The sequence below is a fragment of the Corvus hawaiiensis genome, chromosome 24 (genome assembly GCF_020740725.1).
Source record: "Corvus hawaiiensis isolate bCorHaw1 chromosome 24, bCorHaw1.pri.cur, whole genome shotgun sequence".
Classification (NCBI taxonomy): domain Eukaryota; kingdom Metazoa; phylum Chordata; class Aves; order Passeriformes; family Corvidae; genus Corvus; species Corvus hawaiiensis.
In genome coordinates this window covers 10,120,438-10,402,679 of record NC_063236.1, presented here as the reverse complement: position 1 = coordinate 10,402,679, position 282,242 = coordinate 10,120,438, and the positions used below count along the sequence as shown (strand labels likewise).

Sequence of the window (282,242 nt, the reverse complement as noted above, 5' to 3'; positions counted from 1 at the left end):
AAACCACTTCTGACTTCAATTCCAATAAGTAAACGACCCAATGGGCAAATAAAAGCAAAGGGAAACATGCAATGCCACAGCTTACACAAGCTAATACAGTAAAACAAAATATTCTGAACATGAAACTATTCTGCAAGATATTGGAAAAACCCCTACCTTTATGCTGCTTCTTGGTTAAGCACTCAGAAAATAGTAGCTGCAAAATAATTTAATTATATGTGCTATCAGTTGCCTCCCAGACTAACAGAAAGATAATTAATCCTTGTTTATCTAAACTGCACTGGAGTTCAGTTCAAACTGCCCTGCAGCGGCGAGCATCACTTCTGCTTCAGCTGAACTTGCGCTGGCCTTTCTTTCACCGTTTTTTTTCTTCTCTGGGTAGTTTAAGGGTGAAAAAAATAATGTTAGCTGCTGGCTGTCATCTGAGAAGGAGCCCTGTGACTGTGGGAGGGGTGACAAACCCGTGTGTGAGCTGGCACTGGGGATGGGGAGGGAGGATTCCATGCCCAGGTCTGTCATGGACTCTGGTTTTTACATTTAAGTTGTTAAAGTCTCTCTCTCCATAAAATGACCCAGTGGAAGTGTCCCCGCCCGGGACAGAGGCTTGGAACTAAAAGATCTTTAAGGTCCCGTCCGACCCAACGCATTCCATGATTCTATGGAAACAAAAGGTGAAGTTCTTCCGATTTCACCCATTACTGGAGGTGAGAAAATGCAAATCCATTGCCTGACCCAAAAGCTGCTGAGGGAACAGTCCCTGGCTCGTCTCCCTTGTTGAGAAAGAACATTTGATACCAGCAGCAACCCCAAACACAGGCAAAGCATCTTTAGGCTTCCAGCATCCTTTTCAAATGCTTGCTTGAAATATTTCCAGGTAGATCAGGGTTGTGAAACGATCGGGAAGAGGAACAAAGGCTTTGTAAAGGTTGTAATAAATGTAAAAATGTTTGGAGCATTAGCAGTGCTCAAACCCGTTATTTAAATTCATCAGATGTCACTTGGAGGGAGCTCTCAGGAACAGCCTTTCCATGGGTTCTTTTCTAGGGAAACTGGTGAGTAATTGTCAAATAAAGAGCACCCCAGGCCGCAGCCCCTGCGGAATGTCAGCCCCTGCCAGGCTGATAACGCCCCGCGGTGCTGCCGAGACGGGAATGCAATAATAATAATAATAGCAATAATAATAATAATAATAGTAATAATAATAAATGGGACTCCCCCAGTGCGGAAAGCACAGCCCCACTCCCGAAAACAGCCAAGGACATCAGAGCTTCCAGAGAAAAAGCTCCCAAGCCTTTCTCCTGGCAGAGAAGGCATTGAAGTTAATTTAAAAGAGGCACTCGGTTTTGGAGCAGGGCTCTGCTGGGACCTTTTGGGTATTGGGAAAAATGATTAACAGATGTGCCTTCCCATTTCCCAATATATCTCCTTTGCATTGCAAAGTGGCCTCCTGCTTATTTTGAAGTACAATATGTCCAACCTTCCAGGCACAGCTTATTGCTAATTTCCTCTGCCACGATGAATCTATGATTTATTTAACAAATTTCCACCCAGCAAATAAACCAACATTTGTTCTACCTGGAGGGCACTTCCCAAATATCACAGCACAGCCAGGCATGGCTGCAACAGTTGGCAGGGGAATGGTGGCCAAAATGATGAACAGGAAAATGGGAAATCATGGGAGTGTCCCCACAAAACACAGCATCTCACCTTCACTGGGGCTCTTCTGGCAGGCACAAGCACCATGAAACAATTGCATTTTCAGCTGTATTTGTCTCATCTACATGCACTGATTTGAGTGTGGCACCAGATGTCTTCTGTGCCCAAATGCCCACCAAGAGTTTAATGACTCTGTGCTGAGGGAAGGCTTGGATGCACCAAAATGGCCTTGAACTTCTAAACTTCAGATTAGAAAAAATCCCCTAATTCCACTATTTTATACAAGTATTTGTTCCCACCCAAGTTTGAAAAGCTCTGTTTCCTTGGCAGGGTTATTTGTTTACTCACTCTTCAATATGGAATACAAGTGTCCAAATTTTTGGGTTTTATGGATTTTGAGGTTTTCCTCGTAAAATAGGGAATGCAAAGTTGTGTGGAGCTGCAGCCCAGTGTCACACAGCAGCTGCCACCCAGGTGGGGCCGATCTCCAGGAGCTCAGAGCCTTTTCTGTGTGTTTGGAGCACAGGGGGTGTGTGCACGGCTCCAGAGCCTCCTCCCTTGGATAGAGACAGGAGTCTCCAGGGGTGAAAGCCGTGCACAAGGGCAGGACGTGACTTTCTGTCCCAGGGCAGTTCAATTGCTGCATTTGGAGATGTCTCAGTGGGTAATAAAATATATTCCCCATACTCAGAGCTGAAGAAAGAAGCTTCCCCCAAACAAACACAACAGAAAGGAATTTTCTTTGGGTTTTATTTGCTTTGGGTTATTAAAGTGACAAGTCTGTGCTCTCCAGGCAGCATGGGGGATTAGAAAGGCTCCAAGGACAGAGCTCAGGCCCCAGTGGGTGCTTCACTTCCACAACAAACAAATGCATTCCTCTCCCTCCTCATCCCTCGTGTTTCCCTGTGCCAGGCAGACTTTCCAGCCAGGCTGAAGGGTCCTGGTGGTGGCTGCTGAATGAGAGTGAAGAACCAAAATATCCCTCTCTGCTCAGGGCATAAAAAAGCAGCTGAGCAAGAAAAAAATTAGACATTGCTGTTTACAGAATTTTTTTTTTCTTTGCATCGTATTTGAAATGTATAAAATATTTAGCTTAGGCAAATGCAGTCACACTGTAATAGACTTCTCCGGCTTGCAGGGAAGAGGGGCTGATTGTTTGCTCTCTGCTGTGTCAATAACTGGCACAGACAGGCAGAAAACACAGAGCCCTCTCTGCTCTGTCCTCCGTCCTCTTCCCAGCCAGCATTACAGGCTTTGGGACAGAACAGGTTGGTGGAAGCTGTGATGGGAGGGCACAGTGAGACCACACTGGGTGGAAGGATCGTGCTCAGTGTTTGTGGGAGAGCAAGGGGGATCAGTCACTCTCAGGGGAATTAAATGCACATTTCATGTGTCAGTCCTACATAAACCTTTCCTTCCTGAAGAGGAAGGAACCCTCCCTGGAGAGGCTGTGGGCTCCTCATCCCTGGCAGTGTCCAAGGGCAGGCTGGACATTGGGGCTTGGAGCAGCCTGGGACAGTGGGAGGTGTCCCTGCCCAGGGCAGGGGTGGCACTGGATGGGTTTTAAGGTCCCTTCCAACCCAAACCATTTTATGACTCCATGAGGTGGGTCCTGGAGCAGAGGAGAGGTGCAGGGCAGCAGGAGGAGCTGGAGTGGCAGGTGTGGGGTGTGGGATCTGTCAGTGGCTCTTTGCTTTCCCCATGGACATGTTCTGCAGGAGGAGGGTTCATTGCCTGCAGTGCTTCGGGACCTGGACCCGTCTTTCCAAAACCAGGAGTGAAATTCCTCACCCTAAGCAGCTCCTAAAAGGCTCTTTGACGTTGACATCTCTCTCTTGCAATTGCTGGGTGCCCTAAGGCTCATCTCCCAGAGCCTGGCAGTCCCTCGGGTTTCCTTGGGAAGGACCTGGAATTCACACCAAGTGATCCTGAACCATCAGTGGCTGTTTGCAGGAATCTCGTCAGCTCCGTCCCAGACACTCACACTGACACACCACAGCACCAGCAAAGCCTGCTGTTTATAAAACAGTCAATAGCATTTGTGAGGAATTATTTTTTCCCAAGGACACCTTTCGTTTCAGTCTCCAAGGGAGCTGGGAATAAATTGTTCCTCACCATCAGCAGCTGACCCCTCTGCTTGTTTAAAATGTGGGCGTCTTCAGAACAAAAACCACCATTTGCTAAATGAAGCAAAACATCATAATAGGTTTAATGATGTAGATTTATCTCCTAACAGTTGTTTTGAGATCACAACAAATCATTAAAATCATTAACTCTCCAAGCTAAATTAGATTACAGATCTTGGAGAAGGTCTGGCCACTGCATTTGCAAACAGTGCCTCTTCCTGCCTGCGCCAGTCATTAATTCTGCTCAGATTCCCCCACAAACAATGAACCAATTCAGCAGAGTCCAAGTCAGATTAAACAAAAAAAGCCAACGTCTTTGTGCGTGTATGCATGTTTTGTTTCTTCTTCCAGACTATTTCCACCACCGGAAAACATTTCCCTGGTGTGTCTCTCCACGGGGAACGCCGTCTCCAGAGCCGTGTCCTGAGCCACTGCGCTGCACGTGTCTGTTTGGGAGCCACGGAATGGGGCCCAGAGCTCCCAGTGGGATTGAGACACACGTGGAGCATCCCAGGCCTTGGCTGGGAGCACGATTTGATTGGGGCTGCCACCAAGCTGGCTCTGAGCCACGAGAAGGGGACAGAGCAGAGGGGCTGGGGAGCCGTGGGTGACGTGACTGAGAGCTGGTGGCTCAGAGCCCTCCCTCCCTGCAGGTGCTGATGGAGCCAGAGAATTCCGTGTCAGATCTGTCCTGTCCCACAGCAGTGGGAACCCTCCTGGTGCCCAGACAGGTCGGGGACTCCCCATCCCTGGGAGTGTCCAGGGCCAGGTTGGATGAGGCTTGGAGCAACCTGGAACAGGGGGAATGGGATGGAATGAGATGGGATGGAATGAGATGGGATGGAATGAGATGGGATGGAATGAGATGGGCTTTGAGGTCCCTGCCAACCCAACCCATCCTCTGATCCTGTTTCAGTTCCCTTCCCCAGGACCTGGGCCTGTCCCCTGCTGTTTACAGAGCCTGAGCTCTGCCCCTGCTGTGCCCAGGCAGGACCTGGAATGCTGCTTTGGAGCTGTAACTGCACAGCAGAAGCATTACTGGGATTTTTCTTCTGGTTCCTCCTTCTTTTCAATTCAGTTTTGTCTCTCCTCCCACTTCCATACAGGATTCAGCTGTTAAAGGCAGTGTTGGCATCCCAAAAGAAGGAATAACTGGAATTGTTATTTCTGCTCAGGGTTCACTGTCCTGAGGAGGCTCCTGTGAACACCAGGGACCCGTCAGGCTGTGCTGTGGAGAGGACAATGAAAACAAGTTCTGGTCCCGAATAGCTCAGAATCTACCTCAGGAATTCAGTTTGCAGCTGCAGTTGGACAGATCTGGCTGTGTCCCTGCACAGCTGGAAGGAAGGTGGAGCTTTGGCCAAAGGCTCCAGGGGGAATGTGCAGTTCAGGGATGGGAAACCAGCACAGAGCAGCCTGTTCTGTGTTTTACAGGAGCTTTCTGTATCCAGAGACAATCTTGTCTCGTTTGTGAACTTCCGTCAGCATCCTAAAGATGGTGTGGGAAGCTGAGCATTCGTTTCTGTCTTTCCGGAGCCATTTTTAGTATCTTTATTGTTCCCTTGCATTTTAGAACCTATTCTTTATCCCTCAGACACCTTATTTTCTCCTTTCCCCCCTCCTCTGTGGTTCTCCTTCCCCAGGCTGCCTCTGGAGCCAGTTTAATCTGTGAGTCTGTGTAACCCCTGGAAGATTTCACTCTTATTGCCCCCGTGTTTCACTGAAAAGAGTTTCACACTTATCCAAAAGGGTATAATTTGGGAAATGGAAAAAAAAAAAAAAAGACTAAGAAAGCAAACCAAATAGAAATGTGTGTTTATTGTAGTGGAGGGGAAGGGGAATTTATTTAAAGGGAAATGAACTTTCTCAAATGCTGAGCAAGCTCGGGTATCCCCCAAGGAAGGGGAGATCAGAAGCTGATCTGGTGGAGTGGAAGGTGAATGAGGGAGAAGAGGAACTGGAGGATTTGGAAGAGCTTTTGCTATGCCCAGGGTGGGGCAGGATGAAGGATTGGGAATGATGGTGGGAACAGCGAGACCTGCCTGGTGCAGGAGAACCTCCCCGTGCAGCCAAGCCCGTGTTCACAGCAAACCTTGGGGGCTCCAAAAAGCCCTAAAAAAAGCCTTTGGAACAGCTGAGAGGTTTGGAAAGGGATTTAGTGGGAATAGAATTGCCCTCCATCCATCTGCCCCACAGGGCACTCAGTGGCCGCCGTTCCTGCAGGAATGGAGCACTTCCCAGCTCCTCTTGGCAGCAGTTTGGTGCCAGCACTGTGACCACAGGTCACGCATCTGTCACAGCCCTGCAGCTGCTGCTCCCGTCCGTGCCCTGCCCGGCTGTGCAGCCCCACCACAGCATGGCTCTCTGCCTCTTTGTCTTGCACTGGAGCCAAACACCCAAACACCGGCAGAAAGTTGCCTCCAGCGTTTTTTCGGAGTTGGAGGGGGAGCAGTCTAGCTCTTGACATCTTGGCAGGGGTTCTCAAAGCCCATATGTCAGATTTAGAGAAACAGTTCACATTAATTTTAAATGGAAATCTTAGACCTTTGCTAGGCAACTGCAGCTCTCATTGCAATTCTCCCCACAATTTACTCCAAATAGGCTTGACAATAGCACGCTAAAATCTGAGTGCTTCAGCAAAACAGAATCACACCCTTTGGAGTGAGCAGCCATCCTCCTTCTATTTTTCTGGTGGCAATTAAAATAAGTGTGAAATGTGCTTGGGCATGCCTTGGTCTCATGCACATTTTAAATATTAACTCCAAGCCTTCATTCCTATTATTTAGTAATAATGTTTATTATTGATAGGGCTGTAGTACCTGGGGGCCAATCTTTCATTATTCACTCTAAGCATACATCAGAAGCAGTTCTTCCCTGAAGGCATTACTGATCTAATTGAAGGCTCACATAGGTTAATGGATACCTTAATGGTGTTTATTTCATATAGAGAATAGCCTGTACTTCAATCCCTCCTGTTTCCCAGCTCTGGGAGGAAGCAGCAGCTCACAAGCTCTTTTATTTCCCCTCTTGCCGTGGTTTCCATTTTGCTTGGTGGGAAATGCGTTGGAAAAGCCAAAGGTGGGAGGGTTTGGAAAGCTGTGCCCACTGAGGTACAGCTGGCTCCTGGCTGCTCTGCCAGCTCCCATCCTTCCTCTAAAATGCAACAACTTCTTCAAAATCCAGGGTGGCTGCTCCGGCAGCCTCTTCCTCCCCCAATCCACAGGATGGTGTAGCTCACAGGCAGCAGCTGACTCATTGATATGTGTGAGGCTTCAAATTCCCACAGCACATGAAATTGTGTCCTGTAAGATCCAGCAAAACCTACAATGACCGTCCTTCCTTCTGTCACAGGTGCTGGCCTTGTCGCAGCAGGGTGGCTGGGCAGCTCAGGGGGCTGTGAGTAACTTACAAACATTTTACTACCACTTGGCAATAGGTACAGAGCAGACACGGCCTCTCCCAAGGGAAGGTTTGCTCCTGGGTCAAACCCTTGTAGAGAGAGCAGGAACTGTTCCCCTCAGGAGAGCAGGGACTCGGCCTTTCCTGGCGTGCAGTCATCCTGTGGTGTTGGGCACCTGGGCTCCTGCAGGGCTGCTGCACTGCGAGTGTGCAGATGATGACATTTCATGTGGAAAACAATGGCTGGGTGTAAACCCAGGGCAGCAGGAGCAGTGCAGATGTGGAAATTGGGGCTCCATATGTTCCGTTCTCCCACTTGTGCCTCCACAGACGCAAAGGCAGAGCTGGATGTCACAGCACAGGGTGCAGAGTGTCTGTGCTGCTCGTGGGACCAGCGGCTCACACCAGGGACAAGCACAGCTTTGCTGCCTCTCCTCCTGCCTTCCTCCGAGGCTGCACTTTTGCATCTTTCATCTGCTGTAGGGAGAGCAAACTCCTCCCTCCCTTTTCGGGGTTTTAGCCTGTTTGGGTGGGTCCCAGGCTGGTTTGAGTTGGAAGGGACTTTAAAGATCATTTCACATGTTCAGGGACACCTCCCACTATCCCAGGCTGCTCCAAGCCCTGTCCAGCCTGGCCTGGGACATTGCCAGGGATCCAGGGGCAGCCACAGCTGCTCTGGGCACCCTGTGCCAGGGCCTGCCCACCCTCCCAGGGAAGGATTCTTTCCCAACGTCCCATCTAAATCTACCCTCCTTGAGCTTAAAGCCACTGTCCCCTGTGAGGTGAAATGAAATGCATGTGAAAACGGGGCCAAAGGGGACACATGGAGGGAAATATGCAGAAGTCCAGCAGGAAGGAGGATGGGCGGGAGCGATGCTGAGAGCTCCTCAGAGGGCTGGGAGTGAAGGCAATCACCAAAAATCCTTTCTTTTTCAACCCAAGGCATTAACACTTTCCAAAGTGGGAAGGAGTCATTATTTTAATCCATGTGCACTTGCTGTGGGCTCAGATAGCCCTGCTAAATTTGGACAGACGGCATTGCTATTCAGAGCAATTTAACTTTTACAGACTCCATTTGAAATTCCAGGCCTTTTAAAGCATGTGGTAAAATTCCCTTTTGCTTCACTGAGGCCAGATATCACTGTCTGCTTTTATCTCTTTTACAGAATTTTGCCATAAAGGGTTTGAGATAATTGCAAAGTCGTTCATCGTGGTCCTTTCTTGCACTTTTCCTCCAGCCCAGCATTGTGGTGTTGTGCTGGGGAAGATTTAGAGTGGATATCAGGAAGGAATTCTTGGCTGTGAGGGTGGGCAGGCCCTGGCACAGGGTGCCCAGAGCAGCTGTGGCTGCCCCAGGATCCCTGGCAGTGCCCAAGGCCAGCCTGGGACAGTGGGAGGAGTCCCTGCCATGGCAGAGTTGGGATGAGATGATTTTAAGGTTCGTCCCAACCCAAACCATTCCATGATTGTGTCACTTCACTCCTGTTTCCGTTTTCTGTTTTTCACCAGCACAAGTTGTCCCTGCAGTTCGTGCAGGATTTTCAGGGCGGGATCAGTGCTCTCTACACCTCTGGGATCTGATGCAGGGAAAGTTTTCCCTTTGGCCCCAGAGGTGCCTGGATTGGGCAGCAGGAGCCCCAAACTCCAGGCTGGGGCTGGATCTGCCCCTGCTCCAGGCTGTGACTGTGGCAGGAGCCTCAGGTTGTCTCTCCCAGCTCCCCTGAATCAGGAACTGCCATAAAGCAAAAGCTTACTGGAAAAAATGCAGATTTTCTGCCATTTTTGAAAATTAACTCCCCTAATTAACTTACAGATATAAACGCACTTAGAATGAAGACATTAAGTTGATTATCTAGAAAATTGCTACCTTGGTACACTCCCTAATGCCACCGCTAAATATGCCAAGAATGAAATTGCTCTTGTGGCATTGTTATGTCACTGCAATCGAATGCTCACTGATGGAAGACACCATTTCCCTTTTTTGGCTAAATTTAACCTTTAATTTCTGCAAGTGGCAGCAACTGAGCCTGCTCCAACCTTTCAGAGAGAGAGAGCCCATCTCTGAAAATCCTTCCCCACGCTGCCCTTCTTTAAAATTAACCCCCCAACCCCTCGGTGCTGCCCAGGATTGCAGAGATCAGATTTAGGTTCCTGTCGAACACGGGGGTGTTCGGGGTTAGCACCGGGAGCAGCTCAAGGAGACATTTCAGATGCAGATGAAGAGATGCTGAAGGCATTTCAGGAGCTGGAGCTGCAGCCTGAGGAGCTGCTGCCTTCCCCCAGTGAGCATCTTCGTGGTGGCCTTGTAGTAAAATGGGAATACTTGCAAGGAATAAATGGAATATCTGAGCCAGCAAGGCCCAAGCAGGAGCAGTCAGGAATTCTGCATTCCCGAGCCAGGGATGTGCCATTTCCTGGCCCTGAGGGTGCTCAGAGGCAGCAGAGCAGGGCTGAGCTGACACAGGGGACACTTCAGCACCAGCTCAGAGCCAGGGCCAAACTTCCACCCCCAGCCCTTAACAAATTCCAGCCACGCTTTGGCTTCGTTGTGAAACTGCTCATTCTGAGAGCAGGGACAGAGGATGAGAGCAGTGACAGCTCAGGCTCATCCGTGGTTTCCCTGGGATTTTTGGCAGCTGGTTCTGCAGGGACGGAAGGCTCAGGAGTGAGTGAGAGCTGCAGACAGGGAGCAGGACCCCGGCTCTGGTGGCCCCCGGAGCTGTGTCAGGGCTCTGCTGCTGCTGCGGGATTTGCTCTGTCAAGAGAGGGAGTTTTACACTCGCTCTTTAGAGAACCTTGCTCGGGTGTTTTTAGTGCTGTGCCCTGTGAGATCCCTTCAGCTGTGGTACCCCGAGGACCCTGAGACAGAAATTTCAGGGATCTGGAACTTGTACCAGCCTGCTGTGGTGGGTTTGGCTTCACAGTGAAGAAACTCCGTGGCACTGCCTGGAACAATGGCCTTGAAAACCCAGCCCTGAGATATTCATGATTTGCTGTTTGGAATAAAATCATTGCAGAGTGTGGAACGTGCTCATCAGCTTCAGATGGTGCAAGAAAATATTCTATGCAAATAGAACTTTGTGAGGAGAAAGGACTCATACCCTGCATCATGGAGCAAAGGAAAAGTAGAAAATTCACCCCCAGATCTCCTGGTCACACTTTGCAAATGATTCTGTGGCTGAAAGGCCAGAGCTGAGCAGAACTCAATTAAACACAAAGCCAAATTCAGGCTTTGATTTGCACGAGGTTGATCTGTGATTATTGGAGAAGTAGGGAGAGAGGGAGGGCGATAGGCCAGGTCCAGTTCTGATCCTTTTAAAATGAAGACTTGATTAACAGCACAATTGCTTTTGACTTTAATGAATACAGGGATTGCAAACTGTTTACAGAAGGGCTCTAACTTCATTTGACTTTCACTAGAGAATGTCTGTCTGTCCCCATAAAAATAAAAGAATTCCAGACATCTCTGATTTCTGAGCAGAGCTGTCATCATATAAAATGTCATCATGTGGTTCCAGAACAGAATGGATGAGGTCTCTTAATTTATTGGATATTCCAGCCTGTATTAATTGCTGTCTGTTAAGAGTTACAGTATTTCAACCCCTCCATTAGCAAACTTCAAGATGTTTTATTATTATTATTTGGCAATTAGCTGCTGCAATTATCTCACTAAACACTGTTTGAATGGGTTCCCTGTACTCCTTGTGCTTTTTGCACATCCAGGGAGGCAGAGTGAAGGATCCTCCACAAAACCTCCCCTGTTCCTCTCTGCTGGCAGCTCTCCTGCGGCCAGAGGGGGAAATTTCCATGAGGTTCTTCTGTGGCTGCTGCTCTTCGTGTTGTGACTGCTCAGACTCCTGGCTCTGGCTGTTTCCTTGGGTTTCCCCGTTCCACAGGAACCCAAACAGAGCCTGTGGGGCTCAGCATTGCTGCTGGGGGAAGGCGCTTCTGTGTTAAACTCGTTAGGGGAGATCAGCTCTGCAAGAGTTCATCATCTGTGTGGACAAGGAAAACATTTCCCTCTTGCTGCCCTCTCCTCTCCAGGACACAGAGAAATGAGGTGACAGGGACAGTTCTGCTGGAAAAAGTCACTGTGAGTGGGAGATCTCTGCTGGGAACGCCGGACAGGGAGCCCTGGAGGGCCCAGCCTTGGCTGGCTCTGTTTGCAGGTGACCCCAAAGGCAGCCACAGACACAAATTCCACTCCCAGCACCCAACACCAGAGAGCCACAGCCCCAGGCTCCCTCTGATGCCGATTCTCCACATTCCATATCCATATTCTCCACAGACTTCAGCAGTCTGTGCTTCCTTCCCATCACTTTTCCCTTCCCATGCCAGCAGAGAGCCTCTTCCTCCGCATCCCTTCTCCCCAAAGCAGCAGGCACAGAGTTCTGGCCTGCAAATGAGCAGAGCTCAGGGTTTTAACCCTGCTCTTATAATGCCAATGCACAAAAATGGGCTCTTACTGTTATGACAATGCTTCGGTTCTTTAATTTTAAGCCCTTAACTATTTTTTTTTCTTTTTTGTCCTTCTGTCGACTCAGAGACAGAGTGAGTTGTTACTTGTCTGGCTCTCAGAGCCTGGTTAAATACTCCATTGCCTTAGGGCTGTGGAGTGTTTCATCACAGACAGATCAGACCCAATGTCACAGTTCTCCAAATGTCAGAAAATTAATTATGGCCTCTTGCCAGCCCCTTCCCTCTCCTCCCCGTTCTGCTTAATGTCCTATTTCGAGACTCAGGGAACTCTCGAACTCTCCCATTCCTCTCTCACTCCCAGGAAGGAAATCTCTGGCCCAGGGAGTTTTTTTGCTGAGAGGGAAATCTCTCACTGCTTCACACCTGAACTTGGGCACAGTGTCCTTCTGCTCTTTCATGACCCAGACCCACAGTCCTTTTAAAATATATCACAAAATACCCAGTTTGTAATTTGCCAACCTCTTCAGCTGGGGCAGAGTCCCTCAGCAATGCTGGCTTTGAGGGCTGAGCCTGAGAAACCAGCCCTGAGCTTCACCCTCACCCTGACAATGGAGGGGCTCCTGCTGCCTTCCAAAACCTGAGAAAAGTCAGATTAAATGAACCCCTGTTACATTAACAGTAGCTTTCCAAGAGATTTTGTCTGTTGGTTCATCTGTACCCAGACAAAGCAGGAATTCCTTGTGAGGGGAGATGGGAAATATTTTCATCCCTTTGTTTCCCCAGCCTGGTAAAGATCCACCCTCACCTAAACACATCCACCCCCAGCTATTTCTCTTTTTCTTCAGTTCTCCTCTGGGTGAATTTCCAACTCCGTGTTGTCAATACAGTCCCAAGTGCTGCAGCACATCTGCCTGCTCTCCATATTTTCAATCCTCCCCGATATTCATTCTTTATCACTAAATATTCTGCTATCAAGACTCCAGCACTTGATCTCACTCCAGGATTTGAGAGTGCTGGTACACAGAGTTCCTTTGTGTGAGATGAGACACTTAACCTTTCCAAAGAGAAGAGCTGCTTTTAATCATTACTTCTGATTTGCACATACAGAGCATGAAGCCTAAAACCCATAAACATTCCAGGCTTTTTGTGGAGTGGGTTTTTTTCCCCCTCCTCAAGCACTGCATTTACAGGCCATTTGTTTCCATTCAAAGTTTGAAACTGTGATTTTTGCTGCATCCCTCCGACAGCTGAACTGCACCAGCAGAAGTGCTCAATCCATCAGCAGAGCTCTGGAATGTGCTCCAAATTAAATAAATAATGGCAAACCTGCTCAGTTTGGATGGGATGCATGGAGAGAGGGGGGGAGAGCAATTTGTTTAATGGATTTTATTGATTTAAAGATTAAAATGCTCCAGGGGTTAGATACAGCAAGCCCCTCTTTTTCCACTGGAAAATCACAATCACTTACGGGGGCTTTGTGTAAATTCAGAAATTAAATGGAGCTCAATCCCAGGCACTGTCAGCTGAAAACAGGGAGGTCCTTGAGGGACCTTTCCAATGCTTTACAGCCCTTCCTGGGAAGTTTTTTCCCCCGATATCCATTCTAAGCCTCCCCTGGCCCAACCTGAGTCCTTTTCCTTTTATCCTGTCACTTGTTGTCCATGAGAAGGGACCTCCCTCCTCTTCCTCTGCCCCTCTTTGATCCCAGGACTGCAGGAATTGGGGTTTGGATGCTGCTCCCTGATCCCTCCTTGTTCCAGAGGAGAGGGTGGGAGGGCTGAAAATTGCCCTGTGCACGAGCATCCAAATTTAGCTGTCACAGCCAATGTTTGTGGATCAGACCCTTCTGTGCTCCCTTTTTTCCTTCTGGAAAATGGGGATAATTGCAGCAGCACTGTGACATTTATGGCTGAAAAGCTGTGCACATGTGTAAAATGCAGAGAAGGGTTATTATGTGTCTTATTTACACAGGGGAGGATTCCCAAAAGAGAAGAAAAAACCACATGAATGCCTTGCTTGGATTTCTGATGAGCTGATTCCACTCAGTGCATTCCAAGTGAATATCAGTAGCAGGATGAGATCCAGCAGGAAATACGCCCTGCCTGGAAAAGTTCAGAATAAAGGGACCAAAGCCATTGATTTATTTCCTTTTTTTCAGAGCTCTTTGCAGCTCCTGCCTCCTTCCTTCATGCGAGATCACACAGCCCCTTCCCCTGCCCTGCAGACAATGGGATCCTGGAAGAGACAACTTGGATAAAAAATTAGAGCATGGGTTGCATCTGTCTTGTTAATGATGTTGTGTTCTCTGTGTGGTCATCAAAGGCTGCCACCACCTGTTCCCACCTGCTTTGTTCTCTCCTTTTTGAACCCAGCACATCCAACCTCCCTCCACAAGGGCTGATAAATCGCAGTTACTTTTCTTCAAAAGCAAAGGCTTCTCAGTATTTCAGTGGGCAGGGGGATCCCACCTCTGTTATTTAATAATACCCAAATAATACAATTTTAAAGGAATTTAAAGCGCTTGAGAAGCCCATCAGTGGCACAGGTACAGAATAACCTCAAACAGCAGTGCAGGAAAAGGAGCTGCAAATTCCAGAGAGGGGTCACTACTCCCAACCAAAGCATGGCACAAATGGAGATTATTTACAGGAGTGTGCAGTGCCAGGACAAGGGGAGCGGCTTCAAAGTGCCAGAGGGCGGGGATAGATGGGAAATGGGGAAGGAATTCCTCCCTGTGAGGGTGGGAGGCTCTGGCACAGGTTATTCCATGGGTTCCCCATGCCTGGACGTGTCCAAGGCCAGGTTGGAGCAGCCTGGGACAGTGGAAGGTGTCCCTGCCCATGGCAGGGGGCACCGGGTGAGATTTAAGCTGCTTCCATCCCAAACCATTCTGGGATTTGATGATTCTCTGCTTCTTTTTGTCCTATTGCAGTTTTGTTGCAAGGTGAGACCATTTGGCTGCAGGGATGACAACTTTATTTTTAAGTCAGGGGCAACTTTATCACCTCCTCCTATGTTAAGCATCAAACATTAAAGAAAAATCAAGATTTTTTCTTTTCAAGTTGTTCTGCAGAGCTTGGGGCCATCAGGTCCAGGTGGGTTGGACTGATGGCTGCTGAACATCCCAGGGATTTTGTTTGAGGGAGCAGGAGCAGGGGATGCAGACATTCAGAGCCGTTTTATTGCTTTGCAGGCGCAGCCAGCACTTTACCTGCACAGTTTGCATTCCAATAAATTTTTCATCTCGGGTTTATCTTCTGTAGGAGCGAGGTCTGAGAGAGGTAAAGCTGCGTCTCCAAAGGGCTGCATGTTTTTTTAAACAGAGGCACTTTGAGCTGTTAGTCAGGAAAGATGAATTTTAGATCTGTCTTTGCCGTTGACCTACAGAAGCTCCTTCCTTTCATCTGTGAAATTCAACTCTCTGGACTCCCAAAATCTCCAGTGTGTAGTTGAGCACTCCTTTGCCAGGTGAGAATCTGTCTCAAATCCTTTAGGGGGAGGGAGAGAAAGGGTGAATCCATCATTCCAGTTGGGGTCACACCTTACCCAGGCACTTCTGAGACTGCACCCACAGCTTGTTTGTCTGAATAAACCTGAAGGAACACGGCCTGGATCCCACAGCTCAACTGCCAGAATAATCTGAGCTTACTCTCTGCTCCTGGAGCAGGTTTGTGGGGTTTTGGGTCAGACAAAACCCTCTTTGCCTCGCTCTGCATCTCGCTGTGAGCCCAGAACTGATCTCAGCTGCTGCCACCCCAAAGGGACACGCAGACATTTCTCTGTGCAGGGGGAAGGATTTCTCCACGTCCAGGGCAGCAGAGAGCGGGGCCTCGTGCCCATGCCCTGTGCAGAGATTAAGCCTTGATTAGCCCTGGGGTTCCCTCCCTCCAGGCAGGTTCATTGCTGGCAATGAGCTCCCACGAATGGGCTGCAGCCCCACATGGGGGGAAATGAAAGCTCTCAATGCTGAGGAACGGAATGGCAGTCCTGTAACCTGATTAACGAACCAGGGGGGCTTCATCCAGCTGCACAGGCTCTAAACAGGCCCAGGACTGCTCCCCTGCCAGCCACTGAGGCATGGGGAGATTTCAGATCCAAACCTCGGGGTCTGCTGAGAGCCATGTGCTGAAACAGTGATTACTGAATCCTCCAGATGTCTTTCTCACACTTCGAATGCGCCTCCTCTCCTTCTCTTGCACTGAACCAGATATGTACTTAAACATCTCATTTCCATAGTGCATTAAATATTGAAGATTTGCTCTAATGGTCTTTTATTTTCTCAGCCAAAAAATCCAAGAAATGATTGTTTTCCCTCCACAACACCGAAAACAGAGGATCATTTTAAGTGATCTGTTGTGCACAACCTTGCAATTACGTGAGAGCTGAACAATGCTTGTGAGAAAAGGGACTGGACCGGGCAGGTTGAGCCTGTCTGCTTTAAATTTGGCTGGAACAGCCCAAATCAGCAGAGGCTCCTTTTATGTTCAACAGATGCAAGGTAGAGGAACCTTCCTTGTTTCCATTCTTGCACAGTTTGTTGTATCATGATTTTCATTTTTGCATTTATTAGTGATTCACAACCTGCTGGAGGTGGCACAGAAAACTGGCAGCTCTGGGACTGAGTTCCAGTGGGAATGGAGCAGCTCCAATGGGAGTCTGCAGATCCAGCTTGTGGAAATCATAAAGAATTCCCCTGTTCATCCCTGGAAGTGTCCAAAGCCAGGCTGGATGGGGCTGGAGCACCCTGGGATGGTGGAAGGTGGCCCTGCCATGGTAGAGGGTGGCACTGGATGGGCTTTAAGGTCCCTCCCAACACTATCCAAGGAGTGATGGGGTACAAATGTCCTTGATTCCAATGGAAAAGCCACCGGGGAAGTGGGGCAGGAGGTGTGAGGAGGGAGGGGTCCACCAGGACTGTCCTGGGGCAGAGCAGCGAGGGCTGGGCAGGGGCTGGTGGCAGGGCCAGTGCTGGGCTGGGGTGAGGCTAATGCCAAGTAACGAGAGGGGAAGGGGGCTCCAGAGCTGCCAGTGCCACTGGAGACCCCTTACAAACCATTTTGCTCTTTCAGTCATTAATTTTTTATGAAGTTTAATAGGCCTGCAGCCTAGAGACCTGCCTGGGTGTTGATTAGCTTCATATTTTCTCTCATTAATGTAGAATCTGATTAGCCCCTGTTACAAGCATTTCATCTGATTTGGCAAGGAGCATTGTTCTGATAGCGGGAGTTACAAGTTTACTTCCTTGCAGGAAACAAAGCCTTTGCCTGCTGAGAGCCCCACGCCTCCCAGGCCTCTCTCCAGCGGGCCCTGTGGCCAGGGGCTGTGGATGCTCAGATTTGGGGCTGGCTCAGGACCACTCCTGCCTGTCCCACAGGGCTTTGCTTTTGGGCAGCCTCTCAGCTTGGAGCAGAGGTGGCAGAGGTGACACAAAGGTGTCCATGACCTGGGCTGCCCAAAGCCAGCATCCTGCACCCAAAGGCCTGCTCAGGCCAGGAGCACTGTGGCAATACATAAATATATAAATATATGTAAATATGTGGAAGAAATTAATCCTCATGCCCAGCTTTCTGCTGCAGGTCTGCCTCTGTGCTCCCTTTGTGCAAAGGAAAAGAAGTTTTATGAATTACCTGAGCAATTCCGGCTAATGGCTGGAGCTGAAAAGCAGCCCTTGCTGATCCCAGGGGAATAATGCCTCAGCAGCCTGAAGGAGCCTGTTCCCTGTCTGCCACCGTTATGGATGGCATCAGTTACAGGGACAGTCAGGGGTTCAGAGCAGGCATTAAGGGAGATTGCTTGGGTCATTATTAATTATGCAGATTCTCCATCTTCTTCTGTCAGAACACAGGAGTTAAATAAACACAAATGGATCAAACTGCTGTGCAATAGAAACTTTATGTTAATATGGCAGAGGGCCGGCGGGAGGTGGCTCTGCCATCAATCTCTGGGGTGGGAGCACTCGGGGAGTCAAAACATTTGGTTCTGCTCCCCAGGTGCTGAGATGGGGTTTGTTATGGCACCCCAGAGGGCACTGGTCCCAGTGTGGGTGACACCCACTCCTGGGTGCTTGGCCGGAAGGGTCTCAGCTCGGATTTGACAAATAATTCCAAGAGAAGTGACCTCAGAGCGACCTGGAGACACCCAGCAGGGCATCACAGGCAGTTCTGCTTCCATGGCTTCTGCTCCGAGGCTGGAGCTCGGACAGCTGACCTCATTTCACACGGGAGCAGGGATTTCCAGGAAATGGACAGGCGAGAGGGACCCCAAATCCCCAGAGTTTGGTGTGGGCGGTGTCCAGTGTCCCTGGGGATGTCCAGTGCCTGGTTTGGAGGCAGGGAATGAACTTTGGGTATCCTGCCCATCAAAGAGCCTCAAACACTAAATTCCTGGGTTTGGGGATAAAAGGCTGGTTGTGCCTGATTTGGAGCTCTACCCCAGCTACAGGAAAGCAGAAAGTGAGCGCTGCTCCGGAGGTAATTGTTCAGCAGCACAGGAGGAGGAGCTACACAATGAAGTGCAGGGGCAGCAGCAGAGCTCTCCAAGGAGCTGTTATCGAACAGCAAAGTGAGGGAACAGGAGAGTGGACACTATTTCCTTAAACCTGCTTTCTCTGCAGCCTTATGTAAGGCAGAGAGCTCTGTTCTACCCTATTTATCTCTTTCAGCTTGTGGCAACGCACACTCAGCCTGTGCTGCCAAGCAAGCTGGGTGTCAAATCACTACAGATGTGCATAATTCAAGCTGGCACAGAAACTGATGGCTTTTGCATTGGACATGTTTATTTTCTTCTTGCAAGGCTTAAGCATGTCATTTGCTGTCACACATGCCCTTGTGAAATCTTGGCAAGAAATCAATTTGATTTTCAATGTCAAGCAGCTTTCTTTAATGTGTCCAGATAAGGTTTGTGTGCACTCTGTGCTGCAGGAGTTATGGATGTACCACCTGGGGTCAACAGCACAAAGCTCTCTGTGAAATCCTCGTGCACAATATTTCAAGCAAATCTCTGCAGAGCTGTTGCTTCTTTCCCAGCTGCTCCAGAAATGGATGCTCTCACTTCCCAAAAACACACAAGGATGGGACATTGCACCCCACCAGTGCAGAGTTCCTTGTGTGGTCCTTTTGCACCAGTCAAGGCTCTGGTTTTGGCAAAATCCCTCAGGCTCTGAGCTGTCTTGGGCAAGGAATTCTGTTTTCCTTCTTGGACTGGGTATACTGGGCCCCACTGGCACTTGGAGCAGCTCCACAGCCTCAAGGGTCAGGTTTCTGGGGACTGAAGGAAGGATGAGCGGTCAGGCAGGGTCCTTTGAGAGACATTTGAAGTAAGAAATAGTTAATTGGGATATGTTTATGTCTCTGGCTGCCCTTTAGTTGGATCTGTGGAACTTGCCTGTAGTAAAAAGTGGATGCAGAGCTGGGACAGACCCTGACAGGGCCCCAAATGTTGGGTACAGAGTGACCAGAGCTAAAGTGCCCCAACAATCAGCCACAGACAAAGCGTGGGGTGTGATGTCACCATCTGTCAGCTCTACCTGCAGGGAAACAGGCAAAAGCTCTGCCAGCCCAGAGGGCTCCAACATTCCAGTGTCATCCCAGTACAGGGGGCTTACAGGTGCCATCCCTGTGTCTCTCCAAAGAGCTTTAACCCCTGCCGAGCTGAGATCCTGTCACACCCCTGGGGCTGCCGGGGCAGGGGGGATTTGCTCTGGAGATGCCTGGAGTGCTCCCTTGCAATTCCTCCCATTCAGAAAACGACTCCCCTGAGCTGGGGCTTTTTCCTGCTCAAAGAGCAGCTCTGCCTTTTGGTGCAGACGAGTGGCTGGGCCGAGCGTGCAGGGCTTTGTACCAGCAGTGCCTCACAGCCGCTGCTGCTGGCCTGGGGGGTCTCTGATAAGAGCAGTTCTGCTCTCCTTCCTTCCCTCCAAAATGTGCAGTAACTTGCCTTATGTGCCTCCTCCTTCCTGCCTTATGTTGGTGGGAGGATTTTGCTGGTTCTGTTGCCTTGGTGGGTGAAGCAATTCCTCTATTAATTCGTTATGTTTTAGGATTAGAAGAGAGAAAATGAATACAGCACAGAACAAGTGCAAAATAATCTTTGTGAGAGTGGGAATCTGTTCTGCCACATGACGCACCATTTTTTTTTTTCTGATATTATTCCCATTCCCCCTTTCCTTCACCAAAGCAGTTAAAAGCTGCTGCTATTTCTAAATTGGCTGCACATATATTCAGTGTCAGACTGGGAGGGTTGAGCCAGGCTGCCCTGGGAGGCCAAGCATGGAGGTTGCTCCTCTCCCTTGTCCGTGGTCTCTCACCAGCACAGCAAAACCGCCTTGGAAACTGTCTTGAACAGAAGCAGATGGCACCAAAATCTGATAACGCTTTGTGAGTGTGAAATTCATTAACCCCCCTCCCTATTCCCCAAATTAATATTTTAAAGCCAAATATTACAGAATTTCTCATGGAAGTTCTGTGTTTGAAGAGTTTTGCCCTGGAAAGCTGCTCCTCAGCCTGGAGAGGCTGATGGCTGCGAAGGCACTGCCTCCCTAAATAGTTTTGAGCACCACTCACTGTCACCAGCCCGTGCAGAGAAATCCCAGCTCCACGGGCTCGCCAGGCCCTGGCAGGCACTGGGAACAGGGAGAGAAAAGGCTCTGGAGTGGAAACGTGCTGCAGGCTTTTCCTGGCTCTGTCATTTCCCTCTGTGAGCCCCTCTGTTTGTGTGAGTCCATCAGAGCGGGTCAGCCCCGATCCTGCTATTTTTTATCCCGTGCGCTCAGCCCCGAGTGAAAGCACCCAGGAGAAATGGGGTTCTCCCCACTGGCTCTGGTGGCTTGGGATCTTTCCTTTCAGGGTGAAGTTTTGTGTTTCTGGCAGGTGCAGGAGTGGTACCAGAGTTTCTTTATTCTTGGTACAACTGAACTTTGTGAGCACCCACGCTTTCCAATCATTAAAGCTGTGATCGCCCAACCATCTTACGCTCAGTTTCTTGGAGGTTTTACCCTGAATTCCAGAGCTGTCCTTTGCTGTGTGAGAAGAAAGGATGTTCAGGTGCTGACATCCCTCTCCAAGCCCATTTGATTTTGCAATTAATTCCCAGTCAGGGTGGTAATTTCTATTGCGCTCTCAGTGATCAGAAATATTTAGCAGATTAACATCATTTAGCTTTCATCTTCCCCAGGGAGATAAGAGAAAGGATTAAAGAGAAGGAGAGTCCTCGCTAAATGCTGTTGAGAGAGTGCTACAGAGTCTGGAGATGTGAAATCAAATGAGGGAAAACAAAGGAAAAGTTCAGGAGCCCCTTGCCACTGCCAGTGGGATTTACCCTTTATTTACTGCTCCAGTCCATCTGGCAGCTCCCCAGCAGGGCTGAACAGGAGACCACACCTGTCAACGCGGCTGTGATGGAGCAGATGTTGGAATTTGCACCACTGAAGCTAAAATCTCTCATCTCTGGCCTAAAACTGCTAATGGGGGTGAAAATGGGCACTCATTAGCTCAGTGCTTGAGCCTATCTTCTTTCCCCCTTTCCTTTCTCCTTTCCTGGGTGCAGATTCCCTGCTCAGCTCCATCAGAGAGGAGTAAGGCACTGCAGAAATTTAATTTCCCCAGTATTCAATCAAGGCAGAATAATGTGTTTAATATCTGAGGCATCAGGGAGGTGGAAGATTCATGCCCTGGGAGGAGGAGAGGGAAGGAGAGGCATTCTCAGCACTGCCCTGCCTCAGTGCAGCATAAATTCAGCCTCACACCCATGAAATACTTGGAGGGAGCTGCACCACAAATCAGCCAAGAGCGAGGAAGTCCCGAGTCAAAGGAAGAACAATTTCATGTGCTCTTATCTTATTGCCACTATATTTCCTCCTTTGTGTTATTAATGACAAATAAAATGCAAGTGCTGAACAGGAGCGAGGAAATATGGGCTGAAATTAAGTCAGGAATGTTGAGGTTTGATACCAGAGCTGGCTCCTGAGCAGGGAGGTCCCTTTGGCTGTGTCCCCCTGTCCCATGAGGAGAGGTCAGGCTCCATCAGAGCCCACGGGAGCTCAGGAAGTGCTCAGGGAGGGGCTGTGGGCAATTTAAGGTCTTTTCCAACCCAGACCAGTCTGGGATTCATCCCAAACACAGTGGGAGAGTGCCATCCTCCCACCCTGCTGCTGGGGAGACTGAGCCAGGCTGGTGTGGGAGCACCCAGCCCTACCTGGACCATCCGTGCAGGTCCCTCTGCCCCTCTGGCTCCACTCCTGGAGCCTGCGTTGGTGTTTTTGCAGAGGAACAACAACAACAGAGGCTGTGAGGAGCCAGCTCCGGATGTGCAGCTCCGTGCTCACTTCACTCCCAACCACGAGTGCTCCCAGGGAGGCTGGAGCGGCGCTCCAGTGACAGCTATAACCTGGATCTGCATGAACTCTTTGGGAATCCATAACGTTTAAGAGCAGCTGTCAATGGAATTGAGTGCTGCCATTGGATAACAGCCCCTCACTGCCAAAAATCCGGCAAGCAGAGCCCGGGAATTTGGGGTTTGGTATAAAGCAGCAGCTATTGATCCCCTCCACAGGCAGCATTCCTATTGCAGCAAATGACTGATGGAGCTTTAATCACTTTGTCTGAGAGTGCCTCGTGCAAGAAAAATGATATTCCTGGCTTTTCTCTTCCATATGGATTGCAGGGTCCTGACAGGCTTTTCAGGGGTCCCAGGCTGCACCAGGGCTGAGAGGGACCCAGCTGGGTGTGACCTCTGTGAGCTCTGAGGGACAGGAGCACCCCCAGCCCTCCTCAAAGCCACCCTGAGGAGCAGGTATGAGGATGTACATTGATATTTAAAGTAGAATACTTCTCCTGTCAGACAAAAATGTGTATTTATGTGTGAGTGCTCCTTTAATGGGGACATTTCCAAGAATTATTATGAATTTCAGCTGGTGGGCAAGTTTGGTGCATTTAAAAGCGATCCATCACCGAGAGCAGATTCAATACTCATCGTTCCAACTGGCTCTCACAATCCCATTTTTACAACATCAAATGATGTGCTCAATAGTAAAATTATTTATATCAGCTTTAATCTGTCATTGCCAGACAGTTCCTGATTTGCCATATCAATAAGATCAGCACCACTGAAGTTAACTGAGGTTTACATTCCCAACTTCATTATGAGCTTGCTCAGTTGTATTCGAGGCCCCAGTTAACAGGTAAATAACTTTGGGTAGCACATCCCCGAGTGATGCAGCTGCAGTCCTGTCAGAATCCATGGCACAGGGAGGGACTGGATGATCTTTGGGGTCCCTTCCAACCCAGGCCATGCTGGGATGCTCTGCAGAGGTACCAGGCTGGATTCCACCCTGGGCAGGTGTAGCTGCAGCCCCTCCAAGGAAGAGCTGCTGGGCCCAGAAAAGAACAAATCACAGATTTGCTTTGTCAGTTCCTTAAATGCTTTTAGGCATTTTACCCCAGATCTTTCCTCTCTGGGTCAAAGAGGGATCGCTCCCACTGCTGGCACGTTCAGGATTTTAGCAGAGACAGGCTGAGCCAGGTCCTGGCTGTGTGTGAATCCTCAACATCTGCTCTGGGACCCACCTGCTGCAGCCTCCTCCTCCTCTGCCATATGGAAAACTGCACCGACAGGCCCTGTTCATTCCAATAAATCTTCTTGTTTTCTTCAGCAGCAGGAGGATAGCAATATGGCTGCTGTCCCTTTGCCCCAGAGACAAGGGAGAGCAGCAGAAAATCTCTCTAATCTGTGTGATAATCAGCAGCTATTCATTCATCCTCCTCAGCAAAGCCTTGATGAGCCCTTGTCCTTCCCCTGAACAGCCTCTGGTTCTGCTGCTTGGCCTAGTGTCGGGTACAAGAGATGAACCACTTTTGTCTGGGAGTTCATTTGCACCACGAGCTGCATCGAGGAGATAATTCCCTCCACCTCTGGGACATCAGGGTGAGGCCCTCAGCTCCATGTGAGGAAAGGCTGAGGGTACTTTTATTTTGTCTGTACAGTGAAAACATAACGAAATATAACAGAGTTCAAGGTGAGGGGGTTGGATGTGCTCAATGCAGGGCGTGAAATAACAGCCAAATTAAGTCAAAGGCACAGCTTCTGATCCTTTTAATAGGACAGGCTTTTACTCTGCCATAAATTTCCCCCCTCAGCACATATGGATCTTTATGATCTCTACTTCTAAGCCCACAAGGAGGAGCCACCCTGCAAAGCCCCATCTGCCCGGTGCTTGCGGGGCCGTTGTGTCGTGCCAGGACTGGAATTCCTCCATCCACAGAGCTCCCACTGCCCCTTGCAGGGAGCTGGAGCCGGGCCCTGCTGCCCATTTCCTTGGCCACAGAACAAAAATGTGAGGAAAGCAGAGCTCCAAATGTAGCTGTTAGGCAGTGAGCACTCACACTGGAATGTGTGTGAGGAAAGGATCTCGTTTATCCATTAAGGACTGGGGTGGTTCTTGGACTGGGCTGGGAAAAGGAGGCTGAGAATGATGATTGAAAAAGACAACCGCAACAAGTGAACTGTGACTGGAGCTTGCTTCTTGATTGGAAGTGTTTAGAAGGTGATGCTGGAACATGAGAATCAATTAACTCAAGAAGAAATCATGTTCTTCACCTCCTTCCATGTTTCCTGGCATCCCGGTAGCTTTAACATCTGGGTGTCCTTAAGACATTTGATGCATTTCATTCATCATACATGACATTTGCATAATGCCAACATCATACTTTATGCAGATGCACCCTTGAACATTTCACAGATTCTGATTGCTGTTTAGACTCCCCATAAATAAAACCCACAGGGCCTTGCCCACTTCTGACTGTGGGAAAATGCAAGGTCCAAAGTGACTCGTTCCTTGCACTGGCACACTCTGCATTCCCTTCATATCCCAAGTAAATACAGTGTCTTTCATTTTATTTTCTTTCTACAGCCATTAAAATTCTATTAGCTGTTTGTGAATATTATTTCATGCCATCTGCATTTACTCCTAAGTCGTGCTAGCGACAGCTGCAATCATTTGTATGCATTTTCTGTGTGCTCGTGGTTATTGAGGAGCAGAACCTTCCTCCCTCGCTGCTCGAGGAGACACAGCCAACTGCAGGCATGGTTTGTTTGTAAATCCAAATCCCCACAGTGTTATTTTATTTATTAGGACAACAGAAGGGAAAAGGGAGGATGAGACAAAGGGAAATGTTTGATGTTATGTGACAAACAGCAGCATTGCTCCTTTTCACTTATTTATTTGGCCCCCAGCCACAGTTCGGGGTGGAAATGGAAGTGGACAGAGGAACAGACACTTTTTATTCTGTCATGTTTTCACTTGTGAAAGGCTGAGAGCTTCTATTGTGCAAAAGATGTATTTTTAATTAACCACCATTTACATATTGTAGAGTTGCTGAACAGGAACTTGAACAACAAGATGTGATCCCGTGTCAGCATCTGCTGCGGAGTCACCTCGGTTCCCATTAGCTGAGGATGCAGCCCGTAATTCCCAGCCAAATTAAATGTCTCAGCATTACAGAGCCATAAACTTGGATAACAACAGGTCAGCAGGCAGGGCTGGGGCTGTGTGGGGGTGACTGAGCGTCCAAATATTCTTTTTATTGATATTTATTTCCAGGAGTGTCCTGGGGGATGTTCAGCCCTGTGCAGATGGAATCCATGCAGAATTCCAGCCCTGCTATCTCTGCTTTGGGACCTTCCTTGGGAAAACAGTCCCAGGGGAATTATATTTTGCAGTTTGATGCCTGTGCTTGAGAAAGTCTCACCCTCTCTCCTGTGCTCATACAAAGTTTGGCTTGAAAACACACAGGTGATAAATGCTTCAATATTTAACCATGATTTACCTGTGGTGAGTGAAGGAAAATTTATGCAAATAGGGCCTGAATCAGAGCAATGAGCCCCTTTATATTCTCCAGAAAATGTCAAAATATAATGTTTTATGAATCGCTCGCTTTCCTTTGAAAATAAAACACTTCTTTCCAATGTTCAAGATTATGCCTGAACATAAATTACAGAGGAATGGTGGCTGGATTAATGCAGTCCCCAAATGGCAGGAATTCATAAAGGAATGAGATTTGTACTTAGAAGAATTCCCTGTCATTTGGCTTGCTCCAGATCCCAGTCCTCGATTCACCCCACGCTCCAGGGACAGGAGCTGCTCCCTCAGTGCCAAGGGCAGCGCTAATGGAAGCTGAGAGGAGAAAACTGCGCAGCTCCAGCTCTGAATGGCATTACAAACAAACCACGAGAAACTCTGAAAGCACAGCAAGGTCCCAGGAATGAAAGTCCTGTTCATTTGTGTGTAGATAAAAACAATCTTCCCAGAGGTGAAGTGGCAAAGTCACGCAGAATTTCCACTTCTCTCATCTCCAGTGTTTGTTCTGGGCCTCCACAGCCCTCAGAGAGGCTTCAACATCTGAGGAAAACAAATTTGAGTGCATCACTTTGAATAATCCTGACTGAGTCATCAATTTAAAACCCCAATTCCTATTAGCACTTCTCCAAAGAGCTTTGATGGGGTTGTGGCTGCTGGCACCAGGAGCTTGTGGTGCACGTGATGATTCAGAGCTTCTCCCTCCCATAGACTGATTCCTTCTCACACAGAGCAGCAGGAACTGCTGTTTAAGGACCAGGAAAGGGAAAGAAACGCCAGGAAAATCAGGGCCTCATCTGTCATGAGCTGCTCAGTATCAAGAGGGATTTTTACTGTAATCCCATGAGAAGTCCCTTTAGGGAAAGCAAGCCCCTTCTGCAGGGTGGATGTGTCCCTTAGTCCCCTGCAGTCTGGCAAAAGGAAATTATTCCTAGAGCTGACAGCCCCCAAAGCAGCCAAGAAATGTCTATAAATCCTGGGGAGTGCTGTCCTTTAGCTCACGGGCTCATTAATGGAGTGATGGGCCCTGGCGGAGGAATTGCCTTTCCTGGATTGCCATGGGCAGGGTGGTGACAGGGACCTGGTGACCTCAGCAGGCAGTGGGGCAGCTCCCTGCACCCTCCAGCACAGAGTAATTACTGCTGGGATAGCTTCTGGGAGAGAAGAATAAAAAAATAACTCCGTTTAGCAGCCTTGAAGGTCACCAGGTTTTGCTGTCGGTGGGTAATGTCTTGGATTTTGTCACTGAAAAGGCACTTGAAATGTGGCTCTGCTGTGTCTGTGAGAGGAAGGAGCCTGGCAGGGGTGGGGTTTGCTCCTGGGATTGCTCATCTGGAGGTGGGGGAGCTTGGAGTCGAAGATCAGAGGCTGGAGAAGGGACTTTGGTGAGTGTGAGGAGGGAAAGGAGCTCTGGAGGAGCCCAAAGCTGAGCAGGGATTTCTGATGGGATCTGGACTTCTCCTTCCCAGCACTGCCACTGGAACTGTTCCCCAGGTCAGAGGGGAGGAGGAGTGAGGGGAGCTGTGCCCCTGGCTGGAGGTGGCAGATGGAGCTCAGCAAAGCCATCCTGAGAGGAGAGGGCTCCATGACCTGCTGCAGCCTCCCCCTCTGAGATTGGCTTCATTTCCTGGTTCAGCAAATGAGAATTACTGGAAGATGCTGCAGAGAAATGAAGGCCTAATGATCTCCAATTTATTCTCAGTCCCACTGGCAGCCCAGCCTTTATGACAGAGTATTTTTAATTAGTTTTTGAGTTTCCTCTTTGGAAGACCACAGGCTCCAGATGGCAGGTGAGCTCATCCCCTCACCGTTTTAGGGACTTTGGCCTGTTTTCCTTATCTTCATCTCTCCCTGTTCCAATGCAAGCAGGGCGAAACAGCAAATCAGGAGGAAGGGATTAACAAGGAGTGAAAAACATCTAGCAGCAGAAATGGGAACAGGCTCTCAGCTCTCCCAAGGGGCCTGGTTTGGGAAGAAGGTGCTTTTATTGAGTGAAGAAAAAACCCTGGAAAAAAACCAACCCCCACCTATAATGCATGAAAAGCTCATTTCTCATAAACGAGGCCTGGAAGCAGAGGAGTCCTCATTGCTGGAACGCGAGGATGAGGTTCAGTGAGTTTAAAACATGGAGCAGCCTCTGAACCCCTGGGTGCTCCTGACCTGCAGGAGAGGAGCAGGACTGAGCCTGAACTAACGTGGATCTCACAAACCCATCAGAGCCCTCCTGGCACAGATCCATGGTCCTGAGAGGAATCCCACTCATTCTGGATGGAATCTAACCCCTTCCCTTGCCACTGAACATCTGCAGGCCAGGTTTGCTGTCCTGCCCCGGTGCTGCAGGTGGGAGAACGACGCTGCTGAAGTGTTGATCGTTCTGGGGAGTTCCCTCTGGGTCTGCATCAGCAGTGGGACTGATCTCCAGTGCATCGATACCTCCGTGTGTTTTTCGGGAAGGCCCGGCCGGAGCCACCAGGCTGGGCTGTCCTGTGGGTCCGGCAGGTGCCAGTGTCACCGTTCCCACCCCACAGCTGCCCGGGCCCGCCTGTGCCAGCATCGCTCGGGAGCTGAACAGCGATCAGAGGGCATCACAGGGCATCAGAGGGGAACCTGCCCGTTCCTGACAAACCTGCCAGGATCAACACCAGAGCTGCTCTCGGGGTAGAGCAGCAGCATTTTCACGGGGCTGTTGTCACCTGGAGAGGGTTCAGTCAAAGGTGAAACTCTCACAGAAGAGCCCTGGTGCTCCCAAATGATGGCTGGGGCCACTGTGAGGCTGAGGGCCAGACCCTGCAGCACTCCCAGCCCTCACCTGGAACCAGGACGATGTTGGGGCTCTTCCCCAAGCTCCCAGCTCCAGGATAACACACTCACAGCCAGCCAAGCACCTTTTCATCCACTCCACTGGAGAGGTGCAGGTCCTGCTGCCTCCCTCACTGATAGAGAACTGCACCAGCAGGGAATCAGAGATGAAATCCCACAACAAACTCCTCTGAACAGGTGAAGTTCTCCTTGCCCTTTCCCGCTATTGGTGAGTCTATAAAAAGCCCCGAGCCCAGGGCACGTTCCAGGCCTGCACTTTCTTGAGGGAAGCCTGAGCTCATTTAAAGTGTAAATGGCAGCGGATCAGGAACTTCCCGCTGTTCCCAACGCTGACACTTCCTGTAATTTGCATGATAAAATTCTGCTGATTTCAGACAGCATTTCTCAGGACGGATTATTTGACACCCAGACTGTATGTTAGGGAATAAATTATTTTGTTCTGTTCCTAACTGATCACAGCCATGAATTCCGATTTGCTGACACTGAGTCCCAAACAAAAGCACAGAACCTTGTCTAATGGTGCTATGAAAAAGGATATTCAGGAGATATTAACAAGTTTCATATGGTAATTTATGTAAATAGAAACCATAACTCAGTTGAAAAGATTCAGTTGAACCTATAGAAAGTCTGAAAGCCAAGGTTCTCATGATAAAACATAAATTGAGACTTAGTCTTTACAACCCAAATGTTGTGCTTTCTGGTACAGAACAAAGAAGGGAAAACCAGAAGCTTCGCTTTAATTAAAAAGTGAAACATTTCCCAGTTTGGAGTTTAGGATCTGTGGTGGGGCACTTTTCCAGGATTGTGAACAGAGCCCTCCAAACGGCATCTCTGTGGAAAAGACGATGCAGCATTAACGTCCCTGGGCAGGGACACCTTCCTGGTGACACAGGGACTCCTTCCACTGTCCCAGGCTGCTCCCAGCCCCAGTGTCCAGCCTGGCCTTGGACACTGCCAGGGATCCAGGGGCAGCCACAGCTTCTCTGGGCACCCTGTGCCAGGGCCTCACCTCCCTCCCAGGGAAGAATTTCTTCTTGATACCCAGTAAACCTGCTCTCTTTCAGTTTAAGCCATTCCCCTTTTCCTGTCAGTCCATGCCCTTTTGGGAAGTCCCTCTCCAGAATTCTTGTAGCCCCTTTAGGCACTGGGGTCTTCTTTAGGCTCTGGGATCAGCCACTCCCGTCCCAAGATCCTGATGATCTGATGCAGATCAAACTGAAGACTCTGAGTTTTCTTTGGTCTTGGGTACCTCCACTAAGGTGATTTCCAACCTTCCTAGAGCAAGCCCCTCCATGTCTAGTCTGAGCTTTGCAAAGACCATGTATTTTAATTAAAGACTTTAATTAGTCTGCCCATAATGTGTCAGAGCTCTCATGCTGAGACATAATTAATGTCTTACCTCTACCTTGCAACTTCCGCTATGTGTGTGCTTTCCAAATAAATCTGCTCTTGTGTTTGAAGGGACAGAACAATAACAGCACTTGGCACTTCCTCCTGCTGGAGTAACTGAGTTGTGCATTTATCAAGTGGCTTTCTGTGAGGCTGTCCAAAGGGCAGCAGAGAGCTGTGTGTGCACTCAGCACCTCGTGAGATTGGGCCTCCAGCACACAATCAATATTTACAAATTGTGCTCCAACCTTAAGGCAGCCTGGGACATTCTGGGGGTGCTGGGCTTTGTTTGATTTCCAAAAGCAAAATACCGAAGGCCAGAGTCTGAGGGATGTTGGAAACCAAATTGTTGACATTCAAAATTCAAAGAAAAGCTCTCCTAAACGGCTCAGTTTCCATTTTGGCACTGAGATGAGAGTTGACATTGTCGGGATTGCAGCACGTTGGGTCTGAGGCTTAACTGCAAAGGAGCTTTTAGTTCTGGGTGATCTCTGGCTGTTGGGACTTGCAGCTCCTTCTACAAATGAATCATACAGAGACACCCCAGCACTGCAGAGCTGGGGCAATAATCTAAAGAAAAGGGGCTCAATGCACAATGAGCATCTCTGCTGTCCTGCTGAGATCCTGGCTCCTCCCTGGCTGTGGAGAACCCATTCCTCATCCCAGTCCTGCCTGCCCCAGTGCTCACCCCACGTCCCTCTGCAGTGCCAGTTATGATGTGTAACTAAAGCTGGAGGCCCAGAGGCCGGGCTGTTGTTGAGTCACTGCTTCAGCCGGGCCCTTTATTGTTATTAACGATGAGATCCTGTGGCTGGGCCGCTAATGAGCCTCAGCTCCCTCCCGTGTGTTTATTTTTCTTCTCCCTTCCAACTGTCATTCCAGACTAAATTACTTCTGCCTGCATCTTTGTCAGGGAACAGGGTACCAGCACCCCCACCCCAGCTCGCCCTGTGCTCCCGTTCCAGGCTGCTTCCACCCCTGTCCCTGCGTTCTCTGAGCAGAGTACGGCGCATCCTCCCATCTGTCTTACTTAAGTGGCACGAGGCGCCTCGGCACTGGATGGAGACATCGTTTTTATTGCGCCGAGTTCTGGTGCTTGTTTTTGCTCTGAATTATTTACTAACCCACTCCTGAGCGGGGAGAGGCGTGGGGCTGGAGGAGAGAGGCAGCGTTTTTAGATTGGGCGGTGGGAGGAAGAGCAAACAATTTTTCAAGCATCACTCAGAAACTCTGCTGTGATTTTCTCGCCTTTGTTCCATCTCGTGTTAAACATGTTTGTGTCAGGCAAACAACCCACATTAGGTGGAATTTCACACCATTCAAAGCATCAGTGTCTCCAGCCTTAATGTGTATTATGTTCAAACATGCAACGTAATCCATCACAAACCCCTGCAGACCTCGCGCTTCCCTCCCGATTTATCTGCTCGAAGCTCCCTCCCCTCACGCACGTAGCCAACCTTCTGTCGGTGGGTTTTTTTATTTATTTGGAAACAGCAGAGCAGATTCTCAGTCAGTGTTCGCTATCACAGCTCCTCTGGCTCCCTGCCCGTGGATTTATCCCAGCAGAGGGGCCGTGCCCGTTGCTGGCTGGAATTTGCGGCTGCAGGATTAACCAGGGGGGGTTTATCCCGGGGTCTGTTCCCAGCACACCCAAACTGACCAAACCTCTCTCATCACACCCTGCACGGCTGTCAGGGCCTGCCTCCCCCTGGACTCACCTGGAAAAAATCCATTGTTTGGCCAGGAGGAAAATGTTTGGAAATGAAGCACGAGGTTTGCACAAGGAGGGAAGGCAGCTCTGGAGGAGCCTGACCCGGAGCAGCAGCACTGCTGCTCTGAGGGGTTTGCAGCTGTGAAAAGGAGCAAAATGGACTTGAAAGGGGAAAAAAGCTTTGGGTTTGTTTGCAGGACTTAATGCAAACAGAGCCACAACCAACAAACCCAAACCCACTCCAGTAGGGAGGAAAAATCTGTACTTGGTGTGAAGCAGAAGAGCAGTGATTCCCCTGAAAAGGATCCTGAAGTAAGTACCAGGGATACTTTAGATTATAACAGATACTGAATTAGATTCTATTGAAACAGTGGAGTTTTAATTTAAAGAGCAGCACTGTGCTGAAAAACACACCGGTCTTCATTGAGAAGGCTTTCCTTGCAAAGAGATCTCCAGTGAATTTTCAGCCATTTGTGAGTCTATCTGGCTTTTCTGATAGAAATAGCAGGAAATATTGTGGCATGTCTAATTCTGTTTTTCACTGGAGACTTAATTTTTTTCCTTCAAACTCATTTTTTTTTAGCGCAGCCTCCCCATCTCAGTTCATTTTTTCGCAGAGCACATCTTCATCTCTCATCACTCAGCGCTCACCATTTAGCGTATCAACATGGCAATTTCTGCAAAGCAGAAAGCAAAGCCATTAACATTTGAAGTGGAAATTTTGAGTTTCTGATCATTAAATAGCTTGGAAATGTAGGAAAAAATAACCTCCCTCTCCTTTAGTCCAAAGCTCCCAAATAAAACCCTCAGATGAAGGGGTCTGGATGAGTTTGGGTGCTTCCCCCAGATGGGGTGACAGTGACCATTGTTCACTTTTGACTTTCCACATCGATCCCACGAACCAGGGGAAGATACAACAGCTCTGTCTGAGCCCTTTGTGTAGGGAAAAGGGGTGGGGGGCCCTGACCAGGCTCCCCAGGGAATGGTCACGGCCCCAAGGCTGTTTGGACAATGCTCTCAGGGATGCGCAGGGTGGGACTTTGGGCTGTCTGTGCAGGGCCAGGAGTGGGATGGATGATCCTGTGGGTCCTTCGCCACTCAGGACATTCCGTGATTCTCTGAAGGGACTCCCAGCTCACGGTGAGTCGCTGATGTTTGGTGACCCTGCTGCAGCAGTGGGGCTTTTTGCCCAGCTCATCCCTGGGGATGTCCCAGAACTGCCCCTTCCGAGGAAAGGGCCTGGTCCCGCAGCTCCTGCTCTGCAGGGTGGGTGCACACCTGCTCCAATGTTTGCAGAACCCCTCGTTCGTGTTTCAAGCTGCTGAGACTCCCAGGGCTGGGGAGGGAGCAGAAGGGGGAGGCTGGGCTGGGCTGGCCTGGCTGCGTGGGGGGAGATGGAGCTCTGTGCTCGGGGCCAGCTGTCTGCTCCCCCTTCCTCAGCGCTCCCTTCACGCCTTCCCCAGGCACTGCCAGACTCCGTGCGAGGAGCCGTGTTTGTCCTGGTGCTCCATCTGCTCCCGCTGCCATCCCGGGGCTGCTGCTGGCTCCGGGGCTGCAGGGACCCCGGCTTTGTGCCCAGCACAGGGACCCCAATTTGCACCCAGCACTTGCAGGACCTGGGCAGCACCCAGGGGAGCGGCGGGTGGGACACGGGGCCGTGGTGGGGTAGGGAGCATCGATGGCTCTGCTCCAACACCGTCAGCAAACATCCCTCCCCAGCAGCCCTGAGCCTGCATGTCACAGAACCCATGGCACAGAATCCCAGCAATGTTAAGGGTGGGAAAGACCTCCAAGATCAACCAGTCCAACCTTTGGCCAAATGCCACCATGCCCAAAGTGGCACCTGTACCCATCTCCTGGGCACTCCCAGGGATGGTGACTCCACCACTGCCCTGGGCACCCTGCTCCAAAGCCTGACCACTCCTCCAGGGGAGAAATTTTCCCTGCTCTGGACTGTGGCTGCTGATTGTTAATAATCACAGGAGATACTCCAGATGTGCCATGAGTGGCACAGATTTCCCAGAGCAGCTGTGGCTGCCCCACCCCAGACAGTGCCCAGGGCCAGGTTGGACGGGGCTTGGAGCGGCCTGGGACAGTGGAAGGAGTCCCTGCCCATGGCAGGGGTGGAATTAAGTGATCTTGAAGTCACTTCCCACCTAAACCCTTCTAGGATTTTGTGTTTCTCTGATCCTGCTGCACCTGCCCCTGATTTGGGACATTGGGGTAGTGAACACGGGACTTGAGACTGTGGCTGCAGCACATTTTAGGTTCCAAGATCAAAAACATCAGTTACATATTTTAATGTGTGTGATTTAGGGAAATATGGTCCATTCCATCTGCTTTGCATTAATTTGAATGACTGATTAAAAATACAGGTTGAGATATTACAGCTACTAATAATTTCTCCACATGGCTGGCTCTTAACGGATCGAGGGAAAATTGGGAATAAGGCTTTTTATCAATTTCCACAGGCAAGCTTTGCCATAATCCTTTTATTTCGTCGAGAAATGTTTGTTTGTAGACATTTTATTTGTTTAACAATTTCCCTCTTCTTCTTAATCTTTTCAGTAATTATTTCATATTCTATAAATATTTAAACTAATTTCATTCTTCATAAGAATTATTCTATTTCACTTCATCCTTTTCCCAGTGAGCTTCAGCTCCTTCCCAAGCCCCTCAGCCTGGGATCCTACTGATCATCCCTGGTATTGCCCAGAAGACTCAGCTGCCATTCAAGCCCCAAAATTAGGAATAATTTTCTGTGGCTTCCCCCAGGGCATTGCTTGTCCTTCACCTGCTTTTATGGACTCGTTTGGCCCTTGACTTCCTGACCTCATGGTCTGAATTGAACACTGCTTTGTCTTTTGTAATCCCTCACCAGCCCATCCTGCGGCACGATTTTTAACTTCCTCCAGGTTCTGCATCCAAGAAAATAAGCAGAATACTGAGCAGGGAAAGAGATGTTTCATTAACACCAGCACTGACATCACAAATATATCTTCTAATTGCTCCTCTAAAAGTGAAATCAATAGCTGGGCTTGCACAAGGGCTGAGACATTTCTAAAAAATTCCACGTGCCATTTTTATTGGAGATGAATGTTGCTGAGAATTGGAGAGCTACTGTTTGCATGAGTGATCTGCCCAATTTGCTGCATATTACTCATAAATCTGGGAAGGAAAAAAAGTTATGTTGAAGTCGTCTCTTACAAAAACACGGGCATTAGATCAGTGAGAGAAGGCAAACATAACAGATGAAAGCCATTAGAGCTGGCTGGGCTTCTGCTGATTTCGTTCCTTGAATATTTCCACTTTACCAGCTTAGAGAATACATCTGCTCCTGACCTCGACCTCCCCACCGTGTTTATTGTGTTTGGGTGAGGAAAAAGAGAATACATTAAAACCCAAATTAAGGGGAGGAACAAGATCTATCCTCGCACACGTTTGGTGAGCAGCGAGCTCGCTCTCCTTTCAGATGACACATTCCAAATTTGTTAAGACAACAAGGCTTTAAGAAGGTCAGCACAAGCCTGTGACAAACAGCTCTGAGATGATTTGGAATCCACCAGGGTTTGTTTGTTGTGGTACCCACACGGTGCCTGCAACCTGACAGGGACCTGCTTTGGAGGGGCTGGCACAGGAGGAGTTCAAACTCGTGGTTCTCCAGAGCCTGGTGGATGAAAAGGGTGGATTCTGTAGAGCAGAACTGCTCAGCTCAGTGTCTGGAATGGGAATGGGCTTGTGGGGGGGTTAAAACTGCAGAGCTGGAGCAGGCTTGGTCAAAGCTGGTCCTTAAACATCTCCTACCCAAAAGCTGCACAGTCATTTCCAGTGTCCCGTAAGCGGTGCCAGCTTCTAGTGGGGAGTGGGAACGCCACACACAGGCCAGGCCATGGAGGCGTGGGGTGTGAGTGGTTTCCAGGTGGATTTAAACTTGGGAAGCTGTTTAATCTCCTCGGCAGCGAGGCAGTGATGGGGTCTGTGGAGCAGAGGGCTGGATGAAATCAGGTGGCGTTTGATTACAGACTCCAGGCTGCCGAGGCAGTGTGGGGGCAGGCTCAGAGCTGCTGACCCAACTCCATCACAGGTGACCTCTTTTTGTCGAGCCCCCGCTGCCGATTGTTCAATTTGGTTGTTTTTGTTGCCTGAAACCACTCATTTCAGCACTTGCATAAATACTGTTCCCGCTGCCCGAGACCTTGGGGCTTTCATTCCCGGATTTGTGATTGCTGGTAAATGTCATCATTTCTTGCATTGTGCAAATGCTTCAGAACGTGGTGTTCCAGCTCTCAAAGGCAAGGTCAGGGTGGGATGACAAAGGGAATGTGTTCAGTCACGCTGTTAAATGAAAGCTGGGCTTACAATGAAGGGGGAATGACAACTGCTGATCCAGGAGATGGAGAGGCACGGAGTTGTCAGGATTTCCATGGGTTTGAGGCAGAAATTTCCCATCTTGAGTTTTTGTGATGGAGCCCTTTTGGAGGGTCTGTGTTTCCCCATCTCCTGCTGTGACTCAGGACATCCCCTGAGGAAAAAACAAGGGGAGCTGCAGCTCCTTTTCCAGAGCATCTGGTTCAGGTGTCGCTGCTTTGATCCTTTGACACCAGCTCTGGCTCAGGTGTCTGGTGAGGGAGACTTCCAGCAGGACACGTTTGTGCTGTGAAATGACTGATGCCAGTCCGAGGATTAAACCTGTGGTGCTGGTTTTCTATTTCTCAGTGTCCTGTAAACCCAGGGTAGACTCTCCCTGGTGTTGATGTGAAATATTGTCCATGAGGATGTTTCCTCCAGCTCTCTCCCAAGCCCAGGAGCCAAAGCCAGTTGAGACCTTTGCGCTTCCTTTAGCCACAGCTGCCAAATTAAATCCCCTGCACTGGCACCGGCGCTTTCCACAGCTCCGAATCAATTCCTCCATCACTCCCCATTCTTAGCTGTGATTAAAAACATGTGTCCCCTAATTAAGCTAACGAGGGATGGTTAATTGGCACACAGCCCCCCTCTGAGTGTGCTTGTTAGTGTCACTGTTCTGACAGGAGAAGGAGCACAAAGGAAGGGCAGAGGGTCCTGCCAAAACTCGGGGTTGGCCCCGGGGTGCAGCTTTGTTTGGGTGGCAGCTGTGGGTGGAGGGCAGGGGGAGCTGGGACAGGGCTGGCACTGTGGTAAAATGGGGATTTTGAGGTGCTGGTGACCCTTCCTAGTACTGCCTTGCCAAAACTGTGATTTGAATCCCCAAGGGAGGTGAAAGAGTTAAGGATTGCGTCCCCGTTGTCCCAGCTTCACTTAATTAAAAAGAAAAAGAGAACGGTAGAGCCAAGAGCTGCCAGGAGCAGCCCCTGCTCTGAGAAGCACCCACTTGGCTTTTGCTGTGGGAAAGGTTAAGTTTTATTTTATTATCACTTGTGTTCAAGGCAGACTCAAAGATTTCTCTGGAGATCAAACCCCTGTCATGGTAACAGCTCTGCTCTCACCTGGGACTGACATTCCCTTGAGGAAGAGCCTGCAGTCACTGAGCTCTCGGGAACTTGAGGAGAGGCTTTTCTTCATCAGTGTTTTCCTGGCAAAGACTGGGCCTTGTCACCAGAGCTTGTCACCAAACCCTGCACTAAATTAGATTTTTTTTTTTGACATAAAGCTTTTGAACATGACAAGTTTGAAATATTCACTGTCTCTGTGGCTGGGATTTCCAGAGTCCTGCTAGAAATGTTGTTCTTGAGGATAACAGGAAGGGTGCAGGGGACTGGAGCAGAGCTGCAGAGGGCTGTGGACACACCAAAGTGGCAAAAACAGAGTCAAAAAGGGCCAGCAGAGCCGCGGATGAGGCAGCCAGGCTGTGGAGCTGTGGGGTCAGGCACAACATCCCTTTGGGCTAGTGCAGGGTCTGCAGGATGTGGGATTGGTGGAGCTGGCAGTGTGTGGGGCAGGATGAATCCCCCTGCGGGAGGGCAGGGAGGGGCTGGCTCAGGGCACAGCTGCACCTGGCCAGGTACACTCAGCAGGTTTTCCATGATGTCCTTCCTCAGGCCAGGCCTGCAGCACCTCTTTCCCGATCCCGCCGACCCCAGAGGGACAGACAAAGGGTCAGTGGAGCTGTTTGGCTGCAGAGCTCGAGGATGGAAGAATCCCAGCCCTGGCACAGCCCTCGCTCCATCTGCAGCCTCGTCAGGGATATTGTCCCTCATCATTTTTCTTCTCCCCCTGTTCACTCGAGGCTTTCCTGTTCCAAGGCCGAGCTCTGCCCGCTGCAGGCCTGGGCTGGGCAGCAGGGCTGCCTCTGCAAACGAGGCTTTGCCCGTCAGACCTCTCGGTGTGGGTGCTCAGCACGGCCGGTTTGCCGCTCCTTCCATCCCAGTGCCATCCCAACACAAACACCAGACAGACTGGAGCCCACGCTGCCCTGCAAGCTGGCAGCTGCTATTTTGGCCACACTGCTTTTTATTGAGAGCTAATTAAATATGCTCTTTTAAGAGCCTGCCCTGCGATGGGTAAAGCCCAAGTGACGCGTGGAGCGTGTGGCAGTGGCAGGGAAATTTCAAGCACCTCACATCTCTGTCCTGGGTCTGCTCTATCAGGCTGCAGAGGGGACAGGGAGAGATGAAACCACATGAAAGCACCTTGCTTTTAGCAATTGCTTGTATCTGGTGCTTCAGGTTGAAGCCTTCCTGAGGAAATCTCTCGCTTTCATGCCAGATGCAATCACCTATTTCCTTCCATGGCTGGATGCACGAACTTCAAAAGTCGAAACTCGCTGTGCTCTCAGATCTGGTGGTGGCTGCAAGGGACCACTGGGATTAATTCTGCTTGGCTTTGAGTAAACACAGCCCTGGTGCTTGGGAGCTAATCCTGGGTTTAGCACTTAGGCTCCATCTCACTCTAAATATATGAAATATTGCAAATACCATGATATGGGAAGTGCTCTAATCCCTGTGTTTTTCTGTGCACCTGATCTCCAGGGTCGCAGAGTCTGTGCCTGGGAGATTCCAGCTCTGGAGAAAGGCAGAGCTGGGCCATCCAAGGTTATTTATTGGGGTTTCATTGCTTCATTCTTGTCACCAATACCTGCAGAGCACTTGGCTTCCAAACTTTCAGGGCCAGAACCACAGCCTTGCCCCCAGTTTGTGCCATGGATCACCTGCAATCCAGGGAATCATTGGCATGGGAGGTGGAGGAGCATTTACACCCTCATGGCAGTGAGGTGAGGAGGGAGCTGGGCTGTGCCAGTGTTGGGTCTGAGAGTTCCCTGGGATACTGAGCTCTGCAGGGATGGGAAGTGGGGTTCCAGATGGGTTTAATGCATTATGTGAGCTCCAGCCCTGAGGAGTGCTGATCTGAGCCCACAGCCCCGTTCCACCTGCTGGCTGCTCCCAGCTGGAAACGCATCTCAAACTCTGCTCAAGTGACAGATTTGTCATCAAATCTACTCTGTTCTGTCTGGGCTGATAAGGATGCCACTCCATGGATCACTCGAGGAGAGGTGTCTCAGAGACAGAGAAAAGCTCATATTTCTGCTCACTGAGGTGTTGCTGACACAATTTAGCATGTGGTACCCAGCTCATTTGGAATTCAGTGCCGACTTCATCCGCATCATAAAGTGAATCCTGTTTTACAATTCCCTTGAACATTCTCTAAATGATGGCATCTGAAAACAAGCAGCACAGTTTATGTGGTGGAATTGTGCTGCTGAAATTAATTCTTAGCTGTATAATCCAGGCTATCAGTCAGACACACGCCAGGAGAGGGGCTGCAGGGACTGGGAACTGAGAGACCCAGGTGCCTGCACAGCTCAGCTCTGAGAGGCCTCATTGCTGGACTGCCAGGGCTAGAGGAGCAGGCATGGTAAATAAAATGGAAGTTGGCCCTGGAAAAAAATCATGTGAATTGAGTCAGAATTTGGGGGGGGTCTTTGTTTTCCCATATTTGCTTGTAAAAATCAAGGCCTTTCTTAGAAACAGTTCAGTTATAGTGAAACAGATCCATGCTGGAATTCCTGGCTCTGGTTTTCCAGCTTGGGTGCCTGACTTGCTCTGGTAGCACCAACCTCTGCCTCATTATCTTATCTCTAATGCTGCCACTTCCTTGGCAAGTGATCCTGGCCTAAAAAGCAGATGCAGACACACAGGTGGAGGCTTGCAGCGTGTCAGGTTTGTCAGTTGATTTAGAACTTCTTGTATTTCAATAATTCAGAGGCAAAGATGCTTCAGTCACCAGAGGAGCAGCAGTTGGGCAGTGATTGCTGATCTGAGTCAATAAATGATGGATAAGTGCACGTTAACGTTGGACCTGTGGTCCAGGTGTGTAAAGCCCCCTCTAAAGCATCCTTGGAGTTATGGCTGGGACGTTCAGCTCTGAGGGATGCGAGGAGCAGCCTTCCCACAGAGCTGAAGTGAAACACTTCCATGCTAATAGTTGGTTTTAAAATTAGTTTTACATCTCAGCTCTTGTGGAACGTGGAGGTGCGCCCGGAGCTGCCGGGGAGATCCAGGCAGCAGTGCCCCAACAAAGCCCTGCTTTCCGTAATTTTCAATCAGAGGGGGAGAGCTGCTCCTTTTCTGCTTCCAAGCCTTGCAGGATGTCAGGCCCCTGACAGAGCAGCCGTGGCTGCACGGCACTTCAGGGATCCAGAGCTGTCCAGGGAGACTCTCCCCTCTGCTTCCTGTGCTGAACTGGCATCAAAGACTCACTGGGAGGAATCCCAGCCAGGCAAGGGAAAAGCAGGATCACTGGGTCTCTGCAGCAAGAGTCCTTCTTGAAACATAAAGCTGGGCTCGAGGTGGGGACACAATTGAAATATTAGGAGTTAACTGAGATTTTACTGTAGGATAATGCTTTATTTTTATAAAACTGCCTTCTCCTGGTGTAGGGAGAACCAAACCTTGCAGGGTGCTTTGCCTGGAGCTGGTTCTTGTGTCTGACACAGATTCGTGGCTGGTGTGGGGTCCATGGAGTTGGCAAAAGCACCTGCTCTGAGCAGAACTAAACCTTCCCATTAGCCCAACCCCTCCAGGCTCTGTCCCACGGCTCTGGGGCGTTCTCAGATGCTCTCCAGTTCCCTCTGTGCCAGATCCTGCTCTGTCCAGCCAGAGAGGAGCTGTGGGAGCTCATCCCCTCATGAATCCTGTGCTGCTCCGTCAGCTCCTGGCCCTGCCAGCTGGGAACCCACTTAGGAAGTTTCAAAGAGAAAGTGCTGTGATTCATTCTTCTGTGACCAATGGATTACAGGCAATTATTCCAAAATTATATCCACATTTCCATCTACTTTCTTTGAAAACAAATAGAACCCAAAAAAAAAAAAAAAGAAAACCGAGGAGAGGCAGCTCATTGAACAGTTCTGAAGTGAGAAAAGTGGCTCTCATTACTGCAACTCATCCCCCGTGTTTGGCCTCAGAATCCACAGCTCCTGATTATTATTTGTTTTTTTCCAAGAGGATGCAGATTCCAGTCCTTTCCCATTGCCATTTTCCATGCCTTGGATGTGAACTCCGAGTCCTTCATCTGCTCTTGCTGTTCCCCTTTGTTTGCTGCTCGGGTGCATTGTCAGCAAACCCAGCTGGTTTTCCTCGAACACTCAATACCTCTGGCTGATTTGTTTGCAGTCCTCCTAAACTTTCCTGTTTGCCAGATATCCCAGCCCCTTAATCCAGGCATGAGCTGAGCATCCAAACGTGGGGTTTATGCAAAGTCTCTGTAAAGCTGCACGGCCCAGCCTGGCCTGGGGGGCTGAGCCGGTTCCGTGATTCCTGGCTCTGTGCAGGGACTGCAAACGAAGGGGAGCAGCTGATTTCCATGCAAACTCTGCATCTTCTGTGATTAAAGGAAAAAACCAGAAATAAATGAGGCATCACTCTGCTCTTCCCCTCCCTGCTCTGTGCAGAGCAACTCCAGGCAGCTTTGTCTGTACAGTTCAAAGGCTTTGAATATCTCTGTCCTGGAATCAGGGAATGGTTTGGGTTGGAAGGGACCTTAAAGCTCTTCCAGTGCCATGGGCAGGGACACCTTCCACTGTCCCAGGCTGCTCCAACCTGGCCTTGGACACTCCCAGGGATCCAGGGGCAGCCACAGCTTCTCTGGGCAAGAACCTTTCCTACCCTCAAGTTCTGTGCCACCTCCTCTCCAGGCTGTCACCGTCCCTGTAGCCACCTGAAATGGAAGGGATTTGCTTGTTGAGTCAAATTCTGCTCCTCTGAACATCTCCTCCCATCTGGAGTGGGGAATAACCACATTAAAAATGATTTTATAGTTCATTTCTGCTGCTTAGCACCTGTTGCAACTGATTAATGAAGTAGCTGCAGGTCCTGATGATATAAATTAGGATGATGAACACAGAGCAGCACTGAACATCACAGGCCAGGCTTAATTCCTAAGCTGCCCTAATTTTTTCCTGTGAAGGATTCAGTTTGACTTTTAAGAGTATTGCACACAGAAGAAATGAAAGAATTAATCCCTTTAGCAGGGAAAAAAGGTAAATTTGCACATATCTGAAACGTCTCGGGTCTCATTTCTTAAACTCTGGATAATGTGGTCAGAGCATCTTCACACAGATCCTGTGGGTAAACACCAGGATTTGATTTAATGATCAGAGTGCTTTAATTAATTGCTTTTCATATTCAATTTGCCTGTGGACACACAGCTGAGTGTCCCCCCCTGCACTCCCAGCTCAGGGGGAAGCAAACCCAGGAAATGCAGTTTTGGGGATTTCTCAGCACCAACAGCCACTCCTGGAACTTTTATCAAGGTAATTGAACAAGCCTTGCCACTATTCCTGTGTCACATCCTGACATTCTCTAATGACTTCAACCCTTTTGTGAGCAGGAATGCATCTGCCTTTATGTATTTACATAGATATACACCCAGCCTGGAAAATCAAATCTAATTTCCTGGCTGCTGAAACCATCTATAAAGGTAAATGCGGGTGCTGGGGCTTTTTCTCTCATTCCCTTTCATAGTCATGATGCATTTCATGATTTCTTTGCTTTACAGCATCCTTTCAAATGACACATTTTATCAGTTCTCTGGGGAGTATTGATGTTTTGCCCTTTTAAACATGTCATTTGATTTTTTTGATGTTCCTCTCTTACTCTCCATCTGTTTTCTTGTAATGCTTTCATTTGGTGGCAATTTTTCATTGAGTCCCCAAAGGTTTTTTCCAGGAGTTGCCTTGAGCTTATTTTTTTTCCCCCTTGTGTTTGGAAATGTTTGACATGTGACCCAATTCCTCCCCTGGGAGTGGGGCTGCTCCTGTGCTCCCCACAGTCTCATTTAGGGATTTCAGCATGCAGAGCACATTTCCCTGCCTTCAGGATCCCTGGGGATTCAATCAGAGAACAATTTTTAAAAGCAAATGAGGAGAAAAACCCACGGTGATGTTTTAGATTGTGGACAGGGTTTGTGTGGCTTTGGGGAGGTTTCCAAAAACCAAAAATAAAGGGAATCCTGGATGTCAGAGAGCTGTGCTTCCCTGCTCCCCTCTGGTTTTCCTGTTCCTTTCCCAAAAACAATGTTCATGGTCGGATTTCAAATGGGAATTGTCCTTTGGAAATCTTTCCAGAGGTTTCTCTAAGTCAGGGAGTGTTTTGTGAGGGAAACACTGATGGGAAGCCAAGGTCTGAAGGGGGATCCCATGGTGGAAGCTCCTTCCATAGGAGTTCCCCAGTGTTTGGAGGGTTCTGGACCAGTTCTGAACTGGAGAGGTGCCAGGAATTCCTGAGCTTGGACATGAACTGGCTGAGGTCAGGAAGCCTCAAACATGAAAAATTCATCTCTTTTAATTCTCATTTTTAGTGAATTTAATCAAATCTGATTATTTTTAATTTCCTTATCCCTGCTGTTGCTGGCCCAGTTTTCAGCTGAACACCACAAACCCACTCTGGAAATGTCAGAAATCCATGGGAAATGGCTCCATGTGTGTGAATCCCTCATTTGGGCCCATCATGCCCCTTATGGCCCAGCGAGTTTAACAGGTTGGAGCAGAATTTTATTCCTGGACTTGTGAACGCCACTTCCAGCTGTTTGCTACTAAATAACTCCTCTGGAAATAAATCCCAAATTATGTTCAGTGTCTGAAAATGGAGGTTGTGTGGGGATGAGATATTTTCCAGCTTGGCTTCGGCAGCCTGAGCTGATATTTTTCAGCAGTTTTTCATGTGCTGTAAAAGATATTTAGATATGGCCAATATATAACCCCGGGATTATCTGGAACAGCGTTTCCAGGTCTGTTCCTATCCAGGATGACTTAAGGGACAAGTGATGTTCAGCTGCATTAGCACAGCAGATGGAGCATTATTCCAGCCTGGATGGCAGGAGAACACAGAACTCACCTCCAGACTCAGCAGATGTCAATTTATATTAACGAGCAGAGGCAACACACAATATATTTGATTTTCCTTGTAACCTGTCTCCATTACAAAACATCTGCATACATTATACCCCATTCCAGATGTTTAAAATTAATGCTGTAGCAAACAGCTCCCATTTTTGCCTTTCACTGATAATTTTTTTTGTCAGCATAGAAATTAGGTCTGATAAAAATGAGAGAGCTGGTGATGGGCTCGGTGTGTTTGGGAGTCTATTACACCATCAATTGCAGCTCCCCCGGCTGCTAAAAGCAGCAATAAGACAAGACTGCTTGTCACATATTTATGAGCTTATGAACCTTCCTGTCCCTTTTGTTATCCCTTCCCCTGGCAGTGCAGAGACTGAACCCTGAATTAATGCAGGAAGGATGAGGCTCCACTTTCTGCTCCATCCGTCCTGGTGCCTGGCAGTTTGTAAATGTCACCCTGGAATCAGGGACAAGGAGCCGTGTGGTTGGAGCCATCGAGGCTGGCTGTTGTCACAGCTTCCCAGGAAATGGATGGAGCAGTAATGAGCAGCAGATAAGCTCCTTTAATCTTAATGCCCTTTGTATTTTTCTTTATCTTTGCCACAATCTACAGATGAATGTCCTAAGGGTGCAACCCTAAATCTTCTGTCCACAATCAGCTGTAAATCCTAAAGCTGGAGAGCCTCTGGTTGGCCTGAAAAGAGCCTTTCATGGAAACAGGCAGGGCCTGAAGAGTGGCTGGGAAATTATTCAAGGAATAATTGCAGCAGCTGATCTGGAGAGGTTTTGTGGCGTCTTCCATTTCTCGTTCTCCAAAGCTTTTCCTGTGGCAGGGTTTGATGGAACCTGTGGGAAGCAGAGAGCTCCTGGCCACTGCTCATGAGGAAGAGTTCATGAAGAGCTAAAGGGCACCCAGGGCAGTGGGGTGAAGAAGTGTGGATGTTCACAGGGAATCCCACAAGGTTTTGGGTTGGAAGGACCTGAAATCCCATCCCATTCCACCCCTGCCACGGGCACCTTCCACTGTCCCACGTTGCTCCAACTTGGCCTGGGACACTCCCAGATGTGTTTATACCAACCCATCACACACATAGATGTGTATATTTGATTTTTGGGGTTGGAACTCTGTGAGCTTTAAGGTCCCTCCCAACCCCAGCCTTTCTCTGGTTCCATGATTTGTGTGTGTGTGCATTCCTGGATGTATTCAGGTGCAGAAGATCCCATCCAAACACCCTGGAACAGCACAGAACTCTCACTGTAAATGGTCTCCAGCTGCTCAGGTGTTCTCTCTGTACCAATTTCATTCTGGCCCAAATGAATTTGGCTTTTCCTGACCTAAGGGAGGGATGTGCCTTCCCCAGGGGCAGCCTGGCAGAGCATCCTCGTGCAGGCCAGGAGAAGAAATACATCTGTGTTTAATTTAGTGTGACTCGATTGTTGACTCAACTGCAGGGCAGCAGCGCACCCAGGAAAGCGGATAAATCTTTCCTGTGCCATGTGGGGGTTGAGAACAGGGATGGACACTGGAGGCCAGTAATGCTCATTCTCCTTGGGAATCAATAGAATCTGTATTTTATAAATGGCTCCGCTAAACACAAGAGAAAATTCATGAAGTGGCGACAGAAAGAGGGAGAGAATGAAAAGCCGGCTAATTCCTTTCAAACAGCTGATGATTATCAGCAGCCTTGGGAAGCACACCCAGCGGAGGGCACGGAGCAGGAGGCTCCTGTGTTTATTCCCAGCGGGATGATTGCCCTGGCTGTGCAGAGATCCAGGCCTGGCCCCGTATTTCTGGAGCACCCTCAGCCCTGGATGGCCCCGTCACCCCCAGGTACAAACCTGTTCCTGTTCAGCACCTGATAATGGCACTGGGGATCCTCAGAGGCTTCAGGTAGAGCTGGGTAAGGCCTGGATGTTAATCAGCAATTAAATGTGGCATCAGTGGATACGCGGGAAGAGGATTATGAGGTAAAAAAACCCCAAACAACCCAAATGTTTGGGAGAAGAGGACAGGGAGGATGGTTCACAGGTGATTTTGGGGGGAAAAAGATGTAGTGGGATCAGGAAAATGCAGGTGAATTTTAGGGTTGAAGTGAAGCTGACAGGGAAGAGAGGTGGGAAAACACAGATTTATGGAAGAGAGAGATGATGAAAAAGGAGCAGGAGAAGAAAAGGTGAAGAGGAGGGAAATGGCAAGTTGAAACAAAAATCAAATCAGGCAAAAGATCAAGCTCAGAGTAAAGTGGAAACCCATCAGCAATAACATTTACTGATGGGGCTGCTGCCCTGGTGGAGTCAGGGATGTGTTTCACTTGCTGAGACTCCAGCCACATTCCCCACAGTCCTGAAGGGATTTTCCTCCTCTCTGCTGTTGCAATCTTCCCTCAGCAAAGTCAGGTGCGAGGTTTGGAGACACAAACCTGGATCTGGCTGAGTTCTGCCAGCCTGGTTTAAAAGCAGGACAGGCAGGAGCAGCAGCTCCTCAAACCTTCCAGGGGTTTCCTCAGCTGGCAAGAGCCGCTCAGGAACGTGGCAAATCCACACCTGAGGCAGCACTGGGGGGCTCGGTCTGACCTTCCCGGCTGCTCCTGGGCTCTGGCTGTGCCTCACCAGCAAAATAAAGATGATTTTGTTTGCAGCACGATGGGAACCTCTGTTGGGCTGGGTTCTGCCGTGTTTGCTGGGGCTCCCTGCACCGCTCCACGAGCGCGTGGGTGAGGATGGATGGCTTTAATCAGGGACACAAAGTATTTATTTTAGATTTTCTCCCAGCGTAGCCCATTTGCAATCCTGCTTCATTGCAAAGGCCAGGGGGGTCACGGACACGTGGAAAATCCAAGGCACTCTCCTGCCTCTGCCACCAAGTCAGAAAGTTTGCAAAGACAAATGGTCCTGTTCCCTCCATGCCCGAGTTTATTCAGCTGGATAATGGCAGCATTAAACCCATGGCAGAGGACAGAGATGAATAGAGCAGAATTCCTCCTGCACCACACAGGTGACAGAAGGAAAAAAGTTGTTAATCCTTTGGAAAAATTGGCCAGCAGTGTGGAATCTGCATTTGTGGAGCTGCAGGAGCAGCGCAGGGCCCTGCAGCTGGGAATGCAGCTGGTCCAGGAGCTGCTGGATGAGGAGGAGCAAGGGGAGCCCGGGCCTGAGCTGCTGGGGCACAGCAAAGTTTGGGAGCCCCGGTGCTCCCTGGAGGGTCCCAGGGATGGGAACAGATTATCCGTGAGATACCAGGAAATCTCCTCCTAAAGTGATCCAAGTCTTTAATCATTATCCCAAAAGCACAAAGCAGCTCCAGACACACACCAGGCTCGCTGAAAGACTTGTCAAGACTGAAAGGGTAATTCACAAATTCACTAAAATTCCCTGCTCCACTGAGCAATGTGACAGCTCTGCCGACCGCAGTAACATTTCTATTCAAACTGGCTTTGGTGCTGGAGCTATAAATATCCCTGCAATATTTCCTGCTTCAGAACATAAAGACAGCTTTACAGTGCTGATAAAATAGAAATTACTTTCTCTCGGAGGTCTAGCTGGAATTTTAATGTCTGTTTTGCAATAAAGCAGCTCCTCCACAATTCGATTTGAGGGAAAGAAAACAAACGGTCTAATTTAGTTACAGTAATGACTCCTCTTGGATTGTTGGCCACAGCTGAGTCTGGGCTGGGGAAGTTTGTAGTGGTGAGCACGGAGATGATTTTTATTGTAATATGAATCCTTTTTATCCCTTGAATGTATAGATACACACACACCCCTGCTTAATTACAGCCAGGGAAAAACAAGGCCCCAGAAAGTAAAAGGTCATTAAAGTTTACAGCCTCTGACAGTGTTCCTGGAGAAACTGTGACAGCTCTAAAGCTGCTGACCAAAGATGACCTGCATTAAAAAGGGTTCTTTAATTGAAAAGAGAAGTTGCAACTACTGGGCTCATCAGTGTTGCCTTTAATTATCCATAAATGCCACTCTGGTTCTCGTTAGCGCCTTCAAAGGACAAGGAAAGGATTTTGTCCAGAGTTTTGTTTTGCATTTGTTGGCTGCAGACAGCAGGGAAGAGACCAGGAGCAGTTAAATGGGGAAGGGAGTGAAAAATAATGAAAGATAAAGATTCTCCATTTGCATTTTAGCAGAGGTGGAGCATCCTGAGCACCAAGGACAGGGCCCAGGCCAGGCTGGACCGGGCTGGAGCAGCCTGGGGCAGTGGGACCTGTCCCTGCCCGGGGCAGGGGTCGCACTGGGTGGGCTTTAAGTCCCTCCCAACCCACACCAGTCTGATTTTCTGATTATTGACCTCCTCTGAACTTGCCTTTGCTCTTCCTGCAGAAATCCCTTTCCTCCCCCCGTGCTGAGGTGGCCCTGCTTTGGTCTAAATGGTGCTGGAAGAGATAAAGCAGCTGCAAATAGGACAAAACTTCGGGACAAGCGGCAGAGGTGGGGCAGTGTGTCACTGGCTGACAGCGCTGAGAGGAGAAATTTTGTTTCTCCTTCTCTTCTCTGCTGGATTTATTTGTTTGTGGTTTAGTCTGAGCTCTCCTTGCGTGCCTGTGAAATGCCTAGCAAGCTTCCAGGGCTGCATAAATAAATAATAACTATTTAGAATCTTCTAAAAGATACATAAGTGTATTTCTTTTCGTAGACCTAAAGCTAATGGAAAACTCTGAGTTTTTATTTCAATGACAAAGCAGCCCTGGAGCAGCTGTGGGGGACTCGAATGGAGTCAGCTGCAAATGTTAGATACTATTTCCTTTAAAGAATTAGAATTTATAGTGCTGCAATGAATGCTGATTTATAGATATTTAAAGGAAAATAAATCCCTGTAGATATAATTTTTTTATTTCAAAAGGGAATGTGTGATGATGGCTTCCACTGCTTTGGGATAATGTTACAGCAGGCTCCTGAAAGCTGTGGTATCACATAGCAGGGAAAATTAGGGACATTTTACAACAACCTGTAGCCTTCTGTTCCCAAAGAGTCCTTCCTGAAAGCCAGCGCTAAGTGGCTGGGGGAAGAACAACATCAGTCCTGCACAATTCCATGGAAAAGCCTTTTCTGTGCCGTGGATCTGCTGATGTCTTGCAGACAAAACATTGGTGGATGGGGTTTGCTCTGGAATGCTTTAAACCATCCAGACAAATAATAAACTCTGAAAGAGGCATTTTTTCTGTTGAAGAAGTATCAAGACCAGTCTGGCAGAGTTGTTATTTCTGAAGGGAAAAGCTTTTATTCCAGAGGACAAATGATTCCTTTGGAGCAGCATTCCTGCTTTGCCTCTCAGGGCCCATGGGCTGCTCCCAGGGTGCCATCAGTGAGACCCAAACCCAACCAGAGCTCTCAAAATGCAGGGAAATTTTGCTGAATGGGCACCTGAACCTGCACAGGAAAAGGTTTCAACATCTGTAGGTCAAGAGGATTGGCAGGAAGGAGGATGAGACACAAATGTCTGACGGGGAGGAGAAAAAGGCACCAAGAGTTTGTTTTTTCAGGGTCATCCCAAAAGGATGCCAGAACTTGCCCTGTTCAATCCAAACGTGCCCAAGTGTTACAGCCTTCAAAAGGGAGGATAAATTCACGATATTTGATCTTAACATCTGTCCTGCTCACGCCTTGGCAAACAGAGGCATCATTTCCAAGCTGGACTTGCAAGTTCAGGGTCCTATAAAGCAGCCATGGAAGAGGAGTGAATCCTGGTTTTCCTGCCAGTTCTCCTTAATGGGGATGTTCCAGGCAATCCGACCACAATTGCATTTAGATTACATTCATCCCACAGTAAGTGGCAAATCATCGCTGCTGCCTCTGACACTCAGTGTAATAACATTAACCATGATGAATTTCCCTTTACTGTTCATGTGGCCTCCATACATTATTCCAGCTGAATTCCATTGTAACGGAGCACTAATTAATGGCTGCTGCTTATCAAGTGGTGCCCACTTCTCCCTTCCATCCCACTCTGGTTCTTGAGGAATTGCACATGGGAATGCTGCATGAACTGCCACTGGTGCCAGGGAATCTCCACAGGGTGGAAGAAGTCAAGGTTTTGTTCTGATGCCAGGCTTATATCAAAATAACACGATTTTCTTCCAAACTCAGCATTAAATGAGGTTTGCCAAGGAGCTGAGACTATTTTCAAGAGTGATTCTGTGATGAATTTCCTTATTAATTCTCCAGAACCTTAAAAGTTCAGTTTCAGCTTCTTCCCCCCTTGGAGATGCTGCATAATAAGAGTGGGGCTGAAAACCCACAAACCCACAGTTCTGGCTGAAATGAAACCCAAAGGGCAGCTCCGGCCATTTCCCAGGCTCAGTTTCCAGGTTATAGCCCCCAGAAACGCAGCAGAGCTCACCTGAGCCTCTGCCTCGAAGACATCTCCGCGCCAGGTGAGGCAATTCCCAAAGCACAAAGGAGAAATCCCTTCCCGGCACCTTAAAGTCACCAAGTCCGAAGCGGAGCTGATTGAAGTTTTCCTCTGCAGCTGTGAGGGCTGCAAGAAGCCCCGTTCTCCTTACAGGATGTTGGCTGCAGCTTAATTTGCAGATTTAATTAGTCCCTGCTCCTCGGAGCCGTCCTACCACAAGATGTCATCCTTCCGACAGGTCTGTCTTCCCCGGCGGTCCTGGGCCGGACTTCTCTGTCGCGGCCACTCTGGAAGGACCTCAGTGGTCATTCCAGGCTGATTCCTGGTGGCAGCTGCTCCCCAGAAGAGCAAAGCCATTTTCTCCCAGTGACTGATTCCCTGCCAAACTTGGGAACTCGGGACAGGGAGAGAAGAGTTTTCTCTGTGAGAAGCAAACAACAGATTCCTGGCAGCAGAGTGCAAGAGTTAAACCATGCAAACGACTCTAATAAGCATAATTTAAACCTGTGGTTTTCTTTTTATGGTGGTTTCATATTTGGTGTTTTATATTCCAATTTTCCACCTTTTAGTCTTGCTTCTTCCTCTTTTTGCTGCGGAGCCCTATCACAAATGGGAGGGCAATTACCAGGCGAGCATGTAGTTCTTTAATTGAAACACTTATAGGTGTACACTTAAAAACTGTAAAGACTTTTATGGAATGGCAATGCCTTAATAGGCTCCTGTGTATGTACATTGTAATCTAATTCTGTGCCCTGTGAGCATTGCTGGGGGAAGCTGTTAATTTATGGTTCCCGGGAGCAATAAAGCAATAACAGTAATCGCGAGGTGCAATATCCCCTGCTTAGGGGGCATTTATGGGTGTGTATTAAAACTATAAATACATCAGCACGCTGCAGAACTGATCTATAGAAAATGAAAGATAAGCTCTCCTCCCTTTAAAACGGGGGCTTTTCCAGCAGAAGAGCAGCCTGATTAACTTACGATTGATCTCAGATCCCAGTGCTCAGCAGGGACTGAGGAGGAGCCAAGTGACCAAGTGACCACCTCCCCTCTCCCCAGGTGTCCCCAGAGCTGCCCTGTTTCAGCCCAGCAGCTGCAGCTCAGGAGCATTTCCTAGGACACTGCTTGACAGACTTGGTACAAACACTTCATTTTAACCAAGCTGGAGCGAGCAGGGGTGACAGGGAGGGATAATTACCTTGTCTGCACCAGGGCTCTGGGCAGGCACGGTGACATTTCAGAAATCCAAACGGCTTTGTTGTGTTATGATTGGGAAAAGAATGGAGGGCAGAGCTCCTGACATTGCAGACTGGCAGCAGCTCCTCAGGGAGGGCTGGCAGAGCCCTCTGTCCCTCCAGAAACGAGCTGCTGCAGTAAATATTCTGCTTTGGGAGCGTGGGTTAATAACTGCAACTGGGCAAGAACTGGGAGCCAGAACCAATTGGTTTTAATTTGGAGCTTGCACAGGTTCCTCTGAATTTTCCTCTTCTTCACTGTGGTAATGTAAAGTTCCATTGCTGAATTCTCATCAGTGTTTGCAGTGCTCTGCCCTGGGGTTGTTCCAAGCTGTGCCTGTGGTGGCTGAGCACTGATCAGGCGTGTGCTGGTCCAGAGCCTGACTTACAGGTGCAGATCCTTGTGCTGATGGAACTGTGACAGTTGTGAGCTCGCAGTCAGGGGCTGATGTGTGTGCAAGAAAAGTTCAGGTATTCACATCTATCTCCCAGAATTCTGGAATGGTTTGGCTTGGAAGGAACCTTAAATCCCATCTCATTCCCCCTCTGCCATGGGCAGGGACACCTTCCACTATCCCAGCTCACTCCATGCCTCATCCAACTTATTTTCTGTTTCATCCTTTCGAAATGAGGTTGAAAATAAGTGTTTATCTTAAGTAAAAGTTGTGTGAGTACAGATTGATTTTAATATTCAAACAGAGCTTTGAGACCTTCTAGAACAAGATTGTTTAGGAGCAGAGCTGTGCTGTCAGCAGTTTTTTCCTTTTCCCTGTTTCCTGGTGAAGGCTGCGAGTTCTCCTTCCCCTCTGTGCTGAGGCTGTCCCAGGAATCCAGAGCTCAGGTGGAATTTATGAGCTGCAGCACAGAAAGGTCCAAAGGAAAGACGCCACTTCAATAAATAAACAGCAAATCTGCATCATTTTCTGGTAACTCCTTGCACTGCTCCATCATTTTCCCACTCCCTGTGCTTTAAGGAGTATATCCATGAGCTGTTCCACTCCTTCCTGGGAAGGCTGGTGACAGAAAGGCCCTCTCAGGCCGTGCCTACCCAGACCCATCATTTTATCAGGAACCAGCTGCTTGGCACAAGCCTTGCCAACTCAGCAACTCTGTCTGCTCTTCCCTTGAGGAATCCGTTCACCTCATCTCCAAAGAGAGACAGGGGGAAAAAATTCCATCTGTTACAGCTCAGAGCTAGAAAGCTCCATAATTGCGTGGGTACACAGGCTGCATACCAAATTTTTTTGTTGTAGGAAGCACTTAGGGAGCGTTCATTCTCCTTTTATTGTTGTTCCCTTCTCACAAGTGACTGTATTTCACCTCCTCTGGGACACGGAGGGAGGATTTCTGAGCAAATTTCTGGCTTAACAATGCCAGGGAGGTGTTTGGAGCCACAAATCCATCCTGCAAACTCTGTGTGCTGTCCTGAGGTCTGAGGAGAGACCTTCTGCTTCTCCAAAGTCCCTGACAGGAGGGGGCAGCCGGGGGGAGTCGGGTTCTGCAGCGGCTTTGAGCGAATCTTGGGGGCATCACAGCGAGAGAAAAATCCTCCTAAATGCAGTTTACAAGGAGCAAACACTGCAGAACTCCTTGCAAAAAGGGTTTGGGCCAAACGTCTTTCATCCCTCTGCTGCTGGCTTTGATTCTTCGGGTATAGTCAGACCTCAGACTGAATAGCAAGTGGTTCTGCTTTATTTGTTTTTATTGCTGCCAAAAGGAAAAAAAAAGTCAGAGTAAACAGTGGGATGTTTGCAACCTTCTCACATTAGGCAGATTGAATAAACTGGCTCGCAGTTGATTGTTTTCCTTCAGATCAGTCATTGCATTTGTATTTATTTGATTTTATGGATGTAGTTCTGGGACTTTTGTTTTGTCTTGGATTTTTTTTTTTTTTGCAGTCGTGACTTGTGGTGAAGGAGATGGGAACGCAGACGGCTCTCACCTTTCCTCCCCATCCGTGTGGGGTTTGCAGAACGCCCGTTCCTGGGACGGCAGAAATCAGGGGATGATGAGCGTGGGGCTGAGGGGATGCAGAGCCATTCGTGGCAAACAGCACCGAGCCCGATCCTCTCTCCCAATGCCCGGGGCTTTCCCGGCACGGGGAGCAGGACGGGACTGTGGGGCTGTGGAGAGGGGCACCCCAGGGATGGGAAACTTTCCAAGACTCCATCTTGTGCCCACTGATGGCAAAAGCAATTCCCCGAGAACCTTTGCTCTGCAGCAGCCTCGGTTCCCCAGCCAGGCATCCACACCCCGATGGTTTTTCCCTCTCCCGGTCTGGAATTCACTAAACAATGCAAGAAGGGCAGGAGGAGCTGCCGGCAGCGCCTGCCTCTCTCGGTAAGGGTGGCACAGCCACGGTGTCACCTGCACTTACATCTTTATGTCCCTTTTTTCCCTTCCCTTTCCCAGCTTTATTGCAGCTCTCAGAGCACAGGGCAGGGAAAATAGGGCAGGCAGTGCACACGAATTCCCGAATATCCACGATCAGCCCGGCGCCATCTCAGCTCCAAAAATCCACATTTCTCTCCCTGTTTTTCTTAGAAGGCAAAATGAGTTGGAGTCGTGTGGCACTGCTGAGCAGGGAGAGGAGTGAAAAAAAGTGAATGTGGGGGTTTTTTCATGCCTCACAAATGCAAACAGGTTGTGGTTATTCCCTTTATGCAAGGGCATAGAAAGTGCAAGAACACTCATTAATTATGTATAATGCTCACAGTTCAGTTGCCAAAAAATCGTATTTTTGGATATTGTTCACCAGAATATGACTTTAACCTACTGTCACCATTATTTTGCACATTGTGGTGTTTTAATGAACATATGGCACCACATTAGCTCATGCAAGCCCCTGATTTTCTAACTAAGTTGGTTTCCCAGTAGCTGCAGTGGGCATTGTGTGCATCACAAACCCTGCTGAATATTGAAATACTGGGGGACCGGAGCAGCGGAGCTGCTCCTCCTTTGCATTCTGGTGCCGGTGAGTGAATATCAAACGCTGCCCCAGACCTGGCTGAAGGGACCATTCCTGACGCTGCTGCCAGAGCCTGGCCTTCAATTAAATCAATCTGCAACTCCTGACGTGGCCCCAGCCCACTCCAGCTCTCAGCAAGGAGAAAGTCTGTTGATCTCTGAAATGTCTTCAGACATCACAGTTCCATGTGAGCATCTTCAAAGGACCTGCCTTTTCCCCCTGCCATAGCACATTGTTTTAAAGCTGATCTCGTAATTGTATCGATTCATTTTTTTGGTTCTCTGCGTCAAAGCACTTCTTTAATCAAAAGTAAATTATGTAAAGGCCACTAGGGTCAGCCCAGCCAGCAAAATAAAAACTGCAATACATCATTTATTTGTAAATGTCAGTGAAATCTGCAGATCAATATTCTGCCCAATGTGATTGATATTTATTCTTTTCTATAACTCCTGAGGCAGCTGCTGGCTCGGGGTGGCCCAGCAGAGCAGGCTGGGGCAGGGGCAGGTTTGGGGGCACCTCTGGGCCTGTCCCTGCTCCTGCACCAGCCCCAGGGCAGTGGCAGATCCTCTCTCCCGTGTCCGTGTCCCTGTGCCTGAGCCGAGGATGCCACGTCTGGCCCTTGGAGCAGGGCCCAGCGCCCAGCTGGGGGTGGCATTTATTGTGTGGCTTTTCAGCTGTGCCCAAGCAGACACCAAACCCTGAGTTTCCCGGCGGCTGCCACCCGTCCCTCCCCGTGTCCCACAGTCCAGACCCCAAACCCTGACACCCCATGCTGTGGGAGCTGGGAAAGGGGGACTCGGCTCCAGGCTGTCCAAACTCCATCTAGTGGCAAAAACCTCGGCATTTTGTGGCGGTGGCAACCCTGGTGGGTGTGGACCAGGGCTGATCTCCCCCAGGGATGGGCTTAGATCCTTCCGTGGCAGCTGGAAACTTGACCTGGATCACTCCTGGGTGCACCCAAGCCAGGAGTTGTCGCTCTCCCGAGGGTTAAACCCCACGTGCTGCTGTTCTGCCCCGACAATGAAGGCATTTCGTGGTGTAGAAAAGCAATCCTGGTGTAATAAAGGGGAAAAAAATGCAGGGAATTCTGGCTGGATGGCAAAGCAGGAGCTCCTGGCAGTGTCAGAAGTATCTGTCCATCTTTTTATAGACTTCTATTGGCACATGTGGGTCACTGTTATCTGAGCCTTGTAAGAGGAAATGAAGGAGGATATAACAGCAGATAAGATCTGAGCGCTGCTCTCGCTCTTAAATATTCAAAAGAATTTTATGAGGGATGGGATTAAAATGGAGAGATTTTGCTGATGCTCTGTGGAAAGGATGGTTATAAAGAATAACAATGGGCTGTGCTGGTGGTCAGAGCTGGGGCTGCAGGGGAAGGGGGGTCCTGCCCAGGCTTGGGGCTCTGCCCCCCATGGCTCCCTGCAGGAAAAGCCCCTCTGCCCCAAGATCCGTGCCCAGGAGGGAGGACAAGGGGGGAAACTGCCGAGTTCCTCGTGTGCCAGGTCTTGGGAGGGTTTTCTTCCAGCTGCCCTGGGGTTTTTATGGACTTAGAGCTGGGCTGGGGGAGGTGCCATATCCCAAATCCCAACCAAGGCCTCGTGTGGATTGGGCTGAACCTCGTTTTTAGCGAGATAAATTCAGCTGCTGAGGCCGGGGATTGTTCCCTGCCTGCGCACAGAGCGAGGGTTTCCTACAGCCCGGAGGGAGGGGACGCTTCCAAACTGTTCCACACATCCCTAGCTGTCTCCTGACACTGCCAAGGACCTTAGGGTGCAAAAACCGTGACCCCAAAGCACAAACCCCAGCAAGGAGAGCAGCAGGGCCGTTCCTGCGGCAGGACCTCGGGTGAACGAACATTCCCGGCGCATCCTGGCGCATCCCGGGGCAGGAGCTGCTGTTATCCCGGGGGAGCAGGGACGGTCCCCGGCTGGACAGCGAGAGGCGGTGGCACAGCCTGGCAGCCGGGGACAGCCCAGGGGCATCGGGCCGGGCCCGGGCCCGGCGGAGGATCCCCGTGAATGCGAACCCGGGAGCACAAAGGGCCCGGCACCGCCTGGCCGGGCCGGGGAGCGGCTGCCGCAGCCACGCGCCCGCTAATTGCGGCGCGCTTAATGAAGGCAGACGCAGAGCGGCCGCTCTCATTAAAATATGAAAATGGTGCCAGGCGCTGCCCCTCCCCAGGGATAGCCCTGATGGAGCACGGAAGGGATGAAGGCGCCATTTCAGGGTCCAGCATCTCGCTTTTATCGGGGCCCTTTCCCGTGCGGGGCCCGGAGCTCAGCCCGGAGCTGTCCGAGCCCCACGCGAGGATCTGGGACGGAAAGGCACGGACAGGGCTGGGATGACGCTGCTCAGAGGGAGGGAGATGGGTCAGGAGAACAAATTCCCCCTCCAGACCTTCCCTTGCAAGCAGGAAACACTTCCACAGGGCTGCTCCTGCGGGTAGGGAGTGCTGCCTTCAATTCTTCACCAGTCAGAGCCTCCAAAAATCCAGCAGCTCCCGTCATACTCCCCCAGTGCTGCCAAAATCACCTGTCGGGATGGGTGGGAAATCCACGCGTGGATATTTTGAGGAAATGGAACAACCTGGCCTTGCATTGAGGGAATTGTGGTGCGTTTTTCTCTTAATCAACCCTGCAATCTCTGCATTTAACTCCATGTGAGAGCCATGAACCACAGCTGTAAATCCTGTGGCTCTGGGATGAGAAAGTCTTGTGGGTTCCTCGGAAAATTCTGCAAGGCAACTTCCAATCTCTCCGAAAACAGAGAAAAAGGAAAGGGGGTTAAACACCTAAAACTGTGATTCCACTTGGGATAAAGCATTAAGAGTTTCTATGAAGTTATCATTTAAAAAAAAAAAAAAAATAGAGATTTGAGAACAGCTTGGCCTGGAACAATATTTCAGGCATGGCTAGCTGTTAAAAATAAGCTAATTCAGAAGAGCCACATTTAAATAAATATAATGCAAAGGCATAATGGCACAGATAATAGTTTTGAATGGGGAATTCTAATGACTTTGAGGGCATTTTACAGGGCAATTAATACACATGAAAATGCTGCTCTATTCAACCGATGGAAATAAAATAAAATAAAATAAAATAAAATAAAGCCGGCAGAAAGAGAAAGGGAGATGGCTGTGACTGGTAAAAATAGGGTTTGATTTTCTTTTCAATAGGATCACTGCTTACAAACATAATAAAAGGAAAAATAAGCATGTCAGGTTCTATAATGTGGCTTGTGAAATCCCCAATGATTGGTTTCTAAAGAGGGGCAATTAGGAGCCTTTTGCATATGCATGTGACTTCTGCGGAGCGGGGCTTTCTCCGCTCCCTTCTTCTCCTCTCTTCATCAACAGGCTAAAAATACACCTCCCGTTGCAGCGGGCGGCATCCTCCCTGCGGAGGGCAGCGGGGCCGGGGGCTCGCAGAGCGAGGCCGGCGCTCATTGCCCCTCTGGGGGGGACCAGCGGCGCTTTTGGGGTCAGCGCAGCCCCAGACCCGGCCAGGGCCGCTCCCAGGGGGGGTTCGCTGGCAGACGGGAGCCGGAGCTGCCAGGGAGAGGCTGCTGCTAAAAACTGCTCGTGAGGAGCTGCTCCAGGGGGAATCCCAGCGCTTTTCCCTCTGCAGCGGGAATTCAGACACCGCTGAGCGCTCGGGGCTGGCTCCTCCTGCCCGGGGACAGGGTAGGGAGGAGGAAAGCAGCACCTTTGTGGTTTAGCGTGTTTAGTGGAGGTGGTGTTTGGCCAAAGGTCAGTGACCTTGGAGGCCTTTTCCACCCTTAATGATTCTAAATGCTGGTCCCACATCCATCTTTTCCCGGATTTCCTAGCGCGGCCTTTCCCGATGGAAAGGGGCAGGGTGCCCTGTGCTGCTGGGGAGCCTCCTCCACCCCCAGGCTGCCCATCACGAGCTGCTGAGCTCACGGCAGGGCTGGCTGGGGACAAGGTCACAGCTCTGCTGGCAGTGCAGGGCTGAGCCAGGGGGTCCCTGGGGACCCTGCAGCCCAAAACCCTCCCCCTGTGCCCCCCTGCCCATCTGCACCGGGACTGAGCTGCCCCTGCCCCTGCAACAGAGCCTGTCCAGATCTTGAGCTGCATTTCTGCAATGTATAAATAAATATTACATATGCTAACAGATGGTTCATTAGCCAGTTGTTATGGCAATCAGCATTTCAGCCAATTAAAATCCTTTCTCATAGCTTTAAAAATGTCAGTGATAGGGACGTTTAAATGGCCAGAGAACAAACAGCCCCTCTGTAGCCTGGCACTAAGACAAAAGGCATTTTCTGTGAGTTTATGGAGAAAGGAAGAGGAGAAATAGAGTGAGAGTTGGAAGTCCTTTGTGCTGAAGGAGTGAAAGGTGCTGCCCCTGAGTAAGAATTAATGGGAGAGGTCGCTGGACATTTGTCACCCAAATTACCCAGTTTGGGGTGACCACTTGGGAACCCCAGAGGTGCATCCAGGACATCCCAGTCTCCCCTGGGGTTTTCCTGAAGGAATTCCTGAAGGATAGCTCAGAGTTCAGCACCCACAGGCAGGGTCAGACTTGGTCCCCAGGTGTGCAGGAATTCCTGAGCTCCTGTTCCTCGGGAATGACAGAGCCTTGCATCCCTTGGCAGCGCCTGTGCCCGGGGGGATGCTCAGCAGAGTTCAGGTCAGGCTGGGTTTGAGCCAGGAGCTCCGTGTCCAGGCCAGAGGGGATGATAATCCAAAGGAATTTAAATTATTCTTGTAGGAACACCAGGATACCCAGAGATGGTGGGGATGGGACAGTCCCAGGGGAGGAATGGAGGAAGGAAGTGACTGTTCCTCATAATTCCTGGTGGTTTTGAGGTTGCATGTGGCTTGAATAGAAAAGAACTGCTTAGGTCCTAAAAATTCCTTCCAAACACCTTTTCCCTGGGTTGGTTGGGCTGCCAGCACTCGCCTCTCCAGCCTGGGGCTCTGAGTGTAGGAATAAAATCGTGGCATGGGAAGGCAGGGCCTTTTCATCCCAAGCTGGTGGTGTGGCAGGACAGGCCCTGGAGTGGGGAGAAAACCTCTGGATTCCAGAGAGCATCCTCTTGCAGGCAGGGATCAGGGTTGTCCATGTCCCTTGTGTATGGATTAATGAAGGTAAAATTCCTCACACCTCTTGCTCAGACAGGGCAGGACCGGGTTTTTCCCCCTGTCCCTGCCACATTCCAGGGGCTGCTGCTGCCCTGGCAGCCAGCACAGAGCAGGAGCCTGGATTTGATGAGTCACAGCCTCACCAGGGTTGATTCTCTTTTTCTAATCTCTGCTGTCTTTTGCAACCGTTTAGAGGAGCAAAAAATAGCTCCCACAGACAATCAGGACAGATTATTTTAATGAGAGCTCAAAAACGAGAAACAAACGGCTCAAATTGAGCCTTCAAACATTTCTCTCCACGTCTGCAAGGAGCTGCACGATGCCTGAATCAGCAGGTCTGCAGCACGAGACGGCTGCTGCCAGGAGGGCAGGTTCCAACCCTCTTTTTTAAAATTTTTTTATCCCAGTAGCTGAACTGAACATCCCAAGTGGAAGCTGCCTGCAATCAGCAGCTCCATGTTCTGCTTGTAATTGTCTTTTATCTGCTGGAGTCGGCAGTGCCCAGCTCCCATCTGCTCCTGATTCACTCCCTGCAAGCGTCAGGGAGGGCAGCAATCCCTCCCTTTGCCCATATGTGCTCCAACGGGCACAGGTAGGATGGAGCTAAAACCTTTCAAACCTTCCTTCCTCCCTGGATTGTGGCCGCTTTTTTAATGGTCATTGTTTGCTCATTGGTTAATTCAGCCCGGCCTTGGACACTCCCAGGGATGGGGCAGCCCCAGCTCCTCTGGGCAGCCTGTGCCAGGGTTCCCTCCCAGGGAGCAATTCCTTCCTGACGATGAAGATCTAGCGCAGTATTGGGTCAGAACTGCAGGAAATTGTTGCGTTTCCACAGAGGGATGATTTGCTTCAGTAGGGAAAAGAGAATCCCCAGCAGACCCAGCACCTCCCAGCATTACGTGTCCCACAGGGGGATTCTGCAGCAGAGGAGGAAGCTTTGAGAGCCATGCTGGCATTTCATCCTGTCTGTGTTATCCAGAGAACTCCCCATGACCCATAAATAGATTTTCCCCTTCCCTTTATTTCTCGCCTCCCTTTTGGTCTGCGATGGCAGCTCCAAAAGCTTTAGAGCTGCTTCTTGATGGGCATAAAAATATCATGAGTACTTGTTTAAACATCAGAAAGGTATTAGCTCAATTTTGCACTTCAATGCTACCAAGAATGTTTAGGCCCATTGGGCATGAATTTAATTTTCTTACAGGCTGCAGAGAGAAGAAAAATCAGCCTCCCTATCTGAGCATTAACTGCTGCTCCCTGTGACAGCTCAAAGCATCACCTTTCCAGGGCTCCAGGCTCCAAATGGTGCCGAAATGAAGTCCTGAGCAGGCAGAGGCCTCCAGATCTCTCCCCAGGGCTGTTCTGCACCTTTGCTCCGTGCTTGCACAGGAAAAGCTTCAGCAGGGTCACAATAATTAAATAATTCTGCCCCCTCCAAACCCCCACCACGCTCCCTGTGGCAGGAGGAAATCCTTCCTCCCCTCGTTGGTGATAAAACATTGGCTGTAAATGCATCAAATCAGAATGGGGATTTTTAACAGGGCGTTAATGACATGGTTGATAATTACAAAAGCAGATTTGTTTTGCTGTATCCTGTTCGGTATCTCGTGTCCAGCTCAGAGCCCTGGGTGTCTCCCCACGTGTGTGCCCAGGGGCTGTGAGGTTCTGAGGGTGACAGGACATCCCCTGCTCCTTTCCCAAGGATCCGGGAATGTCAAGAGTCCCTGTGGCACGGGGGGAAATCACCTTTTATTGGACAATAGCAACAGCCAGTCTGTTTAAATTTTGATGGCAAAGACGTGGACAGTCCATGGCTGTGAATTACGCACGGCCCTGCAGTGGCTGCGAGGTAGGGACGCTCCTGTCCTGCTGTCCCTGCCACCTTCCCTCAGCCCCTTCAGTGGTGGCTCTGCTGCCTCTCCCTGGCCCTGCCCTGGGCTCTTCACAGAGCCTCCAGCCCACCTCAGCTTCAATGCAGGGGGGGCCAAATCAGCACTGGAGACTCCTGGCATCCTCCCGAGCTTGATCTGTGCTGGTGAGGAGGGGTTTGATCTGTGTCACCAGGAGCCTGTGGAAGACAGGACCCTTCAGGGCAGTGATGGCCGTGGTAACAACAATGTCCCTGCTGCAGGAGGTGACAGCAGTGTCCCTGCTGCAGGAATGGCAGCAGTGTCCCTGCTGCAGGAGTGACAGCAGTGTCCCTGCTGCAGGAATGACAGCAATGTCCCTGCTGCAGGAATGGCAGCAGTGTCCCTGCTGCAGGAGGTGACAGCAATGTCCCTGCTGCAGGAGGTGACAGCAGTGTCCCTGCTGCAGGAGGTGACAGCAGTGTCCCTGCTGCAGGAATGGCAGCAGTGTCCCTGCTGCAGGAATGACAGCAATGTCCCTGCTGCAGGAGGTGACAGCAATGTCCCTGCTGCAGGAGGTGACAGCAATGTCCCTGCTGCAGGAGGTGACAGCAGTGTCCCTGCTGCAGGAATGGCAGCAATGTCCCTGCTGCAGGAATGGCAGCAGTGTCCCTGCTGCAGGAGGTGACAGCAGTGTCCCTGCTGCAGGAGGTGACAGCAGTGTCCCTGCTGCAGGAATGGCAGCAGTGTCCCTGCTGCAGGAGGTGACAGCAATGTCCCTGCTGCAGGAATGGCAGCAGTGTCCCTGCTGCAGGAGGTGACAGCAGTGTCCCTGCTGCAGGAATGGCAGCAGTGTCCCTGCTGCAGGAGGTGACAGCAGTGTCCCTGCTGCAGGAATGGCAGCAGTGTCCCTGCTGCAGGAGGTGACAGCAATGTCCCTGCTGCAGGAATGGCAGCAGTGTCCCTGCTGCAGGAGGTGACAGCAGTGTCCCTGCTGCAGGAGGTGACAGCAATGTCCCTGCTGCAGGAGGTGACAGCAGTGTCCCTGCTGCAGGAATGGCAGCAGTGTCCCTGCTGCAGGAGGTGACAGCAGTGTCCCTGCTGCAGGAGGTGACAGCAGTGTCCCTGCTGCAGGAATGGCAGCAGTGTCCCTGCTGCAGGAGGTGACAGCAATGTCCCTGCTGCAGGAGGTGACAGCAGTGTCCCTGCTGCAGGAATGACAGCAGTGTCCCTGCTGCAGGAGGTGACAGCAGTGTCCCTGCTGCAGGAATGGCAGCAATGTCCCTGCTGCAGGAATGACAGCAGTGTCCCTGCTGCAGGAGGTGACAGCAGTGTCCCTGCTGCAGGAGGTGACAGCAGTGTCCCTGCTGCAGGAATGGCAGCAGTGTCCCTGCTGCAGGAGGTGACAGCAGTGTCCCTGCTGCAGGAATGGCAGCAGTGTCCCTGCTGCAGGAATGACAGCAGTGTCCCTGCTGCAGGAATGGCAGCAGTGTCCCTGCTGCAGGAGGTGACAGCAATGTCCCTGCTGCAGGAGGTGACAGCAGTGTCCCTGCTGCAGGAATGGCAGCAGTGTCCCTGCTGCAGGAGTGACAGCAATGTCCCTGCTGCAGGAATGGCAGCAGTGTCCCTGCTGCAGGAGGTGACAGCAGTGTCCCTGCTGCAGGAATGACAGCAATGTCCCTGCTGCAGGAATGACAGCAATGTCCCTGCTGCAGGAGGTGACAGCAGTGTCCCTGCTGCAGGAGGTGACAGCAGTGTCCCTGCTGCAGGAGGTGGCAGCAGTGTCCCTGCTGCAGGAATGGCAGCAGTGTCCCTGCTGCAGGCAGGGCTGGGATGAATGCATGCAGTGCTTTGCTCATTTCCCACATTTTTATGCCCTGACAAAGCCCTTCTCTTCGCTTCTCTCTTGCCCACAGAAGAGGTGCAAGGCCACAGAGGGATTTATCATTTTAAAGGAATTTCCAGCTCTGAGCGTGGACATCCAGCCAGCTCCAGTGAAAATGTGCTCCTGGGGGACTTGGGGCCCAGATTTGGAGCCTGGGCCGAGGTTCAGAGAAGCCTTAGCAGAGCATCCAAAAGTGACAGATTCCTTTCTGTGCTCTGCCCAAACCTTGGATCCTTTGAAGCTCGTCCAGGGCTGCTGGCCTGGAGATCAGAGCCACAGGGAGGGAGTTTGGACCCAGGGACCAGGGAAAAGGGTGGCAATAAAAACAAAGGGAACAAATGCAAACTCGAGTGCTACCAGTGCCCTCCACCATCTGCACATCTGCACCCTGGCTGTGCTGCAGAATTCCATGGGGAGTGGGATGCAGCAAGTGCCTCTTGGTGCAGAAGGAGATTTTGGATGCTGATCAAGGTACAAGTGGAAAAGGTTCCAATGAATAAATAAATAATTGTTGGAAAGCTGAAAGGAAGGTGTGAGGATGAGATCAGAGAAAGCCCAAGGAGTGAAGTCTGTAGTAAAGGAACAAATAATCCTGGGGCTGTGGGGAGCTGGCAGAGAGGCTGGACCAGCCTGAATGAAGAGTGCGAGATCCTCGGAAAAACCCTTGGAGGATGGCAGAGCTCTGCTGGCCAGGGTTGGTGGAGGCAGGACCCCGGTTTGGGGGGGTCAGCAGGAGATGCTCTGGGATGAGGCAGGATGGGCCCGATGGAAATGCCATCCCTGTGTCCCTGTGGGGTCCCAGAGCTGCTCCTCCCTGGCTGCACGAGGTGGGAACCTTCCCCTGTCCCTGTGGAAGGAGCCTGCAGGAATCTGGGCAGGGACAGAGCCCTGACAGGGCCATAACCCCTGAGTTTGGAAAGCAGGGCACTGAGCACAGGTAATGTTATTCATCCAACCCTCAAACTCTCATTTTAGCTCCACGTCAAATCCTAATCCTCTCCCAGCTCCCCGGGGTTCTGCTGGAGGTGTTTGATTCTGCCTCTGTCTCTTCCTTTAAAAACCCGTTTCATTATCAAATGGCGTTGGGGGATCTGATCTGTAATGAGGAACTTGGCAGAGGTCCCAGAGCCATCTGAGGGGCTGAGACCCAGCCAGGTTAAGCTACCGCTCCCCCCAAAAATTGTAAGCAATTAAAATTAATTAAAAATCATGAAACAAACCTTCATGGCTGCAGTGCCACGTGCTGCTGGGTCGGTGCACGCTGTGCCACCATGCCAGGCTGTGGGGCCGTGGAAGGGGTGAGGAGCTGGTGGCTCTTACAGCTCTGAGGGTTTGGTGACAGAGTCAATGCAAATGTTGGAGGGTTCACTGTGTCCCCGTGACCCTGTTCCGTGGGATGAGGCTTTTCTCCCTGCTGCTGGCAGAGTTTCCCTCGCTGTCCAGGGGACGGTGATGGAGTTTTTGTGAATCTGAATCTGTAGCAGCAGAAAGGGAATTTGCCATTTTTTCTCACTGCCATGGGCACGAGCCCTGCTCTGCCCAGGGGTCTCTGGCATTCCTGGTGCTGATACTGACATTACAAAGGTTGATTCTAACCCACGGGGCTGTTCAGTTAGGGGTGGGATTTTGTGCTTGCCTGAAGAATTCGATTTCCACCAGCCAGTCCTACATTTGCCCCTGGGCAGGAGTTCCCCAGAGAAGGAGTTGGGAGCTCGGGGCCCTTCAGGGCTGTTTCCCCCAGCGCTGTTTGCCAGGAGCAGCATCACAGCAGCTCTGTGTGTTCCATTTTCCAGGTCTCTCTCTCCATCTCCTCTGAGCCTGAGGAACATCGATAAACGCCGTGAAAAAGTCTGGTGTAAATAACAGGAGTTTCTGCCTATTCTGATCAATAAAATATTGTTTATAGGAGCCCTCGTGGCCCTCTCAGCTGCAGTGGAAGGTCTGGCAGTGGGTTTATAAACTCGCTTTCCAGGTGGCTGTAACGGCGAGCGCTGCTCTGCCAGGGATGTAAATCAGGTTAAGGTTTGTAGCTCCTGGGTTTGCTGTTTCTTTAAAACACAAGTGGCCGTATATGGCTTTTTAAAATTATTTTTCCTTGCTAGGCCGTAGCTTAATAAAGGGGGTGCAGAGGGTGGATGGATGTGCAGGAGGTGCAGAGGGCAGATGGATGTGCAGGAGGTGCAGAGGGCGGATGGATGTGTTTTTGCAGTTAAACTCTATCGATGTGTTCTCACATGCAGGGAGAGGGAAACAAGCAAACGAATAACGTTGTGATGGATTCCCAGTATCTGCATTTAAAAGCCAAGCACCACACAGAAAGCACAATAACTGCAGCCCATAACTCTCACTCTACAGAGCCAAACTGGGCACTGCTCTGCTAAATTATTTCCTTCTGCTGCCTACATTTCAGACTCCTCTCTCTAGATTTCATCTTGCCCTTTTGATATCCCACCAGCCAAAGACTCAGTGCGTGTAGCAAACCACACCAAACCCCATCTTCACTTCTCAAAATATTAGTTCAGTCCTTACAGCAACACTTGATTTATGGCATGCTAAAAGAATATAAATAATTTCTTCTTGTTTTCACAAGATTAGTTGCCGGATGCAGAGCTAGAAATAAGGGATGAAAGGTCTGTGCTTGCTGTTGGGCATCAAAATCCTTTAATGATTTATTAATGTCAACATTTTTATTTTCCACACCGACTGTTGTTCTGTGTGCGCCTATTTATTTCTGTGCACAGCCAAAGGTCAGTGCTTGGAAAACAGTTGGAAAGATGTTCAAAAGTGCCTGAGAAAGCACCAGCGAGCTTTGTAAGTGGTCAGAAGAGCTTTTGGGATCTCTGTCCATAAATCCACACTTCTCTCCCTGCCAGAGGTGCCAGGTGCCCGCAGGCTTTGCTGCTCTGCAGGGCAGTGACCCCGCAGGTCTGAGCAGGGAGAGCTGTGGGAGGCACCGCTCTGGGGCTGGGGCAGCAGCTTCGTCCTCTCCAGTGGTTTTATCCTTTGGGCTGGGCCAGCAGCACTGGGCCCCGCTGGAGCCATCAGAGGTCATTTGCTGGCCCTGCCTCTGTCCCCAAGTGCAGGGCTGCTGCTGCAGCTCAGAGGGACGGACGGACACTCCTCTGTCCATCCCTTCGTGCCACAGGGAGCGCCAGGGATCCCTCCACACTGCAGCGTGAGCAGCTCTTCCTGCTGACCCAGCTCCGGAAGGTCCTTTCCAGCCCTGAGGCTTCTCTATTCAGTGATTTATCCCCCGAGTGTCTCTGCCCAGCGGGACTCCTTCGCAGGAGTTCTTGAGCGGTTCCCTCTCACCGCTTGCCCTGTCTGTCCCTCTGGGACACCGTGCCTTTGTCTGTCACACCTGGGCTCTCTCCCTGTCACCTCCTCAGTGACAAATGCTCCCCATCAGTGTGGGAGTGCCCAGGGCCAGGTTGGAAGGGGCTTGGAGCACCCTGGGGTGGTGGAAGGTGTCCCTCCTGAATAAACTTTAATGTCCCTTCCCACCCAAACCCTCTGTGATTCCATGGCTGTGCCCTTACCTGCCCTGCAGCTCTGGATTCATGGTGAAATTCCTCTCCACAAATTCCCCAAAGCTTTCTGTCGAGTTGGAGCTGCTGCCTCCAGCACTGGAGGTGTTTTTGAAGGACACAGGCACGCGTTCACTCACACGAACCCACACAGAAACTCTTCAGCATCGCTGAGTGCAGCTGATGTAACTGAGCAAAAAGAGCCCCAGGAGCAAGCGGGGCCATTGTCCTCCTGTCCATGGCCAGGCTTGAACAGCCCTAAATGTCCAACAACAGGGGCAGAGAGCGACATTTTACAAATAAATTCTATTTACAAAACATTCAGTATCCGTGAAAAGCAGCATGGGGGAGAATTATAATGCAAACCAGCTTCGTCTGACAACACAGCTGAAAACTTATTGACTTGGAAATGTGTGTTTGAGCTATCAAAATGAGAATATTCAAATGGAAAAGTCTCCCTTCCTTTTCAATCGTGGCAAAACTCTGTCCCGTGCATTCAGTAGATTTAGGACAATTTTCTAGCGGTGTTGTCTGGGAAAAAATGTCTTTGCCTGTAAGAGCACAGGTTCTTTTAATGGGAGTTGTCATCTAAATAATTCCATATCATCAAGCAAAAAGATAATTTATAAGGGGGAGAAAAACCAGAGCAGCTTAAAGTCTCAGAGTCAGCCACAGAATTGCTTATGAATGTGCTATTAGTTGGAGGTAAAAGTTAATGGAGAACTGGCTGGCCTCGGGGGGCCAATAAATGGGATACTGAGTCTGCTGCTCTAGGGCAGGATTTCGAAATTGGTCCAAGGCCGCCGTGATTTGAAAGACGTTCCTGTCTGATGCTTATTTGTTGGTCGAAGTGAGATAATGCATTGATGAGCCTCAGCCTAATTCCAAATGAAAACCAGTTCCAGGATGATAATTTTTATTATAGAAACGCTCAGAGGCCACAAACTGTGCCTGGATTTATAATTCCTGCCCATGGTACAAATCTTTCCCCCTGAGCGAGCGCAGGAGGAATATCCATAAATAAATGTGGGGCTGCTCACAGGGCCGGGGAGAGGCAGAAATAAGGCTGGGCTTGGGGGCTGGCATTTTACTGCTGCTGGATCTGGTCCCATCCCTGGGAGTGTCCAAGGCCAGGCTGGAGCAACCTGGGATAGTGGAAGGTGTCCCTGCCCATGGATGAGCTTTGAGGTCCCTCCCAACCCAAACCATTCCATGATTATCTGTAGGGTTATTTTATGTTTATATTTTTGTTTTATATCTTTCATTTTTTGCTTTATATTTTTAATTTGCACAAATGGAGCTTAATTGACTTGTGATAAAGTGAGACCATTCCTCAAGCTCTCTGAAAGGCCCAGTGGAGGAGAAACCACCTCGCTCCAGCCCTGGGCCAGGATGTGAAAGGAACCAGAGAGGGAAAACCAGCTGCAATTGTCCTCCACCCCCACCCAACAGAGAAATTCCAACTCTTGCAGAGGAGGCAGAGCTTGGTGGGTTCGGTGTGTGTGCTGTGCTCCTCCTCTCTGCAGTAATTTATCAATAATTCCATTGCTCAGAGGGCTTTGGAGCCTGGGCTGGGAAGCTTTAGCATGAGCAGGAAAAAAAAAAGGATTAGATTAGAGGATTAGACATTAGACATTTATATGAATATGAATGGTCTTTGCAGCTACATCAGCCAGGAGAAAATTACATGGGGCTGATAATCTTCATGCTCGAGGGCCTAAGCCGCTCGTGAGAGCCGGTCAAATTATTTGTTGGGAGCCGTTTATTTGAAGAATTCAGCCCTTTGCTGTTTGTGTGCGGATCATGGTTTTTATTCATACCCTTCTTTCTCAGGACAGTTGGACAGCACTTTGCATGGCTGGGCCTGAGTTGTGAATGGTTTATCGTGGATATTCAATCAGTCATTTCCTCTCTGGGGTTTATTCTCTGCAAGGGAGGAGAAAGAGCATCCCGGGGTGGCACTGAGCTGAGACACAGCCCAGTCCTCTCCCGCTGCTCTGCTGCACAAGGCAGCCTGGGCTCAGTGCAGATAAACTCAGTCCCAAGGTATTTTCCCAGGGCCACCCCTGCTCCTTCTGCCCTTCAGCATCTTCATCCCTTGCCCAAGACAGAAAATTCCACCATGGCAGTGACATTCTTATCCCTGGGATTGTGGGGAGCAGGATGGGCTGGGAGTGATGGCAGCTGCTTGGAGCCCAGACCTCTGGACAAAGCCCCAGCTGACCCGGGCCATGTGAACCCCTGAGTGGAGCTTTAACTCCGCAGAGCACCTCCCTCGGGTGCTCCTTTGGTTCATTTTTGGAGTTCATGGGTATTTGTTTTTGTTCCCTTTTTGCCAAGCTGGTTCCACTCTAGCCTTCGATTAATAGCTCTGAAAAAAAATCACACTCCCGGTTGCAGGGAAGTTTGTGCAAGTGACAGCTTTCCTAACACGTCTGTGGAGCTTCCCAAAATATTGTAGGGGAGAAACGTGTGTGTGTGACTCTGCAAACAGACGTGTTCTGCACGGCCCCTTGTGCAGCCAGGGAAGCACACACACGGTCCCGGGGAAACTGGGCCTCCCCTCCTGGCAGCAGCCCTAACAGACATCCCAATCCCTGCAAACTCCTTTGGGGATACGGGAACATCACAGGACATTCCCTGGCCGTGGTCAGGCAGCCAGGACAGTCTGCAGACAGGGCTGGAGCTGTTCCCAGCCCCACAGTCCCCAGGCAGTCTGGGACCTGCAGGGGAAGGCTGGGCTGGGCCAGCTCGCACCCCCAGGGAGAACAGACCGGGGGTCACTGAGGTTGGAAAAGATGTCCAGGAACATCCAGTCCGTCCTGTGCCTGACCCCCACCTTGTCACCAGCCCAGAGCTCTGAGTGTCCTTTGATACCTCCTGGACACCTCCAGGGATGGGGACTCCACCTGGGCAGCTCCTTCCAAGGCCTGACCGCCCTGTCCATGAGGAGAGATCCCGGTGGTGCTGCTGATGGACAAGAAAGGAGAGGAAAGGAAAGCAGGGAAGACACCTGAGCCTCGTGAGCTGGGGGGGCCGTGGCTGCCACAGCAGCGCGAGCTCGACGGTTAACGAGAAGAAAAATGGGGCTTCCGCTGCTCCGCAGCCGCGGCCGTCACATAAATTGGAAGTGACAGAATTACCATTGATACAAATTAAAAACAAATAAAAAGGGTACACAGCAGTGATTCCCGGAGTTCAAACTCCATTACCAGCTGATTTACTGTGCACTGACCTGTGGTTGTTTGCACGGGGAAGGTGCCGCGCGCGGATCCCGTCGGCCGCGTGGCTCCAGCTCTCTCCAGTCAATAAGCTATTTAATTTAATGAGAAACGGTATTGATGGGCTGGGAATGCAGCTCCCAAAAAAAAAAAGGAAGAAAAAAAAGGAGGGAAGAAAGATGCAGCTGCAAAGAGCAGATAAAGTCTTCAACTTGGGGGTTTACTCTTTGGGTGTTTTCCCTTTTGTTATCTCATTAATTAAAGTCCCGAGAAGTCGCAGCTGGATTTGGGAGTGCCAGAGCCTTGCAGGAAAGGTGCTGAAGGTGGGATTGCTGCACGGACAGGGGACCTGGGAGGGGATCATGCAGAGGGCAGTGTGGTACCCTGACCTTCCCCAGTGAACAAATCCTTGTAGGGACAAAGGTGATCTAAAGAAAAATCTGTCAGATCAGTCAAGGAGAACAGGAGGTGCTGCTGGAGAGCCAAATTCTGTGGCAATACTCTAGAGTTTCTGAGATGAAAGTTACATTAAGGCTGTCATAGCTCAAAAAAAAAGTAAAAAAAAGGGAAAATATAAACCCACATGGCGAGGCAGCCCTTGGTGCTCAGTGCAGGGCTCCTGTGAGGTGGCACAGCAGGGTCAGCCTGGTGACTCTTCGGGAAAAGAGAATGTGGCCAAAAATGGTCACAGCAAAATCATGGAATGGTGGAATGGTTGAGGTTGGAAATGACCTGTAAGATCCTCCAGTTCAATCATGAAGCCACCACCATCCCCATGTTCACCACCAAACCATGTCAAATGCAACATGGGAGAGGAGAGGCAGGGGCTGGGAGAATCAAAACTTGATCAAGCTGCATTTACATCCCTGAATTATTCCAGGAGCCTTTCCCGTGGACAGCCCTCCCTCAGTCTCCTGCGTGTCCCTGAACACAACAGGATGATCCAATTTCCAAGTTCATTAAAGTTCACCATCCCCTGGAAATGAATTCCCAGCTAACAGAGTGCGATGTCGATGCATAAACTGCAGCTCATTGCTGCAAGTTGCCTGTAGTTAGTAGCCTGTAAAGAAAACACACATTTAAGGAAATTAGAGTAGCAGGACAAATGAGGTGGAACCATCAAGAGGAGCAGAAGCTGGAGATAATCCATGTTTTAAAATACTGCAGTGCCTTGCAGGGTTTGGAGGAAGAAATATTCCATGTTTTTTGTGCTCTGCGCCCCACAGCTCTGCCCTGCAATGAGACGTGAGCAGCCCGAGGAGGGGGAGCCAATATCTCACTCAGCTGAGTGTCCAAATCTCCATCAGGTCATTCCATGGGGTGCAGGTGCTCTGATCCAGACTGATCCTGGCACCCTGGAATGGCTTTTCAGTTGATACCAAGAATCCCAGGCACCTCAGTGGGACACTGCCCTTAGCCCGGTGGGAAAACCAGCACCAAAAACCACCAAGCTGGGCAATCCTCCCCCTCACTCCTCCCCACTGGATGCTTTCCTTATTTCACATTTAACATTTAACATTTAACATTTAACATTTAACATTTAACACTGCCATGGTGTTGGCTGGCACAGCTGCAAACCCACCCCGCTGCCACCTCAGGTGGGAGGAGGGGGCACAAAGGCACAGGGAAGGTGCTTTATAAAACAATTCCATCAACAGCCTGGCCCATGCTGGACGATCCCTCAAGGCAAAGCAATGATCTGCAGCTTTGCCATGGCAGGAATGCCAATCCCGGTGGATGGGAACTGGAGAGGGCCCTTCCCAGGTGGTTCCTCTGCTGCCCTCGTCGTTTGCTGTTCCTGCATCTTTTGTGTCACAAAAAGAAGAGGAAGAGGACTGAAGGTGACATTTTTCCAACTCAAGGAGTGAGGAAATTGTGCACTTTGCTGGAAATTAACATTTTTCTTGCTCGTGGAGAAGCTGGGGGTGCAGACAGGCAGAGGGGTGGTGTGGGGGCAGTGCCTGGGTGCCCACCCTGAGCAGCCCCTGTGTGCCAGGGGACTCCTGATGCTCCTTTTCCAGCAGCCTGGATCATGGAGAAGAACCCCCAGACAGCACAAACGACATTTTCAGGGGCCCAGGTTTCCTTATTATGTATGGCAGCTATGACTCCCTGTATCGAAGCATTATTTTAAGCAAAAGAGGCAGATTGGGAGTGCAGACACAGGAAAGCATGGCAAATGAGAGAAACTTTGATCAAAATTCAAATCCAACTCAGCCTCCAGCTAGCTGCTGAGCAGCCTGCATTCTCCTGGAGAGTTTTTTCCCGTTTTTTTAAGAACAGGAACATGAAGAAAGCACTCGGTATGAGGGAGGTCAATAGACACACTGCATTTCAGAAGTTCAATTTAATCTCATTTTCTTTGGCCTCAGTGATTTGCTTTTCCAGGTCTGGTGGCCCCTTGAGAAACTTTTCATTCTCTCCTTTCAGGTGCTCAGTAATGCAGTGTTAAGAGGACTTTCCACTTTGTGGCCTAATTATGGAAAAATTCATTTCTGAGTGGGCTGTCTGGGCTGCTTTTACGCTGACTCCCTCAGCTCTCGAGTCAGGCTCCTGGCAAGGCACCACTTACAGAGAGCTAAAATCACCCTCTTACAGGTGTTTCATCCCAGGGATGCTGTGCTGGGAATTCAGCAGCTCCTGGAGGGAAGGGCTGTGCCCTGCTGGGACCCCAGAGCTCCTCCCCTGCTGCCTTGAGCCCAGCTCCCCCAGCAAAGTCCCCGTTCCCAATCTGCTCCTGCAAAACCCCCACGTTTTAAACAACTCCCCAGACTGCCTCGCAGGTGTTGGAAAAAACCACAACGCAGGCCATGGGTTTGAAATGCGATCCCCTTGAGAGGGGAGATGGGCTGGGGGGTCTGCTTTGACATCAGGTTTCATTATGCTGTGACAATTATTCTACTTTAATGAAGGGGGGGAAAAACCATTTAAGGCGTGTTGAAAACGAGCCTGAGCTGCCTCATCCCCAGCTCTGCGAGGTGGTGGAAACATTGGAGAATAATCCCGAGTGTGGCTGCATTTATTTCATCAGGGCAGGAAGCCTTGCAGGGTTTGAGAGCCAGAGCAGGAAATACCCGCTCAGTGCCGCTGCTCGGAGCAGCAGCAGCCCAGCGCTGGGAGGACAGCGGGAACGGGCTCCTTCTCGTATCTCCTTCATTGCAGGAACCAGGGAAACCCTCACCCAGCTGATAGAAACCAGGCAGAACGAGGGCATTTGTCACCCAGCCCATGATCTCCTGTGCAGGGTAGCTCTGGCTGCCACGGAATCCTCACAGAGAGCGCTGGGGGCAGAGGCGTTTGGAAAGGAATGGGGCAAATCCCTGCGGAATGAGTCAAGAGTGGTTACTGATCGGAGCGCTTTGGCTGCAGTTTCTTGGAAAACAAGTCCGCAGATCTGCCTTGTGACAGGACAGTGGGGAACGGCTCTGTGCTGGAGCAGGGAGGGTTTGGATGGGATATTGGGAAGGAATTGTTCCCTGGGAGGGTGGGGAGGGCCTGGAATGGAATTCCCACAGCAGCTGTGGCTGCCCCTGGAACCCTGGCAGTGTCCAAGGCCAGGCTGGACAGGGCTTGGAGCAGCCTGGGACAGGGGAAGGTGTCCCTGGATCACAGAGGGTGGCCCTGGATGAGTTTTAAGGTCCCTCCCAACCCGAACCATTCTGTGACTCTATAAAAGCTGTGCCAGGCAGTATTTCAGTTTTGAGCTATTGCTTTATCCTTGTGCCACTGGCAGCAGGGTGAAGGATGGATGTGATCGTGGCTGATGATGTCATTTTTGTTTTAAAGAAAATTATGGGGCATTGGCAGTGATTTGAGTTTGTCAACTTTAGTGAACTCTTAGAAGTAAAACAAAAGCAAGGAAAAAACTTCTGCTGTCCTCAAAAAGCAGCAGCTGGTGAAATAGAAAATTCTGCAGCCATTGCTAAAAAAATTATCACAGATTTTCCTTCTATTAAATAACCCAAAGTAATTTTAAGAACAAAACCAAAACAAATAGGATTCTATGGAAAAGGAGAAGCCTGGGCTCTATTTCTCACTTCAAAAACCAATATCCTGTTCTAGGATTGGGAGCAGAAGTGGCCGTGATTGTCCTGGCAATTTAGTCTCTCCAGCAAATGGAGCGGGGAAATGCTGCATCACAAATACAGAAACTCACAAATCACTGACATTTTTGAGCATGAACTCCTAAAATACCCCGAAATGCTTTCATCTCGAACAGTATCATTTACTCCAGGGGTGTGCGGCCCTCTCCAGGGTACAGCCCCAGGATTTCCAGGAGAAGTGGGTGGTTTTATTCCCACTTTGCAGATTGGGAAATGAGAAAAGGAGAATTGAGGTGCTTTTCTCTGAGAACACTGAATTGAAGGCAGATTTTACAGCTCAGATTTGCCCTCTCGAGCTGGAACCGTGGTTGCTGTCCAGGGCGCAACTTAATTTGGCTTTTCCCTTGAGAACCTGTGCGGTTGCAGATGTGCAGGAGAGATTTGTCCCTGAAATAATCAGATTAAAGCTCTTCACAAGTGACTGATAACAGTGATAACACGAGGTGGGGAGAGCAGGTTAGAATTGAGGGTGTTCATGAGGAAGGGCCGTCAGTGCTGTGTGAGCACCACCCCTCCATGGCTCAGGAAAGTCTCTGGGAGCTTGGAACTGGCTGTGGGTTCTTCACCTGGAGATTCTTTAGGCCTTTATTTTACATTTCCATGGCATGGGAGGAAGGGATCAGGAGGAGTTTCCAGGCCGTGGGCTGGGACCAGCTGGATGCTGGGGGTGCCTAACACGACGTGCTTCAGCAGAGGAGATTGAGAGCTGAGTGAGGACAAAAAGCAATTAAAGTGCTGGGATGTCTGGGCAAGTGATGTGGATCCCCCGTGCCTGTTCTCATTTCCAGGGCTTTGCTTTTTCCCGGCTCTCCTGCCTGGCACAGCTCCTGCTCACCCTTCCCGTGCCCTCCTGTGCTCCTGGTGATGCTGCCAGAGCCCTCCCCTCTATTTTAGGAAACAGAAATGTGGCTGGGAAATAGGAATGCCATGAAACAAGCTGTCCTCAGCTATCCCGGGCCCTGCCCTCCTTCCCTCCCCTCGCCCTGACCGCAGTGTTTGTTGTAGCTGTAGCATCCAATTGATTTTATTTCCCTCTCTCTTGGCCATCCTTGGGCTCCCAGTGCCCTCTGGTTTTTTTTTCTCCTTAAGAAAACAAGGAAGCAAGAATGAGGGGATGGAAGTCTCCAGCCTGGCAGCTCTGTGTGCCTGGATGTTCTCCTGAGAGGCTGCCCAAGGTGGTCCCCACCGTGTTTTAATTAAGAGCCCGCACACGTTCCAGCTGTTTGACAACTGTAGCTGAGCTTGTAGGAGCAACAGAGGGAATGGTTCTTTCCCTCTCCAATTTCCACACTTCAGTCCCCCCTCGCCTTCCCGGTGCCTCCGTGCACTCGCACACCTGAGTGAGTACGAGCCTCCCATGGAATCAGTACCATGATTTATGCATGGGAGCCCGGAAACCCTGCAAAACAATTGTGCAAGTAATTTTTCATGAACTCGGCTTAAAGCACTTGCCAACAGGCTAAATTACCCTCTTGTTAAGTGTTGTATTTTGTTCTTCCTCCTTTCTTCTGCTCCGTGTATGCCTTAATATTGATAAGTGTTCTCCAGCATGAGGGAACATTTGCATTTTGTGCTGAACACCGCGCGGGTGAGCACTTCAAAGGAGCCTTTTGTTCTTCCCTCTCGCTCATTCCCTGCCATTCAGGATTCCGGAGCTCGTTGCGGGTTCTGTGCTGAGGCTCGTCAGTCAGACCCACCCCGGTACCCCCGAGCCGTTTGCTCAGACGCTGCAGATCCTGGGAAAGCCTTTCCCCGGGATATCGGAGCGAGACGTTCGCGCTGAGCTTCCCTCTGGTTCCTGCAGCGCTGACTCAGGGCCTTCCCCACCCGTGGTGAGGCTGCAATCCTGCTGAAAATCAAATTAACAATCTTAATAATTCCTTCCCTTCCTCCTGGCTGCCCCTGGGTCTTGGCTGCTCTTTGTCTGCGAGGACTCGGCTCCTCTCAGCCCCACTCTCTGCTGTCTTCTCCGGGCTTTTGGTGTCCAACTTCACTTGCCAGGCTTGATTTCAGAGATGGGAACGTGCTCAGCCTGACAGCAGGAGCTGGGTGGTGTGTGCGTGACAAAATCCAGCCAATTCTCATTTCCATGGAATCACAGAAACCCAGAATGGCTCGGGTTGGAAGGGTCCCTAAAGATCACCCAGCTCCAACCCCCTTGGACGTTCCACGAGAGATTTCTCTGCGTTGCACTTCCCAGAATCAAACAACCCCAGGTTTGGAAGATTGATTCCCTGCATATCAACACTGGAAGTGGACATCTGGATGTTTTGACTCCTTGTCTCAATCTCTGCCAGCCACAAACCCCTTCCCTGCCCTCCCCTGGCCCTGGGAGCCCAAGCTGCAGTCCCTGGAGGGAAACAGCATCGGGAAAGGAGCAGTTACGGGCTGTAATTCAGATAATCTGTCTCTAAAAATGCTACCTATTAAAAAGAATAAGACTTTAACTATCTTCTCTGTCAGAAACCAATTGCTACCACGACATCAAAGTTCCCCAGCTTAGTTAATGTTTATTTAAATGACCATTTTCCACTGGCAGATAAAAGATTGAAGTGTTTTGTTGCTATTGTTGTTTTTTAAAGCCCTCGAATATGAAGGCGCCTGAAGCCAACATTTGATTCTCATTATGTTATGACATTTTTTTCCCCCTACATAATTTGAATAAGACTCTGCTTAGCTCAACAGCTGGAGGGATATGTCTTTTCCTTCACGTTTCAGAAAGGGAAGATAGTTCTGTATAACTAAAAAAAACAAAACAAGCAGTCTGGTGGAGGGAGCAGAGCGCTCGTTTTCCCTGAACACCTTTCCGTGGCTCTGGCAACGATCACCCGCGGGTTCTGTTTAAGCACAACCACTCAGGCACAGGGAAAGGCGCTGGCACAAAGGGGATTCCAAGGGCCCGAACCCCTCCCCAGGAGGAGCGGACTGGGAGTTACCCGCTCTCAGATTTCCACCTCTAAAGGGATCTTTAGGATCAATTCACGTGCCCCTGTCTAGGGCTGTAGGGTTTCTGTTTGTTTTGGAGCTTCACCTCAGGGCTGCAGCTGGAGCGGGTGCTTCAAAGAAGGAAATGCTGCCCTGGCTGGGTTTAAGGATTTGGAGTAAAGTTCTTCCAGGAATCCCTGCTCTGCTCCTCATCCATGGACCTGCACAGGACACTGCAAACCCACCCAGCAAAGCTCCCTCAGCTCCATCAGCATCCTGGTAACTCCAGCCCTGGACATGGTTTAGTGGGGAACACCGTGGTGCTGCTGGGCTGAGATGATCCCAGAGGGCTTTTCCAGGATTCCGATTGTGGCTGGAGTGCTCAGCAGCCCAAACCTCATCCTTCATCCCGCGTTTCAGAAGAGCATCAGGTCCTTGCAAAGTCCGGCCCTCAGTGGGAGACAAATGGATTTTATCCTCCCTAAGGCTGTAGCGCTTTTAAACTGGGATTTCTGGGGCGCTTTGGATTTTCTTCCCGCCCTCCTCATCCCTGAACCACAAAGCGCTGCTGCCTCCCTGATCATATGCAAGTTGAAATGAAAGTCAGATTTGATTCAAGTTTCCTTAAATCTTCGTTCTTACTGCTCCTCTGGGCACATTATTGAAACTCCAGAAACTCTTCCTCATTTAAGGAGTTAATGAGAGTCATTTTAAACCCTTGGAACACACTCAGGGCTCACCTGCTCTTCAAAAATGAATTTCCAAGGTCTCCCAAGCAGCTTTGCTCTGGAACAGATTTCGGCAGAGGTTCTTCCATGTGGGTTTGCTGAATTCCTGCACTCCATGCCCTGGCATTCCTGCACTCCATGCCCTGGCAATTCCTGCACTCCATATCCTGGCAATTCCTGCACTCCAAACCCTGGCATTCCTGCACTCCAAACCCTGGCAATTCCTGCACTCCAAACCCTGGCATTCCTGCACTCCATGCCCTGGCAATTCCTGCACTCCAAACCCTGGCAATTCCTGCACTCCATATCCTGGCATTCCTGCACTCCAAACCCTGGCATTCCTGCACTCCATGCCCTGGCATTCCTGCACTCCAAACCCTGGCATTCCTGCACTCCAAACCCTGGCATTCCTGCACTCCATGCCCTGGCATTCCTGCACTCCAAACCCTGGCATTCCTGCACTCCATGCCCTGGCATTCCTGCTTCCATATCCTGGCATTCCTGCCTCCATATCCTGGCATTCCTGCACTTTATTGTGCTCTGTGCAAACTCACATCTCTCAAAGTTCGCCTGGTCCTTGGGAAGGTCACTCCTGGCTGCCTCGAGTCTCATTAATGATTGTTAATTGTACCTGGTCATCTTCAAGTCGAGGTCAATACGCAACTCAATGAGTTGAATTTTGCATCCCCTCGTGTCCATCCCTATCTCCTGTTTCTCCCTACAAAGGCCACGTCTGCTCTGTGTTCCTCAAACCCCTGACACCCCCAGCAGCGCTGCTGGTTCCAGATTAAGCCTTTTCCATGTCTCAGAACCCTCTCCCAAACTTCCAGATGTTGCACCCTGTTCCAAGCTGGGCTGAAGCTGCCAAAGCTGCTTCCTGCTGCTGTCCCGTTCTTTCCTTTATTGCAGCATTATCCCAGACTGTGCAAACATCTCAGGAGAAAAAACCAACCCAACCCAGACATGAAGTGTGAGAGTTTTTCCCTTGCTTGTACACCAATTCCCACTTGCAAAGAGAGCTTACAACTATCAGCAAGCCAGGGTAACCGTCGTTTAATTAAATTAATTAATTAATCCAGCACCATAAAAGTTTGAAGAAAAATGGAGGAGTAGTCCTTAACTACAGGACTGGCAATTTACGAGTTGTGGCACAGAACCAGGAGCAGCTTTTCCCAGGCTGTGATTTCCAGGCAGAGTGTAGGGGAGCCGGAGCAAGTGCCCTACAGCCATAAAAGCAGGTTACTCACGGGCAGGGCGCTGCCTCAGTGTGACAGCACCTCACATCCCCTAAACCCCAGAAATCAGTGTCACAGCCACCAAAGGAGCTGCCAGAGCATCCCTGCAGAGGTGGGGGCAGAGCTGACTCGGGGCAGTGACGGCAGCGCTGGGACAGCTCCGTCCCTGGGCTGACACTGCCTTTGCTCCATCAGGGAATCTCCTCCCTCCTCTGCAGCACTGGGACTCCCCTGCCTGACCCCAGCCAGGCAAGGGTGAGAAAAATCAGCACTTTACATGTCAAGAACAGGAGAAACTTTCCAGAGTTCAGTGGTGCTGATCCTGCAGCAGACCTGGGGTTTGCAGGTTGGGTTCAGCCCCTGAACGAAGCCCTCAGGGGTTTTTCAGGGCCTGAGCCTGACCTGCACAGCAGAAATCTCACCTTCAGTGGGATTTTGATAAGATTTCCAGAGCTTCCTCCTGGGTTCAGCCCCGACATGTACAGAAAGAGCCTTTCTCACCATGCTTGGGCTTTCCATTTCCAGCTCGTTCCATGGGCTTGGAAAGTGTCAGGAGCGGAACTGAGAGTGCAAATGATTTGTACCCGAATTTATCTGAGCCTCCCAGCCAGGCTGGGTGCAGGGGATGGATGTCCCTCATCTGTTTATGGTCTGTCTGAGCCACTGGCTCAGAACAAAGGGGTCAGCAGCCATCATTTCCTTGACCTCTGAATTGCTAAACTCTCACTTCTGACTGTCTCATGCTGCTTCCAAAAATATAAAAGGTTTCATCCTAAATCCTTAGCAGGACAAGAAGGAATTCTATCCCCAGGGGAGGAAAGGCAGCAAAGGAGAAAATAAACTCTCAGATTAAATTCTAAAATTCCTTTATTAACACTTTTTTCTGTTTAAAGCTTAGCTCCCCTGTGAACACACACATCCTGAAACCTTTCTCTTTCTTAATAGCACTCTCATTTAAACCCCAATAAAAAGATGTTGAGGGGAGAATGAAAGTGTCTCTAATTTCCCCTTAACCTCTTAAAAAATTGCTATGGAAACCACAAATGCCATATTTCAGTGGTCATTCAGCATCCTCATGGCCACAGCGTTATTTGCCATTGCAGAAGCTGCATTGCAGGCAGGCTGCTCCCAAAAAACTTCCTTGGAAAGACTCCAATTTAGCCCCAGAGGGGGATTCTGGTGGTGACCCATGGGAGCACAGGTCCTTGGGCACCCCCTGCCCCAAGTGCCCTCCAGGGTCACATCCTGGACCTCTGTCCGTGGATAGTCTCCTGCCAAAGGGGAGTAATGGACACCTGGGATGGTGGGAGGTGTCCCTGCCCAGGCAGGGGTGGGACTGGATGAGCTTTAAGGTCCTTCCCAGCCCCAACCATCCTGGTTTTCCTGGAATTTCCTGGGATCCTGGAATTCCGGGATTCCCTGGCAGGTTCCTGAGCACAACCACCTGCCCCTGCCAACTGCCAGCCCCCAGCCCTCTCCAGCCTTCACACATCCCACAGCGTGTGTTTATCCAGCCTTTATTTCCACGGGCTCTGTGTACCCTACACACATCATTGACAGTGATTAATGCCTTTCACAGTTTGATTCCACAGAAATTGCCTACGCCAAAAGCTCGGTGTATTTCCTTAAACAAATCAAGCTCAATAAATATTAATGCACCGTGGCCTCGCCGTACGGCACGTCTGGATCTTGTAGCTGGTGATTTGAATGGCTGATAAATTTGTATTTCAATCTTTTATGCAGGAAGGGCCCTGTAACTAAGGCAGCTGCACAGACACTGGGGCAGCTCTGCTCCACGCAGTCCCACGCTGGCCCTGCGCCCCCAAAGTCCCCTCCGAAGGTCTCCAGCTCTTCCAGGCCTCTCTCCATCCATCCTTCCCCTCCTCTTGATGCTTCTTGTGCTAGCCAAAAAACATCTCACAGCTGTGCCTTCAGAGAGCAAAACTCCTCTGCTCTGGGCAGGAAATCTGGGGTGGATCCAGCGCCAGGACAGGCACAGTTTCCCCAGGGCTCCCATTCCCCTTTCCCTGCCCTCCTCTTTCCGACAGAGCTGGGATTGTGCTCTATGGACAGCAGCTCCTGGTGTGTGGAGGAAGGATTCTCCTTCTGGGTTTGGCACTGCCCTGGCAGAGCTCCCTGGGACTTTGCCCTTTCCCCTTCTCTGCTGGGATGCCTGGGAAGCAGCACTGGACAGGGCTGGGGAAGCAAGGGAATGTTTCTTGGGAAATACCGCCTGGCAAGGGATTTCAAAGGCTTAAACCCACCCAATTTCCCTGGCTCTCAGAGTTCCAGGCTTGATTGCAGCTTTCTGACTAGTCCTTGATATCCTAAAAATACACCAGGAGGATTTTAGATGGGTGTGAGCACAGTCCCTGTCCCTCAGGGTGTGGGAACGGGGCATGTGCAGCTCTTGTCTCGAGTTATCCCCAAAATGTTCTCCCCCTGTGCTCTGCAATCCCTCCCTCCTCCTTTAATTTCAGCTCCATGTCGAGGATTTTCCCCTCTGTGATATATTAATTTCAAATATTGACTCACCAGATTCTGTGATTGATAGAACTCAAACATATTAGTCTTATTACATCCTATATACTTTAATTAACTTCAGCAGGTGATGTTAATCAACTTGAAGGCTGAAATGTGGAGCAGCTAAATAAATGAAAGGGAGATGGAAAAATATCTCCTGCATTATCTGCCAGTGTGGATGGCTCCTGCTCCCAAGCCAGGCACATTTAGAAGGGGTTTTTTTGAACTCAGACCTGTGTGGGGGACATTTGATAGCAGTTCCTTCATTTAAGTTAAAAGAGATGTGCAGACCCCACAGTATTTTGATCAGGGTAAGAAAAACATTGGAAGGAAATATTATTTAAAATAGTGATGTTTCAAAGAAACATCCAAGCTGCAGGAACTCGGTGCAGGTTTGTGACTTCCTGAGGCGGTGTGGGGACCTTTCTGGAAGCCTCAGGTACCAAAACTGAGTATTTCATGGGAAAAGCAGAGTCATGAAATCCCCATGTGCTTTGGATTGGGGGGAGCTAAAAGCCCATCCAGTGCCACCCCTGCCACGGGTGGGGACACCTTCCACTGCCCCAGGCTGCTCCAAGCCCTGTCCAGCCTGGCCTTGGACACTGCCAGGGATCCGGGGGCAGCCACAGGATCCCTGGAATGAGGCTGATGTCCTCAGGAATCAGTGGCTTAACTTCCTAATTCCATTCAAAAGGGCTTGTAAGGAAAAGGGAGGTTACCCCACAGCCTTGGAACCACATCTGCCCAGGGGAAATCTGTTTGAATAACTCAAGGTTTCCTCATGACCTTGCAACGTTCCTGAATTCCATCAGCACACCTGGGTGCTTTCCTCCTTGCCATAGCCATGTGCAAGCAGCGTTTAAACCTTGCTAAACTTCGAGCTCTGATGTAAAAGGGGTTGTAATTCCTGAGCCAAAGCACTGAACACCCTGGGCCCATACAGAACCACTTCCAGCAGGGGAATCCTCCCTCTCCTTGGGGGATCCATGGATTCATTGGGTGATGGACCTGATTCAGGAGATGCCTCATTTGATTCAGAAAGAGATGTACTACTATTATTATTATTATTTTGGTTCTAAATGATTCATTTCTCCTCTGGATAATTTACCCACTGCTGGGGAGCTCAGTTCACCAGGCACTGAGGCTGTTTCTCAGTGAGTCCCGTGTCAGTACCAGCACTAACTCTGCCTCCTTGCACAGCTGATATGGCCATGATAACATCAAATCCTGCCCCGAGAAGCACTTTATATGCAAAGATGTAACGTGACAAATGTCCAATATGTTATGCAAATAGAATCGGCTGCTTCTGAGCCTGCAAAATGCACAAACATGGAAATATCCTCTGCAATTTATTTCAATTTCCCCAGCCCTTGTACCCATGCAATATTTAGCAGTTTCTGTAAGAGCCTTGTCAGGAGCACCCCCGGACCCTGCACGGGGCTCCCCTCAGTGAGGAGCACCAGGGCAGAGCAGCAGCTGCTCCTGCGCTCGGATCTGCAGCCCCTGCACGGAGCCCTCGCCCAGCCCGGCAGTGCCGCTCCTGCCGCACTGCACAAACGATGCTCCCCATCCCATCGCGGCCCCGCGCTCGGCTCCCTTAGGAAAGCAGAGACAGGATCGCAGCGCAGCAGAGATGGGCTGGCTGGGAAGGGGCCTCAAAGCTCCTCTTGTTCCATGGGCAGGGACATTTCCACTGTCCCAGGCTGCTCCAAGCCCCGGGCAGCCTGGCCTTGGGCACTGCCAGGGATGGGGCAGCCCCAGCCCCATGGATGTGACTCTCGGATGTGAATCGGGGCCAGGAGGCTCAGTAGGGCCGGGCTTGAGCAGGGATTTGGGCTGTGAGGTTTCACTGCCCCGTCCATCCGACCCCAAACACGCCTCCTCTCTCTCCAGCCGTGCCAAGGAACCACCGCCCTGGGGCCGTGGTGGCACCTGGTTCGCCCTTGCCACACATCCCACAGCTCAAGGGGACCGTCCCTGTGTCCTCTTCCACGGGCAGGGACCGGGTGATTCCCAGAGAGTCTCCTGATGTGCTGGCATCACCTTTGTCACCCAGGGAGCCCTCCCTGCTCCCTCCCACAGCCTTTGGCTGCCTGGCTTTTTATAGAATATTAATTTATGGAACAAAGGCTGCCTTCTCCTATGTGTGTTGAGAGCATCTGGCACCAATTATGAGTCAGGCTTCGAAGTGCTTAAATACTATCAATGCAAACCCAAACTGCCAAAAATCTCTTTTTTTCCTCCCCTCTCTCTGCATCTGGGTGAAATTCTGCCATCTTGTTATCAGAAATGACCTTGGGTTTGACTTTGGGATTTACCTGACAGGAATTTCGTGGTGTAAACCCAAAGCTTGATATCCTTTGGTAGCTCCATATGAAATATTCAGTTCTGCATGTAAAACATGTGCCCACCCTTCTCCTGATCAATTTGCCTGGCAGCACTGGAGTAAGACCTGAAGATAAAACCATTCCCCAGGTTTGACCAAACTTTTTTTGTTGTTTCTTAATCTTGGAAATCAATGAAATACGATTGATTTTTACCAGCATAAATCATAAGTGGCTGTTAGTGCTCGGGGAGTACATTCAGTCTTGGTAATGAGACTGAAAGATCTCCTCTTTGTTTTGCTCCATGAGCTGTTTGTCATGTTCAAGAGGCTGCTGTGAATGACTCACTTCACTTTGAAGAGAGATTTATTTTTGTAAACCATTATTCCTTGCAAAGACACAAAGGCATATCCCCCACACTCACATCACGGTGGTGCAATTCCGTTTCTTGTTTTCCCTGCAGAGGGTGCAGCCCTGGGCTCCCTGTCCCTTTTCCCCATGGCCCGGCTGGCTGGGTTGGGTTTCTCCATGGGACAAACCCTGGCAGGAATTTTGGGTTCAGCACATCACTGGGAGTGCTGGGATGAATTATTCCCACACAAGGAGAGGAGCAGGCATTACTGGCGTAGAGGAGAATCTCTTTTCCTCTCCAGTGATAGAGTTTATTTTGTTCCCAAAGAAACAGCTGCTTTCCCAGGTACTTATCCCAGGGTTTTCCTTCCCAGCCGGTTTTAGGACACTCCCTGGGGCTGAGTTTGCTTAGGGCAGGCCGGGCTGCAGGTCCTGCTCCCCACTGCCACCCTGGCCCTGCTTTTATGGCTCGGCTTTGTCCCAGCCCCGCAGAGCCCAGCAGGGCTGGGCTGGATTTAGGGCTCAGATCACGGAGCCACCTGGTGATGTCACTGCTGATGTCACTGCCCAGCAGTGACAGGGGCAGGGACTTTTGTCACAGTGAGAGCTGCAGGAGCCAGCTCTTCTTTTGAAATCCATTGATATAAAAAGTAATATCCCCCTTGTCTGGGCTCTTCTTCTTGACAGTGACTTATAACTGATGTTTCAAAAAATATGCAAAAATTCCTGCAATGTCTCCAGCCTGTCAGCAATATATGCAAGAAAATTGCTTCCTGACCTCCATCATTTCATAACCTGAAGCATGAGGGCTCCTAATCTCAGCAACTGTGTGTGCTCCAGCTCCTGGAGCTGCAGATCTTCATGTTATTATTATGGACAGATTGGATGCCAAATAGTTATAGCTTAATTTAAATGTCCATTCTAATCTTTACTCTTTGCTTCCTCCCGAGTTTTTATTGAAGTAAACAATCTATTTGCAAAATGAAATGCTTAAAATAGGAAGTTTTTTGTTTTTTTCTAGTGGGGAAATTCAGGCCTGGAATTATTTACATTAGCTGGTCAGAAATTGGTGGCTGGTTTACTTGAGAAGTTAAAAGCTTTTGAGACATCTTTCTGTTCCTGCAGAACGTAAATATAAGAACAGAGATCAGTTTGTTTTAATGCTCTGTTGACACAAACTGATGTTCTTATGGCTCTGTGCTAATGGAGAGTTTGTTAGAGGTGTACATTTAATTTTAGCTGCCTGTTTGCTTGGGGCTTTATGTTTGTCTGCACTCCACACATCACTTACAGCACCATCCCAGCTCTGCATCCCAGCTTTGGGCCATTCCTGTCACATTTATCCATCCTCCTGCCTGCTCCACACCTTCTTTGGGACCACATGCCCCCTTTTCCCCTCCTGCTGCCCACTCAGGTGCTCCCTGCCAGGGATTCAGCTCCTGTTCCAGTTAGGGAGGAGCCTCCAGATTGATTTCTGTGTTGCTCTGATCAATATTTATGTGCATTAATGTTGTTTCCAGTGTCTAACTGTAAGGGCACGAATCTTCAGCCAGTTCCCACTTTAATTCACCTGTCAGGGAACCTTTACTTCGTGTTGGTTGGATGTTGAGCAAACCATGGGAATTTTGGATCAGCAGAGCTGAATAAATTTCCCCCCAGACCTTCCTCCTTTCCATTTTTCTAATCAGGACTGTTGTCATCTGCTCTGACAGATTATTAATGCTACACACAAGCATGTAATAGAGATTGTGTTTTTCCATTCAGGGATTTTTGTCCTGATAAACAGCCTGGCAGAGACAAGTTACCCCAGTCCCTGCACGAATGGTGGGAGTTTAAACGCAGCCAAATCCTTGAGAGCCACTGGCCCTGGGCCAGGAGCCCTCTGTCATTGCTCTTGGCTCCTCCTCTGCAATCCATCACCACTGACCCATCACCCCGGCAGCTACCAGAAGAAATCTGGCATCTGGTGCCTGCTTTTATCCCAGCTCAGGTTCTGGTTTCTTTCCTTTATCTCCGTGTCTGGCTCAAAGCTGCTCAAGCAAAGAAGGATCTCTCTGTTGAATTCAACAAGCTTCGTATTTGGCTTTTTTCCCCTTAGATACATCCCGGTCCTGGTTGTTTTTCATGTTCCTTTGTGTAAGGAAATAAAAATCAACCTTCTCTGTGTTTCCTGTATCTCTTTGCTTCATCCCTTCCGTACGTTGCTGTTCCTGATTGTACATTTCTAGCTCCTTATCTCAGATATTCCTCCTCCTCAGCATTTCTCAAACCGTGAGGAGAGGGCTGGGAAGGGATGAGATGTGGAGCATTTCCCAGCCAGGTCAGCAGCTCAGGTAACCCAGTTCAGTGAGGAGTATGAGGTGAGGAAATCTTGGCTTTTGGGTGACGTGGACCAGGGCTCCAGACCCCCCAGAGACACAGAGGGGAGGATTTCGGTTGTAAGCATGTAGAATTCCAGCAGGACATGAGGTCTGGCAGGGCTTGGTTTGGGCAGCACCAGGCTCTCTGGAACAGCTCTGGAGAGTGACCCTGCTCCTGCAATGAGGATGAAAACAGACCATGAAGTGTGTGGGAAGCACGAAATGCGGGTGGGAAGGTCAGGTGTGTGTGCTCAGGGTCAGAGCCACGTGTGGCTCCTGGCACTGCTGCTCCTTCCCTGGAGCTGCTGCTTCCCACCAGGGCTAAAACCCCAGGAAAACCCAGATTTTGGGAGCTGTTTGGGTGCAGGAGGCTCTGAGGGGGAGCAGAGAGGCTCCAGCACCAGCCCATGGACAGAGACTGTGAGTACAAAGCCCCAGGGCTGGTTCTCTGCTGAGATACAGAAGCTGCTGCTGTAAATTATTCATTTGTTTGCCAGAGTTTGTTTGGGTTTTATTTAGTTTGACATGGTCTAGAAGGTGGAGTAATTTTCTAACTCACTGAATGATCTTTTTTTACTCTCCTAAGCACCTTCTCTGTCACATGAAAACAATTTTCAATCAAGACTACAAAGCACCCACTCGTAGCCGATGGACTTTATTCCCTGTGCATGTCATTCACAGCTCTGGATAGATTTCATTTAAATACATTTGCATGGGGAGGCCAGGGCAGCCTCTGACTTGGGGTGAAGCAAACTCCTCTCTATGCAAATACTGAGCAAAGGGAGTCACCCAGCACAGCCAGGTCAAAGACTCCTTTGCATAACGGTGTGTGCTGTGAAACGCTGTTCCTGCCTCTCTCTTCCTTGCCTTTCCTTTGTTTTAATGGAAAGGAATTTCAGTGAAGCGTTTGAGGGAATTTCGGGGTGGTTTTTGCTCATCCCAAGGCCTGCTGAGAGTGCAGAGCTGCGGAGGGAAGGGCCCCGCTGGCAGTGCCAGCCGGCGAGCCGGGCACGGCCCCTTCCCTGCGCCAGCCGGGCAGAACGGAGCGCCAGAACTGCTCCCCAGATTTCCTTCACTGAGTCATTTCTTAATTACAGCGTGCCCACTGGAGAATAAAGCCTTGGCCTCGTTTTGTTCCGAGTGCCAGGGGATGAGGAGAGCTCAGGAGCCGGCGGTGGGAAGGCCAGGACAGGGGAGAGCAGAGTTCGCTGATCTTCGTTTAAGGATTTCGGTGCATCTTGCAGGGAGAGCAAGGAGCGTTCTCCAGGTTAGAGAAGCGAAACGTGGTGAGCAGGAATGACTCGGTGAAGGTCGTTCAGGGAGTGCATCACTGCTCTGAACTGGAGCTGCCATTGCAGTTCCTCCCTGGAACCACGACGTCCCTTTCCATTCCCTAATCCATGGGTCAGCTCCATGACCCTGAAACTCGGGAGGGATCCAATACTGGGAGTTTAATCTGCCTAAAACTGGCCAAGTCTGAAATGCTGAGTCCAAATTGGAATGCAGCTAATCTAATAGATATTGATTTTCCCCTTTTTTTTTGTAGCAGAGCTTGTCTAGGAAATGCAGGGTTTCTAGAAACAGCTCAGGCCAAATCCACTTATTCAGTGGTTTGTTAGGAAACATCCCTGATAGGTTTGCTGTCATTTCAGTGCCATTCTATTTCTGGAAGTTTAGAGAAAGCAAGAGTGGCTTAAATCCAAGTTAAAAGTAACACTGGAGGATTTCAAGCCACTGCTTTCTCAGGTCTGCTTGTCTTTCCTTATCTTGCTGGAGAAAATATATGGGGGGAGCTGAAATCACCTGGATTTTTAGTTCACCTGAAAATAAATCAGTTGTTTTACTCCTGCAAGAACTGGCCCAACATTCCTGTGAAATTAAAGGTGTGCATTAAAATGCACGAAGCTGTGTTGATTCAGCCAGCAAGGTTTGATCCAGACCATGAACTCTGTGACTGCTTCCCAATTCCACCCAGAAATCCTGCCCAGGGATATTCTCATGAAGGAGAATTCTTCTATTAAATCACATTTCTGCCTAGGAAGATAAACCCGCTGGGAATATTTCCAGGCCTGTTCCCATGGAATGTGAAATTTCCTCGGATGGGCAGTGCTGCAGCTCTCATGTTTAATTAATCTCCCTCCTCAGAGAGGTTCTTACCCTGCCACCTTTGTGCTGCAGCCCAGGTCACTGCGCTGGGATTTCCCCTTTCTGGCATCAATGCCCATTCCATGCCCCAGCTGGGATGAGGGGATGGAGCAGCTCAGTCCAGGGGGAGGCAGTTTGGGAATGCAGGAGGCCTCTGGGTGGATACAGATCCTGCCCCCATCCCAAGCCCTGCAGGAGCCCCAGGGCTGAAAGAGGCACCCCCTCATCCCAGTGACCCCGGCACGGCTCCCTCTGCTCCTGCAGAGCACTGCTTTGGGATGAGGAATGAAATTAATGAAATTATTCCTTGCAAAAAAACCTGAAAGAATCTATTTGTGACATCTTAATGTGCCCTGAGCGTGGTGGGCTCTGAGCTGTGCTGCTGCCTTATCAATGGAATTGCTGATAACAATCCCCCCATGCTGGGCAAGGGGCAGGGGTGCCCAGGACGGGCCCACTGTGCTGTGATGGCTCTGTCTGCTGGAAAAACCCAGTTTAATGTGACACCATCAATCTCAGGGCAGGCACAGGATGGATTTTCCAATTAGGGGGTTAAGTGATGCATCAGGGGAGAGCAGAGCTGGTCACTGCTAATCACTGGAATTTGGGAAGACTGAGGAGCGTGACATTATTGGCTGGCATTAAAGAGCAGCTCTTTGCTAGCAGCTGTTTGTAAGTGTCCTCTCTGCTCCAGGGCTGCGTTTGTTATCCAGACAATAGGAAAATGAGCTCAAGGAGGCTGCTCTGTTCGGGCTTTGGGGTCTGTGCAGGTGACAGCACCATGCTGTAACCCAGGAGCTCCAGAAATGCTTCCACTGTCTGAACTTAATGGGAATCTTGGTCCTGGATCAGGGCAATCTCACTGGAAATGTGAGAAGAGGGAAGTGTGAGGCATAAAATTCAATTTGACTGTAAATCTGCAGCCCGGTGCTGGTGTGCTGGTGAACTCCAGGGTGTTGCAGCAGCCCTCTGGAATGGGGTTGTCCCTACATTGTTCTGCAATTTCTACGTGATACAGCTTCCAACCAGCCCAACAACTCCCATCAAAGCACCTTGGTTTGCATTTCCCTGCTCCCAGGGAAGCCCCTGGTCCCCGGAATTCATGGAGTGAGTGGCTGGGTCAGTGCAGCCCATCCTGCTGAGGAGCTGACTCCGTTTCCCCTGGCAATAATCCCCTCATCAAACCGCTGCTGCCCTGGCTCAGGATGTCACATCTCCCTGGAAGGTGAAATTCCTCTTTCGCAAAAGAGAAAGGAGAGACAAGGTTGGCCCCTCAAGAGTGATTTTTAATTATTTTCAGATCTTCTGGATCATTAGGAAGATGAAAGATGGCATCGGTTAAGATGCGGGGCACACTGATAGAATGTAATTGATTTTTACATATATTTAACTGATGATTCATAAAATGGGATCTGACTGGAGCAGCACAGCCTCAAGTGCAGCCTGAACAGGAAAGGTCCAGGCCCAGAATGGAGAGATCCCTGGCTCCGCCACTGCTGGAGGTGGGAGCCTGAGGACAGGGTTCCTGACATCCCTCAGCATTATCCATATTTATAAGGATACAAACCTCTGGCTGGAGGCTCCTGGTGCTGGTGGTGCCAGGGGCTCACAAGGAAAACAGGGAAATGAGCTGTGAGAGAGCAGCCTGGGAGTCACTGACATCAGGGGCTGGTGGGGGTGGGATGCCACCTGTGGAGCTTGGTCCTCGCTGTGTCCTATTCCCAGAATCCATAGATCCTTGTTTTTCTGATTTTATATCTACATGTATGTAAGCTGACGGAGGGCAGGGCTGGATGGGATATTGGAGAGGAATTGTTTCCTGGGAAGGTGGGGAGGCCCTGGAAGGGAATTCCCAGAGCAGCTGTGGCTGCCCCTGGATCCCTGGGAGGTTCCAAGGCCAGGCTGGACACCCTGGGACAGTGCAAGGTGTCCCTGCCCAGGGCGGGGGTGGCACTGGGTGATCCTGTCCTGGGGACAGAGGTGGCAGCCTTGAAGGTCCCCCCGTGCTGGAGGACACTGGGCAGGGATGGAGGCTGCAGGAATCTGTCCCTCAGGCACAGTCTGGGGACTCTGAGGATGAGATCTGAAGCCAGCCTGAAACCCTGAGCAGCCCCTCCTCACCTGCGAGCTGGGCCAGGCTTGGAGAGCTTCAGTTTCTCGTTTCAGGGATTTCTATTGATTGCTTGAGGAATTATACACACACACACAGGGCACAGGAAAATCAGAGCAAACTTTTCCCCAACAGTCATATCCCAAAGGGCTGGGAAGGATTGATTTTTACACGTTTGGCTTTTAGGCTGTTCACATCTCAATCCAGACAATTTTCTTTCCAGAGAGTCCACTACAGTCTCCTTAATTGTATTTTCTAACCAAGCACTGGAAGAGATTTGTTGGCTTTACTGTCCAAAGAAGACACAAATCTTTTCTTCCATTTTTTTTCCTCGAGTCCATAATACAGTGAGTGAATTTCTAACCCTAAAAGCAATAAAATATCAAATTGTTCAGTGCAACACCACAGGGGAAAGATTAGTTCGTAGAGGATTGTAAAGACTTGGAAAGGAGGACCTGGCTGTATATTTTTATTTATTTTCTTTATTGGATAGCAATTACTCTGAGTGTAACTCTCCAATTTGGCCAGGACGGTGGGTGAGCTCTGATCCTGCACTTCACGTAATCACTTGGAGAAACAACCCCAGAATGGGCTTTCAAAAAGAATTCTTTTGTGTATGTTCTTTGGCTCCACGTTTAATAGTTGGAAATATTGTGGCCTAGCAGGTCAGGTATTCCAGGGACATCTTGTGAATTGGGGTAAGAACACAGGTTTGGACCTCCTGTCCGAGTTTGCTGCTTTATTTAAGAACACAGTTATGTAATTCCTATCCAAGCTTGCTGGATTATTCAAGGTTCAGATGCCATAAAATAATTAGTTTAAATATGTGGCTTTATTTGCCAGCTGCAAATTCAGAGCTTCATTTACAGTGAAACTTTTTTCCAATACTTTAACTTATTTATTTATTTATTTATTTATTTAAACAGCACAACCAAAATTCCTTTTGCTCAGAATATTTTGCTGGCCATGCCCCACGCTAGACCTTCTCTAAATTTTCCTAACTGACTGAAAAATCCCATTTCACATCCCAAAACCCCTCTGTACAACAACACCAAAAGTGAAGTTTCAGCCTGGTCTGTCTCTAAAAACCCCTTGGGGAAGGAAAAGTGGGGAGCCCTGGGCAAACAGGGCTTGATCCTTGAACGCAGCCCATGGAGCTGGAACAACATTTCCTGCCAGTCCCTCTTTACCCCATCCCAGCAAAACAAGCAAATAAACTGCTCGTGGTGCTTGGAAACTTCATCCTCTGTAATATTCCTGTAATGGAATGCTTTTAGAGAGGGGCCATAAAAATAAATTGAAAACTGCTTTTTGTGCTGCTGCAGCTGGCACAGGCCCTGTGTGAGCGAACAGAACACGGAGCTGAACGGAGCATCCCTGCTTTTATTGCTCGGAATAAAGCGACAGGTCTCGGAATTGTGTAAATTAACTTAAAAAATGGACTTTTTTAGAAGCCCTCTGTGTTAATTCTGAGCAGTATAATTACAGGGCTCTTTATGATTTAGGTTAGACACCAATTAGCTGCTCCTGAGACTCCAGAAAGATCGTTCCTGCCTTGCCATGCGGGACTGGCTCTGCTCTGGATTTATCCCCTCGAAGCTGTAAAGTGAAATCGCTCAGAACTGAGCCAAAGAGCTGTTTGTGGGCTTGGCTTTGCTTTAAGTACATTTGCTGCTGTCACAGGAAATGCAAATTTGTGAGCAAGCTCCTGCTTCATAAACCAGAGAGCATCAGGTGGTGGGGGGGTTTTGGGAGCCACCAGAGATTGCAGCCCCCCCGCTGTCCCTGGGCCGCTCTGTCCCTGCGTCCCTCTGTCCTGTCCACCACCTGATCCCCTTTCCCTCGTGCCCCATTCCCACCCTGATCCAAGGATTCACGGTCAGCCTGAGCCCCAGGACTGCTGCCCATCATTGTCACCCTGACCCTTGCCTGTTCCAGCAGTGCCGCTCCATGGATTGCCCCTGGATGCAGGATATAAGAAACTTACTGAAATCATTTATAAAAAGATATAATTTGAATGAATTTATATAATTTAAATAATAAATAAATTTATAATTTATTAAAAAGTGGAAAGATGTCCCATTTTTCCCGAGGTTCTGTGTGTTAAAAACCCCAAGAGCTGGTGTGTCTCGTAAGTGGTTCTGTGAGGACTTAGGGTCAGTTCTGCAGAAGTTCTCTTGAGCAATTACTTGCTCTGACATTGTTTTGCACCTTCTACTGAAAGATCTGTGTGTGGGCTGCAGGATGGTCTGACCCAGTGGGTTCAGAGCTAGCCCAACTTATCCCTGTAAAAAATGAAAGCCAGCTCTTATTATAGTGGCTGTAGGAAGATAGAGAGGATTCCTCATTGCTACTCCTATTCCCTAATTTTTAAGCCAGGTTTTTAGGTGGTAAAAATTAATTACATCCCTTCCCTACTAAATTTCCCTGCATTTTCTGCCCCGCTGCTGCAACCTGCCAACAACTCCAGGGTGACAGGGGCCCAACACAGAGAATCCAGAAAGGGGCACAGCCAGTGGACAGAAAGAGAATGACCCTGCCTGAAGTCGCTTTGCAAATGGAGCCTTCAGTCTTCAAATTTCCCTTTGGAAGCTCATAATGAGTAAAATACGGGATGTAGCCCAAGGAAACTGCGGCACCACCACCAAATTCTCACCACTTCCTTCACTAAGCAGCTGCATTGTGATTTATTTTCCTTGCTTCGTGCTCGATAGTTCTTGGTGATAATCTAAATTTGTGTCATTGGCTGTGTTGTTGGCTGAATTCTAACTAAAAAATGTTTTACATCCCCATTAAGGGAGCTGCTCCCTCACTGCAATGCAGGGCTCTCCTGGACAGGATTCCCTGGCTGGTTAACACACAGCAGCCCTGGACAGGGAGGGACACATCTGGCATCAATCCATGACTGAGCAGCCCAAGGGTTTGATGGTGTCTTTCTCCTCAAGGTCACCAGTTCAAATAGAACAAAAGCTGGAAGGTGACCTTGGTACCATTGGATGGCTCTTTGATGGAGAGCAGGTTTGGATGGGATATTGGGAAGAAATCCTTCCCTGGAAGGGAGGTGAGGCCCTGGCCCAGGGTGCCCAGAGAAGCTGGGGCTGCCCCTGGATCCCTGGAAGGTTCCAAGGCCAGGCTGGATGGGGCTTGGAGCAGCCTGGGACAGTGGAAGGAGTCCCTGGTGTTGCACACAGAACTTGTGCAGGATGAGTTTGAAACCCAGGATGCTGTCCAAGGACAAAGCAGTCTGACCTAAATTCCTCCATGTGATGGCAGGGCCTGCAGTAATGAATTCTGTCTTATCTGCGTGATGGGGTTATGATTTGCAGACATCAAAATCCGTAATTCAGTGAATGCTGCTCTGAACCGGGGAGGGCAGCTAAATAAATAAATAAAATTTGTCAATGCAGAATAATGTGCTTGCACATGGTTAGCAAGAGCCAGACAACTGTATATCACAGCCAAGAATAATGTCAGGTTTTGGAATCAGATAAATTGCAAATAACAATGCAGAAAGCAACTGAACCTTGAGGAATATCCGCAGCCAGGCTGGGATGAGGTGCCTGCAAAAAGCCTTTGTTTGGAAGGGAGAAATAGAGACCAATAAGACAGAGGGTAAAAAAAATGGGGAGGGAACAGCAGGGCCATAAAGCTGTGATCAAGTGCAGGAGAGATGATAAAAGGCCATGGACAGCCCAGGAAAAATATTAAGAAGCAATAAAATGCAGCATCAGTGGAGATAAGATGATAATTTGTTATTCTCAGCAGAGCCATTTGTGCACCGATGCTCTTCCTGGACTCAGAGCTGAGCTGGGTTGTGCCTTGCACCTTGGGCAGAGATATCCACCCTGGGCAGAGATTTGCACCTTGGGCAGCAATTTCCCCCTTGGCAGAGCAGCAGGAACCCCCTGAGCAGGCAGTGAGAGTTTTGTGTGTGTTTGTTCAGGGGGAGGGAATTGAGTCCTGGCAAAGCTTCAGCCTGTCCCTGAAAGGGCTTGGAGGTGTTTCCAAACTCCTCTGGCTGGCCAGGAGCTGTGGACTCCTGACTTTGGCATAAATGAGAATCAGACCCACTTTTCCCAAGGAAGAATGACTCAGCAGGGATCTGGGAAGCAGGTGCTCTGTGATAGAGGGCCAGGGATGAATACTGATCCTCTCAGGTGAGGGCCAGCACATCCCACACCAGCCCTGGAGTCAGGAAAGGATTTGGAGGGATTTTTGGGTGCCCTGGTGCCAGCTGCTGTGGGCACACCCACTTTCCTCCCCAGGCACACGCTCCCGTGGCTCCAGCTCTCAGGACGAAGCTCAGCCATGTTCACACATGAGCTTTTGGCTCAGAATAAATGAAAATGTTGCTGGGCTGGGCTGACCTTCAGAGGAGTGATGTGGGTCTGAGCACTGGGCAGGCTCACAGGGGCAGGTGGGGGCAAATCCCTGCTCTCCACAGGGCACAGCCTGGGCGATGCAGGAACACGGGCTGGAGAGCCTGGAAGTGGCTCTGGGATCGGGAGGGGAGGCAGCTGCATGGAGCTATCTCCCAGCTCCATCTCTGCATCCCTAAATGGTGCAGACATTGTTCAGCAGTTTTCAAAGATGCTGATAACAATGATACACATCCCTGGTACTTATTAAGCTGATGGCTTTTAAACATTAAATCCCAGCTATAATTAAATTAACTGAAATTGGTTTTATTAAAAAAAAAAAAAGAAAAGGGATCCTAAGCACTCCCCAGTAGCATTTAAAAGGTGAGGGAATTGCCTGCAGGCCCAAATAAGCATTGCTGCAGATTGCAGCCAGGACTAATTCGATAGCTAATGACTGAAGTTGTAGTCAGGGGACCACAGGGGAGGGGGAGGACGAGGGAGGAGGGACGAACTTCATCCCTGGGGAGGACTCTGTGGTGCTGTGGCTGTTTTTTCCTGGAAAGGGATTCTAGGCCATCCTCTTGCAAAGCCAAGGAATTACCTGCAGAATGATATGATCGTCCTGTTAATCAGGAAGTGGTTTCTTGTTAAATGTTTCAGTTCCAGAGTCGGATGCAGCCCTGAAGCACCAGCTCTGCAGGGTGATGCAGCCTTGGTTTGATACTCTCAGTGGGCTCATCAGGGGTTGATGCCCACCGGGGAGGGAAAAAAAATGAGCTTTTAGTGCCTCCAAGACTTTCTCACCCTGTGTCCCACAGGCAGCGTTTGGGAGGGAAGGAGGGACCGTGGAAATGGTGGGAAGCAAAGAGATCTGGCTCGGCTGAGCTCGAGTCCAGGAGCCCCTGGGTGCCTGCGGGACACGCTGCTATTCCCTGCCTGCTTTCCAGGCACAGGGAATGCCCCTGGTACAACCCCACAGCAACGGGGAGGGGACTCGCCCCTCCCAGCGCAGAGGGGCTGCCCGGGTGTGGATTTCCAGAGGGTCGGGGAAGGGGAGGCTGTGCCGGGCCCCTGCTGCCCTCAGCGCGGGGCCGCCGAGCGCCAGGGCCTGCGCGGGCAGCTGGGAACCCTCAGGAGCTCAAAAATCCATTTTTAAAGAGAAGAACTGAAGGAAATGAGAAACGAAGTCCCACAGACTCTGACCCCGCTCGCTGCTCTGCATTTAAATCCACTGTTCTAGCCTGGGGCACCCTTGAATAATTACCGCTGATGAGCGGCTGTGACGCGCTCGTGATGCTCCCCAGGCACAGCGGGGCTGGGTGAGGCCAGCAGAGCTCCGAGCTGGCCGTGAGGAGCCCACCCGGGCAGGGGGACCCTCCCCTGCTGCGGTTTGGGAGGACAAAGCCCTGGGCCCCCTCCCCGTGGCTCCCTGCGCCGTGTCCCTGCTCTCCGCAGGTCCTGCCCGTGTCCCCCTGTGCCCTGCAGCTGCCAGGCTGTCCCTGGGTGCCAGCCCAACCCCAGGCCTGAGGCAGGTGGTCCCTCATGGTCCCTCAGACAGCCCCAGGCCCTTCTCCTCCAAACTATTCCACACTGGGAGAACACCCAGCAGCTCCCAGCCCTCCTCTCTGAAGGTCTCGGTGCTCGTTTCCGCTCCAGCAGCATCATTTACCTGGGAGGGGAGAGCTCTGGGAGAGGCCAAATAACACATTTTTTATAGAGAAAATCACAGTTTGGGTTCAACAGGCCCCTCCTGCACAGGTTGGTCCTCATGCCAAGATACCAGCTGTGTCCTGGTGACATCCCTGGGTCCTGGTGACGCCCTTGGGTGCTCAGGGTGTGGTGGGAACCTCACTCGTCTTTTGGGATCTGACCTAGCAAAGATCCATGGCATTCAGGAATTTCAGGACAGAGCAGGGAAAGCTCGAGCTGTGCTGAAGCTGAGCATCCAGGGGGAAGGGATGTGCTCAGTGATGAACTCCTTTAATTCCTCTGGGACATCTGTGCTGCAGCAGCCCCAGGTTTGTGACTGACAGGGTGAGTTCAGTCCTTGCTGGAGCAGAAAACACCAGTGAGTGTCAGACCCTGCTCTCCAGCTCATGGCAGAGGTTCTGAGCTCAGCACAGGCTCGTGTCAGACCCCTCTGCCACCATCCCCTCGGCAGGAGCTCCTTCTGAAAGACACAGAACATTTCTGTCCTGGCTTTGAAGATCTGATTAAAGCCTGTTCTGTTTTGAAGGAATTGAAGATACACTTGTTCACTTAATAGATGGCTTCCTCTGGCTGCAGCATTCGCCCTTGTTAGGCACATCATTCAAAAATTATCTATTGTGGCTGAAAAAATAATTTCGAGACATCTGGATTGGTGCTAATAACTGTGAGCAGCAAGGCTTTGATTTCCTTCATCCTTCATTACTGCCGTGTCCCAAGCAGCAATCCTGCCTTAATGAGGGCTTGTTCCTCCTGTCAGGACGTGGGTCAGTGGGAGATGTGGAACGACAAGAGGGCATTTTCCTGATTTTCCTGGGGGAAGCTGTCCACTGCTGACAGCCCTGCTGGAGCACAGCACGCTGACTCTCAGTCCTGCAGCTTTATAGCAAATCTAGCACTGACAAAGGGGATTTTTAGCTCTCCTCCCACTCTGAATTCCTTTCCTGGCTGGATGTTGGAGCCGCTGCTCATGAGGAGGGCAGGAAGGACAGGCAGAGGGACAGACACACTGAGAGGCGAGGCCATCCCAGACCCCAGCCCTGTTCCAGCACAGGCTGAAGCATTTTTGTTTCCCAGTGACCGTCAGGAGTGACGAAAGCTTGGAAATCTCAGCCCTGCATGCCCCATCCCATCTGCCTCAGACCCCGTGGGATAACCGCCCCTAATTCACCGCAAGGAAAGCGCTGCAAGGTTCAATCGTTCACTATTAGGAGAGCACTTTGACAGCCAGGGCACCACGTACCTGCTAATTAACAGCAGCTCTGTTTGAGCCACTGATCATTGATGTGTATTTTATGTCCCAGGGTGTGTTTGACAACACGGGCAGGGGAAGGATGCCTGGGCTCTGGGAAAAGGACAGGGAGCACAAATCTCTGTCTCAGGGAGTGACCTCAGGTGGCTGAGCCCCCCAGGATTTCTCCTTTCTCTTCCTTCCCAGATTAACCTCGCTGCCCTCTCTGTGCTGAACAGCCCAGGGCTGCTGCAGGAAGGCAGAGACAGAAAATCCTCTCTGGAGGCACAAGGTGAAAATGCTCTGAAGTCGATAAAGATGGCCCATCTAAATCTGGAAATGTGACCCAATAAATCCAAAATGAGGGGGATTTCTGGGTTGTTTTTAATCCCTATTGAACAAGTTATTTTGCTCCTCGGGTCTGGGGGTCTCTGCACTCCCTGGAGAGAGACACAATCCCCCAGAGCTGCAGAGACCAACCTGAGCTGCAGCAACATCTGGCCCTTGATTCAGCAGGAGAAGTAAGGCAGGAGGTGTAGCACAAGTCTTTGCTGTCATCTTGCTGCTCTGAAATGACTCATTTTGTCTTTCTTATCTGTCCCCTGGAAACCTGTGTCCTCACATCTGAGTTTTATGCATTGATATGCCTGAGGGGAAAAAAAAAAAGAAGTAAAAAATAAAAAGATGACATCATTTCCCTACCAGCTGGGGGTTTGTCCTGTGCTCCTGACCAGTTAATGCTGTAAAGTTTATTTCCATTAGTTGCATTATTGCCTTTTATCTACTTTTCCCCACAGCGCCAACATCCGAGAGTCACATCTATTTTTATGAAATTGCCCTGGAAAAAAAAAGAAAAAAAAAGGAAAAAAAGAAAAATTTAAAAGGCCAGCAAGAAGAAAAGGTGATGGATTAGGTCTTAAAGCATCACAACAGCTCCTTAGGCTCCTCTCTGCCATGAGCTTCATTTCACGACATTTTGTTCCTTTGTCCCCTGGTTGTCAGTGGTGGCTTTTGTTACAGCTCCCACCTAATTCTGTGTTGAGTGTGAGGTTCTTGGAGTGCCCTTTGCAGAGGAGGCACTGCAGAACTCCCCGAGGCCAGGGCAGAGCTGGCCCTGGGATCCCTGAGCCCCTGGGATTGTCCAGCCAGGGGAAGAGGAGCTTTGGGGTGACCTCACTGTGGTCTCCCAGTGCCTGCAGGGGCCAGCAGGGCCGATGGAGAGTGCAGCAGGGGCTGTGGTGTCCCTTTGCTCCACCTTTAGGAGCTGTTAAATGCCCTGGGACACCCCAGGAGCTGCAGCTCTATCCCAGCCTGAACCCCTTTGGCAATGGGTGCCAAAGCTGGGGGCTCAGCTCCCTCCTGGGGGTTGTGCCCAGAGGCTGGGAGGGGTTTGATCCAAAGGGCTGTGGTTTAATCTGAAATTAATGCTCCTTGTAGAGGTGTCCAGCATGGAACGGCTCCCAGCCACAAACCAGACCCAGCTTTCCCTCCCTGCCCTTGCCTAGTCCTGCTCCCTTTGGAGCCTTGTCCTGGACCAGGAGCATCCCCGGGGTTCCAAAGGGGCATCCTGAGCCTGGATTGGGTCTGTGAGGCAGGTGATCCACCTGGGATGTGTCCAGCCTGGCTTCCCAGGCCCTCTGTCCATCCCCATTCCATGTCCTTCTGCTGCCTTGGCTCCAGAACAGCATCAGGGGATATTTTTATATAAAATTATCTATGCCAAGGGCTCGAGTCCTTCACTTGTTCAGAGCTGATTTATTGCATTCCTTGGCAATCTTGGAGCTGTTCAGTGCTGCCTCTCAGCCCTGTTTGTGCATTTTAAAACAGAGAGGGAGGCACTTTGCTAATCCACTGTGCAGCCTGGTGAAAACTTTCAGCTTTCCTGGGAAACTGCTGCTTCGTGTTCCGCTTGGAGCTCCCGACTTCTCCATGAAATTATGATGATTCCTTTTGAAACTTGAGGAGCTTTAAATTCCAAATGTACCTGGCTCTCCTCCCTCCTCACTGGGGCATGTGGCTGCTGCAGAGGTGACTTTGGGCAGGGCTGGGAGATGTGGGAATGCAGCTTTTCCTCCCAGCGGGATGAAATCACCCCTGGCTCCTCCTCGGGGCTCTCCAGAGTGGGTGTCAGGAGCGGGAGAAGCGAAGGGAGCAGGCTGAGGCTCAGAGTTAGTTAGAGCTGAAAGCTGACACTGACATTTGGCCCTGTTTGGGAGCTTCAGAGGAGGGACTCGGAAAGGACAGGGAGAAAGACACCTTCGGTTCTTTTTCAAGTAGGATAAAAATGCCTTAAAGACACCATTAAGGAAAGAGCTATTGATGATAAAGGCCAATAAAGCTGTGGCTGACTCTTTATTCAGCTGCAGAACTCCTGAGCCGGGAGAACTAATGAAGTTGGGGCTGGTTTGAACTGCTCTATTTCATGTGGGAGGGCTGGGCTTGTGTGGCGTGGGGATGGAGAGCCCAGTCCCACGTTCCGGCCTCGGCAAAGGGGTAAATTCTGTGGGGAGGGGGTGCTCTGACCACCCCCAGCACGTCCATGCAATCACACAATCAGTCCTGGCACTTCCAACCCACTTAGCAGCAGAGACAGAAGTTCAGCCAGGCATATTAACCCCTTAATTAATAATCCTGATGCTTAACTCCACTGCAGGTCCCCATTAAGCTTCTGCTGACAGTGATGGAGCAGCAGGGACCGTCAGTGGAGCTGGGGCCTGGGCAGTGCTGCGGGGTGGCAGGTGCACTTTTGGGGTGTCCCCTCCTTTAGCAATGCCCTTAAAGTCAGTTTTACTCCGTGGTTCTTCCTCAGGGCCTGTTTCCTGGCTCCCACGGGGCAAACTGTGGGCACAGACACCGGCTCCTCCCAGGCCTTTCGGGAAGCAAAGGCTGCTGGAAGGATCTCTGTGATTCTCCGAGGGGGAAAGGAGAAGGTCTCTGCCAGCCAGATAAAACCTCTGCAGGGGAACTGCAGAAGGTGCTGGGCTCAGAAGGGGTCATGGCAATCAGCGGAACCCTCTCATCACTAGAGGGACACCAAAAAATGAAAGATCCCGAAAAATTACATCCTGTGCAGCATCCAGCAAAAATACAATGTGCAAATTCTAGATGAACAATGTCATCATTGATGTGGCTCGTGACCTTTAATTGCTTTTGGATTTTTAGGTGCTCTGGAGTGTAACATGATCCCCTGGATGTGACAAAAGCAGAGCATTTCCTCTTGCAAAAGCTCCAGCTGTTTCCTGCCGTACTCCTTTGCATCAGGACAACACACTGTGTTCTCTGAAACAAGTCAAATCAAGTTGAGCCAAACCTTGTCATCCAGCTGGAATTCAGCTGCCTGCTCCTCAGCTGGAATCCTGGGGCAAGAGTCAAAGGAGAACAAGAATATTCCAGCTTTGAGTGAGCCATTGAAGCTCAGGAGGGCTGGGACAGCCAGCACAGGCTGTCAGCGCAGCACAGCTCAGGGTCCCGTTCGGGACTGGAGCTGATGGCACCAGGAGCAGTCGGGGTGCTCAGAGCTGCTCCCTGCAGAGCAGGATGCTGTCAGGTCGTATTTGCCATCACTCCCTCCATACCAGTGGGATTTAAGCTGCACTCAGGCCCTGTGCAGGATTTTTTGAGATAGACCTTTTCCACTTCACACTCCCTGATAAGGGCTTCTCTTTAAGCTGTCAAGGCTTTGCTTCTCCAGCACTGGGAGGTGAGGAGGCTTTGGCTGGAGCTGTCCCTGGTCGTGCACAGGGAGCTGCAGTTTCTGGTGCAGAACCAGCAAAACTCATCCCCACAATCTCCTCCGCTGCTCTCAGGAGACACAGCAGCCACAGCTCCTCAGAACCTTGAATTGCAAATGCAAATCCCCACCAAAACTGCATTTCCACGCTGCATCTTTCATCTTTTACGTAACTCTCAGCTTCTGTCCCCTAAGAAACTCTTGGGCTCTTCTGTGCACCAACAGCAGAGAAAATCAAGCAGACAATAAAGGAAAAGCTTTGCTGTCTCTAAAAAGACAGGAAAGAGTCACCAGTGCTCCTCAGAGTCTTAAAAACAGAATCTTGGCTTGGAAAAATCCAGTAAAAAAAACAACAACTGGGAATGTTTCTACAAACTTTGTGCTGTTCCCCCACTGGGGTGCTATGGGGTAACCATAAATATGTATTTATACACCTGATCATTGAGCTGGATTTGGGATTGGCCACAATGTATAATTCAGTAAATAACCTTGAGCATAAAAACGAGATTCTCCTCCAGAAAACTCTTTAATCTCCCTTGTTTTTATGGATCAGCAAAGGTGTCAGAAGTTTGACATTCCAGATAATTGAGCTCTTGCATTTAGAGCACAGCCTCCAAATAGTGGCAACTTTGCTTTGAAAGAGTCTCTCTAAACTTTGGGTTGACAATTAGCATTTCAAAAGCTTGCAGCTCTGTAGCTGCCATCCCCTAATACATAGTTTTGAATCAAATGTAAAGATTAATAGCACAGCACTAAAACCAGCCATAAACTCTCCCTGCCTTGGATGTGCTCCTGGCAGCTCCGTAATAGATGGAAATCTGGAACTGTGTATCCATGAGACATCTGCCACTCCTCACCAGGGATGACAGGACGGGGACGCTGCCTGGAGCTGATTCCGGCCCAGGGAAGGACAGTGGGACACAAACCCAGCTGCTCCCAGAACTCTCCCAGAACAAGGTGGGTACCTGTGGGTGTGGATGGTGAAAGAGCAGCTCTGGTTTGGAGAGCAAATGTCCCCTTCCATGCCCAGGGCACAGGGATGTGTAAGACAGCCCAGGAGGGAGCAGACCCACAGGGATTTCAGCAAATCCCAGCGTTCTGGGCCTCAGATTGCTCCAGGGAGGTTTAGATTGGATATTAGGAAAAAATTCTGAACAGGAAGTGTTGTCAAATTCTGGAACAGGCTCCCACTTCGAGGGCTGGGGCAGCCACGGCAGCTCTGGGCATCCTATGCCAGCACCTCCCTACCCTCACAGGGAGGAATTCCTTCCCAAAATCCCACCTATCTCTGCCCTCTGGCACTTTGAAGCCTTTCCCTGTGTCCGTGAATCCTCTTGCTGCTCCTCAGGCTCACCCAATGCTGGGAACAAACACCCTGAGGACTTTCTCCTCTCCTTTAACTGAACGCAACCAACGGGGGATTCTGTGCAGCCCCTTCTTTACCAGCCCTGCTCAGGCAGAATGCGATCCGCACTTCGGGCAGAATTAATACGAGATAGTAATAGTGATTAGGTAATTAGCAACTACCAGGAGTATTTAACCTTCCTGGTGACAGCGTGTCTGACATCACCTGAGCTCGTGCAGACTCTGTGAAAAGAATTAACAATTTTAAATTACCCCATTTAAGTTATTAATTATGAAATAGAAGTCGGCCCAGGAACGATGGCAGTGCTGCCCGGTATCCTGGTGGTTTTTTCTGCCTCTGCATATCTTAAATCTGTGTTATTTTCTGCCTTCCATTTCACTGGAAAATTGGAATGGGATTGCAAGGATTGAAGGACATCTGCTGTGGGAAAATCTGGCTACATCCCTGGAATTGTTCAGAGCCAGGTTGGACGGGGCTGGAGCAGCCTGGGATGGTGGAAGGTGTCCCTGCCATGGCAGGGTGGCTTTAAGGTCCTTTCCAATGCCAAACATCCAATGATCCTATGCTATACCCACACTGTTATCCCTGCTCCCATGAAGGATCAGGAAAGAACATTTCCTTTCCTTCTCCTTTTACCTGAAAATACTGAAATCTTACAGTGGCCGAGTATTTTGATCATTTTTCCTCCATGCCAATGTTTTTCTCTTTGGAGCAGTGTGCATTTTCCTCAAGAATGTTTTTCCCCTCTCCACACACATCGGTGCCAGGGATTATCGAGCTGCAGCCATCCCTGAATCGGTTCCTTGGCACTGGGATGCACCAGATCCCAGAGCATCCCCCTCCCTGGGGCACATGGGGGTGTTGGAGTCTTCCCCCTTCCTTGGGGGATCCCAACAGAGCAGGGTCCCCCCTCAGCTCTGCAGATGCACTTTTTTTAGGAGAGCTGGAAAAAGGTGACTCTCACGGAGAGGATTCACAGGCAGCTTGTCAGGGATATTTATATCCCAAGCTGAAACTCTGCTCCAAAGGAAGTTTGCAAACATTTGCTCCTGTAATGCATGTTTACAGCGCTGGAGTTTGCTTCCATAAATTTCCTATTTAGTCACTTCATGGACTGTAAAGTGCATGTGTGAGTGCATAAATCCGCTGGTGGCCACCCAGCCGTCCCCCTGGATTCCTGGCTGTCCCATCCAGGCTGCCCCTCTCCCTTTCACCCCCAGCTACGGCTCAGCCCCCAGCTCCTCACTCAGCCTCTCGTTATTAGCAGCCGGTAATGTATTAATGCATTGCACAGTGGGAAGTGAGCTCCTCACCATTACCTTGGACACTCATTTAGCTGAATTTGATAGTGACAACACATTGACATTGGTAAGGTTAATGACCCAATCCTTTATTTCATGGAACGAGTGGAACAACATTTAGTACCTTGTTCTGCTGTGTCCCCGAGAGCTGCCGGAGCTGTTCCTTTAATGGCACTGTGGCATCTTTGCCCTTTAAGTAATTGGCACCGTGAAAATATTCTCTAGGTCCTGTCACAATTGATTAGGATTGCATTGAATTGCAAAAAAAAAAAAAAAAAGAAATTAGTTTTATTTTCCTTTCTTGATCCTTTTACAGTGAGTGAAGGCAGAACTTGATCTCTGTGGCTGTGGAAGGCTGGCAGCTCTGAAAGTGGTGGGGAGGTAAAGTCCTGAAAGTCCTGGATGTGGAGCCAGCCCAAAGTTCTGCCCCTCGCCTCATCCTGACCTGCTGATCCATAGGTTCCACAGGAATTAGTCCTATTTCTGCTGGGTGTTCCTGGCCAAGGAAACAGAGATCCAGCATTCCCAGGGAGTTCTGCCTTTCTGAGCACCCTGTGCAGAGAGGGGATCCCTGCTCATGGTGGGGAGGTGGAATTGGATGAACTTTAAGGAATTCTCTATCTTCCAAAAAGGCTGGAAGATGAAAAAGTGTAGGATGAATTCTCTGCTCAGTGCAGGAAACAATGGCATGGCTCTGAAATGACACCTGGGAACAGAGAGGTGGCATTTGGTGGCAGTGACCCAGAAGACAAGCGGTGTTTTCTCCATGGGGCTGGGAGGTGTGAAGTAAAACATCGTTTCTGTGTTTGCAGCAACAACAAAAAATCCTTGACTTTGGATTTGTGTCGTCCTTCCCTCACCTTCCCCCTCTCTTTTAAATTACCCCTGATTGTACAACAGCTGCTCCCTTCACGCCTGCATATGGCTGCCTCCTTAAATCTGCATTTCTGTCGAGGGGCTGCATACAAATACCCAGCTGAAAGTTTGCTTTCAAAGGTCTGATTAACCAACTTACTGTGGCAAAGAAAAATGAGTATTGACATGACTGGAGGAGCTGACAGGGAGGGGAAGGGGGATGGAGAGGAATGGTAATGACAAGTGTCAGGCAGGGACACTGCCAAGGCCCTGAGAGGAAGCAATCCCAGGATCAAACCCCACATCTTCAGACAGGAGCCTGTGTTTCATTCTTGCACTCAAAAAATAAAACCCTCAAAAAATAAAACCCTCACAGATGTGAAATTCAGAAAACATGAGAGGAATGTTATTTTTTTTAGGCATGTGAGAAAAATTCCTCCACTTGACATGCTCAGAATGTCTCCTCACCAGACATTTCCTACCCAAAATACTCAGCAAAGATTTCCAGCAAAGCTCTGGGTTGGGAGTGTGTAGGATGGCAAGATAAAGGAGTATCTGCCTGTGAGCTCTCGTTGGTGAAGTTATCTCTCTTTTGATTTTAAACCTTAAAAAATAACCATATAAAAGCACAGAACTGTCCTCTGATCATCTAAATCTGTTTGTAATCTGCTATACAGCTTTTTCTGCTGTCTCTACAGGATGGATTAGCTTTTAGTTTATGGTAGTGGAAATAGATCCATGAGTATATGGGAGATGGAGGCCAAATTCCAAAGGTTAAAACACAGAATTTCGGATTCCTTGGTGACTTGCCTTGTGCCCATGGGCTGGTAATTAACTTCTCGGTGCCTTGACCTCTAATGGACTGGGCTTTTTTGTTATTTTGTTACTGTATTTTATTCTTCCCAGTTCAAGTCCTCATTTTAAGCCACTCGGGTGGCACCTGGTTGAGCAGAGTCACCTCTGCAGAGACGGGAACTGGGCAGAGGGGCATCCCTGGGAGGAAGGCAGGGAACACCTCTGCCAGCAATCCCTGATGCCACCGCCGAGGATTTCTGTGTCCTCTCAGGCGGCTCTGGCAGAGGGATGATGACATCCAGCCTTGTGAGCTGAGGCAGAAGCAGTGCAAGGGGAAGGCCTCGTTTGCTGAACACATTTATTCGTTTTCCCCCCACTCGCCTCCCTCCGTCTGCCTTCCCTCCCTCCAGCCCACCCCCCGGCTCTCCACCTCCGTTCCCCAGCTGAGCCTTTCTGGAATAGACTCTATATTTGTCTCCTGCTTCCCTGAACACCCATTATTATGTGGAATAATAATGCGGGAGCCGTGCTCGGCACCTCTGCTCGGTGGCTCCGAGGGGCTGGATTGTAGCCGGCGGCGGGGGGTGATAAATGTGGCGTGAGATGCCTTTTCCACAGCAAACTGCAAATTGCCTCGGCAGCACGGCCCACAAAGGGGGCCTGCCGAGCAAATTTATCTCCCATTGTCGGCCCAAGGAGGCAAAGGGAGAGGAGCAGGCATCCTATTTTTAAAAAGTCACATTTGATCTCGTTCAGGCTCCGAGTCCAGAGTATTTTAAAGGACTTTTGGTGGAAAATGTGGAGCCGAGGATGCGGCGCGGATAAAGGGATTTATTTTTAACTGCAGCCAGGGTTCATGACCATGGGAGCATTTCAATTTTAAGCCACTCAGTTTGAATAATATATTTCAGCAAAGCAGTGTTATGTCATCTAATAACTCCTGGGTGGGAGGAGAGCTGGGGGCTGGCGAGGGGGAGAGGAGCTGGCAGGGAGAAATCGCCCTCCGAGGAATTCCCGGCACTTCCTAAAGCAGGAGGAGGGGAGCAGGGATTTGGGGAGGGTTCTGTCCACTCAGGAGCCCACACCTCCTCAGTTCAGGCCTCAGAGAGCAGCAGGGTGGACACTCCAGGGAATGAAGTGATGGATTTATCGCTGGATGATGGATGGTGGGGACAGGGCTCGGGGACGTTTGGTGATGGACTGAGGGCGGCACAGCCACAGCACCCACAGCTCCTGGCACAGGGCACCTCTGATATGGGATGGCCTTAAAGACCTTTGTGTCTGGCATCTGCTGCTCCCATTTCCGCTGCACCTTCCTCCGAATGGCAGTAAATGAATTAAAAGTGGATATTTGGTGTGGGTTTGGCAGAGGAGCCCTTTGCACCATCCCAAGCTTCCACCACGGCACAGCTGGAAGCCGGGGCATGGCCTGCAGGGTCCCCTGCTCTCATCTGAGCTGGGTCCTGGGATTTATGAGGGTGTTTCCAGGGATAAATGCTCGGCTGCCTTTAGTTGTACCCTTCATTAGCATCCCAGAGTTATTATTTGCATTACAGTAATTGTTCCCGTCCTCCTTGGAGATCTGCGAGCAGCTCCGGAGTGGCACAGCCGAGAGCTGGGAGCTGGGAACAAGGACTGGGAGGCAGGGACAGCCCCCTGGGAGTGCTGGTGGGTGACGGGGAAAGGAAAGGCTTGATTCCCAGCACCCTCACGCAGCTCTGGGCTCTGGAATCTCCCGTGGAAATGCATTTTTCCCGTGCTCCCTTCCCTCCCAAATCGGGTTAGCAGAATCAGCCGCACGCCTCACGCGCCTTCCAGAGCACGTCGGGGGCTGCAAGGGAATTATTCCGGGGTGAGGAGTGTGCAAATGGAAGCAGCTTAGCTCTCCTTGCCTCAGTGTCCCTCTTTGTGAGAGAACCTCGAGTAAAGGCTGCTGTGAAGGGAGGCTTAATTTATTTGTGTCATGCCTAATTAACAGTGCGGGATCCTGCCTCAGAAAGGGGATTATTAGCAACAATAATATTATTATTCCAGCACTGTTGATTTTAGCTGAACTCTTATCAATAGGTGATAAGTACCTATAAATCAAGGAAGGATTAACAGCACCCCAGGGCAGCAGGATCAGCACTGGGAACTGGGAGCAGATCCCACCCAGCCCGGGATGAATGTGCTCCATCCTCTAAGTAAGGAGTTATTAAGGAAAAATACAAACCAACCTGCACTGTAGATCCATTTTCCCACACCTTAGCTGCAAACACCTCAACCAATTTGCAATTCCAAGTTGAATTTGAGGGATTAGAACCTATTTTTCTGTGCTAACAGAAGGAAAAATAAATACAAGTTTGCAGGTTGTTTTTCAAATGGCCTTTAAATTGAAGGTTTATTTATACACCATTTCTTTCCCAAGCACAGAAATAAAAAAGTCTTCACTCCTCTTCTTCATCTAAGATATCTTCATATCTTTTCCCATGAAAATAATTCATGTCACTGAGAAAAAAAGGCTTCTATGAATCACTGATGAGTCTTTGATGCTTAATGTGCTGTCCAGCATGAGTTCTCTCGGAACGTACTTTAACAAGAAGACCTGATTTTCTTCCTACCATCATTAAAGTTTCCCCTTCAAATTTCACTTAACAAGCAAATGAATGTTCTCCCAGCATAATTATCATTTCTTCTTTTTTAAAAAAAAAAAAAAAAATTCATTTAGAAAAAGGCTTCCTGCGTCTGTGTTCTCCCACCGGGAGGGACCCAGCCAGCTCAGCCGTGCTGGGAATTATCTCCAGTTTGGGCTGGAGTGGGGTTTAAAACATAATTCTGAAAGGATGCCTGGGAAGAATACGGCAAAACCCTTCCTGTAGGGCCTGGGTGCTTTTCTGGTGGATTTGGGGTAGAAAACTCCGTTGTGCTGAGTGAGTTTTCTGTGCAGAATTCCAGTGGGTGCCAGTGTGGGAAGGCCATGAGCACAGGGGGGTTCTGGCATGGCTGATCCTTGCTCAGACCTCTCTGCTCTCCCCTGAGCAAAACTCTGCCAGCACCAAAAGTCCCTCATTATTAATGTATTTTATCCTCTGGCAGTAATTGCTTTGTGGGTTAAAACTGTTCCCGAGCTTCCCCTCCAGGAGCAGAGGTGGGACCTGGAATGCTGACTGCATTTCCCTGATTATTTTCCCCTTTCTTGCTCTCTCTCCCCTTCCTGGCTGGGTTTAATCCCTGATTTCTGCCCTGGGCTGGCAAATCCTTTTCCTTGAGAATACAGGGCACCTATCCCTAACATCTGAACTGGCAGAATGTGGATAATTGGAGCGGAGTGCAAGGAATTTCTGAATCAAGGCCTTGGTGTGTCACGGGCTGTAAACTTTAATCTGCCAGCAGCTCCTGGCCTCAGAGCAATTACAGGCAGCAAAATGAGGGAAAGTGTCCCAAATTTCTGGGCAGTTTTGGGAAAAGCCATCCTCAGATCTGCCCCTGGATCCCTGGCAGTGCCCAAGGCCAGGCTGGACGGGGCTTGGAGCAGCCCGGGACAGTGGGAGGTGTCCCTGCCCATGGCAGGAGTGGCACTGGATGGGCTTTAAGGTCCCTTCCACCCAAACCATTCTGGGATTCTGTGAAGATGACAAACCTGCCTCTTGCTGGGTGTCTGCAGAGTTCTTAAACAAGCACCCTGCAATACAAACAACAATTAAATCCTCAGTGCCTGAGAGAGAATGAATAATTAGCCAGATAATAGAATATACAAACAGCAACTGCCTTAAAAGCAGAAATATGTAGGGAACAAGGCACTGTTACAGTTCTCCTCCCCCCCTGGATTTGTCTGGGGATGCTCAAAGCCTCCTCTTGAGGGAAAAAAAGCCCTCTCATTTCTGCTCTATTTGTATGCTACAGTAGCAGTTTAGAGAAATTAAAAATAATTGATACATTCGCCAAAGCACGAGCAGGAACTATTTCATATTTTTAAAAGCTTTGCAAATATCCAGGAAAAAAGTGCTGTGCCTGCATAAAGCCAGAGCTGAGATCTGCTCAGAATGATGGAATGGAGCCCTTTTTGTGGGAATATCTGAGTGTAACAAACCCACAGATGGAGGAAATGTGGAGAAGCTGAGTGATCCCTGGGTTTGGGTGCTTTTTGCTGGGCTGGGGAAAAATTTTCCCTTCAGTCCCAGAGGGGCTGGAGAGAGCTCCTGGCCGTGCCCCATCGTGCTGGCTGTGGGCTCAGTTCTGCCCCAGCCACCCTCATCCTGCCCTGGCAAACGCCTTAATTAGCAGGAGTTTGGGAAAAGCGCTGATGGCCGTGCGAGCATTAACTGGAACAGATCAAACCTGGGACCAGCCCTTCCCTGGGCTGCCTGCAGGAGTTTCTGCACGCTTTTTTTGATGGATATCCCCCACAGCAGTGCCCTCAGCCGTGCCCAGGAGCCGCAGCTGGAGTAGTCACAGGAGAGGAACTCCAGAGGAGGCTGCTCCGTGAGGTAAAAGGGAATGAAGCACAGAAAATGGTATTAAAGATGAACAAATGCCTCCATTATTTCACCAAATTAAATGCACTTTTCCGAGTGGGAAGGCAAAAGTCAGTCATTATCTGTCTGTAATACACGGCAGCAGATAATAAAGAGGGTTTATGATCTCTGAAAGCAAATTAGAGGATATTTAAACAACATGTCTTCCTCTGAAGGAGCGATAATTACAAAACCAGGTCAAAATGCAGAACAATCTAACCCTGCCCCAAGCTAACGCTTCTCGAATGAGCTGAAACCTCCTGAACTCCCTGTCGGAAGGAGGATCCATGCGGGATGCAGCTGTTCTCATCCTTGTTTCTCATCTGGGCTCCCAAACCCTCGGTGTGTGTGGATGCTGTCAAACCCAGCCCCAGCGCTGCTCTGTGCTCTGCTGACCCAGCTCCGTGCCCCGGGCAGGCGCAGAGCAGCTCCTCCCTCTGCCTCCCCCACCTTTCCCTGCAGTTCTGGGTTGGAAACTGGAATTTCTCTGCCTTGTGCAGCTGCACAATTCCTACTCCAGCAGACACCCAGTCCTGGAGTTCAGGAGTCCAACACAGCTTCATTCAGTCAGGAGATGAATTCTCTTGGTCTTCACAAACCTTTCTGCCTGCTGTGCCCATCTTGCTGTCCTCGTTCAGGACATTTCCAAAACCACATTTTCCATAAGTAACACAGATTTAACACAGATTGGGCTGGGTTTATACAGAGTGTTTTGGTAACTGCTCTCAAATAACTCACAAGGCTCCAGAGCTGAGCACCCTGGGCAGCTCTGAAAAGCCCTGGAGCTGCTGGAGCTGCTGGGAATGTATTGGGGATGTGCCCCAAGCCTGCTCCCACTCAGGTCAGTGGGATTCTGACCCAATCCTGGCAGCAGTGTCAGCAGGGAGCCCATGCAGGGGCTGATCTCCAGTGGCTGAGATCACCTGCGTTTGACAGACGGAGGGAATTAACTTCTAAATCCTCCAGTTACCTTTTGCAGTTACCTGCAGCCCATCTTGGGGTGATTTAATGACTTTTCTGGGACAGAGACAGCTGCCAGGGGGACCAGTCACATCAGCCCTTGCTGGAAACACACGTAATGATGGGTCCTTGGAGCAGCAGCCACAACATCAGCCTGACCCAAGCCGAATTTCACATTCAGGACACCTCTGTGTGATCTCCCTGGCACAGGAACCCAGAATTATCCAGCATTCAGCAAAATACTCCTGGTTTCCCGCTGGTTTAGCCCAGAACAGAATTTTGCTGATAAAAACAAAGGATGAGCTGCTTCCCCAGCCCTTCCTCTTTTCTAATCCTCTGTGACCCACAGTATGAAAACTGAACTGATTAAAGCTCCAGCAAACAGACTGTGGGAATCCTGGCGGCTCTTGCCCTGAGGGGAGACTGGAACGGCCTAAAAGGTCTTTTCCCTGCTCTAATTTCGGGGATTTTTATGATTCACTTTGCTGTGGGAATAGAAAGGAAAAGGCAAAGCACCTGGACAAATTGTTTCAGGCCCTGGAAACCAAAGGAAAGGAAAATGTCAGAGCAGATGAAAATGAGGTTGCCGTGGCTGTGGGAGAGCAGCAGAGAGATCAGAGCCTGGACAGGACCCTGGAGCTGGGAGAGGGCAGGAAAATCTCCCTCTCCTCCTCAGGGAGATCCTGGGCTGCTTTTCCTTTGAGCCAAAAAATGGGAAAATCCCCTCTTGTTCCAGGTTTATGTGTCTTGTCCCTTCCCAGGGATTTTCCCTCACAAAGACACGACCCAACCCCCAGTCCTGGGGTGTGTTTGGGATCCCTCCTGCCTCAGGGACAGCGTGGGCTGGGACTCCATGGAAGAGCACTCCAGCAGCACATGGAATTATGCCATTTATGGAATTTAATGAAATTAAGCACCCTCCTCGTTGCGATATTCATGGAGCTGCATCCTCGGATAGACACAGAGCAGCCTCTAAACAAGGAACCCTCCTGCCTCAGCTTTGCTCCCAGGCATCTCACGATGTGTCCGCAGCCATTAAATCCCAGCCCGCTGCTGCCTGACAGTTTGGGGCTGGGAGAAGGTCCCGAGCACTCTCAGGAGCAGCTCAGATCCCTGTAATTTATGGAACTCCTCGCCCGTGGTGCAGGGAATGATAATTGCAGCCACCAGCAGGGAGGGAATAACGAGCTGTGGTTGTGCTGCACGTTGTTTTCTCTTCCTGTTAGGGCCCCGACACCCAGGGCTTGTGCTGGGCACCGCAGCATCACTGGGAGAGGCATTTGTGGTGTCCAGCCTGGAATTGCCAGGTGTGACCCTCTGGGATGTACTGGTGCCACAGGGGCACGTCCCACTGAGGGAGAGGGGATTTAACTAAAGGCACTGAAAGGAAACTGAGGCTCAGAGGGTTTGGCGAGATTGGGAATTTTTCCTAGGAAAAGCAGTGGCTGGAGGCCGGGCAGTCCCACTCAGAGTCACTCAGAATCCCCCCAAAACGGCGTTAAGAGACACAGGAGGGCTAAACTGGGCTGCACCTGCCCCGCACTGTGAAACACCCGGCAGATTCCTGCTGTCAGCAGCCCAGAGAATCATTCTCTCTTCAGGACAAGGGGTTTTCCCTGCACAGATTTTCCTGCTGCCCTTTTATCAGCTCAGGCCAGATTGAAGAATGCAGCAAGGCACTGTATCTGCCCAGAAAATTCCTAAATATCGTGGTAGCTTTTAATTGAACCACTTCCTTCCCAGGTAACAGCCATGGCAGGCACCATTTTCTCCATTAAACAGTGTCATTTATTGTGATTAATTCTGTGGGCCTTATCAAGTGCATGCACACTGGTTCCTTATTTTTGAAGCCTATTCCCCTAAAAGTGCCTTTTAATGGATTTCCAGGGGAGGGAGGCAGGGAAGGCAGCGACCACTTGAGATTCCTCAGTTTCCTTGGCTGCACCTCCAAAAATCTGAGTTGTCACTGGAGATGATGCCTTGGAATCTGCAGCCCGGTGCCAGGCCAGGAGCTGGGCAAAACCCTCAATAGCAGCAGCCCGAGTTTGGGAGGGAGCAAGGAACCACTGGAATTACTGGGGTGTGTGAATGGGCATTAATAACTCCAGCTTGATCTTGGGAAGTGCAACTCTGGCTCCATCCCAGCGCATTTCCCACTGCAGTCTGTGGGATTTGGGATCCCAAACTTCCAGGCCAGCAGTTTTCAGGGACACAGAGGAGAGGGAAGGGCTGTGCACCCGCTCCTGGCACAGCTCAGGCCCAGCAATCCATCCACGAGATGAAAAGGAGCATCCACAGTCACAGGGCTCTGCTGCAACCTCATATTTCCTTGGGTGTCTCTGCAGTTAATTAGTTATCCTCTTCTTCCAGTTAATTAGCTCAAAGAAAAACAGCCCTTTGTACTCAGCCTTATAAATTACAGTCTTTGCCTGTCTTATATGTTAGAAGAGATGACACTTTCTGCATTTCCTTAGCAAGGTCACATTTACAATTCTTAAAGGTTTGGGAGGAATCTCAGCCGGGCTGTGGAGCTCGGACGTGGGGAAGGTTTCAAAGTTACTGTGATGCCTTTAAAAAATTATCAGAGGCACTGGGAGGGAAAATTGGGAGGATCAAAGCAAAGGGACTCTATTAAAATAGACTAACTAATGAAAAAAGTTACTGAGAAAATGCATGAAAGTGGCAAAAGGAACTTCAGATGTTGGTGAGATCCCATCTGAAGGAGCTGGGGAGCGTTCAGGGAGCAGCTGATCTCACCTCAGTGCCTGGTGCAGGTACGGCCACATCAACCCCGGGGTGCTGAGTTGAGGCACCAGCATCTGGTGAGAGGTTAGATCAGGGAGGGAGAGGAGGAAAACAGAGTCCAAAGCAACCAAGAGCTTAATCCCAACAGCGGAAAACTGAAAGAGGTTCCAAAACCACCACAGAGCTGAAAAGTGTCGGGGTAGGGAGTGGATGGTTGGTTTAACTTGGGGTGGAGGAGTCTCCAGAGCCTGGCTTTATGAGGGAGAGAGGGCTCCTGAGCAGACCCTGGATACTCCTCCAGCCATTCCCAGCTTCCAGCACTCACCTCAAACCAAAGTCTCGGTATTTGGAAAGAAAATGCTTCAAAACCCCCTGATTTTCCTGCATGTCTGAAAGTTTCGTAAGAACTCCTCCGTGCCCACCTTGGACTGAGAGCTGGGCACTGATCCCTGGCTGGGATTTGATTCTGGTCTGGCAGCAGCTCCAGGGGGTTTTTGTAGCCTGGCCCTTCTTTTCTCTGCAGGTCCAACCTCAGCTGCATCTTCACCCCCAGCTCCTCTCCCCAGGACTCCCCCGCTGCCAGGGCTGGGGCACAGAGACTTCGTGCCGGTCCTGCCCTCGCTGAGCACCAGCACTGTGCAAAGCAGTTAAAAACATCACCGCGGGATTTTTGGGGTTGAGCCCGAGCTCCCGAACCCGCCCGGTTGCTCCGTGCAAGTTGCAGCCTGCGTGCAGCGCTCGCGGGCGCCAGCAATGCAGCGTGCAGCAGGAATTGCAGCGCTGGCTGCTCGTGGGCAGCTTCGGGACAGAAGGGGTCAGTAATGGGAAAACAACCTGCTGGAGGCTTGGGTTTCTTTAGGTTGTTGATTGAGGTTTTAAGTTTAATGCAAGGAGATGGTTACAGAGTCCAAAGTGTATTTTAAGCATCTATTTATTAAAGCTGCATTGTGCTCGAACTTCTGTTCCAAAGCACACCTGACAGCTAAATGAATAGCAAATTATTTCACAGCGATCTGTGCTATTTTCTGTTGTTACTGTGCAGCCAGCTCCGCATGCAGGGCAGGTTAAAAGAATTCTCAACCTTCTATTTAATATAATAAACTTTGTCAGATGTTGTTATTATTTTATCTGAATGCCACATCCCAGTGTAAAATGTGCATAAAAGCCTCATTGACTCCTGGAGCAGCCCAAGTCAAGTGGAAACAGGAGTGAGGGGAAAGCTGAGCAAGGTGGCTTTTATTTAATCTGCCTCAATCTGGGCCTAATGATGGGCATTAAAAACGCTGGCAAATCCAGGGAAACAACTTTATTCCCGTTCATCAGGGGCCCTGGCAGTTTTGTGTCCAGGGTGGGGATGGCAGGGTGTGTTATCCATGAAATAACAGGTCCCACTGCCACGGAATTCACAGCCCCCGGAGGAGGGAGCACCCTCAGCCTGGTGAGAAGGAGTTGATAAATCATGGAATGGGTTGGAAGGACCTCAAAGTTCATCTCCTTCCAACCCCCGCTAAATGAGAGTTAATGAGAATTGTTAACAGGGGGTAAGACTTTTCCCAGGGGTGTCCTCAGCAGGGCTGGAAGGAACATCCAGATCCCCCCAGGAGCTCCCGCAGGTGCCCAGGGGTGGCACTGACCGCGCTTCAATGGTCAGGTGAGGCAGGGAGCTCCCCTTGCAGGGTCTGAGTGGGCTTTGTGGTGAGAGGAAGCCTTTGAAAAAAGAAGCAGGGGTTCCCTGGGGGTTCATCCAAGAGCAGCTCGGAGCAGCTCATCTCCTCCAGCCAAAAAAACAAAGGTGTGAGAAATAATAGCGTAGAAAAAACCCAGAGATTTATGGTGTGAGCCACAGAGTTCAGTGCAGGAGATAAAAAAGTGCAGGAAATCATTGCTGTGTGTGACCTGGAGTTGATTAAATGAAACATTTGGGCTTTGGGTGAGCCTGGGAGGGGACTCAGCTGAGGGAAGGGCTCTGCCTGCTGCTGGGTCAGGAGCGAATAGGATTGAGGTGGCTGGTCCCAGTAAAAGGCATAAACTGGGCTTGTGCTGCTCTGCTGGAGCCCTCACACCCACAACGCTTCTGTTCCCTTTTTTCTGGGGTTTGGTGGAGTTATTTTGGATTTTTTTCACTGAGTTCCTGAGCTTGGCTTGCCCAGTTCCTTGGGAAATGCTCCTGGGGCCTTTTTTTGGGCTTTGTTTAACGTGGAAGGTGCTCAGGAGCAGGGCAGGGAGGAACTGGGAGCTCCCTGCACAGTGGGTGCCAGAGCTGGTGCCAAAGCCTGACCTGATTTATTTAATTTTCTCAGAATAATAATAATTCTTCCCTGAATTGACAGTCTGCGTGTCAAAGTTTCAGCTCGATTTGAAATGCCTGAAAGATGAATTCCAGGGGAGAAATAACGTTGTCTGTGTGTGCTGATGGCCCCTTCCCAAGGCGCTGCTCTCCACCTTCCTGCACCGCAGAAAAAAAAATTATAGGCTGGCAAAAAGAGCTGTATTTGCTGTGATTATGGCTTGTTTGGGGTCCTGGCCATTAGGAAGTAAAAAGGAGAGCAGGCAGGGTGGGCTTTGTTTGCTTTTTAGCCTTCAACTGAGAATATTTCAGCCTGGAGTGACTGAGGCGCTTGCAGAGGTTGTGATTTTAATGGTGGGGTTGCCCCTTGGGGAGGGGGGAGTTCAGCACCGGGAGGGCTTTGGGGCTGTGACCTCACAGTGCTGCTCTGGAAATCACCTGGGTGGGTTCAGGTTTGCCCTGCATCCACCACGTTAAAAATTAAATTCATTCTGTCTCTAATTTTCCTTGTCAGGAGACCTTTGGAAGTCTGATTCGCTTGCTCTCCACTCTCCTGGGTGTCCTGGTGTAATTTATCCTGTAAAGGGCAAAATGTCCTGTGTAAATCACAGCTGAGTGCCTGAAGAAACTCACCAAAAATTATGGAGGCCATCAAACTTTTTTTTTTATATATATAAAATATCCAAGAGAGCTGTTTCTGATAATACCCAGAGTATCTTTTATTAAAGATCTAATTTCAGGGGCTTTGGGTGTGATTGGATTTTGGAAGTCTCGGGTGGTTCATTTGCAAGGACCAGAACAATTGATGGCAATGGGGTGCCAGGAGGATGTTTTGTGGCTGCTGCTTGGGTTTGGTGGTCCCAGGACAGAGCCCAGCAGGCAGCAACCCCAGGCAGGAGCCTTTCCCCTTTTTAATGGTGTTATGAGGTCTGAATCCAAACCAGGGGCTCCTAATTGGCCCCAGGCTGGGTTTATTTTTAGGATGCGCAGGTTTGGAATAAGTTTTCTTTAAAAAGCTACGTAAGGTGTGCAGAGGCCGCGCAGTTTGTAGGGAAGCAAAGCACAATGAATTTATCATGGAACCACGGCCAGAAGAAGCAGGAAATAATCGAGGGGGGAGAATAAAGCTCTGCCTGCACGTGGGGGATGTGGAAGGGAGGGGCTTTTGCAAATGCACCAGGAATCATAATTAAACTCCTGGCTCATCATGATTAAAGTGGAGCTGGGGGAGCGTTGGTGGCCTTCAGGATTATCTGACCATTAGGGACAGCTGAGGGCTGGGAGAGAGCAGCAGCAGCAACACACACATCCCTCTGTCCCCAAAGAACAGAGCTGTGGCTCCAAGGGATCCTCTGCGACAGCAGCACCTTCACTGCTGCCCAGGAGTGAGGGGACAACGGCAAGGTCTGCTCCTCAAATTAAAAAAAAAAATAAAGTATGCAAATGAGCAAAGAATGCCCCTGGTTAGAGAAGTTATTCCAGCAAGTGGCTCTATAAATGTCTTTATATTGTTATTTCCGATATTAGTTTGTTGTTCCTTCATGAAAGCTGATTTATTTGAAATGTTATTACTTGAAACACCCTAATCTTTTTGTAATAATTCATATACTGGAGATTACAGTTTTGGAAGGCAGCCCAGCTCTGGCTGGAATCCTATTTATGGATTAAAGGATTTGAACAGCATTGCAAGCTAGATCTCCGAATAGCAGGATAATGTAAACCTGGTTCCATATAAAATGCTTTCCCTCTGCAATAGTAACCCCATTAAAGGCAGATTGTTGAGGAGAGCACTTCCATTACACAGAGCAGGATATCTTGCACCCCTGAAGAGCCAGCATTGCCAGGGCTGAGCCTCCCCCTTGTCACCGTGCCCTGAGCTGCATCCTGAGCTCTCCTTTCCTCTGGAAGCCTCCATGCCAGAGAATTCCAGGGGTTTGGAGGTTTGCAGGGACTTTTGGAGACAGAACCTTTGTTGTGGTGGGAACTGAGCCCCCACAACCAGCAATGGGTGCCCCAGCACGGAGCTGCTCCTGCCCTTCGTGGGAGGGTCTGGGAGCTGGGGTTTCCATGTGAACAATCCCAGCCCAGGACTCCTCAGAGTCCCTGAGGGACAATCCCAGCCCAAGAAGCCAAAAGCTTTGGGGAGAGTTGCCATTTAATTAATTCCCCACTTCATTTAACTGTGTGTGGGGAACCCAGCCACGGGCTGAAGTTTCCTTGTGTGGTACCCGAGGATGGGCCACAAGGGCAACATTTCATTGTAATCTGCCTCTAATCCGTAGGAAATACAGGACTAGGCTGGAAAACAACAGCACCGGGAGCCCACGTTGAAACTGCTGGGTTTGGGACGGGGGCAGCCTCACTTGTGGAGCTGTTTGCACACACGGCAGCGAGGGAGGTTTGAGACCAAACTGGAAGCAGAGAATTGAGGTGTTTTTGTGGGTGTTTATGGGCAGCTGTTACCAGAACTGAGGTGTGACAGAGCCTGTGCCCTGGGCCAGGCTGAACAAAAGGAGAGAAAGGGAGGACAAGGTGCCCAAAAGCCCAGGGAACCTGTGCTGGGTGGAACTGAGCGGGATGAGCTGCGGGGTGGTGCAGGCAAAACCTCCCGGTGTTGTGAGCACGGGTGGGAATGAGGTGGTGGTGGCAATAATTGTCCCACAGGATGATGAAAGCCTGGAGAAGGCTCCTCGTGTGCCCCAGGGAAGGCTGAAGGGCAGAGATGCAAAAACCCCACAAGATTTATTTGGGCTGTGGCTGTGGCACCCTGGAGAGGCTCTGGCGCTGAAGCTGATGCTCAGCTATTCTTTTATGATCTTTTTTTTCTCAGAGAAGTTGAGGAAGGCACTTGGAAGAGTGCTGAGGTGGAGATCAAGATCTCTTTTTCCCTCGGGTGGAATCGTGGGGAGGAGGAGGGGACTGGGATCCGCTGCTCGTGATTTCAGGGGACTGCAGAAGAGAAGGACCACCGGGACCACCGGTTCCAGAAAACCCCTTCCCTGAGGTGCTCTCCTAACGCAGTTTGCAGCGAGCAGTTGGAAATGGGGTTCTCATGCCCGTGGGTATCCCTGGTATCCCTCCTCCCCTGGAGCGGCAGCCGGGGCTGTGGGATTGGGAACGATCCCAGCCTGCCGCAGCAGTGCCCCGGGCAGGAATCATTCCACTGCTCTGGAGCTCGGCTGCCTCTTCCCTGGAACGGGGGGATATCACGTGCATCCCGGAGGGTTTGAGCATTACTTATTATTTCTACAGGGATTTGAAGGTTAATAGCTTTACACAAGCCTAATTAATTGCTATTATTTAGTTTAATATTCTCTCCGAGTACTTTGCCCGTGCGAAGCTCGCTCCGCCATCCTCCCTGCGAGAGGCTTGGAAGCTGCAGTTTGTTTGTGCGTGAATGTGCCCAAAACTGAGGAGCTGTGGCAGGGCAGGGGAAGGTGTGGTGGTGTTTGGAGCACATCGAGTGCAGCCCTGAGGGGGCTCTGTGCAGGCAGTGCTGGAGCAGACTCAGAGGGGGCAACAAAATAAGTGGGGTTAATAAAATAAAGGAGGGTAATAAACCCTTCCTCCTGTGATGTGAGCGATGCTCCCTCTCCCCGAGCTGCTGTCTCCTGCACACAGCTCAGTGTGCCCCAAACCCGGCACAGGCAGGGCTGGGCACTGTCCCTCCCCTGCCTTGTGCCCGAGGAAGGAGGGTTCGCAGGGACGAAAGTGGTGCTGTTGCAGCCTTTACGTGGAATTCTGGAGCTCCTGCATCGCTCCCTCTGAGCAGGCAGGGAAGGATCTGCTCTGGCAGAGCCCTCCTTGCCAAAGAGGAAATCAAACCATTCCCTGCAGTGCCTGGACAGGAGCTGCGGGCAGAGCCTGATGGAATAAAACGTGGTCTTAATAACAAACCAACCCCAAGAGATAAGAGCTTTAATGTTAGTGCTTAAAGACGGCGGGGTAGCAAATAAAGGCTGCTGTAATGTCACTGGAGAGGGGACGCGGGGACAAAGATGGATCACGTACATCGCGTGTGTGACAGAGAAAAGGATGGCAGTGCGAGGGGGCGACAGGGATATCACAAAGTCAGTGTTGGCCACGTCCAGGGGGAGCACCGGGGGTGTTTGGAGGGGGCTGAGAGCAGCTGAGGGACCGCAGCCCTCAGCAGGGCTCGGGGGGAGCACTGGGGCTCCATCCCATGGAGTATGTGGACACATTTGGCCCTCTGCGGAGGAAGGGATTGCTCTGGGAGACCCCAGGGGATGCCCTGGGAGCCTCAGCCTCACCCCCGGCACGCAGCAGAGTCTGGATCTGTCCCTGAGCTCCGCTCTCTGGGGGTGCGAGAGGTTCCACAGCGGGGAAGGAGACCCAAAATCGATCCCTGTAAGGGCAAGGCGGGAACGGGGGTGGGAAGTGTCCCTGTGTTGGATTGCAGCCCCAGCGCTTCCCCTGTGCCCGCTGCTTCCAGCTGGGTGCCCGTGCTGGAGGGAAATGCAAACACTGATTAATCCCGTGTATCCCCACAATCCACACGCTGCTGGGAACGCGTTTCCATCAATCCCTGCCCTGCAGCATGATCTGTTCCTGCTGGAGCTCATCCTGCTCTGTGCTGGCACGAGAAAAAAGTGAATACCTGCAGCTTAAAGATATAATTTAATAATTATATTTAAAAGTCTACCAGGCTCTATAAATTTTTAATGACAGATTAATTAAAAGCCCAGTTATGAAAGCTTTGGAAAGGAGAAATAAATATTTAATATTTATTAAAATATTCATATGCTACATGTTTTTTAATCTTGAATAAATATTTTTGGATAATCAGGCACAGGTTTTTTGTGATGCTAAAAGTTTGCATTGTAAATTCAACCATGATTGATTATAAACTGCGCAATCTATTAATTATGAAAGAGCACATGTGCTGCTCAGGACCTGGAGGAAATATCTATATCTGGGTTTTATAACCAGAGGAGTTATCAAGGTAATGTGCTCGTTGAACGCAGTGAAAGCTTTGATTCATGGGCTGGTGGCAAGATCTTGACCTTCATCACTGTGAAATACAACTCTGCTCCTTCTTCCTTCGCACTAAACAAGACACGGGAAGTAAGGAATGATCCTCCCCATCCCTGGCAGTGTCCCAGGCTGGGCTGGACGGGGCTTGGGGCAGCCGGGGACAGTGGGAGGTGTCCCTGCCCATGGCAGGGGGTGGGATGGGATGATTTTGAAGGTCCCTTCCCACCCAAACCACTCTGTGATTCCATGAAATGCTCAGTTTAATATTCAGGGGTGCTGAAGGTGTTTGCATCTGCCCAAACCCTGCCTGAGGAGGGGCTCCCCGAGCTGCCCTGGGCTCTTGCAGCATTTCCTCGTTCACTTCCCTCCTCAGCCGTCAGTTTTTCACAGCTCTCGTGGACAGGAGCAGCAACGCCTGAGTGTCTCATTCCCCACCCTGTTTTCGGGGGGTCTCACGCTATTCCTGGGATTTCTTGGTGTTCTCTGAACGGATCCCAGCAGCACAAACGGGCTCAAAGCGAGAGATACCCTGGGTGTTACTGAGCTGAGCTGAGCCTCCCTCCCTGCCCTGATTTAGGAGCTGCTCCCTCCTCTGTTGTGAAGCTTAAGGACGCCTTAAGTCTCTTTTTCCTGTGCAAAACAAATACAAGGCTCTTGCTGTGAATTAGGGCGTAAGTCAGAGCTGCTAAAGACACCAAACCCAAACCAAAGGCAAACATAAAAGGCTTGTTTGGGGTCGGTTGCTGTTCTCAGTGGAAGGATTATTGTTGGTTTTTATGGAAAGTTCATCCCGGAGGCTGGAGGCACGGGCATTGCTTGAGCAAGATTGAGCTGTTTAAAATTTCAGGGTTGTCCGCCAAAACAATAATAATAATAGGAAGTTGTGTGGAGAGGAATGTGCTGACAGCAGGAATGGTTGGGTAATAATTCATGTGCTGGGGAGGGAGGATGCTCTGGAGCGCTGCCCGGCTGCGGGCTGGGGATGCTCCCGTGCTCTGGCCCGTCACGGGATGGGCTGGGCATGCAGCGGGGATGGGTTTAGGGGCCGGGGTGGGCACAGGGGAGCAGCACCGCGGGGTCAGGGCCTGTCTGTGCCAAAGGAACCCTCTGGTCTGAGGGAAACACCTCGCTCCTGCTTTGTCTGGAGTCAGGGGAGCCCCAGGGGCTGGGCTGAGGGACGGGGTGAGGTTCTGCAGCAGCCCCAGGCGCTGGGGTTTCCCCCAGGAACACCAGCTGGAGCAGCTGCTGGTGCCCTGACCTCATTCTCCAGCACCACGGGGTCTCTCTGTGATGTGGCACAGGATTATTGCTCCTGGGCCCCTTGGTCCCTTTGTTGTGGGCTCCAGGTGGTGCTGAGCCCCCTGATCCTTGTGGGGTGTTCCTGGGCAGCATTTCCCAGTCCCAGTCCCAGTCCCAGTCCCAGTCCAGGCTGGGTGTCCCAGGTCTGGGTCAGCTCAGTCCCAGGTTCTCCAGCAGCTCCAGAGGCAGCAGCCACCAGCACCTGCTGCATGGAGGGGAGAGCCTGCAGTGCTTCAAACCTGGATTATTTCACAGAATCCCAGGAGCCCTGAGGCTGGAAAAGCCCTCCCAGGTCAGAGTCCACCCTGTGCCCCATGCCCACCTTGTCCCCAGCCCAGAGCTCTGAGTGCCACGTCCTTGGACACCGCCAGGGGTGGGGACTCCAAACCTCCCTGGGCAGCCCCTGCCAAGGCCTGACCGCCCTTTCCATGAGGAAATTCTTCCAGAGAATTTAAATCTCTCAGCGTGTGGAGCAGCCAAGCAGCCAGACTCCTCCTGAGCCATGAGCAGGTTCTCCCACAGCACAACTTTTGTGGCTGGAACCCCATAAAATTCTCTGTGTGACCTCACCAGGCCCGAGGTGGGCTCATTCTCTGAGATTTAGGTGTGAATATCCCAATTTTCTGCAGAGCCTCAGCATGCACAAACCATCTGGGGATTAATATTTTCTCCTTGCAGCCCTTAGGAAGCTGATTGGGATCAGCTGCTGTCGTGAATGTCTCATTCCACCTCCAGAGGCTCCTCCAGAGCCCCAAGAACATTATTCTGGCAGTTGTTGGTGCCCAGGAATTACAGGCACTAAATGTATCAGACCCTTTGAAGCCTGACTGAAAACTTGACTTAAGCCCCCGGAAATAATAAAAGGAAAGTGAAGAACTCAGTAAAGCTGCAGAAAGGGATTAAGGGGGGGGAGAAGCCAACGGGGACAAGCAATTGCAGCCCTGCGTGATGGGGCTGTACAGCGCTGGTGCTGTCGCTGCACCCAGGGGCTGCCCCCAGCTCTGTACACAACCTTTTCCCATTTCTAAATCTCAGCCATTCTCTTGTATTTTTTCCCAATACTGGCAGTATTTAAGAAAGAGCTAAAGTTTAAAAACAAAGATTTTTTTTTTTTTTTACCTGCTTCCCTGAAAGATTTTGTGTGCAATAAAGAAGCTGAGAAGGCTCTGCTGCCTCCGAAGTCTCAGTTAAGAAAAGAGGCAGGGTCTCAAAACCAACAGAAATCTGGGTTTGGGCTGGGTTTACAAACAATCCGTTTTGTTTGGTGTCTGTGGAGGAAAACCATTCATGAGCACCTTGGCTCCTGTTCCTGTCCCTTTGAAGAGGCTTTTGTCCAAGGCACTGGCACCTGGCCCTCTCTCCTTGCCCACATCTGAGCACCTTCCAAGGTCAGAGCGTGCTGAAAGGGTTATAAATTCCTTCTGCCGGGAATCCGCCGTTTAAGTCTGATGAGTATGATCAGCAAACAATTCCAGTGAGCGTGGCTCCTGTTAAAACCCTGCTCGGAGCAGGAGGACATGCAGAGAAATTAATGCAGAGCAATTTCTCCCTCCTTTCTGAGACTTACTGGTGTTAATGCAGACTAATAACCTCGGGTTTTAATTGTTCTTCGGGTAGATTGGCTGCTTTTGTGTTTGTGTGTCTGCACAAGTCGGGGTTTGTGTGGGAAGTGGCCACACTGTGCTGGTCAGAGGCGCTGGGAAACCACCCAGGGCCAGGACTGGGAGGCTAAAATGGGAAAAATCCAGCATTTCCCCCGTTGTTAACAGCTCTGCTTTTATAAGCTCGGCTGTAACATAATTCCCACCTCCTGGGACAGCCCCTGAGCTGTTTGTTCAATGTGTATCTGGTTCTGAGGCAGACAAAGCTCCTGGATCTCAAAAGTGCCACAGATCTGCGACTCCAGCCCGGGACCAGCCCCAGGAGGATCAGGGAGGTTCCACCTGGTCTGTGACACCGGAGGCACCACAGCTGTGCCCTGATGCTGGAATAGGATTCAGCTGCTGGTTTTTCCTCCTGACTGAAGGAAAGTTTCAAATTCCTGACCTGAACAGAGCCCCTGGGTCTCCTGAAGGTGTTTGTGCAAGCAAAGCACAAGCCCCAGTACAAATGGGGCTGAGCAAAATCCCCCGTGGACGCATTAACTTTGAAAACAAAACCTCCCCGGGTATTTCTGTGCACGCTGAGTGTCCTTCAGTTGTGTTTCAGCCCTTTAAATTTATGGGCTCACATTTCCTGAATGGCTTAAGGTGGTTTTGTGGAATTGCAGCAACAGGAGAACCCTGACCACGAGCAGTTATCCAGGTGCCAAACCCCGGTCCCAAGTGCCCCATCCCAAACCCAGCCTTTCACTGCAGGATTTTTCCCTGCTTTTCAGCACAGAAATAATGAGAAACGGACAATAAAGATCGATGTTTTCCTTACATAGGTAATTTTTGATGTGGGAATAACCTGTTTCCTTTTAAAAAAAGAGTTAAAGTGGAGAACTGGGGGATAAAATGGACCACGAGGCGTGAGCAAAACTCCTCGGGGCATCCAGGTCCAGCTCCTGCCAACACTCCCCAGGTGCTCTGGTGGCTCCTTCAGTTCTGGGGGGGTTCTGTTCTTTCCTCACCTTGACCCTGAGCCCTTCTCCAGTCCCCAGTTAAACACGGGTGTGCTGTGCTTGGAGGGCACTGACAACTATTCATTTTAAGATGAATTCTAGATCAAGATTCTGATAAAAGCCACCATTTCTGTGTGCTGGCCCCATGCTGTGGCCCTGGCAGGGTTAAGGACACCTCTTCCCTGGCAGCAGCTCCACTCCCTGCCTGGCAGATCTGTCTTTGCTGGGAATCCACAGCCTAAATCAGAGCCACCAGAAAGAAAAATGGAAAAGGCTTAAAATATAACAGCCCCTGGGATATTTTGGTAAATGATCATGGTGTAGAGATGGATCGGGGAAGGGATGGACAGTTACAAAGTTAAAGAAATGATGTCTCTGGAACTAATTCTGAATTAATGACACCTTGTAGATCTTTACTGGCTCCTGTCTGAGGAGCTCAAGCTGACACACGAACATTTATTAATTAGAGGTCATTTTACACCAGAACAAGCTGAGGATGGGGATGGAGAAGAAGCTCTGGAGCCATCATAAGTCACACATCAGGGATGGAGGCAGCAGTGGAAAGCCAGGATGTGGATTCCCAGCCTGTGCTCCAGGCCTGTGGTGATGCTGAGCAGAGAGGCAGGAGGAATAAATTCTCCCCAAAGGTGAAAACAGCGTTTGGGTCAAGTAAGATTTATCTTGCCCCGAGCTGGAGTCAGTGAGGCTCTCGGTGAGGTCAGGAGGAGGTAACAAATTGGTGCCACAAAGAAAAGCCCAGCCTGGGAACCCGCACGGGTGTGTAACCCTGATGCTGAATTAATTACAGGCTGATGAGCTCCATAAATACACCATGCTCTGATCATCTATCTGAAACATCTCATCTGGACTATAATTAGTAGATAAGAGACTTTAATCTTTCCTTTCTTCACGTTTGTTTGTACCTGTTTACGGGTTTAATTAAAACTAAAGCAGTTTAAAATAAATGATCAGAAAGGAGGAGTGATGAAGAGGAGAAAAGAAGTGGGAGAGCAGAGGAAGGTGGGGATGGGGGAAGGGGTCTGCCCAAACCCTGGCTGCGTTTGCCTTGGCTTTGATGAGCCATCAGGTAAAATTCGTTTTCAACAACACAGACTCATCTCTGCACCAGGACTGGGTTCTCTCTGGATCAACAGGAAAGGGTTTAAACTGAGCTTTCTGAGCAGAAGAGGTTGGGCATGAATCTGAGCTGCTGCACAAGCCAGAAAAAAAGGATTTTTTGTGATGTTGCAACAGCTGATCTGCTCCAAGATCTGCTCCCAGACTGGCACTGCCCAGAGCTGAGCGTCTGGGTGAAATTAATGAATGAAGTGGGGGATACTGCAGATGGAGCAGGCTGTACCCGGCTCCTGTGTGCTCTTGGCAGGGAACTCTTGCTGGTGAGGTTTCCGTGTGATTAAACACAGCCTCAGCGGCAGACCCAGCTCTCCAAGCAGGAAGGGGAGACCCGCACCAGAGCTGCAGATTCTGGAGAGGAGAACTCTGTGAGGTTTTTGCCCCCTTTTGCCTCAAAGCCACCCCTCCCTGCCAGCAGCACCAGCAGAGCACGAACCATCCAAGGGTTGCTGCCTCGGAGCCCGACCCTCAGCTGGCACCGATATCCATGGATTGCCCCAGCCAGGGGGGCTCGGGGGGGTCTGCTGGGAGCTCACTGGGATGTGCAGCAGATTCCAGAGGCACTGCAGGCGTGGGGGGCTGGACGTGAGACCCCAGAGCAGCTGAGCAGCAGCCCCAGGGTGAGCATTAACCCTGTGAGTGCTCCTCACTCTCTGATCAGGGACGGTGCCACCAAGGCAAGATCTGCTCAGTCTGGGCACTCATTTACGGGGATTTATAGGGAACCAGGGCCAGGGAGATAAAAGCCCCTTCCCGGTGTTATCCCTGCTCCCTCCCAGAGACTCCCCTGGTGGAGCCTGGTCATCTGTCAGCCCTGCCGAGGTCCCAGGGGAATGGAGCTGAATTATGTAAATGTTAGGGATCGCCATTCGAAACGTTTCAGTGCTCACTTCATTCCTTTGTCCCTGAAGAGTATGGTTTGATAAAACAAAATTGCTCTTAATTAACCACCTGCCCTGTCCGAGTGGGACAACTCTGGATGGCAGGGGCAGGCTGGAGCAGTGAGCTTGGTTTTTAAAATAAAGCAGAAAAAAATGAAATTAGAAAGGAATAGCCTTTAAAATAATTAACCAGATTATGCCCTCTTCTGCACTAATGACTCTGGGCTCCGCTACCCACTGGCTCCTGACATCTTCCCTGGCAAACTGGGGCAGTGCTCAGCCAAGTGCCAAACTTCGGGATTAAAATGCAGCAGAAGGAAAGTGAAATATTGGTTTCCCTTCTCACATCCAGCCCCAATCTGCCTTTGAAGAAAGTGAGCCACATAAAAAATGGATGAAAAGGTTCCTTGGGAAATTGCAGCATTTGCCCACAGCGGCGGCTGAGGTTTGGGGACAGACCGACAAAAGTTACTCAGGTGCTTGGAGGGCTTTGCCAGCTCCCTGTGTGAACCTGGGGAAGCTTCAGGTGCCACCTAAGGAAGGTAAAATCACCGGTGTCTGTTGTTCCAGACCTTCACTACAAAGCCCTGGGAGGAGGCAGAGCAGGCTCCTGTCGCTGCCTCGGTGCTGGGAGTGCTCAGCTCTGCCAGCCAAGGCTGCCTCCTGTGCTGGTTGTGTCGAACAGCTCTTCTTCCCCAAAAACCTGCGAGCTGGAGCCTCTGTTCCAGGCTGGAGCATCTGGGCTGTGGGACAGCAGTGCTGGGAGCAGCACCTTGTTCCAGCCAGCGCTGCTGGGCTGGGCTGGCAGCCAGGCCCTGGGAACATCCACACCCCTCTGTGGGAAACGTGAGCAGACTCAGCCTTTGCAGGTTGGTTTTTCAAAGGATGGAGCCTTTTCTCTGCTGTGTACTCCTACAGGGCTTGGAGAGAAGCTGCCTGTGTCTGTCAGAGAGGGTTACACGGGAGTCACTCACCTTCCGAGCTTGAAAGGGGATTCAGTTATCTGTCCTCTGACCTCAGCGTCTGAGGCAGCAGAGAAAGCCTCCGTCTGGGAATAGAACTGCATCATTCCTCCTCCTGCAGGGTCCTCTGCCTTGCCCTTTTTATTGTCTGAGATCTCGTTCAAATCCTGCCTCTTTCACATATGATCAGTTTCTGCTTTGCTGGAGTCAGGCAGAAGTAAAACCAAACAGACCTCTGCTCCCAGCTGCTGGTTCCTGCACACCCCTCACCTTCTCCCTGCAGCGACTCCCAGCCCTTCCCCTTTCCCAGAGAGTGCCCAGGTGATGCTGTGGGGCTGCCCCAAAGGGGTGCTCCTGGATGCCCCTCCTGTGCAGAGACTGGTGCTGAGCAGGGGCACGATGTGGCCACACCTCAGCAGAGGCAGGATCAGTGCAGGGTTTGGAGGGTTCCCATTTTTATGTGAAATATCACGAAATAACGGTATTTTACAAAACTTCAGGGGGAAAAAACAATCACTTTTTCTTCTGTCCATAGCTGGAACTCCATGGAGCAAAATCTCTGTGTGATCTATGAAATTCCAGGTGCTGGGCTTACAGGTCATGAACCAGATTAGGAACTGTTGTGGCCTGGACTGGATTTAATGCATAATAGTTCCTATTAATGAAGAATTGTTTGTACCCGTGCTCCCCTCACACACTTCCCGAAGTCAGTTGTAAGTTTTTTGCTTAGTTTTGCATAACTGGAGAAACTTCAGCAGTGCAAAGCTGCTGGGGCAGGCAGGGAGCTTTGCTTCCGTGCTCAGACTGCTCCTGGAAGTGATTGATCTTGTTTAGGTATTGGCACCCAGCTCCCCTTCCCGCTGGCAGCAGCACACGCTGTTTTCCAGGCTATTTTCCATATTAGAGAAGGAGGGAGATGGTGCTGGAATGAGTTTGTTCCGTGTTTGAAAGTCTCTAAAAACCACACCACCGCTGTTGGCTCAGCAGTTTGTTTCAGGCTTGGATTTAAACCTCTCCCGGTTTGTTTGGGGTCAGGTGAGATCCCTGGGAGTGTGTGCACACCAGTGCCATCCCCACCTGGGGAAGATGCTCACCCTGAGGCCCACGAGAGTCAGGAATGGGAGCAGAAATGGGATTGGCAGCTCCTGTACCTGGGGATTCCTGTGGTCAGACACACAACGTCAGCTCTGGGCTCTGCCCCTTTGGGGATGGTTTCACCTGGGCTGAGACCCCTGAGGAGAACTGGGCTGCTCACTGGTGGGAAATGCAGGATTCTCCTGGGTTTAATCAGAGCCAGGGCTGCAGAGATTCCACAGTAATTCCAACAAGTTCAGTCTTCTGTTTATCACAGATTTAGTGGATAAAAGGTGGAAGGTGACAGTCACCATGACTTTGGGGTGTGTGTTACTAACACAAGGATTTAGCCCATCAGTGCTGTCACCCATCCCTTCCTGGCCCTGCTGACTCCTCATCCAGCTGTTCCCTTTCCAGCTCCGTCCTGCTGCAGACATTCACATCCAAGAGATGCAATCAGTGCCCGGATTTCAATGCTGGAGGCATTCCCTACAGAAATCCCCTGCTCAGTCAATTAGCAGGACTGCATTTCATATTACTTAAAATCTATTCTCCTGGAAGGCAGGAGTTTCCAGCATCTCCATCTATATTTGCTGGGATTATTGCTTAAAGGTGGCTTAGCTGCTAAGCCACTGCTGCAAAAGCTCCATTAAGTTCTTTCCTTGTTGTACATGGGAGCTGGAAGGATTTCAGGGCAGCAGGTCGGCTGCAGAAACCTGACACCCATTCTTCCAGCAATTAAACTTTGCAAAGTAAACTCTGTGGATTTCATTAAGGAAATGGAGCCATCAGCACTGGGAATACCGTTTATGAATATTTCCTTGTAATGGCCAAGCGAGCATGTTGACAGGATGAGTTATTAGCCATATTTACACGCAGCTGTTAAAAAGCCAATGTGGAGGTCCCAGCTGTATTTCCCCCCCTTTTTATGCAGGGTTTATAGCAGTTATCCTTTGAACAGCCAGCCTGATTGGCTTTCCTGCGAGGAGAGGTAAGCTTGATTAATATATTCCTCCTCCCCAGGCCGGCAGTCACAGGGAGGGAGCAGTCTGTCTGTCTGTCTGTCTGTCTGTGTGCAGCTCGCTGGAGGAACAAACCCAAGGGCAGACAAGCAGCTCCCAGCCTACACGTGTTTAATTACAGGCATTGTGTACTTCTGATGCAGGGATCAATAAGTTTGAGCCTTTTCCCCAGTCTGGCTGATTTTTCATGGAGTTTTTTCCCTTTGCCGTGGGAAATGAGAGGTCGTTGGTGAGAGTTGGACACCAGGGGACAGGGTTTGGGTCCTGGTGACACCGGGAAGGGTCTGGCAGGGTTCACCAGCTGATCCTCCACGTTTATAGGGACAGGCAGGAAAGAATTAAACCCAAGATGTTGCGCCTTGAGGAGCTGTGAATTCTGTTCCTGAACGTCTTGGAAGTCACAGGAAATGCGAATCCCGTGGCACTGGATTACAAGCACAGAATATGCCATGAGATTACTGCCAGCACTTCCAGCCCTGTCTCCTGCCCGTGTCCCCTCCTGCTGTCCCTTGCTGCCCCAATCCTCCACCTCTCCCTCAAGCAAGCAGGTGGAACAGCTCGGCTGGAGAGGCCCTGGCGCTGCACCCCAAGAGCTGTGGGACCGTGGTGTCCATGGCCCTTGACCTGGAATTCCTGGGCCGCTGCCCGCAGCCAGATTCCCGCGGATCCCAGCCAGCCCCAGCAGCTCCTCTCTTCTCCCTGTGACGAGACGCCATGTGGGGAGCTCCTTGTGTTGTTTCCATCTGACTGCAGCAGCATCTGCTGCTGATAAAGCTGCTAGGAAGGGAAGAGGAGCAGCCCCAGCCCGTGAGAGGGACCCTGGCAGGTCCTGGCTGGTGACAATTCCCTGGAACTATTATCACCCACCTCGGTGCTCAAAATTCTGACCCAAATGCCAGCACCCTCAGCCACGTGCTGGGATCCAGCTCTATTTCCCTAGGCAGAGCAGCATCTCGTGGAGCTCCCAGAGCGCTTAAGTGTGAGTGTTTTCCCTTTGGGGTTCCAGGGCTCCCCTTCCATCCACTGAAATCCCTCCCAGCCATTTCCGTCACTCCTTCGGAGCCAGTTTCTCCAGGGAAGGGATGGTAGAGAAATGGAGCCCTTGGAACAAGCTCAGTGTTTTAATGATGGATTTGCTCAGGTCTCTTCTCACATCGTCTGAAGTTGGGTCTCCAGTTTCCTCCCCCAGCTCCAGCAGGGACCCCTTGGCCATGCAGGAGGAACATTGCACAGCTTGTTTTCCATGATGATCTCCTGTGCCCCAGGAACAAATTCTCTATGTTTGTCTCCATAATTTTTACAAATCTATTTCAAACAGAACCAGTGTGAAGCCAGCCCTGTTTTTGTGTGTTGAAGAGAATTTTGGGTCTCTCTAAGCTAAATCCATGAAAGGAATCGAGTATTTTTAAAAAGGTTTTTAAGTTAATTAAGAAATGGAAGTGTGTGGTTCTAAGGAAGTTAGATTTGGTATAGCACCCATATATAACACTCCTGTTTCCTGAGGAGATCCAGTGGAAGGACACATTCCCTCTCTGAGGTGCTTAGGTTGGTGAGAAACCCATTTGTAAGGAAAATTGACTCTGGAAACAGCTGAGAGCGAGCGGCTGCTTGTTCTAAAGTCCCTGCCAAGTGATTGATTCAGTCCGTGGGTTCATCAGATCATTGCTCCCAATAATATCATTTCGCTTATTTATTTTATAGAGGATCAATATGATAAATATTGCAGCACTGTGGGAGTGCCAGGGAGACGACTCCTGGGGTGGTGAGGGGCTCTCTGCAGCCTCCTCTGTGTGCCCCATGAAGCAGAAAAGCAATTCAGTCACACTAAAGGCTACAGATGAGGCTGGATGTTCGCTGCAATAAATGCAAATGATCTGAATTCATTTCACTGGTAAGAGGAGAAGAGAGAGGGGAAAAAAAAAAAATAAAGCTAAAGATGTTGCAGATCAAGGAATTCAACTTTAAGCAGACGCAGAATTAACATAAAAGAAAACAAAGCAATAAAGAGAGGGGGAAAATAGATTTCACTAAAATAATCTGGTTTAATGAACAGGCTGTGATTTATTTCTGAAGTACCTCTCTGTGGTGGTGGTTTTCCCACCCTGGTTTTTTTAGAGCATGTACAATGGGGTTCTGGCCCTGCTGCAATCAGTCTGCTGCGAACAGCTTGTAGATATTTGGCTGTGCACTGGCCCATGAGAGCAAATCGTCCTCCCTCACCGTCAAAGACTTTCTTTTCCCATTCCTTTCTGAGGTGACAAACGGTTCCCTTTCCTTTTGTTCTCCAGCGTTGAGCACATTCAGCTTTTCTGGCTCTGCTTTATTATTTTTGTTTAGATTTGTTAATGACTCGTGCTCCTTTGTGTGCCGGGCGTGGGGCTGGGGACTCTCCTGCTTCTCATTCACCTGGGTGAGTCCCAGCTGGGATCCTTCCATGGACCTTCACGGCAGCACCTTGGGGGAATTCTTGCAAAGCCTCTTCAGCAGGAGGGAAGTTCCCCCTTGTCCATGGACAGTGCTGGAACAGCTGAGCAGGCACCAGGAGCTCGCACGTTTGGTGTCCAGCACCACAGCAGGAATAAGGGGTAAAATAATCTTAAAATGAGACACTCAAATTTATGGATAGCCTGCCCAAGTCACTTCTTGTTTAAATTTAGTTTGAATTACTTCTAGGCCGAGGAGTTCTGCAAAGCAAAGGGAAGAGAGGGAAGGGTCACATCCTCGTGGAAAACCCTCTGGTGCCTCCTTCAAGGGTGTGAGGGCTCCTGGAGCCGCCAAGGGCTCTGCTGGCCTGGGAATCGCCCCACCTGACAGAGAAATGGGCCCCAAGGCTTGGGTTTGGATTGGCCACGAGTAACTTGAGATGACTAAAGCCCTGCAATGCCACAGGAACTGGAGCCTGAGGATGCTGCAGCACCGAGGAATTCGGGGGTGTTGATCAGATCTGCCAGATTGGCACATTTGGGTTCCCCCTGCCCTTTCTCACCTCTGCCTGAGCTGAACTTCTGGCCCAAGGAACACCAGAAATCATGGAAGAGAAAAATACCAGCATTCCTAATTGGAAACAGCCTCTTCCTTTTGTCTGGGCTGGGTATATTTAACTGGTCCAGTTCTGCTGCCAGAACACACTTGCCAAGGAAAACTTCCCCATTTAAACCTTCCACTCATCTAAATAAGGAGAGAGAAGCTGGAAAGAGGTCCTGGCAGAGCCTAGGACTGGCAGAACTGGCAGAGCCAGTTCCAGATTGGAACTGGGAGAAATAATCCACTTGGTCTCCTTTTGTTGTGATCCAGTCCTTTTTGAAACCTGGGATGCTTTTCCTGGTGCGCACAGGGAAGCACACGGGGATGGGTCTGGTGTCAGTCACGGCCGGAGGGTGACTCGGGGGGTTGGACAGGAGCTCTGGTCTTTTTTTATTCCTCAGGATGTGCTTTTGTCTTTCTTAATACCCCGGGACTTCATCCCAGATCCCAATCACCAAGGGCACACTGCCCGCCAGGCTGGCATCAGGGAGGTGCCATCGCCACCACTCTGAGAGGCCTTTTGGGAGGAGAAAATGGAGCTTTTGGGCCTTCTTTTGTCAGAAGGAAACTTGTTAGAAGAGGAGCAGTTTGCCAAGTCCCAGCAGCTCACTGGAGACACCTGTGACACCTCTGGGGTGTCACTGGAGGAAATCCAACGTTTTCCCCTGGTTTTGGGGGAAGCTGCAGTGGAGCTCCCTGGTTTGGGGTCAGGGGTTTGTCCCCGGCAGGAGCTGGGAGTCTGCACTGGGCTGGGTTCATTCACCTGCCCCAGACCTGGGCACTTGGGATCAGCATCAGAAAGGCTCCTCCAGACCCCTCCAGACCCCACAGAGGGCAGTCGGTGGCATCTGCAGGGCTGGCAGCTCCTTAATTAGGGGAATGCAAATGGGCTGCGAGGGAGAAGGTGCCAGTGAAAGGAAAAGCAGCTCATGAAAGGGAGCACAGACAAGAACGGGGAAATTATTCACAGAGCCCTAAAGTTTACTTCTAAGAGGTCTTTTTTTCTTTTTTTTTTTTCAATTTCATATATTTGCCTTGATCATTTGAGAGAAAAGATCCGTCCACAGACAGATCTCCAAAGAGATTATGATTTTTTTCAGCGTTGCTGTTGCTTTAATCCGTGGTCTCTTTAGACAGGGAATGTCTAATTGGTGCACTGGTGAAATCAAATGTTTAAATAGATTGAATGGCAGACTTTTTCCCTCTGTTGTGACATTAATCCCCCAATATTCCTGGGCCCCTTGCTGGGTATTGAGGCAAAGAAAGGAGCCAGAGGAGGTCCCTCTCTGTACATCTGTGAGGTGAAAACTCCCTGGGTGCACTCACCACACATGATCCAATACATCAATTAAACCCAGGACCTTGCTGCAATCAGCACTCGCACACATTAAATAAATCTCTCCATATGATCCACATTTCCCTAGCCCAGGGCAGCCTCTCTGCAGAGGAGCTGTGGTGGGCCAGAGCAGGAGAGGGGAGCCCAGACAGTGCCTGGGCTCCAGCAGAACTTCTCCCTGCGGGGATGGAACTGAGGTTTCCTGGCTCTGATCCTGTGGGCACTGAGAGAGCTGCAAGGAGGTGCTGGAGAAGCAGGTGAGATGGAAATTCAGGGGTAAATGAAAGGGCTGGTGCTCTCCAAGTTTTCTTCTTTTGCTGTTTTTATCCTTCAACAGCCTCTGTTCTTTGTGATTGTATCAAAACTGATAATGGTGTTTAAAATGAGCTTGTATCTGTTCTGCCTTTCTCTGGTATTGGCTGAGTTACTTGAAGAGAAGGAGTTTTATAAACTTCTGGGTTTGTGTTTGACTGGGAGCATCCGCCTCCCTTTCCTGACAAAGCTCCCAAGCTCATCCTGAAGAGAGTCTGGAGCGATAAGCAGGCTGCAGCTCCGCATTCTTCCATCGCTCACAAAACACTTTGCAGAATTTGCAGCAGCAGATTAACACTGCCAGACCCACAAATCAAAGGATTTCCAGTTCCACCCCCCTCGCACCTATTATGCAGGGGGAAAAAAAAATCTCCATCTCCTCAGACAAGAGGGAAAAAAGAGATGAAATTAGGGTTTAAAATCATTTAGGTTTGCATTTCATTCCGTTTGGCATTGTCAGTGATACACAGTGCCTACAGAAGAATTAGAAAGATTATTGTGGAATAAAAGGCAGAGCCACGGCGTGTTTGACAATATGCTCTGTATTTTACCTTCATTAGGACAGGGAGCTTGAAATACTCATTTCTTTATGATGAAGGAACTAAAGATTTCCAATGAGCACAGAGCAGGGAGCAGGCAGGGGAGATTTATTGCTAAAGCAGTTTCTGAATCACAGCAAGCATCTGAACTGAATTGTGGAGACGCTTCTCCCCCAAGACACCCCTTCAGTGAGCCGGGGAAGGGGGAGCCCTGCAGGTGGAATTCAGCCAGTCCTGGGGACATTCAGATGCAGAGATTCTGGAAACCACAGCTGGAGCCCTGGTAAAGCCCCCCTTTGGACACCCATCCCTCCGAACGGGACAGCCGTGTCACCACAGGCCCTGCTGCATTTGGGATCTTTGTGCAGGTCCTGCCATGGGTTGTAGGATACCAAAAGCAGCCCCAGGAATAGCTTGGGATGGAGGTGGTGGGAATTGGGACCATGGTGATCATCAGCAGCTCGGAATAACGCTGAAGATGCGCCTTGGGCATGTCTGGAGTTCCAAGCACTGAAGACTTTTCCCTATTACTGGAACAAACCCAGACGGGAAATCTTTGCAGGCTGCCCCAAGCACTGTGGGTTGGGTTGTGGCTGTGTCATTAGTGAGTAATTAATGACATGGACAAACCCACAGGCCCCTGGCTGCAGCTGCTTCAGCCACTGAACAGCAGCGAGGGGGAGAGGGAGCAGGCACAGCTGGGGCTGGGGGCAGCTCAGGAGTCACCCACGAGCAGGGAATGTCCCCTCCCGGCTGGGGAACGTGCCCCTGATCCATGGACACGTGGGGGACTCGTGTCAGAGCAGGATTTGGCCCTTAGGAAATCTTGAAGCTGGAAATTCTCAATGGGGCAGGGCAGGGGAGTTCGTGTCAAAGGCTGTGTGGACGCTCCTTCATTAGGGGCCAATAATTGACTCCAGGGGCTGTAATTCCTGACCCCCTTTGATCCCTGTCCCGGGCTGGAGGGGCAGCCTGACCCTGAGCATCCCTGGGAGGCTCCAGCAGAGCAGCTCCTGGCCCCAGGCACCGCTTCAGCAGCTGGAGGGGCCCCGCTGGGGGCTGGGGCAGCACAGCTGGATCGGGGTCAGCAGCTGGGGTGGGGAGCACTTCCAAAAGCCATGGATGGACGCCCAGTCCCATGGCCTGGTTCTGGGGGAGGACTCGGCTCCCTGCTCTCAGCACCTGTGCCCAGCTCTGTGTGGTGGCCCTGGGCTCACAGGTCCCTTTGGGGACACTTCTGGGCACAAATGTGTTTCAGAGTGGCACCAGAGGGCCACAAGGAGCTGACAACCTCTTCAGGTGACCTTTCTTTGGCCACTTGGCTGGGCTTGTGACCGAGACGGGAACCTCTCCCTGCTCCTGGCAGGGACACATCCTGGAGTGGGGAAACACAAGGATGAGGCAGAATATTTATTTCAAAAAGGAGTGGGAGCAGTGTACAGACCTCGGGTCACACTGAGGAGCCAAAGGAAGGAGAGGAGAAGGTGACCCGGTCACTCCTGGGAACGGGCCGGCATGGCCAATGTTTTCATGTTGTATTTGATTTTTTAACATCACTAAAAGTTACTGGTATTTTTTTTTTTCAGGGTTATTTTTGTGCTTTCCTCTGTATGATCCCTTTTCTTTCAGCTCTAAGCTGTGGGAAGATGATTAAAAATGGCACATTGTCTGCACCTGGAATTCCTGACACAGCCTCGGCACAGGCAATTGTGTTCCTGACAGTAACAAGACACTCTGGAACTCGGATTTGGAGACTTTCTGTTCTCCTGCCCTTGCACTTAATGAACCCAGAGTTTGTTTTAGAAGAAAAAGCTGGAGTTAATTTCAGCTCAGTTCAAACCAGGGGATCCAGAGGCAGGAGCCGAAGCTTGGAGTTATGAGAAAATCCGAGGAAAGGATAAGGAGTGCTAGGAAAAGAAAAATCCTTTTTATTTCCCAAGAAGGCATTATGAGCAGGAGAGAGGAAAAAAAATCGCTTGACAAGGTTCTTCTAAAGAGGAAGAATAGTGTAAAGTGCTGGTTAAATTCCCATTGATCCTTCACTCAGCTTCCCATATACATGTGGGTTTGACTATTTGATACTTCCTTTCGCTGTCATCAGTAATAACTGAGGGGAAACAATCATTTCTAAATAACTGCCTATGATTCTTCTATTGTAGTGATTAGTGCTGAATAATTATTACCTGCGCCGGGTTGGTGCCTGGCTGCATGGCAGCGGGAGCTGTCAGCGCTGACGGGCGGTGCCTATAGACGGTGCCTATGGACGGTGCCTACAGATGGTGCCTATAGACGGTGCCTACAGACGGTGCCTATGGACGGTGCCTACAGATGGTGCCTATAGACGGTGCCTACAGACGGTGCCTACAGATGGTGCCTACAGATGGTGCCTATAGATGGTGCCTACAGATGGTGCCTATGGACGGTGCCTACAGACGGCGCCTATGGACGGTGCCTATAGACGGTGCCTACAGACGGTGCCTATAGACGGTGCCTATAGACGGCGCCTATAGATGGTGCCTATAGACGGTGCCTACAGACGGTGCCTATAGACGGCGCCTATAGATGGTGCCTATAGATGGTGCCTATAGACGGTGCCTACAGACGGTGCCTGTAGACGGTGCCTATGGACGGTGCCTATAGATGGTGCCTACAGACGGTGCCTATGGACGGTGCCTATAGATGGTGCCTGTAGACGGTGCCTATAGACGGCGCCTATAGATGGTGCCTATGGACGGTGCCTGTAGACGGTGCCTATAGACGGTGCCTATAGATGGTGCCTATAGATGGTGCCTACAGACGGTGCCTGTAGACGGTGCCTATAGACGGTGCCTATAGATGGTGCCTATAGATGGTGCCTACAGACGGTGCCTATGGACGGTGCCTATAGATGGTGCCTATAGACGGTGCCTATAGACGGCGCCTATAGATGGTGCCTATAGATGGTGCCTACAGACGGTGCCTGTAGACGGTGCCTATGGACGGTGCCTATAGATGGTGCCTATGGACGGTGCCTATAGACGGTGCCTATAGATGGTGCCTATAGATGGTGCCTACAGACGGTGCCTATAGACGGTGCCTATAGATGGTGCCTATGGACGGTGGCTATGGACGGTGCCTACAGATGGTGCCTATAGACGGTGCCTATAGACGGTGCCTACAGACGGTGCCTATGGACGGTGCCTATAGATGGTGCCTATAGACGGTGCCTACAGACGGTGCCTGTAGACGGTGCCTATGGACGGTGCCTATAGATGGTGCCTATGGACGGTGCCTATAGACGGTGCCTATAGATGGTGCCTACAGACGGTGCCTATAGACGGTGCCTATAGATGGTGCCTATGGACGGTGGCTATGGACGGTGCCTACAGATGGTGCCTATAGACGGTGCCTATAGACGGTGCCTACAGACAGTGCCTATAGACGGTGCCTGTAGATGGTGCCTATAGACGGCGCCTATAGACGGTGCCTATAGACGGTGCCTATAGACGGTGCCTATAGACGGCGCCTATAGATGGTGCCTACAGACGGCGCCTATAGACGGTGCCTGTAGACGGTGCCTATGGACGGTGCCTATAGACGGCGCCTATGGACGGTGCCTACAGACGGTGCCTATAGACGGTGCCTATAGATGGTGCCTATAGATGGTGCCTACAGACGGTGCCTATAGACGGTGCCTATAGACGGTGCCTACAGACGGTGCCTATGGACGGTGCCTATAGATGGTGCTCTTGGCCTCGCACAGCGCCGGCAGCCGCTCGGCGCCGCCGATCCGCCGCCTGGACGCGCTGCCCGTGTCCAGAACGCTCACAGAAAAGCGGGGGAAAGGCTCTTTTCCACCCCGCTGTGGTTGTCAGGGAAGAGCCGGCTCTGTTTCATTGCCCTGGGAATGGCTGATTTCGGGTCCTGCGCCTCCGCGGGCACCAAGGGAGGTGCCCGAGGCGGTGTCTGAAGCCGCGATACCCAGGGCTTTCAGGGGATGTGAAGCTCTGGGTGGTGGGAGGGTTCAAAGGCTCCTGCAGCGGACAGATTCGTGACCCCCGCGCTCTGAACCAAGGCGTTTATCAAAGATACGGACTGAGGGAAACTGTGAAACACGGGCTCCAAACAGAGCCTGATCTGTCCCTGGTGCTTTGCTTCCCCAGCTGCTTGAACACTGCTTTGGCACCTGCAGCCCCTCAGAAAAGGGGTGCTGGGGTGATCCCTGGGTCACGAAATAGGGATAAGAAGTTCATGCCGAGGGTTCGGAGGTGGATTTATAGCCCATCTCCCCTGCTTGGCCAGCAGCTGTCGGGCTCCTTGTTTCTTCTCCAAAGCTCTGTGTGCCTGTGTCGGTGCCCCTCCTGCCAAGAAAGTGGCCACTGGCACCCAGGTGGCACTGCAGGCTGGTCCAAGGGCCTGTTCTGTCCCCGGATTTGGGGACAGGAGAAGGGAATGCCAGGCATGGGCCAGGACCTGCTCTCCTGGCTGTTAAATTCCCATCTCCACATGGTGGTACCGTGAGGGTGTGTAAAGGCTGTGCAGAGGTTGTGTGGAGCTCTGTGCCACAGGACTGCACCCGTGTGTCCGTCTCTGTCCGTCTGTCACCAGCAATGCTGTAACTGGCTGGAAACAGACTCACACCTGAGCACAATTGACCATCTATAAACAATAACCAGAAGGCGGTACCGTGAGGGTGTGTAAAGGCTGTGCAGAGGTTGTGTGGAGCTCTGTGCCACAGGACTGCACCCGTGTGTCCATCTCTGTCCGTCTGTCACCAGCAATGCTGTAACTGGCTGGAAACAGACTCACACCTGAGCACAATTGACCATCTATAAACAATAACCAGAAGGCAGCGTGCAGACGCAGACGGGCCTGCAAAGAGGAGAGGAAGGGTTGCTGAGACACTCTGCCCTGCCCTGCAAGGCTTCTGCACGAGGAGGAACTGCGTTAGAGGGATGTGCATTTAGCCAAAGATGGGTTTGCAATGGGATTTGGTTCCATTTGTGGGAATGTGGAATGCAGGAGCTGCTCTGGGAACAGAATGGGAAAGAGAAAAGCTTGCTCAGGAACCAATGCTGCCATCCACTGAGTGCCTTCTGCTTCCTCTCCTGAGCTGAGCAGCTGCAGCTTGGGGATCTCTCCAGGCTCTCAAACCTCAGCTCTGGAGCTGCAGCGAGGTCGAGGGGACCCTTTTTGTGGGAGTGGGCGCTTGGCTGTGCAGGGAGCTGTGCCCGTGCTCCACTCAGGGCTCTGCAGGGGCTGCGGGACAGGACGGTGGCTGTGCTGGGATGGGGGAGAACACAAACAAACCAACCTGTGGCTTTCTCCCCGGGGAGGGGGCAGTGCAGGGCTGGTTATAACCCCCAGGGCAGGGGGAAGGGTGGGACCTGGATCTGCACAGTGGGATGCAAAGGCACTCCCTGCTGGACCTCTCATGAGGGGTCCCTGAATCCTCTACAGGGGGCAAACAGCAAAACCAACAGCAACTGTGGCTTTTTCCTCCCAAAACTGCTCTTGCAGCTCTCGCTAGCGTGCACCAGGCAGGGAAGATGCGGCAAGGCCAGGTGACAGCAGTGAGGGTGACACGGGCTGGGCTGCAGGGGAACTGTAAGAGGAGATTGGGTTGGTTTGGTCACTGGGGTTTGTTGTGGAGGAGGCCCAGGATGATGGTTCTGATTTTCTCTTGTGACTATTCCAATGTGTAATAGCAAAATGGTTAAAAAATTCCTGACGACAAGACCTGGCAAACAGCAATCTGTCATGGTATTGATCCCCTCCACAGGTTGCACTCTTTGGAATCATTCCCATGCCCCTGGCTGGGTCAGGGTCAGCCAGACCCTGGTGCTCCTGGCTTTTAGGAGCAGAATGTCCTGCTGTGGCACTGGGACTGGCTTTTTCTCCCTGACTCCAGATGTTCCCAGCCCTTGTGAGCTGCTGCAGGTGACCAGTGAGGCTCGGGGTGTTTGAAGATGCTCCTCACTCTGGGTACCCTGCAGCTTCCAGGTGTTTCTCCCTGTGCTGAGGCAACAGGAGAGGCCTGGTGGTGGCCCTGTGGCTGAACCACTCAACCCCAAGGAGGGATCTCCTGGTTCCTCCTGGTTCCCAGCTGTAGGTGGGCACAGGGTGCCCTGTCCCAGCTGGCCATGGCCACTGTGGTTGGGTTCTGGCAGCTTTTGGCTGGAGGTGTGGGAGTCGGTGGCTTCAGGGGCGTTGCAGCACATGCCCAGCTCTAGCTCTGCTGGAGGTGACCCGGCCTTGGCACAAAACCAGGCCGTCAGCCCCTTCCAGAGATGGGGAAACTGAGGAATGGAGAGCTCAGGTGTCGCTCCTGCCACCAGAACTGGGGGCAAGGGGTGCGCAGGGGTCAGAGCGGGGGACAGAAGCCAACAGCCCCATTCCGCTCCCTGCAGCCCCGCCGAGGTGGGACAGCTGCGGGGGCAGGTGCGCGGCTTTATGGGGACAGCTGTGCCGGGGCCGGGCCGCGCAGCCCCGCGCGGTGAGGCTGCCCCGGGCCGCTCTGGGGCTTTGTTCCAGCGCGGAGCCGCTCCCCCGGCACCGGTTCCGCTGCGCTCTGCGGGGACAGGGGGGCGCAGGTGAGGTGGGGAGGGGGTGCCGAGCCCCGCTGCCGGCGCCGAGGCTGGGGAAGGGTTAACGCGGGGAGCGGGGGCGGCGCGGGGGCGGGCGCGGAGCGGCGCGGGGAGCGCGCCCGGGCGCGGGGCTGGCGCGGAGCGGGGAGCGCGCCCGGGCTGGCGGCGGGCGGATGCCGGGGCGGGCGCAGCGCAGCCGAGCCGCGCTCGCCGCACTCGGGCAGCGGCTGCGGAGGCGATGAGAGGCCGGCGGGGCTGAGCCGAGCCGAGCCGCGCCGCGCCGGGGGAGGCGGAGGGGCTGCGGGCAGCGGCGGCCGCCCGGCCCCGGATTTCCATGGTGCCGGGGGCCGCCTGCATCCCCCCGCCCTGAGCCGGGAGGCGGGCGGCACCGGAGCGGCGAGGGCTGGTGAGTGGCGGCGGATGGCGAGGGGCTGCTGCCCGCCGGGGCGCGGGGGGTCCCCGGGGTGGGGGCTCCGCTGGGCAGCTGCCGCCGGAGGATGCGGGGAGGAGGCTCGGGATCGTGGTCGCCGTGCCGCCCGCAGCTGCCCGAGCCGGGTGGCACCGGGGGCCGCGGGTGGCACCGGGGGCTGCAGAGCGCGGGGTGGTGCTCGGCGGCCCCGGCCCCGCCGCCGCGCCGGTCCCAGCCGTGCCCGCGGAGCTGCGCGGGGGTGCCGGGGGAGCCTGGGGAAGTGATGGAAGAACCCCTGCGACTGCCCGGTTCCAGGGAATCCAGCTCCTGCTCCCTCCCCGAGCCGCTCCGCGTTCCCATTAGACATCGCTGTTTCCTCGTTAATTCTGCGGCCGCTCGGTACCGCTCAGTCACGGTCTGGAGCCGATGCAGCGGGATAAACTCATCTCCATGAAAAGTTCCTGCTAGCAAGGAGGCGCTTTTTGGAAATCACCCTTGAATCTTAGGGGAAAAGACATAAAATCCCCACCAAAACTTTCCTAAATACCCGCAAGAGCCTTTTTGGAAGGTGATGAAGGGAGAGATGCCGAATGCACTTGTGCTCCCTTGAGGCAAATCCCAACTCCTGGGTAATGGTCCCGGTTTCCGCAGCCCCGGAGCTGTCGGATGGGTGTCGGTGACAGCCGAGGCTGCTCTGTGTGAGCTGTCCTCGCCGGTTGTGACCTCCGTTTAACCTGGCACGGTCAGGCATTCCCGGCTTTGTCTCCATTCACGCTATGGCCAATACTCGCACGTTCCTGGAGGTGAAGTGAGTGATGTTCAATTAATCTGTGTTCTAAGGGGTATCAGAAAGTCAATAGGTTAATTTTAAGCGAGGTGAATAGTAAAGTGGCAGAGGGAAAAAAATCCCCTGTGCGCCTGTGAGCAGCAGCTGAGGCTGGGAGGTGAGGGAACGTGAAGTTCTCGGAGTGCCATGATGTGAAACCACCGCTCAAAGGCTGCTCCTGCTCTTTGCTGAGCACTTGATGCTTCGCTGGTGGCTTCAGTGTGCTTGATAGACCTCAGCTGAGCTGGGGCCAAGGTCCTGTCCCTCCTGCTCTGGATGGCTTCATTGATAACGGTGTCTAAAGTGAAATGAGATGACCTACTTACAGCTGAGGGACAGATGCCTCGCAAGAATCTGTGCCATCCTCGGAACAGATGTTTGGCTTTTTACCTTTAACACAGGGGTGTTAGATCCTTTAGAACTCAATGGGGCTTTTTTGGTCTTTATTGCTGTCCTTTTGCCATTTGTTGTCACTTCGAGGACCCTCAAAGCTCAAATGTGGTATTTTAGGGTGGTGCAGGGGACCAGATAAAGCAGCTTTGATTTGCGAGGCTTGGTACGAGCAGTGAGGGACGTGACCCAACAGTGCCAGTTGAGAAATGGCTTATCTGGCAAGGCAGTCATCCCCCCCAACTCTTCTAACCACATCCCCAGCGCTTGTTGCAAGAAGATAAAGTAACCCAATTTACTCCTTATTGTCGTTATGGTGTTGTTTGATGTAATTAATTGTGGAGTTTCCCCCCGGCTCAGAACAAGTTGGTGCGGTGCAAGCAGGTAACAGATGCTGCGTAAGATCTGCACATAATCCACCAATATGATGGAAGCAGCTTTTCCCATGCTCTTCCCGTGCTCTGCCCTGTTCTTTGCATTAACCCTGAGCTTCCCCTGCTTCCCGGCAGAAGGGAACTCCAGCTGGATGCAAGAGGGAAGCTGCAGACGCAGGCTGGCTGCGGGAGCCCGGAGAAGGAAGGGGTGACTGCTCCTGCCCTGTGCTCTTTAACTCTCCTCAGCAAATTGCATTAGGACGTGACAAATTGGCTCACAAAGCAGCTAAATGGAAATGACATTTGGAGCAGTTTGCTGGGCAGACCCCGTGGAGTCTCGGGGAAATGTGTGGTTTGCAGGCTCTTCCCGACATCTCCCATTTAGGTACCGCCATGAGGCTTTCCAGAACTTACTTCGGGAACTCCTGTTGCAGCTAAATGTGGGAATCTCGAGCATGCCTGGGAAAGGTTGCCCAAAAGCTAGGGCAGATGTAGGTGCAGACTGTCTCATGCCGTGGGCAGCTGAGATGAGGAGCTGAACTGGGAGAGAAAGCAAAGCCGATATTTAGAAATTGCGTGAGTGGTGAGAAGCTGAAGGTGGGAAGCTGGGCTGGCTGCTGGGTGCCAACGTGACGCTCTGCTGGGGGAGCAGGGACACCTTTGTTCACCAAGGGGTGATCTCCTGGGGGAGCAGGGACACCTTTGTTCACCGAGGGGTGATCTCCTGGGGGAGCAGGGGTACCTTTGTTCACCGAGGGGTGATCTCCTGGGGGAGCAGGGGCACCTTTGTTCACCTAGGGGTGATCTCCTGGGGGAGCAGGGGCACCTTTTTTCACCTAGGGGTGATCTCCTGGGGGAGCAGGGGCACCTTTTTTCACCTAGGGGTGATCTCCTGGGGGAGCAGGGGCACCTTTGTTCACCGAGGGGTGATCTCCTGCAGGAGCAGGGGTACCTTTGTTCACTGGGGCAGGTTTGTGGCTCTTGGAGAAGGGACTGCGCCGCATCCCAACAGGAACGTGCGCACCTGCCTCTCTCATCCTGCCTCTCCGAGCACATCCGTGGCTGCTCGAACACGGCAGTGATCAAGCTGTTTTAATTGGCCCCTCTGCAGCCTGAATAATAAATATGTAATGGGGGAGAGTGCCCCCCTGTTCCTCACGGCGCTCAGCCTGTCATTTTTGACGGGGCAGCGCGTGCTCTCCGCTCTCCCCATCCCCGCGCTCGGGCTCCGCTCCCCTCACTTCCACCCTGTGCAAACCGCGCTCCTCCATCTGCCTTTGGCATCCTTAAAAAGGGGGGGGAACCTGAAAAAAGATGAACCTGAGCACGCAGTGCTCCTGAGACAGGCCCCTTCACATTTCTAAACACTCTTGATTATTCAGCTAATCTTTATTTCATGGGCCTGTTACAAGAAACACAAACGGGGGAGAAAGTAGAAGGCGGTGACACATTTAAAATACACAAGAAAAGTGCTGGCAGGAATATAATCGTTCTTCTTCCAGCAATATGAAATATTTATGGGCCTAAGTTGTGGCAAGATTCTCTGCCTCCCCTCCCACCTAACTCCGAAATGTTTTTCCCGGTACAACAGGAACTGGGGACAGTGGTGGTGCTGCCAGCAGTGCCCTGTCCCCCCCCCTCGGCTGTCTGCAGGGCAGGGGCACCCAGCTGGCCGGGCACAGCGTCCGTCTGTCCGTCCCCTGGAAGGGAGGGGAAGGGAAGGGAGGAGCGGAGCGCTGGCCAAGCTGCCCGGCTCAAACGGGAGCAGAGCTGTTACAGTCTGTTAACTCGAAATAATTCAGCAGCGTCCCCTCGGCGAGCTGTGAAAAGCCCCCTTTGAGGTGCCCGTGTTGTGGAGGAGCCGCTGCTCCCCCAGGGCATTCTGCTATTAATTCATTAGATCTGAGGGTTTCTTCTCTCGTCCCCCCTCTTTTCTGTTCCCCACCCCCCTCCCTGGCAATTCAAACAGTGATGAATGGACAAAAATCCCTCAAGGGAAACATTTTTTCACTTAGTTACAAAGATTTCATGGCTAATTAGAGTAAATGTGGTTTTTAGAGTGTTAATCTCTTAACCAGCTTGGCTGGGAGGCCACCGCCACAACAGCAAAGGGGAGGGCAGGGGGAACCAAGGCGGAAAAGGTGCTCCCAGCTCCTGCCGGGGGCTGGATCTGAAGGAGCTGAAGTGTCGGTGTCAGCCGGAGCATCCCTGGGGACCTCCTCGGCCGCGCTCGCTGGGTGCCACCTTCCTCCCCGGGCAGGGCGAGGGCACAGCGAGACTCGCCGGCTTTCGGTCCGAGGAGGCCACGAGCTCTTTGTGCGCCCGAGCGGGGAGCCGGGGATGAAAAGCGAAGCGGCAACAAAAGCAGAATTGAGCGCGCTGTCCTTGGGCGGCAGCGGCGGCCGCCCGGGGCCCGTGCTCAGAGCCGCTCTCTGCAGTGGAAATAAATGGATTTACTGCGGGGTGGCGCCGGCGGGGACACGGGCTGGGGGAGCCTCGCGGGGTCCCCACGTGCTGCTGTGGCACAGGGTGGCCCTGCCACCTCCAACCCCTGTCCTGCGGGGAGTGCCCGGTGACACACGCGGGCCAGGTGGTCCCTTATGGCCAAAGGTGTTTGGCGGATGGAAGTCATCTCTTTTTGCTGCTGTGAAGGGGATTTATCCTCATGTTTGCAGTGTTTCTCTTCCCTCCGTTCTCCCCGCCTGCGCTGCCTCCCTGGCATCCACGTTGCAGCCTGGCTTTGGATTTACCTCCAATGGGAAAAAAGGCAAAATGAGCTGAGTAACTCCTGAGCCTGCTCCCCGTGGCAGCCCAGCACCCTCCCTGGGCCCCACGGCCAGCACAGAGAGAGCTGGGGGAGATTGGGGGTGGGATGTGGGCTTGAAATTCCTCCTCATCCCACTAGAGGGGATCCTCTGGATCCAACTAAAAACCGAACACAAACCCAGCCAGGAGCAAAGCCGCGCTGAGCTGCGGCCTCTGGCTGGTGGCGATGGGGGCACGGGGTACAAGGGGCCGGAAATCTGACCTGGGGCTTTGCTGACCGCAGCACCGGGGGGGGGGGACAGGAGGTTTTTGGTGCTTTTTTGACATTCCCGGGTGATCCAGGCTGGCTGTGGCTGTGTCCCCACTCCTTGGCCGTGGAAAGGTGGCTCCTCTGCCCGCTGCGCCCCAGCGGAGCTCTCGGGTGGGGCGAAGCTGCTCCAGCAGCACTTTCCCAAGGAAGCACAAGTTTCCCAAGCCCACGAGTGCAACACGTGTCAGTGGTGGACCTGGTGTGCTGCGTGTTCCCCGCCGCGCTGGAGTGGGAATTCTGCTTCGTCCGTGCGGCTCGGAGGGGCTGGGTACCGGGAGGCTGCGTGGGGGGAGCTGCCAGGGATGGGCCGCTGGCAAAGAGGAGCCCTCCCCTCCTTATCAGAGAGAGCCCATCTCATGTTTGTCCCTGTAATCGCAGCTTCTGTTTGGCTGAAATCGACCTGGGAGGTGGGGATGGGGGAGTGAGAAGCGAGATAAATGTATCCTACTAGGAAATTTAATCCAGCTTTGCCTGGGCTAAAATTGCATTCAGAGCAGGAGATAAAAGGTATCGGAGTCACGTTATGAAAAAGTCCAGATGATCTCCGAAGGCACAGGGAGAGGGAGCCTGGGAGAGCCCTGCTGAAGCCCAGGAGAGGCTCTTCAGAGCTCCTGCCTGTCCGGCCATTCCCAGCTGGAGCCTGGGAGCCCATCCCCAGCCCCATAAGGGGTCTGAGAGTCCTGCCCCAGCCAGGCCCTGGCTCTCCAGAGCCGGCTCCGTGCTGTGCTTGGCGTCACAGCAGCCTCCCAGGCAGGAACGTCCCTCGCAGCCCTTTTCCTGCTCCGGCACCGTTTCCCCACTTCATAAAAGTGAAAGGTGACATCTGAGTAAATATTGCCCTGACCTCTCACCTCTCCTCCTCCCGCTGCCGCCGCTGCCTCCCCAGGGCTCCTCTGCGCCTCCCCGGGGCTGTGCCGGGGGCTGGGGGCTCCGTGGGGCCTCGGGGCTGGAGCTCGAGCCTGGTGTCTCACGGCTGGAGCTGGACGGGAAGGGCAGGGTCCGGCCTGGCTGCCGCTCGGAGCGCGGTGAGTGGGTGTTGGGTCCGCGGTGGCGTGAGCTCTCCCTGTGCGTGTGACGGCCACCAACGCCATCCGTGTGTCACAGCCCAGCCACGTCCTGCTGGGAGCACGGGGAGGTGCTGCTCTGGCAGGAGCCTCTGTGGGAACCCGCACCAGGAATAATCCGTGTGAGCAGGAGAGTGTTCGGAGAAGGGGGCATAGGTAGGGAGGGCTGAGCGTGGGCCCAGCCGCTGACCCTCTGTGTGGCCTGGAGGGGCTGGCAGGGCTCTCCAAGGGCTGGACCAGCGGCTCCCACCTGCCCTGGCTTTGACTTGTGCATGGGGATCAGCAGTGGGAATGCTGCAGGGTGTGGGGGAAGCCCTTGGGATGCACAGGCAAATCTTATCCCATTTTCCTACTGAAGGGGCAGTGGATGGGAGAGCGACTGTCCTTGGAGAGCCATTCCCGGTGTGTCCCAGGACAGGCTGAAGCAAACAGCTCGTTTTCCTTGCTGCTCCTGTCTGCCTCTGACAGCATTTCCACACCAGCAGTTTAACCCCTGCAGTGTCAGGCTCCGGAGCCCCGTGTCCCTGTCCCGTGTCTGGGAAGCCGCAGACAGCGGGGAAAACAGGAAAGCTGTGGGGCAGCGCTGGCTCTGCCGCCGGCTCCTGACGCGCGCCGGGGAGGAAGCGCGGCCACCGCGGCCCTGCAGCCGCCGTCACTCCCTGACTCAGCGTGGAAGAAGTTCCTCCTGTCATTTCCAGGCTCAGCCAGCCTGGGAACAGGTTCCTCCCAGGGAGATTCATGTGCAGTTCTTCCTCCGTGGCGGTTCTGTCATCGGGTGGGAGCCCGCGCTGATCCCTTTTGTGTGCACCGGTCCTGCTGGAGGACACTGGGCGTCCAGCAAGAGAAGGGCAGAAATCTGGAGGTGTTTTCCAGGTGCTCCTGAATCACCCTGCTTTGGTTTGTTCACCTGGGAATGAGCTTCCAAAAAGTGAGTTTGTGCTCCGAGCCTTTGAGGTTAATACTTGGACAATGCTTAAAATTAGGCTTTGAGTTGTTTGGATTTGTGTCTCGATTTCTGGGCTCTCCGAGTTTGCCTTGGCAGGGTTTTCCTTCGAGCCCAAAGTGGCGATTTCCCCCTCGGAATGAGAGCTGAGGTTCTGGGAACTGGCAGTTGGGAAAGCTGTGGTGAATGGCAGTGTGTTGGTAGCAGGGTTAAACCCCCAGGTGACGGTACTGAAATGGGCGTTTTCCCTCTTTTTGGGGAATATTTACACATAGCAGAGCCCAGGGGCTGGGTACTTGCCCAGGTAGCCAAATCTGAGGGGTTCACGTGTGGCCAGCTCGTGTGAAGAGCTTTGTTCCCCGTGGCTGGGCAGATTTATTGGTGTCAGAGCAGAGGAACGGGGAGTTGGCTGCGGAACAGGGATGTTACAGTTCAACTCCATAAAACACGCCGGCTGTCTCCTCTACTCAGTCATTTGCCAAGTCCCCAAAAAGTCGCAGTGACAGGAGCGGAGGATGGAGCTCTGCCCTCATGATCGTATTTCCTGTCTTTGCTGGCTTATGTCACAGCCTGGAATGTTATTTAAACAAAAAAAAAAAAAAAAAAGAAAAGCCTGTGAATTTCCTTTTGATTTTTAATGGAAGTGTGAAGAGGTGGGGAGGAAAAGGGAGCATGCCTGGAGGTTTCCTAACTGCCTTGATTTTTCTTATGCTTAAAATTTGTCATTTCACAGGTTTGAAATCTGCACTGGAGTTAAAACATAGAACCATGGGATGGTTTGGGTTGAAAAGGACCTTAAAGGTCCCTTCCCTGGCAGTGTCCAAGGCCAGGCTGGACGGGGCTTGGAGCACCCTGGGACAGTGGGAGGTGTCCCTGCCCATGGCAGGGGTGGAACTGGATGTGCTTTAAGGTCCCTTCCAACCCAAACCATTCTGGAATCCTATGATAAACCCAGAGTAAGCAAATTGACAGTAAGAGCTTTTCAAAGTCCACCTTAGAATGAGAAACGCTTTTGTGTTTGCCTTAAACGTCCAAAAATCCTGACCTTTGCCATCTGCCCCTCTGGATTTCCAAATCAATTTAGCATCAGAGGCATCATCCGTTGTGTGACTGGAGCCGGGAGGGCCAGATGGAAAAACATCCCCAGCAATTTGCTTGGCTGGGAGATGCTGTGGCAGAAAAAGGGGCACTGCAGGATCCTTCTGTCCTGGCTGTGAAGTTTTCTCTGCAGTTCTCAAGGAGTTAATTCCAGCAGCTGCGAGGACGAGCTCTGTCCTGGAGTGTTTGGCTCCACTGGCAGCTGAGGAGCCTCGTGGAGCAGAATTGTGTTAAAAGCCTGCTCAGTGTGACAGGTTCAGACTGCCTTTAAAAATCTCATAGCAACCGAGGAGCTCGGGCCAAACTTGCCGAGTTCACGGGGAGAGAGAGGCAGCAGCCCCCGTGCTTGTCCCCCGGGCCATAATGAGGTGCTGCCACAAGGGCTTGTGTAACTCTGCTTTTCAGGGCAGGAATCGTGTGACAGGGACAAGTTCTGTGTGACAGGGACAAGTCGGTCCCATCGGTTCCACCAGATGAATTCCCTGGAGTCGAGGTGGCCGCGGCTTGTGCTGGGCTCAGCGGTGCCAGGACAAATTCCCAGAGAGAAACAAAAGCAGAGGCTCTTGTAAGGACTTCTAAGGGTGTTGTGTAACTTGTTTTAAAAAAAAATAAAAGATAAAAATAAGGCCAGCCCAGGGTGCTGGGTCACTGGGAGGTTTGGCCTCAGGAGGGACAGGTTGGGCGGGATTGCGCTGACTTTGCAGAAGGGGTTCTTCACTTCTGAGTGTGAATTCAGCAACCTGTGTTGGGGTTTTAACCATTCACTGCCTCACAGACTGGTGCCAATGAGCTCTGTGTCACTGAAATGAGATTTAATTGACTTTTAATAAAGGAGTGGTCTCCCTGGGGGTGAGTCCTGCTGGCACAGGGCTCTGGGCAGCTCGCCTGCCCTACCAGAACCTGCTCTCCCACCCTCTGAGCTGCAAAGATCTATTGAAAACCAGACAATTTTGGCTTAATTTCCTTCTCCTCCCAAGATTTTAATAAAAGCATTATTTTTGTCACAAACTGTGCAAATGTTAACATGAGAAGAAGCAGAATTTAGGCTCTTTTTTTCTTCTCTGCAAATTCCTGCTTCATTCTCTGCAAATTCCCATTATAAACATGACACTTGGGCAGATTATCTACTTTAGCCATCGTGTTACTGAAGGGGATATCCTATTAATTTCCTTGTCATTTAGTTTGTTCTCATCCGTGTGAGATCATTTGGTTAAAAGTCTTGTGATCCTTGATGGAACTCAGTTGCTCTTTGCTTCCGGCTTCCAAACAGACAAAGGAAGCAGCACTGAAGTGCTCCTGCATTTTCCAAGATCACCGGTTTTCCTCAGCTCTGGGAGGTTCTTTTTGGCCAAGCATCTCGGCTGGGTTGTTTCGGTGAAAGTTCCACAGGTTTGGGGCCAGAGACAGCTCCAATTGTTGAGTTTTGGCTTTGCCCCCCGAGTCCTGGAGCTTTGTAGGAATGTTTTTGGGATCTGGAGGAGCAGTCTGTGGTTGTGAAGGGGGGATTTGTAAAAAGGAACCAGCTGGTTCTCACAAGTTGTTCTGTTGTGTTTTTGGACGAAACTCCTTTTGTGATGTACCCTTGGGTTTGCCAAAGGAGTCCTGCCACAAGTTCAACTGTAGCTTCTCTCCCAGTGGCATCCTCTGTGTATTTTATGGAATCCCGGAAGTTCTGTGGTCGGTTCTTAGCCCATCTTGGTGATGTGTCCACTCGGGGCTGATGGGGTGGTTTTGATCCCTGTGCGGGTCCATCCAAAGCAGCGCCCTGGGGATTTGGGGACAGCTGGGATGGGACTGGGCCAGGGTGGGACATCTTGGCTGGGGCAGTGCTGAATCCAGGGGTGCTGAGGGGCTCTCGGGGCAGGCAGGCTCGCTGCAGCCCTGTGAAATATGGCCTCACACGTCCTTGAAGGATTTATTGTTTTCCGGGCACGGCTGGAGCCCGTCCGACAGGCTGGATCTGGGAAGGAAATGACTCAGTTGCTCTCCAGACAAGTGCAGCTTTGAAATCCAGAGAGGCAGGAGACAGCTGAGCGGTTCCGGCTCGCTCCCGTTGGAATTCCCGGTGTGGCTGTTACTCCTGGTGGGCTCTGGGTGGGACGGGGCAGGGGCTGGGAGGGACGAGGCCGGGCTGGGCAGTGGCCACGCCGCCTCAGGACCCTCTGGCGTGAGGATGTCACAGCAGAGCAGGTGACAAGGGAAGGTGGGAGCCACGGGAGCAGGGACAGGCTGTGGATGCCGTGCCAGGCTGGGAGCAGCTGGAGCAGCCCATGGCCAATCGATTGCCACGCCAGGGGCACAGTGTGGGACACAGCCTGAGCAGCAGCAGCAGCTTCCAGGGGCTTTTATGGAATATTTTCCACCCCCACAGGCAGAAACACCGTGACCCTTCCTGGGTGAGGAGTGTGGGTGCTCCCCAGCCTCCTCTCCTGTCGCTCACATTGTCCCCACAGTCCCGGGGTTTGTGCCCTGCTCTGAGCTACACAGGAACTTGTAAAGCTCCTGATTTTGCTCAGGCTTTTGGGATATCTTATCCATCAAAGTGTCCGGCCCCTCTTTAGCCTCGGAACTTCTGGCTGATGTCAGATGTGGACGTAAGCAGCTGCTTTCTCCATCTTATTATCAGCTTGGTTGGAGAGAGAGAACTTTTTAAATGACAGAGATCCTTAGCAAAGTGATGAGAGGTAGTGTTAAAAATAAAGAAAACAAGACAGCTCGTTTCATCTAAACAGAAGGGTTATTAAACAGGCTTGAATTAATCAGAGATCTGCCAGAGCTCTGAAATTGAAAAGCAGGGCAGAGGAGCAGGGAGCACACGAGTGTGAAGGAGCCACTTTCTCAAGCAGACATTGATGTCCCAGTGCTGTGGGAGAGGAGCTGATGTTCAGCTGTTGGTGGCACAGAGGTGAGATGGCTCCAGGCTTTGGGGTCCTTGCCTGGACCTCAGGACATGAGGCTGGGGGCACCTGCCATCCCTGGGAGCCCCCAGACACTGATCCCCAGGCCATGGTGGGACCCTGCCCACGGCCAGGGACCATCCCCGTGGGTCTGAGCTCTGTGATGGTCACTTCTCGAGGTGGGTGGAGCAGACTGGGCAGGGATGAAGTTGCTTCGCTCTTCCCAGGGTTCAAGCACCTTGAAACACTGTCAAAAACTGAATCAAGCACCCGAGGGATGCCCTTGGAAGGGCAGCCAGCCCTGGCAAAGAGGCTCTTGAGGGGTAAAGACGTTTCCTTGGGGTGGCTGCTGGAGCTGGTGGTGGTTGCAGCTCCCAGCCCACCCTTCCACCAGGCCAGGCCTGCCAGGGGCTGGTTAATGGGCCTGAAGGGTTCTTCAGTGCTGTGTGGCCTCCGTCCTGCATCACCCTGTCTGCTCGGCTTTTCCTGTTCATTTAAGGGCTTTTGCAGCTGTGTTCTGCCTCCCCAAGTCCTCGTGCTCCCACAGCGGCACCTGGGTGACAGCTGCTCCCCTGTGTGTGCTGGGAATGCTGGGGTTGTGACTGGCACCTGGAATGTGGAGGGGAGCAGGGAGCTGGTGCTGGGCACGGAGCAGGAATGAACCTCTCCCTGAGCATCTTCCTGCTCTTCCCACCCCTTCCCCTGCCCTCCCAGGGATGGGGATGGACAGCAGGGTGGCCTGGGGGTGTGCAGGCTTGGCTTGGCGCTTATTGCTGCCAATCCCAGGAGATAACCCCGCTCTGGAGCGGCAGGGAGCACCGCCAGGAACCCCCAAACGTGCCTGGAGGTGCTCACAGGCAGTGCCGTGCTCCCCACAGCTCCAGCACTGCTGGCTGAGCGAGACCCAGCGCTGCACAGCTGGGATCCAGCATCTCAGAACCTAATTTTAACAAATGCACCATTTCCTGGTTTACTTAGGTAACAGTGCTGTGGCTACTGTGTAAACACCTCTGGCTGCCGTGGGCAGCGGGGATAACGAACAGCGCTCGCTGCACGGCGCTGGCACAGCCAGAGGAGCTCTGGTGCAGGATTTCTGTTTAATGGAGTGGCTGGGGACGCATTTAATTTGAAGCTGGGGTTCTTCACTCGCCTGTGGTGTGCTGGAGTGAGGCCAGGAGAAGCTGCTGCTTATTTTTCTCCTGCAGTTCGGTGGCCGCTCTGTGATCCTCCCTCGTGCTGCTCTGTAATATTCTGTAATAAACTGCAGCTGGATGTCACCTGGGGACACAGTGCTGGGCTGAGGCTTGGGAGATAAAACTCCCTGCCTTGCCACTGGGACCTTTTGCTTAGCCTTGGGCAAATCATTTCATCGTTTAATCTGCTTGCACCTAAGGTCAGCAGCCATTAAATTCCATTTTGTTGGGAATAAAGTCCGTGAATAATCAAACGATGCTCAGGTGGAGAGGTGGATAAAGCTCAGTCCATCAGGACTCAGGTAGGAAACCAGGAAAAGCACTTTCTGAGGCACATAAAACTGACCTAGATTGCCTGGAGGGGTTGTGGATTCTGTTTCTGGGGGTCCTTAAGGACAGTCTAGAGAAACTCCGCTGGAATGATGGTTGTAACAGCTGGGCCTTGCAGCAGGAGGCTGCGTTAGACACTCACAACTCTCCGTCCAACTCTCATTCTTTTAACGTTATCCAAAGCCAGTGACCTCTTTACACAGGTTTGGCTGAACCTGAGCCCTCCCAAAACTTGACTAAACGAGCTATGAAACTTCACAAGTGTTGAATTTCCCCTTGGTGTCGGACTTCAAGGCAGCTGGGAGAGTCAGGGTCTGTTCTGCTCCGTGCTCCAGCACGTCAGGCTGTCACCAGCCTCGAGCCTGTCCTCAGGGACTGCCTGGGGAATAAAGTCCTCCTTGCCCAGCTCCCCTCTCCAAGCAAGGTAATTTATGAGCTGTTTCACAGCAGTGCACTCGAAGCTCAGTAGCTGCCAGCTGTGGTTTCTCAGAGAGCAGGTGTCAAGTGTCAGCACAGGGAAAGGAGAAGGTGTCTCATTTCTGCCACTGAGGTGTCCGAGGTTGGTTATGGATTTTCGGGGAAGCCCTGTGGGGTTGCTGGGTTAAATGACTGCAGCTGTGAGGCACAGCTGGGTGGCAGCCACAGCTGTGGTCCTGCTTTGGATCTCCCTGGGGGTGGGGAGTGAGGAGCACAGCTTGTCCAGACCTGTCCAGCAAATCTGGGACAATGCCAGGGGTGGCATCAGATGCGCTGTGTCCTTGTCCTCCAAACTGCAGTTCCAAATCTGGGGCTTAGGACAGGGCCCTCCCTGCATTTTCTGTTTCTCTGGACCTGTTGGGATGTGTGTGCACAGGAGGGAGGCAGAGGAGAGAGCTTTGCGCAGTGTGTGTTGAATAAACAAATATCTGGGCTCTGGACAGATTTTGTGCATAATTCCTGCGATGGTGTTTGTTATCAGGGAAATGCCTTTTCGTGGCTGGGTTCTGTTCTTCCCCTCCTCTTCCTTGTCCCAGGCCTGGAGGAAGCAATAATCACAATGCTGTGTTTTGCCCTCTTAACTCTTTCTCAGAACGCTGCCGAGCCTGTGAAATGTCATCCCTGGGAACAAGCAGCTCCGGGGAAGGGGTACACAGCTCCTGGCGCAGTTCCTGCCGGTGGCTGCCAGCACGGAGCAGGGACAGGAAGCCCAGGGCCAGCCAGGAAGGTGGATTTTGGTCCAAAACCCAAAGTGTTCAGGTTGTGTTTTAGGAAATGCTTGTTACTTGTCATCCCTGTGAGGCAGTAACCTCTGGAGAAACCTCAGAGCTGGCTCCAGGCTCCTCCCTGGTGATTTACAGCTTGCTCTTACTGTTGTTGGAGTCAAAATATTTTAAAAAAAGGCTAAGAAGAGGTGGTAGGAGCCGTCCCCATTGCTCTGTGTTACAGATCCAATTATTCACACCGAGCCGCCAGTAACTCCCCTTGGGCTCAGGCTCTTGGGTGGTGTCTGCCTGGTGGGGTTTGGAGGGATCAGTGCCAAGGCTCCCTGCTCCGGGATAGCCAGGGAAACCCTCTGCTCGGGGCATGGACGTGCCAAGGCTTCTCCTCCTGGAGAAAGCCTGAGAGCAGGGAAGGGGTTGTGTGAATGGGAGGAGAGGTTTCTGCTGGGCCAGGGGGGATTTGGCAGCGTGGAGCTCCTCTGGCTGTGGTGGCCTGGCCAAAGAGGCAGCCCTGAGCATCCAGACCTCTGATCCATGCTGGAAACATCCCAGGGCTTGGAGAAGCTTCCATCAGACAGTTTGGCTCAGATCTTTTGTCTAATTAAACCCAAACCCTATGAATTATTGTAAGGTCGTCCTCCATAGGTGACAAATGTGTCCTGAACGTCGCTCCTGCAAGGGGATCAATCCCTGCAGCAGCTCCAGTGCTTGGAGAGGTTTCGCAGGGCAGTTCCCGATGTGCTCCAGGAGGGATGAGGGTCCTGTGTTCCTACAAAGAAATGGCCAAACTCGGGGCTTTTCCCCTCATCCTGTGGGCAGATCTGATACGGAGCCAATGGAAGGGGAAAGGCTCAGGCTGGGGCAGGGCTGAGGTTGTTCCGAAGGGTTTGTTCTATGTTTGGGTTTAGCACGTGCAGCCTGTGCTGCTGGTGGCCCTTTGGGCAGGGCTGGGGGGTGCGGCAGCCTGGTGACCGCAGGGAGGGCAGTGCTGGGAGCCGGCCGCTGCCCCCGCTCCCGGCCATGAATCCTATGGAGCTCTAAAGAGCAAAAAGGGCAGAGCCCACCCCAGCTCAGGGAGCAATCCCAGCCCCTCTGCCCCTCCTGGCAGGCTCTGTCATTCCTCTGCGGGGTTTGTTCGGGGACACAGCCCCCACAAAGCCAGCATGGGATTTATGGCCCGCTCCGCTCCCCCTCTGCCCATCCTTGGGGACCCTGGTGGCCTCTGGGCAGGGGGAGCCACAGGGACAGATTGGGAAAAGCTTGTGGGGCTGGGAGGCTGGAGGTGAGGAAGGGGGTCAGTGAGGATGACGGGGTCAGTGCAGGTTCTGGGGTCAGTGAAGGCACTGGGGATGTTTTGCTGTGTCCTGGAGGTGCTGGGGCACATCCAGAGCAGGTGAAATATCCCAGGAACACAGGAGCTGAGGGAGCAGAGGCGATGGCTGAGGGCCCAGCAGTGCTGAGTGTAAATCACTGCTCACCACACCAACCCCACCCCCAAAGAAAAGCCACCGCCACCACCAGGCAAACGCAGCTGCCACACTGGTGACATCAGAATTGTGCCTTTGAGCCGTCATTTGCCACAGGAGATTCTCTTGTTGTTTTGGCTTTAATTTTCCTTTTTTCCCCTGTTTTTTGTGGGTTTTTTGGTGTGCACAAAACGCCACTAATGACAAACTGTGGTGCCCATGAGTGAGTGACAGCTGAAATGAGAGAAATGACTAATGGTGCCTCCTGAAGCCCTGTCGCATGGAGATTAAATGAGCCCTTTTTTCTTCCCCCCTCAATGAGAATCATGGGCATTTGAATAATAATATTATAGTCTCCATTAGGATGACAGTGGGGGAAAAAATCGGCTCAGACCTGTGATTATTCCTTCAATCTAATAATTATTTAAATACCAGATAACTCCTTTCAGCCTAATTGAGGCCTTTCAGCTGCTTGGGTTTATATTGTGTCCCTGAATTTACTCTCGCTTTCACCTTGCGTTACTAATAGCTGCAGATTGCTTCTGAGGCTGTATTTTAAAACTCTCTTCAGAAAAAAAAAGAAAAAGAGGAAAAATTAATGATCAAATGGTATTAAGGATCAGAGCTAAAATCACCCATTCTCCTGGTGTTTAACTCCCCAGGTGTTTGGCCTCCTCCACAGAGAATCATAGAATGGTTTGTGTTGGGAGGGATCTTAAAGTTCATCTCGTTCCTCCCCCTGCCATGGGCAGGGACACCTTCCACCATCCCAGGACGCTCCGAGTCCCGTCCAGCCTGGCCTTGGACACTTCAGGGATGTGGCAGCCACAGCTGGCAGCCTCTGCCAACCTCTCCCCATCCTTTGAGCCAAGAACTCCTTCCCCAAATGCCACCTAACCCTCGCAGGCAGTGGGTTCCCCTGGCTGTTTGGTGTCTATTGCTGAGCTCTGCCCAGCCCTGCGCCCTCATGTCCTGCCCCAGCCCTGGGGTCGTGGGAGCTGCAGGAGCTGCCCCGGGGGTGACACGGATCCGGGGATGGCTGGGTAGGGTGGCAGCTCATGGCCGTGCTCTGTCGTGTTCAGATAACGTTTGAAAGTGCAGATTCTCCTTCCCGGCTGATCTCTCCTGCCGTTGGCAGTGACTGTTCACAAACGCTCCGCAAAACCTTCCCTGTGAGGCACAGCAGAGAGGCTGGGCTCCAGCTGACAGCCCTGCTGCACAGCAGCTCCACGCTGCTCTGGGTTTGGGCTGGCTTGGCATGGAAATGTGCTGAAAAACATCTGAAACTGCTGTGGTCAAAGTGCAGAGCTGCTGTTGTCCCACACGTCCAGATGTGTGTAAAGTTAATTATTTAAATGCATTCATTTCTGGCCTGCACCGTCCTTGTCTTGCCTTGCAGTGGAACAACTTTTTAAAGATTGGGAGCTGCTGAACAGGAAAGCTGTGTGTGCTGAGCTTTACAGCAGGGCCTCCCTGTTCTCTGCAGGATCTCTCCCTTGTGGGGCTTCCCTTGAAGCAGAGCCTGTAAAGGACCATGTCCCAGGGCTTGGGGCACCGTGGGGCTCCAGGCAGAGCTGCTCTGAGACCCCTGTGCCCCGTGATCAGGTGTCAGTGCCCACCACGTGTCACCAGCACGGAGAGGATCCTCCCAGATCCCTGGGAACGATTTGATCTGTGCCATTTGGAAAGATTCCGGGTCAGGGAACGGTGTTGGGCCGTTCACTCAGAAATGTAGTGAGAAGAGCCGGGGAGTCCCCCTGGTGCTGCCGTGGATGTGGGAAGGCAGCGGGAGCAGCCGTTCTGTGCCACAGCCGTCCCCACAATGCCGAGAGGGTGGCAGGGTCCGTGTCCTCCCCGGGACAGAGAAACCACCACAGCCAAAGGTGGGAATGCCGAGCCTGGCAGCGAGAGGGAAGCAGCTGGGGAAATGTGTCCCTGAGCAGAATGAGAAACCCATTACTGCTCCCTCTCTCCTGTCGTGTCTCCTGTCAGTGACACGGAGACGGCAGCGCAGGGACAGAGCTCCTTTGTCACCTCTCAGGAACAGCCGTCTCCGGCTCCCGGCGGGAACAAGCCTAAAGAGCGGCTGTTCAGTGACACTCACGAGCTCAGAGTGGCTGTGCAGTGCTGGGAATTGTTTCAAGTACCAAACCAGGAGCAGCATCCATTATCAGGGGGTGAGGGAGCAGCCTCCTGCCTTGGCACCCAGGGCAGGGGCATCAGAGCTGCCGAGGGCAGGGTTTCCGTGGGGTGTGTGCTGGCGCTGGCCTGGCCCTGCTGGCAGGGGATGGGTGCAGACTGTGGCTCATCCTCAGCCTCTTCCCAGGCTGGGGTGACCCTGAGGCGAGGAAGGATGTCCCTGAAGTGGCTCCTTTGCCTGCCCAGCCTGGAGCATGTAAAGAATGCAGAATTTGGGATAAAGGAGAACTTCGTGGTGGTTTTCTGTGTCCATGCAGTCAGACACCTCTGTGGTCAGGTTGAGCAGGCAAGGGTGGTCTCTCCCTTGCTGGCAGGTTTGGTGGCTGATCTAACCACGTGCTCCCACCTTGGTGGCAGCTGCTTTTTGGCAGGAAAGTACCTGGTGAGGGAGTTCCTGCCCAAAATGCACCTGCTTGAGAGGCACTTCTGGCTCTGGGGACGGGCTGAGGGGAGATGTCAGTACCTTCAGTGTTTGTGCTCAGTGAATTTGCCGGCATGAGGCTTCTTTCTCAGGTTCCCAAATTAAATCAGAGAGGGTTTAAAGGTGAAGAACAGCTCTTGTTTCCTCTGCTGCTTCCAGCAACAAACCCTGCAGGAGACACCCTTCTAGCCAAGATTGCAGATGGATGGCTGGGGCTGTGAGCCGCGGGCTTTGCCTTGGGCTGGAGCTGGTTCTCCCCTCCCTGGCTGAGCAGAGCGTGTTCTAAACAGCCAGACCACATCACAAATTAAGATGCAGGGGCTGAAACAAGTGGTAAAACATCGACCTGAACTGTTCACCAGTACATTGTGGACTTGCTTAATTCTTGTTGTGCTTAGAGACATCCTCGCTTTATCTCAAGGACTGTGTAATTAGAAAGCCTCCTTTGAATTTTATCTGCAGGGCACACGGGATCTAATCCTTGGCTCTGGGTGGTTCTTCTCTCCACAGAACCATGTGAGGGACATTGCCGGGGCTCAGGACACGTGCGGGGGACACGGAGTTTGCCTTTCCCAGGATGGATCAGAGGAGGAACTGGCCTCGGGTACTGGACTCTGATGGCTGGTCAGTGGCTCTGCTCTGCCTCTTCCTGGCATCACTCTCCCGGAACGTGTCCAGCAATGCCTTGTTCAACACTTTCCACTCGGAGAACCGGGACTGGACGTTCAACCACCTGACGGTGCACCGGGGCACCGGGGCCGTCTACGTGGGGGCCATCAACAGGGTGTACAAGCTTTCGGGGAACCTGACCATTCTGGTGGCTCACAAAACTGGTCCCGAGGAGGACAACAAATCCTGCTACCCGCCCCTCATCGTGCAGCCATGCAGCGAGGTCCTCACGCTCACCAACAACGTCAACAAGCTGCTCATCATCGACTACTCCGAGAACCGGCTGCTGGCGTGCGGCAGCCTCTACCAGGGGGTCTGCAAGCTGCTGCGCCTCGACGACCTCTTCATCCTGGTGGAGCCCTCGCACAAGAAGGAGCATTACCTGTCCAGCGTCAACAAAACGGGCACCATGTACGGGGTGATCGTGCGCTCCGAGGGCGAGGACGGGAAGCTCTTCATCGGCACGGCAGTGGACGGCAAGCAGGATTATTTCCCCACCCTCTCCAGCCGCAAGCTGCCCCGGGACCCGGAGTCGTCGGCGATGTTGGATTATGAGCTCCACAGTGACTTTGTTTCGTCCCTCATCAAAATCCCCTCGGACACGCTGGCCCTGGTTTCGCACTTCGACATCTTTTACATCTACGGCTTCGCCAGCGGCAACTTCGTCTATTTTCTGACCGTGCAGCCGGAGACCCCCGAGGGCGTCTCCATCAACTCTGCAAGCGACCTCTTCTACACCTCCCGCATCGTCCGCCTGTGCAAGGACGACCCCAAGTTCCACTCGTACGTGTCCCTGCCCTTCGGCTGCGTCAGGGGGGACACGGAGTACCGGCTTCTGCAGGCCGCCTACCTGTCCAAGCCGGGAGAGGTGCTGGCCAGGGCCCTCAACATCACGGCGCAGGAGGACGTGCTCTTTGCCATCTTCTCCAAGGGGCAGAAGCAGTACCACCACCCCCCCGACGACTCCGCGCTCTGCGTGTTCCCCATCCGCACCATCAACGCCCACATCAAGGAGCGCCTGCAGTCCTGCTACCAGGGCGAGGGCAACCTGGAGCTCAACTGGCTGCTGGGGAAGGATGTCCAGTGTACCAAAGCGGTAAGGATGCGCTGGGTGTTGGCTGTGGGAGCCCTCGAGAGCCGGGATCAATCCCTGCCCCAGTGGAACACAAGTTTGCAGAGTGGGATCAGTCCATCTGTGCCTCAGTTTCCCTGAATTCAGAGCACTCTTCCCCTTTAATCCATGCTCTCATCCTACAGTGGGATGACAATGAGGGAAGGGATGGTGTTAGGGCAGAATGAAGGTGTGCAGCTTCCTGCGAGTCTTTGCCATTCCCAACCTGGGGCTCTGCAAGCTCGAGGATCCCTGGGGAAGGTGGCCGGAGCTGGCAGGGGGTGGCCCGTTGGTGGCCCCCGGACCCTGCTGCCGGCACCGCCAGCTCCCTGCACACCACCCCGAGTGTGTGGGGCTGCCCTGGGCTCTGTTTCACTCACAGCTGCCCCAAACCTTGTCTTTCCAGCCAGTCCCCATCGATGACAACTTCTGCGGGCTCGACATCAACCAGCCCCTGGGGGGCTCAGTGCCCGTGGACGGGGTGACGCTCTTCACCTCCAGCCGCGACCGCATGACCTCCGTGGCTTCCTACGTCTACAACGGCTACAGCGTGCTCTTTGTGGGCACCAAGACGGGCAGGCTGAAGAAGGTAAGCCTGTGTCCGTGGCTCTGGAGAGCCAGGAGCTGGGTTTTGTCTCTCTCGGGATGCTCGTCACTGCTGCTGTGTCTTATGGGTGCTTCCCAGTGGGAAACTGGGAGTGAAGCAGAAGTCGCAGGGTTTGGGTCACAGAGAGCCTGTGTTGGTGAGGCAGAGTTCAGCCCTCAGCGCTGTTAGTGTGGTTTGTTCTGAAGTGCCAAGTTTTGGGAAAGGTGCAGTGGAAGCTGCTGCAGGGTGGTCTTGGAAAAGGAACCAAACGAGGTCTGATGGAAATCTTGCAGTAGTTTTGTTTCCCAGCAATCCTTCTGCAACTGGTGTAGGAGACCATGAGTTAGGAAGCCATTGGAGCTGCTGGTGGAGGCGGGATTTTGGTCATGGAGAGATGGGAATGGGTTCATGTGGCTGCTTTTGGAACCAAGCCTCAGGGCAGAGTCCTACTGCTTCCCTCTGCCTCTTCCCTCCTGCTGGATGATTGATCAGTCCTGGGACATTCCTTGTCCTCTGCACAAGAAACACTGAGGAGGGGTTTGGTGGGGCTCAGCTGAGAGTCACAGAGTGTTTTGAGTTGGAAGGGACATGGGCAAGGACACCTTCCACTAGCCCAGGTTGCTCCAAGCCCTGTCCAACCTGCCCTTGAATGACTTCTAGGCTCTTGAAGTCCAGCTGGGACTGCCGCACTTCTGAGTGACAAACTCACAGAATATTCTGAGTTGGAAGGGAACTCTCTGAGGAGTTCTGTATTTAAAATAAGTTTGGAAGTGGCCTTGGGGTGTAAACAGAGGCGTGTGAGAGCCTTTGTTGGCCTTTAGAGCTGGAGCTGCAGCTGGAAGCCAGGTCAGCAGTAGGTTTGATCCAGCTCCAGCAGAACCAGCCTTGGAGCTGCTGCTCTGGCAAGCTGAGACCCTTCCAATTAACCTCAGCTCTAAATGACAGCTTTAGGTGAACCTGTTAAATGCAGCCCCTGCTCCTTCATGCCAGGGAAAGAGTTAACAAATGTAATCAACAGCAGGCTGTTAATTTTTTGAGTCCTTAAGCAGCAGGGAATTTCTTCCTCATCTATCCAGGAAGATACAAGGACAGGCAGATACTACACTTGAATGTCTGCATCATTTTAATTACATCAGTTCATTAATATTCATTCAGCACTTTACAAGTGCTGAGTAGTAGTAAATTAGGTGCCTCCCTGGTGCCTCTCGAGTGTCAGTGGGGCAGTTTTGAACGTGGGGGAGAGGGAGCTTGTAAAGCAGAGCCCTTCACTTCCCTGCACAGGGGAGAGCCGGGGTGCTTTTAGCTAAATGGAAGGGAGAGGAGCCCTTGGCACAGCCCAAATGCACGTGCCGAGCTCGGAGCTGGGGATGCAGCCCGGAGATGCAGCCTGGTGCTCGCTGCGTGCAGGGGTTTGGGGGGACAGGGGAGGCTCGTCGCTCAGAGGCAGCAAAAGCCAAGAGCCTGTGCCTGCACACGAGGTATTTACGGGCTTGTTCCATGAATTATGAAGGATTACAGAAGCAGCAGTCCCTCCAGCAGGGTTTAATTCCTGGTGCTAGTCTACACTGAACAGTTTTTGATGCGAAGTTAATCTATTCATGCTCCGCTGTCCAGAGGGAGGGCTGTGGAATCCTTCACCTGGAATCCTTCATCTGTTGGATGAAAATTGGCCCATCCCTGGAGTAAATTCATTCCAGACATTCACTACAGTCAGGCTTTCGTGGCATCTGCCCTTATTTAACATCAGAGCTGCCTGCAGCTGATGGGATCCATCCCCCCTGTAATTAACTGGAACAATCGTGGTCCCGTCCTCCCCTGTGTGGGGCCGAGGATGTTGCTGTTCTCTCTCTCACCGTTCTGTCCTACACCTTCAGCAGATCTTCCCTCATTTGACACGTGGGATTATCTTTTCCATGGCCTGAGAGAGGCCAGGTGAGGCACAGGAAGCAGCTCTGCACGGAGCTGAGGGGCTCTGGCTGCAGAGGAGGTGAGACCCGGGGGAAGTTAACAGGTTGTCTCGGGATTTTGTGCCTGTTTCAAGATAACCAGACACGTCTTGAAGCCAGTGAGTGCTCGGGACTGTTTCCTTATCACTCCTTCCCCATCTGTGAAATGATGGTGGAAATGTTCAGCACCTCTGTAAGTGCCAGGGATTTGTGGAGATGCCTTTTCCACCAGATCTCCTTCGTGTCTTCCTCCGTCTCAGATCTACCCACACAATTAATGTCTGAAAGCTTTGTCACACCTATTCCCTCGCCCACAGCTGTTGATTTCCTTTGGAAATGAGCTGCTGGCTCTGTCTGGGCTTTCAGGGAAGGTGTTTTTGTGTAGCTGGAGGAAAGTCAGGGAGATGTCTCTGAAGCCTTTCAGATTTGCCTGTGCTCCCCCAGTGAGAATTCCTTACTGGAAACACTGGGTTCCCTCACTGGTGTCCTCCTGCCTTTAGCTCTTCACCTCACTGCTCCTGCCACATTCCCAGCTCCTGCTGGTTCTGCTCCCCAGCAATTGTCTCAAAGTAGGTGAAAAGCAAATGCTGCTGATGCTGGGGCCCTCTGGCTCAAGCACAGGTACGTGGGTGAAGTTCTGCCTCCTGCTCTCCTTCCAAAGCACCTCAGCTCCCTGGCTGTGGGAACAGGAGGAAAGGGGATCATGTTGGAGACAAAACCATTCAGAATCGTGGATTCCTCCAATGAAGCCGTTTCCAATCAAGCAAAATGAGAAGGGACATTAATGCAACAGTGAACAGCAACTAAGTGCTGGGGGGAGATGTGTCAGCTTGCTTGTTCTGTTTATGGGCTTCATACAATTCTATCAATATTGATGTGTGATGCCTTTGATTTTGACACTAATCATTGCCATGAATTAAATTTGCAGCCATATAATTAGAACTGCTATTAATAGGGCCTCAAGCTAAGCACTGCTGTGCTAGTTGTCTTTTTCCTGATGGAAAACGGCATCCACGGAACTCAGCTGATGTGGTTTGCCTGGGAGATGCTGAGATTGATGTGAAAATTGCACTTGCTGTGTTCAGAGGGGCTCCTCTGGAAGGCAGATTCATGGGAAGGGTCTGGCCCAGAGGTTTCCCAGGAACTGCACCTTAAACTTCCCAGTGGTTTGCTGCTCTTGGGACACAGAGCCTAAGTGGGAGAGAGGAGGGTGCGGGGAGAGCAGAGGAGCCCTCAGCGTGCAGGGCTGTTACTGCCTTGTTTCCATTCCATCTCCCCTTCCCCCTGCAAATGCTCCCGTTTATTCCCCTGCCCTAGCAGAGCTGTGTCAGCTCCGTGTCCCTGTGCACGCCTGGTTCCATCTCATCAGCCTGAGCTCAGTGCCTGGGATGGCAGCAAGGCTCACCACTAAAAATCAATCTTGTATTTCATCCCGAGAGGTCTGTTTCTTATTAGGTCTAATAAATCAGTGGAGTGCCCTTCATTCAGCTTGTCAATGCAGGACATTGTTTGTGATCAAGAATAAATAAATGTCTCTCCTCTGTCTGCCAGTTGCCATCTAGGTATTATTTTTCCATCATGCTGTTTATGCTGGCTGTAGGAAAAATGCAGTTCCTGCAGCCTTGTCTGCCTTCCCACGAGCTGGGAAGGCTCCTGGGTGGTACAGGCAAGGGAGAAGCGGGAACAGTGACGTTGTACCTGGGTTTCACCCAGCACCGAGTTGCTCAGTGGTGATAAGGCTTTAACTTGTGTGCTTGGAGATGTGGAGGTGTTGCAGTGCTGCGGGCAAGGGCCCAGGTGTGGTTATTTCAGACGCCCTGAGGTGAAGGATAAAGTGTGCAAATGAAATCACCCCCAATTCTCCTGGAAAAATGGGTGTCACACGCTGTCCTGGACACCTGTGCCCCTCTGTCCCCAGGGCAGCTGCACTGGACGTGCCTGGAATCCATCCCAGGCTGTGAGGTCACTGCTCGGGATCTGTCTGCAGGAGTGCTATGGAGAAATACACAGTGCTGGGACTCTCTTTGGGGTGGGGAACACACTCCTGTCACCTGTTGAATTCCTGAACTCAGTCCTTGCTCCCCGCCTCCCCTTTTCCAGGGGACAGCGGTGAGTGATTGGATTGTGCCACCAGAGGAACGGAGAACTTTTAAGTGCGTTGTTACGTCTTGGGACGTGAGAGTTTTATTCAGCTTGGCTGATTTAATTTGTTCCATTAGTGGGAATAAAGGAGGTCTTTCACAATGAAATATATATGTCCGAACCTGTCCTTAGATGACTTCATTCTATGGATGGTTATCTCATCCTGGTGATTTATCCTTCATTATCGCCCCCGCACGCGCATCCCGCGGCCCTTCGGGAAAAACTCGGTTGCATCAGCGTGTGGAGAAGCCAAGAGGACACCAGGCTGTTATTGAACAGATGAAAATATCCATTTGCAGGCGCCTTCCAAAGGATTTGCCTGGTTTTAGCTGTAGGCTGGGAGGTCAGGGGCTCTGCCGGCTCCATGGTCAATCCATCACCCTCGGAATGCAGATCCCCACGTCCCAGCAGATGTGTGAGAGGGCAGATGGTTCTTGTTTGGCTGAAGAAGTTGTTTAATTGAAAGGTCTGGGAAGAAAAGTCTGGGTTTTGCCCTAGGATGTGAAATAAGGGTGTATTTGGTCACTACTGCACTGCTGCTGTGGTTGGGACTCGTTTTCTCCCTAAACAAGGATTTTTCCAGCCTCAGAAGGTAATTCCCCTTTGCTTCCATCTGTGCTGTCAAACCACAGAAGTGGGTCCCCAAAATGCCCCACAGTCCCTCACATTTGTTATTGTTCATAGCCAGGAGTTGGAATCTCACTTACTGGTTGGAATTTGTTCAAGGGAATAAGAAAAGTGGTGGAAGCCAGAGGAGAGCACTGGGGTGTGTTTGGGGCTGGAGATGGGGCAGAGCTGCCAAGTCCCTCTAGACTCTGGGTCTGAGCACTCCGGAATGTCCCTGCCACCTCTTAAGTCATGAAATTGGCCTCCTCTCCCTGCCCTGGGTCTGTTATCTGGTGCCTGCCAGAGCAAGTCACATCAGGGAAAAGCCAGAAGTTGGCAGATATTTTATAGCTGCTGGAGAGCGAAGGGGCAGGTGTTCAGGAAATGCTGGGGATGTGAAATGGAGCCAGGTGAGCTCGGAGGCTGCTTTAATCTCATTTCTTGCTCAGGAGATGGAGGGTGACTCTGGGTTTTACGCAGGTTCAGGCACCTTGAAAAGTCAACTTGAAATTTTGGAGGGCAGCGATTGCATTTGGTTCAGTTCTAAACTGGGGTTTGGGGGGAGGCTGCGAGGGGCTGAGCAGCCTAATCCATGGAATACATCCTGCTTCTGGAATCATGGAGTGGCTTGGGCTGGAAGGGACCTTCAAAGGCCATCCAGTCCTGCCATGAGCAGGGACACCTTCAACCAGACCAGGTTGCTCAGTGCCCCATCCAAACAAGGTTTTTTATCTTGAACATATTTTGGAGATAATTCATCCCCACACCTCCTCTCGGAGGTATTATCTCCTTTATGAGCATCAAGTGAGGCAGAAGTTATTCCTCCTCCGTTTCACGGTGTTTTCATCACGTTCAATAATGAGTTTCTACTTGAAATGATCTTGGTGAAAAATGTCATGAAATTCTAAACTCTTTAGTGAGCTCCTGTTGGTTTTCCTGCCTGTCCCGGCTTTCCTCAGAGCGTGAAGCTGAGTGAGTTGCTGTGCTCTGGATGTTGTTGGCTTTGGGGGTAGGGCAGTGTCAGACTCCTGCCTTTCTACTCACGAGTCAAGAAGTTCATGCTTTCTTTACTATAAACATATTTTTCTGCTGGCTTTTAAAATCCTCAGAGGTCAAAATAACACAGGTTTTGGTCCATTTGTAAGATCTTAAATCCCTGGGTGGCAAGAAATACTGTGAGAAGACCAGGCTATGTTGCTTCTCTAATTGCCTCCTCGAGGCAGAGAAAACAAATGTGGAAACCACAAATGTGCTGGGAGAGACGGGAGAATGTGCAGGGAGAGCCCTGGGCGCTGCCGCAGCCCCCGAGCTGCTGCTGCTGCTGCGAAAAGGCTGGGATTTGGGGACAATCGGGGGTGAGACGCCTGGGGAAAGCAGCAGCGCCGCGGTTTGAGGTGGGGATGGCTGCGGGGCTTTCCCTGGGTGTGCGGTGGTGCCGCCTTTAACATCCCCTCCATCCATGTCCTGAGCCGGGCTGTGAAGCGCTGCCGGCTTTGGGCGGCACATCCCCCAGCGGAGCATCTGCCCGCATTTACGGCCGAGCCGGGCGGGGACGGGACGCGGGCAGTTTCTCTCTATCCGCACGGGCCCATTGCTCCCGTTACGAAGCACGGGCTCCGCACCTCCCCCTGCCTTCCACGAGCCTCTTCCCATTCCTGCCGAGCCGCTTGGATAGGCAGAACCCCGCCTTTGCCTTCGGGGAGCTCGCTGCAGGCAGCCCAGGCTGGGAATAACAGAGGGAGGGAAACCCCTGCCTGCTGGAAGGAGCTCCCGGGGATGCAGCACCCCGGGGGATTTTGCACCAGAATCCCCTGGAGCTGTGGAAGGAACTGAACCTGAGCTCTGCCCGGGCTGTGACCCAAAGCTGTCGCTCCCATGGAGCTTCCTCCTGAGCGGAGGGAGAGGCCCCCAGTCACTCCCAGTTCATACTGGGGAGCCTGCTGGGAGCAGGGGAGGATGGTGGAGGAATAGAGGGTTTAGGATTGTGATTCCTTGGACACGGATGCAGAAGGGGAGCACAGGCAGCAGCACGGGAAGGCTGCAATAATTAGCAAGAGGCTCCATCAGCAATTGTCCCGCCAGCCCCTGCCAGCGCCTGCACCTCTCCCGCTGTTCTCTCTCGCTCGGTGACACGGCTCTGCATCAAACAGACCCGTGTACATGAAAGTGATGTGCATTGGAATGAATGTACGCATCATACAGCCTCGCTCCTATGCAGCACGGGAAGGGGTTTTTTTGTGGTTAGCTGCTACATTATTTATTGTGTGCCGGGCTTTAATCTCATAAACCTGCCTGCAGGCCTTAGGCAAACCAGCCTGAGCATCCTGGAAAGCCGGGAGCCAGCAGCGCAGAGCGCTGGGGGACTGCGGGTGGGAAATGTTTGTCTTACCTCGGTCCCTCTGCCCCTGCAGCTCATTAAAAGCAGCGGCACCATAAATTGGTCGCTGCCACCACCTTAGAGCGTGATTTGCATTTGCCACTGGGAGGGGACGCCAGTCCCACACCCCGTCAGTCGGAAAGAACAAGAGCCGGTCCCTTGAGCTGCTGAGAGCAAAGGGAAAAGGGAAAAAGGGTGAGGGAGAGGCGCTGGGGTAAAACAAGGTCTGCCACATAAACGGCGCTGGGAGCTCTCCACCCTCCCGAGCGGCCGGGAGCGCTCTTGCCAGCACCTCGAGCTGCGAGTCAGCATTTGGCTGCCTCATGCGGAGCTTGCTCTCGCCAGTCCTCCCGAGCCAGTGGTTGATGAGGAGAACAGAGCATCCCCCTGCCTGCCTCCCCTTCCCACTGCCTTTGATGCTCTTCAAGCTCCTCACTCCCAGAGACTTTGTACCACGAGCACAAGAAAAGGGGTACCCTGGGCTTGCACGCTGAAATTAGTGAATAACAGAGCTGGAATGAAACCAGAGTTCCTCCTCCAGCCCTCCCCTTTCTTCTGACTCTCAGGCCAATTGCAGTTCTGGAGTATGTTTGGGCTAAATCGTTGTGCAGAGCTCTGAAGCCAAAGGGCAGCAGGCTGTGACCCTCTCTGCTTTTCTTCTCGGGATTTCTTTGTGCAGAGCCTTTCACCCCAGGAGCTCGGTCTCATTACTGAGAAATAAATAATTAGAATATCTGGAAGGTCCAGGTGTAGTGGAAGGGAGACTGAGGAGTTTCAAAGACACACAGGCTGCTTTCTGCCCCTGCATTCCCACCTGGAAAAGGGGTAACTGCACTTCCTGACTTCACAGGGAGTTCAGCTGAGTTTGTAATTCAAAGTGCAAAGAAAGCAAGATAAACACTGACCTTCACCATTGGCAATCAACTGATCAGTGTTTAAATGTTGCATATTTTGGAGCAAAGCACATCCCATTGCATGGGCCACGTTTTTTATTATTTGCCCTTGATTTTTAGGGGAGTTTGGCTGTGCCAGGGTGCAGGCGTGGGGCTGGGATTTGGCTGATTCCAGCAGCCCCAGAGTGGGGATTGCCAGGGAAATGCAGCAGGAACAGGACAAACAGCACCGAGCACCAGGTTTGGGGCGAGAAAAGCAGCTCAGTGTTTGCTGAAGAAAACAAACAAGTTTCATGTTTTTCAAGTGTGCTGCACGGAGCCTGGCTTGTGCAGAGCCCTGTGATCAGAGGCACCAGGCAGCCCAGGTCCAGCAGGAGCTGTGTTATTCCTCGAGGAGCATTAAAGAGCAGCCGATGCCTTCTGGAAATTGTTGATAAAGCTCTCTTTTTTAGAATCATTTTTGCTTCTCCAGCACAAATGTAATATTTCTTGTTTGGATGTGTTGCTTTCTTCATTCACTTTTATTATTAGGGACATTTACATGAAAACAGCTTTTTTTTTTTTTGCTCTCGCAGCACATTTCCCAACTGCAGCTGCACTTCCTGCGTGGAAGGAGATCTCCACCTTCCCTGGGATTGGGGCTGCCAGACTCAGGGATCAGGGATGGGGATGGGCCCTCCACGTGGGGCAGCTCCCTGTGCTCCAGAGGGGATGTTCCAGCTCATCCCTGGCTCTCTGCTCTCTTTACCCACCTTGTGGGTTCATTGGGATGCTGGGTGTGTCCATCCCCTCCCGAGCACAGGATTTATTTGTACCTTTCCAGCAGAGAGAGGCCGCTGTGAAACCCTCGAGCAGGCAGGAATCCTCCCAGGGTTTCCCAAAGTGCCCGGCCCTGGTTGGGGAGCAGTTTGGGAAGGGAGAGCTAATGGAGATGTCTGGCAGATGGAGAGTGCAGTGATAATGTACATTACAGGGAAAACCCCAAAGGCTGCTGTTCGGGGCACGGCGATGACATAAGCCATGTGGGATGGGAGATTTACTCCCTCCCTGCTGGAGCCCAGCTCCCTCCCCTGAACAGGCACCTGGAGAGGAACCTGCAGGACCTTCCCTTTCTCTGCCTGCCTCGCTCGTCTCCGCAGATGGGAAATGGAAACTCCAGATGTGTTAAGCACATCTTTAATTTCCTCTCGCTCCATTTCTGCTGGAGGTTTGTTTTAGGGGTTGGCATTTCAGGTGTTTGTTTTGGTTTTTTTTTGCTGGCATCTTGAGAAGCTTGGGATAAGCCAAAAAAAAAGGAGAGAAGTTTCAGGAGAGAGGAGCTGCTCTGGCTGTGGGGTGGGGGACGCCCTGCTCTGTCCCCACAAGTCCCCTCTGCACTGCCCTGGCCCAGCTCAGCTCCCCCCACGCCTGGCAGGAGCTCTGGGGCTGCTGATTCATGGAAGCAGATGCTTGGAGAGGTGAAATTCCTCCCTGTGTGCTTCCCTCACCCCTGACCCCGCTCCATTTCTTCCGCCTGACCCCCGAATTTCAAACCCGACCTTTGGTATCGCGGGGGAGGGAGGGGAGGCAGGAGGGCAGGGAAAGGGCAGGGTGAGTTTGGCTGTGGCTGGGAGGTGGGGGAGGTAAAGCTGCGATCCAAATGATGGCTGGGATGCTCTGGGATGCTCTGGGATGCTCTGGGATGTTGTCGGATGTTGTCAAATGCTGTGGGGGCTGTGGGGGTGGAGCAGGTGCTGCTGCTCCGTCCCTCAGTGCCCGTCTGGAATATTTGCCCGTGCATTCAGTTCCCTGAAATGTAAAATACGTCCAGGGCTGAGCTCTGAATGCCATCCCCACCCTGTGCTTCCCCTGCCCTGCAGGGAGGGGCAAACCCCCGTGGGGTGCCGGGGGTGTGGGGTGAGGCTGGGGAGCACGGGGATGGGGATGTGTGGGTGCTCGTGGCATTCAGCTTCACACCCCCGGGTTTGTGGCAGCTCCTGCTCCGTGTCTGGGGCTGTGGGCACAGCTCAGCCTCCCTGGGCTGTGGCATTTCTGCCTGTGAGCCCAGACAAACACAATCTGCTGTGCACAGTCCTCCCTCCCTCCCTCCCCAGCTCGTTCCTGCCTGGCCTTGGGCTGCTCCTTCCCCGCTCAGTGCAGCAGTGGGGGGTTCTCATCCCTGCACCACAACAAAGGCAAACTGAGCTTTTCCACCTGCAGGAACATGGCAGAGGACCCAGCTGAAGGCAGCACCTTTCCAGGGCCTGGGGATGCAGGCAGGACTCGATTGTCCTCTTGGGATCTTCGTCCCCATCCCCTGAGCCCCTGCTTCAGCACAGCCCGCCAGCCCTGGTGTGCCCGGGCTGGGTTCATGACTTCTCCCCTCTGACACGCTGCCTGGGGGGGATTTAAAGCAGAATAGAAAAATCCCTGCTGTGTCATGCGGAGGCAAAGTGGCCCAATCCATCTCTGTCCCCGCAGCGCGCTGCTGGCTCCCCGAGCCCCCGGGGAAGGTCCCTGTCGATAGAGTTCTGCATCTTGTCGTGGCACTGCCGAGTCCTTGGGAATGGATGTGGAGGCTGGGAGTGCTCAATATCCCCCTGACAGGTAGGGGCTCATTTAATGGGATGCTGCCTTATCCATTACCCTGGGAGCGGCCGCGGGCCCGGAGCAGGTGCCGGGCTCCCCCTGCCACCACAAAGGCTCTGTGTGAGTGAGGACGCAGTAAATGTCTCTCGCTCCCAGATTTATTCCTTCATTAGGTATTTAAATCCATTCTGCTGGATAGGATGCGTCTGTGAGGGAGGCTGCTGCCTTTTCTCTCCGTGGAATAAACGTGGGGGCTGCCAAACAGCTCTGCCCGGCCGAGCCCCTTCCCCACACCCGCAGAGCCAGCGGGGTTTGGGCAGGGGAAGCAGCAGTGGGGTGTGGAAGGGGCTGTGGGTGCTTCGTTCAGCCTCTGCAGAGAGTGGGGGGTTTGTGGGAGGGAATCCCAGCAGAGGGGTGAGCAGGAGTGGGCTGCAGGGCTGGAAGGGGTGCTGGGGTGGGCGCAGCCGCACTGGGATGGCCCCAAATCCCCGTGGTTTGGGGAGGTGTTGGGCTGGGCTCACAGTGGCCTGGCCAGCAGCCAGCTCTGGCCACCCCACACCAGCTCAGGGACCCACTGGGTTTGTCACAGCAGGGATGGGTCCCACAGGCCCCTTCCTCTCCTTCCCCTTTCCCACTCACAGCCAGGCTGGACCATCCCAGCATGGAACGTTTTTGGGAGGTGCAGTAGGTGCTCTAAAACTGTGCAGTCATGGAACCAGACAGCTCCGGGAAGAGCTGAGAAACTAAAATTAGCAGGAGTGCCCCAGGCAGGGGCCACCTGGGGCTCTGTTTCGTTTCGCTCTTAACTTTCATCTCTTTTATTTATAATTTGTGGTTGATTGATTTTTATTTTTTTTTAAGCTTTTTTTTCCTCTTCCCTCCTTTGAAAACGAGGAGCTCTGCTGGCTCATGATGTGTAATCCCTGCATTCCCAAGGGTGGCATTGCCTCTTCTGCCCCAGTTCTGCCTGGTTCCTCCCCCCCAGCAGCAGCATCTTCTTCCACCCAGCAGGAGAAGTGGTGGGCAAGCCCTGGCTCCGCCCTGGACCACATCTCCTCCTCTCCATCCTTCCTTAGCAGATTTTTGTGCTCAGCCCTGCTCCACCCCAACCTGTAACGGGTCCTTCCCTCAGGTGTTGGACCTCTGAGAACTGGAGGACCCAAATGTGGTGATTTCAGACAGTGGTTTTAGAATCTGTGGCTGCCCCTGGATCCCTGGCAGTGTCCAATGCCCGGGGCTTGGAGCAGCCTGGGACAGTGGGAGGTGTCCCTGCCATGGCAGGGGTGGGATGGGATGAGCTTTAAGGTCCCTTCCAGCCCAAACCAGTCTGGGATTCTGTGACCTGCCCTGCCCTGTGCTTCCCGTGCCCCCTGTGTGTTCTTCCTGGGCCGGGTTTGGGGTTTGCACTGTTTGGGTTTTCTCCTCAGGCAATTCCCAGCACCCTTGTCCTGGGGAATGCTCCCTTGCCGGGCAGCAGACTGGATTCCCTGGCTCACTTTGCTCCTGGCTCTGCTCAGTCTCAGCTCTGTGCCAGCTCTGATGGCAGAACGTGCCCGAGGCTGTCTGGAAAATAAACCAAACCTCCTTGAGCCCTGGTCAGCCAGGCGAGGTTTGGGTGAGCTCCAGCGGAGGGGAAGCCGGGGAGGATTTGTATTGATGGTTAAAGGTTTAACAGCCCCTCCCCAGCCCTGGGCAAAGCACCTCCAACCTCTTCATTACACAGTTTATTCTTCTAATGAGGGCTGCTTTCAGCAGCCTGACCCACCCTGGCTCGCTTTGGTGTGAGGTGACCTGACCCCTGTCCGCCGAATCCCCCGAATTCCTCTTTGCCGCTTCCCAGAGCTTTCTCCTGGCCCCAGCTCTCAGTGCCGTGGGCCGGGATAAATTCACAAACATGTTCGGGGTGATGTTCAGGGGTTTGCTCACCACCAAAGCATCCCAGAGCGTGCCTTGAAATCGGAAACCTGGCGGAGGGAGGAGCTGGGACCGGAGCAGAGATGGTGTCGGTGTCAATCAGCCTCATCCCCGGGCTCAGGGCAGCACCGATTTCAGTCCTCAGCTTTGGCCAGCGTGGATCAGGATTTCCTTTTGCCCCTGGGAATGGCACAGCAAAGGAAACATTCATCTGAAACCAGGGTGTGTTTTAAAAGCCCAGAAAATCCAGTAGCTTCCCCTGAACCGCTGTTCTTTCCTGCCGTGTCTCTGGCTAAATTAAGACTTTCTTAGAAATGCACAGGTTAAAAGTTTAAAAGCTTAAGGTTTCATTCATAATTCACATATCAATGAGGCTTTGATTCCTCCCGGGGAGAGCCGCCGGTGGCTGCAGTGAATGTTGATAGGGGAGCCCAGCACCTCTGTGCCTCCCCTTCCCGAGCTCCTTTGTCCAGAGGCAGAGCGGGATGGCTCCCAGGGGCTGCTGCTGGGGAGAGCCAAACCTGTCCCTTTTGGGTCACTGGCTTGAGTCTGACCCAGGGCAGCAGATGCCAGAAGTCATTAACGTCTGACGGCTGCTCAGGGCCCTGTGACAAACGAGGCACCGGCTCCTGGTCCTGTTCCCAACAAGGGCAGCATCCCAATCCCAAAAGCCTGCTGCCACCCCTGCCTCCGATGGCCTGGGGCGGTGACTATTATCAGACCATTCCTGATCGCTGCACCTTCCTATCACAGCATCCCCGGTTGTTCCAGGGCAGGGAAAGCCTTGCCCCGTTCCTGAGAGGATGAGGAAGCCAAGAGGGCTGGGCTGGGGTGAGTTCCTGGGGGTCACAGTGTGACAGCACAGAGGGGATGCTCTGTGCTCTGCTGCTGCTTCCAGGGTAGGAGAGTGATGGCTTCAACCTGAAAGAGAGGAGGCTTGGATGGGATATTGGGAAAAATCCTCCCCTGGGAGAGTGGGGAGGCCCTGGCACAGGGTGCCCAGAGCAGCTGTGGCTGCCCCTGGATCCCTGGAATTGTCCAAGGCCAGGTTGGACGGGGCTTGGAGCAGCCTGGGACAGTGGGAGGTGTCCCTGCCTGTGGAATGAGATGAGATTTGAGGTCCCTTCCAGCACAGGCCATTCTCTGGCTGGATGGACAAACCCTCCACACAGCACTGATGTGTCTGTGCCCCTCTCAGAGCTCCAGCCTGTCGTTCTCTCCCTTCCGAGGAGGAAGAGGAGCTGGGAGTGGGTCCTGCACAGGCAGCAGGGAGGAGGTGCCTTCCCCTGGCCGGGCTGATCCTTCCCATGGCTGTCCCTGGCACCCTGCCCTCCCTCCCCTCACCCAGATGGTCTCTGCATCTCCTTGTCAGGCATCCAGGAATGTTTCCCCTGCGCTCTTCCCATCCTCTCCAGCATCCTCCTTGCCTGGCTGCAGCCTTTCAGCCTTAATCTCCTCTTTGTGCCTCAGAGGCACCTCTGCAGCTCTTGGCTGCCACAGGAGCTCCAGCCACGGCTGCTCTGCTGCTTTTTGGGTGAAGATGCCGCCCATCCTCCCCCTTCCCACCATCCTCCCCCTTCCCCCCCTTCTAATTCTGACAGTTTTGAGAGGGATTAAAGAAACAAGTGCAGCAGCCTGGCAATTTGGCTTGAAACTTGTTCCTTTTGAGAATCTTTTGCCTTTATTATCCAGCAGATAAATCTGCTTTCAGCTGCCTGTCTGTGCTGGGAATGGGAATAGCAGGGAGCAGCGCCCTGTGTTAATCCCCCCTTCCCAGGTGTGGTGCCACTTCCATCCCATCCAGGACCACCAGGACCGGGCTGGAAACGATCTGGGGGCCGGTGCTCTCTGCCTGTGGCTCCCTGGTTGTTATTCTTCAAAAACAAGTTAAATTTGAGATATTAATCTCAAGAAGGAGAGGAGTTTTTCTTCCTTATTTTCCATTGTTTCCCCCCCTCCCAAACTTTTCCAAAGGCTTTGCTGGCAGCAGGCGCTCCGTGGCAGCGGGGCCAGGAGGGCGCTTGGCAGCGGCTCAGCGGAGGGGATTGGATTGCAGGAACAGAAATCCCTCCACACTGGGAGCCGGGTTTTATCCTGCCATGTGGCATCTGGCCCCGGAATGCTGCCTGTCCCCCGCCCCACCGCAGGTGACGCCGGCGGCGCCCGGCCCTGTTGGTGGCCCGGCTGCAACGAGCAGGAAATCACCGAGGATCCTGTGCATGGGCACTGCCTTCAGGTGTCTTTGGGGTGGATTTGGGGCATTTTTTTCAAACTTCTTAAAATCAGTATTAGAAATCTGCTAAAAGATGAACGAAGGCAGCTGCTCTCAGTTCTGAGCCACGTTCAGCTTAGAGCAGCACCTGGGGCTGTGTCTCTGAATGGAGTTGGCAGCTTTGGGGGGAAGGTTTGGGCAGGTTTGGAGCGTGGGCAGAGGTTGGATCGTCCCCTCGCTGTGGGATCCACATTTGGGGGTCTTTGCTGAGCTGTCTCTGGTCCTGGCTGTGAATTTTGCAACAAGTGTGGCTCTCAGACCCTGGGCACTGAACCACAGGCAGGAGCTGGGCTTCCCACTGCAGTTACATCGATGGCTGACCTTTCCTCGCAAAAATCCCCCAGGGGCTCATCCTCACCTCCTTTCCCCTTCCCATCTCTGCTTATCCAAAGCTCCCCTAATATTTAAATCTCTCCATAAACCCTCACTCAGCAGCACAGAGTAATGCACTGATACACACCAAGCTGTTGACAACACAGGTGCCAGGGGCAGTGAGAGAAAAACCATTGAATTTCTTCCTTAAAAAGGGCAAGAAATGGGCAAGAAAAAAAACCCCGGGCCCCAGGAAAGGCACAGGTGCTGCTGCTGCAGGCACTGGGCTGGTTTGTGCTCAGGATGTAAAGGAAGACATTTCTGAGGTGCCCCTGCTGTAAAAGCTGTCCCGGGGCTGCCTGGCTTTGCCTCGCCGTGTCCTTTCCCCCCAGCCTGGTTCTCCCCAGCTCTCTGCCCCGAGGCACTGCCAGGGTGGCACAGCCCGGGCTGGCTGGTGGCCCTGGTGGCCCTGGTGGCCCTGGCAGCCCCCGGTGCCAGCTGGGGCAGGGGGGATTAGAGCCCAGCCCGGCTGCGCTGGCAGATGCTGTGGTAGCTGAGCTGGTGCTTTAGTGCTCCGTGTGAACCTCCACAGCCATTCCTGCAGATGTTTCCAGGGGTCAGGTTGATAATGAAGGGATTAATTTAATTCCCCCCGCCCTCACCGAGCTCCCCCTGCAGCTGGTGTGTGCCTGCTCATCTGGGGGTGTTTTTATTGGCGTGATTCGGGCACCGCCCGGGGCTGGAGCTCAGGAAATCCTTGGGTTGGGGTTGTCCCAGTGGACTGGGAGCTGTGGGATGCAGCCTCTGACCCTTCCCACAGCCCCTGGCTTGGACAGGAATAAAACACCCAGCAAATACTGGAAACCCAATGACAGCCAAAAATGTTTTGACTTTAATGGAGTGGCCCAGTGCAAAAATCACCTTCCACCAGTCCCACTGCAAGGCTCAAGCCTGACCCTGTGACCTGGGGGGCTCTGGGGGTCCATGGGTGATGCCCCAGGAGCGGCACAACTTCGCCTGTGGGTCCGTGGGTCTGTCCCTGCCCCAGGGAAGGAGGGAGGGCACATTCCCAGGTCGGTGCTGGGGACAGGGACGTGTCCCCTTGGAGGCAGAGGGTGGCGGGGAAGTGAGAAGCACATTAGTATTGCTGGCTGCAGCTTCCCTGCCTCCGAGCAGCTCTTGGCGGTGGGTGGCTGCAGATTTTTTTCCTCAATTCTATCCCAAACCTGTTTCAGATTAAAAACAAACGCTGTTGCATATCGGTTTGTCAGTCACTCTAGACCTAATCTCCCAAAATAATCTTTTGCCAGCCCTCCTCCTCCCCCAAGATGGGCAGTAATTGTTTCAAGACATGTCAGCCTTTGTTTAAAGTGAGGTTTGTGTCTTCCTGAGGCTCATGTTCTTGGAAGGGAAAGAAAAGAGGTGCTGAGCGAGGGCTGACTGCAGGGAGAGGTGGGAGGGGAGAGATGAGGGGGGGGTTGGCAGCCCCCATGTGCTGGGGACAATTTTCCTGCTGGTGTGGGACAGCACGGGTTGGTCGCTGCTGTGTCCCCCCAGGCCCAGGTGAGCTCCAAACTGCTGCAGTGCCCTGGGGAGAGGAGAGGGACCTGTTTTCCCTTGCTCCTGTCTAAACAACAAAGTCCATTTCCCACCAGTGTTGCAAAATAATCCCTCCCACTGATTTTTACCTATTTTGACTCAATTTTAATCCAGCTCAGGTCTCTGCAGGTAGAGCTGAATGTCAGTGCCCAGGAGGCTCTTCTGGTGCCATGTGCTCACCACATCCGTGCTCTTGGTTCCTCTGCTCTGTGGCAGTGCAGGGTCAAGGCTCAGGGTCTGTGCTCACAGGGACTGCCCCACGCTGCTCTCCTGAGCCCTGGGAGCAGCTGGAAATGCCTGTTGGGAACGAATTTCCCAAAAAATGTGGCTTTTTGGCTGAGCGCTGCTGTGGTGAAGGAGGTTTTTAAAGGGGATCGGGTGCCAAAACTTTGAAGGAGTTTTTCTCCAGCTATAAGAAGTGATTTTTAGAAAAGCAGAACTTGCTGGCTCTGCAGCTCCTGTGTTTTTTGGAGGATTGCTCTCCCAAATCAGCCTTCCCCCATCGCCCCGCCTGCATCTGCTCCCGTGTGTGTCCCTGGCAGTGCAGGCACGCGTGGTCCCGTGTGCCAGGCAGATAAATATTGCAAAAGTGCTCTGGGACGTGACAGACACCCTGGGGCTATGTTCTTACCTGGCTCTGCTGCTCCTGCTGGCTTTGCCCATGAAAGGGAGATTGGCAGCACTGGGAATTGGCCACCATTCCCAGGAGGAACTGGTTTGTGGGCTCTTCCAGCAGCCCGAGCATCTGGGACAAGTCGGTTCACAAATGTGGTAACAGCTTATCAGGGAATTGTGGTTTGGATTACAGCAAAATCCCAGAATGAGCAAATCCCTGACTAATCTGGAGGGCTCTGGCAGCCTGACTGCGGCTTCAGAAAGGAAAATGGAGCTGGCAGAAGTTTTCTGTGCCCTCTGGGAACTTTCTCCCAATTCACACCCCGTTAGGATAACAAAGTAAAAACATTTCATTGGTCCCTCCCTCCTTATTTCTGGGCCTCCCTGCGTTTGGATTTCCCATTTCTTGCTTTTCCTGGTGGTGCTGCTCAGTGCTGGGGACTTTGAGCTGCTGGGTAGAGACGAGGTTTGAAACATTAAAATCCGGGCTGGGTTCAGCTCCACGTCCACTGACAGATGTGAGGGTCTGGGGTGAGAACTGGAGCATCCAGGGGCAGCTGCCAGAGCCAGGAATTTCAACTCCACCTTAAATGAAGGGCCTGGGAGCGTTGGAGCTGTAATGCTCGGCTGGAATTGCCAACTGGACTGTTAAATAGCTGTGGTTTGAGCTGCGAGGAGCAGGTATTTCTAATGCACGGACTCGCTGTGCTGGAGTTTAGCCGGCGTTTGGCGGCGCCGGGAGGGAAGCAGAACAGGTTTTACCTCCTGTACCTCCACCCCCACGAGAGGTCCCTTAGGTTGGCTGCTCCAGATGAAGCAGATTAATGGGATGTGGAACAGGGAAGTTGATGTTGCTGCTGATGGTGGTGGGAGCAGGGAGGCATCACCAGGTGAGATGCAGAGACTTCGCTCTGTATTCCCAATCTTTGGGCACTCTCCCTGAGCCCAGACCTGCTCTGCTGAGGGCTGTGTGAGCTCACGGAGTCACCAGCCCAGCTCTGGTGACACCGTTTGAATACAAAACCCCACAGGGCACCTTTGGACAGGTCCCCAGCACCTTTAACCACGGGACCTGCAGGAAGCTGCCAGCTGGAGTGGTCCAAACAATGATTTCCCTTGCCCAGCCACTGCTGAAGCTCTTTGTGTGCCTGAGCTAACGTGGAGGAGCCCCAAAGAGGAGCAGGCAGACACCCACCTCCCCTCTGCGTTATTCAGAACCGTGGGGGGATGTGATTTGCATTCTTTACGGCACCGTGGGATCTCTGATTCCCTTTGGGGGGAGATTACACGAGATTGCAGCGAGGCTGGCAGGGAAATTGCTCCAAATTGCACCTATCATGGCAAGGACGCGTGGCTGTGCACGCTCAGAGCCGGGGCTGCTCCCGGGAAAGGGCTGGGAGCAGGAGAGGGTCAGGGTGGGAGAAGGGGCTCTGTGACCCAGGGACGCTCTCAGGATGTGGTGGTGCTCCATCACAGGGGAGCTGGTTGAGCAGGAGGTGGTGGAATGGGAGGCCAGGTGGCATCTTTTCCTGGGAGAAGGAATGGGAGAGGAGAGTGGAGCAGGCACAGACGGGTTTGGCTGTCTAAATCTTGAAGGGAAATCAGCGTGGAAGCACGTAGGGTTCTGCTGTGAGACGCTTCCCCTCACATCCCAATTAACACGAGCAAACACAGGCGCTGCACGGAGCACAGGATACATGTGTTGATATTTAATTATATCCCAGCAGCCAGGCCTGCTCCAGCCGCTCCCGGGGGTGCCAGCGGGATGACACCGAGGGCGCCGCAGTTAATTTAAAAATACTTTGATGAATTTATTAAAGAGGGGCTGGATCCTGTCTGTGCCAGCAGCGTGGGAAGCTGCAGGTGGGTCCCAATCCCTGCATCCTGTGCCACCACCGTGTCCCTGTCCTGCTGGAGCAGCACCTGGGGGATCACTGGGAGCCGCTCTCCAGCTCCGCCGTGTTTCCTGCTCAGTTGGCTTTTATGGGATTGCCCTTCCTGGCTTTGACGCTGCAGGTTTCTCCCTGCACCTCCCAACTGCTCCACAACTTCTTGGAAGAGACATCAGGGCCTGGCCAGTCCCACTTTCCTTTCAAAATGCATTCAGCACGAGGAGCTGCAGTTTCACTGGAGCAGAAGGAGCGCCTGTGCGAGCTCCTCTTTCTCGCCTCCTTTTGCCTCTTTCTGCTCAAGCTTTTTGCTGGGATATCAGCAGGGCCCTGGGCATTATTTATTGATTCTTCAGCAGCACAGAGCAAATCCTCCACCACGGTGCTGGTGTTCCCTGCCCACAGCCCCCGAGAGCAGGTACTGGGAGGGAAATGAGAGTAAACTTTAAGTCCATTTCACAGCTGGACAGGAGGACACAGGGACGTGCCCGAGGCTGTACAAAGATTCCTGGAGCTGGGTTAGGAGGTCACAGCCCACAGTTTCTCTCCTGTTTCAGGGGAAAGGCTGTCATGGTCCCCTCCCCATCCCTGACAAGCCCTGTGTCCTTGACTCCTGGCCAAAGGTCTTTAACGTGAACCCACCCCAAACGCTCACCACCTGCCAAACCTCTGTCAGAGCAGCAGCATCTCCCAGTCTGGGCTGGCCTGGAGCCAGTGGCTCCTGGGCACAGGCTTTGTATCCCAATCCAGAGCCTTGTGCAGCCCCCTGCACTCCTCTGGCACCGCAGCTGCTGCTGCTGGGATGGTTCTGCACATTCCCACAGAGTGCTGCCTTCCGCAGAAACTTTCCTGGCTGTCTCCACTGCAGGAATCCAGATGGCTATTCTTCATCTTTCATACAATCTGCTCACGCCAGGCTCAGCTGGAGCTGAGCGCAGCTCGGCGTGGAAGGGCTGGCAAACCTCTGCTCGCATCAGGCAGGACTGAGAAACTTTGGGGGATTTGGATGCCTGCTGGATGCTGCAGAGAGCTTTACCCTGCAGCTGCAGGCCAAGCTGTGAGTCAGGGTTGGTGTCACATAAGAGCAGGGAGTGGTTTCAGGGCTATTTTCAGTGTCCAGGGAACACAAACCCAGTGCACTTGTTTTACTCTTGGGGCGTGTCAACATCCGGGCTCCCCATCCCTGCAAGTGTCCAAGGCCAGGCTGGATGGGGCTCTGGGTAACCTGGGATAGTGGAATGGTCCCCCACCATGGCAGGGGGTTTGGAATGACATGAGCTTTAGGGTCCCTTCCAACCCAAACCGTTCCGGGTTCTGAGATGTGTGGCAAAGATGACCTTGGCGTAAATGGGGGCTGCATTATCTGGCTTTTAAGCAGACACTGGACACGGAGAAGCTTTTGTGTGAATGAGAACTGCCCAACCTGTGCTGGAGCTCCTGACCCCAGCATTGCTCCCCAGATCTCTCCTCTAAGGTGGACAGGCAGATCAAGAGCCACCGAGCAAGAGACGGAGCCGAAATCACGTGGCAACCATGGAGCCTTTGGATGCAGCCTGGATCAATTGGGAAGGCTTTGCCCCCTCGCTGTGTAAAACATCCAGAGCAAATGTAGAGTGACAGGAAAGGGGTCAGTGGTCTGGGTCACCACTGAGGTGCTGGAGGAGATAATCAGACCCTTTTCCTTCCAGTTCAGTGGCTGCCAAAAACACCGGAGCGCCTCACAAAAGTGCGGGGCCCAGCCAAGCGTGAGCACTCAGAGAGGCCAGCGCTGGAGGAGCCCGGTGTCCCCACCCCGAGTGCCACTGGCGGCTCAGCCCTCGCTCACTTTGATCTGCTCCACGGGGTGAGGACGATTTGGGGGTTGTGAGTCGGGGCATGAAACGTTCACATTGCCCCGCCTCACCTGGGAGGTGGCAAACTTCTCGTGGGCTGCTTTTGTGGAGTGTTTTATGGTCCCTGGGGGACTCAGGGCAGGCTGAAGCAGCCAGCCTGGATTAGCAGTGCTGTTAATAGAACTTGAGAGCCTCTCTGCTCCGTATGGGGCTGGGCAAAGCCATAAAACGAGGTGATTTAAGAAGGCCAGACCCCACTAACCCTGCTCTGAGGGGTTTCTCTCCAAAGCTCTCCCAAGGAACATATTGGAGTTTGCTGCTGTTTAGCTCAAATCTTCCTCTCCAAACAAGGCTTCGGTGCTGATTGCATCTCCAAAAAGGCTCCCTGCCGGGGATGTTTTGACAGAAAGTGTGATAAAATATAACACAGCAGATACCGTCCCCCTCGCAATTTGTGAGGAATTTTGTAACCTGAGGGGATTAATTCCGTATCATGTTACGGCACATAGTATAGATCCTGTCCTGCTTGCTGTTCCTTTGCATACATAATGAGCGAACCTTTGAACAAATTCGTTTGTATCTGAAAAATTCGTGTGGCCGGGCTTGAGCTAATCAAGTTCCCGTCTGCAGCATCTTCCCCCCACTTTGTCCCCAGATGATCTCACAGTTATCCCGACTTTCTCAAAAGCACAAATTAAAACACTTTCTGTGCGAGCTGCAATTGCTTTTGACAACTCAATGGCTCTTTGGAACTTGGGAAACCACAAAAAAACCTCCCAGGCTCCCCAGTTCTGCTCCAGATCCCTTCTTCATCTCTTCCCTGTCATTTACACCCCGTGGAGTGGGTGGGAATGGTGGGAGTGAAATGCTGGTTTAGGAGCATGGAGATAGGTGGGGTTTGGAGGCACACAGGCAATTCAGCAATGATAATCGATGGGATTTGGGCATTTTCGGGAATGTGTCTTTGCTGCTCGCCGGGCGTTTGTGCAAATGATCAACAACTCGAGACGGGAGATTTGTTCCCCACTCCCTCTCCCTGTCAGCTTTTATTTGCCTTCCCTTGCCCTCCCGCACAATCCATAAGCCCTCCTCTTTTGCATGATTGTCTCAATTTGCATTTCCAGCAGATCCACTGACATTTGGCTGGACTCTGGGTGAAACACTCCTTGAAATTAGCCTGCACATTGAGTTTGTTCTGGGGAGATAAGAAGGGAAGTGGCAGGGGGGCCTGGGGGGAATTACACATGTGAAGCTGCGCTGGGAAAGGAGCACCAACAGCCACACTCCAGGCCAGCAATATTTCTCTGGGATTTGTTTGGGAAGCAGAATTTGTCACCGTGGGCAATAGACTCGTCTCCCTCACCCCACTGGCTTCCAATCCCAGCACAAGCCCGCCTGAGGAAGCCAAAGGATAAATTGTCTGCTCGCCTGCTCTAGAGCTGCTCTGTAGTGCTGGCAGTGTGAGACTGAGGAGGAATTTTAATTTCATGCTGTGTAAGGAGGAGTGCATGCAACAGTAGCAGCCGTATGGATTTTCACATGAATAGAGTACAGTATCCATAACAGGGCAGCAGTGTTGTCCCGCAGGTTTGCATTCTTCTCCTTTCTTTGCTGTTTTCACATTTCCCTCGCTGTCCACCCATTCTCGCACTTGCTAAAATGGGAAGTATGTCCTTGCCAGACGGGTGTACAAAGTGACGAGCCTGTTTCTCGGTTAGATGGCAATTGGCTTCAGAGACCTTTTGTTGCTTTAATTTCTGTGCAATCCAAGTGCGAGTCTGTTTTGCTTGAGAGGGAACATTTTTTAGCCTGGTGCCTCTCTTGCTCAGCTTTGCGGGTATCTAAGCACGAGCACTTTGCAGACAGTGGAGCCCATTAATGCTGCTCTGTCTTGAGAACGCTCTAAAATAGCGGGACTTAGATCGCTTGCTCGGAGGGGGAAGGAAGGTCCTGGGAATGCTTGATCAGCAGGGATGGGTTGTGTGGGGTTGGACTGGGGACTTTTTGCCCCTTTCTCCTTCCTGGTGATCTCTTTAGTCTTCACCCAAGAGCTGAAGTCACTTTAGCGGCAAAGAATTTGGTTTGTAAAACGTGTCGCGCTTTGTTCGGGGGAGGTTTTGTTCTATTTGATTTTAAAGATGTTTGTGGATTTGTTGGGGAAGGAACCTGTAGTGATTTTTCTTGAGGGTGCTGATCTAATACATTCTGCACAGCCATAAAATATGCTTTAGATAAACTTCTCCTCCTAACATCTGTGAGAGCGCTGCTCCGCTCGTTTCCATGCTAAACTGGTCGTTAATGCGCCGGCACGTCTGTCAAACCCAATCAGTTTTGCCAGGTAGGGCAGGTGGATAAATCTGTCTGCCTGCAGACATTGCTCTTCCTGATATCCCTGCATGGTAGGGAAAGGCATGAATGGGGAAAATCCTTTTCCTGGCTGCCGGGGAGGCATGGGCAGGGAGGCTCCTGACAGGAGAGGAGCAGGGAAATCTCAGGATTGTCGGTGCAGAGAGAGCCTGGACACTGAGCTGGGGAAACGTGGCTGGAGAAGGGGTTTGCAGCAATGCAAGTGATTTTCTCTCCCATCCTCGTCTGTCCCTTTGACAGCTGCTGGCAGCACGCTGAGCTGAAGCCCAGCAGTGCCGGATCTGGCTCCGGACATTCCCTGCCAGCCGGTGGGAAAAATGGAGAAACCCGGCGGCGTCTCCAGATGGACGTTGCCTGACCATCCTTTACAGTCCTGGGGTGGTCAGGGCACACCCTCCACTGCCACAGTGCCCCTTGCTAGGGAGAGAGTGGATATTGGGGAAAAAACTCACAGTCAGGTTCAACCAAATAACTCCATGAGCTGCTCGTCATGAATGTGGTGAGTTCCTCTGAGGGTAATTCCAAGAGATGCTGTCATGGCCTGAGAAGGGGAGAGGTTTCCCCAGGGTACCTCTGAGAGATCCTCTCGTGGCCTGAGAAGGGACAGGTCTGTGCCTGGCATTGCTGCCTCTCCTCAGCCTGGCTTGGAGAGGCTGTTAAGGAGCTGTTTCAAGTGCAGGCTAAGAGGGAAGCTAAAGTGACCAATAAAGTCCCTCTTCAGCACTTGTGGAGCCTTTGGGATCCTCTTATAAATCAAAGTCTGCAGGTAGACTCAGGTGCAGGAGCACAGAGCCACAAACAGCATTAATGAGGCCGCGGAACATCATCCCCGCGGTGGCAGAAGCAAAGGGGAGGGTGTTTCATCTTGCAGAGCCTGTGACTCTAATGATGGTGCAAGTCCTTCAGAAGGAAAGAAGGGACAGTCTGGGGAAAAGGACCTTCTGGGCTGGCTCGTTCCCAAAGATCCAGGAGTGTACGGAGCTGCTCGTGTTGCCTGCCTGCTAATTGGAGTTGGCTGTAACTGGTTTAGAAAGCGATGGCCTTGGGGAGCTGAGATTGTTGTTTGTGTTTGTCTGGGATTAAATACAGATGGAATTAAAACGAAGGGGCGAAAAAAACAACCCCACAACAAACCCTTGATTCGAGGAGGAAGCTTTGATGGAATGAATTCGTGCTGCTGGAAGGGAGCGGGCGCTGCCGCCGCCGCCGGGCCGGGCTTTCGGTGCCATTCCCATGGAAGCAGCGGGGAAACAATGAAAGGGTAGAGACAGAAATAGAAAGCAAAAAGATGAGTGGACTCTGATGAAAGGAGTCATATTAATAATGAAAACGGGAAGGTTTGAAGCTGCTTTAGAATGAATTTTCAAGGCACGGAGCCTCTCGGGAGCAGGGGCTTTGGCGGCTGCCTCAGCCCTTTGGTGGAGGCACAAACCACAGCACTCCAGATGCTCAGAGCAGGACCCAGCTCCCAGCCAGGCTCTGGAAGCACAAACTGCAGCAAGAGACAGGGAAATACCTGGTGGGTTGGAATGGCCAGGCCAGAGGCCTCCAGCACCAAGAAAATTGGAGTCTCGTGGTTTTAGGTCAGGGCGAGATTTCTTCACAGCTGAGTGCAAACCATGACACAACCAATAAATCATGACAGTGAGAAAACACGAGGCCTGGGATCATTAGCAGATTGCACTCTGCAGATGTGTGGATGTGGAGGGGGGGCTGTGTTGGTTCTGGAGCAATGGGAAGAGAAAGGCAAGAGGGAGCTCAGCTCCCCTGGCATTGAGCAGTGGCCTCGTGCACAGAGGCTGCTGTGCCAGCACTCCCTCGCTGGGAAAATCTGTCCTGGAAGGTAACTTTCCATATCAGTTCTGAGCCTTGGCTCAGTTTATAGCTCTTATTTTAAAAGCTTTAGGAACATTTGATACCTGGTCTGTTTTTAGTGCGAGCAATTCAAACAACTGCCCTTGTTAGAACTCCAGCTTCTGGGGGCAGGGGGTGGAAAACGGGAGCCTCAGGCCCCGATGGTGTCCCTCAGGCCACTTCAAAGCTGCCTGGAGGTGAATGTGAGCAGCTCCCTTTCCTCCCAACACCTCTCTCTGCCCCTTTCAGCACCCCTGACACCTCTCCCTGGCTGGCTGCAAATCTCCTGCCAGTGCTCATTAACGTGAGCCGAGACTCCCGAGATTCCTGGGTCTGGCTGGAGTCACTTCCACCATCCCCTGGCAAAACAGAGGCTGAGAACACACCCAGGTCCCTGGGCTGTGGCTTTGCTGCAGCTTTGTCCCCTGAGAGCCGGCAGCAGACATCTCTGGGATGCTGCTGCACATCCCCAGCGGGTGCCTCAGTCTCAGCTCCCAGTCTGACCAGTCTGGGGCTGCTCTCCCACTTGTACACTGATGGATGTGAAATGGGGAAAAGAGAATAAGGGGCATCCAGCCCCTACAGAGCTGCCTCCAGCTCCTTTCACCACCTCACAGCTCCCCATGGAGCCTTAGGATGCCTGGCTTTGGGCAGGCATGGGAGATGGAGAGAGGAATTTGTGCTGGATTTAAGGCAAAGACACCACAGAGCAGCCAGCACAGACTCACGCGTCAGTGGCATTCGATACTGGGGGTGTGGGCAGGAAGAATGGCCCCGAAGCTGCCTGAAAGCTGCAGTAATTCCTGGGAGACAGAAAAATTCCATCCACTGACAGCCCCAGTGTGCAAATGGGATCTCCTGTCTGGAATGCAGCAGCCAGAGGGTCCCTGTCCCTGGCCAGAGAGGGAAGGGGGGAGCACAGCGCCTGCCTGGGGGCTGGAAACACCATTTGGGACGTGCCTGCAGTTTCAGGGACACACGGAATTCTAGCACTGCCTTCGGGAACACGGTCCCCAGGAGCTGTGGGATGGGCTCTGTGCGGCTCCTCCGGGAGGCTTTGAGGGACCAGGTTGGATTTTGGCTGGAAGCGCGGTTTCCATGCAGAGGGAATGATGGCAGAGCACCAAACTGTGCCAGATCCCTGCTGCTGCTGCTGAAATCCATCTTGATGTGCTGCCATCCAGCCAGGAGGCTCTGCTCCCAGCCTGGTTCACCCCAGTGCTGGCCATGGAAAGCAGCCTGTGTCCAAAGGGAGGCAGGAGCGGGAGCTGGCTTAGCCAGGCAAGCAGCATCTGGGCTCGCTCTCCTCGGGGGCTTCTCTTTAAAAGGAGCTTTGAATTGATAAATTTCCACTCCTTTTTGTCTAAAGAAATCTGCCTGGCTTTGCTACAAAGGCGCAGCCTGCTCTGCTCGCTGCTGGTCTGTTCCTGGAGCAGGGGGACACGGAGGGGACAGAGGAGCAGGGCTGGGGACCAGAGCCTGGAGCCCAAAGCGGGGAGCCAGGCACAGCCTGTGGCCTCTGTCAGAACCGAGAGCTGGGGCTGCACAAGCACCTAGGGCTGGCTCTGCCCTGCCCCAGCACGGAAACAAATGTTCTGTAGGGATTCAGGCCACGAGGCCGGGGCTGTGCAATGGTTCTGAGCTTGCTCCTCACACGAGGGGCCTGGTTCTGGGGGCTCTGCACTCTCCCAGGCACAGAAACCCAGCCCCTAGAGCAGCAGCAACCAGAACGGGCAAAACAGAGACCAAGACCTTTTTCCAAAAGCAGGCAAGCCCTTTGTGACACTGCCTAAGATGAGGAGTGAAATCCTCCTTGAGACACTCCAGCTAATACTCCTGCAATAGTATCGCTTTTAAACCTGTATTTCAGGGGACTGGCATTAAGTGTGAAGAGAGAGCTGGAGGTGTCTGTAGCTTCTATCACAGGTGAATTTTAGAAAGAAAACAGATATTTGACCGTGGCTTCAGCAGCTCAGCTCCTTGTTGCTGGGGATGGATGAAATGGTTAAGTGAAGGTGTTTTCTCTCTGTGCTTTCTTGGTTTCTCTGCCTCCCCGTTGGCACACACATCCACGTTCTCTGTTCCTCTCCCATCTGCTTCCCCTTCCCAAATTTCGAACATTTCAATCCTAAAATTTTGCCTTCATGTATATGAATGAAAGAGAAAAATATCACTGCAAACCATACGGGCTCAGTAGCTGGGATAAATTCTGATCTGCACCACAAAACCTCTCCTAGGTGTGGTCGCCTCCAGCTCTGGTTGTGGTGTTGGTGCTGAGCATCCCTCACGAGGAGACTGTTTCTCTGTCGGGGTCTCAGTTGTGGCTCTCAGATGCTGAATTTAGGCAGGCGGGGGTGGCGCTGCCCTAAAATCGCGGCGTGATCACTGCGGGATGCAGATGGGGTGAGGGTGCCACTCCGACACCAGCGGAGCAGGGGCTCTGAGTGAGCTGCGGGCCTTGTTTCATGCCCAGCCCCTCGGGATGTAACTGGAGCTCGGTGGAGCAGCAGTCTGGGGGAGATGAGGCCTCTTGCAGCAATGAAAGCACTTAGAGCTGTTTAGGGAAGCGGCCTGGGAGGACAGCACAGGGGGAGTTGTTCCAGTGTTGAATTACTGCACCACACACGCAGTATTTGCCTAGCCAGCTAGACCTGAATTGCTGTTCAAACACTGCTTTGCTGCCTGACGTTGGCAATCAGGGAGCTAATTACACTGGATTAGGGTTTTTCTCTTAATTACATGAAAAATTTAGCGCGGCTGATGTTCACGAGGCTGCAGGGGATTAAGGCGGAAGCCGTGTGCTTATCTACAGGTCAATTATGGAAGCGAGAGCAGGAATGTGCCGGAGCTTTGTCTCTGCCATCCCTGCACCCCAGCCTGGACCCATCTCCTGCTGCTGATTTTGGGCCCTGGGCGCGAGGAGGGATTGACTGAGCTGGCTGCTGGGGGAGCAGCAGCGGGGCGTGGGGAAGAGCTGCCTCTGTCCTGCTCCTGTGGGGTTTGTCAGCTCCGGGGTGGGTCTGTTCCACCTCCTCGTGCTCAGGAACCACAAGCAAGACCGTGCAGCACGAAGCCAGGCTCAGGCTGCTGTGTCCCGCTGGAGCAAGGCGTGCAGGCTCTCAGCTGTGCCGCTCGTGTGTTCCAAACCTGTTCTCAGCTCCAGTCCTGCAGCCACAGCCCCTTTTCCCCTCCCTCCTCCCAGTCTGGGGTGTCTGACGTGTCTGGTGTGCTTTGCCTGGATCACCCCGTGTTGTTGCTCCATCTGCCCTTGTGTCCCTGTGCCAGTGGCATCCGTGGCCACCAACAAAGAGTTGTGGCATCAGCTGTGTCCCTGTGATTGCCACCGGGGGCAACATCACCTCTTTGTGATGTGTTTTCCCTGCGGATGGCGTGAAGAGGGAGGCTCTGTGTCCACCGGTGGCTCTGCCAGGACAGGACAGGGCTGTGGCTGCTCTGCAGGGAATTTCACAGTGCTTCAGGTGTTAGACCCAGTCCTGAGTCCTGACTGGTTCAGAGGCACAGGCAGAGCACCCAGCTCCTGCAGATTCCTCTCTTTCCCCAGCTGAATTTGAAACCAAACTCTGAATCTGGGTGTTTGAGGAGCAGCAGGCTGATCCACCCACCCTCCCTCGCTGGCCCGATGCAGAACAGGGCAGTGTGTGCTGGCTCTGGGGAACTGCAGCTCCAGCACTCCCAGGACAGGGATGGACAGGGACAGAGGGACAGGGACAGACGTGTGCTCTGAGCCCAACCCAGCAAATCCTGCTGCGTTCGAGGCCGTGCTGAGCAGCGTTCCATGTGTTGCATACACAGATTATTCAGAGCCAGCTCATCTGCTTATCTGCTGATTAATTCTGTGATGCTGCAAAGGGCATGTGCCAAAGGCTTAGGGAGTAACAGTGCGGAGATGGAAGAGATTTTGCTTTTTGTTTTTATTTTTATCCTTGATCTGCCCCAGAATAGCACTAGGGAAGCAGCTCAGAGGGGCAGGAGGAGCTTTCCTCACACAGCGGGAACCTGAGCTACCTCAAACCTCTGTCTGATGGAGATGGGGGCATGAAAGAGCAGATAGGGAAGTGCAAGGAGAGATTCAGCCCCACGGATTTATACTGTAGAGCCTCCCCTCAGGAGTCTTTAATGCTTCCAGGACAGGGAAAGTACCAGGAAATGTCCCTGGGCCCCAGCCAGCCCTGCAGGTCCTGCAGGAGACACGTTCACTGCAGCTCCTGTGTGCCCAGAGATGACGAAAAAGCCCCACACACGGAGCCTGTCCCTGCTCTGTGCTTGCCCACAGCCCAGCCAGGCTGCAGGGGCAGGGGAGAGCTGAGGGAGCCGTGGGGCAGTGCCAGCTTGGCCGGGGCTCTGTCCTCACACGACCTCACTGCAGGGCTGCTCCTGCGGCCAAACCCGGCCCTGTGCGGTCAGGGACGGGCTGGGGATGGACACTGAGTCCTCTGTGGGACTCTGGGCCATTCCTAACCAGAAAATCCCATCCCCACCTGCCACTCTGCATCCTGCTGGGCATTGGAGTGCAGCAGCGATGTGGGAGAGCCTCATTTCCTGGGATTTGAGCGGAGCTGAGCGCTCTGTAATTTTCTCACATCCTCTGCCCGAGCAAGGTTAGATCTGATCAGTAACACATGACTGGCTCTGCATGCACAAGTGAAACCAAAAACATGCACGGCCTCCTCGTTCACCTGATGGCTCCTGCCTGGCCTAGAGCGGCGCAGATCCACCAGGCAGGATTTACCCACAGGTTTATAAACCCCAAAGACAATAAAATTTAGATTCTCCTATTTCCTTCTGGGTTTTGGCCTCAGAGTTTGGCTCATGTTCCAGCATTCCCGGGAGGTGCTGGGCAGGAAATCGAAGCCATTTGAAACATATTACTTACATGATGTTTTCGAAAAGGAAAGAGAATAATATTTCCTGAGGAACTCTGTGGCTCCCACCTGATCAGCTGGAAGCCGTGGCTTTGGAGAAACAGGGTTTTTGTGTGGCAATTTTTGACAGTCATTTAGTTTTTTCCTCCTTGGGGACAATCACGACTCACTGAAGCTCATTTAGAGCAAACTTCACATTAGACAGTCTTGTCTAAGTGGCTTTTGATGCCATTTTACATGGCCACTCAAGGTCAACAAAGCAAACTAAGCAAGACCAATCCCTTCAGCTGTGAAATGCAGTGCTGGAGGAGGATGTTGGTGGGGGGAGAGAGCCTGGCACGGAGCTGTGCGGGATTATTCAGCTGGAAGGGCACAGGTGAGGTGTGGACAGAGAACACAGATGCAGGGCTATTTTGGGGGCTTTGGGCAAGAGCTGCAAATGGTTTGTGACAAGCAGATACCTGGTACCTCCCTCGCCCTAAATAACACCAGAACAACACCAGCTCTGGGCTTCCTCTCATGTTTTCTGTCGATCACAGGGGCTGAGGCTCAGCACTCAGCCCTGTTTTCCTTCCCTTGGGCTGTTACTCCCTCCCCAAAGGCCACTCCCAGCTCCCTCCATCCCTGACCGTGTCCTGCAGGCAGGGACAGGGAGTTGTGGATTTCTGTGCTGGCTCATGGGTCCCTTTGGGTGCCTGCTGACACCGAGCCCAGCTCTGGGTCAGGGCGAAGATGGCAACAAGGGCAAAGAGGAGGGGAATGACCCAGGGTTTGTGGCACCCAGAGGGCTGAAGGGCAGCCTGGGGTGTGTTCCCTGCACACCCAGGGTCCCCAGCTAACCCTCCATCTCTGCTCAAGGCTGCCAGGGCCGTGGAGAACAGGATGCTTTAGGAATAAAAACCCCTCTCTGCCTGCTCCTGGAGCTGTCCCACTCTTTCCTCGCCTGTGCTTTCATTTGCTTCCCAGCTGGAAGGGAAGGAGCTGCACTGAAGCTGCCCGGAGCAGGAGGAGCAGGGGTGGGGCTGGGTAAGGATGGCAGAGGCTGAGGAGCAGCATGCAGAGGGGTCAGCATGCGGAGCTGTGGCACAGCAACACCCACCTCGTTCCTGCCTCTGGGAGGCCACAGCTTCATCCCTTTGATGGATTCCTTGCTCGGTGCCCAAATGTAAAGCCTGGAGTGGAGCAGGGCTGTTAATGATTCCCAGCTCCCAGAGAAGCACCGAGACACCTCCTCAAAAATCAAACAGGAGAGTAAAGGGAGGAGGGGCTGACCACAGGGAAAGGACAGCACTGCTCACTGGGGCTCTTCCTGAGGGGACAGATTGGAAGGGGACAGGTTTTGAGCCCTGAGCTCTCCTCCTTCTGCTCAGGGAATCCCCAGGACCCTGAGTGTTCCCACCTTTTGAGGGTTGTATCTGATGCTGCTGGAAGGTGCGAGGCTGCTGGCCCTGGACCCCCAGCCATTGTCTCTTTGCAGCAAGTGCTCCAAAAGAAAGCAGCCCTGCTCCTTCTCAGCATTCCCTCATCCCTGGAGCCCCCCAGATTTTTATTCTCTACCTTCTGCTTTTGTATTGAGCCCTCTCCTGCCCTGCATTTCCTCAGTACTATAGAAGACAATTCTTCTGGGCACCTCACACATCATTTTTTTCATCTCATCTGCTGGTTTTAGCTGATTTAGGGCTGGTCTGTGCCATGCAGTGGTTGGTTCCAGCACCAGGGTGTGCAGAGCCTTCCTGAGGGCACAGAATGGGAACGAGCTTCCCTCTGGACAGGAGGGAGAGCTGGGCCTCCAGGAAAAGACAATGCTGCTGATTTAAAGCACCATCCAAAGCAATCCAACCTCACCAGCCCAAATTTGATTCTAATGAATCCATCCCCGGAAGAATACTACTTAATTAATTAGCAGCTCATTTGCATGAGGTGGCATGTTATTAAAGTTCTGCTGCTGCAAGTGGGGCTGTGACAAGGTGTGAGCTGACAGCTTTTCAAATAAAAAGTCTTTTCAAGGAATGATCTCCCGAACTGGCAGCTTTGTTCTAAACGAGCCTCTCATGCAGTAATAAATTAAAGACATGGGGCTGCTGATTAGGCTCTGCATGGTGCCTCTGTGCCATCCTCCCTGCTTCATCCTGCAGGATCAGCTCTGCACAAGGGTGGAGGGAGCAGAAGGATGGGAGAAGGAAATAAAGGTGTCGAGAAAGAAAGAACCTCTTCAGTGGCAGTTTCTCTTAAGGGTTCATCCTGTCAGGATCTCTGAGCTGCTGCTTCACCCCAGCAGTTGGCTCCTTCCCCTCCAGAACCCTGAAGAAAGGCAGCAAAGGATCCTTCTCCTGATCTCCTTCCTCATGGGAATGGGAAGAACTGTGTTCACGGAAAAAATGTTCATGGAATCTCTTCTGGCAGATCCAACATTGTGGGTGCACCCCAAAGCTGCTCCTTCACCTTGGCGTGGCAGCTGGGTGTCCCTGGCCAGGGGACAGTGGGGCTGTTGGACCAGGGCATGGGCTCACAGAATGGTTTGGGCTGGAGGGACCTTAAAGCTCATCCTGTTCCATGGGCAGGGACACCTCCCAGTACCCCAAGGTGCTCCAAGCCCTGTCCAACCTGGCCCTGGACACCTCCAGGGATGGGACATCCAGAATCCATTTGGTGCAGCAGCCTGCTGAGCGTGGTTTGAGCTTTAACAGGGAAGGAACAGTGGGGTTTAATTTATTTTGTATTTCAAAACCTCCCTGGCCTTCCCTGGAGGTGAGCTCACACTCAGAAATGCCAAGATTGAGTGCTCAGGTGTCTGTTCCACCCTGGGCAGGCTGCAGTACACTTGCCAGAGGCAGGAAGCCTTCCCTGGAGGAGCAGTCCCCGACGCCTGGCGCTGCAGCCGCAGGAAGCGCGAGTTAATTCGGGTTGGTTTGTTTGTTTGTTTGTTTGTTTGCTGCGTCACCAGCGCGGTGCCCGGCGGTGTGTGGGTGCTGCAGACACAGCCCCGCTCCCCACGGAGCCGCTGCCAGCCCGGGGGGCTCTCGGTGCCCCCTCAATTAGCCCAGCGCTTCCTCTGCCTCCCGGCGCCTCTGGGGAGCTGCAGCTTCCCGGGCTGTGCCTTTGAACGCTGAGCTAACATTTCCCAAACAGAAAGGATGGGAAGCACAAGTGGGTGGGAAGCAGATGCACAGAGACGTTTCTGACACCGGTATTGGACCCACTGAGCCCTCAGCTCTGTGAGCAGTGTGGGGCACGGAGGCTGAGCAGAACACGCCCAGGCTGGAGGCCCCCTGCCTCCCCCTGCCCAGCTGCTGCCCCACATTACCTGCAAGTGCCCAGGCCTGCCCCTGGCACCTGCTCCCCTCTGCCCATCCCTTTCCCAAGGAATTAGCCCAGGCATCCAGCGGCACAGCCAGGAGAGCCTGCACATCCTGCAGGGAAGGAATTGTCTGAGCCGAGGGCAATTTAATCCATGGGGAAAGGTGGGATCCAAGTGAGGCGGGGACAGAGGAGGTCTGTCCCCTTGCACCTGGGGCTTTCCTGAAGTTCAGGGAGGGGATGGAGGAGGGAAAGCTCTCCAAGAAAGGGGATTAGAGTTGGAAAACGTGAGCAGAGAGAGGTGGTCATGGCTTTGTCCCTGCCTGGATGCTCTGTGTGCCCTGTGCCCAGCAGCAGCAGCGGGGAGAGGCTGGGAAGCACAGCTGGGTTTGCTTGGATGGAGCTCTCGTGTCCCTTTGAAGTCCAAAAGGCAGAGGAATGGTGACACCTGGACACGTGTGGCCCTCATGGAGGACAGGGGGAGCTGGGGGAGTCTTGGGGTGATCCCACCAAAGTGCCAGGGACCTGAAATCCAGACTTTGAGCAGTCTCCTGGCAGATGAGAGGGTGACACGATGCCAGTGGCTGCTTGTCACTGGCCCCACTGGTTCATCCCCTTCCCAGCCAGAGCTGCCACCCATCACTGATGCCACAGCTGCCCTGCTCAAGGCCCCTCTCAGGCACTCTGGGAAAGAAAGATCTGTGTGTGGAAATTTAAGGAATGTTCCTGGCACCAGCAGGCAGCGCTTGAGGAAAACTCTCATCTCCAACACAACCCCGAGCAGGGCTCCCTCCAACAAACCCTTCACCAAACTGAATTCTCTCCCCAGGGTTTTGCAAGGGCAACCCCAGCAGTGATTAGTGAGTGTATTTAATGTTTAGTTGGACAGTGTAATTCGGGAAAGGATGGATTTTCTGCTCCCTCAGGGACCAGGTCCCTTGGTCTCCAGGAGCTGCTTTGCTCCCAGCCCCTTCTCCTGGCCGCGCCGTGACTCCTGCAGGGAACCCATCCATTGAGGCTTCGCCGGGCTGACTTTGGGGCAAGGACAAAGGTGATGCCCACTGTGACAGATCCATTCCAGCCTAATTTGGGAGGAATGCATAAAGAAAATGTGACAGGAGAGAAGGAGACTGGGAGATGAGGGAGCCTGCAGGTAATGAAGTTAATTGGATATGCTGATTTGAATTGGATGTGCATGTAAGGTTCGTCATTAACTTCCTCACGGACACATCTATGATTCAAAGGAAAGATACTTAATGGGATTACTGTTTCACTTGAATTCCGAGGGGGAGACTTCCCACATACAGAGGAGGGAGCCCAGTCCATTCCTGGTGTTCCTGCCTGCAGGAGGGGCGTGCAGGGAAACTTTTCCAGGGCTGGGCTTCTCCTCCCGTGGATGGGGACGTGGTGAGGGGTGCTGCCGGAGGCTCGGGCCCCTTGCACACCTGCATTAGCAAATTCAGATCCCAGATGTGGGGTGGATTGGCAGAATGATCCTCAGAAACACCCCCACTTCCCTGGCTTTAGTAGTGATCTGGAAATGGGTCCAGTCCGGACCAGCAGCGAATCTGGGGGGTGCCTTGCTCCCAGAATTCCACAGAGGGTCTGAAGGGCTCTTGGAAACTTCTCGGGTAATGATTTGCAATTCCAGTTCTGGATTCTTCCCTCCTGGAGGTGGCTGTAGGTGTCAGAGGATGCAGGACCAAGAGCATCACACAGGCCCAGCTTTTCACTTCGTTGTCATTAAAAAAATAATCAAGTTCAGGCAGTGCCTGCTGCTCCTGGCCCTGGGAATCATCTCAGGAGCCCCTCCATTGCCTCCCTGGCTCTTTCCACTCCACATGGCAGCCCAAAGTGCTTTGGGACTCAGCAGGCGCCTGCAGATGTGGGGAGGAGCTGCAGCTCTGGAGGAGTTAATGGGTGGCCTTGCTGCAGGACCCAGGGTGGGGAATCAGTCCCTTCATGCATGGACTTATTCAGCTGTTTTTTCTGGCATCAGGCATTCCATCATGAGTCAGCCTCGTGGAAACACCCGTAATGAAAGCAGACAGGTAATTTAATCATGGAAAGTTCCTACAAAGAGATCCAATGTCTTCTAATGGGAGCCTGCTGGGAGGGACTGGAAGGGAGTGCAGAGATATCCCAGCACTGGCACTGGCTGGGCAGAACACCTGAGGGGAGCTTTCCTACAAGAGGTGTGCTGGAGCTTCATGTCCAATTAGATCCTTGAATGGCTCCTACATGGCAGCATCCCGGTGGCACAATGTGGTATTTTGCTAATCTCTGGTGATAAAGCCCAGCTTACGCCTGCAGCTGCATTGTGGGGGTATTACAGAGCTCAGTGTGAGCCCAGCTCTGCAGGGCTGCAGCTCCCTGCACCCAGCACATCCTGCTCCATCCCGAGGGGCTGCCGCTGGCCCTGCGAGCCAGGGATGAGTTTGGATTTGCAGATTATGTCATTAGGGACTTCTCAGGAGAGATTTGTAAACATCCATCAGGAGGGGAGGGCTGCATCTGGCCCAAGCAGCTCTTCTGGTTCGTGTCCGAGTGTGGGAGCCTGTGGTGTGTCCTCCTGGGCTCTGCTGTCCCTCTGATCCCCGTTCCAGCTCACTGAGGTGCCTCTCCCCGCACCTGCCTGCTCCACCCATCCTGACCCTGCTTCCCTCTGTGCCTCTCCGTGCCATCACTGTGTCAGGAGACAGGGAGAGTGAGGGGACATAACCAAACAGCACCACCGGAGCCCAGCCCCACCCCTCTGCTCCCCTCTCCCTCATCGCCGTGCCAGGATGAGCCCTGGATTCGGGATGAGCCCTGGATTCGGGACGAGCCCAGAGGTGCAGGGTTGGTCCCACGCTGCTGTTCCAGGGACAGGTCAGGAGCTGTCTGGCCCTGGGAGGGCACCCATACGTGAGGCAGACGAATTATTTCCCTCTCCAAACGCCAACAAGAAGCTTCCTGCTGTGTGAGATGATCCCTTTCTTCTTCCTCATCCACAGGAATCATCGCTCTTCTCTGACATCATCATTTGTTGCCATGGAAACCGAGCCCTGAGCAAGAGATGCAGTGGAGCATCCTGGTGTCAGTGGGTGCCTCTCAGCCCTGGGCTGTGGGCAGGGGGCTCTGGGGTATCTGGGGGCTCAACACCCACCCAGGGAGTGGGGCAGGGGGGCAGCGGGCTCTGCTGTCCCCTTGTCCCGTGCCCTGAGCCCGTGACAGGCTCCAGGAGAGCCCCAGGGCTGCTCCCCGGCCTTCGGGGGGGCAGGAGGGTGCAGGCAGCACCCAGCACCCCGTGCTGTGTCCCAACACTCCCGTTGCAGGCACGGCTCCGAGCCCTCGTCCAGGCTGGAGGAGCCATCGGGCACACGGCGCTGTCTCCAACCCAGAGCTGCAATTCCCAGTTGGAATTGGTCTGCACCAGGCTTGTCCAGTGGTATCTCTCTTTATTAGCCCTGTCTGACCTCATTACTAGAAAGAAGCTCAATTTAACGAGCTGCCGGTGCCCTGAGGGAACTCTGGAAAACAGTTGTTTTTCACAAAGGCTGCTGATCCTTCATGTCCGGAGCTTCCATTCCGGTCCGGCCATTAATCAGGCGTTTGCATGGAGCTGTGGCTGTGGATCCCTGACAGCCCCGAGTTCTGCTGTTTATTCCTCAAGTGATTTTTGTCCCTCTGTCCCTGGTGGCTCCCAAAGCAGCGTGGGTGACTTGGGCTGCAACACCCAGTGAGGCACTGGGCTCATACTGGTGTGAGCCTGCCTCTAATTCTCGGTGTTTCACGGGGGCTGTGATGATCCTAATTCTCACAGGTGGAATTAAAGCAGGATTTGACCTTCTGCCTTCTGGGGGATTTTGCTTTCTGAAAATTCAGGGCTTTCGAGGCAGGCTTGGGCTGGCAGCTTAATCCTGCCAGAGGCTCCGTGCCTGGCTGTGGGTGTTCAGCAGACCACTCACATTCCCACCTGATGTTCTTTTATAGCACTGAAATCTCAGGAGGTAAAGGGAAAAAGAGAGAAATCCAGAAAATAAATGTGTTTGTGTGTACCCAACGTGTCTGTACATGGCAGGAGGCACCGGGGCTCTTTCCAAGGGGAGGATTTATTCGGAGCAGGGTGTAGGGGAGCGTCTCTGCTCTCGGAGTGTGAAGATCTCCTGGTATTTCCAGCTGGGGTGGCTCATTTCTCAGATAAATCATAAGATGCTTAACAGCCTGCTCCCTTACCTCCTGGGGACGTGAACCAGAAAAAAGAGCCAGCCCTTTCTGTGCTCCCTTCTGCCTCTTCCGAAGGTTTAGGCTTCGGCTTTTCCTGCCTTTGCAGCCAGGCAGGGAATAACGGAGCAGCAGAACGGGCTGGGGCAGCAGAGCCCGCCTGGAGCAGAGGGCATCTCTGGGATAAGTGGTGTTTCCAGGGCCGTGTTGCCTCTCCTGCATGGGCAGCAGGCTCATCCCGGCCCATTCCCGGCCCATTCCCGGCCCATTCCCGGCTCCCTGGCCCGGCAGCGCTGTCGCTGCGAGCCCTTGGCTCTCCCAGCCCCGCACACACCGCGTTGCCATCCAGTGGCTCTCCAAATATGCAAATCTTGGTGGGAAAGACAATGTAAATAGTTTGTTTATCCTCCTCCCTTCCCCTCGCACAGCCCCCGAGGCCATCAATTATTAACTTTGGGAAGAGAAGGCGGCTGCTGGCAGGGACGGCGTTTGTCACAGCCTGGGCTGGTTTTCCTGCAGGAGCAGGGAGTTGTTTTGGAGAGACGGAGGGATGCCTGGAGCCCGAACTGAACGGGCCGTGTGGTGCTGTGTCAGAGCTCTGCTCTCCCAGCAGAGCGGGCTGGGCTGGCTTTGCCTCACTGAAGCCGGCAGACAGGAAAGTGGCAGCAGCATCTCCAGGTTTTCAGCAGAGATGATGCTCCAGGAGGATTCCGTGGCAGGAAGAGGTGATGGAGAGTGTCCAAGTGTCATTCTGTAGGTGTCTAGAGAATTACAAAATAACTCTGCAGTGTCTTGGCTTTGCTGTTGGCTGTAGAGTTTTGTGGTCTCCTTTCAGGCTTATTTTAGAGAGAACCTTAAAAGTTTACAGTATTCCTTCCCCCTGGATGGTCAATCACAGCTCACTGGCAGTCTCTGTGCGCACCTTGCAACCACAAAACTTTCTCATTATTTCAACTGGATTGGGAAAATCACATTGGCTCCAGCGGAGAAGGAACCTTTGCTCCAGCTCCTGCTCCCACACACTGCCTGCTGGCTCCTTACTCCCTCTCCAGCTGGGAGCTGAGATTTTTGAATTAATTCCTTTTCCTACCTTGTCCCCCTCCTCCTCCCATCACCCCACCATCCCCCGAAGTAAAGCCGGAATTTGGCTGCTGTGAGATCCGCTCTGATCTGTGTGTGCTCCTTGCAGATCCGGGCAGACGGCCCTCCCCAGGGCGGCATTCAGTACGAGGTGCTGACAGTGTTCAAGGACGGGAGCCCGGTGCTGCGAGACATGGCCTTCTCCATCGACCACAAGTACCTGTACGTCATGGCAGAGCGGCAGGTGAGTGTCTGCTCCCCTGACCCCTTCCTGAGGAATGTGCTCTGGAGCACACAGAGCTGAGCCCCGCGGTGCCGGGATGGGGATGAGAGGTTGGAGCGCCAGGAGCTTGGGTTTTTCTGCCTGCGAGCAGAGATGGGCGTCAGTGCTCGGGGGAGAGTTGTACCTGCATGGTCCTGGCTGGAAGTGCTGGGAACTGAGCTGGTGTGGGGCTCTGAGCCATTCGTGCCTCAGTGCTGAGCCGCAGGGATTCCAGGGCTGCTGCTCGTGCAGCGAGGCTGGCAGGCTGGGGGTCTGCGTGGGTTTGTCTGGGGGCATCCTTCAGCACAGAATCCCAGAATCCCTGAGGTTGGAAAATCCCTCCAGGATCATCGATTCCATCCTTTGCCCCATCCCGACCTTGTCCCCAGCCCAGAGCACTGAGTGCCACTTCCTTGGACACCTCCAGGGATGGGCACTCCAAACCTCTCTGGGCAGCCCCTGCCAAGGCCTGACCGCCCTTTTTGTGTACAAGTTCTTCCTGAAATGGCTGAACTGATGGGGGCTTTATTTCTCTGTGTATTTCTTTGTTTGTTTAGCTATTTACCAGCGTGTTTGAAGGGGTTGCCAGTGAGTGACGCTGCACAGAGGGGGGACCAGGCTCCACTAACCCCGGCTCTGCTCTGTGCCAGTTCTGCTCCTGCCCCGGGGTGGTGCCCACCCCAAAAAAGCACAACCCAAGTGATTATGATGGGAATTGATGGCTGGCAGTCCACGGGAGGCTGGTGCTGGGGGAGCCAGAATGATGGCAATAATCTGGGGCCTTCTGTTCTTCTCTGAGGCACAGAACCACTCGGAGCCCCCCCACTCAGATTTCTGGGCTCACTGGTTCTGCTGAGCGTTTTCCTGGCTGTTCCTCAGGCCTGTGGGATTCAGGTTAATAGGGCTGGTGCCTTGTGGGTGCTGGAGGCAAGGGAAGGGCTGCACCTGGAGCTGTCTGGGTGCTGTTAAATTGTTCTGTGTGCAGCGAACCCTCTGGTCACTGGCAGCTTTCCACCTGTCCTCCCTCCCACCTGCTCTGAGGTGCTGCAGGGAGGTGTTGGTGTGATCAGGGATGTTCTGATGGGGATAGAGAGCAGCTCCCCTTGTACCTTGCACTGGGAGCCTCCAGCTCCTCCCAAAGCCAGCAGAACTGTTCTTCTAACCTACGGCAAGAAAGAAAAAATTGGGAAACCCTTTGCTTGGTTATAAGGTCATTTAAAAGCAGGGAAGAAATGTTTTAGAAGAGGGCAAAGTCTTCTCCCTGCTGGAAGCATCGAGTGAATGAATCCCTGATGCTGAGGAAGGCATTTTGTGCTTGTTAGAGGCACTCAGGGACAGACACTTGCATGAGCAGCCACAAATTTCAGATCCCATTGCAGCTTGGGCTGGGATTAGATGGCAATAAAGGGGATCTGTGCAAACTTTGCAATTGAATTATTTTATTCAAATGTTAATGCTTGGTCACTTTGTGCAGGAGCCACGTGCTGCTGTGCTCCCACCAGGGAGGAAACGACCCAGTGTGGATCTCAAACAGTTGAGGAACTGTTTTCATTAGGAGCAAAATCCAGTGGGAATGCCTCTAACTCATCTTTTATGAGTCAAGAGCATCTTAATATTCATCAAAGCACTAATTTGCTTAATTGTGAAACAAAAAGATGTGAAGAGAATTAGCAAATAATAGAATATTCCTGGAACATCAACTCCATTTTCAGCCACAGCTCTGCCTTGGGGAGACTCCAGGAGCTGGGGGCTGTTGCCTCTCATTCCTTGCAGGATTTGCCACAGGATTTGCCTTTTGCCCTTGTAGCAGTGCGTGCTTTGGGTCCCAAAATCCCAGCATCTGATGCATATGGATCTTGTCAGCTCCTGTGACCCCAGTGCCCCCATCCTGGCAATGTGATAGTTCAGCAAAGTGCAGCCAAGAATATATTTTTCCCTGGGTTCTCTATAGAGGAGGCTGATGGTTGGAAAGGGGTCAGCACCAAGAGGAGGAGAGAGGTCCAGTGGTTCCAGAGGGCTGAGGCTGTAAATGGTGGGAGGGGCCCTCAGAAGGACTGAGAATGTACAGCAAAAAAAGGCCTCTGAAGGCTGGAAATTCAGAGCAAACAGAAATTCTGCCACAGGAAAATGGCACCGAGAGCAGCTGCTCCTAGCAGGGATGGGCTGCACGTTAACGTGGGGGGAGGATTGTCCAGAGCCGGGATTCGAATATCTGCTGAGACAGAAACAGGCCAAGGCCTGTGTCAGAGCACGGCTCTCGAGAAACGGCCGGGATTGTGGAACTGAGCTGGGGAAGGGGCTCCCCAAGAGAGCTGGGGCAGCTCCTGAGCTCCTTCGGGCTCGGGGACAGCCAGCCCTGGGACGGGATCTCGGTGCAGCACCGGGACTGTGGGGATGCTTCCCGACAAAGGATGGAGCTCCTCGGCACGGAGCCCGCCTCCCTTCTGTGCTAGCAGCAGCCAGGACCAGCTTTGTGCTGAAATGCACCCGGGAAAGGAGCCTCTCCCTGCTCAGAGCTGTGGTTGTAGGCACAGCCCTTCCCCGCTCCCCTGGCTCCTGTCCCAGCCCCGTCTGTGCTTTGCTCCAGTTTTTTCCTCCCTCTTTTTTTGAGCTCTCCCTGAGCCTTTCATGTCTCGCTGCCAACTCCTTCCAAAGCAGAATATTTGACATTTGATTTCACTCCCACAAAGCACAGGAGCAACAGTTGCACAGCCCAATCCGGGGGAGAGAGGAATAAAGAAACTTTGCTTCCAGACACTCGGAGTTCTGGAACCACGCGGTTTAAGGGTGGTTATTAGGAGCTGTGTCAGGTTTCAGATACTCAGAAGGGGAAAAGAGAAGTGGTTCTGACCCTGTTTAAAGCAGGAATTAATTTCTCTGTGTTTCTGGAGCAAACAAAGCCCATTTCTGCCCACGGGCTGAGCAAGGCTCGGAGAGAGCTGGGTGGTGATGGGAGATGGAGATGGAGATGGAGATGGAGATGGAGATGGATGGCACTGGAAGAGCTTTGTGGGGTTCCAGGGTGGGTCTGGCAGGTGCTGACAGAGTTACTGTCCCCAAAATCCCAATTTTTGAGTCCTGTCCCCAAATTCACCATGAGTTCTGTGGTGGGTCAGTGTCGGGGGGACCAGCACAGCTGCAGTTAGGAGACCATGGCTCTTCTCAGCCACTGCCTCATTTTTCACAGACAGGCAAATTCAATTAACAGTTTCTATCAGGAAAAAAACCAAAAACTCCACAAAAAATAAAATATTGAATTGGAATCAGTCACGTTGCCTCTTTACTGGCCGCGGGTGAGATGTGGGCATGCACCCAGGGCTGATCAAACAGCAGGTGAGGGGTGAATGGCAATGCCCTGACAAATGTGGGGCCACCAAGAGCCCCACAATTAAAAATTTCCCATTTTATCAGCGAGTCTGTCACAGAGCCCACCCCAACAACCCCTGCACGTGCAGGAAATCTTCTCTGCTTTCTTCCCTTCAGAGGGAAGGACTGGGGCTCGCAGAAGTGCTGGTGACAGTGAGGAGAAGTGGCTCTGTAGTGCAGTTGTGGAGCAGGAATTGTCTGCCTGTCGGGGACACAGTCGGGTTCTTCACTGTGTGAGAGCTCGGCGCGTTCCAGTTCCACCAGCCCTGTGGGATGAAGGGGATTTGATGGCCCCAAGGCCGCAGGAGCCCCCTCTGCTCCCTGGGGCAGCAGCTCTGCCTTGGCTCCCATCCACCCCCAGCCCTGGCAGGGCTGCTGGGCACACTGCAGCCAGGCCTTATGTAAGCACCAGCAAAAGTGGGGCCAAAGATTTTTGCAGCTCTTGGCAGAGGAACGAGTTTGGCTATTTTTAAGCCGGGAGTGAGAGGAGCTCAGTCAAACCCGGGGCAGGGATTGCCGGCTCCAAAAGATTTCACCACCTAATCAAGGGCTGTAAACGTGGAATTTAAATCAGCAGGATCCAAACGCCCGCAGGAAGCACTCCTTGGAAGGAACATCCTTGTGTTGTGGGGAGGAAAACATCCCAGGAGGGCTCTTTCCATCCCTGCCAGCTCCAAGCCCTGTCCACCCTGGTTTTGAAGTCTCCAGGGACGGGGCAGCCGCAGCTCCTCCTGACCTATCCCCAGACCTGTTGCTTTTCCACCGACTGAATTTCCCCCCTCCCTTTCCACATCCATCACTGTGGCTTTAGGTAAAGAAATTGTCTTTCAGTCTGCTTTTAGGAGCAGTGAAATATTTGCTTTGCAAGTGCCCCTGTGCCAGGAGCTGCAGCTCTCCAGGGATAATTTGTTGTGCATTCCCCTGTCCTGTAACCTCAAGAGGTTTCAGTCTTGTGAAAACTGCTTTGTTTTGGACTGGACTTTCTGGATGCTGATTGAGGGGGAGGCAGACGGGAGCTGCCCGGATGATTTAGGAGAGGTTGGGATTGGAGCGAGGGCTGAGAAAAGCAGGGGAGCCCATCAGTCCTGGAGCAGCAGGGCTGTAAATACTGATGGTGTCCTGAAAAGAACTGAGAAAACATGATAAAAAATGCAGGAGATGTGGATAAAAGGGTCTGGAGTCATCAAGAGGGAAAAAATGAACTGATTAAATTTTTAACTACATTATCTGCTAGTTGAACAGCCAGTTAGCTGGACATAATCTCAGCAGACTTTGAACACTGGCACAGGGCAAAGGGCTTGGCTGAATCCCACCAGAGGTGTCCGAAATCCTGCCTCCCGTGGACTCCTCCACCTGCTCATCCTGTGCCAGCCTTTGCCCACAGGCTGGGACAGAGAGGGAGCTCGGGATGGGGAGAGGATCCTGGAGGAAGGGCTGTGCCCTGTGGGGTGTTGCACAGCTCCTCTTCCACGCCACCTGCTCCTCCTCCACCCTGCCCAAGTTCCTGGCTTGACGCTGACTTTTTCCACTTCCCTCCCCGCAGCCAATTAAGAAATTCTGCTAAAAACTTGCCTGAGATCATTAACAATGCCTCTCTGACAAGGAGGATGTGTTAATTAACATCAATTGACCAAGAAGCCCAGGCAGGTGGGACAGCCTGCTGCCTCTGCGGTGCCCTGCTGCCAGCACATTTGTCAGGCCTGCAGAGCTCTGGCCCTGCTGGGGCTCTCGTGCTGGTGGCCAGACTGGTTCCAGTGCCTCCCCACAGCCCCCAGCTGGCCGGGATGTCTGTCCAGACACAAAACAAATGTGGGCAGCTCAGGGCAGAAGCCGTTGAGGTGAGGAATCCTTGAAGAAGAAACTTTCCGGGAAGAAGTGGTGGAAAGCGCTGCAGTGTGAGCTCGGGGTCGGTGGGTTTGTTTTTCCCGGATGAGTTCTATTTCAGACATTGCTCGTGTGGTTGTTCCTTTCAAGTGCTGCCTGCCTTTGCCTGCAGTTTGTTTGTTTTGCTTCGGTTTTTCTTTGTATTAGGGCTGTTTCTTCCCCTGCCAGTCACAGCCACAGGGTTCCCATGTGTTTGCTTCGGCATTTGCTTCCCTTTCCAATTCCTCCTCTTCCACAGACCCATTGTTCCATTCTCAGGCGAGCCACCACAGTCCTGAAGTATTTCTAGAATTTCCCTTACGTGCGGGTTCCCAGGCACAAAGCCTCAGCTCCCCAGTGCTGCGGGGCTTCTAAAGGGACCTGTGGCATCCTCAGGAGCTGGGGCAGGTCTGGTGTCCCTCCAGATTTGATGCCACCACCCCTGCTCCATCCTGAAAGAAGCTGAGTTCATGGAATCCCAGAACTTTTGGGGTTGAAAAGAACCTTAAAGATCATTTTGTTCCAAGCCCTGCCATGGGCAAGGACACTTTCCACTGTCCCAGGTTGTCCAGAGCCTCGTCCAGCTCCGTGGGTGATGCTGATGGGTTTGAGCTGGGTGTGGAATGTTGCAGAGCCCTGGCTTTGCTGCAGGATCTCCTGTCTGGATGGACAGACAGACCCAGGTGTCCTTCCTTAACAGCAGCAATGACAGACAGAGCTGTATTCCCAGCAGGGAAAATGGCTTGAAGGAGAGATCTGAAATGTCACACTCGGTGCTCAGCTCTGAAACTTAAAAACAAGTTTGGATTCCTCTTCCTCTTTAAACTTCCCCTCTTCCCCCATTCTCGTGGCCCTGGAATGGTTTGTCTTTCCAGCAGATGAGGTTGGTGGGTACTGAGCCAGCGAGGCCGGGAATTGCTCACGCTGGGCGCCAACAGAAAGGAAACATAACTCACAATATGCTGAGGGGAGCTCTGAAATTGCACAAATTATTCTATTTTATACTTTAATTAGTTTGAATTAGCAATGGGAATAGATGCATAAAATGATCCAGTGAAGGGTGAAATGGAAAAAGGGCTGTGGTGTGGAGTACCACTTTATTATTGTGGGGTTTGTGCAGACAACGTGCAGGAGCTCGTCCTGCTGGATCTTTTTCCTGTGAGGACTGCCTCATCCCTGCAGGTGTTTGCCTCATCCCTGCAGGTGTTTGCCTCATCCCTGGCAGTGTCCAGGGCCGGGCTGGACAGGGCTTGGAGCAGCCTGGGACAGTGGGAGGTGTCCCTGCCCATGGCAGGGGTAGAACAGGATGGGGTTTAAGATCCCTTCCAACCCAAACCATTCCTGGGTCTGTGACTCTGCCAGGAAGGGCAGCAAGTTCAGGCTCTCTCCTGCAGTGCTTCCCTTGGGCCAGGCTTTGCCTGGTCTCCTCAAAAGCCTGGGACAACGTGGCGCTTTTCTGGTGGCTGTGTGGGCTGGGGAGCAGCTGAGAGCCCCCCCAGCAGTGCCCTCTCCAGGCTCCCAACTCCTGCTTGGACTGAATCTGAGGCTTGAAGGGGCAGAAGGATTTAAGAGAGTTCAAATTCATCCTGGCTCTTAAACCCTGAGCATCTTTTTCTGCTTTTCCCTCCAAGGTTCTGAAAAATTCCCCCGGATGAGGTGGAACTTGATTCAGGCTCCTGCAGGTTCCAGATAGGTTGAAGATGATGGATGTGCCCCAGGGAAAGTGGCTGGAATGGTTTTGCAAGCTGGGTCTAAATATAAAAGTTAAAGCTGGTTGTAAAGCAGAAAAAACCCAACTTTTTGTGACGTTTGCTCTTGCTCTCCCTCCTCCTCCTCCCCTGGAAATGTATTTCCTGTTATAAGTTTGCTGTGGCAAGAAACGTTGAGATTTTCTGGAGCGTGGGTCTGGCACAGGGATTTGCCTGGGATCCCAGATGGAAATCCTGGGCACCGAACCTGGTGCAGATCCTGCCTTTCTCAACAAGAAATCCCTCCATCCCCGAGGTCCCTCCAGCCCCATCCCTGTGCTGTTCCCAGGAGCCTCTTGATGACTGTGGCATTTCTGGCTGGTGCTGGTGAGGGGAAGGAGCTCCGTCAGTAACCCTGTATTTATTTGAGCAGCGAGCAGGAATGTGCCCGGCAGACTAAACACTCCCTGCTCCCCCTGCACCAGGGGCTGCCCCTGCCCTGCCAGGGCCTGGCCCTGCCAACAGTTCTGGGGGCCAGGCAGAGAGGGGGAGCAGCAATTGTGGCCAGGAGCTCTCTGTGTGGGTGTTAAAGAAATTATTTTCGTTGTAATCAAGCTTGGGATGTGCTGCTCACATGGGAGGATTTTTGTTTTCCCTCTTTATTTTCCCTCTGCCTTTTCCACCGGTTTCTCTGCTCCAAACCCCACCAGGCTGTGAACATTTTGCTCTCCACTCCCAGATTTTACCCTCCCCAAAGCCCTACGAGATGGAGCAGCAGTATCACTTTTTAGATCAGGATTGAAGCTCTGTGACCTATCCTAAGTCAGGAAATCTGGGAGACCTCCCAAATTTTTCGTCCCACATTCCATTCTTCACTTTGCTGCTGTCCAGGTCGATGCTCCAACGAGGAGGGTGTGGGAAGAGAAGGCAGTGGATGTGGTTTGCTGTGCCAAATAATTTATAAAGACCCCATCGATTTGGGCATCACCTTCCCAACTGCAGCTGGGAGTGAACCTTTAAAATGGATAAATGTTCGTGAAAAGTTGATTCCGGCGCACAAAACCCCCTTGGAAGCTGCAGCAAATGCCCCAATGCCTGTCCCCGAGGGGGATGCTCCTGGCAGGGCACACAGGTGTGCTGGGCACCACGGCTGCGTCCTGGGGAGCTGTGGGAGCGCCTTCCCTCCCCACAGAGCAGCTGGAAGTGGCCGTAGCCGGCGGCATTTTCCAGGCTTGGCTGAGCAATGGGCTGATCCTTCGTGGCAGCCCTGGAGGTGCAGAGGAGCTTTCGTGTGAGCTGTTGCTGCCAAGCTACACCTGTGAATATTTATAGATCCTGGGCTCATCTTCTCTCCACCCTGGGAACTTCCTCTCTTTCCTCCAAGCCTCCTTGAACTCTGGGAGAGCCAAACTTCTGGGTTTGATGGCAAAAAGCAAAGCTCGAGGGGGGTTTTGCTATTGCTGCCTTGGAGCCCCAGTTCCACAGAACATCCCCGGGCTCTGTCCTTCCCAAGTACAAACAGAACAGCATCCCTGATTCCAGCTGCAGACAAAGCAGGGCAGAGAATTCGGGGCTTTAAACTGTGCTGAAGGCTCAACCAGCAGCGTCGTGCTGCGTCTGTAAAGGGAAAGAGGGGCAGGAGCACTCCATGACCCACTCGTGCTGCCAGGGCTGCTCACCGTCCTTTGTTAGGGAGAAATGGGAAGTGCTGGGTGTTTTCTCCTCTCAGGAGGCAGGAAAAGGCTGTGTTTGGGAGGATGGGTATCCCTGCAGTTGCTGTCTGCAGCCCAGAGGCTGCTCAGTTGCAGAGGAGTTGGCACAGGCGTTCTGGAGCGTGCTGGAAGCTGGCACGGGAAGGCTGCTTTATCTGGCCTTCAGATGGAGCAAAATATTGCTCCAAATGGGCATTGCTGAGGTCAGGGCGGCCATGGAGGGCACAGAGGAGGAGGAGGAAGGTTTTAAGGGAGCAGTTTCTTGCATTGCACAAAGTCTGGATGGGTTTGGGGGTATTTTAAGCCACGAGCACTCTGCTGAAGTTGTGCCACCAGCAGCAGTGACACATTGCCTCCTCCCCTCCCTGGCTCCACTTCAGAGCGTGTCTCTCCAGTTTCTCTTGCAGCACATATTTATCTGCTCCGTGCCCTTCTGGCTGTTTGATTTGTACTCGTGTTCCCTTTCCAACAGAGGCTGAGCAGAGCGCGGGGGGAGCGGGAGCCACACGGGCAGGGCACACGTGGGGCAGCAGGACCTGCAGGAGGCCAGACTGGCTTGTCAGGGTGTCAGAGATGCTTTCAATTAATTGAATTCAAAGACCCTCTCGGAATCCCGTTCCAGCAGTGGAGAATAGGGAGATTTGAGTAGAGAGGGGGACAAAAAGGAGCCCCGGGCACTGAGGGTCTCTCAGCTGCTGAGGGGGGTGGAGGTGGAATGCGATGAGCTTTAAGGTCCTTTCCAACCCAGACCATTCCAGGATTCTCGGGTTCTAAGACTCTCAGAGGCAGGGACATGCCTTTCGCTTCGTTTGTGACACCCTTAACGATCCTGGGCGGTGCCGTGGCCTCCGGAGCCACATCGGAACCCAAACGGCCAAAATCCCGGGACATTTAGGGCAGGATTTGGTCAGGGATCGCTGCCTGCCTGCCTGGTTCTTTGGGCACTCTCTGGAGCTGGGGCAGCCCCTGGCAGGCACAGCCGAGGGAGCGCTGGGGAGCAATTCCCACCCGATCTGCTGGAATGGGGACAGCACTCAGCACTGGGGACCAGGAACGAGGCTTCCTTTGCCTCCTGACAAGCTGCAGTTTTGGCTTTTCCCCATCCGTTTAAGAGACTCACAACTGTCAGTGCCCTGGGTGCTATTAACACCTCACTAAGAACACGATTCTAAATATTTTAAATCTTATTTTCTTTGTGGAGGAACCAGGGGAAGGATGGGGTTTCACAAATAACTCCTCCCTGTGTGGCTGGGCCTCGGTGTGAGCGAGCAGACAGCACTGCCCACAAAAACAATTTGCTCAAAATCCCTCCAAAAAGAGCTGACCGCACTTTTATTTGGAGAAGCTGTGCCAGAAACAGCATTCCCGTGCCGGCAGAGAGGAGAGTGCAAGCTCCAGTTAGACAAAAACAAGCTGGATTTTTCCATTTTAGGTCTTTGCATGGTCCAGGCTGGTGGCCTGGGATCCCGCTCGTCCCTGGCACCTCGTCCAAGCGGGATGCTGGAGGAAATGTTGGATTTGTAGGAGAAATATCCCTGTGAGGCAGCAGCAGGGGATTGGGGGCTGGGTTTAGGCTTTGTTGGGGTGATGCAGGGGAGGCAGCGATCCAGAGCAGCTGGATCCCATCCATAAAGGACCTTGAGCCTTCAGGGTGAATAAGGGGATCAGAGAATCACAGAATACCCTGAGCTGGAAGGCACCCACAAAGACCACTGGGTCCTGGCTCTGCACAGGACACCTCAAAATCCCACTCTGTGCCTGACAGTGTTGTCCAAACACTGAGTTTTGGCTCATTTTAGGAGTATTTTAAGCCATGAGCAGGATTCTGAAGCTGTAGCACCAGAAGCAATGGCTCATTGTCCCCTGGCCTCCCTGGCTCCACTTCAGAGGGTGCTGCTGGAGGTGTCCAGGCAGGGGGTGGCTGGTTTGGGGCTCTCCCTGTCCTCACAGGGGTGCAGGGGAACCACTGGATCAGAGGAAGCCCCCAAAGCAGCTCCCGGGTCCCTTCCCGTGGTGTCCGTGGGGACGGGGAGCGTTCTGCTCATCCAGCAGGACTCCCCAGTGCCAGGAGCGGGGACGGTGGCGCTGGGATCCCAGCTGGCAATCACCCATCCCTCCCTGAGGCCCTGGCTGTGCTCCCCACATCCATGAATTCTCCTGCCGTGGGTCAGTTCCAGTCGGAGCCTCAGTGCCACGGGAGGGGCAGGGTTTGATCTCTGTGGAATCACCCCGATGGCAGCGGTGTCACAGCGCTGAAGGATGGGTGACAACAGGGACAGGAGGCTCCTCCGGAGCTCCCCGTTGTTATTGTCTTTGGGTGCAGAGCAAAAATGTGTAGGCTTCAGGCTAGATTGTGTAAATCTCGTTAGAAAGCCATTCCCAGCTAATGAAACCCTGGGAGAGAGGGATTTGGCTTCCCAGCCCTCAGCCTTGCAGCAAAGGCTGGAATAAATCCATCTCCAGTGGTGTGTGGGCTGCTCTGCCCTCTCCCCCAGCACGGGGGTGTTTTACTGGGGGAGCAGCCCCAGGTCAGCATTTGGTGCATCTGCACCTGAATAATTTCAGGTGATAACTATCTTCTCTTCAAAAAAGAAAAAAACCACCCAGAAACAAAACAACAACTGCCGCACGAAGAAACATCACCCGGCCTTTAAGGCTCGTGCAGGAATGGAGAACAGCCTCGTGAATAATTCGGCCTCCCCCTGCAGCTCGCTGGGCACTGGGTATTAATTCCAGGGGCCAGAGCTGTTAAGCAAAGCTGTTGAAAGGAGGGATGTGAGATAAATTCACCTCATCTTGGGTTGTTTGTGTAGGCTGGGGCTGTGCCTGCCACAGCCATGGATCCCACCCGGGGTCATGTTTGTTTGGCTGCGCCTTTATTGCTCTAAGTGTGAATTTAGCAGCTCCTACCGGGTGAAATACGATTGTCTTTGTGCTCCGTGGCCAGGCTGGGCTTTGCTGAAGTTCTGAGCGCAGCTGCTGCAATGTTTTGGTTTATTAACACAGATACAAGGCAGAGACACAGCCCTGGGCTTCAGCTGCAGGATTTGTGCCCAGATTTGTCCCTTCCCTGCAGATTTGGGGTGATTTGGACACCCAGGGCTGGCTGCCATCCCCGTCCCTGGAGAGATCCATGATCCCTCGTGTCCCAGCCCATCCTTGTGCTGGGCCTTCCCTTCCCTGCAGGCACCGAGGCAGGAATTGCTCTGCTCTCTGCTTTTTCTTGATTTATCTGTTTTTCCCTCACCTGTCTTGCCTTTGTCACCCATATACATCTATATATCCATGTATCCATCTCCCTATGTACTTATCCGACAACTGAGATGCAAATCCCGCAGTGCAGAGGCGTCCAGGCCCATCTGGGACAGCACAGACTGCTGGAAATATTTCCATTGTTTTGCATTCCCTTTCCCCCTGCCTGTCCCAAAGAACACAGGGGTATCCTGGGCATGTAATGAAGCCCCTGAAGGGTTGAACAGTTATTTCTTTTCTGCCTCTAACTAATCTTTTTTAATGCTTGACAGGCTCATGTTCTGTAATTGAATGCATTTTTATTTAGAAAATAACATTTAGTGCCACTTTGGATTTCCAATTATTCTTCAATCGGACTTTGAGGGCCTAATGTCTTTGTCACTTGGATGTGTGCAGGAGATGGCAACATCAGAGCAGACAAGAGCAAATTATTTCCACTACTGATTACTAGGCTTGGGAGGAAAATATGCAGGGACAAATTTAGTCTCAGCATAAATGTATGAAAATGAGTTAAAGCACTGCTCCAGCAGCAGCTCTGTGCCGTGGCTCGGTGCGGATGGGAAGCACCTGCCTGGCTCATCCTGCAGCTTCCTGCAACAACCAGGGAATCTTCAGGAGGAGGGGAAGGGAGAGGCTCGGTGACAGTGGAAAAGCCTCCAAGGAATGGGAGCTGCAGCATCCACCTGGATCTGTCTGTGGTGCTCAGGATGGGCTTTGAGGGCCTTGGTGGCACCTCTCAGGTGCCATTCCTCTGCAGGAGGAAAAGCCTCCCTGGTAAATCCATTGTGAACCCACAAATAACTCCTCGCCAAAGGAGGAGCTGCCTTCTCCCACCTCGTGGGTGTCCTTCATGCTCAGAGAGGACGCAGAGCTTTGATCTGGAGCTGTGTCAGGGCAGGTTTAGGTTGCAGATCAGGAAAGGTTCTTCCCCGAGAGGGTGCTGGGCACTGCCCAGGCTCCCCAGGGAATGAGCACAGCTCCAAGGCTGCCAGAGCTCCAGGAGCCTTTGGACAGCGCTGCCAGGGATTTTTCCATTGCTTGCAGTGCCCAGTGGAATTCCACAGCCTGGGAATCGAGAGAGAGTAGCAGGATGTTCCTGTTGGTCTAAATCTGCTCTTGTAGTCTAAACCATTCCTTCAGGGCTCCTCATTAGCCTTGAGACAAATCTGGCACCTTATCACAGGGTGAGATGCCCAAGGACACCATGGGCAGGGCCAGCTCAGCTCTGTCTTCCCTATGGGAAAAGCAAAATGCCTTGTCAGAGCAGTAAATTGGGAGAATCCAAAGTATTTTCCAGTCTCCAACGCAAACAATGAGTTAAACTTCAGCCCAAACTGATTTGGTGTGTGTGGGAAGGGGAGGGCCTGCCGTGCTGGGAGCAAACACAGCGCCTTAGAACGATCAAACCTTCTGTTCTGACAGCTCTCTGTGCTCCCAGGGTTTGATGTGGCCCTGGAGCTCGGCCGTGTTGTCTCCTGAGATGTTTTTCTTGGTCCTCACTGACGTGTCCATGTGTGGTAACAGCCCCATGTCCTACACCCGCCACGGGACGCTGGGCTCCTTCTGTGGGGACAAGGGCTTGGAGCTCATTTTCCTCCAGAACTCGAGAGTTTGGGATACGCTTAGGAGGGCTCATTCCTCACACTGGTGGTCAGGTTCCTAAATTATTTTTGACAGCCGCATGTAATGATATACAAATGGGAAAGTGATGGAGTAGCAGAAAATTGACTGGCAAGGACAGCGTGATGGAGTTAGAGAGCAATCCCTGCTAAAAAGCCGTGGAGACTGCGGCGCGTTCCTGGAGCAAACACGGAGCAGGGCCCTCGCCAGGCTGTGGAAGCAGCAATGATACCACTCTGTGACCTTTAAAGCTACTCAGGGCATTCAAGTGCTTTGGATTTTCAAGGCTCTATAAAATTGCACCAACGGGCTGTGCCTGGGACATTTCTCCCAGGTTTCCGCAGTGTTTGAACAATTTGAAGAGCCCTGAATGGTTCAGAAATGGGGAATTGAGGCTTGCTCGTGTTCCTGCCCTGAGTGCAGCAGACCTCTGTGGCTACAGAGAAGATCTGAGCAGGGTCTGGGATGGCTGTGTTGAATCTGCCCCAGAGCTCACCTGGAAAGGCGGCATTCCATGGGATGTGGGCGTCTGAGGGATGAACCTTGCAGCTCTGCCAGCCAGGATTCATAGAATCCTAGAACATAAAAAGGACCCACAGGTTCATCCAGTCCAAATCCTGCATGGGACACCCCAAAATCCCACCCTGTGCCTGAGAGCATTGTCCAAACACTCCTGGAGCTCTGGTAGCCTTGGGGCCGTGTCCGTTCCCTGGGGAGCCCGGGCAGTGCCCCAGCACTGGTCACCCAGCCTGGGATGTGGGATGCTGTGCTGGAAAAGCAGGCAGAGCGAGATGGGCACAGAAGGAGCCAGAGGGGCTGGATGCCCTCGTTTGATGCCCAGCCCCTCTCTGGGCAGAGCTGCTGCTGAATAATCCTGTCAGTCACACGCGAGGTGCGGGCAGAGCCGGGGTTGGGCCATTGAAACGATGCCTGCGTGTGCCAAGAAAACAAACAGAAAGGGCCAGTCAAAGCTTTTCAGTGTCATTGACACCCTCGGACGTGCCAGAGCCGGGAACAAAGCCGGCATTGAGGCGCAGCACAGCCTGGGAGGCTGCTGGGAGCAGGCAGATGCGGGGCTGTGCCCACCCTGCTGCGCCGCGGCCACTCGGACACGTGGGGCCCTCGCAAGGTGGGTGGCAGGACACGGCCTGGGCTTCCTCCTCAGCGAGGAGGGCGAACAAAATGTGGCCTCGTGTCCCTGTGTGTGCCAGGGGTGGGAGGTGGCCGGGAACTCGGGGGGGTCTGTAGGGACAGCGGCGGGGAGAAGGCACAAAGCCAAGGCGACTCCAGCTCTGCCTCCGAGGTGCCAGGAGAGGGGTGGCTTTAGGACACTGGCCCTGACACAGAGTGCTGCCAGCGATTTTGGGCACACCTGGCCTCTGTGCCCTCCGAAAGTGCCCAGCAGAGACCTTCAGCCCATCAGGCTCTGGGGAAGGGCAGCCTGGGGACGGACACGGGGCACCGCTCCGGCCACTGCTGCCCCTGTGCTGTGCCCCACTGCACCGCCCTCCCCAGCACTGCTCCCTCGCCCACAAACCGAGGATAATGTTTCCTCTGCTGCTGGCAGCAGCTGTGCTCTGTTGTGTTGTGTGTGCACACGGTGCCCATTCCAGCAGGGCTGCAGCTCCTCTTTAATCTCCGGGCACGCCAGAGACGCGAGGAACGCGCTGCCAGCCCGGGACACCGGTGTTGGGGACCGCCAGGTGTGAGCCAGGTCACTGCCTTTGGCTGCTTTGCTCCAGCAGAGGAAAGCAAGGGTTAATCTCAGGGCCCCAGTGGAGAGAGGGAAATAACCCAGGGAGCCTGGGGTCCCTCGCTGTGCTCCATCTGCCTCCCGTGCATGTGCTGCTCATTTTTCATACTGAACACAGCTGCCGCCAGCAGCTCTGTCCTACCCCGGCTCCTGCCAGTTTTATGAGCAAAGAATAAAGAGGGGGAGCACATAAAGCACCGAGGTTCATTTGCCGGTTGTCAGGCTGCCGGGGCAGCAGGGACCGAGCCATCGCAGCACCTTTTCATTGGCAGCGTTCTTTATTCATCCCCCCAAGCTGCTCTCCTTTTTGGAGGAAGGGACCTGCTGCTGCTCGTGCTTTTATCAAGGCTTTGGCCCTGCTTAGCTGGGTGGGATGGAAGGAGCTGCCTTTCCTGGGATCTCTCCTGGGGTGAAGGCATTGCTGTGCCGAGGTCGATGCCATCAGCCTGTGCTGTGACCACTGGGGGCTGGCAGAGCCCGCAGGCTGCCCCTCTTCCTTCAGCTGGGTAATTAGGAGCTCTCAGAGAGGGGGAAGAGAGGTCACACATGGAGTCGGCCTATTAACCCCGTCTCTTGCCAGCCACCCTGCGGAGAAATGCCCTCGGAGCAGCTGCTCCAGCACGGGCTCCCAGCAGGATGGCGGCTGAGGTGAGGGAAGATCCCCTTCCAGCCCTGCTCCCCCACGCACAGGTGGGGATTCGCCCCCAGTGGGAGTTTAGCAGCTGAAAAACATCGTGCCAGGGACCAGGTTTGGTCCAGAAGGGATGGTTTCATGTCTTTCACATGGCAGAAGGAGCCACCCTGGTAGGGCACCCTGTGCCCTGCTCCCTGCCAGAGGCAGAAGACAGAGCAGGTCATGGATCCACCAGCTCTTCTCCTGGTTTTTGGCATTCCCAAGTTGTCCTTAACCAACTGATCCCTGCAAGTCTCTTAGATGCCATCCACTTTCAGCCTCCTGGGGCAATGATTCCCCCTTGTTCCCAGCCTCACTGGGAGCTGAGGGCTACCAATTCCCACTGAAGTCGGTTAATTCTGTCCTCTCCAATCCCTTCCAAGCCCAGAGCTTTTCCTGGAGCTGATCTGTAGGTAGGCTCAGCAGCAGTCTGCAGGATCCCCCTCGCAGTCTGTTGGGTCTGTTGCTGTACTGACGCCAGTGATATTTATGGAAATATATGCAGAAGTTCCTCCGGCTCTGATGGAGCAGAAATAGTTTCATGGCATTATTTGCCCAAAATGCCACCGTTCTGAGTGCTGAACCCGGACAGTGAGAAGCTGATGTCAAAGCAACTGTTTACAGCAGGAGCTGATGTGGCTTCCAGGGACAAGTGACTTGGCGTTGCAGCCCTGGGAGCATTAATGCAGCAATGCTGAAGTTTGTGTGGAAGCTCTGAGCTCTGAGCCTCCCGTCAGAGCAGCGCCACAGCCCCAGAGCTGCTCTGTGATTCCGCATCTCCCGTGCAGCAAAACAGCAGCCCAAGGAGAAGCAGGTAAAGATCAAAGCGAAACCCTTTGCCCGACCTTCTCTGGCTACAAAACCCATCCCAGCTTTTATTTCCCGTAATGGGAGGCCCTTGGTTGGTGCTCCCACTTTCCCAGGGGCACTTCCAAGCCGCAGGCAGCGCTGTTTGCTCTGCGGTGCGGGAGGGAGAAGCAGGGGATGTTTAAAGTGCTCACTTGTGGTGGCACCGAAAATGAAGTCATGTCCCGAGGGACGGGGATGTTGTGGGGAAGGTCTGATGGGTGAAAACCGCCGTGTTGTGACTCGTGACCCAGCGAAACCCCTAATTGTGTGTTTAAAGCAAACCCCAGGCTGGAGCTGTTTCCTTTGCCTCCGTCTTGGCGCGCTGCCTTTGGCTGTGGGGGGCTCGGATCACTCATCCTGTGGTTAGGGCTGGTCAGGAGTCACCCCCGTCGTTAGGAAAGGAATGTTAAAGGGCTGTTGTGTAAACCAGCCGCTGTCTGAACAGGCTTTGTTTTCAGTGCAAATCCGCTGCAGGGAATGATTTAACCTTCATCTATTCTTTTTTTTTTTTTTCATTAAATAAGATTTATACAGGTATGGTATTGGAAAGGTCATCCATCCCCCGAGCTGTGGGACGAGCTCTGTGCATTCCTCCCTCTTCGCTTGGCTGTTTTACCCGTGGTTTCAGGCTGGGAATGCACCAAGCCTGGGTTTGTTGCCTTCCTGGGAAATGGATTTATCCCTGCCTGGCACACGGGGCCCCCTCAGCCCTCCTGCCCCCATTCCCACACTCGATGAATTCTCCAGCCAGAGTCACCAGGAGCTGCTGTGTGGCCTTTCCCAAAGGGATCGCATCCCAGCTGGGGGAAAGCGGGGGGTAATTCCCCTCCTCTCCCTCAGGAAATACGGGATGCTGGATCTGCAGCACGGACCTGGGCTTTAAGCTCAGGATCTCTGGATGCTTCGCTGTTCCACACTCCGGCTGCCCCTGGATCCCTGAAATGAGCTATTTTATGTCTTTCTTGTTTACTGATATGTGCTGAGGCTGACTGAGGGGTTTTTTGCAGTTATTTAAGATCCTGTAGCAGCAAAACCTCAGTGGTTGGGCAGTGCAGCCCGGGTGTGCTCCCAGCGCTCTGTTTATCCCGTCGGCTCTGAGCATCCCCAGCCTTCGAGGACACTCCAGCCAGGCACGGAGCTTCACAGGCCGAGGCAGCAGAGCTGGGAAGGAGCTTTTGCAGCTTTTCTAGCAGCAACCTGTTCTCCAGGGCTTTTCTGAACCCTGAGAACAGATGGCTGGGCTGGAGGCTGAGATGCAAGGACAAGGGACTCATGTTGACATTACCTTTACCGGAGTGCCTTTCATCATTAGCATGTAAATGCCACCAAACACCCAGGAATTATCCATCTATGATCTCTTCATTAGAAGAGGCCTCTGATCAGGTTAATCTCACTTTCCCAGCATGGAAAGGAGGATGCTGAGCAGCTGTACCCACCAGCAAGGGGAAACGGAGTGAATTTCTGAGAGGGAAGGATGCTGTGAGCATCAGGTTTGAAGTGGCTTGTCAGTGATTGCTTTGGCTCTTGCACAGCGCTGCCAGGGCTGAAACAGCAGCGCTGATGGTGGTGATTGAGCCTGATGGGCCTTGAGCTCTGGGGCAGGTGGCCTGGAGCACCTTGGGTGGGTGCTGAGCAGCCCAACTCTCCTGCGGGCAGGAGGGAAGTGGGGGAAGCCTCCAGCCCCGTGCGTTTTCCATCCTCTCAGTGATCTCCTCTCCCTCTTGAGAAGCAGAAGCCAAAGCAAGCATGGGGGAGGGTGGAGGAAATGTGTTTTAACAGTAAATACGGCCTTGTAATTTATCAATGCAGAGTAATTGAAGTAATTTCATGTCGGTTTTAAATGCAGCGCCCAGGGATCTAATCTATCTGTCTAATATTAATGGGGAATATTTGCTTGCCTCATTCATTCATTACTGTTTTCATTAAGACTCTAGTCCCATTTAGGAGTCTGTTTGTCATTTTAAACTCTTCTGTTTTATCTTAGCCTGCCACAATCCTTTTTAACAACTTAAGTGAATTCGTGAGTTGCAGGCTGGCAGCTTGGGGGAAGGGGCTCTGCTGTCTGGCGTGTGCTTTTCCTGGGGAGACAGGAGAAACAGACGGCTGGAGGCACCCGCCGGCAGCAGGCTCTGAGCTTCCCTGGGATCCACACCCCGGAGACTCAGGGCTTTCAGAAGGAGCTGGGTGTCTGCGCTGCCCAGCATGGAGATCCCTGCTCGGACTCAGCTGCAGGGACCCCGGCTTTGGAGGCTCCATCATTTCCAAGCCAGCCCAGGCAGGTGCTCGGAGCAGGGATGTTGCTGATGAATGCTCAGGGTGTTCCCAGCTGGGTGCTCTCGTTCCTCCCAAGGTGTGTCCCCCCTCTAAGGCATCCCCACCTTCAGGATATCACAGAACCTCAGAAGGTCTGGCTTGAAAGGGACATTAAAGCCCATCCAGTGCCACCCCTGCCATGGCAGGGACACCTCCCACTGTCCCAGGCTGCTCCAAGCCCCAATGTTCAGCCTGGCCTTGGGCACTGCCAGGGATCCAGGGGCAGCCCCAGCTGCTCTGGGCACCCTGTGCCAGGGCCTGCCCACTCTCACAGGGTGGAATCTCTTCCCACTGCCCTATGCCAGGGGCTCTGTCCCTGTCCCCACACTCCTCCTGGATGAGTCCCCACACCCCGGAGCTGGGAGGAGCCCAGGGAGCTCTGCTGGGGTGCCCACGGAGCATCACCTGCAGTGCTGGGTGGGCAGCAGGGCTGGGCATCCCTGAGCTGGAGGCATCCAAGCCTAATTAGAGTCCTGGGGAACAGGAGCATTGTGCTGCTAATGACTCTCTGGCAAAATGTTCCAGCTAAAACAGTAATTTCAATAAGCACAGCCCAATTGTGAGTGTTGAACACCTAATTACATTGGTTACTGCTCCAAAATTATTCCGAATTCTATTTGTGCCGTTTTCTCACCAAACAGAGAGGGGAAGAAGTGCACACTTTATAATCATTCACCTTAATTAATTTTCTGAGCTTCTGTTAAAACTTTTAAATGACTGCAGGGAGCACATCAGGAGTTCCGTGGCAGCCAGGCAAAGCACGGAACGCAGAGGCCGTGAACTGATGTGAGATGAAAGTTTGCTGTGTTGGATTGATCCCCACCTGAGCCCACAAATTTTGGAAGGCTGCCCCCCTTTTATCCTGATTAATTAGTTCCCCCGAGGTCTGGGCTAATCAGGCTGCAAAGGGCAATGCTCATCAGCGGGGTGGCCTCGCCCAGCGGTGTCAGAAGATGGTGCCAACACGTCAGGAAGCCACTGGTGATGGCAGCAGTGATGTCCCCTGGCAGGAGCACTTGGATGTGCCCCTGGCTGCTCCAGACACATCACCCCGGAATCCAGAGCGAGCCCAGAGGGGAATCCCACAGGAGCAGGGCGGTTGTGTCACCCTGGCTGGGGAGGAGGAGGGGAGCTCCTGCCTGGATCAGGATCCTGATTTCCAGGAACTCATTTGACCCTTTCCGTTCAGTCAAGAACAGAATTGCAGCTCCCCTGAGGTGTGGTGGTTTTCCGGGGATCCAGGGATGTGGATCCATCACAGCCTAACCCTGTCCCTGTGGGGGCGACCTTCAGCATCCCGCTCCTCGTTATTGGCACGTGTACACCCTCACCACTCCCTTTTCTTGTCAGGGAGAGGTTCTCTGGGTCAGTTCTGCAAGACACACAGTGGTTTAGTGTCCCAACAGAGGAGAATCTGCTGAGGGTCCTGTCCTCCCCAGCTGCCATCCCTGTGTGGGGACACCAGGCTGTCACCAGCACCCTGGGGCAGGAGCAGCTCGGAGGAGCCGGCCAGGAATGAATGTGAGGCTGCACCTCATTATTTAATCCGTGAATTTTGCTGCATTTGCCATTCCAGAAGCCACTGGGAATACCTCAGCCAGGTCTGCGCTCCAGATTTTATTTCAGCGTTGAAGATGAAAGAATTGCTCCCTGATTTTGTGTGTGCACCAGGCTTTTCCAGCTCTGGAGGCAGTGGGCACACGGAGATGGAGGCGGCCGTGCATCCTTGGCCCCACAATTCCCAGATGCAGATGGTCCGTGCGAGGCAGGAGGCAGAGCTGGTGCTGCCAAGGCACTTTGGAGCAGTGACTGTCACACAGAGCTGGCACTGGTGTGCCAGTCTGAGCAGGGGGTGGATGCCAGGGTGGGATCCCAAATGCTGGGCTGAGCCTCCACCCACAGCTGGGAGCTGAGGGAGGGTGAGGGATGGGACACCCGGTGCCTGTGCCACGCAGGGGGCACCTGCCCCTGTGCCACCTCCTGCACAGGCCCACCCTGCAGCCCCGGAGCGTCACTGTCGCCTGCCAGGGCAGAGGAGGAGCTGCCAGAGCGAACAGACCGAGCATCCCATGGACGGTCACGTGCAGCCCGCGCTGGAGATGAAAACCCATTTCCCCTCCTGCAGGTTTGCACGAGCCTGTGCTGCTCCTGGGAGCGGGGCTGGGATCTCTGCCTGGCACTTTGTTATTCCAACAAACCCCGCTCAGATGTTCCATATTGATGTGATGATTAACTCGAGCCGTGGTAAACCACAGGAAAGCATTTGTCTGCAGGAGCCTGTGTGCCAGAACACGAGGCTGCTCCGAGCCCTGCCGGGATGCTGGGCCGGATGGATGGAGGAAACTCTGGCTTGAGGACAATTTTCCTGCTTGAGCAAGCCTCACTTCGGGATATTTGCTACTTTTTCAGTCTTCCTTGCTTCCCAGAGGAGGCTGTCCTCGCTTTCATCACCTCCCTCAGGAGCCTGGCGCGGTACGCGGAGGGTGTGAGGGAGCCAAGGAGATGGGAATGTTTGGAGAAGCTCTGATCCCTCACTCGGGGAGTGATCCGGTCCCCTGTGCTCCAACACAGCGTGTCCTCATCAGATGTTAATGAGGTTCTTAGAGCAGCAAAGCCAAACCTCTGCAAAGGTTGCCTGGATCAGAGCTGAAGGGGCTCTCTCCGCGTGCATCTGCAGCGCCGTAATTAAATAATCCCCTCGTAGCCATGGCAACGTTGTCTCCGTGTCCTCTCCCACTCGCTGCTTCTCTGCCAGAACTTCCAGGTGTTGATTTGGTTCTGACAGCCCGGTGGGGGCTCTGAGAACCCTCCCTGAGCTGGGGGCATGGGAGAGCAGAGCTGGTCCTGCAGGAGAGGCTGGACCTGGCGGGAGAGCTGCCCCTCACCTGCTCTGTGCCTTCCTGTGGCACAGGAATTGATCCTGGAGCCATTCCCACCCTTGGGAGCTCCACAGCATCGTGGGGATGCTCCTCAGTTATTTGTGGCTAAAACTCCCCCTTTCCCCTCTCCTCTGTGCCCTGGCTCTGCCCCAAGGATTCATTTCGCGCATCCCACTCGCTCCTGGTCCTTCCACACTCATTGCTGGCATCAGTCTCGGTGTGTCTGAGATCTCCTCGAGTCAGGAACAGCAGTTTCCAGGTAGGAATTTCCACAGCCCGAAGCAGATTGCACCCACGTGTCTTGCTCAGCACAGCCAGAGTGTTCCCATCCCTGCACACTGGGATTTTTCTTGGCAAAGGTGCCCAGCAGGATGTTCCACCTGGAGCTGAGCATGGAGGCACAGGAGGAGGAGCAGTGGGAACAGGAGTCTGTCAAACTTCTTACAGCCCCTGAGAAAGTCTCACTTTATTTTCCCTGTCACCCTGACACATTAATGGCTGCAGCTGAGGCATCCTCCTTGCTCCTTCCCACACTTTTCCACATCTCCTGCCCCAGCACAAAGCAGAGTTTTCTCATGAATAAAGGAAAGAATCAAATCTCATTGGAAAGTTCATCAACTTTGGGCTCCTGCTCAGTGAGTGATAGATGGCTTTAATTACACTGAACTAGTTGGCATCTCTACTCCACTCCCCAAAGTCATTAAAAATTGATTTTCTGTTTGAACTCCAGCCCCCCAAGGGGTCTGTGGGCAGCGTGCCATGGCTGTGGGATGCTCCAGGGGCTGTCTCCAGCCAGGGGAGGTCACAGGCCTGGGCTGGTAGCATGCAAAAGCTGTGGAAACTTTGCTTTGGCTGCTTATTTTAGGTCTTTATTTATTTATTTATTTATTTATTTGGAACTGGTTTCTTGCACTTATTTGTTCCGGGGGCTGGCAGAGTTGGAATTCATGTGTTTTGGAGAGACTGTATTGATTTTTTTTTTTCTTTTTAATTTATTTTATTTTCCTGCTCTTATGGGTCAGGCAGTCATGGAAAGCAGTAATGAGACTTTATCATTTAATGGTTGAGCAGCAGGTTCGTTTTGGCACAGGGAGCAGGGAGAGAGGTCACAGTCAGGCAGGGGGGAGCAGGGCCGTGCCCTCAGGAGTGAGGAGATCCCCCGGCAGTGTTGGATTCTTGGCTGTTGTCCTTCACACAGATGCTCCTCTGCAGACATTGTTCAAAATCTCTGTGTGGTTTTTAAAGAATTATCATGTGCAGAAGCCGCAGCTCCTGAGCAGAAAAAGAAACGAAGCGCTCAACATCAAATCATCTCTAATGAACTCTTATTCACATAATTCCAATCCTCTGTTATTTATAGAGCGCAGCGAGAGCATCCAGCTCCTCACAAACACGAAACAAGCCCTGAGCTGCATTTAAATCACAGGGACAGATCCTGCCAAGCCTCCCTTTGTTGGGGATCCACAGTGCCGGGTGATTTTGGGGCTGTCCTGACCTCCAGGCTGGGTCCGAGTTCAGCGTGCTGGGCAGATTTTAGGGGAAACCCAGCAACCTCCCTGGGTGCTCCTGTGCTGGCTGGTGTCTCCCACAGGGAATGCTGAGAGCTGTGGGATGCTTGTTTGGTTTGAAGAGCACGTGTTTGCTTCTGGTTCTCCACCCAGGAGCAGCGTGATGGCTGCAGCACTGGTCTGCACTGGGAAATGCTGGGGTGGGGTGGATGTGGGCAGTGTCAGCACCAGGCAGGGTGCAGGAATAAGTCCTGGCTGGGCTGTCCTGGGGGGCTGTGCTGCCTCCAGCCCCTGAGGTCGGTCCCACCCCACGGTGCTGTCCCTAAAGTGCTTTTTGCTCCTTAGAAGGGAGAGGCAAAGCAGGAAAAAACACCTGACCTGTGGCCACTCGAGGTGTAGACCCTGTGAGGACACCCCAGGCCCCCTCTGCAGCCAGGAATCAAACCCAAGCCCTTCATTTCCACCTCTGACCCTGAATTTCTCTTCTCCATTCCCGAAGCTCTTTCATCCATCACTGGCTGAGGGCATTCCCACCTCTGCCCCTCATTTCCAGGGTCCCAAACCGAGCCCTCCACCCATCCCACGGGCTCCACGTCGGCGAGAAAACACCAACCCCGTGCTTCCCTGGGTGATCTCTGTTCCAGGAAAAGCTGTTGAGTGGGGCTGAGGAAACAAGAAGAATAGCAGCCCTATTGGTGTCGTCCTCAGAGAGGAACTGGGTTCTCACTGTGTCAACAGCACTTGGCGTGACAGTGGCCGTTGTTTGGGGAGACACTGCTCCTTTCAGAGCCGGCTGCTGGGAGCCGGGTGCTGTTTTGACGGACAGAGCCGGTGCAATCCAACAGTTGTTTGAATTCCCAGCCAGTTGCAGGCATCGCTCCCGGGGCCCGAGCGCTGCAGGGAGGCTGGGAGAGGATTATCTGCAGTATTTGGTGGGAGAAATGGAAATAGAACCACAGGATCACGGAATGGTGTGGGCTGGGAGGGAGCTTGAAGATCATCCGGTTACACCTGGACACCTTCCACTCTCCCAGGTTGTTCCAAGGTCTGTCCAGCCTGGCTTTGAACACCTCCAGGGACAGGGAGTCCACAGCCTCTTGGGAAACCTGTTCCTGTGCCTCCCAACCGTATAGGAAGGAATCTCTTCCATACATTGTAGAGGGACAGAGCAGGAGCTCTGTGCAGAGATGGGATGCAAGCCCACCCTGCTGCTGGAGGTGGCAAAGGACGGGTTGGAAAGGTTCAAGTGGTTAAAAAGGTTAAAAATGTCTTTGCTGGAGCCAAGAAGTGACCTGTGGTTAAAGCCTGGTGTCGTTTTGAAGCCTTTGGGGTTTCAGTGCTGGTAAATAGGTGAGGGCCGTGCTGCACCTCAGCATCAGGCAGGAACTTTCCTCATGTGCTGTGGGTGGGAGAGGGGTTTACAGCAGTGTTTGGGGTTGTTCCCACCTGTGCTTCCCTCTGTGGCATCCCTGCCTGGAAGGGACAGCAATCCCCAGGGGGTCAGGCTTGGGGCCAGCGTGGCTGCTGCTGGAAGGGCTCAGAGGGGCCAAAGCAGTGAAACACCCACCCAGACTAAACAAGCTGCCAAAATGCCCGTGATTTATTGCCTGCAGCAGCTCCCCTGGGAGAAGGGTGAGAGAGCAAAGCATAAATCAGGGAGGAGAGGACTCAGCTCCAGCCACAGCGGAGGTCTGGGCAGGGGGGCTCAGGGGTTTGAGGAGCCGACGGCGCCGTGGGAGCCCGGCTGGGGCTCTGTGTGCCCAGGACTCGCCCAAGGGACGGGGTGACCTCATGTCTCAGTCTCCAATAATTCCTATTCTCGCATGTTGGAACAAATTCATTTCAGGCTGTGGATTTGCTGTTGTGTTCCGTGACTCCGAGGGGCGAAGCGGGACCTGGGGCTGCTCAGGCTTTGCTGTGGGAGAGCAGCTCTGAGAATGTGTGGTTCCCTTGCAGGTGTCCCGGGTGCCCGTGGAGTCCTGTGAGCAGTACACGACCTGCCAGGAGTGCCTGAGCTCGGGGGACCCCCACTGCGGCTGGTGCTCCCTCCACCACATGTAAGTCCAGCCTTGGCTGTTTCCTGGTGATAAAAGCAGCTTTCAAGGCTTCTGAGTGCCTCCCACGCAAAACGAATTAGGCTGAAGTTCCTTAAATCCATTTTTCTCTCCTTTGGACATTCCCTGCATTGCAGCGCAGATGCCATTGGAGATCCCTGAGCTCCCGGGGAGAGGTGAAGGGAAATAAACTCCTGCTCCAGGAGCAGTGGGTCGCCCACAGCGTGGGCAGGGGGATGTGGACACAATGGAAAACCAAAATTTAAACTGGTGGGAATGGAGGCCTGGTGGTTTGCACACTCCTGCTCCTTGCCCAGGTTGTAAATCCCAAATAATGTGAAATTTTTAAAGGCAACAGTAGATGTGAATCTGTGAGTGGGGCTTTGCTTCCAGCGAGGTTACAGCCCCAGAGCAGAGCACAGAGCCCTTTTAAATGCACCAGGAAAGGAGATTGAAATCCTGCAAGGGGAGGTCAGGGGTCCCTGCTCCAGCCGTTCCCGGGGGGATCTGGCAGCGGGCTCGGAGCTGGCAGCCCCCCTCACACTGCCAGGCACAAAGGGCTGAGGGTGCTTTTCTCCAGGGGAACTCCAGGGAATTCTCTCTGCATTCAGGAGGTGTCCGTGCCCTTCCTTTCTCTGCCCTGCCATAATAACGAGCACTTCCTAAGGCGGAAGGGAGACCACCGGGCAGAGGAGCTCGGGGGAGGAGGGGAAGGCCTGGGGAAGGCTGGAGCAGGGGAATAGAAATCCCTCCGGCCCCGTGCCAGCTCGCAGAGCGGCCCCGTTACTGCACGGAGAGCGTGGCAATGGGGGAGGCAGAGTTCAGGGCCCCGCGCAGCAGCGCTTGGCCCCTTGCCTGAGGAGCAGGTGCTGGAGGGGAGCGGGGAGCTGCAGGCTCCTCCGCAAATCCGGCCTGGATTCGGGGCTTTGGGGTGCAGAGCAGCTCCCCACAGCGGGTTTGGTTTATGGCCACACTTGGGGAGGTGCAGGAGAAGCAGCTCAGCCCCTGAGCATCGCATAGGCTCCTCTCAGGGAAGGGCTGGGGACAGCAGCAGAGCTCTGAGCATCCCACAGCAGCACCTCAGGGCACTCTGGGCATCCTTTGGGGTTTTTCAGCTGTTTTCCTTTGCAAACGGGCCTGTCCTGCCCTACAGCTGAGCCACCCTTTGTGCAGTCATGTCCGAAAGTCTTCACTGCCACAGCTCCTTCTTCAGAAGGGAATTATTTCCATCTCTGGGCATTCCTACCCCTCGGGCTCTGCCCCTGGGGCAGCCACCCCAGTGTGCCCTCCCAGGGACAGCGGGTGGGGAGGGGACGCTGCAGCAGGGGCTGTGCTGGGGCTGTTGCTGCTGCTCCTGCTGCAGCTCCTCCGAAAGGATCACCGAGTACTTCCCTCATGCTAATGAGCTGGATCTTCACAAGCCACCTGGGAGGCAGGTAAAGGTTGTTATCTTCATTTTGCAGAGACAAAACCCTCAATGACAAGAGGAGAGAAAAGTGTCATTTCCTCTGCCCTTTTGGCCATGACATTTCGGCATCAACCTATTCCCAACAAGGGCTCCTCCCCGATGGGATTTCTCAACTCTCCCTTCAAGCATCTGCACTTCAGAGCAGTGATCATTTTTTAGCCTTTTTTTTAAGCTGTAAATAATTGAGTTTATCTTACTGTTCCTCGAAGCCTCTGTCATCTTTGTTTGGAGGCCCCAAGTGCTGGAGTGTTTGTATTTAATTTGTCATCTCTCCCCTTTAATTCTCACACATTCCTGCTTCCAGCTGGAGCAGCTGCTCTGTGGAAGGGTGGTGGGTCAGGGGGTGACGCTCACACTGTGTTTAGGGATGGCTGAAAGGGTGAGGGGCAGAGGAGGAGGTGATTTGTTCATCCTCTGCATGGACAGAGGGTTCCTTTGCTCTTCAGGAGTGATCAGAGGCCTCCAGGAGATTGTTACAGGATCTCTCCAGCCCAGTGGGATCTGAAGCCTGCAAGACTTCCCCATGCTGCTCTCTGCAAGTGTGTTATTGTCTCCAGGCCTATTTATCTCTGTTGGGGCTGTTGCCATAAGTAGGATGATAAAAAAGAGCCATTCCAGCGAGTCAATGAGATAAAGGCTCCAGTCAAGAGCTCACTTTAGGGCTATCTTAGAGATTCACTTAAACCTCGATATTTCTTCCTTTGGCACCATTCATATTTAGCTCCATTATGCTCCAGGAGAAAAGGTACAAAAGGGAGAGGGTGAGGAGAGCAGCCCCAGCGTCTGTTGGGGATCACGGGGGTGGTTTGGAAAGGGAAAGTGGAAACCTCACTTATCCTCATCTAAAGCAAACGGCCTCACTCCCACTGTCCCATAGAATCCCACAGTGGGTGGGTTCGAAGGGACCTTAAAGGCAAATTTGTCATCTGCACCCATGGAGGGGGGTTGGAAGGAAAGGATTTTCCCCAAATGACATAAACCAGGAAATCCTGGAGGGATGCCAGCACCACAGTCTGGTTTGAGACACTGAAAGTCCTCCCTTGGTTCCCAGTGGGTGCTCTGCTGGAAACAGTGGAATTTCCCTCTGCTCCAAGGACACCTGCAAGAGAAAACAGGGATAAGAAGCCATGCTGGAGCCCATGGAATGCCAGCAGCAGTCCCAGCCACCTTGGCATGCTCAGAGCGTGCGTCCCTACTGCTGGGAATGGGATAGAGCTGGGAGCTCAGGGCGTGAGCACCAGCCAAGCACCGCTGGCAGCAGCTGGAAGCTCCCATTCCTGGCCGTGTCTCACACTCAGCTCCAGGAGGAGATGATTAGTGAGCTGTGTGGGTTCAATTAGGACAGAGGCATCATCCTGCCCCTGCCTGTTACTGCTTTCTGCTTTAGTTCCTGTGCAGATGATGAGTTCATGGCTCGTCCCACACCACCAGCACATGGGATTAGCAGCTCTCAGTTGTGTCCCAGTGCAGGAATTACTCATGGGATACTCACGGTTTGTCTTTTTGCTGATCACAGAATATTTTCCAGCACCCTTTGCTCCTAACCTGGTGCCCAACACCTGCTCCCTGTGCGGGCATCACCAGGTCCTGCTGCGGAACATCTCCCCGGGGGTTTTGGGTGCGTTCTGTGCTCTGGGTGGGTGTTCTTGTGCTGAGTGCTCGTGTGTGGCAGGTGCTCCCCGAGGGACCGCTGTGAGCGGGCAGAGGAGCCGTTCCGCTTCGCAGGGAGCATCAGCCAGTGCCTGAGTGTGACAGTGCAGCCCAGCAGCATCTCCGTGTCCGAGCACAGCCTCCCGGTGAGCAGGGATGGGGGCTGCGGGAGAGGCACCTCCAGCAGGGAACACTCCACGCTCCAGCCTTTCTCCCTTCCCTCTGGCATAAGTGTTTTCTCATGAAGTCACGCTCGCAGAAGGACAGGGGAGCCAAGGGGTCACCCGAGCTGGGGAAGGAGCCGGAGGGGGGACGGCAGAAACAAATTCCCCTTCCCCTGGTGCCCCAGCTCATATTTCCCTTGGTCTGGTTTCTGTAGCTGGTGAAAGGAAAGCCTTTGTTTCCCAAAAAGCTCCTCTGTGAGCAGCGCTCGGGCCTGGCTCTCCGAAGCTTCCCAGCTGTTGCTGCCGGAGCCCCCCAGCCCCCTGTGGCAGCTGGTCCTGCTGCCTCCCCTTCCCAGGCTGCTCCCAGAACCCCGAGTAAAAATGGTGTGGGGAGAGGGGACTCAGCCCTCCAGGCACTGGTTTGCCATGGGGACACTGCCCAGTTGTGATGGGGACACTGGGGACTTGCTCCTGCCAGGCCAGGGCAGGGTGGTCTGTCCTGTCCATGCAGTGGGAGGGGAGGTGGATTGAGCTCAGGGGTTTGGGGACAGTCACTGCTGCTCTCAGGGTCCTGCCATAGGCATTGGGGGCGGCAAAACTTCTGTAGAGCAACCAGGGGACAAAAATCTGCCATTGCCACCACTCCTGACCTGCAGCGCCCAAAGGCTCAGCGGGGTGGGTTTCTATCCATAAAGAACATCCTTGGCTTCCTTTTTCCCCCTCCCTTTCCCATGAAAGGGCAGTTGGCCAGAACCTGTGGGCAGGTGGGTGATTTGAGGGGGTCATTTTGAAAGGGAAAACAGTTGGGACAGGGAATTTGAGGGAGATCTGGGAAGCTCTGCCTGCTCACAGCTCTGTTTCGCTCCCCGGTGTCCCTGCTGCAGCTCAGCCTGCGGGTGAGCGACGCTCCAGACCTGAGCGCCGGCGTCAGCTGCCTCTTCGGGAACCTGACGGAGGTGGAGGGGCAGGTTTCGGGCAGCCAGGTGGTTTGTGTGTCACCGCCAGCCAAAGATGTCCCTGCCATCCCCGTGGATCAGGGTAAGTGATGACTCCTGAGCGGTGACACGGTGTCAGACAGCGCGGGGCAGCTTTGGGAGTATCAGCTGAGTGGAGCAGAGCCTTTGGGGCTGCTGCCAGAGAAATTCGTGCTCCTGTCAAAGCCTATTGAACCCAGGGAGCTTCATCCTTAGGAAATGCATCCCACACAGGGCAGGATGGGCTGGCAGCAGGCAGCAGGGAGTGCTTGCCCTGTCCTTACACCCTCCCTGCGCTGCCAGACAGCTCCCAGGGCAGGACAGGAGCCGTCTGTCCCCTCCAGGGTGGCTCACAGGTGGCCAGGAGCTCTCATCCCTGCCAGACGGGGTGACTCTGGGAAGCAGGAATCTCCCCTAGGCCTGGCTCAGCACCCACAAGTACTGGCTGCAGTTTCTCTGTTTCGGTGCTGGTCTCTGGGTTGTCTCCTCATTAATGTCACCACTGTCATATTTTCTCTTCCCGTAACTGAAACGCCACTGGCTTGGAGTTCATCTTCCCCTTGGCATCCTTCCAGGTGTCCACGGTGCCTCCCTGCTGATGTCTTCGTATTTCTGAGGCATTTTATGGAGCCTGAGACTTGGGGAACACCGGGGGGCCCAGAGCCCTGTAGCAGCAGGACCAGGATAGGCTTCCCCACAGCAGCCCCAAAAGAGCAATCTGCTCTTAATTGACCCAGAGCGGAGGCTCCTGGAGAGCTCCGCTGGTGCTTCACTTGTTTCCAGCAGTGGCTCCTGTTCTGGGAGATAATTCTGGGACATTATGCCCAGAGAAGCTGTGGATCCTAATCCCTGGAAGTGTTCAAGGGTGGGGCTGGATGGGGTTTGGAGCAACCTGGGATGGTGGAAAGTGTCCCAGCCCATGGCAGCGGGTTGGAATGAGATGATCTTTCCCTTCCAACCCAAACCTTTCCATGATTCCACGATTCTATTCCTGGGCTGCCTCTCAGAACAGTCTCACTTCTTATACCGGAGACTGACTCAGGAACAGGGCGAGATTCCAAAATCATCCCAAGGCAGCGTTTCCCCCGTGTCTCTGATGCATTTTGCCATCAAGGCTGGTTTTTTGGAGGCATTGTTGGACACAGACACCCCGGGGTGTTCGGGGGCAGGGTGTGGGTGGAGGTCCTGGCGGGTGGGGGAGCAGGGAGATGAAACCCCGAGCTCCCCAGCAGCAGGTGGCTCAGCGGGCGGGCAGTGGGCAGCAGATCAGCCCGGGTGTGCTGCTGTCCCCTCGCTCCCGCGGGCAGGAGTGACGGGCTCTGCTCTGCATCCCCAGACTGGTTCGGCGTCGTGCTCCAGCTGAAGTCCCGGGAGACGGGCAGGACCTTCGTCAGCACCGAGTTCAAGTTCTACAACTGCAGTGCCCACCAGCTGTGAGTGCTCCTTCCCCACCCTCAGCAGAGCCAAAAACCAGCCCAGAAAATTTGGGGGATGGGCGTGGGACCGGCCAGGGGTGTTGGCACGGTGCGCGGGTCGCAGCACGCACGGTGCGGGCCAAGGGCAGCCAGCAGCCCGGGTCTGCTCGAACTCCGGGGGCGTGCGGAGCTCGGAGAGCCCCGGGAGGACGCAGGTGGAGCGAGCCGGGAGCAACCTCAACCTGCTGGTGCCCCCAAGCTGCGCGATCCCGCAACTGAGAACTCGGATACAGCCGGCTCGGGAACGGGAAGGGAGCTGCTGGGGAAGGCAGAGCAGGGGGGCTGGGGGATGCGGGCGGTGGGAGGTGGGCAGTGGGAGGTGGGATGTGGGCAGAGGGAGGTGGGATGCGGGCAGAGGGAGGTGGGAGGTGGGCAGTGGGAGGTGGGATGTGGGCAGAGGGAGGTGGGATGCGGGCAGAGGGAGGTGGGCTGCAGGAGAGGAAGGTGGGCTGCAGGAGAGGAAGGTGGGCTGCAGGAGAGGAAGGTGGGCTGCAGGAGGAGAAGGTGGGCTGCAGGAGGAGAAGGTGGGCTGCAGGAGGGGAAGGTGGGCTGCAGGAGGAGAAGGTGGGCTGCAGGAGGGGAAGGTGGGCTGCAGGAGGAGAAGGTGGGCTGCAGCCCAGGCATGTGGGAGGCCCAGTGGAGGCTCCATGGAGGGCTCGGTGCTGCTGAGGATTGTGGAATCACATCCCCCCGGGCACTGGAAGGCAGCAGGCAGCCGGCCGGCCTTAAAAACACATTTTCAGACCTGAAGCGTTTATGGATTTCTCTCTGGAAACAAAGCGAGCTCCGGCTCTGCAGGCAGGACCTGCCAGCAGCTGGATGGGGATGGCAGGGCTGGGAGCCTCTCCTGGGGCAGGGGCAGCTGCTGGAGTCACCGAGTGCCAGCACAAGGTCGCTCCCAGCCCTTCTGTGCTGGTTTGAAGCCTCAAGCTCCAGGGCCTTTCCTGATGCCCTTGGAAGAGGGTTTGTGTGTTTGTGTGCTTGGCTGGCCACTGGCTTTCCTAGGCAGGCATTCATTTTTAATTTAAATTCTGTTGTGAGCCACAGCACAGAGCAGAGGTACCGGGATGACAGGGACTCCTTCAGTCCCCCTGTGCTGCCTGTGGGATCCATATCCATAATCCCAAGGATTCCTGCTCCTGTCCTGCTGCCCCTCATGCACAGCTGTCTCCTCAGGCCCTTGTGCCTCGGTCAGGCTGTGCAGCACCAACAGCACTTGCAGTTCCCCCAGGCTTCTCTGCATTCTCCCAGTGCGGAATTTTCATGAGGAATGGCGTTCCAGGGACCCCTATTTCCATGGAGGAGCCGAGGTTTGGATCAGGAGAAGCAATACATCCTTCCTGGACTGTCACTCGGCTTCATCTGGCCGTGCCTCCCTCCCGTTTGTGTCTGGAGATAAAGTGCTTACAGGGTGGTAAATTCTGCAGCACTTACATCACTCCAGACTCGTTATCACAGAGTTCAAGGAGGGCACAGCCAGCCTGGCAGGAATGAATCACGGCATGCAGAAAGGAGGCAGAATTCAGGGCTCAGCCAGCAGAGAGGAGAGATCTATTGATCCTGAGGCTCCGTGCTGCAGTGCTGGGTGTGCGGGGAGCAGGGGAGCTGCTTTGGGCTGTGTGGCATCTGATGCACTCACCCCTGGGAGGTGACACGGGGAGAGAGGGACAGGAGGGGTTTGGGGATGGGCAGGAAGGTCCTGGGAACCCTCCTGTGATGTTGTGACCCCATGGACTGAGGTGGTTAGGAGCTCAGGCCCATGGATTCTGTGTCCCCAGGGGGCTGCAGGTGGGACAGGGAACCTTCCCTGACAAGTGTCTTTTAGTAAGGACTAGGTGGGTGGAGAGATGCACTTTCTGAAGCAAAGGAGACACACTGGTTCTTGAGAAAGGTGGACTGGGGTGAAAGAGCCAGGGTGGTGACCCGGTGTAAAGCTGGGAGCTCAGGATCCCACCTTGCCCTACTGCCAGGCCGGGGGAGAGCTGGAGGCAGCAGCCAGGAAACTACAGAAACCACGGAACAGGGAGAGGTGCCAAACCAAACCACTGGCCTGGGTGCCCAGGGAGATTCTCCTCCCTTGGAGGGGAAACTGGGAGCTCCAGCAGCCCCTGCTGGAAATGCTAGAGGCCAGGTGGGTGAGGTGCTGCAGACCCAAACAGGGACAGAAGTGGGTCAGACAAATGAGTAATTAAATAAGCTCGCAGCACTCGGTGTTCTCCCCCAGATTTGCCCGTGCATGATTAGAATAAGCTCCCTTGGCTATTGGGGCCACCAGGAAGGCATCAGGAGGACACAAGTGAGGTATTAGAACTCATTCTGGTGGCAGCAGCTCACACGAGCTCGCACTGCCCTGGTCCCTGCGCCCAGCTGGCGAGGCAGCCCCTGCTGCAGAGCCTCTCTCCTCCTCTTCCAGAGCTTCTTGCCCGAGGCCACACTGCCACCTCCCTGGTGACATTTGTCTGCCTGCCCTGGCCTTGCTCCAGCACATCCCCGGGCACTTCCCTCTCCAGGCAGCACCACAGTGCCTGGAGCCACAGGTTATGGCACGGGACTGACTCCATGGGCACAGCTGATCCTTGTGCCACCAAGAGCTGCCACGTGGCAGGAGGGGTGGCCTCGGAGATGGAGGAGGTGGCAACTGCCAGGATCAGCAGCTGTCACAGCTCGTGCATCTCTGTGGCGGCAGCAAGTGGGGAACAAAACCCACCCAGGCACTCTGCTGGCAGCTGGGCCCCCCGGGGCTGAAAAGGGTCTGTGTTCTTTCAAAAACATTTCATAAACAGTTATTTTTTTTCCCAACATGAATCAAAAGCACTTGCTGGACCCTCTGCGCTCCAAGGCCGGGCAGAAGTGTTGCCGTTGACTTGGCGCATTCCTGACTTGTAAAACAACTGATCCCATTTTTGCCAGGCTTGCCTTCTTTTCTAGAAACTAAAACCCAAGCCTGGTGCCTGTGCAATGCCCTGCTCTACTTTACACCAACCCAGTGATGTGCAATAAATCCGAGCTTGTATTTTACTGTGGAATAAATTGTGAGGCTGCCCAAAGTCTGTCTTTTGAGCCTGTGTGTTTTCCCAAACCCGTTTCTCACTTTTGCTGTATCAAAACCACGCCCCTCAAAGAAATTATTTTCCCAGGAAGCCTGGATTTCTGGTGAAGCCTGGAGATGACTGTGCTGAGCCCTGTGCTGACCCCTCCTTTGTCCCCAGGTGCCTGTCCTGTGTGAACAGCGCCTTCCGCTGCCACTGGTGCAAGTACCGGAACCTCTGCACCCACGACCCCACCACCTGCTCCTTCCAGGAGGGACGGATCAACGTCTCTGAGGTACCACACCGGGATTCTTCCCTTTATCCTTTGCTTTTCTGTGCCACAAGCAGCAGAACCAAAGTTTCTGTGAGGTTTGTTGCCTTCCCGTGGGTCTCTGTGTTGTCAAAAAGATGCAGCTTTAAAGCAGGGAGGTGTTGGTGTCACTGAAGTGCTGCTCTTGACCTGAATGCCAGAGCTGATCCCACCCCTGCTGTGTGGGAATGCCCAGGTTCATTAATTACAGTAATTGCTGCAGGGCTTTCCCTCGGGGGTCCCAAGGACTCCTCAAACCCAGCACCTTTCAGCAGCTCTGCTTTGTCTGAGGGCCACAGCAGGTCTGGCTGGGGCTGGTCGGTGCCTTGTGCTGGCAGGGCTGGGATTTATGGCTGTGGACTGACGAAGAAGGGAATTGCCAAAGTGCACAGCCCCGGATTTTGGAAAAGGGAGTTGGTTCGGGTTCCAGCGCTGGGGACCCGGAGCCATCTCTCTTAGCAGTTCATAAAAGGTGTGGGGCTCCAATCCAAAAATGCTTTTAACACTTGGAAAGGCACAGCCCGTGAATGGCTCTGCCAGCTCTCCTGTGCGTCCCAGGGCTGAGGGATCCCGGGAGGAAAGGGGTTTGTTAGCACAAATTCCTGATTGAACATGGCCAGGAACCCTCGGTCTGGGGTTTCTGCATCCTTCGTTCTGGCTGATGCCCCTGCCTGCTTCATCTTCCTGAGGACCTGATGCTGGTAAGGTCCCGGTCTTTGCCCTCACTGTTCCTACAAACTAGCTTTGTAGCACCTGAAATGAGACCGTATAAAGACAAAGCAAAACCCTTTGCGTCTCCTCCTCCTGAGCGATGGGGAGGTTTCTCCTTCACACTCAGAGCATCCCTGTCCTCCCAGGCTGCTCAGTTGGAGTCCTCTGTTCTCTGGGTCTCCAACCCTGCCAGAAGTGTCTGGCAAGTCTCTGCTAAAGTAGGACAATCCCATTGTCTCTGTTTTCCTCCTGGGAGCACCCAGGACTTGCCTGAGATCACAGAGAGGGAGAGAGCGGAGTTGGTATCTCTGGAAGTTCCTCCTGGGATCACAGGGCTGTCGTGTCTCCGAAGAACTTCCTCTGTCTTCTTCATCTTGCAGAGGTTGTTTCTTACCGGGGGGTGTTTTGGGATATCTCACACCTTCCTGGGATTAGTTTTGATAAGGGCTGATGATAACGATACAAGTGCTCTGCTGTCCATCATTTCTTCTCCAGACCTCTGAGCACAGGCAAAACCACCCCAAATAAATTTGTTTGTTTATTTAAGACCAATGAGTTTCCTCCTCACACGCAGCACGGTGATAATGCCTTTACCACGGGCTCTTTACTAGCACAGAAATAAATAAATGCCTCATGGAGAGTTTCCTCTCCTAACCCAACGCAGATCACAATGTTCTCATTGTGTCACGGCCTGATGTATTAGGAAATTGTTTGTGCTCACCCTCGCTCCCTCCCCAGCAGAGCCAGTGGTGTTTGGAGCCGTGATCTCCATGTCTGTGCCCTACTTTCAGTCTCCTGTGCCTCTCCTTATGTAAGGTTTACACACGTGTTCACACCGGCCTGGAAATTTGCTCTCATCTTTATATTTAATTCAAGGGAAAATATCTTGAATATTCCCTTTTACTCCTGGCCCATCAGAATTGGCGTCCCAGTGGGACTGGATGTGTAACGAGCTCCCTTTGATGCTCCCAGGAGTTGTCTGTCTGGAGGAGGAACAAGAGCTCAAAGCCTCAGCCACTTCACGAGGAGATGAGGGAGAGAAATTCCTTCTTTGTGAGCTGTGCTCTTGCTCACCGCAAGCTTCTGCCTCTACTGACCGAGCTAAATGCTGCTTTTTTGCCCTGCCTTCCATGAAAATACAACCCAGAGAGCTTTGCTCATCCCTCCACCTGCCCTGTCAGCAGGAAGTGTTTGCTCAGGTCCACACTCAGGGGCAGATGTGGGGGGTGCAGAGGAAGCCCCAGAGGGGGGTGGGTGCTTTTGGAAAAGTGCAAACGTGGAACACGTGGTTTGGGGTCACCAGTCAATGAATACAGAGCCCTTCACAGCCTTTACAGCAGAGGGAACTTGCAGGACGGAGCTGGCTGTTCCTGCTATCCTCCCTCATGGGAATTTCTGACATGGGGGAACCCAGCTCCTCTGAGGTGTCCATTTCCAGGTACCCAATTCTTTAGGAGTTCCTAATTAGGTAGGCAATTATTTTCCCATCCTGTTCTTGGCCAGAGGCTTCATTGTCAGCAGAAGGTGCCTGCTCACACCTTGCTCCCACTAAATCAGGATTTCTCCAAGAGATTCTCGTAGGTGTGGAGCATTGATTGGCCCACTTTACACAGCTCCAGATCAAGCCAATGATGTGATTTCAATGTGTCTGATGTGGTTGGGTTTGTGTGTGTCTGAGGTTTTATGATGTCTCTCTCTAAATGTTTGAAATTTCCAGAGGAGGAGAAATGTGGATACATAAACACATCCTTACACCCCATCCCAGGGAGAGCTCGAACCAAATAAATCCTCTTAGCTCCCCAGAATGTGGGGCCCATCCCTCTTTGATGTCCAGTGTGTGCTGATAATGCCATTCCCACAGGAGGGCTGCTGATCTGCGGACGGAGAGTTCCAGATTCGGGGAGTTCGGTGCCGAGCCAGATTCCGGCTCCGTTGTGACTCCTTTAAATTCCCACTGATGTCAGAGCAACGCCCTTGCCCCTGGCTGTGCCCTTGGGTGCTGAGTGCTGCTCGATGTGCCTTGAAGGACACCAATCGAAATCAACCCACCCTCGTGCCTGTCCTGCCAATCCCCATCCCAGGAGAGCTGAGATGTGCGGGAGGTGACTCAGAGCCACATCTCAGGCCACCAAAGCCAGCCAATGACTTTGCTGGGTCACACCTGACTTTGGGGAGATGCCTTTGCCTGAAATAGGAACAAAAAGCCCGGTTTCAGCAAAACTACCCCAGCTCTGAGCAGTGGCAATGCCTTTTCCATCCGCGGTGTGGATGTTTGGTGTTCGGAGGGAAGGAGCCGCACGGGGAAGAGCTGCAGGGAGCAGAGGGAGATGTTCCTGCCTGTAACTTGTCCCCAGGGAATGGCTCCTGTCCTCACCTCTGGCACACAAAGGGTTGTTTACAGCAGGGAATGATTCCCTCCAGCCTTTCCATGGCTGTAAATATCCGCCTGCCTCCCAAATTAATGGAGAAGACCCAGGTTACAGCACGTGCCCGGAGCTCAGGACTAATGGTGTGGGGAAGGAATTTACCAGGCTTGGCTCCAGCTGCTTTTCTTTCATGTCTGGTTTCTAAGGAACAGGGTCTGCTCTCCTTTCCAGTGGCATAAATGAAGGATGATGTGTTTCCATGAGTGACAGGGACTGTAATTTATATCATTGGGAACACAACTGCGAACCAGGGGTTTACATTCACGTGCCAGATTGGGTTATGTTTATAACTTCAAAATATGTGCAGCAAGTTAACATTTGTGGAGAGTTTGTGGGGGTTTTTTGAAGATGAACAGTACAAAACCAGTCTATTTTCTGCCATTTGGGCTAAATCCCGTAGTCAGAAGAATTGCCTGCCATTTCTAGGCAATTTTTTTTTCCAAATAAGAGCAAGGAGGTTTGACCTACTAAAACTGCTCGGTTAAACACAAATAATAACCATGGGTGCTCTGTTCTGCTCCAGAGACAGCTGCAGAACGCGGGTCTTTAAGGTATTTATAGACCTTAGAGTCTTTGAGGCTAAAAAGTGTTGGAGAAGCATAAAATGTCTTTGTAAATTGTGTGTGCTGCTACTTCACAGGCAGAATATTCCCCAAGAGTCTGTGCCACTCAGGCATCGGAGCCTTGTCTTCCTCCAGCAGATCTGATCCGTGTTTATTCTGGCGGAGGGAAGTCAAGGAGGATAATGAGAGGATTCTGCGTGTTTGTTTAGTGAGAGGAGGCAATAATGGCCTTCCTAACTCGCTGCAGGATTTACCGCTCATGAATTAAAAAACAAAGTAAACTGATTATGGAACAAATTGTGTATTCTATCACCTCTATTCGGTGTTTTCTGGGTGTTTCGCTCTTCCTGGGGAGGAAACGCAGAATGGGGCACCCAGGCTGAGCCTGACAAAGCAGGGACACGAGGGATCTTGGCCACAGCTCTGGCCCCAGCAGCAGGGCTGGTGCTGCCAACCCTTTCCCAGTTCATCAGGAAATTCCTCTGAAGGGAATCAGCACTGACTGGGGCACTGCTGAAGCTGATGATAAACCCCTAACAAAATAATTTGTCTGCAAACTGGCTTTACAGCCAGGGAGCAGCTGGGAGAGGTGGTGGAGGGACAAACCACGCTGCCAGGCTGTTCTCCTGCAGCAGCACCCATGTGAGAACCAAAACCCCCACACAAGGTCTGTGAGCAGGGCTGTGTGTGCAGGGATGTGGGAGTGCAGGGATTTGGGGTGCAGGGATGTGGGTTTGTAGGGATTTAGGGTGCAGGGATGTGGCTGTGCAGGGATTTAGGGTGCAGGGATGTGGGTTTGTAGGGATTTAAGGTGCAGGGACATGGGCATGTAGGGATTTGGGGTGCAGGGATGTGGGTTTGTAGGGATTTAGGGTGCAGGGATGTGGCTGTGCAGGGATTTAGGGTGCAGGGATGTGGGTTTGTAGGGATTTGGGGTGCAGGGATGTGGGTTTGTAGGGATTTAAGGTGCAGGGACATGGGCATGTAGGGATTTGGGGTGCAGGGATGTGGGAATGCAGGGATTTGGGGCGCAGGGATGTGGGTTTGTAGGGATTTGGGGGTGCAGGGATTTAGGGTGCAGGGATGTGGCTGTGCAGGGATGTAGGGTGCAGGGATGTGGGTTTGTAGGGTTTTAGGGTGCAAGGCTGTGGCTGTGCAGGGATTTGGGGTGCAGGGACATGGCTGTCCAGGGCCGTGGGTGCATATTACTGCGGCAGCAATTTAAAAAACAAATGGCAAAGAAAAAATCCCTGAAAGCTGAGCACTGAGGTTGGAAATGGCTCACAGGGGCTCCAGAGCACGTGCAGGGTCTGAGCCAACCCAAACCCTTGACCAGCCCTGGCAGCTCCGGTGGCTCCCCTCGCTCAGCTGAGAAATACAGCAGCGACTGCCCGCAGCAGTGTGGCTCCCCATGAGCATCCTGGGTTTTCCAGAGTCTGGCATCTTCCTACAGATCTCTCCATCCCAAAACGTGGATCCCTTATTAGTGTGATCACTGCAGCTGTCAGCCAGCACAGAGGGGCTGCCTTGCTTCTGCTCAGGCTGCGCCCGCCTTGCTTTCCTCACAATCCCAATGTGACATTTTCCTTCCACTGGAACCAAAGGAATGAAAAAAAAAAAAAATCTATTTTGTCCCACTTTGTCTCTAATGATGGCAGAACAGATTTTGCTACCAACGTTTTCAGCACCAGAGAGCAGATCTGGGAACAGGAGTCCTCTCCCGTGCCTGGAGAGGCAGGAGCCCTTCCTTAGCAGGCGCCTCACGGATGGCGCTGGCCAGGAAGGATAATGGTCCATAACATATTCATTATTTTCAGGACTGTGCACTGAAGTTCTCGCACTGGTGAGGCACGTGGAGATTTTTTGTTTTCAGTCATAGCAGGGTAAAGGACTCTGCAGCTCCAGGCTGCTTTTCCTTCCAAACCACGGGCGCTCCGTGGGGCTGGGCCCCTCTCTGGAGCAGAGCCACTTGTCTCCTGTCAGTGCTCGATGTGACTTTGAGGTGAAATTCAAAACCTTAAATGCAGGCAGGTGTTGAGTGGAAGGTGGCACAGGCGTGTGGTGTGTAAGGAGAGGAAGGAATGAGTGTGCAGAGTCATCTTGGAAGAGCTGGCAGGGGGTGGAAAATGCCATGAGTCCTCAGAGTGTGCTGGTGGTGAGCTGGGGTGGGATCCACAGCCCCAGGGTCAGTGGGAAGCTGGGAATGCCATTCCCTTCCAGCCTGCGAACCCACTCCACTGCAGGAAAGGCCTTCCCTTCCCTCCCCAGCACAGCTTGCTGGCTGATGGAGTTTGAAATCACTCTTGGCTGTTAATCCGTGAAAGTCCCTGTTAGAAATAAAATAAAATATATATAAGGAAAAGTGCCACTAAAAAGGTTTATGAGGCTGCAGTTTAAGTTAGTGGCTCCTCCAGACCAAGGGAGCGTCTGTTCCTCATTTACTGCTCGCTTGAGCCACTGGTGAAACAACTTCCCCTGGCCCTGGCTGGAGCTGGAGCGGGAGCCTGGGCTGGGGAGGGGGGGATGTTCCCCCTGGACACACTGTGCTAGCGGGATCCTGGGCAGGATGGCTGTCCTGGCATTGCCATCAGGATGATTTCCTTTCATCCCCAGGCTGGGGGGCAAAGGGCTCGGGGTGCCAGTCTGGGATTTGGCAGAGGGAACAGAGATGGAGATGTCAGGGTGTTCGTTCTAAACTCCTGCTTTAGCTCAGGATTAATCATTCCGTGTCAGGTGCTCACAGGTACTTAGGTACCTTGTTCCATTAGATCAAAGCAAATCAGAGCTGAGCAGAATGTAAATACTGCCGATGGTCAGAGCCTTTGTCTCAGCGTGGTGCAGTTCCTGGTGTAGAAATTGAAGAAAAATTGTATTTCCCAGTGTGCCGTGCAGAGATAATGTTTGGGATGCTGAGATCTCATGGGAGGGGTGTCACAAAGTTACCAGGTGCTGCTAAGTTGTTTTTTGTGGTCCATCTCAGGGTTTCATTTGGACATTCAGTTTGTGTTTGGGGGGAACTGGAGATCTGTTCTTCTGTGGAATGGTGTTTCACGGGATCACAGATGGCTTGGATGGGAAGGGATCTTGAAAATCATCTCATCCCACCCCCTGCTGTGGGCAGGGACACCTTCCACTATCCCAGATTGCTCCAAATCCCATCCAACCTGGCCTTGGACACTTCCAGGAATGATTTTTATGGTCCCTTCGCATACAAAGCACTCTGTGATGTGGAGATAGAAGGGGCAGTTCAGGTCGGATGCTTTGCCCACCCAGCTGGCAGAGGCACAAATCCCACCCAGGCTGAGGAGAACACTGCCAGCCACAGGAGCTGGTGGGCGGTTCAGGAAGGCAGGAGGTGTTGGAGCATGGAGAGGAGTGAGAGCAGACAGAGTAGAACTTAATGTCACCTCAGAAATGAATGGCACCTTGGCCTAATTTTACTGAGATAAAGCAGAGCAGAACAGTGCCTGGTGGTGAGAGGGAAGCACACCCTGGGCTGATCCATCTCACTCCACAGCACGAGGGGTCTGAGGGGTGAAATGGGATTAGGAGAAGCCCCCGTGGCTGGGAGCAGCCCGTCCCCTCCCAGAGCAGGGGGCTCGGCAGGGCTGGAGCAGCTGATAAGGGGCTGTGCTCCTCAGGAGGGTACAGCAGGAGATGCTGGCTCCGCAGATAAAACCCGGGGGAAGCTCAGAGCGGGGAGGACACCTTGGATTTGTCCCCAGAGAGGGTGTTCCTCCTTGTGCAGCTGCAGCGAGGACATCAGTGCCAGCCCCGGGGCACAGGGGGTTCTGTGTCCCTGCACTTCACCTGCAGCTGGACTGGGGAGTGGCAGGCCCTGGGCGCTGGGGATGTGCTGGGACATCGGCCCTGCCACCAGAGCAGGTGGCCCGAGACCAGGTCACAGCTGCAGCTCCACCACAGCCCACCCTTAACCCCGCACGTCTCTCATTGCCTCCTAGGACTGCCCCCAGCTGTTCCCCACGGAGGAGATCCTGATCCCGGTGGGAGAGGTGAAGCCCATCACGCTGAAGGCCAGGAACCTGCCCCAGCCCCAGTCGGGGCAGAGGGGCTACGAGTGTGTGCTCAGCATCCAGGGCATCATCCACAGGGTGCCCGCCCTGCGCTTCAACAGCTCCAGCGTGCAGTGCCAGAACAGCTCGGTGAGAGCGGGGGGGAACCTTTGGAAAGGGAGTGTCAGCTCCAAACAGCCGCGGGGAGGGTGGGAAATCTCTAATCCTGAATCCCAGGTGGGAGAATGCCCACGAGGGGTTCAGTCACGGGGAGGAGATCCCTTATCTGGAGTCCCCTGGCTGCCAGTGGGGGGTCAGCCGGGGGAAGGGGAGGAGGAGGAAGGAATGCAGAGGGTGTTAAGGCAGGCTAATTCCCACACCGCCAGATAAGGAGAATCACAGACCCCTTATCGGGGAGCTGTCGAGTTCCAGGTCACGGTGGCTGGATGAATAGAGCAGTGCTGGAGAGCAGGGAAGGAAGGAGGGGGAAAGGGAGACTGCCAGGGGAGGAGCAGAGCACGGCGGGGAGAGGGGAATCTCCGCAGCGATGCTGCCCGAGGAGCAGGGGAGGATAATCCCCCTCCACAGGACGGGGCTCAGCCTTGCCATGGACCCCAGGGCACCCCAGAGTCACCCTGGTGGGTACCTGGGGCTGCCAGAACGCAAATGGCAAACGCACAGCTGATCCACAGCCCACGTTTGGGTCTCCTGTGGCCCTTCGCAGCTGGGGGACGAGCAGGGACAAGCGTGGCCCTTCCTCTGCTCACCATGTGCTCGGGAAGGGCCCTGGGCAAACAGGGCACAGTCAGTTTGTTTTAGGCAGCAGAACAGGGTCCGCTTGAATATTCAGCGCAGATGGTCTTAAATTGTTAATGAAGTTCTGAATTTTTAAAAATTTTACTGGATATTTATACATTGCTGGCCGTCTTTGGGCCTCGCAGCTTGGTGGATAATAAATGTATTAATAGTATACGGTACTTTTCCTATCCAGAGTGATTTATAAGCATTAGAGAAGCACTTTCACTGCTGTTAGGCTGACAGGAAGTGGTAGGGGAAGGATGTAAGGGCCATTCTGGACTCACAGCTTCTTGTTCCACACCAGCTCAGTAAAACCCAGGCAGGGTGAACCAGTACAGTCAAATGTGAGTTAAAACTGCACAACTCCTGCCCAGGGACAGGCAGAGCAGTCTGCCTTGCTGAAATCACCCTTCCCTCATCCCAGAGAGGATGGCAATGCTCACTCACCTTTTTAAGTCGTCTTAGCAGCTCTTGGTTGACCTAAAGAGAGCAGCAGAGTGAGGCCTCGCCAGTGCTGGGTGTGATAATGGGAATTTCAGCGTTCACTGGGAGTTCAGCTGAAGCATCCAGCTTCACTCAGCCACGGCCCCCAGGATGTCCATAGGAAGGGGAATAATTCAAGCCAGCGCTATCCCAGAGCAGGCTGAAGCAGTGGCTGGGGCTCTGCACCAGCTATTTTTGCTCAGCTGTTCCTATTCCACCAGCAAAGATCCCAGTGGGATTTCCCAGCTCCCAGTCACACTGGGGTGCACGAACTGGGCAAGAAACAGCCTGAAGGCACCAGTCCCAGCCTGGTGAACTGGAGGGGCTGTGTTGCTAAACCAGAGACTGAGTGACGAAAGCAACCACTGCGAGTGGAATAATTAATCTGTTACCTCTCGCAAGGACTAGACCTGATTTAATTATCTCTTCCTGGTGAGGAGAAGGGACTCAAAGCAGAACCCTGGAGATGAAGTGTAAAAGTGTGGTATCTGAGGCACCAGCAGATGTTTTTAAGCAGAGAATAAGGATGGTTTCTTTCAAAAAAGCCTTCTTTGTCTGTGAGTATTGTCTCCCCAAGCATTTCGTTGTGGATCTTCCCCTGCAGTACCTCTATGATGGGATGGACATCAGCAACCTGGCAGTGGACTTTGCCGTGGTTTGGAACGGGAACTTCGTCATTGACAACCCAGAGAATCTGAAAGGTAAAATCTGCTTGAATTGGCTTCAGGTCATGGTGGTGAGGGGCTGGAGAGGGGCTGTTGGGGCAGAGGCATTGTGACCCCTGAGGATCCCCCTGAGGAGGAGAGCAGCTCCCTGCACTGCTGGTGCTGCTCTCTGAGCCCCACTGACACTGCCTTGGCTGTGCAGGAATCCACCTGTGCAGGGGCACCTGCGGCTTGGGGAGCCAAAGCCGAGCTCGTGCTGTGGCGGGCAAGTCCAGGAGCAGCTGCATCCCGGGGGAATCTCTCAATCCCAGCTGCATCCAGGGGAATCTCTCAATCCCAGCTGTATCCCAGGGGACTCTCTCAATCCCAGCTGCATCCCGGGGGAATCTCTCAGTCCCTGACCCTTCTCAATCCCAGCTGCATCCAGGGGAATCTCTCGGTCCCTGACCCTCCCTGCTCTCCCACCCTCTCCCCGCAGTGCACCTGTACAAGTGCGCGGCGCAGCGCGAGAGCTGCGGGCTGTGCCTCAAGGCCGACCCCAAGTTCGAGTGTGGCTGGTGCAGCGGCGAGGCCAAGTGCACCCTGCGGCCCCACTGCGGCTCCCCCGGCGCCCAGCCCTGGCTCGACTGGTCCAGCCACAACGTCAAGTGCTCCAACCCGCGCATCACCGAGGTGAGGCCGCGCTCCCCGCCCCCGCTCCTCCCGCGGCCGCTGGGCTGTCTCTGTGCTGGCCAAAATCCACCCGGCCCTGAGAAACAGGGATAAAACGCTCCAGTGCTGTCTGGGAAACCGCTGGCATGTGGCCAGGTGTGCAGCCACTGCCCCACGGGCAGCTGGCACTCGCCAGCCGTGCCACCCGCGCCGGGGTGACCGCCACGGACTGCTGCGGGAATGCTAATTTAACCAGGGAGCTAATTAGTCTGGAGTTGATGCTTCTGATGTTTCTGTTCAGCCCACTGAGGGATGCAAAATGTGTCCCAGGAGCATTTTCACCAGTGAAACTACACTCGCTCTGTTAACGCTGCTGTGAGGAGTGACACTCTATCAGGTGGGAATGAAGGAAGGTTTGGGTTTCTCGGTTAATTAAATCCCCCAAAAAAGCCTCCCTTGCCCTAGCTGTGCATCCACGCTGCAAAAGGTGTAACAGAGCTGGATCAGAGTTGTCTGTTACACCAACGCTCGTGGCAGGGCCGCTCAGCACCCAAAATCTGCCAGCTGAATCAGAACCCAAGCGAGTGTGGAAGTTTCCTCTTAAATTAAATTAGTTTCTACACTGGTTTAACTAAACCGGCTCAGATCCCAGGGGAGGGAAGCATCAACCTCCTTTTTATAGAGGAGAGGAGGAAGCACAGAGGCTGCTGCTGTGTCAGGGCTGGCTGGGGCTGCCTGGAGGATGATGTTGCTGAGGAAGGTCCATCCATCCTCAGGGATGTCACCAGACTTTTGGTATTTCTGCCTTAGACCTGTCCAGCAGTGCTGTACCTCTCTTGGGCAGGTTTTTCTCTTGTGCAGGCAGGGTGGAGCTGCTGAAGGGCAGGAGAGGTGCTGGGGCTGGTTGTGCAGAGATAGGAAACATTAAAAAGGCTTGGAAGCCTGTCCTTTCCTTGTTTGGTTGGTGTCTTTGTTTTCCCAGTCCCAGCTGTCCTACCAAGAGATTAAATGAACCTTAAAGGCTTCCCTGGCTATTCCCCTTGCCCTGCCAGTGGGCAGAACCCAAACTTCTCTTGCCCGAGTGCTGTTCTGCTGCACAAGGTTATGCTACGAGAAGCAAAAACAGCCTCTACTGAGATTTGCTTCCCCATAAAGCAGGCGGAAAGTTGTCAAGTTGAAGAAATCTTGGAATTATTTATCTGTCCCTCCTTGAGCTAAGCAGAGAAGGGAAAAATGCTGTGCTCCAGCCACCAAGTGACTTGCATGTGAGCAGTGCCAGGCTGGCTCTGGCAGCTGGCTGCAGGCAGGGCACTGCCACCAAGTGTTTTATCACTGTCCAACTTGAAAGCAATACTTTTGGGCTCTGTCCAAGGAGAAAAGAGCAGAGCTCTGCTGATACAGATTTCTTGACTCCAGGTCTGTGTCTCAGCCCTGAGAGGGAGATTGTGGAGGAGACCATGAGACCTTCACAGCTTTTGTTGCTGTTGGGTCCTTTCCCGACATCTGAGTTTTCTCAGGATTCTGGTACCACGTTGCAGTGCCCAGTGCTGCAGAGCTGTACAGCTGGGTGGCCACCCTGCCCTGCTGGGACTGACCTGCCCCTGGCAGGTCCAGAGCTGGCACTGGTGGCACATCCTCCATCCCTTGGCCACCAGCAGTGACAGGACTGGGGAGCAGGGTTTGCTCTCATGCTGAAGCTCACATTGCAGCCTGGATTACCCAGACTAAAAGAGCCTTTAATATGGGCTGTTTCCCACTCCTTTTGCTTCATCTGGCCAGGTTCACTCTTTGTGACAAGCCTGAGGTCAAGGGCCTGGCTCCCAGGCGCCAGTCCCTTCGGGGGATGCATAAATAAGAAGAGATTGTGTTTTAATGGTTCTAAAAGTAAATGAGCAGTGGGGTATTTGCAGTCCTTTCACTGAGTGAGAGGCCCAGCCCTCCCCAGCAATGTCCCCTCAGCAGCTCAAAACTTCCAGCCGGTCTGTGGCCTTAGCAATAAATAAATAAAAATCAGTTTTCTGGCGAACAAGCGGCGCTCTGATCTCCTATTCATTTATTTGCAGGCCTCATTAATATAACATCAGCGCAACAAACAGCTGAAGGGGGGGCAGTGTCAGGCTGAATAATGGAGTTGCTCTGCTGAGATAACAATTAGGTTCTGAATGTGCCATCAGCTGAGGCAGAGACAAGGAGGGATCATGCCGGGATGACAATGCTCATGTGCCGCTTCCCCGCTGGGCTCATCAGCTGGGATCCAGAGCTTAGAGCAGGAGGAGAAAAGCACAACGAGGATGAAGGTGGATGAGGTTTGGGGAGGGGGCAGGGGCTGTGCCATTGATTGGGTGCTCTCCCCGCACCCGAACAGATGCCCAGGGGTTGCTGTGCAGGGCTCGTGGCTCCCCTCCAGCTCTGCAGGGAAGGCCCCAGCAGCTCCCAGCCAGCCCCGGCCCCAGCTCTCCCTGGCTCCTCACTGGCTTCTTCTGCAGGCGAAATGTTGCTTCATGTCAGAAACTCTCAGCGATTCAAGCAGCAAGACGTGACACTGAGAACATTCACCCCTCATTGCTGGAGCAGTGTCTTCTGCAGGCTGGGGAGGGGAGGGGTTCTAGCACTGGGCTGGGGCTCCTGGACCCCTGGGATCCTTGGATCCCAACCACAGGGATCCCTTGGACTCCAGCCTCGGGGATCCCTTGGATTCCAGCCTTGGGAGTCCCTACCCTGGTTTCAAGTAAAAGGCAGCAATAAGAGAAGTGCTCTGGAGCATTTCTGTCCCCTCCCTCATCAAGGACGGGGTGTGAGGGTGACCGAGCTCCTGCCACCCACTCCCCCATCCCTGTACCCAACCCTTTTTTTGAATAACCCAGTGCTGCACACCTGATCAATCCTTCCCAGCATTATTACAGGGGCTGGATTGGGATTTCTCTCCTGCAGTGGGGAGAGGTGACCTGCTCAGAGTAATTCTGCCTCCCACAGCAGAGGTGCAGATTGCTAAACAGCAAATATCCAATTCCTGGTAATGGCCTTGCTTTTCCTCAGCTGCCCTTTGCAGGTCCCTTTCATCCTCCACAGAGCTCTAAGTGAAAAGCCAGTCTAGTGAAGTGATTTTCTTGAAATTGGGGAATATTTCTTGCTAATCCTGTCTGTCTCGGATCAGAAATTGGGGCTGGCAGCCCAGCAGCCTGGGCAGCTCCCAGCACAGCCCAGCTGGGATTAAGGCAGAGCATGGGCTGGCTGTGCTGGAGGTGCCTCATCCTCACCCCAAGGAGAAGCCCAGGGATGCTGCTCAGAGGGTCCCCAGCTCTGGGTGCACCGGGACCTTTAAGACTTATCTTCTTTCTGTGATTTTGACTGAATCTCTCCAGCTGTAATTAATTGAATGCATCTGTTCTAACCCTGGGGCTGCTTTATGGCACAGTTACTTCAAAACTGTTCAATTAGTGGCCACTAAAATCTAGGTCGAGTGGAGCTCCATATTGGGGATTTTCCAGGTCAGGACATTTTTTAAATACAGCATCAGCTCGGCTTTGTTCGGGGAGGCCGCTTGGCCCCGCTGGTTCTGCTCAGGTCAGGAAATGGCAAGCGGTGACTCTTTCCTGAGCAGTGATGAGACAACGAGCCCAGCAGAGTAAGTGCTCCAGTAAATGCATTTTAACATCATCCAGAGCTGCAAAGGACAGCTGTAACTGTCAAGTGCGTGAAGTGCCAAGTTCAGGTGATTCCCAACCAGTGATGTAAACACTACCAGGCCTCCAGGACTCGGTGTAACACAATCCAGCTTGATTTTGTAGTGGGTTTATGGGCACGTCGAGCTTCCCAGAGCTAAATGATACAAGACAGGCCATGGTGTGAGTTACAGGGAACAGGAGCACAACAGGCAGTGCGTGGTGAATAAATTAAAAACCTCCGTCAGGCAGTGGAGGGGAGAGGGAGGTGGGAATTAAAGGATGTGGAGGAAGGAGGGGGGGGCTTGGTGGCTCTGCTGGGTGCCTGGAGCTGGAATAACCTCAGCACGTGTGGCCAAAAATGGGACAGAATGCCCAGGGAAGTGGTGGAGTCACCCTGGAAGGTTCAAAAACCACATGGATGTGGCACCTGGTTTAGTGGGGATGGCAGGATTCCATCTTGAAGATCTCGGATGTCTTTCTGGAGATGCCTTTGGGGAAGTTGGAACCAACTGTGATGAGGACAGGGATGTCCCACGAGGGCTGCTGTGGGACAGGTCACTGTGACGTGCTGTCCTGGTGGGACTGGTGTTCGGCCACCTCCCTCACTCACTCCTAAGAAGGTGGAGAAAACCAAGCATCCATCTGGGAACAGCAAGGGAAAGGCTCTGAAGAGCTCAAGTTTTTTTGCCAAAGACGAGGGTGGAACAAAGAAGCGTAAACAAGATTTATCCATTAAATTAATTAAATAGCATTATTATGGATTGTGTTTATTTATTAATAACAGCTGCAGCACGGGGAAGATGAGAAACTCACCCAAGAGCAACAGCAGAGCGGTGGCAGATTCAGGATAACTGTCTGAGAGTCCTGGGCCCAAATTTTGTGACTATGCATTATTGAAATTTATACTCCTAATTGAAGAGGAGATTGTCCTTAATGCAGGTCCGGGGAAGCAGGGATGGTTATGGCTGAGGCGGGCTATAAACAGGCAGCTTGAAAGCACACACCTCACCCTTTAACATTTTTAAGTCATTCGAGGTGCCAAGTCACTAATAAAATGTGACATTAACATTCAGAGAACAGCCAAGGCAGAAAGTAAAGTTCTCCCAAGCACCAGGCTGCTTCTGGAAGGTGACTTACCCTCTTCTGGACAGAGAAGATAGGAGCTAGGTTTATCCTTCTGGAAAGATTTCGGGGGAATGCCATTGCCCACTCCTCTTGGCCAGCTCAGGGACCTCGGAGTCCTCTCTTGGAGCACGGCACAGATAGATTTCAGCATCCTTGGGCTTCTCCAGGACATCCAGAAGGGCCATGAGGGGGTGGCCATGGCTGGGTTTGGCAGCAGGAGCAGGAGGAGGCTGCAGCACTCAAAGCAGAAGTGTTTCCAAACCAGGGCGGGGCTGAAGAACGGGCGTGGTGGGGATGTCACCTCCACTTCCCTGTGTTCTGTTTCCCTGCAGATCCTGACGGTGTCGGGGCCGCCGGAAGGAGGGACGAGGGTGACCATCCGTGGTGTGAACCTGGGCCTGGACTTCTCGGAGATCGCGCAGGGGGTGCAGGTGGCCGGGGTGCAGTGCACGCCCCTGCCCGAGCACTACGTCGTGGCGGAGCAGTGAGTGACCCCTCACCCGTCCCCACCGTGGGTCCTCAGGGCTGGGCACCCCACAGAGCCTCCTCCCTGACCTCCAGCCAATGCTCAGGAGGCCAAAAGCTCGCACAGAACCTGGGCGCCTGCAGGAAGGGCTCTGGAGGTGGACATGGGGAGAGGTTCCTGCACGTTCCCACATGTTCCCACACTCTAGACTCTCCCTGTGGGGGTTAAGCAGCCCTTTAAGTTTTCATTAAATGTTCTGTTTCCTTCCTGCTTGGCTAAGCACCTTTGCTGATGAGCACCTTGCTGCTGCCGCCGAGCCTCCGCGCTCCCCATGCTCCCCATCCCACTTGGAATTCCGCCGGCGCCGCCGGCTGCACGCAGCCATTTGTTAGGCAGGCGAGGCGGTGACAGCCCCTTAATCCGAGTGGGCCTTCAGTGGAGTCAATTCATTTGTTTCACTAAGAAAAATGTCAGGCCAAAATTAGAAAATAGGCCTGTAACAGGGGATGAGCGAATAAACCCCACGGCGTGACAGCCGCTCCTCTCCTGCCCTGGAGGGGCTGTGCTGGGGTAGCCAAGGTGCCCAGGGGGTGTTGGGGGTCATTTGTGCTGGGTGGGACAGCAGAAAGAGGTGATGTCTCCCCTTGGGCTGTGTCGTCTCCTGCGGGGGAGCAGGACGGTGTCCTGTGCAGTAGGATTGTGAGTGTGGAGATGGCCAAGACCCCACGGGTGGTCGCAGCAGCACAGACCTGCCCCAGCTTCGGGAGCAGCTGAGAGGAGTTGTCCTCTGCTGGGAAATGAATTTGGTGGCTCCCACTGAGAGCCCCAGCAAAGAGCAGGACCTGTCACCTGGCGGCTTTGGTTTGGGGCTTGTCCATTCCTTGTGGTTCTTTCCCCATCTGTCAGGCGGAAAGGGGCACTGATGACCCCTCTGGAGCAGCGAGAATGAGTGCAGAGTGCCAGGGGATCTGGGATCACGGGATGAAGGGTGCCTGGTGTTCCTGCAGGAATGGCTCCAACCATGGCACCAATACCCCATCACTGCGAGCAGTTGGGGCTGTTCTGCTGAGCAGGACTTTGTTATATTTTATTTTTCAAATAAAGGATGGAAGATTATGAAATTATCCCCCTTTGATGGTATGAAACCCTGATTTTATAATCATGACTCTAATTACGGCTCTTGAGCTTTCAAAGTTTGTTAACATCATTAAAACATTTACCCTGGGCAGATAACAGCAAGCGTTAGCATGAGAGCTGCCTTTTAAAGATGAATACAGATAAAAGGACCCTCTTACGGGTTCTGTGGGCAGACTGAATTCCAAGACTGTAATGACTCTGCCATATGCTCCAGCCCCGCAATCTATCAGCCAGCAATTAGGTTAATGTTGGTGAAAGGGCCACTTAGCCCGGCAATCAGCACCCTACAGCTCTGCCGAATGCATCATTTTGTAACAAGGTACCTGCTGGGGATTTGGCTTTTAGCGGGACTGGGGACCAGGTGTACCCGGTCACTTGTGCCCCGTCCCACGGCCCTCCCTGCCCGGGCTGTGCTGCAGCTGCTGCTTTGCTGGCAGAGTTCAGTATTCGGTGATTCCTTGTGGGAGAGAGAACCTCCCCTCTCTTCTCCTGCCCGTGGCGGGTCAGGAACCGCTTCCCAGGCTTTGTTTGCCGTGCCCCGAGCTCGGAGTGACCTCCTCTCCCCGCTGCCAGTCTGCAGAAGTGAGGGAGGAGCAGGCAGAGAGGTGCAGCGGCGATGTCTGGTTGAAAGGCAGAGCGAGGAGCACGTGGCAGAGGAAGGCACGGAGCCGAGACGCTTCAATCCCTGCTCTCCAAAGGCAGCGTCTCTCTAGGCAACCCCTTTTGATGTGCAGCAATGAGGACGTGCACGTTCCAGCTCTTTACCGGTGTGTGTGTATTTCATCGGCCCTCCTGGCATCACCTGTGCAGGCGAGCTGCAGCTTCTTTTCTTCCTTTAGTCTTCGCCTTTTATTTTATTTTACTTTGTTTTATTTGCAGTGAATTTAATGCTGCTGAAGGCAGCTGGAACGCTGCCTCCCCAAACTGGGGCCTTTTGTGTCTTTGTGTGTGATAGGCAGAGGAGTGAGCGCTTCCTTCTCCTTCAGCCTCAGCAGGCAGAGGCTGCTCTGGCTCTTCTCAGGTCCCTCTCCTGGGGTCAGAGCCCACGGGTATCTCATCATGGGTGGAACTGCACCTCCTGCCTCAGGCAGGTTACTCCTACCCTCAGCTTTTCATCCCTGAGGCAAATTACCCATCCTCAAGTCTCCAGTCCCAAGGCAAGTTGCTCCCACTCTCAGATTTCCAGTCTGGGGCAGGTTCCTCCCACCCTCAGCTTCCCAGTGCCTGCAGGGGTGCTCTTGAATTCATCTTTCCAGCACTGCTGTGGGAGCATCCACCCCTTTCAGGTCTATCTGGAGAGCCCTGCCAGCTGATGCCTCTCTGGAAACCTCCCCCAAACCTGCTGGCATGACTGGCATCCGCTTGATCCCGTCCCCAGCTAGTGTCACACATCCCCCGTGCCCTGGGATTTGGGGGTTGTGCATCCACAGTGATCAGCCATGGTTAACCCCAGCAGATCTCCCTGTCCCTGCAGCTTTCCCAGCCTCAGGATGTGCCCACGGGGCTGAGCTGGACCACGCCAGGAGCACGGGGACAAGCTCCTGTGACCACCACGAGTGTGTTTGTGGCAGCCAGCCCTGTCCCCCAGCAGGAGCTGCTCTCCAGGGCTGTCTCTATCATCCCCCAGCCGGTTTCTCCAGTTTTGATTAACTGGGAGTCTGCAGTGTGAGCTGTTCCCTTAATGAACTCATCTGTTACTCTGAGGACTTTGCACTCACTTTGCTACTGGCTAATATATTGCCATTAGTGCTCTGCTTTGCTCTGGAGTTTACAGCTTGTAATAATTATGTCTAATTTTGATTTTTTTCCCTTTAAATTACTACATGGGGTAAAAATAGACTCAGTAATTAACTTCTTCCAAAGAGGCAGATATCAAAGTTAAAGAGGAGGGGGGAGAGAAAGGAGAAAAAAAGGCAGTGTGGAGCTGTGCAGGGCACTGCTGGCACCTCCTGCCAAAGCTTCCCTGCGGCATTTCTGCTTCCAGGATCGTCTGTGAAATGGGGCAAGCGCTTCCAGGGATCAGCTCCGGCCCAGTGCTCCTGTGCATCGGAGAGTGCAAGCCCGAGTTCACGGCCAAGTCAGCGCAGCAGTACATGTTCGTGGTGAGTGTCCTGCTGGGAGACAGCACATGTGTCCCCCGGGAACTGAGTGTGGCACATGGAGGGGGCTCAGCTCCAGGAGACAATCCCAGAATTGCCGTTTTTTTCTGGTGGTTTCCCCCTGGTGTTGCACAATTTTGGGGGGCCCAGTCAACAAGCCCAGCTTGCAGGATTGAGAGCCCACCCTGGGAATAAACCAGGGCTCCCACAACATTTGGGTTCAGCTTTGCACCCCCGAAACAGCGATTATGGAATCATAGAATGGCTTGGGTTGGAAGGGATCCTCAAAGACCCAGTGCAACCCGTGCCATGGGCAGGGACACTTTCCTCTGTCCCAGGGTGCTCCAAACCCCATCCAGCCTGGCCTTGGACACACTCAGGGATGTCCTTCTCTGCTGCCACAGCCCCCCACAGCAGCTCCCTGCAGCAGCAGGAGCCCTGAGCTTGTCCTTTCCTTCCTGCAGACTCCAGCCGTGAGTTTCCTGAGCCCCAGCCGCGGCCCGGAGTCGGGAGGGACCATGGTGACCATCTCCGGCCACTACCTCGGGGCCGGCAGCCGCGTGTCCGTGCTCCTGGGAAACCAGACCTGCGAATTCCACGAGTAAGAGACCAGCACAGGCTCCTGCAGCACCTCCTGCCCCTGTCCCAGCACGGATCTGCTGGAGCTGAATGTGCGAAAATCCATCTGGGAGGCCCTAAGGCTCCCATTCCCTCTTTTATTGCATGAAACTATCTTCTCTTTTATTGTGATGGAGGCTTGCATGGCAAGGGAGGGATTCATCGGTGTCAGTGCTGTCCATTATTTCATTTTAATGCTGTTCCAATGGTAACTGGTCTGAAAATCTCAGCGAAACACCACTGTGATGGAAATAGGCTTATATTGGCCATCAGTACCTGCCCCCAGCCCGGCTGCTCTGAAGAAAATGGAACATTTATAAGAAATATCTCCTTTCTCTTTCCACTGCACTGCTTTTATTACAGCCACTGCTGCAGGTGCCTCGACCTCCTAAAAATGGTGTGGGATCCTCAGGGCAGAGCAAGGCGAGGGTCTGCTCACACCTCCTGCTGAGGAACTTGCACAGCCATCAATCTCTGCTGGGATTTCAATGGCAAATTTGCTTTTTCCCCAGCAGTGTGAACACACAGTTGACATTTGCAGGGTTTAATGGGTTTTCCTGGGGCTTAGTTAAAAAAGAGACGTGTGGTTTACATCTGTGTGCATCAGTACACAGCCCTGCCCGCCCTGCCCACCCTGCCGGCAGTGGGCACAGCCTGGTGCCAGCCCGATGTCCAAAGGGATTCTGCCTCCCAGATCCTCACTCAGGAGGAATTGAGGAAGTTTCTGGGAAAGCAAAGATCCCTGGAGGGGAATTTCTCATCCAAAAGCCTGAGAGGTTCTTGGATGTGGGAGCTGTGGGCATTCAGGTGTGGGAGCACAGTGGGTTATTGGCAGTGCTTGTTCTGGATCCATCCCAGGATGGTGCCTGGCGAGGTCAGGGCATTCCAGGACCTCCCAGTGCAGCTCAGTCCTGAACAACCCATCAATATCTCCTCCCACATCCAAAACAAAGGTGCCAAACTGCTCCCTCAGATGGAGACAGGGAACAGCGTTACCACCAGCAGAAGAGTGGGATCAGCCCTGGAACATCATCCCTTAAACACCTGATCCTACTCAGGCAACCTGCAGCTACTGGCCTGCAAAACCTTGAAGAGCTCTGGATTCCCTGGATGTTCTAATTGCAGCGGGAAGCAGAAACTCGAGCAAGGCGAGAGCAGCGACTGAGCAGCTCCATCCCTCACGTGGGGCCACGCTGTGCACTTGGTTTGCCGTGGACTGTTTGGAGGCAATGAACTTCAATTGTACTCGAGGGTGTGGGGGAGCCTGATGAGATGAAGCAGCTCCTAATGAGATTCCCTCTAATTACAGCTTCCCCCATTCTCTCCTCTCTGATCGGAGGAGTGGGTAGATTCACCATGACGACATAATAATAGCACAGAAAGCTAATTAGCTGATCACAGGGAGCCGGGAGCTGCTCTGCCAGCAGCCCTGCGTCACTCTGCAGCCCGTGCCAGAGCCGGGCAGGCACGGCGGGGTCTGGGGTGGGCAGCAGAGCAGGCAGGGCAGGGCAGAGCAGGCAGGGCAGGGCAGGTAGCCCATCAGGCTGCACAGAATCACTCCAGCACTCAGCACAGAGGCAGGAGAATCCCACCCCTCACACAAGGAGGCCTTTGCAGCTAAATTAAACCAAGGTGGAGACTGAGGATGGGATGAGGGAGAGAAAAGGAGCAGGGCAGTGGATGTGTTGCTGCATCAACAGACACAGCCGAGTGCAATTGGTTTGAGGTGTTTTAGGGGTTCTTTAGGGGATTATTTCTGTTCCCTCGGTTGTGGGGGGTGGAAGTGCCCAGGTGTGAGCTGGGAACATTGTGGTACCTGCTGTTCCATGCCCTCCTAAATGCCCATACTCCTTAGGGGGGGCAAGGAGTGTGTAAGGACCCCAAAAAAGGACCACCCGTTGTCCCCCTGCCAGGCACAGACTCAGAGCTTTGCAGGAAGCGGAGCAGGGACACAGCTGCACTTGAGCCTCAGCCGGCCAGCACCTCCACAAGCCCCTGAGGATGGTGAGGATGGTGAAGGTTGCCCATTCAGGAGTGCCAGGTTTTGATTTAAGTGCCGGACTGGCAGTGAGGCGCTGCAGACCTGCCTGTCCTCTCCCCTGGGAGAGCCCAAAACGAAACCAGCCATGGAAAGAACACTGACTTCTCAGCAAGCCAGGGGCAGGTTTGGGCAGGAAGGACAGCCACGGGGGCCATGCAGGAACACTGGACTGCCAGGGATGTCCCTCCAGCGCTTCTTATAGGATCAGTGTCCAAGGAGCCGTGTGGTTCCTCCCAGCTCTGTTCTGGACGCTCAGATCTCATTCCCTTTCTGCATCCCTCCACCCACTGGCGCCTTTGTGCTCTTACGGTGCTTCACTGTGCCGCTGCCTCGACCTTCTCCGGGGCTCTGGTGGCAGCAGATGGTCTGTTGTGTCCAGCCAGGCAGCGCCGAGCCGAGGTCACCCCGCTCTGATGGGGAGACAAAGCCCGAGGCAGCGGTGCCGGTGCCATGGCCCTTCCCCAGCGGGGGCTGCACGGGGCCATTATGCTGCTTACAAGAGCCTCGTGTGTGCAGTGGGGTGGGGAGGGGAAGAATTTGGCTTTTCACTGAGCTTATGCATCCCATTTAAAAGGCAGCCATCTGTTTTCACACGCCCAGCAGAAGGCAGCGGGTTCAGGGGGATGCGGAGCTGCAGTTTGGCACAAAGAGGGATTTCAGGGAGGCTGCGCTGCTCTCCCGGTGGGCAGAGCTCCGTGCAGAGCTCTCTACCCTCTCTCCCGTGCCAAACCCTCCTGCCCATCCCAGGAGCTTCCCAGGTACCAGTCTGGGGCTGGCCGATGGCTCAGCCCTTTAGTGACCCGCCCCAGGACAGGACAGAGGCTGTGACCTGCCCCTACACCAGCCCCATTAACACTCCCCGTTTCCCTCTCGTGCAGGCGATCCATGAACGAGATCGTTTGTGTGTCAGCGCCCTCAGCCCACGGCCTGGGGGCTGTTCCCGTCTCTGTCAGCGTGGACCGGGCTCAGCTGGAGAGGACTTTGCTGTTCGAGTACATCGATGACCCCAAGGTGCAGCACATCGAGCCCGAGTGGAGCATCGCCAGGTAAGGGCACTGACAGCACCTGCTCGGCCCTCCCCTGCCCTGGGGCTCCTCAGCACACAGCCAGGCCAAAGGAGGGGCTCTTTGGAAATGCACTTCCCACCCAGCACCCTGGATGGGTCAGGGCTGGGCATTCCTGGGGTCTACATTTAGCAGAACTCCGGCCTGGGGTTACCAGAGGGGTTGTGTTTATCCAGGCAGTGACAGCGGACCCTGCACCGGCAGTGTGGGGGCCGCTCTAAAGCCCAGATCACCCCCTCAGCTGCAGAAGGGCACAATTGCCCCTTAAAGGCTCCTTCTTGTGGTCCTGGAATACGACAGAGCCAGCAGCCACCGAGAAAGGGAAAAGCTGATGTCAATCAAAGTGCACTGCGAGGAACAGGGTGGCTGCTGCTGTCACATCATGGGGACACTGCTGTACTCACCCTCTCAACGCTCACCCTCACGGCAGCTTGTCACTGGGGCTGAGCTCCGCAGCGCTGGAGCCCCGGCTCTGTGCACACCCAGCCCACTGACCAGGCCTCTCCTGGCTTTCCCGCAGCGGACACACGCCCCTGACTGTCACCGGCTCCAACCTGGACGTGATCCAGGAGCCCCGGATCCGCGTCAAGTACAATGGGAAGGAGTTTGTCAACGTGAGTAGGGGCTGTCAGCTGGGAACCTCCTTCTGCATCCCCCTGGATGGGGGTACCGGTGCCAGTGCTGCCTGCCTGGGGAGGTTTGCCATGGCAAAAGCTGCTCTGGGGCTGTTTCCCCGCACTCCCCCTAACTGGGGGCACTGGGAAGAGGGAATTTGACACTCAAAAATGGGAAATTACCTCCTTCCCCTACCTGCATTCTCAGTCCATGAGTGAGAAACTGAGATGAACCCCCAGCTAAATGGGGACTGAGCGAGGTTCTTGTGTGTGCTGCAAGTAAGAATGGTACCTCCAGGACCTCAGAAATCATTCTGATCAAGTAGAACTGAAATATATTGTTTCCATGCAGTGATCTTTGTGACTGAGTCCGTATTATCTTGGAAAGGGCAAATCACTTACCGGTCTTTTCCTATTCCTTTTCTCCCCCTCAAGACCTTTTTCATCTGAGCTCTTTTTAAAAAGACATCTAATTTTGTTGCTAGCACTTGCAGTTATAGTGCTACAAAAATAATTCTGAAGACACAAAATTGAATGAAATTAAATCTTTCACTTATGGAGGGAGGCCAAATGGTTGGGTTCTTGCTGCTTTACAAGGCAAGAGCCCCATAAATCAGCGATTTCCCTGCTTTGAGGGCTGGAGGAGCTGTGGGTGTCCTCAGCCCAGCAGGAGGTGACCTTCAGGTTCCCTCCTGCCCACCAGTGTCAGATGATCCTTCCCTTCCCTCGATGGCATTTGGGAATGGCCTCTAATCACCCATTTGCACTGTTCCCTATGGGTCTGCTTCAGAGCTAGAGAGGAGGAAAGTGGAAGGAAAAGGGGAAAAAATAAAGAAAAAGGAGTAAGAGCTGCTGTGCGAGCCTTTAGCTCTGCTGAAATATGGCTCATTTTGGGCTCACACTCCATCTCTACCCCAGTGCCTTTGTGCTGGCTGGAGGAGAAGCAAATTGCCCCAAACCAGGGTTGTAATGCCTCACAGAATCAGTAAGGTTGGAAAAGATCTCTGAGATCACGGACCATCAAGCCTGGATTAAATATTTCCAGCTAAGCATGAATCCACTGGACTTCCCAGCCATCAGAGCATCACTGTCCCGCTCAGGGCAGAGCGTTCCCTGCTGCCTCTCTGAAAGCACCCCCTTCCCCAGGTGTGCAAGGTGGTGAACGCCACGGCCCTGGCCTGCCTGGCCCCCCCGCTGACCCCCGAGTACCGGCCAGGCCTGGACGCCGTGGAGCGGCCGGACGAGTTCGGCTTCATCTTCAACAACGTCCAGTCCCTGCTGGTCTACAATGACACCAAGTTCATCTACTACCCCAACCCCACGTTTGAAATGCTGAGCTCCACCGGGGTGCTGGAGCAGAAGCCGGGCTCACCCATCATCCTGAAGGTAAGGAGAGCCTGGCTCAGCCCATGGGGAGAGTCACGAAAACCCCGGAGGGAGGGAGGGAGGGGGTCGTCCCTGCTGCGGAGGATGGGGTGCCCTGAGCAGAGCCCCGCTGTTTGCACAAGTGGAAGCTGGAGGAATGTGCTGCATCTTTGTCCCTGTTGTGTCCCCGTGTCCCCAGGGCAGGAACCTGTGCCCGCCCGCCCCGGGAGGAGCCAAGCTCAACTACACGGTGCTGATCGGAGAGACGCCCTGCGCCGTCACCGTGTCCGAGACGCAGCTGCTGTGTGAGCCCCCCACCCTCACCGGGCAGCACAAAGTCATGGTGAGGGGCCACCTGTCCCATCAACATCCCCTTCCCCTCTCCACCCTTTCTCCTCCTTCCCCAGCTCCCCGAGTCCCTTGGATACTGAACACAACCCCCTGTGTGAGGCCTGGTAGGGTTTTAGATTTTATGGGTGTCTAATTGGAAGTTTAAAATATTGATGTGGATTAGCGTGGAGAGACTTTGTCCTTCCCCGAGAGTCACTCCCTTCTAGAAGGGAAAATGCCTTTCAGAGCCTTCTAGAAGGAACAAATCTGTCTGGCAGTGCCTTTCCGCTGGATGAGGTTGAGACCATTCCCAGTGTTCTCCCTCCTGAAGGGATTTAATCAGCCCACAGAGCCAGACCTGATCTGCCAAGTGGATGGAAAGGTTTTGCCTTTTCCCAAAGCAGGAGCCAGGAACATCTGAGCACTGGAGTGGTTGGATCGACACCCTCAGCCAGGATAAATCAGTGCCTTCCTCTGCTCTGCCTTTGGGCATCGCCGCTTCCTCTGCTCCCCTTGCAGACCAAACCCCAGCTGCCGAATTGCTGGAGCAGGGCCCAAATGAGATTGTAATTGTGATTTATTTCCCTTGAAGTTCAGCATCCAGAACATATTCAGATTATCACAGTGTGACTCCCAGAAGCGCGAGCTGGCTGAGAGCTGCTCACATCTGTGGCCAGGGCACATCCAAGAAAAGCCTGTCCTGGTATTAACTCCAGCCTGTTTGCTGCACAGCTTCCACGTGGGCTTCCTCCTCCCTTCTCTGCCCTGTCCTTGCAGTCACTCTGGTTTCTTGTCAGTGCAACGATCAGGGGCTTGTTAATGTCCACAGTTTACAAAAAGGAGTTGAAAGCTGTAAAATGAAAGTCAAATGGAGCCATCAGATAATAGGAACAAAGCCCCGATAGTGAAGGGCTGGCACATTTATCATCACTTGAAGCCTCCCTGTGTTCACACAAGCGGCCCCCTCTGTGTTTGAAGGCAACTGGAGTTTTACATTCCTAAGCAGAGGTGGCTCCCTGCTTCCCAAGGGATCTGGGCAGGACAGGGTTTGGCACAGGGAGGCACCCCCAGCTGCTGCTCACCCGTGCTGTGCCCTGCAGGTGCGTGTTGGGGGGGTCATCTTCTCCCCTGGCTCGGTGAGCATCGTCTCCGACAGCCTCCTGACCCTGCCCGCCATCGTCAGCATCGCGGCCGGCGGCTCCCTGCTCCTCATCATCGTCATCATCGTCCTCATCGCCTACAAGCGCAAGTCCCGCGAGAACGACCTCACCCTCAAGAGGCTGCAGATGCAGATGGACAATCTGGAGTCCCGGGTGGCCCTGGAGTGCAAGGAGGGTCGGTACTGCCGGGGCCGGGCGCTCTCTGCATGCTGCAGCCCCGCGGGTGGGGTCCCAGTTCTCCCAGCACCCCGGGGTCTGCAGCGCGGAGCTGGCTGGGTGCTCCGTGGGGTTTGTGGGTGTCCCTTGGGGTTTGTGGGGGTCCCTTGGGGTTCCCACGCCTGCCCCACCTCGGGAGGATGGCAGCCAGCAGCGTGTGAGCAGCGGACACGGCTCTGATGTGCAGAGAATGGGATTAGAGCTTGGTCCCGCTTAGGCGGCCTGCCTGGCTCGCACGGCAGGGACGGCACGAGCCCCGCGTGCCCTGCACAAAGTGTCCCCTTGTCCGATGGCTTTGGAGGGAGGGGCTTTTCCAAAGGCACAGAGAGAGGGGGACAGAGGGGCTCAGACCCCCAGATAACAGCGTGGAGCCCACTTGGGAGGCAGGAGGGCTGGAAAGCTGGGCCAGTCCCTCCTCCGGCCCAAGCGTAAGCCCAGAGCAGCAAGAGTAGGTTCAGGGGGTAGGAAGAAGCTCCTCAGGCATTTGCTTCTGGGAAGTTTGGGGTGTTATCTGGAGCATCCAGAGCTGCTGCTTGCAAGTTTCCACATGGACAAGTCCTGTCCCTTGCGAGGAGGCAGCTGAGCCCCCCTCACCCTGCAGGTGAAGGTGGGGTTTTGGGGGGGTGCTGCTGTTGTTTCCTACATCCTCCCACCTGGGCAGGGGCTTAATCAATCAAAGTAACATAAATAGAAAGCTGCACATTTCATAGTGGAGAGAGAGAGTTGCACTGGATTTGTTCAGCTGATTTCAAGGGTAGCCTTGAAAGCACAGGGCAAAAATTGAGATGTATTCAGGAGAAACCACAGACAGCTTGGCACAGCCCAGCTGGGGTACAGAGGTCTCACTGAGCCAGCGTGTCACACTTTGGAGAGGGAACACGAGGAGACACATCCAGCTGTAGAACATGGTGTTATGAGAGGAAGAATAAATCCCTTCCTGACCCCTGCAGCAGCTCAGATTTGATCTGCATCAGATTTGATTATCTTGGCAACTGTTGATAGAGGAGGAAAACCAGAAGAAAGGAAAGGAGGGGAGGCACCAAGTTATGAAAACATATCCTTGTTTCTCTGTGCAGCCTTGTGCTGATGTTTTAGGTGTGTGTGCACAGGTGTGAACTGCATACAAATTAGCCACAGCTTTGTTCTCAGTCTCTGCTCTGAGCAGTGCCTGCTCTCCCACCCTCGGCTGCTGAGATGGAGTCTCCAAGGGTGTCTGAGCTCCTCGGAATCCTTTCCTGAGCTGGCCCCTCCTGCCGTGTCCACGGGGAGAGCAGGCAGCCAGCCCTGCCCAAAACCTTCTCCCAAAGGCTCCCGGAGCTCAGCTCTCCCTGCCCTGTTGTCTCCCCCGAACAGCTTTTGCAGAGCTGCAGACGGACATCAATGAGCTGACCAGCGACCTGGACCGCTCCGGGATCCCCTACCTGGACTACCGCACCTACGCCATGAGGGTGCTGTTCCCGGGCATCGAGGACCACCCAGTCCTGCGGGAGCTGGAGGTAACCCGGCTCTGCTCCGGCTCTCCCGGTTTCTCTGAGCCCTCAGGGAAGCCAGCAGGGAGCCCTGCAGCACCTTTACGGCTCCACACCAGAGCGTGTTGGATGCCCTGGGGTCAGCAGGCTGAGCCCCGAGTTCATTTTAACTCCGAGCCTGGAGTTTTATCTCTGCCCACATCACCGGCTTCCTTTCGGTTTCTCCTCCCTGGTGTTGGTTTATTTTTATTTTATGGGGGTTTATACTGCTCTAGGGCAGCAGCAGAGCAGGGCAGAGATGTTATGGTGTGCTCTAAAGTCCTTCTAAGCCGCCTCGAGGTGCAGGGGATGGCTGAGTGCCCGGAGCATCCTGCCCGGAGCATCCCGCTGCTGTTCCCTCGCGTGTCCACAGGAGGGCAAGGGGAATGCCCAGGCTCTCCAGCCTCCGAGCAAGTGCTTCCATCTCCCTGGTTTTCCCACTAAGATGTGTAAAAATAAAGAAAAGATTTTCCCTGGGGATACGGAGGAATTGGGAACGTGCAAGGCTCCAGCGGGGCACCTGGCAGATGGGCCCCGCTCACCTGGGAGAGGGCCAAAAAAAGGATGGGGTTCACAAACATCATCTCACACCTGGGATGGAGCTGCCTTCCTTCCCACGGGATGGGGCTGTGATCCTCACGCTGGGATGAGGCTGCCGTCCTCCGTGTGGGATGTCCACAGGCTCAGCTCAGCTTTTCAGAGACTGGGATTGCCCCAGTATACCCTGAAATCCTGTTTCCTCCACACAGAGCAGGGTTGGATGCAGGAGGGAGGAGTCCTGGTTGCTCCAGGGCTGGATTCCTTTTCCAGGCAGGCAGTTCCCAGCATTAAAGCGTTAATTTGGGTTCCTTTCCTCGGCCACCAGCACCGAGCAGTCTCTGTGGCGTTGCTAAAACAGAAGCAGCCTCTCCCAGCCCATTCCTGCTCCGAGTTTTCCAGCTCCATGCATTATGTTTGCTGTTGGAGTTGCCAAAGAAGCTGATGCTCCCGCAAACAAATATGAATGCTTTTTGTTTTACTCATGAAAAACAGAATTGCAGAAGTGATAAATGTGTTGCCAATTACACAGTTGCTTAATTATGTAACGTTAGTAAAACCAATACATAACTCTCCAAGATGTTTGGTAAAGAGTTGCTTCGTGCAGTTCATCATTTTCACTCGTAATGAATTACTTGAATCCGCAACTGGCTGAAAGCCTCAATTAATTTTTTACACTTGGCCCATAATAAAGCAATAGTCTAAATTAGTGTTTAATTTACTTACAAGAGTGCCACTTTTTTGTGCAGAACAAGCAGAACTGGGTGTCATTTCTGGGGCCATTAGGCTCAAAGCTGCTGCTTTATGGCATGCACAGAGCGCAGCTCCCAGCCAGGATTCGGGGGAGCTGTGGAGGGGGAGGTTTGCTCAGCATGGACCAGAAACCACATGCAGGGATGTTGAGACCCTGAGGGATGGGCGCTGAGGCCTTGAGGGATGGGCGCTGGCCTGTGCAGCCAGGGTTAAACCATCCTGTGCACACTTCTGGTGCCCCCAGCGTGAGAGGGACATGGAACTGCTGGAGCAAGTCCAGAGGAGGCCAGGAAGTCACTCAGGGGATTGGAACAGGCTGGGAGAGTTGGGAATGTTCAGCCTGGAGAAGAAAAGGTTGTGCGGAGACCACCCAGCACCTTCCAGGATCTGAAGGGGTGGCAAGAGAGCTGGAGTTGGGACTGTTCATCAGGAACTGCAGGGACAGGACAGGGAGGAATGGATTCAGACTGACAGAGGGCAGGGATGGATGGGATATTGGGAAGGAATCCTTCCCTGCGAGGGTGGGCAGGCCCTGGCACAGGGTGCCCAGAGCAGCTGTGGCTGCCCCTGGATCCCTGGCAGTGTCCAAGGCCAGGCTGGAGCACCCTGGGATGGTGGAAGGTGTCCCTGCCCATGGCAGGGGGTGGAATGAGATGGTCTTTAAGGTCCCCTCCCACCCAAACCATTCCATGCTCCTGTGACTCCCCCAGTGCTGGCAGCGCTGCCCTCCCGTCCCTTGTCCCCCCGTGCCGTGGCCGATGGCCGTGCTCTCCTCCTGCAGGTCCAAGGCAATGGGCAGCAGAGCGTGGAGAAGGCCCTGAAGCTCTTTGCTCAGCTGATCAACAACAAGGTGTTCCTGCTGACCTTCATCCGCACGCTGGAGCTGCAGCGCAGCTTCTCCATGCGGGACCGCGGCAACGTGGCCTCGCTCATCATGACGGGGCTGCAGGGCAAGCTGGAGTACGCCACCGACGTCCTCAAACAGCTGCTCTCCGACCTCATCGAGAAGAACCTGGAGAACAAGAACCACCCCAAGCTGCTCCTGCGCAGGTGAGGCCAGGGACAGGGAGGGGATGGATCCCATGGGCCGGCACGGCCACGCTGGTGGGGCAGTCAGGAGGGATTTCTCCATGGAGAGGGTTGGAAGGGGCTGCCCAGGGAGGTGGTGGAGTCTCTGGATGGCCTGGTCTGGTCTGGTTGACAAGGTGGGGATCGGTCACAGGTTGGACTCGATGCTCTCAGAGGTTTTCTCCAACCTAAATAATTCCAGGATTCTGTGCTCTGAGGGCTCTGTGGGTGGTGGCGTTGGAAGGGAATTGCTGCTCTCCGTGGAGGATTCCCATCCATTTCCTCACCTGTCTCCAGCACGAGGGGTTAGCCCTGCTCTGGGAGCTCACAGATGTCTGGACAGGGTCTCAGACTGGATCCTTGGGCTCTGCCTGGCCAAAGAGCAGCATTTCTGTGCCACAGCTGGGCCAGGAGCTCAAGGATGGATTGAGCAACTCACCCAAGATAGAGCTGGGAAGTGGCAGCAAGAAAATAGGGAAAAAATGTGCATGAATGTGGGGCAGAACAGCGGGCACAAGGGAAAGTCTCCCCGTGTTCTCCACATCCTCGGGGGTCCTGCAGAGCCTGGCCTTGGCCAGTGCTGCCCCTCGGCTGTGCTGGCATCACACTGGAGAGAAGGGAGGGTTTCACAGCTCCAGAAAAATTTCAGGGGTCCCTCCAGCCACAATGAATATACTTGACAGGAAATTGCTTTAAATCTGGCTGTGTTTGCGGAGGCAATAACTCATCTCGGCAAAGGAAGCGGCCTTAATTTCCCCCGTGGTTTGACGAGTGGCTGGGAAGGCGTCTTCTGCCTCAGCCATCAATAATGGCTTTTCCTGGTGCTCCAGAAAACACAGGGATGGTGATAAGAGCTGTGCCCCCTCCTCCCTGCAGCAGCCAGCAAGGAGTCGGGGCCGTGGGCTCTCTGTCCTGCACCGGGATTTACCCACTGCACAGGGAATTTGGATCTTCCCAGGAATGGGACATCTACCCCCCCTCTGGGCAACTTGGGCCTGTGTTTCACCACTCGTATAAAAATTCCTGCTTTATCTCTAGTCTGAATCTACTCCCTTTTAGTTTAAAACCTTTATTCCTTGTCCTGTTACTCCAGGTCCTATTAGGCCTTGGGCTGAGCCCTGGCCCAACCCTGTGCCCGGCTGTCAGTGCCCAAACCAGCCCAGCCTGGAACTCCTCACTCTGACTTAATAAGGAGTGATCAGCCATGAAGTGAAACACTATTTTTTAGAATGTTTTGAGCTCTCTGGTGGCAGCAGTTGATAACTGACAGTCAGTTCTTTCCCTCTTTCTTCCTTGCTTTCCCCTCTCTCTTTCTTCCACGACTGCCCCTCGCGGGAGACAGCAAGAAAGTTGACGTTAAATCAAACAGCTGCTCTGGTTGTTGGCAACAGCAGTTTGGAGACCTACATAGAGCAGGGAGAGTTAATAAAATACATACTTATTTTTTGGGTTCTCTCAGCTCATTTTGTTTAGGTTTGTTTTCTTCCCGTGCCTCAGGAAGCCAGCGGAGCAGCCAAGGCTGGGCTCCTTTGAAAAATCATCTCTGGATCGTGCCGTGCCCTCCTTCTGTGGTCAGCATGAGAAGGCTTTGCTCCAAGCCTGGGGATTCTCTTGTGCCCTGGTGATCTCCAGGAGCTTACTTTTTATTTTTGGAGCAGATCTTTAACAGCATCCAGAGGCCGGCGATGGCACAGAGCGGTGCTGGTAGGGGCAGCTGAGAACCCGGCAGCAGATTTGGGGGCTCAGCAGAGCCCTCCATGTGTAGGAGGAAGGCCAGGCCCTGGGCTGGCAGGCAGTTTCCCATTTCCAAGGCAGAGGAGGGCAGGGAAGCTCCAGGCAGCCAGGGAGGCTGAGAGCAGCCCCTCTCCCAGGCAGCACAGGACAGTGGTGGTGAACCCAACAGTGACTCCATTGCTGGCTGTCCCCAGGACTGGGGCACTGCAAATACCTCGTTGTCAGGCCATGCTGGGAGGAGATTCAGTGCTGGGAGCTCAGGAGAAGTGGGATTTGACAGGGATGCTCCGAGGTGTTTCTTTGTGCTGCTCCGTTCAGCTGATCTGGTATTGCTGGTACAGAAATAAAAGGGAAGAGCCAGGCCTGGAGTATCCCATCCCATTCACCCCTGAAAAATGCCCCGACTTCTCTGTCACTCCACGCTTCAGTGCTTTTTGTAGAGCTGGTGTCAGGCCATGAGCAGCCCACAGGGACAGGGCACAGCACTGCTTCACTGGGAGGGCTAACTGTGAGACTTGCTAATTCTTCATTTAATATTCTATTAACCAAGTAGTTTATTAAATTAATATCCCCCCTGAAGTCCTGAATGTATCATTTTCTGAGCTTGTCACCCATTCTGTGGTTTGTGTCACTGCCTCTCCATTTTCCAGGGCTGTTTGGAAGGGTGCTGGTGCTTCTCCTCTTTAATTGGGTGCCTGAAATATTTCAAACAGGAGAATGACGCGTGTGTCAATTTGTAGGATGAATTTTTAGGCAGTTAATCAATTTAGGCTTAAATTCTTTGGGGATCTGCAGACATTTTCACAAATTCCTGGCAGATGTTGCCATCCTAGGAGATGATGGATGATGTGACCCCAGCTCTGTTGGCCGACTGGTGTCAGTTTTTGTTTGTTGAAATCTCTGGCTCCTGTTTATTCTTGATCTGCTTGGCTTTGGAATCGAGCCCTGTGCTTCTTCAGTGTGTGCTTGTAATTCCAGGCGCTCGGAATGCTGTGGGGATTCGTAGCAAGAGGCAGTCCCTCATTTAAGGGGAAAAATGGGGAAAATGGGTCTGAAGTGGGATGTGGTGGTCTCCAGGCCAGGGAAGAGGTGACCTGGTTCGTGGTGAGGGCAGAGGGGACAGTCCCCAGAGGAAAGGATGCAGGGAATTGGATTCATCCCTCTTTGCTTGCTGGAATTTGGACCGGATCCTGGTGTTCGTGAGGGGAAGGCTGGTGGTGCTGAGCCAGGCAGGGGCATGGTCACAGCTGGCCAGGGGCACAGTCACAGCTGGCCAAAGTCGTGGTCAAGTTGGCCAGGCTGCAGCACAGCAGCTCTTCCCTGCACGGGGCTGGGGCTCCAATGTGAGACACCCCGCGACCACCAGAGCCATCCCATCCCAGGAAAAGGGGCTGTGGAGCTTTAAGGAAAGCCTCTGGGTCCTGCAGAGGCAGCATTAAAAACTATCATTAGGAGCCATTGTATTTAAATTAGAGATAATCTCGGGCACAATGTGGGGAGAAGACACTGGGTGGGACTGGGGAGAAAGCTGCAATTTCCCTGCCATTGTCACTCGGCTGTCCCTGATTGCCAGGAACCGCTGTAAATCCCAGTGATTTACTGAGCCAGGCTGTAATTTGCTCCACGTGCGGGGAGCTGAGTGTCACCAGGCTCGCTGTCACCAGCCCCACCGGGGGCTGGCAGCTGGCAGCGCTGCAGGCGCGGGGACAGCGCTGGCCTCATCCTGCTGCCCCGGAGCGCTGTGCCAGGTGCGGCTCTGGAGCCCGGCTCTGTGTGTGATGTGTGCCCTCTGCCTTCCCCAGGACCGAGTCTGTGGCGGAGAAGATGCTGACGAACTGGTTTGCCTTCCTGCTCCACAGATTCCTCAAGGTGAGGAGAGATGGAGCGGGGTCCCCGCTGCTGCTTTGCTGTCTGACCCTGCAGCCATGGCCGGGGTGCATCTGGGGGTGAAGCTCTTCCATCAGGCTCCAAAAGATGGAGTAGGGAGGAAGGAGAGGTGGAAATTTGCTCTGGGGCTGCTGCTCCATGCTCACACCCTTCCCCAAGCCTCAGGTCTCCCGGAGTAATTCCCAAGTAAAGGAGGTTCTGTTACATCTCTTCAGTACTTAAGGGAAATTCTCACATCTTCATGCCTTGGCTTCCATAGTTTTTAACTTAATTTGTGGCTTTGGAAGCCCCACCGAATTTCCTCCACGGGAGTGAACAGTGAGATCGAGATCTCGAATTCCATTTTTTTACAGCCATATAGATTCAGGAGGGATTTACCCTGCCAAAGACCACACAGCCACGGAGCAGTGGAGCTCGTGGGTTTGGCTGTGCTCTCCAGGAGCTGCTGGGGGCCAGCCCTGGGTTGCAATGTGCTAAGGATTGAGACAGGGGGGCTGAGCCTGTGCTGGGAGGAATCCTGTGCCAAACGGGGCTGGGAGCCCTGGAGGAGAGGCACCTTCCCCCTGTGTCAGCTCTGGTGTCCTCCTCTCGTGCAGGAATGTGCTGGAGAGCCCCTGTTCATGCTCTACTGTGCCATCAAGCAGCAGATGGAGAAGGGCCCCATCGATGCCATCACGGGCGAGGCGCGGTACTCCCTGAGCGAGGACAAACTCATCCGGCAGCAGATCGAGTACAAGACCCTGGTGAGTGGCGCTGCTGGGGGATCCTGCTGTCCCTCAGCTGTGCTGGCCCTTGGAGCAGGGAGCAGGGCGCTGCCTGAGGTGTGAGTGTTGCTGGGCATTAAGGACCCGTGTCCCAGCCAGGTGTGTCCCCAGTTTGCAGGTTTGGGAATGCAGGTCTGAGGGGAAGCTTTTATCTCACTGTGCACTGGGCGTTGCCCTCCTGCAGCAAATGAAAATGGACATCCAGGACTCCTCCCTCAGCCATGATTCTATCGATATTTTAGATGCAATAGCAGTGATGCATTTAGGGCTGCAGTGGGGTTTTATATGGGAAAGGTTTGTTGTGAGACATGGTTACGCTTTAGAGCATGGTGTGGTTCTTTTCTTGCAGATCCTAAACTGCGTGAACCCAGACAACGAGAACAGCCCAGAGATCCCTGTGAAGGTGCTGAACTGTGACACCATCACCCAAGTCAAGGAGAAGATCCTGGATGCCGTGTACAAAAACGTCCCCTATTCCCAAAGACCGAGAGCTGTTGACATGGATTTGGGTAGGAGCTTCCCTGCCTGATGGGAGGGGGTGACCAGAGGGGCTGGTGGGCGATTCCTGGTGGGACTTGCAGCGCTCGGCCCCCTCTGACCGCGGATTCCCCTCTCCCCAGAGTGGCGGCAGGGCCGGATCGCTCGGGTGGTGCTGCAGGATGAAGACATCACCACCAAGATCGAGGGAGACTGGAAGCGCCTGAACACCCTGGTGCACTATCAGGTGAGGGAGCAGCCCCACTGACAGCTCCCAGAAAGCTGCCAGCAGGGAAGAGGAGAACAGCAGGAAGTGAATTCCCAAGTGTCTCGTCTGCCCAGACAGACAGGGAGGTCACGTTCGTGTGATAAACCAGAAGGGTTCCATGTGCTTTAGCATTAGGGGGGAAAGCAACCTTGACACGGAGCTCAAAGGAAGCAGCAGAGTTGAAAATTAGCTGAATTAAACCTGCCAGCCGTGGGAGAGAGGCAGAGGGAGCCGTGCAGGGGCTGAGCTGACACTGCTGGGGATGAGGGGCCTGGGGAGGGGAGCAGGGGGGCCTCAGGACTTTGTCTGGGGGTCTGGGACAGCCTGGAGTACAAAAGGAGAGGCATAAAGTCATGGGAAAGTGAAGCCAGGCAGTGAAGATGCTCAGACAGGATGGGTGAGGAGGCCTGAGAAATTTTTGCCATCTTCAGCTCCTGGATGGGGCAGAGCTGTTGGGAAGGGCTCCTTACAGTGTGGGAGAGGGGAAGAGAGGTGAGGAGCGGGCTGAGGGAGGTTTGGTTGCAGGGAATCAAATCTTTCCCTCCCAGCCTGTCTGCAGCACAGGATAACTGCATTAATTGGGACCCGTAACCTACTCCTGTCCATCACCACCTCCCCAGAAGTGTTTAGTATTTAATCTGGCATCTTTCCCTGTTTATCCAGCATCTCCAGTCCATCAGCCTGACTCACGCTGGGGGACTTGAATGGGAGCCAGTATTGACAGGAGCCCTGCAATCAGGGAGCGAGGCAGGAGAGGGGCATCAATATGCACCGTGCATGTTAAACAGCACCTCCAGGGTCAACTTTTCCAAGCAGCCCCCAGGATTTAAACACAGATTGCCATAAAATGTCAGAGGAGTTGTGCAGATTAATTCCATTGTTCCTAAAAATCTGTTTTACCTGACAGTTGCAAGGGATTAACCAACATGCAGGGAAGCAGCGCGACTTTATTACGCCTTGATCTTTAAAAGTCATCGTGAGGAAGTCACAAGTGAAAGCTGTGCTTGTCTGACGTGCGCTGGATGCTGGGGGAGGGAGCACTTTCATTCCAGTGCCTGTGGGAAAACCTGAGCCAAAAGCTTCCCCTTAAAATAAACAAAGTCCTCGCAGCACTCAAGATGCTGCAGCTCTTGCTGCCATTTGAATGTCAGGTTTGCTCTGGAAGAAAGGAGAAGTTGGCAGCCAAGCATCCAGCCAGGTAGTGACACGTGTCTGCCTGCTCTGGCCCGAGCTCTGCACAGCCCAACGGATTAAAGAGAAGCCAAATTCTTCTCACTGCAGCAGAAATCTTGTCAAGGCGAGGCTTTTGCCAAAATCTAATAGCAATATATATTATTTTAAATTATTTTTTAAATTTTTTTTTTATTCTTACCAGTTTGGGGTTTTTTTCTGTTGGAGTAAATGTTTTTCTTAGGTATCAAAAATACAGATGCTCCAGAGCTACACAGTTAAACAAATACCTGGGTAAAGGCCCAGCTTAAAGAGGGTATAAAATCATTGGAGTTCCAAGTGCTGCTGTCTCACCATTTAACAGGAGTGTGACACATGAACCAGGTGTGGTTCGAGCCATTAAAATAAATGTGGGTTTCCAGAGGAGTAGTGAAGACGATTTCTAAATTTCTAGGGAAGAAATTGAAGCTGCTTTGTAAAGCTCTGCCCATCTTTTATTGAGATCTGCCTTGTCTTTGTTTTGCTCTGAAGGCAGAGAGATCCCTGGGTTTGCAGATGGTGCTGGGAGATGCTCAGCCCAGGTTCCCATCCCGGGGCTCCAGGTGTGTCCCTTGGACAGGTGCTGCACCTGGGATTCTGCAGGAGGGGGCAGAACCCTGCTGCTCCTCAATTCCCTGCTCCTGACTCCCGGGATCCATTCCCCACAGCCCCATTCCTGCACCTCCAGGGCTCCAAACCACCTCCTCCTCCTCACTGTGCCCTGAGAGTGGGTATTTAATTCCAAGGGTTTCCTAGCTCCACACCTGGATGCTGGGTTTTGACATGGCTGCTTTTGTTTTCTGCATTAGAATCACAAAAATACAGTAAGAGATCAAACGCATTTTTCATGGGAAGCCTCCACGTACAAAACCCAAATTGGAATTAAAGAGAAATATTCACCTTTCTAATAGTTTTGAACCACTTTATAAAATTATAGAGAGCACTGTGCACCTCCTGCTTATTTCTTCATTTATAAAAATAGATGCCTAGCTTAAATAAGTGTAATTCTTTGTTAAATTCTCTGGTGCTTTTATACATGGCAAGGACTTGTATTACATTTGTGTCGTATCCTTTTGGTTTCATGCCTATTAAGCTCCATGGGAGAGCCTTACCCCATGTGGTTTCACTCAGGAAAAATGAAACACCGAATTTAATATCGAATGATTTACAGTGGCTCACGCAGGGTTAACTCAGAGGCAGCAGAGCATGAATACCTGTCAGCCTCTTCGAGTCTGGGGAGGCCAGGAGACCAGGAAACTGCTTTAAATGAAAAACTAGAAGGAGAAAGGGAAGGTTTGGGTGGAAAATGAGGCTTAGGCGCTGAGGGTGGTGTGGATGTGGAGCTGGAATCCTCATCGCGCCCTCGCTGCCCCGCACCGACACAGCACCATGGCCTGCGCTCCCGTCTCCCCCTCCCCAGGTTTTATTTTCCCTGTCTTTAAGGTGTTTTGTGCGCCGTGTTTCCAGCTTGTAGAATAATCAGAATATTTATAAAGCTGTAAAGCAGCCAGGCAGCTCAGAGTGTGTCCCGGGGGTGCTCTGGGAGCGTGGCAGCGCGAGGGGGGAGCGAGCGCCTGCTCCGTCTGAGGCCAATCTGCAGCTGCTGGGGCTGAGCTGACAGCAGCCATTCCACCCGAAATTTAGAGAGTGTGAGTGCTCTTCTGTGTGTGTGGAATTTTTAGTGCCTCTCCCCCAGTTAAGCACAGCCCTGGTGGAAATGGATCCGGCACGGGAGCACCCTGGGCTCGGGTTTCTCCCTGGTGAAATGGAGCTGAAGTGGCAGCTAATAACAGCCTAAGGAAATAATATCAGCGCTGATCACTTCTTCCACTGACTTAATAAATTGGATGAAGTGAGGCAGGAGCAGCAAAGGAAATAATGGAGGTGTTTGGGGTGTTTTGCTTAGAAAAATCTCACTTTTGCGCCGTGAAACACAAGTAACTATTATTTCCACTATCACCAGCAGTAATAACAACTCGATTTTCCATGAAACCTTTCATCTGAATGCAGCCCAGGGCCTTGGAGGCAGCGCAGGTCGCTGTGTGCAGCTCACCTTGTGCTGCAGATGTTGTACAAATCCCTGGAGCTGCTGGGGGAGAAAAAACCTCCGTTCATAGGGTCAGTGCTGAGTCCATCACAAGATTTCTGGCAAATAACGCAGGGTTTAGCCCCAAAAAGCAATTCCTGCAGCAGAAAGAGCCATTTCTTTTGTGCTGAGCCTCTAAAAAGTGTCTGCTGGGCCCTGGCAAGATGTGGTGACTCTCTGCTCCCTCGCTGTGCTGCACCACAGGTCACAAGTTCAAAATTAAAAGCCACTCAGGCCCATTCCCTGGAAACCTGCAGATCCTTAATTAAGGGGAATAAGTTAGAAAACTTCCAGTGACTACCAGATTTATAGGGAGGATAAAATTAAACATGGTTACTAAAATCTGCTGTAACAAAACCTTGTTAGCGCTAATGTTCATTTATAGTTTGACTTCCCAGTGTTTAATTCCTTCTCTGGAGCAGTAAAGGGATAACAATTAAATACCCTGAAAGATGGCTTTATGACTCGCTCTGCCATAAATCAAACTTTTAAAGTTCGTAAAAATTGCTAAAATAAAAAATGGTTTAATAGGAATGTTTTATGGCCCATAACGTTATTACAGCCCTTTTATTCCCTCTGCATTGTTACTTTAATTGGATCACAACAATTCTTGAGATTCTCATTTTTACTGGGTAAGGCATAATCTTAAATCAGAACGACCAAAAGCATCTTCACCACGTCTTTTGATTTATCCCTCATTTCCTTCAGGCTCTTGCTGTGGCCTGACCCAGCACAGGGCTCAGCCAGGCTGGGAGCGTGTCCTGGACTCCTCTCCCCAGGATCTGCGGGATCAGCAGCTGGAGATCACAGTGTGCACAGGGAATCCCACTGACCTTCTGCTGCTCTGCCTCCCCAGGTGTCAGACCGCTCCGTGGTGGCTCTGGTTCCCAAGCAAACCTCCTCCTACAACATTCCTGCCTCTGCCAGCATCTCCCGGACATCAATTAGCAGATACGGTGAGAAATGGGATGGGGAGGGATGGCTCATGGACCAAAACTGCAATTTAGGTGGGGAAAAAGAAGCAGCTTGCCCCAAAGAACCACCCAAAATGGATGTAAATCAACAGAGAAACGTCCTTGGCTGCTGGTTTGGTTTGCAAAGGCTTTTCCAGCTATGAGAACAGCAAAAGGACCAGAGGAGGTGAGAAGAGGGAAAAGGAAGTGCCAAGCACAAGAGCAGCCTTTGGGAATGTGGGTCCTGGGAAGGTTCCAAGGGCTCAGAGGGGATGGGTGATGCAGGAAAGGATCTTTGAGCCCCTTGGCCCTGAGCAGGGCTGCACCACAGAAAAACCTGATTCCTTCTCCTGTTTCGTCTCCACGTGCAGGAGCCTGAGCTCTGAGCTAATGGGTCACAAATGGGGAAGGGCAATCTTAGCACAGAGTGCAGGGATGTGCACACCTGGGAATTCCTGATTTGCATAATAGCAGGGCTCAGCACATTCCAGAGGGTCCCTGAAGATGCTGCAGCCTGAGAAAATGAGCCTGCGAGGTGCCAGGTGCACGCTCGGAACACTAAATCCACAATAATTGTAATAATAGACTTCCATAAAAGGCAGCAGTGGCAAAATCTCTCGAGTGCTGATCTTTCATTATCGTTCATTTCACAGAGTGTTTTACCAGCAAAAAGTCTCCTGACGAACCCATCTCCTCCTCTTGTTTATAGCTCCCAAAATAATGTTGGTTTTTAGTTCGAGCAAGGGTTCTGAGGAGCCAAAAGCAGGGGAGTCTTGAGGTAAAAACCAGGAGGAAAGGCATTTCTCCCTGCCAGGTGTAGGCCCACAAGTGTCCAACACATCCCGTAGCCACATTTCCATAGGTGATGGAAAAACCAAGGCTGGGTCTCACAGCCTGAGCCCTCAGTGCTCATTGATCTCTGTCAGCTGGAAAAGCTTTTGCAAAGCACCAATATGAGCGATCATTGCTCATGTTAAGATTAATATTTCTAATTGTGCCAGCAGAATTTAAATTAGATACTTATTTACTTCCCCAGCTATATATCAGTACAGAGATATGTTTAAAAATAGAATTACTGGATGCTTCCTGATCTGTCCCCCTGTCTGTCTCCTTAATTATATCAGTTGGAGCACTCATTTATCTAAGCCTTAATCAGGGATGAAAATCCAGCTACTTTGGTAATGAGTTGAGTATTTCCCTCAGCTGATTTATGATTGATCCCCGCACTCTTGACGAGGAGGGTGAGCAGTGAATTGAAGGCTAAACTTGAGAAAACACACGAGAATCCCAGAGAACAAAGAAATGTAGCGAGAGGAAAAACCCAGCAAGGCACAGTTGGGCTCCTCAGCCTCGTCTCTCGTCCTGGAGATGCTGGGCATGGGATCCAGGGAGGGACTTCTTTGGGAAGTGAAATATATAAATAAATGTTTCACATCCCTCCATGGCTTCTGAGCAATTAAGGGGAAGTTGTCTGGTGCCCTTTGAGCTCCCCTTTCCCTGCAGGGACAGCAGGAGGCTGGGCCTGCTCCGTCCAGGGGTGGCACAGGCTGCAGGACTGGCCTCAGGCTCTGCTGTTGATGCTCAGCTTGAGTCCTCACTGCTCTCCTGAAAGCCTCAAGGACAAGCTCAGCAGTTTCTCCTGTCCTTTGTGCTGGCTGTGCTGGGCAGCTCCTCATTATTTACAAAACCCTGGAATCAGGACGCTGCTGCTGCAGGAGCTGGTGCCCGGGTTAATGCGTGTGAGCTGTGACTCGGGGAGGATTTTCGCGTGGATCTCTATGAGGAGTTCACACCAGGAAAGGATGTGAATGGGGCAGGAAAGTCCATGTCTGGGAGAAAAAACAGCTCAATTCTGAGGTTTTTTGTGGAGTGGAGACCAACACAAATCTGCAAATGCCGAATTTTGATGGTGCGGAGCAAGAACATGTGCGGAACAAAACCACGGGGGTTTTCCATTTCATTTCTGCATTAAAAAGCCCCGTGCAAGTGGTTTGGGCGTTATCAGACATGGTGGGGGCACTGAGGGAAGTGCAGAAGGGTTTTGCTCCGAGCCTGACCAGCCTCTCTGCCCTGGCCCAGACTCCACGTTCCGCTACACCGGGAGCCCCGACAGCCTCCGCTCCCGCGCCCCCATGATCACCCCCGACCTGGAGAGCGGCGTCAAGGTCTGGCACCTGGTCAAGAACCATGACCACGGCGACCAGAAGGAAGGAGACCGGGGCAGCAAGATGGTGTCGGAGATCTACCTGACCAGGCTCTTGGCTACAAAGGTAACTGAGCTAAATTCACTTGGGAGAAGCGCAGTGAGGCTCATCCAGGGCTGCCGTGCAGCCCCTGGTGATGCTCAGCTCCCAGGCTGGCTGTCCCTGCTGGGTTTTCCTGGGGTTGGAGGGGTTCTGAAGTCCAGATTTCCTCACACTCGGGTGATATTTGTCAATGTTCATTTAGCTCCTTTGTATCTTCTGGCTCTGGGAATCTCCTTTTTGTTGATTGAAGCCTATCAGGCCTCACGCAGAAATTCTCAAACCCCCGGTGAAACAGAGCCTTTTCAAAGAAAACTTCAGTTCCCCCTACCCTGGGCAGAGGCGAACAAATAAACAAAATAAAATTACATTAAAAAAATGTTCAAAGTTGTCTAATTTGCAATGCTCCCGTCAGGGCACTCTGCAGAAGTTCGTGGACGACCTGTTCGAGACGCTGTTCAGCACCGTGCACCGCGGCAGCGCCCTGCCCCTCGCCATCAAGTACATGTTCGACTTCCTGGACGAGCAGGCGGACAAGCACGGCATCCACGACACCGACGTCCGGCACACCTGGAAGAGCAACTGGTAAAGGGGGACAGGGAGGCCGATAGGAGTGTTCAGCCACTGTGGGGAAAAAACCACATGGGAGTTGTTTTGGGAAGGGCTGGGAACAGCCAAGCCCCAGAGCGGGAGATGGACACTGTGCTGCCCCAGGGGGTGTGGCAGTGGGGTTTGAGCCTGGGCTGGGCTGCCAGTGTGGTGTTCATAGGATCATAAAATCATAAAATGTCCTCATTTGGAAGGGAAGGGGAATAGCCTGGCTACCTCTGAGTCCTCTGCCCAGGTGGGAGCTGGACACTGGCCTAATTTACACAGCTGGACTTTGGAAAGAGCCGGTCTGTGAGTGGGAAGCAGGGCTCAAGTGCCTGCCCTGTGCTGCCTGCACAGCCCTGCTGTGCCACAAATGCCAGCATTGGCTGGGAGGGGAGAGCTCAGCACCTTTCCCATCACTTTGGAAAGCACCTGGAGCGTTTGGGCATCAGCAGGAGGTGGCACAGGGACAAGGAGCCAGCTTTGCGTGCCCCAGCATGGGCTACAGCTGGGCCCAGCCTCTCCAAATAGTAGGAGCACTCACATCTCTGCCTCTGCTGCTATTTTAGGATTAAAACCTCCATGGGTTGGAAATTTACCTCTGCAAGAAAGGAAAAAAAAAGCACAACAAATGGTTGCTCCCTAAAGACCTTGTATTTTCCCCTGAGTCCCTCGTGGTTTAAAAGGCCTTTAATCATCATGGCTGCAAAAGCTGGTTCCCTGCTAAGGCAGTGGGAAGCTCAAAACAATTCATTTAAAGCCTTAGAAGAAGGAGTTATTGGGATAAAAACTGTAGAATCACAAGAAATTACGAGAAAAAAGAAAGCAATAACCATCAGGGTTTGGTCTGCCAGAGCCACCAGACCCTACCAGGCCTGGGCCTTCCTTCTCCCCACCTCAGCTGAGCTGCAGCATTCCCACAAAGGGAATTTCGGTGGGGACATGGGAGAAGGCTGCCCCTGGAGCAGGTCACAGCAAATGGAAGTTTGGAAGAGAGAGCTGGGGTGGCTGGGGCTGGGGCTGAGCTGCTCTCCTGCAGCACTGCAAGAGTTAAGGCTGCAGCCTTCAGCGAGCTGGAGAGATAGAGAGAGCTGCGACTTGAAAGGTAATAGAAAGCAGCAGCTGCTTTTTTGATCCTGCTATACAGCTGGAGAAAAAAAGGAATAATAATTCCCCTTTGATTGCAAAGGCCCCGGGATTTGGGGACAAAGCCTGTGATTCCTGCAGGTGACGGAGCGCGGAGCCGCCGGGCAGCGCTGATTAGCGCCGGGGCTGCCCCCGGCTCACCCTGCCCTGCAGCCCTGCTCTGACCAGCTCCTCCTAATGGGCTCCTCCTGCAGATGCTCCCCCAGTACCCCCAAACTGCCCAGCTCTGCCCTGGCACAGCCAGCCTGCCCCTCATCTCCTCCACTGCTCCGTGTGGGATCCGAGCCCAGAGCGGCTCCCCAGCGTGGCAGGATCCACCACCAGCCATCTGAGCAGCACTGGGCTAACTGGTGCTTGATGGCCTTGGCCCAGCTCCTGTTTAAATTCTTCTCTTACTCCTCCCACCGTTCGTGTTCTGCCTGGGAGCACCATCTCCAGCAGGTGCCCTTTCCTCGCCTTTGTCTTCTCATTTCATTTCGTTTCTTGCTTTCCCTCCCAGCCTCCCCCTCCGCTTCTGGGTGAACGTGATCAAAAACCCACAGTTCGTGTTCGACATCCACAAGGGCAGCATCACGGATGCCTGCCTCTCCGTGGTGGCTCAGACCTTCATGGATTCCTGCTCCACCTCGGAGCACCGCCTGGGCAAGGACTCCCCCTCCAACAAGCTGCTGTATGCCAAGGACATCCCCAGCTACAAGAGCTGGGTGGAAAGGTGAGGGCAGCACGTGGGAGTGTGGATGCAGGGTGCTCTGGTCCTGCCTGAAACCCCATGGATCTCAGAATAGAACATCCTGAGTGGAAGGGAAGCACGGGGACCATCAGTGATGCTGCAGGGTGCTTCTCAGCCCCGCCGAGCATCGCTGCTCTTGTTTTCAGCCCATTACAGCCCAGGATCCTGTTTTGCTGGATGTAAACACAAAGCAGAAGGATGTTCTTATCCCTGCAGAGCTTAGCTTAAATCCCAGGTGGAAGAGGAACACTTGGAGCGTTCCTGTTTCTCATTTCTCCCTTGACCCCTCGTTCCTGCAGGTATTACGCGGACATCGCCAAGCTCCCGGCCATCAGCGACCAGGACATGAACGCCTACCTCGCCGAGCAGTCGCGCCTGCACGCCGTGGAGTTCAACATGCTGAGTGCACTCAACGAGATCTACTCCTACGTCAGCAAGTACAGCGAGGAGGTGGGTGTGGGCAGCGCTGTCCCCTGGGCCGTGGTGGTGTCCCCTGGAGTGGTGGCATCCCCTGGGCCATGGTGTCCCCTGGGGCGATAGGGCCCCACGGCACGTGCGTGGGAGAGCAGATGCAGCGCTGGGTTGTGTAGGGATCCCTCTGCTGCCTCCAGAGCTCCTTCCCCTCCCGTCCCTGGATGCAGCTCGGCCATAGCTGGCGCCGCTCCTGCCCCGCTGTTCTCTTCACGCTCAGAGGGGTTTGGGTTTGGCCACACTTGTAGCATCCTCGCCAGGAGGATTGAGAGCTAAAATATTGTGGGAGCACCTGGATTCCTCGGCCCTGGCATGCACCCAGTGCAGTGGAAATCATTCATGACCCAGAGAAGCTCCCCAGAAACCTCGGTGTCCTTTGGGAGCAGCGTGGTCCAAATCCCCGTTGCCGTGACACAGGCTCCTGTTTGCAAAGGCTCCCTGGCAGCCTGAGCTCCTTTAATGAATGCATCACTTGAAACCAGGTTCTCGCCATCTGTTCCACCCCTTCATTTCCCCGCAAGAAGGAGCGATTTTGTAATTATGTCCGTGAAACGGAAGGGTTTTGTCATCAAACTGCGTGTAGCCATTTGTGATACAACGCCATGGCTATTTTCCCATTAGGGTTGAAAAATCTCATCACTTTCGTGCTAAACGAGACAAGAAATGTGGAGTCTGAGGCACCAGAGTGGGTTTTGTTGGGTGGGTATCAAGGGGTCCAACAAACCAACGACAGCCAAGTTGCTTCACCGTTTATTGGGATTTCGCACCTCCCCACTTCAAGTTGCTCACATCTCGCTGCCCACCCACCTCTCCCACCCCCTCTCTCACACTGATTTCTCTCTCTAATTCTTTTTTTCCCCCTTTTTCTGTTTCTTCCCCAGCTCATCGGGGCTCTGGAGCAGGATGAGCAGGCTCGGAGGCAGCGCTTGGCTTACAAAGTAGAGCAACTCATTGGGGCCATGTCGTTTGAGAGCTGAAGAAAGGTCACGGACAGCAAAGGGCAGAGGATTGCAGGGACTCTCGGGAATTTGGAGGGAGAACAAACAAGGAAGGCACTGGACACACCCCCCCAAGGCTCTTCTGGAGGGAGCAGAGCCTGGCCCAAGGACTGGCTGTGCTCAAAAATCATACAGGACCCAGTCTGAAAGGGCAGGAAGACAAGAAGATGAAACATCTCAATCAAAGTCCAAGCAAGGCGGATCATTTCTTCGCGCGTACACGGAAAGAAGGAACCTGGAAAGTCTGGATCTCTCCACGACTGCTGCTTTGCATGAAAATTGTTTAATGTATATTAGAAAATAAAACTTTATTTAAAGGGTTTTTTTTTTTAAAAAAAAAAGGAAGAAAAGGAAAAAAAAAGAAGAAATAGAGCAAAAACCACAGAGGCCATAGAGATAATCCTGGCAAGAAGGAGCAGCTCTGAATCCTGTCCCCGAGAACCTCCCGAGGACACGGCTCAGGCATTCTGCGAACGGACTCTCACACCAACTGGAACGTCTGGAAAACCGAAATGTCTTTGTTTTGGGATCTTACAACAAATACGAGCACAAGTTTGCACCACACCTTTTTACACAAGTGAAATAGCAGTTTAGCCTGAAAATAGTCCAGTGGCTGAGTAACTTAGAGGCACT

The 282,242-nt window shown here is 52.6% G+C and overlaps 1 protein-coding gene and 1 long non-coding RNA gene across 3 annotated transcripts; one reads left to right on the top strand and one right to left on the bottom strand.

The window, feature by feature from the left end:
- Positions 1 to 142,475: 142,475 nt before the first annotated feature.
- Positions 142,476 to 281,937, top strand: PLXNA2 (plexin A2). 2 transcript variants are annotated; one of them, XM_048327622.1, is made up of 32 exons: positions 142,476 to 142,617; positions 160,607 to 161,861; positions 162,283 to 162,465; positions 201,224 to 201,358; positions 226,809 to 226,909; positions 230,047 to 230,170; positions 231,073 to 231,226; positions 232,499 to 232,595; positions 235,847 to 235,961; positions 243,639 to 243,839; positions 245,575 to 245,671; positions 246,114 to 246,307; positions 251,409 to 251,560; positions 254,664 to 254,781; positions 255,243 to 255,379; positions 258,316 to 258,483; positions 259,022 to 259,115; positions 260,262 to 260,501; positions 260,680 to 260,823; positions 261,911 to 262,145; positions 263,540 to 263,682; positions 265,766 to 266,034; positions 269,589 to 269,655; positions 270,270 to 270,416; positions 270,787 to 270,946; positions 271,058 to 271,161; positions 275,334 to 275,433; positions 277,510 to 277,700; positions 278,089 to 278,258; positions 279,910 to 280,122; positions 280,440 to 280,590; positions 281,493 to 281,937. In XM_048327622.1, exons 2-32 carry the CDS (start codon positions 160,674 to 160,676, stop codon positions 281,586 to 281,588), a joined length of 5,688 nt encoding a protein of 1,895 aa, XP_048183579.1. In that variant the 5' UTR covers positions 142,476 to 142,617; positions 160,607 to 160,673; the 3' UTR covers positions 281,589 to 281,937. The 2 variants fall into 2 exon arrangements, with proteins under 2 accessions (XP_048183579.1, XP_048183580.1); XM_048327623.1 differs by lacking the exon at positions 142,476 to 142,617 and adding an exon at positions 149,187 to 149,278.
- On the bottom strand, positions 163,563 to 179,844 carry LOC125337680. The gene is made up of 4 exons (XR_007208115.1): positions 179,723 to 179,844; positions 179,181 to 179,388; positions 174,921 to 175,088; positions 163,563 to 167,044 (listed from the first exon to the last, which is right to left on the bottom strand). It is a non-coding gene; the product is annotated as an uncharacterized LOC125337680 (long non-coding RNA).
- Positions 281,938 to 282,242: the final 305 nt, after the last annotated feature.

Bases quoted from the DNA above. Each gene is read 5' to 3' on its own strand.
- PLXNA2 (XM_048327622.1), top strand. From the start codon at position 160,674: ATGGATCAGAGGAGGAACTGGCCTCGGGTACTGGACTCTGATGGCTGG. The intron at 255,380-258,315 runs GTAAGAGACCAG...CCTCTCGTGCAG, and splicing joins CAGACCTGCGAATTCCACGA to GCGATCCATGAACGAGATCG. The intron at 263,683-265,765 runs GTAACCCGGCTC...CTCCTCCTGCAG, and splicing joins CAGTCCTGCGGGAGCTGGAG to GTCCAAGGCAATGGGCAGCA.